This window comes from Anomaloglossus baeobatrachus, chromosome 2 (genome assembly GCF_048569485.1).
Source record: "Anomaloglossus baeobatrachus isolate aAnoBae1 chromosome 2, aAnoBae1.hap1, whole genome shotgun sequence".
Classification (NCBI taxonomy): Eukaryota; Metazoa; Chordata; class Amphibia; order Anura; family Aromobatidae; genus Anomaloglossus; species Anomaloglossus baeobatrachus.
In genome coordinates, this window is record NC_134354.1 from 110,102,749 (window position 1) to 110,391,106 (window position 288,358).

Here is a 288,358-nt window from a genome sequence, read left to right on the forward strand (position 1 = left end):
GAGTGGCGGAGGCTACGGCTCTGGTGGTCGCCCAGGTAATGCCAATCTCCTTGCCCTATGTGCCCGGTGCTGTCTGGTTACCCCAGTATGATGGGAAGCCGGATGCTTTGCAGGTGTTCCACAAGAAAATGTGCACGATCTTAGATTAGTATACTATGACCGGCAACCAGCGTGCAGCAGTAGTCCTAGGGCAGCTGACCGGCGCAGCCAAGCAGGAGGTGGAGACTTGGGCAGACGCGGACCGGGCCTTGGTAACCACCATTTTTGATAAACTCCAGGTCGCCTTCGAAACCAGCACGGAAGCGGAGCTACGGATGCAGTTTTACCATTGCCGTCAACGACCAAAGGACAGTATAAGGGACTATGCCCTGCGGTTGCAAACGGCCTTGCGCACGCTAAATCGGGTAGACCCCATCAACGAGGCTGATGGCAATAAGATGCTAGTGGAGCAGTTCCTGCAGGGACTGGGGTCCGCCGAAGACCGCAAACAACTGCGGCTGTGGTCTCTGGAGCACACCGACCTGGACTTCGCAGTGTTGAAGGAACGGGCCATCAAGGCCCTGCAAACATCAGAGGCCGGCGCTCCAGATCCACCATCTTGGCCAGTTGACACTGCTCCCGTTTCGGTAGCACCCCCCTTGTTGGCCCTGCCGGCCCCTACCGCCGCCACCGGAGCTCTGGAGGGTCTAGCATCACAAGTCCGGCGCCTGAATGAGGAGGTCACCCGGATACTCGCCGCTCTCCAGCTGCCGACGAGAGTCAAGTCTGCGGAGAAGATCCAGCTCTCTGACAGCCCAGAGGACGTCCCTTGGATGCAACAGAGGAGGAATAACGACCCACTGAATGGGCCGTCTGTTTGCTACAAGTGCAACAAGACCGGCCATTACTCCCAACGGTGTCCGTTAAACGAGCAACCCGTGAGGCCAAGGGCCAATCCTCAGGAGTAGATCCTCAAGGCCCAGCTGATTGGCGGGATCGGTACGTTGGAGGTCGCCCCATCATCTCCCTGGCGGTGGATGGTGTCCCGCCCATGGCCCTGCTTGACACTGGATCACAGGTAACGACTATGCCTTATTCATTGTACCAGCGATATTGGGCTGATAGTGAACTTACCCCTCCAGATGATGGTTTAACTATCATTGCGGCCAATGGGCTCCCTATGATCCAAGTGGGATTCAAGGAAGTGACCCTGACTGCGGGACGAACAGAGCTGTGACGTCAAGGGATGATTGTGGTGCTGAATGATTCCACTGACCGTAACCCAAAGGTGGTCCTAGGGACCAATGTGATTGAGCATTGCATGGGGGAGGTGTTGAGTCTTTTGCAACAATTGTCTGCCACTGCGGGAGGGAGTCGGCAGAGGGCACTGCAGCATGAGATCCGGGCCCTCCTGCAGCGACAGCAGGTGAACATGACAGGTGGAGAGATTGGTGGTGTGCAGGTGATGGATGCTGCACCTCTGGTGGTGCCGCCACGGAGTGAGATGATGATCTGGTGCAGGGCAGCAGTAGGATCCCGAGGACAGGATAACCCGGCAATGGTGGAGCCTTTGCCTTCGAAGCATTGGCCCACGGTCATGGCAGCCAGGGGGTTGATTGATTTAAAAAGGGGAGAGTGCCCGTGAGAGTGCTGAACTGTGGAGAGGAAGAGGTCAGGCTCCCCCGCTATGCCACCATAGCCAAGTTGTTCACCATAGACGCACATGTCATCCATGACACGATCCCCACAGCTACTACACCACACTCAGGTAGTGACCTCCTACCCGGACAATTAGAGGGATGGTGCCAGGTGTTACATGTCGACACCGAGGCTACCCCCATGCACCACAAGGAGGGGGTATACAGGGTAGTACAGGAGTACAGGCAGGTCTTCAGCAAGCACCCACTAGATTTTGGGACAGTTAAGAGGGTTCAACACCATATCCCCACGGGTATGCACCCACCTATTAAAGAGAGGTACAGGCCAATCCCACCTGCATACTACCAGTGCGCTAAGGACATGTTGAGGAACATGAAGGAGGCAGTGGTCATCCGGGATAGTTGTAGTCCCTGGACAGCTCCATTGGTGCTGGTGCGGAATAAGGATGGCACCATGAGAATGTGTCTGGATTACCGGAAGATCAGCCAGATAACGCATAAAGATGCCTACCCTCTTCCCCGTATTGAGGAGTCTCTCGCTGCGCTGAAGACTACTAATTATTTCTCTACCCTAGACCTTACTAATGGCTACTGGCAGGTGGTGGTTGCACGAGAAGACCGCGAGAAGACTGCGTTTACTACCCCCATGGCACTCTGTGAGTTCAACAGTATGCCGTTCGGGCTGTGCAATGCCCTGGGAACCTTCCAGAGGCTTATGGAGTGCTGCTTGGGACATCTCAACTTCGAGACGGTGATGCTGTACTTGGACGACGTGATTGTGTACTCCAAGACGTATGAAGTCCACCTGGAGCACCTGGCGGAAGTGTTTGCAGCCCTCGCCAAGTACGGGATGAAGCTAAAGCCCTCCAAGTGTCATCTGTTGAAGCCCAAGGTGCAGTACCTCGGGCATGTGGTGAGCGCAGAAGGCGTAGCCCCGGATCCTGAGAAGATTACCACTATCCAGAGCTGGCCGCGACTAACCACGGTGAAGGAGGTGAGGCAGTTTTTGGGGCTGGTGGGCTACTACCGCCGTTTCATAAAAGGGTACATAAAGATGGCCGCGCCCATGCAAGACCTCCTCGTGGGACAGACCAAGAGTAGTAGATCTTCTGGGCCCCCATTTGTCTGGGGTGAGGAGCACGAAGAGTCTTTTCAACAGCTGAAGTCGGCCCTGACAGGGGAAGAAATCTTGGCATATCCTGATTACGGCCTACCGTTCATCCCCTATACCGAAGCCAGCAATGTGGGCCTGGGTGCGATCCTGTCTCAGGTACAGGATGGAAAAGAGAAGGTGATCGCCTAAGCCAGACGGAAGCTCCGGAAGACGGAGAGGAACCCCGAGAATTACAGTTCCTTTAAGCTCGAATTCCTGGCCCTTGTGTGGGCAATAACAAAGAGGTTTAAACACTACCTCGCGGCGGCGAAGTTCACTGCCTATACGGACAACAACCCGTTGACACATCTGGATACAGCCAAGCTGGGCGCCCTAGAGCAACGGTAGATGGCGCGGCTTTCCAATTACGACTTCACCATCAAATACCGGGCCGGCCACAAGAACACCAACGCGGACGTGCTGTCCAGGATGCCCCACCTACCTGATGAAGGCCCCGAGGTGAGAAGCCCTGTGTTCACCAGCAGCAGGCGAACTTCGACCCGCTGCCCAGCCAGGTTGGCAGGAAGCCCAGGATCAGGAGACTGCAGTTCAACTGGTCAAGACAATGATTGCCCAGGGTTCTTCCCGGATGAACCCCACAGCTCCCTCTGAAGCCCAGCGGTTGTGGAAAGAGAGAGACCGGCTGTACCTGTATCAAGGGAAGCTTTATAGGGGGTCAATCAACCCGAAGACCCACGAGAAGGTTCGCCAGCTGGTGGTGCCCCAGGCGTGCGTACCCAAGGTCCTGCAGGCCTACCATGATGGCGCAGGACACTTCGGCTGGAAGAAGCTGGAAATGCTGTTGAGGGAGCGGTTTTACTGGAGCGGGATGCGAGAATCCATGGAAGCTTGGTGCTGAGAGTGTGACCCCTGTACACTAAGGAGGCGGGACGAATCCAGCCAGAAGGCCCCGCTACAACCGATTGTTACCCGTCAGCCATTGGAATTAGACGCCCTGGACCACGTCAAGCTTACGCCCAGCCGAAGCGGGTACACTTACGCCCTGACCATTGTCGACCACTACTCCAGATTTATGGTGGTTGTTCCCGTTAAGGACCTGACAGGCCGCACAGCAGCCAGAGCTTTCCAGGTTTACTTCTGCCGGCCACATGGCTACCCCGAGAAGGTGCTCACAGATCAGGGGCCAGCCTTTGAAGCCGAGGTATTCCAGGAGTTTTGTCACCTGTACGGGTGCAAGAAGATCCGGACCACACCTTACCATGCCCAAACCAATGGGATGTGTGAGAAGATGAACCATCTGATCCTTAACCTCCTTAAGACACTACCGCTGGAAGAACGGAATCTGTGGCCGGAGAAGCTACCTGATCTAGTGGACATGTACAATAACATCCCCTGCAGCTCCACCAAGTGCACCCCCGCGTACCTGATGAGGGCCCGACCGGGGCGGCTGCCAGTAGATCTGGAAATGAATGTAGAAGTGCCCGAAACTCTTCCTCCCACTGGCAATTGGGATGCCAAGCGGCAGACGCAGTACCGACGAATCCAAGAGTATGTGGAAAGGAATCTGCGTCAAAGTCGAGAAAAGCAGGAGCAGCGCTTCAACAGGCAGGCTCAGGCTGTTCCCTTTGGGCCTGGAGATGTGGTGCTGAAGCGCAAACGGAGAACCCATCAGCTCGACGATCAATGGGAAAGGACCCCTACGTCATCCAGCCAACGGGGTGAGAGAATGAGAAGACCTACCTGATTAGTCATTACCAGGGGAAAACCACAGCCACCGTTTCTAGGGACCACCTGAAAAGATGCCCGGGTCCCCTGAGGCTGGTGGAAGAGAGCCCTGTGCCCACGCCAAGCATGGAGGAGAAGAAGGGGGTGATCCATACGGTGATGGGAGAATTCCCAGCTGATTGGCCTACGCAGAACGGCGCGGTGATTGTTCCTGTAATAATGTTCCCACAACCCATGGAAGAAATAGAGCCGAAGATGCCCACCAGTGACCCACTCGAGCTAGCGCCCAGGGATGCGCCTACACCACGCCGCCGCAGGTCTCTACCTGCCATACCTGACACCCGGGAAGAGGGACCGGTCGTCCCCTCTACCCCATTGCCTCCACCTGAGAGTATTGGACCCAGGAGGTCCACACGCGCTAACCTAGGTCAGCCCCCACTTAGGTACAGGGAAACTGCCATCTAGGAGGGGTGCAGTCTGTTGATTATGTACATATGTGTGTGAATGAATGCCAATCAACCGAGACTCTCACCTGATTCAGAGCACCAGTGTTGAAAGGTAGCAGATCCCGGCTACCATGTTAAAGCCAGAAAGACGGAAGGACCAATGACCGGGGTCAGGTTATTGTTAAGAGAATTTGTTTGTAATGACCAAAAGTGATTGCCTGAACAGTCGAGTGTAGCTGTGAAATGTGCTAACTGTGATCTGATATACTTGCTTTGTACTACTGTATTTCCAGTTGCTTACCCATCCCTCTTCCATTACCCTGTTTCCGCCTAATTAAAACCTATTGTGGTCACCACTGGGTCGCGCTTCCTGTATGTTGCCTTTCTGGCCTTGGTGTTATACATTGAAGGCAGGAAATTGGGACTTAGTACACTCCTTTTTAGGCAGATAATTTAGGTCCAATTGTATAAAATTAAATACTCATTTTGCACACATATTATTAAAGTTAGAAATGACTTTAAATGATCCTGCGTGTGCACTATTTTACATATCATATCAAAAGTATGTATGAGCCTGAATTGAAAGCTAAATTTGTTGATAAGTGGCTAATCTAGTAATTACATTCAATGGTGGGACGTCAGTGTCTTCAGAGCGTTAAATCATGTTTAGTCAAAATAACTAAGCATTTCACATTCAAACTATTTTAATCTGCTATTGTTGAAAAGAATTGAATAATGCTCCTCAACGGAAACGTAAAATAATATATTCAGATGGACCTTTGTCAGGAATTAAGGCTAGAAATAGAATATTCTAAATCGAGGAGGATTAATGAAATACGACTTTGTGCAAGGCAGTTAAAGTGTTAGCTTCAGTTGAGATGAACCACTTGAATGAGCAGTGATCAGATCACCACTCAATTAATTCCCTTAGAGATTGAACGAGGTGGTGGTCAAAACCCTATCGTTCAGCAAGTTATCACGTATCCTTTGGCTAAATGATACCTTCTAAAGATGGGAATAAACTTTTAAAACAATGTTAGTAGCTGCCTAGTGATGAGCGACCATGCTTGATCGAGCAACGTGGTTGCTTGAGCGCAATGCTCGAGTCCCTGCCCTACATGTTTTGTGGCTATTTTTAAGCCAGTAAATATGCAGGGATTGCTTGTTAGTCCTGGTAATGCAGTAGCCATGTTGGCTACTGGCATTAATGTGATTGGCTGGCCACATCGCAACATTGTCTCTTATAGGAGACCCAGGGGTGCGATGCTCAGCTTACAACAGTTCAGGGAGAGTTGATGTAAGAGGGAGAGCTTAGATTAGAGTAGGCATATAGGCAGGGTTTTATACTTGCAGCCTTTAGTGTCTTTCATGTGGCACTAAAGGGTGTTTTAGCCAGGTTTAACATAATAAAGAAAAAAATAATTGAAAAAATGGCGTGGGGTCCCCCTATATTTGATAACCAGACAAAATAAAATAAACAGCTGCGGATTGAGAATGAGGCTCCATAAGTTGGAGTACGAATTCGGGAGACGTCATGGGACCACTACACCATGGATTACATCAGGTCTTCATGGTTGTTTTTTTAACTAATTTATTTTTTAAATAAACTGGTGGACGAAGGAAAGTGTGGGGGAGTTTGTATTTTAATAAACTATTTTTTCCTGTGCCTGTGCTTTAGAACTTTACACTTTCAGGGTTAGTAATGGGGATGTCTGACTGAGAATAACCTATGGACATAAAAAATAATCAACCCCAGGGATTCTCACTCAGGGTGATGTCAGTAACTAAGTGACGCCAACATGCGTGAGAAATTTCGGGTCTGGCGCTGACCAGGAATGACCCATGGAGCCTCATTCTCTGAATGAGGCTCCATACACTGGACTTCAGATTCGGGAAACATCGTGGGACCACTACATATTGAATTTTGGCAGATCTTCATGGCTTTTTTTTTAATAAATTGCTGAAGGAGACATAGTGTGAGGGAGCCTTTATTCAAATAAACTATTTGTGTATCTTTTTTTAACTTTACAATTATTGGGTTAGTAATGGGGTGTTGGATAGACTCCTTTTCATAACTAAACCTCCGGCTTAAGGGTACTTTACACACTGCTACATCGCTAGCGATCTCGTTAGCGATGTGACATTCTAAATCGCAAGGGCGATCTTTCAAGATCGCACATGCGTAACATGACCTATGTGCGATCTCGAAAGATCGCACTTGCGATCTAGAATTTCACATCGCTAACGAGATCGCTAGCGATGTCGCAGTGTGTAAAGTACCCTTTAATGCCAACTTAGAATGCATACCTGACATTAAGCCCATTAATTATTACCCCGATTGCCAACACACCAGGGTAATTGGGAAGAGCCATGGAGCAAAGCACCAGAATTGACACAACTAGTGGATGTACCAATTCTGGGGTGGCCGCTGGCTGCTAATTTTAACCTGGGAAGTGCCAAATAACCTTGGCGCTTCCCAGACTGAAAAAATCAGCACTCACATGTTTACTTTACCTTGATTGGCTATCAAAAATGGGGGACCCCATGCTTTATTAAAAATTATTTTGTTTTTCACTTCCCTGCAGTGACCTGGTAGTCAGAGATGCATCAAGGCATTTTACCCAGGCTGTTTCCATTCCATTTCAGAGATATCTTGATCTTCCCAGCCCTCCTTGGGCAGTCTGCTAGAAAAATGCTTGCATTCCCCATAAAATTCCATTATATTTGTTACTTGAATTGAGCCTGTCTGGGTGTCCAACCTGTTCGATTCGAGTAGTGAGTACTCGAGCACTTTAGTGCTCTCTATAGATAAGCGGACCCATTGAAATTTGGTTCGGTGGGGTCAGCCAAACTTTAAATTAAGTTTGGTTGGGACCCAAACTTGACCTGAACCCCAAATAAAGTCAATAATTGGGCAGTTCGGGTCTCTGCCCACATGCGACCAGTCATAAACAGATCACATCCAGGGATGGGGATTTTTATTATTTTTTTTTTATTGCACACTACATCTGATCACGCTGTTGTTACCCCCAGTATGAGCCATTCAGACACTGCAAGCGGCTTACACTGCGTTGAGCACTTGAGCACAGAGAGTACCCAAGCACAGATTATTTTCTGCACCAAATCTGCAAGTTATAAATAAGCAATATGTAAATAACACTTCAGGATTCTCATCAGATTTTGTGACAAATCTGCTCTCAAAAATGCATTAACCCCTTAACGACCATAGGCAGTAAAGTTACATCATAGCGGGCAAGATTGACTGAAAAATAAAAAGGTTACGGCTCTCGGAAGAAGTGGAGCGGAAAAAAAACGGAAAATCGGCTGGGGGTGAAGGGGTTAAAATAGGTAATAAAAATTGAATGTGTGCATACACCCTAACTGTCCTTTCAGCAATAGTTCTGTATCTCCCTCTAACTCCTCCTTCCTCACCATAGAACTTCATGAGCACCAACTGCCATTTCCTATTTTCAAAGTTAAAATGGCAGTTAATTTACTAAAGTAATCATTATTTTCCATAACTGGGATTTTCTGATAATTGACAAGCTTGTTCTCACTTAAACCTTGCCTAAGAGAAACATATACAGGATTAATTTGTTAGTTCAGCTGTAAAGACGGATAAATATCCCTAATAAATGCTCTAAGGTTAATCATCCTCCACCACTCAAAAGTCCGATTTGGCCATTCAGTATACAATATCTTGAGAACTTTAGACCAACATCTTTTTCCTGGGAAGACACTCCCTGTTATGTCTAAGAATAATTACTAAATGTCAATTTTCACTACTCTAAGACAGAGGAATGTGAAATTATATGAAAATTGCATGTTGTCCCAGAATATGAAGAACAATGGCCTAATCAAGACATTTTAGTAATGACTCACTTAGGCAAAATGTAATCCTTTCACTTCTTTGTTAGATGTGTCAGCCCATCCCTTTGGCTTTTCTTATTTCACTATGAAATGAACAGCACAAAACATCACCATCCTGTATGAGGGGTTTCCTTTAGCTTACTTTAATGGTCCTTAATGTGGTTGTCCAGTAAATAACAGTTATTATTATTAACAGGAAAAGTAATAACTTTTTATGCCTGAAAGGGCACTTTTATCCCCATTACAAAAGGGAGTGGCAGGTAGGATGACCAATTACCGATCCAGTTCCACTCTGTGGTGTTGCCGAAAAAGAGACGGCAGCCCCATAGGGAATAAATGGAGTAGCAGTAGGGCATGAGCATTGGCACTCCATTCTAACAGGGATAAAAGTGCCACATTTTTCCAATTGGTGCGGATCCCACATCGATTAACAAGTTATCAAGTATCCAGGACAAAAGTGATAACTTGTTTTCACCAGACAATTCCTTTAAACAGGCTCCAAGGACCTCATCTCTTGCAGATTTCGGGATGATCTAAAATGACTGCCGTTAGCCTATTCTACTTTTCAATATGGGTTTCTGAGAGATAACCCTCTAACATAGTCTGTGCCAAGAGGCTACTCTCTTTTACACCCTGCCTGACCCCACATGAGCACCAGTCATGAGGTAGCACCAGTCACCCCTGCAAGTAACCCTGGTGGTGAGCATACAACGTGCACATACCCTGCACAACACAGGAATATGGTCTTCAGAACTCAGGGTGACTAACATGGTCCAAGGCCAAGACCTAATTGGAAAGAGAGTACTGTCTCATTAAAGGGATGCTCAATTTAACCTACAACAGTTCCCATAGCCCATGATGGTTCTTGATTGGCAGGAAATAAATTAACACTTCTACTGTATTTGATATGTGTGGCTCCCCTGAGGTTTCAGTCGCCACAGGGTACTGCATCTCACCAGAGGTGTGGTGCGCATCCTGGATAAGGAAGAGGTTGGTGCCGGTTCACTTAATCTACAACCACACATGAGCCAGTTGCCCTCTCACCGGGATGGGGTTAGGGTAGGGTCATTTACTGTGCGCACAACATAACTGTGATGTACAATTATGCTACTTTGCATTAAATAGTTACTTAGGTTGAAAAAAGCCAACAATGTTGTGTGTACTGAGGAAATCAACCAGCCCTTTTTTAAAAGCCGTTACAGTATCTGCCATTACTACCTCTTGTGGTAGGGCATTCCACCGTCTGACTGCTTTAACTGTAAACAACCCTTTCTTATTTAGCTGCCAGAATCACTTTTCTTCCACTCACAGTGTATGCCCCCTGGTCCTTAGTATTGCCTTTGGAAGGAATAAGTCATGTGCCTGTCCTTTATATGGACCACACATGTATTTATACATATAAATGATCCACAATGAAGAGATGAAAGGTCGCACTCCAAAGGTCGAATAAAATATTTTTCTTTTTATTCCACGATCACATCAGGGGTACAGGTAGTGAGGGAGGATGAGGGTGTGCCACGTCGGACGACGGCAGCCGTAGAAGCAAGGTTACTTGCGAAACGGCTGCCGTCGTCCGACGTGGCACACCCTCATCCTCCCTCACTACCTGTACCCCTGATGTGATCGTGGAATAAAAAGAAAAATATTTTATTCGACCTTTGGAGTGCGACCTTTCATCTCTTCATTGTGGATCTTGTATCGCCTTTGCTTTGGGACACGCACCCAGGTCTCCACCTGCCTGAAAGCACAGCTTTGTCAGCCATACAGGGATCAGCGGTGCCCGGTATCCTCCACTCAGCTTTATACATATAAATGAGATCTCCTCTGAGACGTCTTTTTTCTCAGCTAAACATATCTAACTTTTTCAACCTCTCATCATATGGGAGGCCTCCATTCCTTGTAGTAGTCTAGTTGCCCGCCTTTCAACGGACTCTAACTTCTGAATGTCTTTTTTAAAATGTGGAGCCCAAAACTGAATCCCATATTCTAGATGTGGCCTTACAAGTGATTTACAGAGAGGATACAATACGTCGGGATCACGGGATCTTATTTCTCTTTTTATACACCCTAAAATCTTGTTTGCTTTAGCAGCTGCTGCCTCACATTGAGTACTGCTGCTCAGCTTATTTGTAATGAGAATACCCAATGCCTTCTGTTCTGTAGTCCCGAGTTTACTTCCATTTAATGTATACGCAGCTATAGGATTACTCCGTCCTAGGTGCATTACTTTACATTTATCAACATTAAATCTCATTTGCCAGGTATCTGCCCATTCTGACATCTTATCCAGATCTTTTTGTAATATTGTACAAAGTCACTTTTTAATATCCTACATAGTTTTGTGTCATCAGCAAAGACTGACACTTTACTATCTATCCCGTCCACAAGAATGTACCATTTATGACTACTCTTTGTTTCCTATCTTTTAGCCAATTCCTTACCCAGTTGCGTATAGTTTCCCCTAGTCCTTGCTTCTGGAGCTTTAGTATAAGGCTATTATGTGATACAGTATCAAATGCCTTTGCAAAGTCCAAATAAATCACATCAGCTGCATTACCAATATCCAGATTTGCACTTATCCCCTCATAGAACCCCAACAGGTTGGTAAGACACGACTTATCTTTCATGAAACCATGCCATCTGTCAGTTATTATATTATATTTTGCAATATATTTTAGCATGTCACTCTTCCCTTAAAATGCCCTCAAAAAATTTGCATACTACTGATCTCAGGCTTACTAGTCGGTAGTTACCTGGATCCACCTTCTTACCTTTCTTAAATATTGGAACCACATCAGCAATCCTCCAATCCTGAGGCACCAACCCTGTTACAAGCGAGTCTAAAAAGATGATATACAGCAGTCTGTTGATTATGGCGCTTAATTCCTTCAATATTCAGTGATGAATGCAATCTGGGAAATTGTCAATGTTTAATTTACTCAGATGCAGGCATACTTCTTCTTGTATTAAATTAATTATATCGGGTGGTGCACTTTGATTTTTCACTTGTTGAATGATCCCTGGAACAGTCAGTTCCTTGGTGAACACGGATGAGAAGTGCCTGTTTTATATCTCAGTCTTTTGTTTGTCCTCTATAACTAACTTGTTATTATATTTTAAGGGGCCGATACTATCCTTTGTTTTCCTTTTGGCATTAATGTATTTACAAAAGATTTTGGGATTTATTTTAATGTCCTTGGCGATTTTTGTTTCAGTAGCAAATTTTGCTTGCTTGATTGCTTTTTTACATTTCTAATTGATATCTTTATACTTCTGAAATGCTATTTCTGCATTCTCAGCCTTCAAGATTTTAAACGCCCTTTGTTTTTGTTTTATCATACTTTTTATAGTCTTATTTATGCAGAGCGGTTACTTTTTATTCCTGGACATTTTATTACCAGAGGGTAGAGGTTTTTTATAGGACTCTAGGAGCATATCCTTAAACTTACCCCATTTATGTTCGGTATCCCCAGTTACCATGACATTGTACCAATCTACACATTTCAGCTTTTCCCTTAATTTGTTGAAATCAGCTTTCTTAAAATTCCAGGTTTTAGCATTTCCCCTTTTAAATGTTCTATTGAATATTACTTTGAAGCTTACCATATTATGATCGCTGGTATCCAAGTGCTCCTGGACCTGTCAATCTGAAATTGTATCTGGTCTATTTGACAGGACCATATCTAGCAAATTATCTCCCCTCGTCGGTTCATCTACCATCTGAGAGAGAAAGTTGTCCTGAATAGTAGATAAGAACTTACAGTTTTTTCTTTAGTGAAACAACGTATTACCAGTCCACAGGATCCACAGGATCAGTGACCTTATTAACCCCGTAGCTACCTATGATGTACTGGGTTCGTCATGGCCTCCTGGTACTTGAAAATGGCTGAAACATTGAAATCCAGCCATGATCAGTGCAGCTATAGCACTGATCATTGGCTGGAGCTGGGTGATCTCTGCTTCACCCACCCCAGCTCTGATTGGAGAGACCGGCCTTGTGACCGATCTCTACAATCACCGTGGATCTGGGGCCGGTAACAGGTGGGTGACCACTCCCTTCAACTTCACTCCACCCGTGGAAGCTAAGAAGAGTGACCCCTGCACGTGCCATTTGGTAAGTGCCCCGATCCACTGCTGCCACCGATCAGCCGCCGCAGCAGCAATCATCGCTCTCCCTCCATCAGCCACCGCTCTCCCCCATCAGCCGCTGCCCCCTCCCTGATCTGCTGCCCCCTCTCCCACCTTTTACCCTCCCCAATCTGCTACCCCCTTTTCCACCTCTCACCCTTCCCGATCTGCTGCATCTGCTGCCCCATCTCCCACCTCTCACCCTCCCCGATTTGCTGCATCTGCTGCCCCCTCTCCCACCCCTCACCCTCCCCGATCTGCTGCATCTGCTGCCCCCTCTCCCACCTCTCACCCTCCTCCATCTGCTGCATCTGCTGCCTTGATCCATCCTGTAAGGTAGCATTCCCCCTTTACCCCCCATCCTCCACCACTCCTCCATCCGCCGCTTCTCCATCCGCTGCTTCCTCTCACATCCATCGCTGCTTCACTCATCTGCCGCTGCCCTTCATCTGCCGCTGCTCTTCATCTGCTGCTGCCATTCATCTGCCGCTGTTCCCTCCCATCTACCGCTGCCCCCCATCTGCTGCCTCATCGATCTGCCTCCACCTCTCCTGTGATCCTGCTGCTGTTCTGATCCATCCCGTAAGTATTGTTCGTGGCTCTTTTCTAACTATCCCCAATCCCATCTCCCACTCCCTCACTCCCCCCTGCCTGCTTGCCGCCAAGCGCTGGTCAGCTACGTGATTGGCTGATCAGGTACGTAATAGCTCGAGTTTTTGATTTTTTTTGTGCACCGCAAATAAAAAAAAACACAAAACTTAAACAATTAGGTACCTGATCAGCAAGTGTTTTGCAGCCATACTCGACTTTGGACAGGAATTCTATTTTCCATCCCTCCTAGTCCCCCCACTTTTTGCAGCACATCTGCGCTCGTCCTGATTTTTTTTTTATGCCATGGGGGGTCTAGTTTACAAAAGGGGGTCACATGTGGGGGGAGCTCCACTGTTTCGGCACATCAGGGGTTCTCCAAACGCAACATGGTGCGGCTATTGATTCCAGCTAATTTTCCGTTCAAAAAGTCAAATGACTCGCTTTCCCTTCAGAGCTCTGCCATGTGCCCAAACAGTAGTTTTCTGCCACATATGAGGTATCAGCGTAGTCAGGAAAAATTGCCCAACAAATTTTGCTGTCCATTTTATCCTGTTACCCCTGTAAAAAAATTAAAAATGGAGCCTACAATAACATTTTTGTGGAAAAAAAAAGTACTTTTTTGCTTTTATGGCTCCATGTATGAAGCACGTGAGGGTTCAAAGTGCTCATTACCCATCTTGATTTATGCCATGAGGGGTCTAGTTTCCAAAATGGGGTCACATGTGGGAGAGCTCTACTGTTTCGACACATCAGGGTCTCTCCAAACGCAACATGGTGCAGCTAACGATTCCAGCTAATTTTCTGTTCAAAAAGTCAAATGACGCTACTTCCCTTCTGAGTCCTGCGGTGCGCCCAAACACTGTTTTTTCACCACATATGAGCTATCTGCGTGCTCAGAAGAAATTGCCCAACAAATTTTCAGGTCCATTAATCCTGCTACCGTTGTGAAAATGCAATATTTGAGGCTAAATTAACATTTTTGTTGCAAAAAGTAAAATGTTAATTTTTTTCCTTCCACGTTGCTTTAGTTCCTGTGAAGCACCTGAAGGGTTAATAACCTTCTTGAATGTGATTTTGAGTAGACTGATGGGTGCCGTTTTTAGAATGGTGTCACTTTTGGGTGTTTTGTGTCATGTAGACCTCTCAAAATCACTTCAAATGTGATGTGGTCCCTAATAAAAGTGGCTTTGTAAATTTTGTTGTAAAAATGAGAAATTGCTCATAAAAGTTGAACCCCTATAACTTCCTTATAATTTTTTTTTTTCCCAAAATTGTACTGATGTAAAGTAGACATGTTATTCATTAATTCATTAATTATTTTATGTCATACGTTTTGCTGGTTTAAGAGCATAAAAATTCAAACTTTGAAAATTACATAATTTTCAAAATGTTTGCCAAATTTCCAATTTTTTCACAAATAAACACAAAAAATATTGTCCTAAATTTACCACTAACATGAGGCCCAATATGTCACGAAAAAAATCTCAGAATCCCTGGGATCCGTTGAAGCGTTCCAGAGTTATAACCTCATAAAATGCCACTGGTCAAAATTGCAAAAAATGGCCGGGTCATCAAGGTGAAAACATGCTGGGGGCTGAAGGGGTTAATCGGTGAAGTTCAGCCATTGGAAACCACACTGATCGGAAGAATAAGGAACTTTTATTCCCATTTTAAAATGCAGCAGCACGTTGAATGTCTGACCACAGCGCCGATCATTATCTTTGGGGCTGCTAGAAAAAACCAAGTACAGTACCTGCAGCTACTGAAGGAATTATCTATTGTGACGCCCTGGCAAAACCAGGGTGTCACAGAGCCTGCATAAATCCAGCAAAGTGCAGGCCATTCTCCTCCTTGGTAACCTGATCCCACACCAGTGCAGCAGGACAGACACACCCCCCAGTGTAAGAGCAAAACAGAGCAGGACAGACACACTGGAGGGGCTGGAGCAGAGTGAGTTTGGAGTGTGAAGAGAGCAGACCAGGGGAGGATAGCTCCTGGCTCCTATAAGGAAGGGAAGTGTGAGGAAGGGGCCCGAGGTGGCCGGGGAAGGGTAGTGGCCCGCCGGCATCAAGGGGCGACCCAGATCACTGCAGGGGGAGTGGGCTCCCCGTTCCCGACTGAGGAAGGAGAAAGAAGTGTCTGGCTGCAAAACAAGAACAGGATCCTGCTGTACTGCGTGTGGGACCCCAGATACCCTCCGCATTGAAGGCTGTGGACTCCGGCAGTTTCTAGTTTACCAGTGACTCTGTGTGGTTTACTTGTGAGTACAATAGTGCCATCAGGCACCGCACCGCAGCACTGCGCCCAGCAGCCCTCTAATCCATTCACCACCGGGCCCAGGGACCACCAACCCCTACCCACGGAGGGGACAACATCCTAGCTGCTCCCTACCATCGCTCCCGGGATCCCAGCAGCGGTGGTGCCCTTTATCACCACGACCCATGGGTGGCGTCACGAACTATCTCCCCAAACAAACCACCCCCTTTTCACTCGTGGACGAGGAGCGCTGCTTGAGTCCCCGGGTCCGGCCCACCACTCGAGCCACCGAGCAGCAGCAGAAGCCCCGGACCCAAGCATGGCGAGCGCGTCCCCTCCGCCCGCGACACTATCACTGGTCGAGACAAACAGGATCTCCATTCTAATGGACATAAAAGTTCCCATGCTGCCGATTGCTGTGGGTCCCAGCACCGATCAATAAGCTAACACTTATCCTGTAGAGAGGTGCTTACATGTTTTCACTAGAGAACCCCTGTAAGTGTATCTTTGCTACCATGTAATTGTCACAGAACATGGGGGAGTTAAACGTGAAAGTATTTAATCTCTACTGGAAATAATCTTCTCCTAATTAATATCAGAGAAAACAAATAAACTCCATACACAGCACAATCCACTGTACGAAGACCAAAAAACAACGTACAAGGGAGAAATACCACAACACCATAACCAGACCACATACTGTATTACCTTCACATAGTAACTGAATAATACCACATACAAGGGACAAAAACTGCCACAACATGACCAGACCACATATTATGACCATGTAGTGACCTAATAATACAATATGCAAGGGACAAATACAGCCATGCCATAACCAGCCTTTTTATATCACCATGTAGTGGCTGAATAATACAATAATAATCATGAATAAAAACAACAATACTGATAACACTAATATTACTACCACTATACACAGGAGCTCTGTATATAGTGAATAGTATACTGGTGTAACACAGATCACTGGTGACATTATACACAGGCGCTCTGTATATAGTATATAGCATATAGCAGGGGTAGCCAATTAATTTTCCATAGGGGCCACATGAGAGACTGTGACGGTTGTGGAGGCTGAACCAAATGCTGAAATTAATTTTGCTCAGTATTATTATTAGCATATTATTCATATTATTATTTAATATTAATATTAATTGTATCACTTAATTTTGAGCAGCATTAAGTATGCTGACACCACACTAAACACTGTATGAGCCCTCACACAACTCCCTATAAACAGTATAGGCCCCCACACAGCTCCTATATAAAGTAAGATCCCTACACTGCCCCCCTATAAGCAGTAAGATCCACACCCAGTCCCTTATATATAGTATGAGCCCCACATAGCCCCACTACATACAGCATAAGCCCCCACATAGCCACGTTATATACAGCATGAGCCCCACATAGCCCCCTAATCACAGTGTGAGCCCCACATAGTAATATATAGACAGTATTAGCACCTATAGACAATATTATTTCATATATAGCTTCCTATATACTAGCACACATAGAAAAAAAAAAGAACATAAAAACAATTCATGCTCACCTTGCTCCCATTCCTGAGCAGCATTCTGTTGCTGGTTCAAATTTAGCACAGACTTTAAAATGGCCATCAGCCTATCACAGATTGGCGACTGACGTCAGAGCACAGTGCATGGCAGTGATGTTAAATGGGAAAGAGTGCATCAATAAATTTAAAAGGGAACACACAAACTTAGTTTAAGGGGGAAATATGAGAGTTACATTTCTTACAAGATAATCCTTTTTTTTTATATATTTTCAGTATTCAGTGTTTATAGAACTGTGTGAAATTTTTAGGCAGGTGAGAAAAAATGCTAGAAATAAGAAAGTTTTACAAAGATAGAAGTGTTAATAGCTTATCATCAATTAACAAGATGCAAAATGAAAGAAAAAGTCAGAAATCTTAATTCAAAGCTGTTGTGACTGCCCTTTGCCTTCAAAAAACTTCAAAGGATAAAGGCCCCGTTACACGCATCGACGTATTAACGATATATCGCCGGGGTCACGGATTCCGTGACCCACACCCGGCATCATTAGCGACGTTGTTGCGTGTGACACACACGAACGACCGTTAACGATGGAAAATACTCACCTTATCGTCCATCGTTGACACATCGTTCCTTTTCAAAAAATCGTTGATTGTTGAGCACGCAGGTTGTTCGACATTCTCGAGGCAGAACACATCGCTACGTGTGACACCTCGGGAACGACGAACAGCAGCTTACCTGCGGCTGCCGGCAATGAGGAAGGAAGGAGGTGGGCGGGATGTTACGTCCCGCTCATCTACGCCCCTCCGCTTCTATTGGGTGGCCGCTTAGTGACGCCGCTGTGACGCTGCACGAACCACCCCCTTAGAAAGGATGCGGTTCGCCAGCAACAGCGACGTCGCTAGGCAGGTAAGTCTGTGTGACAGCTCCGAATGATATTGTGCGCCACGGGCAACGATTTGCCCGTGACGCACAAACGACGGGGGCGGGTGCTTTCACCAGCGATATCGCTGCGTGTAACACCCCCTTTAGAGACCAGAGTGGAGGACATATGAGGACCAGGATGAGAGACATGTGGGAGCCAGGATGAAGGAAATTTGGGAACCAGGATGGAGTACATTACTACATAAAGGGGTCAAAATTGGGGACATTACAGGAAGGGGCCCAGGATAGGTGACATTATTACTAGTAGAGGCCCAGGAAGGAAGACACTATTACAGGAAGGGGCTAGGATAAAAAAAAATGATTACAGGATGGGGAACATTTATTGCAGGAAGGGTTCAGGATGGGAGAAATAATTACTAATTAGGGGCTCGAATGAGGAACTTAGATTATTGCTTTATGATGGCAGGGGGAGACATAATTACTGTAGGAGCCAATTAAGGAACATATTTTACTTTTGATGATATTGTTTTCTATGGAGGGGAACAAAAAGGGAGGTCCTGTTTCTTTGCAAGGCAGCACTATGGCACTTTTTTATTCATCTCGCTCAGTGTAAAAGTTGGCAAAAAATTGGGAATGTTTTTTATAGAAACAATCAGTTATAGATGACAGTGTTATTTTCTGTAAAGTCCCAGCAGGAAGAAAATAAAGCAGTCTGCACCAGATGAATAGTAAAAGTGAAGATGAATGATTTCAACCACAGACATCATTGCTAAAGCCCCCAACACACGCTTCAATATATCTCACAATCCGTCGTTGGGGTCAAGTTGTAAGTGACGCACATCCGGCATCGTTTGTGAGGTGTCTGCGTGTGACATCTACGTGCAATCTGGATTGAACGCAAAACCGTTGATCGCAAACACATCATATCTTTGTCTAGAATTGAGCGTTTTGTTGCACGAACCTAGTCAATTGTAACGTGTGACATCCCTCATACGATTTTGGTGTCTGATGCTATGTGCGCAGGTGTGCGCTCTGCACCGCAGCTTAAAAAAGGTCCGCTTCAGAGCGCAGCTGAAAAGCTGCGTTCTGAAGCGCCTCACAATGTCTGTCATTCACTAATCTCTGTCAGTCGGTCACTATCTCTGTCCCTCACTCTCTGTCCATGTCAGTCTATCCCCCTCTCTCATACTCACCGATCCCCAGCGCGGCGCTGCACGGCGTTCACACTGCTCCGGCGGCTTTTACTGTTTTGAAAAAGCCGGCCGCCCATTAAACAATCTCGTATTCCCTGCTTTCCCCGCCCACCGGTGCCTATGATTGGTTACAGTGAGACACGCCCCCACGCTGAGTGACAGGTGTCACACTGCACCCAATCACAGCAGCCGGTGGGCGTGTCTATACTGTGTAGTGAAATAAATAATTAAATAATTAAAAAAAACGGCGTGCAGTCCCCCCTAATTTTAAAACCAGCCAGATAAAGGCATACGGCTGAAGGCTGGTATTCTCAGGATGGGGAGCTCCACGTTATGGGGAGCCCCCCAGCCTAACAATATCAGCCAACAGCCGCCCAGAATTGCCGCATACATTATATGCGACAGTTCTGGAACTGTACCCGGCTCTTCCCGATTTGCCCTGGTGCGTTGGCAAATCGGGGTAATAAGGAGTTATTGGCAGCCCATAGCTGCCAATAAGTCCTAGATTAATCATGTCAGGCGTCTCCCCGAGATACCTTCCATGATTAATCTGTAAATTACAGTAAATAAACACACACACACCCGAAAAAATCCTTTATTAGAAATAAAAAACACAAACATATACCCTGGTTCACCACTTTAATCAGCCCCAAAAAGCCCTCCATGTCCGGTGTAATCCAGGATGGTCCAGCGTCGCTTCCAGCGCTGCTGCATGGAGGTGACCGGAGCTGCAGCAGACACCGCCGCTCCTGTCACCTCCACGCAGCAACGGTGGCCGCGGGTAACCTCAGTGACAGCTCAGCTGATCGCGCTACTCACCTCAGTTGCTGCGTGGAGGTGAGAGGAGCGGCGGTGAGTAGCGCGATCAGCTGAGCTGTCACTGAGGTTACCCACGGCCACCGCTGGATATAGTGACAGCGGGTAACCTCACTGACAGCTCAGCCGATCGCGCGGCTGTCTTCAGTTGCTGTGTGGAGGTGACAGGAGCGGCGATGTCTGCTGCAGCTCCGGTCACCTCCATGCAGCAGAGCTGGAAGCGACGCTGGACCATCCTGGATTACGCCGGACATGGAGAGCTTTTTGGGGCTGATTAAAGTGGTGAACCAGGGTATATGTTTGTGTTTTTTATTTCTAATAAAGGGTTTTTCGGGTGTGTGTGTGTTTACTGTAATTTACAGATTAATCATGGAAGGTGTCTCATAGACGCCTGACATGATTATTCTAGGACTTATTGGCAGCTATGGGCTGCCAATAACTCCTTATTACCCCGATTTGCCAACGCACCAGGGCAAATCGGGAAGAGCCGGGTACAGTCCCAGAACTGTCGCATATAATGTATGCGGCAATTCTGGGCGGCTGTTGGCTGATATTGTTAGGCTGGGGGGCTTCCCATAACGTGGAGCTCCCCATCCTGAGAATACCAGCCTTCAGCCGTATGGCTTTATCTGGCTGGTTTTAAAATTGGGGGGGACCGCACGCCGGTTTTTTTAATTATTTAATTATTTATTTCACTACACAGTATAGACACGCCCACCGGCTGCTGTGATTGGGTGCCGTGTGACACCTGTCACTCAGCGTGGGGGCGTGTCTCACTGTAACCAATCATAGGCGCCGGTGGGCGGGGAAAGCAGGGAATACGAGTTTGTTTAATGGGCGTCCGGCTTTTTAAAAACAGTAAAAGCCGCCGGAGCAGTGTGAACGCCGTGCAGCACCGCGCCGGGGATCGGGGATCGGTGAGTTTATGAGAGAGGGCTGCTCACTTCAGTCACTCAGGAGTTTAGCGGTCACCGGTGAGTCCTTCACAGGTGACCGCTAATCAGGACGCGACACAGACAGAGCCGCAGCATGACAATGAAGTCGGGTGAAGTTCACCCGAGTTCATTCTTTTTTTATCGTGCGGCTCTGTCTATGTCTGCTGTTAACTGCCATTCAGCTCTGCTACATGGCTGTCTGTGTCTGCTGTCAGCGGCCATGTAGCAGAGCTGAATGGCAGATGACATAGTAAAAACGCATCCCTACACATTACACACGCTTGGCAAGTCAATAAATAAAAAAAAAAAAAAAAAGGTGCCCAATGCATACGTCACAGAACACATGATCTAAAAGAACGCACACAAAATTGATCAATTTAACCTAGGCTACTAACGCACGTGTGACAGCAAATGAACGACCTACATGCAATCTCATAAGATCCCGTATGCAACCTGGGCGTGTCACATCGCAAATGCGATTGTACAACTAATTGCAACGTGTAAAGCAGGCTTAAGTCTCTGTACTACCTGAACACTTACACTATACAGTATATAACATATATACAGTTAGGTCCAGAAATATTTGGACAGTGACACAATTTTCGCGAGTTGGGCTCTGCATGCCACCACATTGGATTTGAAATGAAACCTCTACAACAGAATTCAAGTGCAGATTGTAACGTTTAATTTGAAGGTTTGAACAAAAATATCTGATAAGAAATTGTAGGAATTGTACACATTTCTTTACAAACACTCCACATTTTAGGAGGTCAAAAGTAACTGGACAAATAAACCAAACCCAAACAAAATATTTTTATTTTCAATATTTTGTTGCGAATCCTTTGGAGGCAATCACTGCCTTAAGTCTGGAACCCATGGACATCACCAAACGCTGGGTTTCCTCCTTCTTAATGCTTTGCCAGGCCTTTACAGTCGCAGCCTTCAGGTCTTGCTTGTTTGTGGGTCTTTCCGTCTTAAGTCTGGATTTGAACAAGTGAAATGCATGCTCAATTGGGTTAAGATCTGGTGATTGACTTGGCCATTGCAGAATGTTCCACTTTTTTGCACTCATGAACTCCTGGGTAGCTTTGGCTGTATGCTTGGGGTCATTGTCCATCTGTACTATGAAGCGCCGTCCGATCAACTTTGCGGCATTTGGCTGAATCTGCGCTGAAAGTATATCCCGGTACACTTCAGAATTCATCCGGCTACTCTTGTCTGCTGTTATGTCATCAATAAACACAAGTGACCCAGTGCCATTGAAAGCCATGCATGCCCATGCCATCACGTTGCCTCCACCATGTTTTACAGAGGATGTGGTGTGCCTTGGATCATGTGCCGTTCCCTTTCTTCTCCAAACTTTTTTCTTCACATCATTCTGGTACAGGTTGATCTTTGTCTCATCTGTCCATAGAATACTTTTCCAGAACTGAGCTGGCTTCATGAGGTGTTTTTCAGCAAATTTAACTCTGGCCTGTCTATTTTTGGAATTGATGAATGGTTTGCATCTAGATGTGAACCCTTTGTATTTACTTTCATGGAGTCTTCTCTTTACTGTTGACTTAGAGACAGATACACCTACTTCACTGAGAGTGTTCTGGACTTCAGTTGATGTTGTGAATGGGTTCTTCTTCACCAAAGAAAGTATGCGGCGAGCATCCACCACTGTTGTCATCCGTGGACGCCCAGGCCTTTTTGAGTTCCCAAGCTCACCAGTCAATTCCTTTTTTCTCAGAATGTACCCGACTGTTGATTTTGCTACTCCAAGCATGTCTGCTATCTCTCTGATGGATTTTTTCTTTTTTTTCAGCCTCAGGATGTTCTGCTTCACCTCAATTGAGAGTTCCGCATGTTGTCTAGTCACAGCAACAGCTTCCAAATGCAAAACCACACACCTGTAATCAACCCCAGACCTTTTAACTACTTAATTGATTACAGGTTAACAAGGGAGACGCCTTCAGAGTTAATTGCAGCCCTTAGAGTCCCTTGTCCAATTACTTTTGGTCCCTTGAAAAAGAGGAGGCTATGCATTACAGAGCTATGATTCCTAAACCCTTTCTCCGATTTGGATGTGAAAACTCTCATATTGCAGCTGGGAGTGTGCACTTTCAGCCCATATTATATATATAATTGTATTTCTGAACATGTTTTTGTAAACAGCTAAAATAACAAAACTTGTGTCACTGTCCAAATATTTCTGGACCTAACTGTATATACAAAGCTTCTTTGTATAACATAACTGGTGATCCCTGTATTACCTGTACCCTATACATGTTATACTATATACATAGTTCCTGTGTATAATGTCACTAGTGGTGATATTAGTGTTATTAGTATTGCAGTTATTATCAATATTGTATTATTCAGCGACTGTGTGATGATACTATGTGGTCAGGTCATGTGTAGTGGTATTTCTCCTAGTATATGGTACTATTTGTACCACTATCACTATCTGGTGGTAATGTACTCTTCTCATGGTATGTCAATATTTCTCCTTCTTCAATCTTGTGTTGTGCATGTGTTCCGCCCCAGTCGGGGGTGCAACATCTACTTGCGTCTTCAGCGGCTCATCCGCCACCCCGTCACTGGTCACCATCATAGACAAAGTTGGGCAACACATCACAGAAACAGTCTCTTTATAACTTAAGCACAAACTCTTTATTTGACTCAAGCCAAGTTTTCTTACACTGGGTAGGACATTTTGCTCTAAAAATCTCTTGTTCATGATTCCTGTGATAAAGGCAAGTCTTCCATTACCGGATGTAGCAAAACAACCCCACAGCTTTATGGATCCTCCACCATGCTTAACTGTTGGTAGGGTGCTGTTTTCCTTATAATCATCATTGTGCCTTCTGTAAACAAACTGTTGCATTGCATTTCCAAAAAGGTCTATTTTTGTTTCATCTGTCCAAAGAGAATTTTCCCAGAAGGATTGTGGTTTGTGTGGGTACTCTTTGGCAAAGATCAGTTGTTCCTTTTTATGTCTTTTCTTCAGAAGGGGCAGGGCCTCAGCTAACATAGCTGATACCAGGAAGCAACATTATTTTTCTGTTGCATGAGGCCTCGACCCTTCTGGTTACATGGGTTTTACATCAGCATAGGTCCTTCTAGTCAGATAGTAAAATGATTCTATAATATAATTAGCATAAATAACAGGGGGAAGAGGGACAGGCAGGGGGGTGGGAATCACTGTGAATATCCAGCCCAGCTGTCAGCTGATCGGCAGCTGCTGTCATTCAAACTTTACTTGCTTGTGTTTCAAAACCTATACATCCTAGCTAACAAATAAAGGTATGTATAGAATTAGCCTGATAGTGCCAGTATAGCACCGGCTTTAGGTTATATAGGAAAATTCTGGTGATTGGTGTGCTTTAAAGTGTATCTCCTAATTAATCCTGGGCTCTGCTGCATATACTCTAGTTGTGTAACCAGCATATCCACCTCGGTTGCCTCAGAAATATTCAAATTTATTAAATGTAAGACCCAAAGTCCCTGGTCCTATATGCGGCATTTTTCCTTCTCATTGACAGTAATCAGTGACTGATCAATTTGGGGGGTGAATTGTGCGATCCTTAGGCAGCACAGGTGTGGCAGTCAGACGCAGCGAGGTTGTGGTTATAACCTCTTAGGCATATATATGTTGCATGAGATCAATCATCTACATATTTTTAGCTAAGCTCTACTTGTATTATCCCTGAGACATAGTCAGACCTATTTAATGTCCTGTTCATCTTCTTTCTTTGTCATTTATAGCAGGATTTATAGAAGGATTTCAACATTTCATATCATTTTTAGCTTCGTAATGGATACCAGAGATGACGGCTGTATGACTGAGACCATCCCTAATTCAGCTGATGAGTAATGTCATTCCTTTCTTGTCATTTTTTTCGATAATTATATAGTCAAGACAGTCTTCTATAAAAGTGTTTATTATACATAATTAGTTTATGTTCAACTGGTGCTAAAGCCGTAGTGATCTTTGGAAACTCAGTAAAATATTTCACATAGACAGGAGACAGACTTTCACAATTGCAAAGAACATTTGAAAACTGGTGGAAATAATCAAATTAGGCTAAAGTTGAGGAAAAAGTTTTTAAAGACCCTGGTCCAGAAGTCACTTAGTTCCTGGCTCACGGATCAAAGCACCTTCTACTGCTACACCAGAATGTATCCTGATTATTAACCCCATGATGTTATTCCTTTGGCATATTGTCATACAGGCATGAAAATATTGAGGATACTAAGCAGAAGAAATGTCAGAAATGCCACATGTAGTTGTGGTCCGGTGACTATGGACTTTGCAACCTGGCCAGTAGACCGGGGTTTTGCAAATCTTTTTGCTCAACTCTAAATGAGATATGTATTAATAAAAATTCACATCACCTACAGAGCAAAATGTAAAGCTAAGACAAAATAGCATCATGTCACAGTTTTTGAATATGGAGCATGGAGCAGTAACCAGACCACAGAAAGGCCACCAAGTGTGGTTACAGGTTATCCATAGTGATGAGCGAGCACTACAATGTGTTCGGTACCCATTAAGAGCTGTTGGATGTTCAGATCGGTGCAACTTGGTGAGACTCGATCAGCCAAGTATAATGGAAGTCAATAGGGGACTAGAGCATTTTTCTGGGAAATCTTTTGGAAAAATGCTCAAGTTCCCCATTGAGTTCAGTTACATGTGGGTACTCGAGTTGCCCCCATAAGAGCATCCATCTGCTCTTAACGAGTACCGATCACCCGAGTATGGTAGTGCTCGCTCATCACTAGTTATACATAATCTTTATTATCATTTTTTTATCATTTTTTTTCATAAATGAAAGAAAATTTTATTTCAACAGAATCCATTTTCTGAGAACATATAGGTACAGGATTATTAGAACACTAAAACTAACCAATAGATAGACACAAAACAATATACCTTGGTTAACAGTCTTTTACTTACATGAAGTACAGTTGATTTATTTTGTCCATCTACTGTAACGAGCTGACTATTAAGATAGCGGGGAACAGTGGCTCTTATGCTTTTTCTGGCTATGCTCCTGACCAGTACTACTCTGATAACCTTCCTCCCACCAGGGAAGGACGGGGTAGGAGTGTGATGGAATATAGATAAAGACAGACATGGGAAAACCAAAACACTTACACACTACACACAGGAATAGATAATGAGAGACTCAGGAGTAAAGCAAGAGCAGAAAGGTAACAACAAAAAGGCAACAAGGGTTAACTCCCCAACCATACTCAGCAACAAGTATAACAACCACCAGATAGTTTAGATCACATATCACCAGACCAGCTAAGATAAACTATAGCTGACATAGGTGAAGGGTCTAGCCAGCATAAAGGAGGGGAGCAGATGTGGTCGGCTTCCCCACAAAATGTGATTAATGGAGTCTAACTAGCAGACTAGCAGAGATTAACTGATGCTAGCCTGCTTATGAATTACCACTCTGCAGGTTGATGCCCAAGTCTGCCTGCATTGATCACAGACACCAGAGAAGTTATTGGGCGGAGTGTCAGAATCTGTATTCTGAACAGAAATCGACGCCACCATGACGTCTGCCATCTCTGAGTGAAATCTACTCTGCTCTGTGCTGGAGGCAGCCGGCGTTGATCTATGCTGGGGCACCTGGCGCTGCTCTGTGCTGGTGCTCGCTGCGGGCAGTGAGGCACTGGTCATTCTGAAGGTGTCGGCAGTGCGGACTTCAAAGAAATGGTGGCCAGAGTAGGTGCGTGTGCAGGTGAGAGCTTGAGCCAAGAGCTCTATCTGTGCATGCGCCGACTCTGGGCACCATTGTTTGAAGCCTTACTGCCGACATCTTCAGAATCACAAGTACCTCACTGCCTGTCACACAGAGCAGCGCAGCTCGATGCACAGAGCCTCACTGCCCACTGCACAGAGCAGCGCCGCCCACTGTACAGAGCCACGCTGCTTACCACACAGAGCCACTCTGCTCGCCGCACAGATCCATGCTGCCTGCCGCACAGAGGCTTGCTGCCTGCCGCACAGAGCCGAGCCGCACAGAGCCGAGCCGCACAAAGCCGAGCTGCACAGAGCAGCGTCGCACAGAGCAGCACCCACAGTACAGCGCACAACATTGCCCTGCCTCCTGTGACCCCTCTCCACCACCCCCTGCGGTAAGCTACATTCAGATTCTAAGACGCACTCCTCATTTTCCTCCCAAATTTTTGGGAGGAAAAGTGCGTCTTATAATCTGAAAAATACGGTACTCCTTTTCCATTTTACACCATCTCTGGGGAGAGATCATAAATTCTTAAAGATCGAGTCCAACCCACAACACATTTAAATCGATGCGCTACTGAAGAGATAAACTAAATGTATTAAGACCAAGGAGCAGCAATTACCTGTTTGCTAACAGAAAAATACTTAAGAGTAAATTCTTTGCTACATTAAAAAAAGTTCATTTTATTTCTACCATGGAGTCAAATACTGTATTACTAGGAAAGGGATTTTATTGGACTTTGAGGAAAATCCTTTCTTCCATTCTGATCTCTCAACCTTTATTCCTGACAGGGAGTAAAATTTTGATGGATTTTGCCTCTTATGTTTATTTGCTAAAGACTGAAGTGTAATTGCAGTAATGACCTGTCTGTCTGAATTTACTAGACAGGTGTTGCTCTAAAATGGAAACTCTCAGAAGACATAAGTACATCTCTATCTTGTCATGGGTGCAAAATCTCCAACTGTGTAGTTAGAATTTTTGTCGATTTTTTTTTTTTTTCTTAACTTGTAACAACTTGTAAACTGGATGTGAATATTGTAATTCTAAAACATGTTTTATTTATTTGACTGTACAATCCAACTTTGGGCACCAGATTATAAAAAAAAAATATCAGAAAGGTGGTGAATCTCAAAGAAAGACTTAAAAACGTATGAATATCTCAGCTATAAGGAAACGTAAGAAACGTAATCCTAAAAAGAGATAGCGGAATATTTATATCAACTTTACAGTGGTGTCATGTGCTGTCTGGATCCGAACACATGGATTACTACTGTACCGCCCCACGGGGCAGGTGGTTATCGCACTCGTTGCCGGGCCGTTGCGGGTCGGGTTAGGCAATCTCATGGGTTCCATTGCCCCGAGGTGTACAGGAAATGAAGAGGAAGCGGGGTGTTTGGGAAACGTTTGTCGTGACGCCACCTGTGATATGCGGCAGGGAGTAGCCGCCACAGAATTCATTACCAGGGCAGGTGTTGTGACAGCCAGGATGGTGTCGCTCCCCACAGGTGGAGCGGGCCCCGGGTGGATGATGTGGGCAGTAGTCCATGGGAGTGCCGACGCGCGGGGCGCCGACGCCGGCAAAGTCAGGAATGACACAGGGGGCTGCGGTTCAAAATTCTCTTTATTCACAGTTGTAAGATGCCTCGGATGTGCTGCTCTCAGCCATGATAGGCCTCAGCCAGTCCCGGATAAATCAGAAGCAATTACAGGTGTCTGTGGAGTGTGAGTCCTCCCTTCCTTGCATTTGATTGTGGATCCCCGTGGCTTGAAACAACTTGGTGAACCCGGTGTCTCTGTTAAGTATCCCGTCCCGGATGCAGGTGGTGTGGATCCTCGCAATGGGGCCTGGCTGAATCCCGACCCCGGATCCTATGTGTCACTGTGCTCTGGGAAACTGGGTGGTGGGCGATGGGACTTGAAATCCCCTTCCCCTGCAGATTCTCAAAGACAACATAAAGTATGATCTGCCCTAGGGTTTCTGCAACCTGTCAGTGCTGGCACTGTAGGAATGATTAGGCTCGACCTCCAGCTACCATGTTCTCTTCTGTCTCACCATATCCACCGGTTGCCCTCTTCCAGTATGCCTGGTTCTAGCAAGAGAAGCACTTAAGCATGCTCTCTTGTGATCGTGTTCTTCAGAGTCTCAGACCTTTCTGACAAGAAGCTGGTTGTGTGCTCCCACTCCCTGAGTACAGCCCTCACCTTTCGGATGACTCAAAGTGGCTGTTGCCCTGGTAACCATGAATTCCCCAGGCTGTCTGGCTTCCTTTGCTGTATAACTGTCTGACTCACTGATTGGATATTGTGTAAGTGAAACAAACACCAGTGATTAACCTCCACTTACCCGGACTGAATACTACATCTTAAAAGAGATGCAGTACCCTGTGGTGACTGAGCCTCAGGGGTGCCACACTACTATGGCGTCGGACTCTGTACACATTGCAGAGTCCGACAGGCAACCTGGCCTCTTTTAAGTCCTCTGCTCTGCTGGGTGTCAACTGAGTTGTTTCACTGCTCCCAGCCGTGTAGGAGTTAATCCTTTTTCGGGGCAGTGTGCAATTCTTCTGAGAGCCAGGTTGCTGATTACCATCCACAGCTGGCCTATCCTATTTAAGGCTTGGGAGAATAGTAGGAGATCGCCAAAGATAGCATCAGCAAACCCGGTCTCAGTGGTTGTCAGTTCATGGTGAACATCAGTTGTTTTTCTGTGTGGTGTGCACGTTTCCCTGTTGTAAGTTTATTCCCTACCCATTTCTTTATTCCCTTGTACACATATTGTCTCCCCTTTGTGTTTTGTGTGCAGTGTGTACGAGGTTACATTCTCCCTTGTCTGCATCTTTTCTGTGGGGTTTTGTTACTGGCCTTCCAGCCTGCTACCAGGGTGGGGGTAGTAAGATCAGGGCTCGGACAGCAGATAGGGTTACGTTGGGGGCTCGGACCTGGCTACCATCAAGTTTACCTTCGAGATTAGGGACACTGCAGGGTCTTGACTTTTGAGTCATTCCCTGTGACAAGTGGACCGCTTCAGAAATATGTTTGAAAGATTATACTTGGTGGAACTGCTGTTTAGATATCTAAATAACATCACATATTGTTAAAAAATGTTTAATAAAAACCTGTTTCAAACAATTGCAGAATTTTTGAAAAAATTAAAAGGTAAGCAGCAAAGATCTGTATGTGGGGAAACTGTACTGTTGGTTGTTTAGAGTGTATTACACAGATGTGTGGCGCACACAGAGAACACATGCACCAACACAGACCAGCGGTTTAGGTAGAAAAAAAATCACAGCATTCTCTACTTTGGTCCGATTTACGAACCAGATGTGCATGTAAATCATTACTGCAAGCATCCATTATGGGGATCAGCACATAGACCTGCACACGAAGCTAGTTACATCCGTAATTTGTGAATGTGACTGGCCCAAATTTTAGACCAGCCATCTGAACCCAATCTAAGGCAATATTATCTGTGGTCAATAGCAATGAATCTGCATAATAATATAATAATATTTATTCATTTATATAGCGCTATTAACTCCACAGCTCTTTACAGACAACGGAAACACTGTTCCCATTGGGGCTCACAATCTAAGTTCCCTATCAGTATGTTTTTGGAGTGTGGGAGGAAACTGGAGTACTCGGAGGAAACCCACACAAACACGGGGAAAGCATACAAACTCCTTGCAGATGTTGTCCTTGGTGGGATTAGAACCCAGGACCCCAGCGCTGCAAGACCACAGTGCTACCACTGAGCCACCATGCCAATCTGAGTACAATTCATGATTGTCCACACTTTAGTCATACTCCAGAAAGCAGTTATTGGGAAAAGGGTTTAATTAAAGACTCACTCCAACTAAATTTTAAATTGCTTAAATGTGTGTGTATGCGCATATAATGTAGTGTGTGTATTGTATTCACCTACCGACGCACTCTCCGGTGTCCAATTACTTTTTTCTCCTGACAGTGACATTTCCCCCTCTACAGGCTGTCTGCCTCACGCAGAGCGCAATGTGAGTTTTACAATGTAAGTCTGTGGATTGTCAGAACGAGGCCCCATAGGCTTTCATTGCAAATGAGACTTCTGGCTCACACATAGAGTTTACAGTGAGAAGACAGGTCTCATTTGTGGTGACGTCACTGAGAAGAGCAGAAGAATGGTCCTGGATGCTGGATAGAGTGCAGTTAGATGAGTATGTTATATTAATACACTTACATTACATTACATGCACTTACACACACATTTAAACAATACAAATTTTAATGGGAGCGCTCCTTTAATTAATTTAAAAAAAAACACCCTTGGGCAAATTTATCAATTTTGTCAAATACGTAGACAGCACAAACGTATGGGACATCTAGAAGTAACAAATTGGTAAATAACCATTTGTAGAACTTGTATAATTTGATGACGTCCTGCAAGGGGACATCATGACCACACTAATCAATGTTCTGTCTCCACCATTATGCATCGGCCTGTGTAAACAGACAAGTAATAGAGTGATGGAGGCTTGTGTATATGTTTCCGGCAATGTGTAAAAACAGGCATTCTATAGAATACCCAGGCAATGTATACAATGCCAGAAATGGGTCGTCAGATGCATCAGATGTTCATACATTTCCTAGTCATTCTATAGAATACCTAAGTGACAAACAGGCGGAGTGTAGAATACTACAGGGGTGGTCCGTCCAAAAGTAGGTGGACAGGCATGCAGCAGGAGATCTGTGAAACTGGCTCAGTTGCCGTTAGCATTAAAATGCAATTCTAGCCTCCTGTGCTGCAACAAATAGTTAGGAATGACACTTTTGATTCCTTTTTTTTCCCCAGCAAAGATATCCTGTTGTTCATTTTGCATTTCTTCTTTCATGTTTTTGATTGCTTGTTACTAAAGACTAATAGTCAGGAATTACACTTCTGTTTCTTTGTGTTTTTCCCAGTAAAGATATCCTGTTGTTCATTTAGGATTTCTTCTTTCATTAGTTTTTTGACTGTTTGTTACTAAAGACTTTTCCAATCTGGGCATTATGTCAGACTTTGCCCTGAGCAGTTCTTGTCATTCTTTATAATACCTAGACATTTTATGTAATGCCTAGTGAAAGTATAGAACAACGCAGATATTTCATACCTTGCCTGAAAATGACAGGGATTGTATACATTGCCTACGTATTCTACAGAATGCCATGTTTTCATACATTACCTGTAACATATATACTCAATTGTAGCTCAGTTAATGGCCTGAAATCAATAAGTGCAGCACCTATCTAACTTTATGTCACCTATTGGTCTGCCTAGTTTATGCGTTTATGCTAATATTTTGTGAATTTTTTTATATATATATATATATATATATATATATATATATATATATATATATACAGTACAGACCAAATGTTTGGAAACACCTTCTCATTCAAAGAGTTTTCTTTATTTTTATGACTCTGAAAATTGTAGATTCACATTGAAGGCATCAAAACTATTAATTAACACATGTGGAATTAAATACTTAAAAAAGTGTGAAACTACTGAAAATATGTCTTATATTATAGGTTCTTCCAAGTAGCCACCTTTTGCTTTGATTACTCTCGGCACACGCTTGATGAGCTTCAAGAGGTAGCCACCGGAAATGGTTTTCACTTCACAGGTGCACCCTGTCAGGTTTAATAAGTGGGATTTCTTGCCTTATAAATGGGGTTGGGACCATCAGTTGTGTTGTGCAGAAGTCTGGTGGATACACAGCTGATAGTCCTACTGAATAGACTGTTAGAATTTGTATTATGGCAAGAAACATGCAGCTAAGTAAAAAAAAACGAGTGACCATCATTACTTTAAGAAATGAAGGTCAGTCAGTCCGAAAAATTGGGAAAACTTTGAAAGTGTTCCCAAGTGCAGTGGCAAAAACCATCAAACGCTACAAAGAAACTAGCTCACATGAGGACTGCCCCAGGAAAGGCAGACCAAGAGTCACCTCTGCTGCGGAGCATAAGTTTATCCGAGTCACCAACCTCAGAAATCGCAGGTTAACAGCAGCTCAGATTAGAGACCAGGTCAATGCCACACAGAGTTCTAGCAGCAGACACATCTCTAGAACAACTGTTAAGAGGAGACTTTTTGCAGCAGGCCTTCATGGTAAAATAGCTGCTAGGAAACCACTGCTAAGGACAGACAACAAGCAGAAGAGACTTGTTTGGGCAAAAGAACACAAGGAATGGACATTAGACCAGTGGATCCAACCACCGTGTCTTTGTACGATGCAGAAAAGGTGAATGGATGGACTCTACATGCCTGGTTCCCACCGTGAAGCATGGAGGAGGAGGTGAGATGGTGTGGGGGAGCTTTGCTGGTGACACTGTTGGTGATTTATTCAAAATTGAAGGCATACTGAACCAGCATGGCTACCACAGCATCTTCCAGCGGCATGCTATTCCATCCGATTTGCGTTTAGTTGGACCACCATTTATTTTTCAACAGGACCATGACTCCAAACACACCTCCAGGCTGTGTCAGGGCTATTTGACTAAGAGGGAGAGTGATGGGGTGCTACGCCAGTTCACCTGGCCTCCAAAGTCACCAGACTTGAACCCAATCGAGATGGTTTGGGGTTAGCTGGACCGCAGAGTGTAGGCAAAAGGGCCAACAAGTGCTAAGCATCTCTGGTACCTCCTTCAAGACTGTTGGAAGACCATTTCCGGTGACTACATCTTGAAGCCCATCAAGAGAATGCCAAGAGTGTGCAAAGCAGTAATCAAAGCAAAAGGTGGCTACTTTGAAGAACCTAGAATAAAATACATATTTACTGTTGTTTCACAGTTTTTTGTTAAGTATTTAATTCCGCATGTGTTCATTCATAAATTTGATGCCTTCAATGTGAATCTACAATTTTCAGAGTCATGAAAATAAAAAGAACTCTTCGAATGAGCAGGTGTGTACAAACTTTTGGTCTCTGCTGTATGTATATATATATATATATATATATATATATATATATATATATATAAAATTTACTTTTCTTTCTTTTTTTGAGTTTTACGTAGATTGTCACATTTTAGCCACTTTCCACCAAACCATCCCCATCAGTTGATTGATGTGCCCAGATTAATTAGAATAACTGAAGCAGCTCACCCATCTGTCATCTTCATTTTATCAAGCAGTCAAGAATATGCAGGTGGTGACTCTAGATTATCTCTCAAATTTGGACAAAATATATGTGCAACCTGGCATTAGCAGGATGCAATTCTGATTTTCCACGAGATTAATTCTGTATATGCCAAAAAGGTAACAGAAACAAAATCATTGACTGACACATCTGCTGGTACCAGTTCAATGTGCAGGTGCACACTCACACTGTGGCCATCAGCAGATAAAACATAGGATAAAAACAATGAACAAATAGCCTGCAGGGTATTATAGCTTTTGTTATTTGATAGCCACAGTGTAAGAGTGTGGGAGTGTAAGCGAGTCTAGGGCTATGTCATCCCTTCAGAGGTAACAGTTACGATATAGACGTGTAATAAAGTTAAGTGCTGTTTGATGTGTGGCCACCAAGTGGCAGTGTGGCCCCAGTGACCTCTTCCCTGGTATCCTTTGGGTAGGAAAGGTTTAGGTGCAGGGAGGGCTGCTATATATAAAAAGGGAAAGTTATAGGAAGAGGGGAGGAGAGTCCCCAGTAAGGAGCAGGAGATTTATGGCCCATATTTTGATTTGATGAGACCCTCAGGGTCCAACACAGACACCGGACGTGTGGGGTCCCGTGCGTGGAAGGACTGACAGAACGATGATCCCCCTGGAAGTGAGCTTAGTCCGGAAGGTTTTAGTGGCGTCCATTCCCTAGAAAGACTTCCCAATGATTCCCTTCAAGAGACTGACGGTCACTGTGCCCCTAAGGATAGGGTGGGGACCGAGCGTGTGAGCAGAAGATGAGCCTGCCATGTAATGTGATATCTAAGTAAGAGATGAGGGGCTTAGTGGTGCTTTCTGAAACCCAAGTGCCAGGGAAGGCGTCGGTCGGTAAATTTAATTATGTAATGGAAACTAAAGGAAACCCTGACGGGATCAGAAGCGGTGCTCGTAAGATGCAAGATGATGTGCTGATGATTACAGTAAAGTTCCAGTGACTGACAAAAATCCTCTTGTGTCCAAGTCTTTGTCTCAGAGGAAGAATGGATTTTTGTGGATGTACAGTTAGGTCCAGAAATATTTGGACAGTGACACAATTTTCGCGAGTTGGACTCTGCATGCCACCACATTGGATTTGAAATGAAACCTCTACAACAGAATTCAAGTGCAGATTGTAACGTTTAATTTGAATGTTTGAACAAAAATATCTGATAGAAATTGTAGGAATTGTACACATTTCTTTACAAACACTCCACATTTTAGGAGGTCAAAAGTAATTGGACAAATAAACCAAACCCAAACAAAATATTTTTATTTTCAATATTTTGTTGCGAATCCTTTGGAGGCAATCACTGCCTTAAGTCTGGAACCCATGGACATCACCAAACGCTGGGTTTCCTCCTTCTTAATGCTTTGCCAGGCCTTTACAGCCGCAGCCTTCAGGTCTTGCTTGTTTGTGGGTCTTTCCGTCTTAAGTCTGGATTTGAGCAAGTGAAATGCATGCTCAATTGGGTTAAGATCTGGTGATTGACTTGGCCATTGCAGAATGTTCCACTTTTTTGCACTCATGAACTCCTGGGTAGCTTTGGCTGTATGCTTGGGGTCATTGTCCATCTGTACTATGAAGCGCCGTCCAATCAACTTTGCGGCATTTGGCTGAATATGGGCTGAAAGTATATCCCGGTACACTTCAGAATTCATCCGGCTACTCTTGTCTGCTGTTATGTCATCAATAAACACAAGTGACCCAGTGCCATTGAAAGCCATGCATGCCCAGGCCATCACGTTGCCTCCACCATGTTTTACAGAGGATGTGGTGTGCCTTGGATCATGTGCCGTTCCCTTTCTTCTCCAAACTTTTTTCTTCCCATCATTCTGGTACAGGTTGATCTTTGTCTCATCTGTCCATAGAATACTTTTCCAGAACTGAGCTGGCTTCATGAGGTGTTTTTCAGCAAATTTAACTCTGGCCTGTCTATTTTTGGAATTGATGAATGGTTTGCATCTAGATGTGAACCCTTTGTATTTACTTTCATGGAGTCTTCTCTTTACTGTTGACTTAGAGACAGATACACCTACTTCACTGAGAGTGTTCTGGACTTCAGTTGATGTTGTGAACGGGTTCTTCTTCACCAAAGAAAGTATGCGGCGATCATCCACCACCGTTGTCATCCGTGGACGCCTAGGCCTTTTTGAGTTCCCAAGCTCACCAGTCAATTCCTTTTTTCTCAGAATGTACCCGACTGTTGATTTTGCTACTCCAAGAATGTCTGCTATCTCTCTAATGGATTTTTTCTTTTTTTTCAGCCTCAGGATGTTCTGCTTCACCTCAATTGAGAGTTCCTTAGACCGCATGTTGTCTGGTCACAGCAACAGCTTCCAAATGCAAAACCACACACCTGTAATCAACCTCAGACCTTTTAACTACTTCATTGATTACAGGTTAACGAGGGAGACGCCTTCAGAGTTAATTGCAGCCCTTAGAGTCCCTTGTCCAATTACTTTTGGTCCCTTGAAAAAGAGGAGGCTATGCATTACAGAGCTATGATTCCTAAACCCTTTCTCCGATTTGGATGTGAAAACTCTCATATTGCAGCTGGGAGTGTGCACTTTCAGCCCATATTATATATATAATTGTATTTCTGAACATGTTTTTGTAAACAGCTAAAATAACAAAACTTGTGTCACTGTCCAAATATTTCTGGACCTAACTGTATATTTGCACTGGAGTGGTGACCAGAGCACAAAGAGTTAACAGCTGGTCGCGCTGTTGCCTAGAAGCCTCTGCTACATCGGCTACTACAAAATTCCCCATTAGTCACCCCATTATATCGGTTTTGCTTTAATTTCTTGTACCCTTTTTGGCTGTGCCTGTCACAAGGAGATTTTCATGAACTTCGCCGACTGTCATAGCGGTGTCAGATTGTGTTCAGATTGCTCATTCTGACACTCCGCCTGAGAGATTCTTTGGTGCCTGGGAGCAACATAGGTATACTCGAGTGTCAACCTGCTGTGTGCTGATTTATAGGCAGACTAGCAAGAGTTAATCTCTGCTAGTCTCCTTTTTTGTCTCTTTGATACCTGTTGTGAGGGAGCATATCACATCTGCTCCCCGCATATATATAATGGCTGGGTCCAGCTATAGCTTGTCTTAGTTGGTGTGGTGTGGTGTGGTGTGGTATCGTGTCCCAGTCTTTCTGGTGCTTGTAGTTCTTGTTGCTTTGTGCGGTTGTGGAATTTACCCCAGTTATCTTTTGTAGTTTCCTCCTGCTCTTGTTTTGTTCCTGAATCTCTTATTGTCCTAGTGTGTGTGTGTGTGTGTGTGTGTGTATATGTGTGTGTGTGTGTGTGTGTGTGTGAAGTGTGTTAGTGTTTTGGTTTACCCTTGTCTGTCTTCATGTGTGATTAACATCACACTCTTGAACCATGCTTCGCTGGTGGGAGAGGTAGGGGAGAAAACAGACTAGGTCTGGTCAGGAACAGATCAAGGAACGGCATCAATCATTAGGAGTATCCCTGATATTAGGGATAGCATAGGGTCCCTAAGCATGAGGAACAGCATAGGGGCCCTTATCCTTTGTTATCCAACAAGTCACATCGTGACAGTGTCTTTGTGTGTCTATGTAGTTTTCCACAGGCAGGTGCAAGGTGGTCGGTCTCGCCTGGGTACTACTCTGCCCCCATCTATTGAGGCCTGCTGACACGTACAGAAGTAAAACCCTGATTGGGTAAACCTTGTCACGGTCGGATGGCTTTTACGCTTTTTGATCAAAATAGTGTTAAATAGTACCCTATGTTATTTAGGTATACCATTACTATTTATTAGACTATTAACTGCAGGGTATTTGCTCATGGTTTTTATCCTGGGTTTTGTCAAAGAAAGTAACAATAGGTTTTATCAATAAAGTAAAGCAGAATCATATCATAGTAAAACAAAGAAGAAATGCAAACAGAATTCTAATAGTAAACCTTTATACTACAGTGAAATTCATTGTAAATATACTATAACTGATTAGTCTACGTGAACAGCTGTGTGACATACCACACTTGATTGACAGGTTGCAATATATATCACCTCTGGCAAGACATAAACTAGTGCACTGTGCAGTCCTGGTTAGATCATTACCTGTAACATTCTGAATTATTTGCTAGCTTGCATGCCACGCACGTAAATCTACATAGATCAGATAGCGATATATTAGGCTGTAAGTTCTCTTAAATCTCCGTAATTAATAGCATTTCATAGGAAACATTGTGTGGTCCTCGGCTGAAGTCATCAATTACTGATCATATGATAAGAATTAAATAAGGGATTCATTAGTATGTTCTAAAAATCCTGAAAAAGATTTATATACAGTAGAACCTTGGATTAAGAGTAACTTGGTTTGAGAGCGTTTTGCAAGACAAGTAGAGCTTTCTAAAAATTTTTAACTTGGATTAAGAGTAGAGATGAGCGAACCGGTCCCGGTTCGGCTCGAGGTCGGTTCGCCGAACGGAGGTCCCGTTCGAGTTCGGCTCGTCGAACGTTCGACGAACCGTACTCGAACTGCATAGGAAACAATGGCAGGCAATCACAAACACATAAAAACACCTAGAAAACACCCTCAAAGGTGTCCAAAAGGTGACAAACAACTCACAACACAACACAAACACATGGGAAAGTGACAAGGACATATACTCATGCGAAAACAAAACAGCTGGACAAGGAAAAAGGAGGACACACAGATATAGGCATGGCACGCCCTTCTAAAATCATGTAAAACACCGCAAGGTGACTCCAAGCGTAGTCTCCCTTTTTTTCCAAAAATTGGGCCCCACACACACCCACCCATTCAGTGGCAGCACTTGTGCCCTAGTTGTACACTTCACAGCTAGATTTGCATCAAGCACATTCAAAAATACGCCATTTTTATCCGTCCCCAGGATGACACCGGGGTAGGTAGCAAAGTCTTTCCTGATCCCAGCTCTGTTCATCTTGGCTTCTTTTAAAAACACATCAAGCAAGGGTTACTCCAAGCGGAGCCTCCCTTTTTTCCAAAAATTGTGCCCCACACACACCCACCCATTCAGTGGCAGCACTTGTGCCCTAGTTGTACACTTCACAGCTAGATTTGCATCAAGCACATTCCAAAATATGCCATTCTTATCCGTCCCCAGGATGACACCGGGGTAGGTAGCAAAGTCTTTCCTGATCCCAGCTCTGTTCATCTTGGCTACTTTTAAAAACACAGCAAGCAAGGGTTACTCCAAGCGGAGCCTCCCTTTTTTCCAAAAATTGTGCCCCACACACACCCACCCATTCAGTGGCAGCACTTGTGCCCTAGTTGTACACTTCACAGCTAGATTTGCATCAAGCACATTCCAAAATACGCCATTCTTATCCGTCCCCAGGATGACACCGGGGTAGGTAGCAAAGTCTTTCCTGATCCCAGCTCTGTTCATCTTGGCTTCTTTTAAAAACACATCAAGCAAGGGTTACTCCAAGCGGAGCCTCCCTTTTTTCCAAAAATTGTGCCTCACACACACCCACCCATTCAGTGGCAGCACTTGTGCCCTAGTTGTACACTTCACAGCTAGATTTGCTTCAAGCACATTCCAAAATACGCCATTCTTATCCGTCCCCAGGATGACACCGGGGTAGGTAGCAAAGTCTTTCCTGATCCCAGCTCTGTTCATCTTGGCTTCTTTTAAAAACACATCAAGCAAGGGTTACTCCAAGCGGAGCCTCCCTTTTTTCCAAAAATTGTGCCCCACACACACCCACCCATTCAGTGGCAGCACTTGTGCCCTAGTTGTACACTTCACAGCTAGATTTGCATCAAGCACATTCCAAATCCACAAGCATTTACTCTCCCCAGGATGACACAGGGGTTGTAAATTCCTTCTGGATCCATGACTTGTTCATTTTGATGAACGTCAGTCTGTCCACATTGTCACTGGACAGACGCGTGCGCTTATCTGTCAGCACACACCCAGCAGCACTGAAGACACGTTCAGAGACAACGCTGGCAGCTGGACACGACAACATCTCCAAGGCGTAACTGGATAGCTCTGGCCATTTTTCTAGATTTGAAGCCCAAAATGAGCAAGGCTCCATTTGCACAGTCATGGCATCGATGTTCATTTGTAGATACTCCTGTATCATCCTCTCCAGCCGTTGACTATGTGTCAGACTTGTTGTCTCTGGTGGCCTTGCAAAGGAGGGTCTAAAAAAATTATGAAAAGATTCCATAAAATTGCTGTTACCAGCACCAGATACGGTCCTACTGGTACGTGTAGACTGTTGAAGATGACGAGACCGTCCCATGTTTGTCAAGTTACAACTGGGAGATTCACTCCCTGCACCTGCACGGTTGTTTGGTGGAAAAGCCGAGCTAAGATCGAGTAACAGCTTCTGCTGATACTCCTGCATACGTGCGTCCCTTTCTATGGCTGCAATTATGTCACAAAATTTGGACTTGTACCGGGGATCTAATAGTGTGGCAAGCCAGTAGTCATCATCACTTCTAATTTTGACAATACGAGGGTCATGTTGGAGGTAGTGCAACAAGAAGGCACTCATGTGTCTTGCGCAGCCATGCGGACCAAGTCCACGCTGTGTTTGTGGCATAGAGGTGCTAACCATTCTTTCTTCCTCTGACATCTCCCCCCAACCTCTTTCAACTGAAATTTGACCAAGGTCTCCCTCATCTGCTGAGTCTTCCATGTCCATGGACAGTTCGTCCTCCATTTCTTCATGTCCTCCTGCACCTTCCTCAAAATCTCGCCTGCTACCATGCGCCCTTGTTGATCCCTGTCCCCCATGGTCCCATGCCTGGCGCCTTGGTGATGATGAACGTCTGGACCTTGGTGATGTTGTTGTGTCTTGCGCATATGAATCCTCCTGTAGTTCATCCCCTTCCTGTTGTCCCATCCCCTGACTCCGAATAGTGTTTAGCGTGTGCTCCAGCATGTAAATGACTGGAATCGTCATGCTGATAATGGCATTGTCAGCGCTAAACATATTCGTCGCCATGTCGAAACTGTGCAGAAGGGTGCATAGGTCCTTGATCTGAGACCACTCCATCAGGGTGATCTGCCCCACCTCTGCATCTCGTTGGCCCAGGCTATACGTCATGACGTATTGCACCAGGGTACGGCGGTGCTGCCACAGTCGCTGTAACATGTGGAGAGTTGAATTCCAGCGTGTCACCACATCGCATTTCAGGCGATGAACCAGCAGGCTGAAAGACTTCTGGAGCGATGCAAGTCGCTCAGCTGCGGCGCTTGAACGGCGGAAGTGAGCAGACAGTTTTCGTGCCCTGTTCAGAAGGCCATCTAGGCCGGGATAGTGTGTTAAAAATTGCTACACGACAAGGTTCAACACGTGAGCCATACAAGGTACGTGTGTCACCTTGCCCAGGCGAAGGGCCGCACCCAGGTTTGCAGCATTGTCGCACACGGCCTTACCAGGCTGCAGGTTGAGTGGAGACAACCATTTATTAAACTCGGACCGCAGAGCTGACCACAACTCCTCAGCTGTGTGACTCTTATTCCCAAGACATGTCAAGCTAAAGACCGCCTGATGCCGTTGCGCTCTGCTGCCAGCATAGTAATGAGGGGTGCGTGATTCCTTCTGCGCAGTGAGAACGCTGGTGGCCTGACCAGGCAGGCTTGGGGCGGAGGTGGAGGACCCAGATGAGGTGGAGGATGCAGAAGCAGTGGCGGAACTTGGACAGACAGAGGATTGACACACAAGTCGTGGGGACGGCAAGACTTGTGCAGCAGACCCTTCACCATCTATCACCATAGTTACCCAGTGCCCAGTGAGCGACATGTAACGTCCCTGTCCATGCTTACTGGTCCAAGTATCGGTGGTGAAATGCACCCGTTCACACACAGAGTTTCTCAATGAAGCGGTGATGTTGTGTGCGACATGCTGGTGTAGCGCGGGCACACCTTTCTTAGAGAAGTAGTGGCGACTAGGCATCTGGTACTGGGGCACAGCGACAGACATAAGGTCTCTAAAATCCTGTGTGTCCACTAGGCGGAAAGGCAGCATTTCGGTAGCCAACAGCTTACAGAGGGATATAGTCAACCTCTTAGCTTTGTCATGGGTCGCAGGAAGTGGCCTTTTATTTGACCACATCTGAGGGACAGAGATCTGGCTGCTGTGTGTAGACGGTGTTGAGTAGGGTGTCCCTGGAAAAATGCAGGTTTGTGAGGAAAGTGCAGGCGGAGACATGATGTTGCCTTCATCCAACGTTGGTGCTATCGATGTCTGAGAGAGCTGTACACACTCACTTGTTTCCCCTTCCAAACCAACTGACGACCTACCAAGCAAACTGCCTATTGCGGTTACAGTGGTGGAAGTTGTGGGTGGAAAAACAGGTGTGACAGCTGTCCCCACAGTCCTAGAAGATGACGAGCGCGCGGATGCACTGGAAAGGGCAGGCGGTGGATGGTTCGCTCCGCTAGGCCGCATTGCAGCACGGTGAGCTTCCCACCGGGCCATATGATATTTATTCATGTGACGATTCATGGAAGAAGTTGTCAAACTGCTGAGGTTTTGACCTCTACTAAGAGAACCATGACAAATTTTACAGATCACATAATTTGGGCGATCTTTTTCTATGTCAAAAAAGGACCAGGCTAGGCAAGGCTTAGAGGCCATGCGACCTGTTGATCCACCCCGAATAATGCTCAGAGGCAGAGTGGTGGCTGAGGATGCAGTTGTAGACGTGCTACCAGTACTCCGACTCTGTCCAGGAAGGCGCAAGGTAACTTCGTCATCAGTTGCATCCTCCTCCACCACCTCTGTTGACCTCCTCGAGTGCCTGACTGTGGGTTGACAGTAGGTGGGATCTAGAACTTCATCATCAATTGTTGTGTTTGCACTCCCCTCCCCCTCAGACCGAGCCTCTTCTTGCCCTGACCGAATATTTAAGTTGTCATCCCAATCGGGTATCTGCGTCTCATCTTCATCAGTATGTTCCTCATTGTCTATAACCACAGGTGTTACAGTTTGTGACAAAGGGTCAACATTATGCTCAGAAACTTGGTCCTCACGGCCTGAATCAGAGTCACAAAGGTTCTGGGCATCACTGCAGACCATTTCCTGTTCTGTACTCACTGTAGCTTGGGAGCAGACCTCTGATTCCCAGGCTATAGTGTGACTGAACAGCTCTGCAGACTCAGCCATCTCAGTTCCACCATACTGTGCAGGGCTGATGGAGACTTCGGAGCTGGGAGAAAGCAAGTTTGATTGGGATGACAACTCAGAGGACTGGTGTTTTTTGGATGCAATACTTGAAGTGGCTGAGAGGGCACTTGTTGGACCACTTGAGATCCATTCAAGCATTTTCCTTTTTTGGCCATCATCTACCTTTGTTCCTGTTGTTCGTGTCCGTAAAAAAGGGAGCACATCGGATTGTCCACGGTAAGTAGTAGACATCTTACTTTTGCTGGTAGATGGTCTATCTTCAGCAGATGATAATGGAGCTTTGCCACCTTCCCCACGGACAAAACCTTTTTTGCCTTTTCCACCACGCCTCTTCCCCTTTCCACCAGCATCTGTCATTTTGCCACTCATGTTGATTGCGACAAGATTGTGCACTGAAAATGTGGTAGTAAAAATTGAGAGGTGGTGTAGATTGAAGTGGTGGTCTAGCTTTATTAACAGCAGAATAATAAAGAATAAATATCCCTGACAATGCAACTACGGCCCTTAAACTGGCAGCAAAAATTGCTAGTATAATGGCTTAGTTATAATGAGTTGGAGTGTGCAATGCAGGCAGAGGTGCTGCAAATGTTTTTGCACTAGTGGGACTATAGCAAAGTCCAATAGCCACGTTTAGGATGCCACTAGGTACACTGAGTGTTTGCTAGTATAATGGCTTAGTTATAATGAGTTGGAGCGTGCAATGCAGGCAGAGGTGCTGCAAATGTCTTTGCACTAGTGGGACTATAGCAAAGTCCAATAGCCACGTTTAGGATGCCACTAGGTACACTGAGTGTTTGCTAGTATAATGGCTTAGTTATAATGAGTTGGAGTGTGCAATGCAGGCAGAGGTGCTGCAAATGTCTTTGCACTAGTGTGACTAGACAAATGTCCAATAGCCACGTTTAGGATGCCACTAGGTACACTGAGTGTTTGCTAGTATAATGGCTTAGTTATAATGAGTTGGAGTGTGCAATGCAGGCAGAGGTGCTGCAAATGTCTTTGCACTAGTGGGACTATAGCAAAGTCCAATTGCCACGTTTAGGATGCCACTAGGTACACTGAGTGTTTGCTAGTATAATGGCTTAGTTATAATGAGTTGGAGTGTGCAATGCAGGCAGAGGTGCTGCAAATGTCTTTGCACTAGTGTGACTAGACAAATGTCCAATAGCCACGTTTAGGATGCCACTAGGTACATTGAGTGTTTGCTAGTATAATGGCTTAGTTATAATGAGTTGGAGTGTGCAATGCAGGCAGAGGTGCTGCAAATGTCTTTGCACTAGTGGGGCTATAGCAAAGTCCAATTGCCACGTTTAGGATGCCACTAGGTACACTGAGTGTTTGCTAGTATAATGGCTTAGTTATAATGAGTTGGAGTGTGCAATGCAGGCAGAGGTGCTGCAAATGTCTTTGCACTAGTGTGACTAGACAAATGTCCAATAGCCACGTTTAGGATGCCACTAGGTACACTGAGTGTTTGCTAGTATAATGGCTTAGTTATAATGAGTAGGAGTGTGCAATGCAGGCAGAGGTGCTGCAAATGTCTTTGCACTAGTGGGACTATAGCAAAGTCCAATTGCCACGTTTAGGATGCCACTAGGTACACTGAGTGTTTGCTAGTATAATGGCTTAGTTATAATGAGTTGGAGTGTGCAATGCAGGCAGAGGTGCTGCAAATGTCTTTGCACTAGTGGGACTATAGCAAAGTCCAATAGCCACGTTTAGGATGCCACTAGGTACACTGAGTGTTTGCTAGTATAATGGCTTAGTTATAATGAGTTGGAGTGTGCAATGCAGGCAGAGGTGCTGCAAATGTCTTTGCACTAGTGGGACTATAGCAAAGTCCAATTGCCACGTTTAGGATGCCACTAGGTACACTGAGTGTTTGCTAGTATAATGGCTTAGTTATAATGAGTTGGAGTGTGCAATGCAGGCAGAGGTGCTGCAAATGTCTTTGCACTAGTGTGACTAGACAAATGTCCAATAGCCACGTTTAGGATGCCACTAGGTACACTGAGTGTTTGCTAGTATAATGGCTTAGTTATAATGAGTTGTAGTGTGCAATGCAGGCAGAGGTGCTGCAAATGTCTTTGCACTAGTGTGACTAGACAAATGTCCAATAGCCACGTTTAGGATGCCACTAGGTACACTGAGTGTTTGCTAGTATAATGGCTTAGTTATAATGAGTTGGAGTGTGCAATGCAGGCAGAGGTGCTGCAAATGTCTTTGCACTAGTGGGACTAGACAAATGTCCAATAGCCACGTTTAGGATGCCACTAGGTACACTGAGTGTTTGCTAGTATAATGGCTTAGTTATAATGAGTTGGAGTGTGCAATGCAGGCAGAGGTGCTGCAAATGTCTTTGCACTAGTGGAACTATAGCAAAGTCCAATAGCCACGTTTAGGATGCCACTAGGTACACTGAGTGTTTGCTAGTATAATGGCTTAGTTATAATGAGTTGGAGTGTGCAATGCAGGCAGAGGTGCTGCAAATGTCTTTGCACTAGTGTGACTAGACAAATGTCCAATAGCCACGTTTAGGATGCCACTAGGTACACTGAGTGTTTGCTAGTATAATGGCTTAGTTATAATGAGTTGGAGTGTGCAATGCAGGCAGAGGTGCTGCAAGTGTCTTTGCACTAGTGGGACTATAGCAAAGTCCAATTGCCACGTTTAGGATGCCACTAGGTACACTGAGTGTTTGCTAGTATAATGGCTTAGTTATAATGAGTTGGAGTGTGCAATGCAGGCAGAGGTGCTGCAAATGTCTTTGCACTAGTGGGACTATAGCAAAGTCCAATTGCCACGTTTAGGATGCCACTAGGTACACTGAGTGTTTGCTAGTATAATGGCTTAGTTATAATGAGTTGGAGTGTGCAATGCAGGCAGAGGTGCTGCAAATGTCTTTGCACTAGTGTGACTAGACAAATGTCCAATAGCCACGTTTAGGATGCCACTAGGTACACTGAGTGTTTGCTAGTATAATGGCTTAGTTATAATGAGTTGGAGTGTGCAGAGGACAGGAGGGTACAGTGCCAGGATTGTGGGGCTCTGGGTAGAGGAAAGGAAGCCTGCCTTTCTATTCCCTCCTAATAGGGAAATGCAGGGAGGAAATCCCTGACCTTTGCTACACAGACGCTGTCGCTGTTTTCAGGATCTGTCACCTATGGCTCTGACCCTGCCGGTTTGAGCCCTTAAAAGGACTGATAGAAAGTGCTATACCTAAGCTGTCCAGCGCTGTGTATGGAGCGCATACAGCTGTATCAGCGATAGGACAAAGGACGGAGCTGCGACAGTGATGTCTGACACCAAAGACGCAGAAGAGATAATGGCGTCCTGGAGGAAAATGTCCGGTTTTATAATGCAGGGACATGTGACATGGACATCCTATCACACATGCCGTTGCTTCTCTGGCTAAAATTCCACTTAGCTGTGTGTGTGTCTGGGATTGGCTGACATGCTGGCCCGCCCCACAAGACGCGCGCGCTTAGGGAAGGAAGACAAGGAAAAAAAAAAAAAAATGGCATATACAAACAGCAGTGATCTGAAGGCGCTGTTCACGCACACTATACACTGAAATGTCATAATAGTGTGAGTCACAGAGTGACTTACACTATTACAGTGGAAAGCCAGCTAGGAATTAGCTGTTTTTTTGCTGCTAGAACCGTTCTCGAACGTTTCTAGAACTATCGAGCTTTTGCAAAAAGCTCGAGTTCTAGTTCGATCTAGAACAGGCCCAAAATCACTCGAGCCTAGAACTGGAGAACCTCGAACCACGAACCGCGCTCAACTCTAATTAAGAGCAATGCTTTGCAGTAAGTGCAAATACTCACCGTGCACACTTCCAGTTCTGTCCTTTCAACCCGCTTTGACCCGCTCTGTAGGTTACCTTTTGTACATTTTGTATGTACTGTATACAGTATATACTATATAGCATATATGTCAATTTGCATTTGTGGATACATTATTGTACTTTCTTATTGATAATCAGTACAGCACATTTCTTATACTGTACCTCCCGCACACCAACAATTCTATTGTAAGCTAAAGTGCAGTCTAATTTGTTTTATATGCTTTTACTGTACTGTACAGTATTTTGTATTGGTGTACTGAAATAATTTTATATGAATACAGTACGTTATTTTGTATTACTGTAATACGTTTGTATAAATACAGTAAATATTTTTGGATTGTGGAACGAATTGTCTGTGTTTCAATTTTTTCCTATGGGAAAATTCGCTTTGATATAAGAGTAACTTGGTTTAAGAACAAATTCCTGGAACCAATTATGCTCGTAATCCAAGGATCCACTGTATTTATATAACATTCAAGTATTAATAAGGATGATTTTTTGTTTTCTGGGGTAATTGTACAAATTAAGATAAATGAAGTCAATCAATGCTTTCAGATTCTTTAGTAACACATCAGATTTATTTTACCAATATTTTTGCATTATTATTTATAGAATATTCCCATAAACATGTTTTATCTTGACCACGTGAAGCCTAGTCAACAGCGGAAGAATGAAGATCAGAGAGTGTAAGAGGAGGACCGGGTGGGTAGCAGTGGCAGCACGGCAGGTGGGTAATGGGTGGCGCACTTTTATTTAGGAACCCCTTTCCCAGCTCTCTATTAGGCTTTGGGGTCCTCAGAGCATAATAAACCTGTTTGTCAGTGCATTTGAAACAAATTCACAAAACTGCCTAAATTGAATTTCTAGAGATTTGCTTACCTCTACTCATTAATAATGCCTTTACATCCTTTGATGTGTTTTGTTTTTTTTTTCTTTTGCCCCTGAAGCTGACATTTTTACTGATAGCACTTTGGGGTAAATACGATTTTTTAATCTCCTTTCTTTGTATTGTTGCGGCGGCCAAAAGAAACTTAATTCTGGAGTTAAGACCCCGTTACACGCAATGAATTATCTAACAATATATCGCCGGGGTCACGGATTCCGTGATGCACATCCGGCATCGTTAGCGTCGTTGTTGCGTGTGACTGCAAGGAGCAACTGTTAACAATGGAAAATACTCACCTTATCGTCTATCGTTGACACGTCGTTCCTTGTCAAAAAATCCTTGATTGTTGAGCTTGCAGGTTGTTCGTCGTTCCCGAGGCAGCACACATCGCTACGTGGGACACCCTGGGAACGACAACCAACAGCTTACCTGCGGCCGCCGGCAATGCGGAAGGAAGGAGGTGGGCGGGATGTGATGTCCCGCTCATCTCCGCCCCTCCGCTTCTATTGGGTGACCGCTTAGTGACGCTGAACGAACCTCCCCCTTAGAAAGGAGGCGGTTCGCCGGCAACAGCAACGTCGCTCAGCAGGTAAGTCCCGTGTGACGGGTCCGAGCGATGTTGTGCAGCGATTTGCCCGTGACGCACAACCGACAGGGGCGGGTGCTTTCACAAGCTATATCGCATGCGATATCGCTGCGTGTAAAGCCCCCTTTACACAATTTACAGATCAGATTAATTATTTTAACTTTTGATAGATTGGACTTTTACAAATACACAAAAATACCAACTGTGTATTTTTTTTTAAAATTGCTTTATTTTTAATGGGGCAAAAGTGGGTGATTTGAACTTTTACATTTTTTTTATGTATTTCACATTTTTAAAAGCTTTTAACTTTTTTTTTTCATTTGTTATTCCCTTTAGGGGATTTGAACTTGTGATCATGCAATTGTTTGTACTATACATAGTAGTGCATCAGTGCTGCTATATAAAGGGAAAATCATGGTCTCCTATGTACGCCAGCTATATGCTGTCTTTCACAGGAGAATTTTCATGACAAGCACAAGGGTCCTCAGCAAATGCACTGCTGCAATGGCAACCCAGCAGTACACCACAATCATGGAATGATGCGCACCCCAGCCAGTGTGCATTAAATGCTGCTTTCAGAGATTGACAGTGGGATCTAACAAGTTAACAGTTGTCGGCTGATCTCCTATCCACCCTTAGCTTTTAGAGGCAGATGATGGCTTAACAATTCAGCCATCATCTGCCGAGAATGATACTGGCATGGCGTGTGAGCCTGCATTAAATTCAAGGGGGTGGCAAATGGAGTATCTGCATGTCTGATCATGAAGGAGTTAAGGGGAGATTCCATGTCAACTAAATGCTCCCAAATACATACAGTCAATGAGCCATAACAGATACCATGGGCATCTACTCATGCATAGGCTTATATAGTACATGGGAAGTTCATAAAGAATTTGATCCATTATGAATTGATTAGCTCTTCTTTACCCCTGAGTCATTACTTTTCTGTGAGGATCTAGGTGTCGTTGGCTAGGAACTTCATATATCCAGATTGACCCTTATAAAATACTCTAGGGAGTAAAGGCCACTTTACACGCTGCGATATCGGTACCGATATTGCTAGCGTGGGTACCCGCCCCCATCGGTTGTGTGACACAGGCAAATCACTGCCCGTGGTGCACAACATCGCCCAGACCCGTCACACTACTTACCTGCCTATTGACGTCGCTGTGACCAGCGAACCACCTCCTTTCTAAGGGGGTGGTCCGTGCGGCGTCACAGCGACGTCACTAAGCGGCCGCCCAATAGAAGCGGAGGGGTGGAGATGAGCGGGACGTCACATCCCGCCCACCTCCTTCCTTCCTCATTGCGGGCGGGACGCAGGTAAGGAGAGGTTCCTCGTTCATGCGGTGTCACACGGAGCGATGTGTGCTGCCGTAGGAACGAGGAACAACATCGTTACTGCAGCAGCGACGATATTCGAGAATGGACCCCCATGTCACCGATGAGCGATTTTGCACGTTTTTGCGACGATGCAAAATCGCTCATAGGTGTCACACGCAACAACATCGCTAAAGCGACCGGATGTGCGTCACAAATTCCGTGACCCCAACGAGATCGCTTTAGTGATGTCGTAGCGTGTAAAGTGGCCTTTAGTCCCAATCTTTCTCACCCTTATAAAGGAGGTGATCATTTTTTTAAGTATAGACTATCAATCAATTTGATCAGTTTGTCCCCAGAGAATCTGTCATCAGGTTTGTCCTCAGTATGTGACACATCGTTTCAATCAGGGTCTCTTACCCTACATCATGCTGCTCTCAGATTAGGTGGGAAAAACTTGGTGACAGATTCTTTTTAATAACCAGACTAGCAGGTCTCCAGCAGCTTTTCTCCCCCCACTCCCTCTAAGTGATAGGTCTCCCTCTAGACTTGCATAACTTCAGGGCAAAGGGTGGAGAGAAGCCACCGGGGATCCTTCTGTCTGACTAGTCTCCCGTGTAGCTCTATTACCCGGCAGCTATTAAAGGGAACCTGTCAGGTGCAATATGCACCCAGAGCCACGAGCAGTTCTGGGTGCATATTGCTAATCCCTGCCTAACCGTCCCTGTAAGTGTGACGTCCCTGGACTATCAGGTCGTCACAGGGTATTGCGCAATCTGTCCTCCCATGCAATATCCACCTCCTTCTTGATTATGGGTCCCCAACTACATGGTGTTGCCTACATCAGCTAATTAAATCCTAGGTACACTCTGCACCACACCCACCAGACACACCAGTGGACGGCCTGAGTGCAATAGGGTCGCCCAATTGGGGGGTTGGTTAGGGGAGGTCAGGAGTATCAGGGAAGGAGAGAAGTGTGTTGGATGTGAAGGAGAGAGGAGGTCAGGAGCCGGCCGGGCTCCTAGGAAGCTATCTAGGTGGCAGACGGTGGTCTGGGCCTAGAAGGGCTGGACCCCCGGTCACAGGGGATCGTGGCAAGGCACACAGAACTGTCGAGGAAGACAGCCGGCGGCCTTGCACCATCACCGGGCTGGGACCAGGGCACAACAGGGTACTTGGATCCTAGGTCAGGGAGTACCTTCAGGCAACCTGACAAGTTACCCGACGAGAACGGAGCCTTCAAAATCCACTCTCCACCCGCTCCAAAATCGGGGTACCAGCGCATTGAGCGGGATAGGACTTTCCACTACACGGTCCAGAAAATCCCAAGTGGGAACCCTGAGAGCAAGCTCCCACACTTAGCCATAGTGGGGAGCGGAACCCGGCAAGTTCCATGCTACCAGGACCAACAGAGAAGTAAACCTAGTGCCAGGAGGCAGGTCACGGATCACCAGGCAGCACCATTGGGGACGGGATCCGAACTAGCTCCCCTCAGCGGCAGCGGTATCCAGAACTTTGGTTTATCCACGGTGTCAGCTTAATGGACTGGACTTGTATGCAGTGACCCCCTTCACACCCAACGGCACTTCCCCCTCACCATCACCGAGTCCCGGGGCATTCCCCCTAGCCGTGGACGGTTCTAACACTTGCCCCATTCTATCAACCCCGGGTACTCCCAACTGCAGCGGTGGTACTCCAAATTATCACATACCACGGGAGGCGTCACGAACTCTAACACAATCCCCTGTAAATACCCCCTTCATTTGAGTGGCCGCACGACCCCCGGTTCCGGAGACCCCTCGAGCCACCGCGGATCCGGATCCGTGCAGCCCGGCTGCTGGCACGGGGGCGGCACATATACACTAGCATAGATAGAGATCTTTAGAAAAACTATTTCTAAAGATCTTTCATCTTATGCTAATGAGCGCAGGGACTAGTTCCAAGGGTGTTATATCCACCGACTAGCCGCTCTCTTAGCATATTACTGCACTGCCGAAGATATGATATAAATTCCTTATGGGTCCCCCATATTATGATACCCAGCACAGATAAAGCATACAGCTACAGGCTGCAGCCCCATGTGCTTATCCTGGATGTGTATCAAAATAAGAACCCTATGCAACTTTTTTTCCCAGGAGTTATGATGCACCTTTGATGTGTGTTTTTTGCCAGGAGATGCAGATTTGGTGGCGGAATATGGTGTATAAATTTCAGCACCAAATCTGCATCTCTTGGAAAAAAACCCCACAAAAACTGTTTTCCTTTCGCCACGACAGCACCCACGAGAGAGGGATATGCCCCCTTCAGGACAGGAAACCTACAGATAAAAAAGGGGCAGTCCCCCTCCCTCATCAGTTGGTTTCCTGTCCTGAATGGAGAGGACCCTACAGTACCTGGGTCCGGTTGAGTCCGTGCGGTCTCCGTGGGAACGGCGGAGCTCTAGGTCCAGAAGCACGGTCGGTGGAGCTCCCCTCGTGGACTCCGTCCTCCGGTGCGTCTCGTCCTCTTCCCCTTGGTTCGGCTTTGCCTCCGGGGTAGTGACGCCGGCACCTGCGCGCGCCTGGCTCTGTGGACGGCGGGGGGGACCCTGCCGTGTCCGCGCTCTCTCTGCTGCCGTGACCCGGAAGTGCACTGGAGCGCTTCCGGGGGAGTGGACCGGGCAGGTTCCTTGGAAGGCCGTGGCTCCCTCCTTCCTGTGCCGGACGCGGGGTAAGTGGCTGTGTGCTCGGCGGCGGCACCTCTCTGTGGAACGGGCGGCGCCTCCGGTTGCACGGCGGGTGCGCTGTGTCCGGGGCCGCGTCCCCGCTCTGTCTCCCGGTAGTGCACGGAGGATCGTCCCGGAGTCCCTGCCTGCGCTCGTCCGGGGTCGGTACCTCTATGTGGCTCCCTGCGGGGCTTCAGGCGGGCTGTGTGGCTTCCTGATCACAGCTTGGGAGCTGGTTTTTTGCCGCATGGCCAGGGGCCCCTGTAGCCCCTGTGTTTGCCTGGCACCCTGTGCCTCCGTGGACTCATGGCCCCTGTAAGGCTTCTGTAGACTCTGGTAACCTCTGTGGACTCCTGGCCCTCGTGGCCTCTGTGGTCTCCTGGCTCTCGTGGCCTCTGTGGACCCCGGGCTCTCGTGACCTCTGTGGCCTCCGGGCCCTCGTGGCCTCTGTGGACTCCTGGACCTTGTGGCCTCTCTGAGTCTCCTGGCCCTCGTGCCCTCTGTGGACTCATGGCCCCTGTAAGGCTGCTATAGACTCCGGGCCACTGTATATCTGTGGACTCCTGGCCCTCGGGCCTCTGTGGACTCCTGGCCCCCGTGGCCTCTGTGGACTCCTGGCCCCCGTGGCCTCTGTGGACTCCTGGCCCCCGTGGCCTCTGTGGACTCCTGGCCCTCGTGACCTCTGTGGACTCTGGGCCCTCGTGGCCTCTGTGGACTCCTGGCCCCCGTGGCCTCTGTGGACTCCTGGCCCTCGTGACCTCTGTGGACTCCGGGCCCTCGTGGCCTCTGTGGCCTCCTGGCCCTCGTGCCCTCTATGGCCTCCTGGCCCTCGTGCCCTCTATGGCCTCCTGGCCCTCGTGGCCTCTATGGACCCCGGGCTCTCGTGACCTCTGTGGCCTCCGGGCCCTCGTGGACTCCTGGACCTTGTGGCCTCTGTGGTCTCCTGGCTCCTGTGGCCTCTGTGGACCCCGGGCTCTCGTGACCTCTGTGGCCTCCGGGCCCTCGTGGCCTCTGTGGACTCCTGGACCTTGTGGCCTCTCTGAGTCTCCTGGCCCTCGTGGCCTCTATGGACTCCTGGCCCTCGGGCCTCTGTGGACTCCTGGCCCCTGTGCCCCTGTAGGCTCCTGGCTCCTGTGGGCTCTGTGGACTCGTGATGGCCCCCTGTGGGTTCCTGACCTCTGTAGGTTCTTGGGCCCTGGAGCCTATGTGCCCTCCTGGTCCCTGTGGCCTCCGGGCTCCTGTGGCACTGAGTCTCCTGTCCTCTGTGGCTCCTGAGCCTCCTGGTCTCTATGGCCTCTGTGTCCTCTGGACCTCCTGTCTTCTGTTCTCGGGTCCTCCGGGCCTCGGGCCCTCCCTGTCTCTGAGCCTCCTGGCCTTTGCGCCTTCGGTCGTAGTGGCCCGGGTCTCCTGGCCTCGGGGCTCTGTGTCTCTCGGCCTCATGTTTCCGGGCCGCGTGCTTCCTGGTTTGGTGCCTGCCCTTGGTCCCTTGTACCTCTTGGCCTTGGCCCTCTGTGTTGCCTGCCCTTGGGCCTCCTGGCCTGGGGCCGCTGTTCATCCTTGCCTTTGCCCACTGTGCTTCCTGGCCTTGGGGCCGCTATACCTTCTGACCTCGGGCCTCTGTACCTTCTGGCCTCGGGCCTCTGTACCTTCTGGCCTCGGGCCTCTGTGCCTTCTGGCCTCGGGCCTCTGTGCCTTCTGGCCTCGGGCCTCTGTGCCTTCTGGCCTCGGGCCTCTGTGGCTTCTGGCCTCGGGCCTCTGTGGCTTCTGGCCTCGGGCCTCTGTGGCTTCTGGCCTCGGGCCTCTGTGCCTTCTGGCCTCGGGCCTCTGTGCCTTCTAGCCTCGGGCCTCTGTGCCTTCTTGGCCTGGGGTCTGTGTACCTCCGGGCCTCGGTGCCTCCTGCCTTCGGGCCTCTATGTGTACTGTCGCTGCGCCTTGGGCTCCTGGTCATGCGCCTCGGTTGCCTCCTGGCCTCATGTCTTCTGCCTCGGTGCCTCTGGCCTCTCGGGTTCCTGGTCTCTGTGGCTGCCTGGCCTCTATGTGGCTCCCTGGCCTCTGTGGGCTCCCTGGCCTCTGTGTGGCTTCCGGGCCTCTGTGTGGCTTCCGGGCCTCTGTGTAGCTTCCGGGCCTCTGTGTGGCTTCCGGGCCTCTGTGTGGCTTCTGGGCCTCTGTGTAGCTTCTGCCTCTCTGTGTGGCTTCCGGGCCTCTGTGTGGCTTCCGGGCCTCTGTGTGGCTCCCTGGCCTCTGTGTGGCTTCCTGGCCTCTGTGTGGCTTCCTGGCCTCTGTGTGGCTTCCTGGCCTCTGTGTGGCTTCCTGGCCTCTGCGTGCCTTCTGGGCCTCTGGGCCTCCTGGGCCCGTGCTTCTGTGCCTTCTGGCTCGGGCCTCTGTGTCTCTTGGCCTCTGTGCCTCTTGACCTTCTGTGCCTCTTGGCTTCTTGGTCTCTGTGCCGTCTTGGCTTCTGTGCCTTTCTTGGCTTCTGGGCCTCCCGGCCCCGTGCCTCTGTGCCTGCTGTGCCCGGCCTCTGTGCCTCTTGGTCTCTTGGCCTTTGTGCCTCTTGGCTCCGACCTTGTGCCTCTGGGCCTCTGTACCTCTTGGCCTCTGTGCCTTCTTGGCCTCTGTGCCTTCTTGGCCTCTGTGCCTTCTGGGCATCTGTGCCTTCTTGGCCTCTATGCCTTCTTGGCCTCTATGCCTTCCTGGCCTCTGGGCCTTCCTGGTCTCTGTACCTGCTGGCTTGGGCCTCCTGACCCTGTGCCTCCTGGCTCCGGCCTCTGAGCCTCTGTGCCTCTTGGCCTCTGTGCCTCTTGGCCTTGTCGTTTTTGCCCTCGGGCCTCTGTGCCTCTTGGCCCCTGTGCCTCTTGGCCTCTGTGCCATTTGGCCTCTGTGCTGCTGGGCCTTTGTGCCTCTTGGCCGCTGTGCCTCTTGGCCTCTGTGCCGTTTGGCCTCTGTGCCGTTGGCCTCTGTTCCTCTTGGCCTCTGTTCCTCTTGGCCTCTGTTCCTCTGGGCCTCTGTTCCTCTGGGCCTCTGTGCCGGTTGGCCTCTGTGCCTTTTGGCCTCTGTTCCTCTTGGCCTCTGTGCCTCTTGGCCCTTGTGCCGCATTGCCTCTTGCCTCTTGGCCTACGCTCCGTGCCTCTGTGCTTCTTGCCCTCTGTGCCTCTTCACCTCTCTGCCTCTTGGTTTCGGGGCCTCTTGGCCTCTGGCACTCTATGCCTCTGGGCCTCTTGGCTTCGGGGCCTCTGTGCCGCTTGGCCTCTGTGCCGCTTGGTCTCTGTGCCGCTTACCTCTGTGCCGCTTGACCTCGGTGCCTTTTGGTCTCTGTGCCTCTTGGTCTCTGTGTCTCTTGGGCTCTATACCTCTTGGGCGCTGTGCCTCTTGGGCGCTGTGCCTCTTGGGCGCTGTGCCTCTTGGACGCTGTGCCTCTTGACCTCTGTGCCTCTTGGTCTCTGGGCCTCTGTGCCTCTTGGGCTCGGGACCTCTGGGGGTCTGGGCCTCTTGGGCTCTGGGCCTTGGGGACTCTTGGCCTCTGTGCCTCTGTACCTCTTTACCTCTTGGCCTCTGTGCCTTGGGGCCTCCTGGTTGTATGGGCTTGCTTCTTGCGGCGCTCCTGGTTGGTCCTTCCTGCCTTGGCCTTGCGCCTCCCTGGCCTTCCGCCTGGCCTGGCGCCTTGGGCTTCCTGCTTCGACTCTGCATCTCTTCTCCTCCTCGTCCGTTGCGGTGCTCTCTCTTGGTCGCCCTTGCTTCTGCGGGGGGTGTTCGCGCCTATCCGGCTCTGTCCGTTGGTCCTTCCTGCCTTGCGGTGTTCCGGTCCGATTGCTCTTCTGCCGAGCGGGTGTCTTCGGTGTTTTTTCTTCCCGCGCAGGCTGTCTTCTCCGTTCTTCGTTTCGCTGCCTGTTCATGGGGGGGGGCTCTGTCCTCGTCTGTGTCGCTAGGTCGGCCCCTTGGCGGAGGGGTTGGTCTTTGTTTTTGTTCTTTGTCTTTCAGGATTCCGGCGGTGATCCTCGCGTGGCGTGCCGTCCCTTGTCCCGATGGCTGTGGGCTGCTGTTCCCCTCTCGTCTGTGGTGCTGCGGGTTCCCCTGGCCTCCTCGGTGTCGGATCCTTCTCCTGGGCGGTTGCCTCCTCCTTGGATGGATGTGGCCTGTGTCTCCTTCGGTGGTATTGTACGGCTGTATCCTGCCCTCTCCGTCCGGTTTCCGGTCTTTGCCGGCTGGCCTTTGTTCTTCCGCTGTCTTCCGTTGGAGGCTTGGCCCTTCGTGTGGTTTTTTCCCTCCCTGAGTGTGTTATCTCTCTAAGTCTCTCGTGGGTGCTGTCGTGGCGAAAGGAAAAGACTAAATTACTTACGGTAATGGGATTTTCCAGAGCCCACGACAGCACCCTTTACACCCCTACCCTTTTGTTTTCTTCACCCTTTGGGTTTGGTGGTTCTACTTTTGTCTTGTATTGTTACTAATTTGTGGCGGTTCCTCTCCCGGTTCTCTGCAACCAACTGATGAGGGAGGGGGACTGCCCCTTTTTTATCTGTAGGTTTCCTGTCCTGAAGGGGGCGGATCCCTCTCTCGTGGGTGCTGTCGTGGGCTCTGGAAAATCCCATTACCGTAAGTAATTTAGTCTTTTGAAGCCATTTCGGTATGGTTTCCTGCTAGGAGGTACAAATTTGGTGCAGAAATGTCTGTACAAAGATTTCTGCACCAAGTTTACTTGAAAATCACACTGAAATGATGTCAAAACCATTTTTGTTTTTTTTATTTGCCAAGAGATGCAGATTTGGTGCTGAAATTTATACACTATATTACTGCACCAAATCTGCATCTCCTGGCAAAAAAATCGCTTCACTATTGCATCAAAACCGCATTGTGTTTTGATGCTTTCTTGCCAGAAGATCCAGATTAGATGCAGGAATATGGTGTAGAAATTTCAGCACCAAATCTGCATTTCTTGGCAAAAAGACCCCACAGTTTTCTGCAGGAGATGCAGGTCTGTGAACTCAGTGACCTTACCTGAGGTGAGGTCACCGAGTTTAATGAGGTCACTTGAGGTCAGTTTACCTGCGGTCAAAGCTAGGGTACTGTTGGAACCTCCAGCTGTGACTGGAAATAAACCGAGTGACATCTCCACTAATCGCTGCAGCTTAGTCTCTGCCTAAAGCCTACAGCATGCTGACATGTTTTGTGCCTGCACGCTGTTACTTCAGTATGTATGTAGCTGCAGCTGGAATCATCGTGGGACTTTGTGTGGATTACGTTGAAATTCGGTGTTTGGGGTTAATAAAGGGGTGAAAGACTTTTTTTTGTATTTTATTTCAAATAAAAGATAATTTTTGGTGTGTGTGTGTTTATTTCTAATTACTTACAGATTAGTAATTGGGGGGTCTCATAGACCGTCTCCATTACTAATCTAAAGCTTAGTGGCAGCTGTGAGCTGTCATTAACCCCTTATTACCCCAATTGCCAACGCACCAGGGCAACCAGGATGGGCTGGGTAAAGTTACGGTGACAACTCTGAGTGACCTTAGGCTGATATTTTTAAGCTGAGGGGGCAATCACCATGGTCCTCTCCAGCTTGCGAATTCCAGCCCCCGACTATTGCCTTATCATGGCTGGCTGGGTATCAAAATGGGGGGGACCGAACGCCATTTTTTAAAATTATTTATTTAAATCATTTTAAAAATGCCCCACGGGGTCCCTTTTATTTTGATACAAAGCCAAGATAAGCACACGGCTGGGAGCGGCAGCGTTTTTTTTGCAAATAGATGCAGATTTGGAGCTTAAATTTATACACCATATTCCTCCACCAAATCTGCATCTCCTGGCAAAAAAAAACACACAACAAAACTGCATCATAATTCCTGGAGAAAAAAAGCCCAATAGGGTTCCTCTTATACAGATACACAGCCAAGATAAGCGCACAGCTGGGTGCTGCAGCCTGTAACAATATGCTTTATCTGTGTTGGGTATCATAATATGGGGGGACCCTACGTCAATTTATTTATTTATTTTTACACAACGATAGAGGAGCATACAATTCCAAGCAGTGAGACACGCTGTCAAATAGAGTGGTGGCACGATCTGGCTGCAACCAATCACAGACGCCGGGACTGCTGGTGATTGGTGGAAGCAGAACATATGCATGAGGTTAATGAGGAGCCCCGTTACAGCCGCATGGGAGACTGGTAAGTATAACGTGCCTTTTTTTATTCTTATTTTCTTTCTTTTTTCTTTCTTTTTTTGTAATTACCTGTGTGGCGAGATCCAGACAATTACCCAGAGTTCTCTGAGAACTCCAGGTCCAAGATTGGTGCTTGGTTCTAGGCAACCCGCGTGGATCTGGTCTCTTACAGTCCGGGTCCAGTCATTACTAATTATGAGAGCAGACTGTCAGTCATTACATGTCTCTCATAAGTAATGCACCCTTTATTTTAAAATAAGCTGTGAAGGCAGATTCTTATGGAGATCTATGTCTGGCCCATAAATCTTAACAACTAATTTACATGTAAGAAAAAAATAGATTTATTTTGGAAAAAGCCATCGTATTACAGATATCAAGCATGCTTTTTTTTCAGCTTTTTATGACTTACATGCCCACATAGACAGTTTAAGAGTATTAAAAGGAACCTGTCACCAGATTTGTGTAGAACGTCAAAATCACTTTATAATACTCACCTAAATGGTCACTGCAGTGGAGTTGGGTCATATGGGTGTCTCCGTTCTCTGGTTCTGGCGCCTCCTCTTTCGGCCATCTTTGTCATCCTTCTTCTGAAGCCGGGGTGCATGACGCGTGCTACGGCGAGTGTGTATGATGTAGGATGCATCAAACACACAGGCTTCAGAAGGAGGACGAAGATGGCAGAAAGAGGAAGCCCCAGCACCGGAAAACGGAGACGCCCATATGGCCCAACTCCACCGCAGCAACCGTTTAGGTAAGTATTATCATGTGATTTTTACGTTCTACACAGCAGCCTGGGTTCTTATATACAGCATGATAGAATGCTGTATATAAGAGCCCACTGGTGGTGGCCGCAGCTTATAGTCGCAAAATCTGGTGACAAGTTCCCTTCAATCTGGTGATCCTACTGATAGATTCCTTTTAAAGGTATTGTCCTATTAACAACATTTGTCATTGCCAAAAGTCCTCTGTGTGTGACCACCACTTCTATAGGAAGTGAATACAAAAGTGTTCGCAATACTCACTACTGTTCAGTTCACTGTCACACAGAGGACTTTGGGACCTTCGTTCTTGTGATCTTTTGGACTCTAGTAATCATGCTCCTACTGATCATATATACTGTATATAATGTATATCCCCTTACTGTGGAAACTTAATGGTTAACTTTTTTAGTTGGTAGTACAAACATTTTCCTATTAGATGGATAAGAGGCACCTTGAAAAATTGGCCACTACACCATGTTGCCTTGGAGGAGTGTCGTGGAGGAGTCTCTCAGAAACAATAATAATCTTTGTACAGAGATTATGTTTATTTATCGATCATAAATTGGTTCTCATAATGAAAGAATTAGTATTAGGTAATACAGTCATATGAAAAGGTTTGTGCACCTCTATTAATGTTAACCTTTTTTCTTTATAACAATTTGGGTTTTTGCAACAGCTATTTCAGTTTCATATATCTAATAACTGATGGACTGAGTAATATGTCTGGATTGAAATGAGGTTTATTATACTAACAGAAAATGTGCAATCCGCATTTAAACAAAATTTGACCGGTGCAAAGGTATGGGCACCTCGAAATAAAAGTGACATTAATATTTTGTAGATCCTCCTTTTGCAAAAATAATGGCCTCTAGTCGCTTCCTGTAGCTTTTAATGAGTTCCTGGATCCTAGATGAAGGTATATTTGACCATTCCTGTTTACAAAACCATTTCAGTTCAGTTAAGTTTGATGGTCGCCAAGCATGGACAGCACGCTTCAAAACATCCCACAGATGTTCAATGATATTCAGGTCTGGGTACTGGGATGGCCATTCCAGAACATTGTAATTGTTCCTCTGCATGAATGCCTGAGTAGATTTGGAGCCGTGTTTTGGATCATTGTCTCGCTGAAATATCCATCCCCTGCGTAACTTCAACTTCGTCACTGATTCTTGCACACTATTGTCAAGAATCTGCTGATACTGAGTTGAATCCACGCGACCCTCAACTTTAACAAGATTCCCGGTGCCGGCATTGGCCACACAGCCCCAAAGCATGATGGAACCTCCACCAAATTTTACTGTGGGTAGCAAATGCTTTTCTTGGAATGCCGTGTGTGTTTTTTTGCCTCCATGCATAACGCCTTTTTGTATGACCAAACAACTCAATCTTTGTTTCATCAGTCCACAGGACCTTCTTCCAAAATGTAACTGGCTTGTCCAAATGTGCTTTTGCATACCTCAGGTGACTCCGTTTGTCATGCTTGCAGAAACGCCTTCTTTCGCATCACTCTCCCATACAGCTTCTCCTTGTGCAACGTGTGCTGTATTGTTGACCGATGCACAGTGACACCATCTGCAGCAAGATGAAGCTGCAGGTCTTTGGAGGTGGTTTGGGAATTGTCCTTGACTGTTCTCACCATTCTTCTTCTCTGCCTTTCTGATATTTTTCTTGGCCTGCCACTTCTGGGCTTAACAAGAACTGTACCTGTGTTCTTCCATTTCCTTACTATGTTCCTCACAGTGGAAACTGACAGTTTAAATCTCTGAGACAACTTTTTGTATCCTTCCCCTGAACAACTATGTTGAATAATCTTTGTTTTCAGATCATTTGAGAGTTGTTTTGAGGAGCCCATGATGCCACTCTTCATAGGAGATTCAAATAGGAGAACAACTTGCAAGTGGCCACCTTAAATACCTTTTCTCATGATTGGATACACCTCCCTATGAAGTTCAAAGCTCAATGAGGTTACAAAACCAATTTGGTGCTTTAGTAAGTCAGTAAAAAGTAGTTAGGAGTGTTCAAATCAAGAAATTGATAAGGGTGCCCATACTTTTGCACCGGTCAAAATTAGTTTAAATGCGGATTGCACATTTTCTATTAGTACAATAAACCTCATTTCAATCCAGAAATATTACTCAGTCCATCAGTTATTAGATAAATGAAACTGAAATAGCTGTTGCAAAAACCCAAATTGTTATAAAGAAAAAAGGTTAACATTGATAGGGGTGCACAAACATTTTCATATGACTGTATTTATTAAGTATAATATGCCAGAATTTACAAGATTGTGGTCTCGTATTCCCTAACAGTGGTCCTTACACTCTGGGGTAAAAATGGCAGACATACGGTATATACAGATTATGCCCCATGCTGCCACTACATTTATATACCAGTGTGTCGGGACTATTGTTAGGGAAAGGAGAGCACAATCTTACAAATTCTTAATAAATGTTGCCTAATACCAATTCTTGGGAACCAATTTATGAATAATAAATAAACATGATCTGTACATAGATTATAAGAAAAAGGTAACGAAACGCTGATGACAAATCCTTAACCAAAAGTTAAACGTTGGCATTTATTGAACAGGAACAAGGATTAGGAATTAGACTGAAACTAAATTCATAATGATTATTGTTGAAAGTGATTATTTCAGTGGGATCGGTGCAATAGGAGAAAGCACTAATCACGGTGCCCTAAGCCTCAATTAAGAAACATTATATGATATTATGAAATAATGTTATGTGCCAATTAATTCAGTCTAATTTTCTCAACATGATATTTCTGTAATTAAATTATGTTAATACTTGTACAACTGGTTGGAATATGATGTTACCACAAGTAATTGTGCTGTCACGGCGCCCCCTGCTGGTGAAGAAACAAATTGATGACAATGTGGTTGTATGGATGGCAAAATGTTGTTAAATGTTACTAAATTGTAATTGCAATCATTTTACATAATGTTTTGTAAAATCTTTTCAGAAATTCATGACCGTATAAGGTCTTCTCTTTTTGGCAATTAGTTTTTTTCTTAATTTTCCCTCATTCAAGAAAAGGAAAACTAGACATACCATTTATCTCCAAATGCTTACATGTTCAGTTGATGGTTTGGCAAAGGCCAACTAAAGTACTTGTGCCACTTTATTACTGTGATTGAAATGTGGCAGATCTGGACCCCTCACTTGTTCTGCTATTTACCAGCCCACAGTTTTTGTGTGTGTGTTTTTTTTAGCTACAGAATAAAAATGGGTGTGGTATCCCAGTACCCTTTCTACTGCTGCTGAATTAAGCAGTTGTCGTGTACAGTAGATGTGTTCCAGTGTGCCAGAATGACTTTGGCCACTGTGAGCTAGGACATGTGTAATGCATTGTGTTGTAATGTGCGTACACTGAGAAATGTTAATCTACTTTGTACTTTGCTGCCATCTACTGGTGAATGTATGTGTATGAAAGTTAGGTGTTCATTCTCCTCACAAGATGCCAAAGAAATGGGGAGCCTTCAAGCTCGCTGCTGACACTTCCTTTAAACTGGAACAAACAAGTCTGGTGAAGAGAGATTTAGCAAGCACTACTGCTCCCACAATATCTATCCCAGTCCATGCTAAGGAGATATCTTTCTTTCCATATAATCGCCTCCACTACGGAGTGAAGCTTCCTACAGCCTGGAGAGATATGGCTGAACAACTGCTCTCCTGCATCCTTGTTTTCTGTGTGTTCCCAGCTAGAACCAGTACAAAATGACTTCTACTCCACAAACTTTGTCCGCCCTTCCCAATGCAATAGGGAATAGTAGCACCAAAACCGTAACTAGCTCCATACTAGTAGTGTGTGGCCATGGGGAGCTGACTTGTAAAGGTCCTTCCATCAGAGAAGCATTACCTGGACTGGGCCGAATAGTACCTCCAACAGCAATTGAGGAGCATTGTACTCCAGCTGCCCTGAGAGGCCCCAAACTTACTTGTTTCATAAGGGAAGACACCTTCTTTCATACACAACATAGTAAGTGTATCCTATACAGTGAACTACTGAAAATTTTCCTTTAAACTCTTCACCCCCAGTGATTTTTCATTTCTTGTTTTATCCTCCCCTTCTTCCAAAAGCCATATTTTTTATTTTTTCGTCCATATTGCTATATAAGGCCTTGTTTTTTGCTGGATGAGTTGTACTTTTGAATAAAACCATTATATTTACCATATAGTGTACTGCAAAATGGCCAAAAAATTCCAAGTGTGGTGAAATTGCAAGAAAGTGCAATTGCACAATTTTTTCAGGGGTCTTTTATTCACTCTGTTCACTATATGGTAAAACTAACAGAGTTCGAAGATACCAAAGATTTTTGTTCTACTTCTACTTTTATCTAAGGAGTTAAAAAAAAACCCAGAAGTTTATCCAAAAAACGAATAGCGCTTGTCATGCGATGTTTGGCTTTGCACACACCTGCTGGCACAGCGTTGTCAGACTCTGTTTATACCACAGAGTCGGAAAAGCAACCTTAGGCTTCTGGACTGCTTAGGCAGAGCCGGGCATCGGCTGGTTCAGATTCACTGGTCTTCAGCAGACTGAGCTAGACCTAAGAACTCAGGTTGCTAATGGCTATTGTGATGCCCTGGCAAAACCAGGTAGTCACACAAGAGGCACCCGCATGACACCATCCCTCACAGGGTTACATACAGCCGAACTGAAACCCTAGCCACCCCCCTCAGGGCAAGACAGGCACACCAGTGGGCAGGACCAGGCAGTTAGGAAATGCCCACCTAGGTGTCTAGACAGCCTGGGGCAGGAAAACAGGCAGATCAGATCAGATGAAGTCTAGAGTTCAAGTTGGGAGGAGTGGAGGCTGGGGCTAGGAGTAGCTCCAGCGGAGGTGAAGCTGAAGTTGATAGGCGCCAGGGTCGGAGCCCTGGTACCTTGGCTAGGTGGCAGACGGTGGTCTCCGTCAGCAGGCGACGGGAAGACGGCAGCCGGAGATCTGAGGTGGTCCTGAAATAGGGTTGGAGCCCACCGGTACCGACACCGGAGAACCGATCCAGAAACCGTGCACAGAGGGGGTACTTGGATCCTGAAGCCAGGACCGGAACCAACGGTCTAGCTAATTAGCCAATTGAGGGCAGGATTTTAGATCCTGTCTGAACCAAAGTCCCAAAAGCAGACAACCACCCACAGAGAGGGATAGGGCAACTGCCAAGGCCCGATAGATCCCACGGGTCAATGTCAGCGGGTACGGCTCCTCAGGTACACAACAAGCCGGGAGTGGACTCCCGTGTTCCATACCGGGAAGTCCAACACAAGCAAACACAGTGCAGAGGGAAAAGACGGTGACCACCAGCCTGGGTGGGGGACCAGAGTACAACCGGCCGCGGCGGCCGGCCAACAGCACCTTGGATTACCAAAAGACTCGTGTGATTTATTCAACTGTGAGTAACCAAACATCCCCTTGTACGTCCGGGCGCACAGGCCCCTGCCATCGCCATCCCCTGCACAGAGCCACTGGGCCCCGGGGCAGCCATCCCTACCCACGAAGGGGTTAACATCCAGCTGCCATTACATCTCCCCAGGGGTGTCCCACAACAGCAGCGGTGGTGCCACCTTTCACCACACACCGTGGGTGGCGTCTCAAACTGAATACGGCCAAGCCCGTACAACTACGTCCCCTTTTTCATTTGGCATGTCCGCGTGACCCCCGGGTCCGGAGGATCCCTCGAACCACACAGCGGGTCCGGATCCGAGCAAACCCGGCTGCTACAGGCACGTGGGCGGCACACTACATGCAGCTGTCTCCTTGATATTTAAAGCCCAGTTTTCTTCCAGTATGCACCGATGATAGCTTCAGCATAAGCTACAGCGTTCCTGGTCTTGGTGATTATCCTGTTAATGGTGATCCCTGTTGCGCTTCTGAGTAGTGTGAGCATTACCTTGTTGTGCGTTACTTCTTCCCATTTTTCATTGTTCCCTGGTAGACATATAGCGTCACGGGGCTTGCCGATGGCAGTGGGGAACGGCGCAATCCCTACCATGGCCATTTAAATTGCGCTGTCAGATTTTGGCAGCATGATCTAAGTGGTAATCAGGCACGAGTGGATCTCTGATCTCTGTGCGGGGATTGCTGCGGGCTCACTGACAGAGCCTGCAGTTACTGCGGGCGCATAACCTAGGACGTATATATATGTGACGCCCTGGCAAAACCAGGTAGTCACAAATAGGCCCCCGCATAACACCTTCCCTCACTAGGAAACACACAGCCAACCTAAAAACCCTAGTCACACCCCCTTAAGGAAAGATAGACACACCAGTGGGCGTGACCAGGTGGTTGGGACACGTCCACCCAGGGGTGTAGACAGCCCGGGGCGGGAAAACAAGCAGTCTAGTCTAGTCTAGTTTGGAGTTCAGTTTGGAGAGGAGTGTGGGCTGGAGCTAAGTGTAGCTCCAGCAGGTGAAGTTCAAGTTGAACGGTGCCAGGGTTGGGGCCCTGGTGCCTTGGCTAGGAGGCAAACGGTAGTCTCCATCAGCAGGAGACGGGAAGATGGCTCGGCAGAACCAAGTTGGACCGGGACAAGGTTGTAGCCCGCCGCTACCGACCCGGGGAACCGACCCGAAAACCGTAGAACAAAGGGGGGTACTCGGACCCTGAAGCCAGAACCGGAAACAAGCGGACTGCTTAATTTATCAATTAAGGCCAGGACTAGAGGTCCTGTCCCACCCAAAGTCCCTCATAGAAGACAAAAGCCCACCGATAGGGATAAGAGGTAACCGCCAGGGCCTATAGATCTCACGGGCCAGCGTCTGCGGGAACGGCTCCTCAGGCCACATCCAGCTGGGAGCGGACTGCTGAGTTTCAGACTAGGAAGTCCACCTTACACAAAACCCGATTGCAACCGGCCGTGGCACCGGCCACCAGCACCTTGGTTTGCCAGAGACTTGTGTGGTTTATTAACTGTGAGTAAACAAACACTCCCTGCGGTCGCTATACCAGGCACCAGAGCCACAGGGTCCCGGGGCAACCATCCCTACCCACGGAGGGGTTAACATCCAGCTGCCATTACATCTCCCTCGGGTGCCCCATCACAACAGCGGTGGTGTCCCAACTCACCACACACCATGGGTGGCGTCACAAACTTATTACGGCCTAGCCCGTACACCTACATCCCCCCATTTATTCGGCGTGTCCGAGAGACCCCCGGGTCCGGAGACCCTCGAGCCACCACCCCTGAAGGCCCGGATCCGAGCAGCGCCGGCTGCTGGCACGGGGGCGGCACATATACGTACAAGGTTGTATGGGGTAAAGAGAGACTATCCTATTATTCCCTTCAGTAAAGTGTTATGTTTGCAAGTACACCCATATGTCTGGCTGCTTGTAATTGCACGAACATCACAGGCGCTCCAACACCTGCACCCAGACACCACCTTCATAGGAGCGCCTCTGAGGGGCCCTATACCATCTCTGTAAGTGCCACCTCCTGCTACTGATAATTGTTGTGGACACGGGTCCAGTGACCCACTTCAGCTACCATCACACTACCATCTACTACTACATATCCCAGCTGGCCCCTCTGCAACATTTGGCGCCTCCCCAGTGGCTCACCGCTTAGGAATACATTTGGAAATTTCCTATTTCTCGCTATTGCAAGAACACATCTTGAAATCTTACTTTTTTCACATAAAAAGATATTATGCATAAAGTGAAGAACTCTATATTGCCTTCAACTGTATAAGGCTATGTTCACATGTTCTTTTGCTGCATTTTTTTCTGCAAAACCTGCTACCTGCTCTTTTGGCAGAAAAAAACAGGTTTTGCTGTGTTTTAGGTGTGTTATTTGTCTACAGTTTATGTTTAAATAGTTTCATTCACTACAAAAGTATCAAAAATGTCTATGACAGAAGCCGCTTGGTGTTTTGTAGGTGGGCGTCTTCACATCTTGGGTCCTGAGTGGCTGCACAGATTGCACAAATAATATGTTCACCTTTATGCCAGTGCCCCTTGACCACAAACGACTTCTTAGGCTATGTTCACACTAGAAAAATGATTTTCTTAAGAAATTTCTTAAGAAATTTCTTAAGAGTGAAGGATTAGTGCACCTGCGTTAAAAAACGCATCAAAAACGCACCTGCGTTTTTGCCGCGTTTTCGGTGCATTTTTGGTGCGTTTTCGGTGCGTTTTTGGTGCGTTTTTACCGCTGGTTGCTCCCTGCGTTATTGTGCCAATTATCTATGGCAAAAAACGCAGTTAGCTGCAGAAAAGAAGTGACTGCTCATTCTTTTTCTTAAGAAAATCTACTGAAAGAATTTTCTTAAGAAAAAAACGCAGTGTGTGAACAGCTAATTTTTTTTGCCATAGGTTTTGCTGGGGAATGTCTGCAGAAAGGTTACAAGAATTTCTCAAGAAATTTCTGCAGCAAAAACGGACCAAAAACGGACCAAAAACGCAGGTAAAAAACGCAGTGTGTGAACATAGCCTTAAGGGCACTTTTCATGCAGCGATATCGCTATCGATATCACTTGCGAGTGTACCCGCCCCCGTCGTTTGTACGTCACGGCAAATCGCCCGTGGCGCACAACATCGCTAACACCCGTCACACATACTTACCTGCTTAGCGACGTGGCGATGGCCGGCGAACCTCCTCCTTTCTAAGGGGGCGGTTTGTTCGGTGTCACATCGACGTCACTAAGCGGCTGCCCAATAGAAGCGGAGGGGTGGAGATGAGCGGGAAGAACATCCCGCCCACCTACTTCCTTCCTCATTGCGGGCTGCCGCAGGTACGAGGTTGTTCCTCATTCCTGCGGTGTCACACATAGCGATATGTGCTGCCGCAGGAACGATGAACAACCTGTGTACTGCAACAGCAGTAATAATTGGGAATGGAACGACAACAATCAACGATAAGGTATGTAATTTTGATCGTTAACGGTCGTTCGTGTGTTTCACACGCAAGAACGTCGCTAACGAGGCCGGATATGTGTCACGAATTCTGTGACCCTAACGACATCTCGATAGCGATGTCGTTGCGTGTAAAGCAGCCATTAGCCTCTGTCACCTAGAGCCCACGTAATCTAAAACAATCAAATGTGGTCATTTCACAACCATTGATACTAATCATGAGTCTTGAAGTAATTTCATTCTGTCTGCAGCTGCTGGTATAATATCACAGATCACCTACAAAGAAAGATTATGTCAGCTACAATGGGAGGTCACTGTAGAGTCTGTCTATGACTGAAAGCAATCAATAACAGGAGAAAAGGAGAACAAATATTTCCTTGCTCAGGGGTTTAAAATGGATGTGTCATTTTGCCAAAATTGTTGTATAACAGTATTAGGCAGATCTGGAAGTGTGAACTTATCAAGACTTGGGAGAGTGTATATCTGACTAATGGATTGTGCTCTATTCTATCATATTACAACAGCTCAGAGAATTCACAATCCACCACATTATTGATACTCTATGTTCTCATCTGATATCTATAAAGCTGAGTGTATTTATGTCCGCTAAAGGAATCCGCACCATCATATTTACAATCACAAAATTTTGCACAGCCGCCTCATTTGACTCAGGAAACGTCATAGACTATATTTTAAGAGGACAATTTAACCCTGTGCTTTACATTAATTCACCAAAAAACTACTTATATTAAAGTCAACGGAGCTGGGAGCTACAGGTCATCAATAGGAGCTGTGATTGGTTGCTACAGGACAATATTAGTACGAGTGACTGCTGATAGGTTTTTGGCTTTGTGATCTTTTTTTTGTTTCTATGGTAACGAATGTTACATCACATGAAAGCCTTATGTGTCTAATATATATTTTCAAAATGTTGTGTTTGTTGCTTATGGCAACAGTGTTCTACGCACGCGGGAAAACAAAATGGCGGAGTCTAAGGCGATATTCACAGCAACTGAGAGCAGAGGAGTGATAAATTCTTGTTTCTGCAAGGAAAGTCCACGAAGGATATTCATGGTGATATGTCACAAACATTGGGGGATCAATGCCCTTCATATTCCACAGTTAAGAACTGTGTTGCCAAATTTTAAATGGGCCAATTCAGCACCAATGATGAGGAACGTCCTGGACGACCGAAAGTGGTTGTTGTTCTGGAGATCGTCGTTGCTGTGTACAACCGCATACTGGAGAATCGACAAATTTCAGCAAAAGCCATAGCAGACATCATGGGGATTACCATGAACGTGTTTGTGTCATTATCCATGAACATTTGGACATGAGGAAGCAATCTGCAAAGTAGATCCCCAAATGTTTGACAACAGATTAGAAAAGTATGTGAGTAAAAACTTCCCAGTCCATTTGTCAGCATTTCTGGACTGATTAGAACTTCCTGGATGGACTGATCACTATGGATGAGATCTGGATTTATTTGTATGACCCTGAAAACAAGGAGCAGTCAAAAGAGTGGAGGCACAGTGATTCTCCTCGTCCAAAGAAGTTCAGGGTGAAAAAATCAGCCAGTAAGGTGATGGCATCTGTGTTCTGGGATAAGAAAAGCGTGCTGCTAGTGGACTACCTTCAAAAGGATTCCACCATCAATGCAAGGTATTACGTTTAACTTTTGGACCAATTGAAGGCAGCTCTAAAGGTCAAAAGGTGCGGCAAGCAGTCGAAAGGAATCTTGTTCCTGCAAGATAACGCCTCTGCTCACACTGCACAAGCGACCACGGCAAAACTGGCAGAGCTGAGCTTTCAGCTGGTTGACCACCCACCTTATTCACCAAATCTAGCTCCCTCCAACTATCATTTGTTTCCAAACCTAAAGAAACACCTCAAGGGTACCAAATTTTACACCATTTCTGATGCAATGGCTGCTACGGATGCCTGCTTTGAGGAACAATCGAAATCCTTCTTTTTGGTAGGCTTACAGAACTTGGAATACCGATGTAAGAAGTGTGTGGACATCAGTGGAGAGTATGTGGAATAAATGTAAAGTTTCATCATCCTATCTTGTTTCTTTCTGGGTAAAGCAAAAAACTTAAGCCTGCTTTACACGGTACGACCGATTGTGCGATTTCACAATCGATCGTACCCGCCCCCGTCCTTTTTGCGTCACGGGCAAATCGCTGCCCGTGTCGCACAAAGTTAGTAACCCTTGTCACACATACTTACCTCTCGTGCGACCTCGCTGTGGGCGGCGAACGTCCACTTCCTGGAGTGGGAGGGACGTTCGGCGTCACAGCGACGTCACACGGCCACCGGCCAATAGAAGCGGAGGGGCGGAGATGAGCGGGACGTAAACATCCCGCCCACCTCCTTCCTTCCACATAGAGCCGGCGGCGGCCGCGGGAGGCAGGTGAGCTGCTCATCGTTCCCGTGGTGTCACACGGAGCGGCGTGTGCTACCACGGAAACGATGGTCAACTAAATTAAACGATATTATGGAACCTAGCGAGCAGTACCCGACTCACGATTTGTGAGCGATACTGCGTCGCTAGGAGGTGTCACACAGGCCGGCATCGCCAGCGATGCCGGATGTGCATCACAAAAACCGTGACCCCGACGATCTATCGCACAATAGATTGTCTGGTGTAAAGCAGCCTTTACTGTATGAGCAGCCCCTCGTATAAGAAGCTTATGTGTAAGGTAATGTTTTCAGTGGAGATAGAGAGAAAGACACAGACAGACAGAGACACAGAGAGACAGACAGAGAGAGAGTCAGAGAGAGACAGACAGACAGACCGAGAGAGAGAGTCAGAGAGACAGACAGAGAGACACAGACAGAGAGAGACAAACAGACAGAAACAGAGAAAGACAGAGACAGACAGAGTGGGAGAGAGACAGAAAGACACTTTGTTACTATCCCAGGCTACAGCTAGTTTGTTATAAAGTCAGTGGATCTTGTGTTAAATTAGTTTGTACATATAATGCCTGCTTTACACGCTTCAATAGATCTCTTAATCCGTCGTCGGGGTCAAGTTGTAAGTGACGCACATCCGGCATCGTTCGTGACGTATTTGCGTGTGACACCTACGTGCGATCAAGATTGAACGCAAATACGGTGATCGCTACACGTCGTTTATTCCTCATACATTGGACGTTTTGTTGTACGAACCTAGTCAATTGAAACGTGTGACAACCCTCATACGATTTTGATGTCTGAGGCTATGTGCGGAGGTCTGCGCTCTGCACCGCAGCTTAAAAAAGGTCCGCTTCAGAGAGCAGCTGAAAAGCTGCGTTCTGAAGCGCCTCACAATGTGTGTCATTCATTAATCTCTGTCAGTCGGTCACTATCTCTGTCCCTCTCTCTCTGTCCATGTCAGTCTATCCCTCTTACCCCCTCTCTCATACTCACCGATCCCCGATCTCCTGCGCGGCGCTGCACGGCATTCACACTGCTCCGGCGGCTTTTACTATTTTGAAAAGCCGGCCGCTCATTAAACAATCTCGTATTCCCTGCTTTCCCCGCCCACCGGCGCCTATGATTGGTTGCAGTGAGACACGCCCCCACGCTGAGTGACAGGTGTCTCACTGCACCCAATCACAGCAGCCGGTGGGCGTGTCTATACTGTGCAGTGAAATAAATAATTAAATAATTAAAAAAAACGGCATGCGGTCCCCCCCAATTTTAAAACCAGCCAGATAAAGCCATACGGCTGAAGGCTGGTATTCTCAGGATGGGGAGCTCCGCATTATGGGGAGCCCCCCAGCCTAACAATATCAGCCAGCAGCCGCCCAGAATTGCCACATACATTACATGCGACAGTTCTGGACTGTACCCGGCTCTTCCCGATTTGCCCTGGTGCTTTGGCAAATCGGGGGTAATAAGGAGTTATTGGCAACCCATAGCTGCCAAAAACTCCTAGATTAATCATGTCAGGCATCTCCCCGAGATACCTTCCATGATTGATCTGTAAGTGACAGTAAATAAACACACACACCCGAAAAAATCCTTTATTAGAAAAAAAAAACACAAACATATACCATCGTTCACCACTTTAATAAGCCCGAAAAAGCCCTCCATGTCCAGCGTAATCCAGGATGGTCCAGCGTCGCTTCCAGCTCTGCTGCATGGAGGTGACCGGAGCTGCAGAAGACACCGCCGCTCCTGTCAGCTCCACGCAGCTAATGAAGGGAATAGCGCGATCAGCTGAGCTGTCACTGAGGTTACCCGCTGTCACTGGATCCAGCGGTGGCTGCGGGTAACCTCAGTGACAGCTCAGCTGACCGCGCGGCTGTCTTCAGTTGTCTCACTGCAACCAATCATAGGCGCCGGTGGGTGGGGAAAGCAGGGAATACGAGATCGTTTAATGAGCGGCCGGCTTTTTCAAAATAGTAAAAGCCGCCGGAGCAGTGTGAATGCCGTGCAGCGCTGTGCCGGAGATCGGGGATCGGTGAGTATATGAGAGAGGGCTGCTCAATTCAGTTACTCAGGAGTTTAACGGTCACCGGTGAGTCCTTCACGGGTGACCGCTAATCAGGACGCGACACAGACAGAGCCGCAGCATGACAATGAAGTCGGGTGAAGTTAACCCGAGTTCATTCTGATCGTGCGGCTCTTTCTGTGTCTGCTGTCATCTGCCATTCAGCTCTGCTACATGGCTGTCTGTGTCTGCTGTTAGCGGCCATGTAGCAGAGCTGAATGGCAGATGACATAGTAAAAACGGATCCCTACATATTATACACGCTTGGCAAGTCAATAAATAAAAAAAAAAAGAGAAGAGTGCCCAATGCATACGTCACAGAACACATGATCTAAAGGATCGCACACAAAATTGATCAATTTAACATAGACTACTAACGCACGTGTGACAGCAAATGAACGACCTACGTGCGATCTCATTAAATCGCATATGCGACCTGGGCGTGTCACATCGCATATGAGATCGCACACCTAATTGTAAGGTGTAAAGCTGGCTTAAAGAATACACTATACCAAGACCATCTACATACATAATCACCAGTTTTGTCTGTTCTCCTCTTCCATCATGCACTGTGGCAGTCAGTTGCGCAGGCGCGGTTCGAACATACACGTTACCACGTGAGCAGAGCAGAGCCGAGCACAATACTTCAAACGGCTCTGACTCTGTGCTGCTGCTAATGTATGGGTCGGCGGCACCTGCACTTCCCTGGCTGCTGGCACTTTATACCCGGCACCTGCAGCCCAGAGTGCACTGCTGACCGCTTGGCTGCTTCTGTACGGAAGTTCATCTATGGGCGGAGCTACTGTGCAACATGCTGAGCTCCTGTCCCACAGATGAAGAGACTGGAGGGAGAGGAGCCGCAGCACCAAGGAACGTCACCAGGTCTAGTGCTGTACGTCGGCTCCCCCCTTCCCAATCTGTATGTCTTCAGCCCCCCCACCACCACCAGATCTGTATGCCCCCAGTCCCCCCACCACCAGATCTGTATTCCCCCACCCCCTCCCACCAGATGTGTATGCCCCAGCCCCCCCAGATCTGTATGCCCCCCACCAGATCTGTATGCCCTCAGCCCCCCCCACCACCAGATCTGTATTCCCCTAGCCCCTCCCACCAGATCTGTATGCCCCAGCCCCCCCACCAGATCTTTATGTGCCCACCTGATCTGTATGCTCCCACCTTATCTGTATGCCCCCAGTCCCCCCCACCACCAGATCTATTTGCCCACAGCCCACCCACCAGATCTGTATGCCCCCCACCAGATCTGCATGCCCCCAGCCCCCCACCACTACCAGATCTGTATGCCCCCAGTCCCCCCACCACCAGATCTACTGTATATGCTCTTAGCCCCCCACTAGATCTGTATGCCCCCAGCCCCCCCACCAGATCTGTATGCCCCACCACCACAAGATCTATATGCCCACAGCCCCCCCCACAAGATCTGTATTCCCCCTGCCCCCCACCAGATCTGTATTCCCCCAGCCCCCCCGACCAGATCTGTATGCCCCCTGCCCCCCACCAGATCTGTATGCCCCCAGCCCCTCTCACCAGATCTGTATGCCCCCAGCCCCCACCCCACCAATAGCAGTGACATACATGTCGCCGCAGCTTCCAGGAACAATACACGGAGCACATACGCACACATAGCGCACATGCATGTATACACTGAACACATACACACACCTGGATACTCACCTTTCCCCAGTGATGCGGTCCCCAGCATTGACTTACCCTGCGCTGCTCCGGCTTCCAGCTCCTCTGTGGACTGAATATTTAGTGAGTATAATGAGCGGCGGTCAGGAGCCGGAGACAGCACCGTTGGAGAGAGGTGAATAAAGACACGTGTTTTCTCCGGGGAGAGGGGTAGAGAGACTGAGAGAGAATACACACAGACAAAACGCAGACACCACCTACACACAGCATACAGCCATATACACACACATATATGCAAACGCCACCTACACACAGCGTACAGTCATATACACACACACATATATACAGACGCCACCTACACACAGCATACAGCCATATACACAGAGATATACACTGATGCCACCTACACACAGCATACAGCCATATACACACACACAGCGTACAGCCATATACACACACATATACACAGACGCCACCTACACACAGCGTACAGCCATATACACACACACACATATACACAGATGCCACCTACACACAGCGTAATGATAGAATTAGTGTGCACACAGCCAGTTAAATTGAGGTGCTGGTAGATGGGATATAACCTCCCTGGTAGTATATAAGTATATATATATATAATAAAGTTCACCGCACTGACGGATCAGCTGGGACACAGGCGCGGGAGCGCCCAGATCACATTGCATCAAATGATTTTCTGATAAAGACCTTACAGGTCGAAACGTTTTGTAGTCGCTTTTCCCCTTGCCTTCTACTGTCCACTGTCTATATTTCTAAATAAATCTCACTGTTGCATGAAAAACTATTGAAGAGTGCGGTGAACTTTATTATATACCTACACACAGCGTACAGCCATATACACACACTTATACACAGACGACATGTACACACAGCGTACAGCTATATACACTTACATATACACACAGACACCTACACACAGCATACAGCCATATACCCAAACATATAAACAGACGCCACCTACACACAGCGTACAGCCATATACACACATATATACACAAAGATACCTACACACAGCTTACAGCCATATACACACATAGATATAGACGCCACCTACAGACAGCATACAGCCATATACACAGACGACACGTACACACAGCATACAGCTATATACACACACATACATATACACAGATGCCACCTACACACAGCGTACAGCCGTATACACACACATAAATATATATAGATATATATACACAGATGCCACCTACACACAGCGTACGGCTATATACACAGACATATACACCGACGCCACCTACACACAGCGTACAGCCATATACACACACATATACACATACACCACCTACACACAGCGTACAGCCACATACACACACACATATACACATACACCACCTACACACAGCGTACAGCCATATACACACATATATACAGACGCCATTTACAGACAGCATACAGCCATATACACAGACAACACGTACACACAGCATACAGCCATATACACACATACATATACACAGACGCCACCTACACACAGCTTACAGCCATATACACACACACACATATATATACACAGACGCCACCTACACACAGCGTACAGCTATATACACAGACATATACACCGACGCCACCTATACACAGCGTATAGCCATATATACACACACACACTTATACACAGACACCACCTACACACAGAGTGCAGCTATATACACCGACGCCACCTACACACAGCGTACAGCCATATACACACACAGACACGTACACAGCGTACAGCCATATATAGACACATATACACAGATGCCACCTACACACGGCGTACAGCCATATACACACACACATATTTACACAGACGACACATACACACAGCGTACAGCTATATACACTTACATATATACACAGACACATACACACAGCGTACAGCCATATACAGAAACATATACACAGATGCCACGTACACACAGCGTACATCCATATACACACATGTAAACAAACGCCACCTACACACAGCGTACAGCCATATACACATATACACAGACCCCACCTACACACAGCGTACAGCCATTTACACACACAGATACACAGACTACACGTACACACAGCATACAGCCATATACACATACATATACACACAGATGCCACCTACACACAGCATACAGCCATATATACAGATGACACGTACACACAGCGTACAGCCATATACACACAGACACCTACCCACCACGTACAGCCATACACACACACACATATACACAGACGCCACCTACACACAGCGTGCAGCCATATACACACACATATACACAGACTACACATACAGCGTACAGCCATACGCACACATATACACAGATGCCACCTACACAGCGTACAGCCATATACACACATACACAGAGCCACCTACACACAGCATGCAGCCATATACACACACATATACACAGATGCCACCTACACACAGCGTACAGCCATATACACAGATGCCACCTACACAAGCCACCTACACACAGCGTGCAGCCATATACACACACATATACACAGACTACACATACAGCGTACAGCCATACGCACACATATACACAGATGCCACCTACACAGCGTACAGCCATATACACACATACACAGAGCCACCTACACACAGCATGCAGCCATATACACACACATATACACAGATGCCACCTACACACAGCGTACAGCCATATACACAGATGCCACCTACACAAGCCACCTACACACAGCTTACAGCCATATACACAGACGCCACCTATACGCAGCACACAGCCATATACACACATATACACAGACACCACCTACACACAGCGTACAGGCATATACACACACATTTACATCTACATAGATATTTGCCAGTTGCGGATGTAACCGTATCCCACAATGCACTGCGGCACTGTCAGTTGCGTAGCCGAAGTTCACGCCCACATCATAGCCATGTTAACCAGGGACAACAGTGCAGGCGGAACCAAAATTGTGGGATAAGCACAATTCTGTTCCCAGTCTAACATTGTGCTATCCATACAACATCTAGCTATAATGAGGTGTAGTGAGCAGTAAGGAGGCGTGGCCGGGTATGTCCGCCCTTGCCTGACATCGCCATGCCTTGAGCGATGTTGCGGCGAGCGACGAGACATAGCGGCACTGACGAGAGAGAGAGAATAATAAAATATATTTTTATATATATATAAAAATACACATAGCCTTTAACACATTGAATTAGCCCCAAAAAGCGCAAATGGGGTGACACATGTCCACTGCTCCTGTCAGCACCACTAAGCATAGTCAGATATTCATTTCACTGCACTTCCGATGCGATAGCCTCGGGCCTATTTCTAGTAAAGACATAAAACAGTTTTTCTGTCAATAATTTTGATTTCTGTGTTCATATTGGTCTGTGAAATGGCGATGTGTATGTAAAAAAAGTATAAAACAAATGTAAAAATGTAAACGTTTATTTTAAGTTACATTTATGAACATCGCTCTTACAATGTATCACTTATAGAGTGCTTCGTAGTAGCGTCTGTTATAAGACATGATCTCTTCCACCACTAGCAATGTCTACAGCTCCTTCATGTTTCCTCATATTCCCAAATACCTGCAGGTTTACCAGAACCTTGTGAATATATAATTGACAGCTCTACACAAGTCATTTGATTTTTTTCTAATTTGCATTTTGGCACAGTAATGGGTAATGTGCTGGAGTGATCTGAGTGCATTTGTGGGAGACTTTCCATCCTGAGTCCAAGGTCCTCACTAATCCTGATGGGAAGTTGTTATAAAATATAGCAAGATCCTTGAGGAAGGAATGGAGCTTGAAGGAGCATCCATTTTGTGCATCTTTCAAATGTGTTCTTTCCAAGTGGAAAATTGTTACGGTTTTCCTGTGGAGTTTGCCCAAGTAGGGAAAGTACCCAAGTCAAACATATAATATCCCCAGCTGTTAATGGCCAAAGTAACAACCAGAACGCCAAGGATATTCAGCAAAAATCCTGCTTTTGCCTGCAGTGAAGATACAAAGAAAATTATATATCACAAAAAAAGTTCTAAAAGTGTCTTCATGTAAAAGGTTTTGATTTGAATTTGCAACCAATTTACCAGCTTTACAGTATTACATTTATAGAGGTTTTCTGTTGTTGCTATTTTCATGGTGCCCACAACTGTGTAGTCAGCGATGGCAAATGGAAACATGAAAAAATGGAAACCTGAATTCCAGGCGCCCTATGCCCTCCAACCTAGCAGCCAGTGGCATAACTAGAGTTTGATGGGCCCCGATACTAGGTTTGAGCCTGGGTGTCCTCCCCCCACATGTTGTTCAGATTTATGGGCAGTTGTAGCGTTCTAAATCCTATAGAGACATACGAGTTGCCCCCCCCCCTTCATTGTGTAGTACTGACCCCCATCCTGTACTAATGTACCCCATCCTGGGCCACTTCCTGGTAAATAAGTCCCCCATTCTGGTGTATGACCTCTTCATGGCTATATCCTGGAATACATGGCCTCATCCTGATATATATAGCCTCATCATGGCCCATCCTGGTATATATGAACCCTTCATGGTCCATCCTGGTATATATAGCCTTATCCTTGTATATATATATCTCTATAATGGCCCATCCTGGTATATGTCCTCATCATGGCTACATCTTGCTGTATGACCCCATGATGGCTATGTCCTGGTATTTATGTCACCATCATGGCCCATTGTGGTATATGTCCGCATCCTGGGCCCATCCTGGTATATATCCACATCCTGGCTCAGTCTTGGTATATATGTCCCCATCATGGCTCCATCCTTGTACATATGTTCCCATAATGGCTCCATCCTGGTATATATGTCTCCATAATGTCCCCATCCTGCTATACATGTACCCATAATGGCCCCATCCTAGTATATATGTCCCAATCATTGCCCCATCCTGGTATAAATATCCCCATCCTGGTATAGATGGTATTTTATTTCAAATAAAGGAATTTTTCGGTCTTGGTGTTTGTTTACTTTCATTTACAGATTATACAGATGCCTGCCTTCATTAATCTATGGTTTAGTAGCAGCTGTGCGCTGTTATTAACCCCTTATTACCCTGATTGCTACCACATCAGGGCATTTGGGAAGATCCGGTAAAGCACCGGGCTTGTCACATCTATTAAATGCAATAATTCCGGCCAGCTGGAGGCTGATACTTTTAGGCTGGACCTCCCCAGCCTGAGACGAGTCTTGCATCGCATCACCCAGCATGGCTGCACACTCTCCTGACACGAGCGGGTCGACTGCATGTAGTTCTATGCAGCTACACACTCGTGTTTGGAGAGCCTCAGGCCGTACCGTGTGATGCGATGCGAGACTCACGCAAGTGTGACTGAGGCCTTACGGTGCTCTCACAAGAACCACATAACTCACACGAGTCTCACATCGCATCACCTGGCAGCCGCACACTCTCCGGACACAGGCGTGCAGCTACATAGAGCTACATGCAGATGTACGCTCCTGTCAGGAGAGTGTGTGGCTGCCGAGTAATGCAATGCGAGACTCACGCAAGGCCTTATTTTGATACACAGCTAGGATAAAGCCTGACAGCTGGGGGCTGCAGCCATGCACATTATCTATCTGTGCTGGTGTCAGAATATAGGGACCCTGTACCGATTGTTTTATATATCCATTTATTTTTATACCACGATACCCACAGGTTTCTGTTATTTTGAAATAAAAAATAATAGCATATTCTGTACTATTCCTGTGTCAAAAGTGTCGGTAACCTCCATAAACACCAGAAACACAGATGTGAACATAGCCTAAAATATACTCTATGTACTTCGTGGGTCTAGAAATCTCTCTGATGCATTCGGGTGCCACCTAGAAGACGTCACTGTCATTAACAATGATTTCCAAACTTTCCATACCTAAAGACCTCACAAATGAATGCACACAAGTAAAATGTACAGTGAATACATCTAGTTAAGACTGTAGGAATCACAAAGCTTAAGTTCAGCACTATGTAGGAGAGGGGATACATACCATATCTACAACCTTGAGCTGCCCATATGAGAACGCAATGGCATTAGGAGGAGTGGCGACTGGTAACATGAAGGCAAGGGAGGCAGAAAGAGTACATGGAAGCATTATGTATAATGGGTTCAGATGTATTGCCTTTGCCTACAAAAAAAGGAAGAGAAGTTTTTAATTGTTTAAATACGAAATCTATTTAAAGGGAAATTCATGAGTTCATGCTGTTCTGACCAAGAGCGATATGAAACAAGAACAGGCTCCCCGATCACAAAGAACTATAGTATGGATTTAAGTGCTGTGACATTTTAGAAAAACATAGACCTCTATACATTTCTTATGCTATGCCAGCTGAAAGATGTGCAAATTTATTAAGATGTGCATGCCTCTTAATGACGTTGGTGCATCTTTCTCCAGTACATACTTCATAAATAGAGTTGATCGAATCCGCCAAAATCCGAGACCGGCGGATGCCTGCTGGATTGAAAAAAATAAAATCCGGATCCGTTCCGGATTCTGGTGCCAATATAAGTCTATGGGGACCAGAATCTGGAGGTAAAAAACGTTTGCGGAAGGGATAGGGGGGTAGGAGCACACATGGTGTACTCACCCGAGGCTGTGTCATGGCAACAAATTCCTTCCAGGTCACGCTTTTCCCTTCTGGAGCAGACAATTCAATATTCATTGTTTTGCCCACCCACCGGCGCGTGTAATTGGTTGCAGCTAGATGCGCCCCCACTGTTACGGGGGGCTGTCTGATAACCTAAAGGAGTATCAGACAGTCAGGGTCCACCGTGCAAAGACTCTGCTGCAGACTATGGCAGAGTGCAATACCTCTGTTAACTCACAGAAGGATATAATAAGTAAGTAAAGCAATTCCTCCCTTACTTGGAGGGTGTGTGGAATGATCTCTGTTAATAATCACAGAGACAAAGGCAATGTGTGCGAAATGGCACCTACCTAGGTCCGCTCTTCTAGTGGTGCAAAAGAGACGAACAGCAGCGTAAGCCGCACAAAGCTCCTACCTGCGTTCGCTCCACTAGTGTGCGAGGACACGAACCACTAGATATGGCACCTGCCTAGGTCCGCTCTTCTAGTGGTGCAAAAGAGACGAACAGCAGCGTAAGCCGCACAAAGCTCCTACCTCTGTTCGCTCCCCTAGTGTGCGAGGATACGAACAACTGCCAGACGCAGTATAAGGAACGTTACCCTAGCGGCAACGTCCACCTACGAGTCGAACCACAAGGCCCAGCCAGACCATGTGCCTCAGGCACCTGCCTATGTCCGCTCCCCTAAGAGGTAAGGATACGGACAGCAGCCGAAGCTGTAAGGTATAAGAACGCTACCCTGCCGGTAGCGCTCACCTAGCATAGACAGAGGAATGCCTAGAGGAACGCGCACAGAGCGTCTACTCTTATGCATGAACCAAGAGGACTGAGCGCCATGCGGCGTGTGCCAGGGTCTTATATAGACTCTGTGCCTCATCCAAGATGGAGGACACCAGAGCCAATCCGCTGCCAGAACGACAGGAGTGACGTCATGCTGGCCTATCACCGAGCAAGGCATCACAAGCACATGACCAGCGACCAATCGGCATAGAAGGTGTCAGAGACATGTGACCTCGTGTCAGCGATGATGTCACCCGCACATGTGCAATGGCTCCAAGATAGGACTTAGTCTCCGGCGCTCGCACATGTGCAGTAGCAAGAAATCTGGACTTAGTCTCCAGCGCTCGCACATGTGCAGTAGCAAGAAATCTGGACTTAGTCTCCGGCGCTCGCACATGTGCAGTAGCAAGAAATCTGGACTTAGTCTCCAGCGCTCGCACATGTGCAGTAGTAAGAAATCTGGACTTAGTCTCCAGTGCTCGCAGCAACCGTAACAGTACCTCCCCCTCAAGGGCCCCCCTCCCGGCGACGCAGGTAATCGGCAACTAAGTCGGGAGCATGGACAGCCTCCTCAGGCTCCCAAGAGCGATGTTCCGGGCCGTAACCCTCCCAATCTATCAAGAAGAACCTGCGCCCTCTAACCATCTTAGAACCAACTATGGCTCGTACCTCATAGCTAGAGCGAGAGGAATCAGAGGCAGGAGAGTGCACTTCACGAGCGTGAGGTAAAATAGCCGGCTTTAGCAGTGAGACATGGAATTTGTCATGAATCTTAAGATGGACGGGTAACTTCAATTGGTAGACTACAGGATTTACCTGTCGAAGAACCTCATAAGGACCCAGGAAGCGAGGAGCAAATTTGACAGAGCTCACTCTAAGTCTCACGTGTTTTGCAGAGAGCCACACAAAGTCCCCTGGAGAAAAGACAGGAGCCGGGCGACGAAACCGATCGGACACCGTCTTCATACGGTCCTTAGCTGCTTGGATCGACTCTTGAGTCTGATCCCAAACCTCTCTGGCATTAGTTGCCCAGTCGGCCACAAGAGGAGGAGGTGCAGCAGCGGGAAACGGTACCGGTACCCTAGGGTGTTGCCCATTATTGAGTACGAACGGTGTCTGCCCAGTGGCCTCAGCCAGCGAATTGTTAAGGGCAAATTCTGCCCAGGGTAGGAGGGAGGACCAGTTATCGTGGTTATCAGCAACAAAGTGTCGAAGGTATATAATCATAGATTGATTGGTACGCTCAACCAAACCATTGGTCTCCGGATGGTATGCCGAAGAGAGATTCAACTCAATTTGCAGAAGGCTACAAAGATCTCGCCAGAAACGGGAAGTAAATTGCGGGCCTCTATCACAAATGATACGATCTGGCATCCCGTGAAGCCTAAAGACATGCTTGAGGAATAGTTTGGCTAGTACCCTGGAAGATGGGATTCTCGATAACGGTACGAGATGAACCATCCGGGAGAAATGGTCCGTAATGACCCACACAAATCTATGTCCCTGTGAACATGGAAGATCACCCACAAAGTCCATGCCTACCACCTCCCATGGTCTATCTGGCACTGGTAAAGGATGCAAGAGTCCAGCCGGTCTTTGCCGTAATGGACGGTTGCGAGCACACGAGTAGCAGGAACCGACATATCTCTTGACGTGGCTGGCTAAGTGTGGCCACCAATACCACCTCTCCAGTAACTCTCGTGTCCGCCTAATACCAAAATGCCCACCCACCTTTGAGGTGTGGGCCCATGACAGTATATCATTCTGTCGATCAGGCGGAACAAAGGTCTTGCCCGGTGGGATTTGGTCTAACGTCACAGGGGAGAGCGTATGAAAAACCCTGGAGGGAAGGATAAGACGAGGTTCGTCAATCTCCTCCTGGGTAGAAAGCATAGAGCGAGACAGGGCGTCTGCCTTGTTATTCTTACTCCCAGACAGATAGTTGATGGAGAAGTGAAAGCGGGAGAAAAACAAGGACCAGCGGGCTTGGCGAGGATTCAAACGCTGAGCGGTTTGTAAGTACGTCAGATTCTTATGGTCTGTATAGACCTGGAAAGGATGTTTCGCTCCTTCCAGCAAGTGACGCCACTCCTCCAAGGCTAATCTCAAGGCGAGCAGTTCCCTATCCCCAATGGTATAGTTTCTCTCTGCTGGTGAAAAGGTTTTCGCAAAGAAGAAACACGGCCTTTTTCTACCTGCACCGTTCTTTTGATACAAGACCGCACCAGCACCCACTGAAGAGGCATCAACCTCTAAGAGGAAGGGCTTACTCTCATCGGGTCTTTGAAGAACGGGAGCAGTTGAAAAGTGTCTTTTTACTGCCTCAAAAGCCTGAGATGTCTCAGTAGACCAGGCTTTGGGATTAGCACCTTTCTTAGTCAAGGCCACCAAAGGGGCCACCAAAGTAGAAAAATGGGGTATGAACTGCCTGTAATAATTTATGAATCCTAAGAAGCGTTGCACCGCCTTCAAGGAATGAGGTTCGGACCATTGCAGGACAGCAGAGAGCTTCGCAGGATCCATAGCCAGGCCCTCTTGTGAGATAATGTAACCCAAAAAAGGCAATGAGGACTGCTCGAATACACATTTCTCGAGTTTAGCAAACAATGAGTGCTCCCTTAAACGGGAAAGGACACGGACGACATCCTGACGATGAGTCTCCAGATCAGGAGAAAAAATCAGGATGTCGTCCAGATACACCACTACTGAGGATAACAGTAAATCCCTGAACACATCGTTTACAAAGTCCTGAAATACTGCAGGTGCATTACATAACCCAAAAGGCATGACGAGGTATTCATAGTGACCGTCTCGGGTGTTAAAAGCGGTCTTCCATTCGTCACCCTTTCGAATTCGTACCAAGTTATACGCACCCCGCAGATCCAACTTTGTAAAAACTTGAGCTCCTCTCAATCTGTCAAAGAGCTCCGAAATTAAAGGTAATGGGTATTTGTTCTTTATTGTGATTGCGTTGAGACCCCTGTAATCTATGCAGGGACGCAAATCACCCTCTTTCTTCCGAACAAAGAAAAACCCAGCTCCCGCGGGAGAGACAGACTTACGAATGAACCCCTTCTCTAAACTCTCTCTTATATAGGTCGACATGGCCTCCGACTCAGGTATCGACAGGGGGTAAACCCTGCCTTTAGGTGGAACCGAACCTGGGATAAGGTCTATGGCACAGTCATACGGCCTATGGGGTGGAAGAACCTCAGCACCCTGTTTGGAGAACACGTCAGCAAAATCCAGATAGGGTGTAGGTATGGGAGAAAGATCAGTAGATGCAACCGCAATGACCTTAGGTGGTAAGGGAAGACATCGGGACTGACATTTCGAACCCCAACTAATAATGCTGTCGGACTCCCAGTCAATGTGAGGAGCATGAGTCCGAAGCCATGGGAGACCCAGAAGGATGTCATCTATACCCTCAGGCAAAACAAGAAAAGAAATCTCCTCTATGTGACCCTGAGACAGGGAAAGGCGCAAGGGAACTGTCCTCAATGTAATGGAGTCAGACAACATAGTTCCATTAACAACACGGACAGGAATAGGCGCCTCTAACATGATAGAGGGAATATTGTGTCCCTTTACAAATCTTGAGGACACAAAAGTCCCGTCAGCTCCGGAATCCACAAAAGCCATAATAGGCCATGTATTCTCAGATAACGAGAGCTGACCTGGGATACAACACTTAGAGGGTGCAGAAGACGTCTCTAGTAACCCCCCTCTAATGGTTACTAGGCCAGGGAGTTTCCCTGACGACTAGGACACTTGTTGGCATAGTGCCCAGCCTGACGACATACGTAACATATAGGAGGACCAGACTTGCGTAGTCTGGAAGACGTATGACCTAACTCCATAGGAGTGGGAGATGTTTCAGATGCTGAGGAAGATGGTAGTGGACCCTCAACAACTGGAATAGCCCGATGCTTAGGGCGTGAGGAAGAGACCTCGAGTCTACGTTCCTTATGGCGTACATCGATCCTCGTTGCTACTGTGATCAAGTCCTCCAGAGAAGCAGGGACCTCACGAGTAGCAAGAGCATCCTTGACATAGCCTGCCAACCCTCTCCAGAAGATAGGAATCAACACCTTCTCTGGCCAATCTAGTTCTGCCACCAGAGTTCTAAAAAGCAATGGCATAAGAACTAGTGGATAACGAACCCTGAGATAGATCTAACAGTCTCAGGGCCGCATCATGGGTAACCTGCGGACCCATGAATACCGCCTTAAGAGCATCAAGAAAGTCTTGATGTCTCAGAGTAACCACATCAGAGCGCTCCCATAGGGGAGTCGCCCATTCTAAGGCTTTGTCCTGAAGTAAGGAGATGATAAAGCCTACTCTGGACCTCTCCGTAGAGAAGCGAGAAGAGTTGACCTCTAGGTGTATCTGACACTGACTAATGAAACCACGACATGATCTGGCATCGCCAGAATATCTGTTTGGCAGAGCAAGTCGAGGATCATGTGCAGATGTCACCATGGTCTGAGGTTTATCCTCTATACTCTTGAGCCGTGACTCAAGTACTTGTATGTAACGGTGTAACTGCTGATATTCTGCCATAACTGCCAGACCCTTGGCTCAGTCCTAATGTTACGGGGGGCTGTCTGATAACCTAAAGGAGTATCAGACAGTCAGGGTCCACCGTGCAAAGACTCTGCTGCAGACTATGGCAGAGTGCAATACCTCTGTTAACTCACAGAAGGATATAATAAGTAAGTAAAGCAATTCCTCCCTTACTTGGAGGGTGTGTGGAATGATCTCTGTTAATAATCACAGAGACAAAGGCAATGTGTGCGAAATGGCACCTACCTAGGTCCGCTCTTCTAGTGGTGCAAAAGAGATGAACAGCAGCGTAAGCCGCACAAAGCTCCTACCTGCGTTCGCTCCACTAGTGTGCGAGGACACGAACCACTAGATATGGCACCTGCCTAGGTCCGCTCTTCTAGTGGTGCAAAAGAGACGAACAGCAGCGTAAGCCGCACAAAGCTCCTACCTCTGTTCGCTCCCCTAGTGTGCGAGGATACGAACAACTGCCAGACGCAGTATAAGGAACGTTACCCTAGCGGCAACGTCCACCTACGAGTCGAACCACAAGGCCCAGCCAGACCATGTGCCTCAGGCACCTGCCTATGTCCGCTCCCCTAAGAGGTAAGGATACGGACAGCAGCCGAAGCTGTAAGGTATAAGAACGCTACCCTGCCGGTAGCGCTCACCTAGCATAGACAGAGGAATGCCTAGAGGAACGCGCACAGAGCGTCTACTCTTATGCATGAACCAAGAGGACTGAGCGCCATGCGGCGTGTGCCAGGGTCTTATATAGACTCTGTGCCTCATCCAAGATGGAGGACACCAGAGCCAATCCGCTGCCAGAACGACAGGAGTGACGTCATGCTGGCCTATCACCGAGCAAGGCATCACAAGCACATGACCAGCGACCAATCGGCATAGAAGGTGTCAGAGACATGTGACCTCGTGTCAGCGATGATGTCACCCGCACATGTGCAATGGCTCCAAGATAGGACTTAGTCTCCAGCGCTCGCACATGTGCAGTAGCAAGAAATCTGGACTTAGTCTCCAGCGCTCGCACATGTGCAGTAGTAAGAAATCTGGACTTAGTCTCCAGTGCTCGCAGCAACCGTAACACCCACCCTGAGTGGCAGCATGTCAGCTGACTGCAACCAATCACAGGTGGCAGGACGGCCGGTGGGCGGGGAAAGCAGTGCAGGTGTCTGCGGGTTAGTATGGTGAACGTGCATGTCTTTCAGAAACACATGCACGCTCCTGTCAGAAGTGTGCGGCTCTGCCAGTGATGCGCTGTCTGACTCGTACAAGTCTGACATGACATCAGCCGACACAGCCTGCGCTCTCTGAACATGAGCGTGCATGTACCTAGAGACTAGAGATGAGCGAACCGGTCCCGGTTCGGCTCGAGGTCGGCTCGCCGAACGGAGGTCCCGTTCGAGTTCGGCTCGTCGAACGTTCGACGAACCGAACTCGAACTGCATAGGAAACAATGGCAGGCAATCACAAACACATAAAAACACCTAGAAAACACCCTCAAAGGTGTCCAAAAGGTGACAAACAACTCACAACACAACACAAACACATGGGAAAGTGACAAGGACATATACTCATGGGAAAACAAAACAGCTGGACAAGGAAAAAGAGGAGGACACACAGATATATGAGTATATGCAAGGAAACATCGATTCCATTATTGTGCAACTTGAGCCCTACTCATTTTAGGCTTCCAATCTGGATAAATTGCCTGAGCTCGCCACGTACGCCTTGGGGATCTTGTCGTGTCCTGCAGCCAGCGTTCTCTCGGAACCTGTCTTCAGTGCTGCTGGGGGTCTGCTGGCAGATAAGCACACGTGTCTGTCCACTGACAATGTGGACATGGCTCTCAGAGGACTTTTCTTCCCCTGGGTCAGCCAGGGGACGGGAAAGGCACGCGTATTTTTGAGAGTGCTTCATGCAAAGCATCTTTTTCTTTTTCAAAAGGGGGCTCAACCGATGCCAGTCAAGTGGGGTGTGTGTGGCCCAGTTAGTGGAAACGAGGGAGACTGTGGTTGGAGTCCCCTCGCTGTGTTTCTAAAAGAACCAAGATGAACAAGTCATGGCTCTCAGAGGACTTTTCTTCCCCTGGGTCAGCCAGGGGACGGGAAAGGCACGCGTATTTTTGAGAGTGCTTCATGCAAAGCATCTTTTTCATCTTGAAAATTGGGTCAACTGATGCCAGTCAAGTGGGGTGTGTGTGGCCCAGTTAGTGGCAACGAGGGAGACTGTGGTTGGAGTCCCCTCGCTGTGTTTCTAAAAGAACCAAGATGAACAAGTCATGGCTCTCAGAGGACTTTTCTTCCCCTGGGTCAGCCAGGGGACGGGAAAGGCACGCGTATTTTTGAGCGTGCTTCATGCAAAGCATCTGTTTCTTATTCAAAAGGGGGGTCAACCGATGCCAGTCAAGTGGGGTGTGTGTGGCCCAGTTAGTGGAAACGAGGGAGACTGTGGTTGGAGTCCCCTCGCTGTGTTTCTAAAAGAACCAAGATGAACAAGTCATGGCTCTCAGAGGACTTTTCTTCCCCTGGGTCAGCCAGGGGACGGGAAAGGCACGTGTATTTTTGAGAGTGCTTCATGCAAAGCATCTTTTTCATCTTGAAAATTGGGTCAACTGATGCCAGTCAAGTGGGGTGTGTGTGGCCCAGTTAGTGGCAACGAGGGAGACTGTGGTTGGAGTCCCCTCGCTGTGTTTCTAAAAGAACCAAGATGAACAAGTCATGGCTCTCAGAGGACTTTTCTTCCCCTGGGTCAGCCAGGGGACGGGAAAGGCACGCGTATTTTTGAGAGTGCTTCATGCAAAGCATCTTTTTCATCTTGAAAATTGGGTCAACTGATGCCAGTCAAGTGGGGTGTGTGTGGCCCAGTTAGTGGAAACGAGGGAGACTGTGGTTGGAGTCCCCTCGTTTTTGAAAAAAGATCCAAGATGAACAAGTCATGGCTTTCAGAGGACTTTTCTTCCCCTGGGTCAGCCAGGGGACGGGAAAGGCACGCGTATTTTTGAGAGTGCTTCATGCAAAGCATCTGTTTCTTATTCAAAAGGGGGGTCAACCGATGCCAGTCAAGTGGGGTGTGTGTGGCCCAGTTAGTGGCAACGAGGGAGACTGTGGTTGGAGTCCCCTCGCTGTGTTTTACATGCTTTTAGAAGGGCATGACATGGCTTAGAGGTTGACTTTCAGCATCTGGAAACTGTTGGCTACCAAAATGCTGCCTTTCCAACCTTTTTAACCGAGGATTTACGAGACCTTATGCCCATCGCAGTGCCCCAAGAGCCGATGCCCAGGCGCCACTCCTTCTCCAACAAAGGCGTGCACGCGCTACACCAGCATGTCGCACTAAACATCACTGATTCCTTGAGAAACTCTGTGTGACAGGGTGCATTTCACCACAGATAATTGGCCCAGTAAGCATGGACAGGGGCGTTACATGTCGCTGACTGGGCAATGGGTTACTGTGGGGAGAGATGGAGAAGGGTCTGCTGTACAAGTCTTGCCGTCCCCACGAGTTGTTTCAATTCTTCTTCTGTATGTAGAAGTTAATACACTGCTTCTGCCTCTTCAACCTCGTGTGGGTCCTCCACCTTGGCGCAAACCCTGTGTGGTCAGGCCACCCTTCCTTGTAACTGCGCACAAGGAATACCACACACCTCCTTACTATGCTGGCAGCAGAGCTCAATGCCATCAGGCGGTCAAAGGTTTACTTTGAAATGTATGGGAAATGTGAGTCACACCGCTGAGAAGTTGTGGACGGTTAGCTCTGGAGACCGAGTTTCATCAATGGTTGTCTCCACTCAACCAGCAGCCAGGGAAGGCCGGGTGTGACAATGATGCAAACATGGGTGCGGCCCTTCGCTGTGACAATGTGACACACGTGCCTTGTGTGGTTCACGTGTTGAACCTGGTTGTCCAGCAATTTTTAAAGCACTATCCTGGCCCACATGGCCTTCTGCAGAGAGCACGGTGTAACGCCTTCCTTGATCCACACACTCAGATGGGCTGTAAATAATAGGCTAGAGGGAAGCCACTCACCAAGCAGGACCCCTAGAACCCTGAAACCCTTTAACCCCTATACAGGGATTAGGAATTACACAGGGCCCAAGGTGATTAATACCTGTGGAAGGCTGCAGTTCCAGAGAATAGTAGTCAGGCAGGGTCAAAACATTAATTGAGGAACAGGAACAGAATGGGACGGCCAGGACTTAATCAGAAAACAAGCAGAGGTGAAATGCGGATCGGCCAACAAGGTACATAAACAGCAAGCAGGAAAAGTAGTCACGTAACAAGCACACAAAATCATAAAACTGAACTGGGGGTAAAAGCAGAGCTATGTCTGGCAGTGGTCTGCAGACAGGATGGGCATAAAAAAGGGTGTGGTGTCTTCCCATTGGTTGTAGCTGAATGATGGTATTTCATCTGTGAGATATCCACCAGCTACATTCAGCCAGAGATTCTGCATCTGTCAAGGTAATGCAGCCCAGTGGGTGAGCATAACCTGCGTCCACCTGCGCCGCTGGCATCGACTCCTCTCCCATCATCAGCACTATGCATGAAAGGAACACGTTGTCACCTGGCGACCGGAGTACAAATTGACGGAGCGTACTCCGTTGGTGACTTAACAGCCGTGTGTGGCAATGATGCAAACCTGGCTGCGGGCCATCGTCAGGGCAATGTGACACACGTGCCTTGTATGGCTCACGTGTTGAACCTAATTCTCCAGCAATTTTTAAAACACCATCACGGCCTACATGGCCTTGTGCAGCGGGCACGCTCGCTATGTGCTCACTTCCATCGTGCGCACACAGCAGCTCAACAACTTTCGTCGCTACAGAAGTCTTTAGGTCTGGCGGTTAAACGCCTGAAATGCGATGTGCCCACACGCAGGAATTTGAATCTGCACATGTTGCAGCGTTTGTGGCAGCACCGCCGAACCCTGCTGCAATAAAGTAATTGACATATAGCCTGGATTAACTTGATCCAGAGGTGGTGCAGATCACGCTGCTGGAGTGGTGTCAGATCAAGGACCTATGCACCCTGCTACACAGTTTACAAATGTCGACGAAGATGTTTAGCACTGGCAATGTCATTCTCAGCGTGACAATTCTTGTCATCTACATGATGGAGCACACTGTAATTATTATTCGGAGTCAGGTGTTGGGACAAGAGGAAGGGGAGGAAGTACAGGAGGAGTCATATGCCGAAGGGATAACAAGATCTACGAGGTCCAGATGGTCAGCGGCACCTATGCGGCAGTCATGGTGAGGGAGAGGGATTAACAAGGGCGCATAGTATCAGCAAAAAGTGTTGAGGAAGGTGCAGGAGCCCATGAAGAAATGGAGGACGAACTGGCGATGGGCATGGAAGACTCAGCAGATGAGTGAGAGCTTGCTCACATTTCGGTTGTGCGAGGTTGTGGGGAGAGGGCAGAGGAAGGAGGCACGATTCTCACCTCTCTGCCACCAACACACCAAGGACTTGGTCCTCCTGGATGCACAAGACACATGAGCGCCTTCTTGATGCACTACCTACAACATGACCCTCGGATTGTACGAATTCAAAGTAATCCTGACTACTGGGTTGCCACACTGTTAGATCCCCGGTACAAGACAAAATTTGGCGAAATAATTCCTGCCATAGAAATGGACGCACGTATACAGGAGTATCTGCAGAATGTGGTACGCAATCTTAGATCTGCTTTTCCACTAAACACCAGTGCTGCACAGAGTGAATCTCAACGCTTTGTCATGGATAGGAGGAAATGGGCTTTTACTTGTCCACATCTGAGGGACCGAGGGGTGGCTGTTGTGCTGAGATGCCATTGAGTACGGTGTCCCTGCAGAGTTGCACTTTTGGTCATATACAAAATGAGTTGAAAAATGACAGATGCGGGTGAAAAGGGGAACAGGTGTGTTGGAAAGGGGAAAAAAGTTTTGGTCCGTGGGTTTGGTGGTTAAGCAAAAGTAACATTTGATGAAGAAACACCATCTGTTACGGTGGGACTGGCAGATTTGGATAAGGTGGTATATACTATGTTACCGCTATATAACGAAAATTAATAAGAAAAGAAAGATAAAGGTATATATCCCCATCAGCAGTCAGTGTCCACCGTGCTCCCAGATGGAAAAGGAGAGGTTGGCAACTGGAAGGTTAGGTGGAGGATACAGAGCTGTGTGGCTATGAAACTAATAGTAGCCTGAACCAAGTTAGACGCCACTCGGATCTTGAGACTGAGAGCCCTGTTAGCGTCACAGGGTCCACACGCCCACCCAGCCCAGGAACTCCTTGTTAACATCACAGGGGCCATTCAGTACGCTGACCGTGTGCATTGGGGCCACACCTGTGAACAGCAGGCGCATCAGCAGCAGCAGGCCTGTTAATGCCACTGGGCTGCACAAGCAGGACTTGTAGGACAGGAGCTGGTCTTAACCGTTCTGCGTTACCAACTGTGGTGGCGGCCTGCATCAACGCCCTATCCCTGCCTACCTCTGGCCTAAAGCCACAATGGGTTCAACACATGGAGGTGTGCTCTTTCGGAGCATAATAGAAGACTGCGCACCTCCTTGTTGTCTCCAGCACCTTCTATAACCTGGGTCCGCCCCAAACCAGGTTGGACCACAATGCACCTCCTGGAGACAAAAGCAGAGTGACACGTCATGAGTGGCATAACTAGCGTCCTATTTGGAACCGCAACTTCAATGATGACCTCATGGCTGTCATGACCCAAACACCTCACCAGTCATCGTCTGACCATCAATAATGAGGTGACAAGTCATAGGGGCGGGCCTCTGCAAGCCATTTGGGAGTGGCCTGGCCACATCGTCAGGACACCTGATGCCCTGTGGTCTATATGGGCCCCCCCACATCAGGGGCAGGGCCAAAGAGTTCATTACCGGACCTAGTCTCTGATGCAGTAAGTGCCTGAGCATGGTCAGTTGCATGAAATAGAGTCTCTGAAAAAAGACTATCAGCTTTAGCATGGTGTCTAGGCACAAAACAGGACTTAGACCCGGCACGGAATGCAAGTACCTGTGCAAAGAGGGTTTTCACACTAAGTGTGGGAGCATGCGCTGTATCCCGAAATGAAGACTTAGCGTCAGGAATGGCACAGTCAGGCTGAGCATACTCACTAGGCGAAACACTGTAGTTTGGCTGCAGCTGGGGTAAATCGGCACACGCATGCGCACTAGCTGCCTCTCCACACTTAAACGTGAAGGAGAAATTGCTCTTCGGGTGTGGACTTGGAGATGCTGTGTATGAACAGAAGGAAAAGCTAAAGAAAGCCTCACTTTATATCCCTCCGAATTATCAAATGCAGCAATGAATTCCCTGAGTTTGCTATAACATTAGCGTAGCAAAATCTGCATGAGGGTGTCCTGCACAGGTGCTAGAAATAGCTTGGCACCAGTGGGACAATAATGAAATACAACATCCAGTTCTATGATGCCACTAAATGGCAGTTTTTTTTGCTATCATTATAGCTTATTAAAAACAGAGCAGGAGGGTGTCCTGCAGAGGTGCTGCACATAGATTTGCACCAATGGGGCATTAATGGAATACAACAGCCAGTTCTATGATGCCACTAAATGGCAGTATTTTTTGCTATCATTATAGCTTATTAAAAACAGAGCAGTAGGGTGTCCTGCACAGGTGCTAGAAATAGCTTGGCACCAGTGGGACAATAATGAAATACAACATCCAGTTCTATGATGCCACTAAATGGCAGTTTTTTTTGCTATCATTATAGCTTATTAAAAACAGAGCAGGAGGGTGTCCTGCAGAGGTGCTGCACATAGATTTGCACCAGTGGGGCATTAATGGAATACAACAGACAGTTCTATGATGCCACTAAATGGCAGTATTTTTTGCTATCATTATAGCTTATTAAAAACAGAGCAGGAGGGTGTCCTGCAGAGGTGCTGCACATAGATTTGCACCAGTGGGGCATTAATGGAATACAACAGACAGTTCTATGATGCCACTAAATGGCAGTATTTTTTGCTATCATTATAGCTTATTAAAAACAGAGCAGGAGGGTGTCCTGCACAGGTGCTAGAAATAGCTTGGCACCAGTGGGACAATAATGAAATACAACATCCAGTTCTATGATGCCACTAAATGGCAGTATTTTTTGCTATCATTATAGCTTATTAAAAACAGAGCAGGAGGGTGTCCTGCAGAGGTGCTGCACATAGATTTGCACCAGTGGGGCATTAATGGAATACAACAGACAGTTCTATGATGCCACTAAATGGCAGTATTTTTTGCTATCATTATAGCTTATTAAAAACAGAGCAGGAGGGTGTCCTGCACAGGTGCTAGAAATAGCTTGGCACCAGTGGGACAATAATGAAATACAACATCCAGTTCTATGATGCCACTAAATGGCAGTATTTTTTGCTATCATTATAGCTTATTAAAAACAGAGCAGGAGGGTGTCCTGCAGAGGTGCTGCACATAGATTTGCACCAGTGGGGCATTAATGGAATACAACATCCAGTTCTATGATGCCACTAAATGGCAGGTTTTTTTGCTATCATTATAGCTTATTAAAAACAGAGCAGGAGGGTGTCATGCAGAGGTGCTGCACATAGATTTGCACCAGTGGGGCATTAATGGAGTACAACAGCCACTTCTTGTATGACACTAAGTTTACTCAATTTTTGGTATTATAATGTATTAGTAACAATGAGTTTGAGTGTGCAATGCAGGCAGACGTGCTGCAAATATCTTTGCACTAGTGTGACTAGACAAAAGTACAATAGCCACGTTTAGGATGCCACTAGGTACACTGACTGTTTGCTAGTATAATGGCTTAGTTAAAAAGAGTTTGAGTGTGCAATGCAGGCAGAGGTGCTGCAAATGTCTTTGCACTAGTGGGACTATAGCAAAGTCCAATAGCCACGTTTAGGATGCCACTAGGTACACTGACTGTTTGCTAGTATAATGGCTTAGTTAAAAAGAGTTTGGGTGTGCAATGCAGGCAGAGGTGCTGCAAATATCTTTGCACTAGTGTGACTAGACAAAAGTACAATAGCCACGTTTAGGATGCCACTAGGTACACTGACTGTTTGCTAGTATAATGGCTTAGTTAAAAAGAGTTTGAGTGTGCAATGCAGGTAGAGGTGCTGCAAATGTCTTTGCACTAGTGGGACTATAGCAAAGTCCAATAGCCACGTTTAGGATGCCACTAGGTACACTGACTGTTTGCTAGTATAATGGCTTAGTTAAAAAGAGTTTGAGTGTGCAATGCAGGCAGAGGTGCTGCAAATATCTTTGCACTAGTGTGACTAGACAAATGTACAATAGCCACATTTAGGATGCCACTAGGTACACTGACTGTTTGCTAGTATAATGGCTTAGTTAAAAAGAGTTTGAGTGTGCAATGCAGGTAGAGGTGCTGCAAATGTCTTTGCACTAGTGGGACTATAGCAAAGTCCAATAGCCACGTTTAGGATGCCACTAGGTACACTGACTGTTTGCTAGTATAATGGCTTAGTTAAAAAGAGTTTGAGTGTGCAATGCAGGCAGAGGTGCTGCAAATATCTTTGCACTAGTGGGACTATAGCAAAGTCCAATAGCCACGTTTAGGATGCCACTAGGTACACTGACTGTTTGCTAGTATAATGGCTTAGTTAAAAAGAGTTTGAGTGTGCAATGCAGGCAGAGGTGCTGCAAATGTCTTTGCACTAGTGGGACTATAGCAAAGTCCAATAGCCACGTTTAGGATGCCACTAGGTACACTGACTGTTTGCTAGTATAATGGCTTAGTTAAAAAGAGTTTGGGTGTGCAATGCAGGCAGAGGTGCTGCAAATATCTTTGCACTAGTGTGACTAGACAAAAGTACAATAGCCACGTTTAGGATGCCACTAGGTACACTGACTGTTTGCTAGTATAATGGCTTAGTTAAAAAGAGTTTGAGTGTGCAATGCAGGTAGAGGTGCTGCAAATGTCTTTGCACTAGTGGGACTATAGCAAAGTCCAATAGCCACATTTAGGATGCCACTAGGTACACTGACTGTTTGCTAGTATAATGGCTTAGTTAAAAAGAGTTTGAGTGTGCAATGCAGGTAGAGGTGCTGCAAATGTCTTTGCACTAGTGGGACTATAGCAAAGTCCAATAGCCACGTTTAGGATGCCACTAGGTACACTGACTGTTTGCTAGTATAATGGCTTAGTTAAAAAGAGTTTGAGTGTGCAATGCAGGCAGAGGTGCTGCAAATATCTTTGCACTAGTGTGACTAGACAAAAGTACAATAGCCACGTTTAGGATGCCACTAGGTACACTGACTGTTTGCTAGTATAATGGCTTAGTTAAAAAGAGTTTGAGTGTGCAATGCAGGTAGAGGTGCTGCAAATGTCTTTGCACTAGTGGGACTATAGCAAAGTCCAATAGCCACGTTTAGGATGCCACTAGGTACACTGACTGTTTGCTAGTATAATGGCTTAGTTAAAAAGAGTTTGAGTGTGCAATGCAGGCAGAGGTGCTGCAAATATCTTTGCACTAGTGTGACTAGACAAAAGTACAATAGCCACGTTTAGGATGCCACTAGGTACACTGACTGTTTGCTAGTATAATGGCTTAGTTAAAAAGAGTTTGAGTGTGCAATGCAGGTAGAGGTGCTGCAAATGTCTTTGCACTAGTGGGACTATAGCAAAGTCCAATAGCCACGTTTAGGATGCCACTAGGTACACTGACTGTTTGCTAGTATAATGGCTTAGTTAAAAAGAGTTTGAGTGTGCAATGCAGGCAGAGGTGCTGCAAATGTCTTTGCACTAGTGGGACTATAGCAAAGTCCAATAGCCACGTTTAGGATGCCACTAGGTACACTGACTGTTTGCTAGTATAATGGCTTAGTTAAAAAGAGTTTGGGTGTGCAATGCAGGCAGAGGTGCTGCAAATATCTTTGCACTAGTGTGACTAGACAAAAGTACAATAGCCACGTTTAGGATGCCACTAGGTACACTGACTGTTTGCTAGTATAATGGCTTAGTTAAAAAGAGTTTGAGTGTGCAATGCAGGTAGAGGTGCTGCAAATGTCTTTGCACTAGTGGGACTATAGCAAAGTCCAATAGCCACATTTAGGATGCCACTAGGTACACTGACTGTTTGCTAGTATAATGGCTTAGTTAAAAAGAGTTTGAGTGTGCAATGCAGGTAGAGGTGCTGCAAATGTCTTTGCACTAGTGGGACTATAGCAAAGTCCAATAGCCACGTTTAGGATGCCACTAGGTACACTGACTGTTTGCTAGTATAATGGCTTAGTTAAAAAGAGTTTGAGTGTGCAATGCAGGCAGAGGTGCTGCAAATATCTTTGCACTAGTGTGACTAGACAAAAGTACAATAGCCACGTTTAGGATGCCACTAGGTACACTGACTGTTTGCTAGTATAATGGCTTAGTTAAAAAGAGTTTGAGTGTGCAATGCAGGTAGAGGTGCTGCAAATGTCTTTGCACTAGTGGGACTATAGCAAAGTCCAATAGCCACGTTTAGGATGCCACTAGGTACACTGACTGTTTGCTAGTATAATGGCTTAGTTAAAAAGAGTTTGAGTGTGCAATGCAGGCAGAGGTGCTGCAAATATCTTTGCACTAGTGTGACTAGACAAAAGTACAATAGCCACGTTTAGGATGCCACTAGGTACACTGACTGTTTGCTAGTATAATGGCTTAGTTAAAAAGAGTTTGAGTGTGCAATGCAGGTAGAGGTGCTGCAAATGTCTTTGCACTAGTGGGACTATAGCAAAGTCCAATAGCCACGTTTAGGATGCCACTAGGTACACTGACTGTTTGCTAGTATAATGGCTTAGTTAAAAAGAGTTTGAGTGTGCAATGCAGGCAGAGGTGCTGCAAATATCTTTGCACTAGTGTGACTAGACAAAAGTCCAATAGCCACGTTTAGGATGCCACTAGGTACACTGACTGTTTGCTAGTATAATGGCTTAGTTATAATGAGTTGGAGTGTGCAGAGGACAGGAGGGTACAGTGCCAGGATTGTGGGGCTCTGGGTAGAGGAATGGAAGCCTGCCTTTCTATTCCCTCCTAATGGGGAAATGCAGCGACGAAATCCCTGACCTACTCTGTTTTCAGGACCTGTCACCTATGGCTCTGACCCTGCCCGTACGAGCCCTTAAAAGAACTTATAGAAAGTGCTCTCCCTAAGCTGTCCAGCGCTGTGTATACAGCAGTATCGGCGATAGGACTCAGTCAGGACGGAGCTGCGCCAGTGATGTCTGACACCAAGGACGCAGAAGAGATAATGGCGTCCTGGAGGAAAATGTCCGGTTTTATAATGCAGGGACATGTGACATGGACATCCTATCACATATGCCGTTGCTTCTCTGGCTAAAAGTCCACTTAGCTGTGTGTGTGTCTGGGATTGGCTGACATGCTGGCCCGCCCCACAAGACGCGCGCGCTTAGGGAAGGAAGACAAGGAAAAAAAAAAAAAATTTATACCATTTATGCCATTATACAAACAGGAGTGATCTGAAGGCGCTGTTCACGCACACTATACACTGAAATGTCATAATAGTGTGAGTCACAGAGTGACTTACACTATTACAGCGGAAAGCCAGCTAGGAATTTGCTGTTTTTTTGCTGCTAGAACCGTTCTCGAACGTTTCTAGAACTATCGAGCTTTTGCAAAAAGCTCGAGTTCTAGTTCGATCTAGAACAGGCCCCAAAATCACTCGAGCCTAGAACTGGAGAACCACGAACCACGAACCGCGCTCAACTCTACTAGAGACACATGCACGCTCCTGTCAAAAGTGTGCGCAGCTGTGTCGGTGATGCGCAGTCAGACTCGTACAAGTCTGGCATGACATCACCCAACATGGCCTGCCGCTTTCTGAGCATGAGCGTGCATGTACACAGAAACACATGTACACTCCTGTCAAAAGTGTGCGCGGCTGTGCCGGTGATGCGGCTTTTTTTTAATGTAAATAAATAATTAAAAAAAAAAAACGACGTGCGGTCCTCCCTAATTTTCATCCCCAGCCATGATAAAGTCGGCTGGGGGCTGGTAGTCTAAGCCCGCAACCGCGTGGATCTGGACTTTTACCGTTCGGATCGGCTCAGCCCTATTCATAAAGACTAACAAGCAGAAAGCCAGTCTTGATGAATCCTGTCATAAATAGTGTTGAGCGAGTAGTTAACTATTTGTACTCGCTATGCTGTTACCGAGTACTGTCCACTACTCTCATACTACTAACTACCTCTTGGTTCCGCTCCTCTGGTTTCTCCACATCTTGCTTGGCTTTATTGACAGCTTTCTCCAAGTAGACAAGTACTGAGAAATCTTTTCAGCAAGACTCGTAGGACAAAAAAGAAGTCCTCTCCCTGTATTTGTCTCTTTTTAATTTATGACTAGTCTTACGTGAGTAGTTAACTATTCATACTCGCTATGCTGTTAGCGAGTAGTGTCCGCTACTTGAATATTCTTTGCGAGTAGCGGGCACAATGTAAGTCAATGGGAAATACTCGCTAAGTAGTGAGTAACCCGAAAGCCGCACTATTCGCTACTCGCATGAAAAGTACTGCTTTCGGGTTACTCGCTACTTAGCGAGTATTTCCCATTGACTTACATTGCGCCCGCTACCCGCAACGAATATGCAAGAGGCGGACAGTACTTGTGATGCCCCTGGACTAGTCAGGTCGTCACAGGGTATTGCACGCTCTTTATTTCCTAGTGCAGGACTCAACCCCGCTTGGTTCTGGGTTCCCAACTTGCAGCACTGCCTCCATCAGCATTCAAAAATCCCAATCACATCTCACACCACATCCTGTCAGACACACCATTGGGCTGCTAAGCTGGAATAGGGCCGCCCACCTAGGGGTCAGGCAGGGAGGTGGGAGGTGACAAGTCAGTTCAGTGGTAGCCCTCGAGCAGTAAGAATCTAGGGAAGCATGTGGCTCCCGGGGAGGAGAAGATTCGGTTGCAGACTGTGGTCTGGACCCGGAGGAGTCGGAGACCCGGTCGTGGCATAATGGGACTGGGTGCCTGGCTTAGTCTAGGAGGACAGTTGGCAGCTGCAGTCCAATAGCCAGTCTGGGACCGAAAGCACGTCGGGGTACTAGACCCCAGGCCGGGGAGAGGCTTCAAGAAACCCGGAAATAGGATAGGGCCTTTATGGACTGTCCCCATGAAGTTCAGAGATCAGGGTAACTAGCGCAGCGAGGGGGATAGGGCTTTTCAACCAAAGCAGCCCACTGAAATCCCAAGCATGAGCTCCTGAAAGCACAGCTCCTTCACACCAAAAAGTGGGGAGCAAGGCCCAGATAGCTTCAAGCTTACGGGCCACTTGGACACTACTAAAATCTGTGCATGGAGGCAGGCTCCAGACAATCAGGCAGTACTGCAGGGGAGGGAACCCGTACAAGCTCCGCCAAGAGGGCAGCGGCACCCAGAGACTTGGTTTACCACGTTGTCAGCGTCTGATTTCCTTCTGAGTGAGTACCTGATCCCCCCCCCTGCTATCAGCAGCCTGCGCTCCCCTGCAACAACACTCACCATCCAGAGTCCTGGGACCTTCCCTACCCATGGAGGATAACGTCGTCTGGCTGCCCCACTTCATCACCCCGGGTACTCTCAACGACAGCGGCAGTACTCCCTGTTACCGCACACCATGGGTGGCGTCACAAACTATCTAATCCCCTGTAAATATCCCCCCCATCACATTTTAGAGTGACCCTGAGCCCCCGGGTCCACAGACCCTCGAGCCACAAGTAGCAACACCCGGATCCGAGAGGTTCGACCGCTGCTGGGGTGGTATATAATTGCTAACAGCATAGCGAGTACTACTCGCTTAACACTAGTCATTAATTAAAAAGAGTCAAATACAGGGAGAGGACTTTTTTGTGCTACGAGTCTTGCTGAAAAGATTTCTCAGTACTTGTCTACTTGGAGAAAGCTGTCAATAAAGCCAAGCAAGACGTGGAGAAACCAGAGGAGCGGAACCAAGAGGACATTTCTCCTTCTACTTCTGTTTAAATCATGTCTTCACTGAAATGCCAAAACATTTAAGAGGAAAACATAGTTCTAATGACGGTGTCTGTTGCTGTTTCATGTCTGTGCTTAGGGCAGAATTAATCTGCTGACAGGTTTTCTTTAAAATGAATCCCACAAATGCCTGAGGAAAATATTGTACTGAAGTTTTAAAATCTGGAACAATATTAATTAAGAATATTTTCATCTTCAATCAGTAATAAGAAAGTACGGTCAATCAATCTTGATATTCAGATACAATAATAACAGCCACTGTATTTAGTATAAAGTAAAAGCAAAATTAAATAAACACTGGCGGTGCACAAAGAAGATTGGAGAGGAGAGAGAGGAGCTGCTGGTAGAGGGTCAGCTCTGCATGGTAGCTGACCAAAATAAATATATAAGTATAATCACTGCAAAAGGAACTGCCGCGCTTCCTGCATAGAATGAAATAATGGCCAAATGCAAACTAAGCAGATATTGCCCTATATCCTTATGGTAGTAATATAACACCTATGACACTACTAAGAATCAGTAACTATAACTTGCACAGAGCTAATGTTGTGTTAAATGCTGAATTTATGCATATCCTTGTAGTAGGCAAAACAAAATTCCAAACACACATGGCTCAAGTAGATAAAGGCCATATAAACAAGAAGTGAACATGGACATAGAAAGACAGCGAAAAACTCCATGAATTAATAAATACAGGAGAAATGGAGTAAAAAAACAAAAAGGAATTAAAGTAGTGAAAAATTACAAAACTTTATTGATGTAAAACCAGGTAAAATCAATTATGAAAGAAAATTGATCAAAAAATGAGAAAAAGATGGGGAAAGGGGAATGGGGACAGAGAGAAAGGCCGGTTTCTGCTGCAATAAATGGTAAAATACCAAGAGTAGTGTAGAATCAAAAAATGCTACATAGCAGAAAAACAAACCATCAGGAGAAGTAACTGCAACGATGAAAAGTCTGAAATCATGTCGACATAAGCCCTGAAAATCATAAAGAGTCACAGTATAATGACATACATATAAACGGAGGCATAAATGTCGAACATGAGTCAGACAAGGGCAAAATAGCTCATGTGAACAAAATAAACACTTCAGACAGTGGTGATGCAGACAGGAGTAGAGGCCCAAAGAGAATAGAAAAACCTAACGTACGTTTCGCATATTAACCATCCCCGGATGGTTTGTTTTTCTGATATGTAGCATTTTTTTATTCCACACTGCTCTTGGTATTATACCATTTATCGCAGCAGGATCCGGCCTTTCTGTGTTTCCTTTCTCTCTGTCCCCCTTCTCCTTTCCCCATCCTTTTCTCATTTTTGGATCAATTTTCTTTCATGATTGATTTTACCTGGTTTTACATCAATAAAGTTTTGCAATTTTTCACTACTTTAATTCCTTTGTGCTTTGTTACTCCATTTCTCCTGTATTATATATCCTTGTAGTAGTAATATGAAGCCAATGTAGAGAGGGTGATGATGGGAGGGACACTGCTGAGAGAATCAGTAACTATAAGCACGCAGACAGCTAATGTTCAGATAAATGCTGCAATCTAATGGTAATAATACAGTAATAAAAAAGAGGTGATATAGACAGTGATATTATAAGCACTTACTGTACATGTGCTGATTGTAGCGTGTGCTTCAGATCAGGCAGAATAAAGACGTGAATTCTGGATATATTACTTCACCTCGACTGCTTTCTTATGAGAGTTGCTTGGTAGGCTGGGTAACACCAGGGAGCCCCGGCAAGTAACTTCCCTGGCAACCATCACACATTGAGAATAGTCTACTTCACAGCTAAGGCCTAAGACACACGGCATGAAAATCGGAGCGAGTGGAATGCGATAAAACATCGCATTTCACTCGGACCAATATTAGTCTATGTGCCAGCACACATGAGCGATTATTTTCTGAGCCCTAATCGGACCGAGAAAACAATCGCAGCATGCTGCAACTGTAATGCGATCCTAGTTTCTCTCGCACCCATTCAAGTCTGTGGGGCGAGAGAAAACTCACACTGCACTCGCGGTACACCGGTGTACTGCGAGTGCAGAGTGAGAATGACAATAGCCAGCAATGGGGGAGAGAGGGAGAAAAATTCCTCTCTGCCCTCCGCAGTGCTGGCCCGCCCCTCCTCAGAGCCGGTCCGCCCCTCCTCAGCACTGGCCATCCCCTCCTCAGAGCTGGTCTGCCCCCACAGCTGTGGTCCGATCGCATGATCGGATATCAGTCGCAGTGACACTCATATGACACTTGGTTCCTGCTGTGCTGCCAGCGTGAGCCAAGTGTCATGCGAGGATCGCAGTAGTCCCTCGTGTGGCCCCAACCTAAGGTGTCCGGTTATGTTTAGAAATCCAACATGTTTCAAAAGATTAACTGTCTTTCTTCATCAAGGTTAGAGGAAGCAGGGGGGAAGGGTTCTTATCTAGATCTGCACACCTGAATAGAGGGGATAACCCTGAATGTGCCATGAGTTTGTTAGAAGACTATAAGTGCATGCAGTATAGATATATGCTTGTGTGAATGTATTTATAAATATAAAATATAAACTTTAATGATGTATATAATTAAAATATGGAAAAGATGAATTAAATGAATGAATGGATGAATGTATGTTAAAAGTTTAATTATTAGAAGACTACAAATTCCTATTTTGAAAGTTACGGTAATATAGGAATAGATAAATATTAAAATTATATTTTTAATATACACATATTCAAAAGGGGAAGGGGCAATACAACAATTAAAATGGCTGAAGTAGTATAGATAAAAGCAACTGAAAGAAAATCTCTGCTAATATTGCATGTGTAAAAAAATGGAGAGCAATGGTGGAATGCAAAACAATAGACATCCGTAATGTAAAAAGAAGGAAAGACGGAGGGGGGAGGTTATTGTGAATTAGAAAAATACCAGAGTATTCATTTGTATTTAATAAGACTCCTTCGTGGCAATATTCTACCACATCCCAAAAACCCATAAGGACCCTCTCCATCTACCATTTAGGCCCATTATATTGGGGATCAACTGTCTCACATCTAATCTTTATACATATGTGCACCAATATCTCCAAGGCTGCGTAGATTATCTACCGGCTTACCCTACGGATATGAGCCACGTACTACAAATGCTGGAACCTTTCAAATGGGAAAGCGAATATGTTTATGGACTGTAGATATCAAATCTCTATACATGATGATCGATCATGAGAAAGGTTGCCAAGCGCAAGAGCATTTTTTAAGGAAACTCATCACCTATTCTGAAACCCAAATTTCATTGTTTCTAGATTGTATTCACTTCACCCTTTCACATAATTACTTCATTTATGATCAACAATTTTATTTGCAAACATGCGGGAAAACATGCGGGACAGTGATGGGCACAAAATTTGCACCAAGCTATGAAAATTTATTTAAGGCCAATTGGGAGGAGTCTCACATTTTCTTTTTAAACAAAATGAGAAGGGATCTCAATTTGTGGCGTCAATTTATTTATGACATTTTGTTCATCTGGGACAGCACCCAAGATGACTTTTCGACTTTCTTAAGTGATATCAATTATAATGATTGGGGTTTAGAGTTCACCACATCCACCAGTGAACCTACTGTCACTTAACCATTTTTATAGATGAGTCCTACCTGAAAACCAAGAGCTACCGGAAGAAAGAAAACTCACATGTACCTAAGTACACCACCTACTGGTTGCCAGGGAAGTCGCCGGCCAAGGCTCCCTGGTTTTACCCGGCCTATAACCACAAGCAACTCTTGTCAGAAAGCACACAAGGTGAAGTTATATGCCCAGGATTGCCGTCTTTATTCGACCTGATCTAAAGCACACGCTACAATCAGCACATGTACAGTAAGTGCTTATACTATCACTGTCTATATCACCTCTTTTTTATTACTTTATTATTACCATTAGATTACAGCATTTATCTGCACATTAGCTCTGTGCGTGTTGTAGTTACTGATTCTCTCAGCAATGTCCCTAACTATTACTCCCAATATCATCCTCTTTATATTGGTTTCATATTACTAATACAAGGATATGCATTAATTCAGCACTTATCTGCACATTTGCTCTGTGCGAGCTTGTAGCTGCTGATTCTCTTAGTAGTGTCTATAACTACTACTCCCATCATTATCCTCTCTACATTAGTTTTATATTACTACTATTAGGATATAATGCAATCTCTGCTCAGTTTGCATTTAGCCATTATTTAATTATATGCAGGAAACGCGGTAGTTCCTTTTTCAGTTTTAATCTTTATTAGTGATGGGCGAACCCGGCAATGCCTGGGATCGGCGGGTCCAACCGGATTTAAAAAAAAAAAACAACAAAAAGCAAAACAGAATTAATCCTAGTTATTTGTCTGGGTGCCGATCCCCATATAAGTCTATGGGGACCCGAATGATACACTTTAAAATAAAGGTAGAAAGTGCTAGGGGAATTAGAGCAGGCGCGTTATACATACCAGTCTCCACGAGGCTGTAATACTACTTTCGAGGCCACTCATTACCCTCATGCATATGCACTGATTCTCCTAACCACTGTTAATCATGGCATCTATGATTGGTTGCACTTAGACCGCACACCCAGCCTGTGTGACAGCGTGTCTGACTGCTTTAAATCACAGGTGTGTGTGCGTGTTTTTATTGGTGTAAAAATAAATACATAAATAAATAAATTGGCGTAGGGTCCCACATATTATGATACCCAACACAGATAATGCATATGGCTACAGGCTGCAGCCCCCAGCCGTGTGCTTATCTTATCTGTGTATCAAAAGAAGAAGGATTCCATGCAGTGTTTTTAAATTATTTAAATAGATCATTTTAAAAAACGGTGTGTGGTCCCCATAAATTTTGATACCCAGCCATGATAAAGCCAACAGCTGGGGGCTGGTATTCTCAGGCTGGGGAGGCTGTTATGATTCAGTGACCGAGGAGGATCAGAAAAAGGACAAAAATGCGGAAACCCAAAAAGTAACCAGAGTGGCTGGAACCTTAACGGACTGCAGATCTAATACTGACACACAATGACACAACTAGATGTAGCCGTGGGGCGTGCCTACGATGACCTACGGTAGTAGCCACGACACAGCCGGAGAACTAAATATTCTTACAGAGAGATATATAAGAAAAGCTAATCTTCCTCGGAGCAATCCCCAAAGATATATATAGCCCCCACATGTAAAGACTACGGTGATATAGGAAAACACAATACATACCTAGAAAACAGATTCAGCAAAGTTGAGGCCCAAACTATCTGTATAGGAAAGGATAGGAAAGAGCACTGTCTGCAGCCGTAAAAACCCTAATAAATCTCAGCATGCCTGATATGGAAAAGCCCTGAGCCCACACAGGCTCCCCCCACTAAATTAGTACTCTGGTGTTACTGGGATCCAAAAAACACTAATATAGATGAGGGACTGAATTTAATACCAAGCATGACAAAACACAATACATAGCAGAACATGGAGCTAGGTATACAGACACTCCCAGCAGGGAATCCTCCAACTTCATCAAGAACTCCACAAAGGCAAAATCATGAATCAAGCATTAGTATCAAAACAGAAAAAACTACAAGAAAGTAGAAACAATAAGCAGAGGTACAAAAACCAACTTATCTGAGAGGAGTTCTGGTAGTGAGAAGAGCTGGTTTCAGAATGTCCTTAACACACAGGAGATACATTGAGCACAAGCAAGGAACAGGAGAAACTACTCCTGATTGCCATTCCTCCACAGGTGTCTGGCTCCCATTCAACAAGTCAACTGCACCGCCAGCACTGAGCACAAGAGGGAGCCCCAAACTGGAAAATGTATTCACAACAGGAGGCCCATAGTTATTGGCCCCCCTCAGCCGAAAAATAGCAGCCACCCAAAATTGTCACGTTCCTTAGATGCGACAATCCCGGCACTTTACCCGGCTCATCCAATTGCCCTGGTGTGGTGGCAATCGGGGTAATAAGGGGTTAATGACAGCTCACAGCTGCCACTAAGCCCAAGATTAGTAATTGCGAGGGTCTATGAGACCCCCATTACTAATCCGTGAAACAAACACCAAAATAATCATTTATTTGAAATAACATACAAAAAAACCTACTCTCTTTCACCCCTTTGTAAATGCTGAACACCCAGTTCCGATGTAATCCACACGGGTCCCATGATGATTCCAGCTCTGCTTCATACTGAAGTCACAGTGAGCGGGCACATTAGAAAACATGATCGCATGCTGTGGCTTCAGGCAGAGGCTTCGGGAGCCGCAGCTGTGAGCAGTGACGTCACTCAGTTTATTTGCGGTCACAGCTGTAGGTTCCCACGGTTGTGACCACAGGTAAATTAACTTCAGGTAACCTCAATGAATTCAGTGACTTTATCTCAGGTGAGGTTATTGAGCCCTCAGACCTGCATCTCCTGGCAGCAAACCGTGTTTTTTTGCCAACAGATGCAGATTTGGTGCTCTGATTACTAATCTAAGGCTTAGCTGTGAGATATCATTAACACCTTATTACCCCGATTGCCACTGCATCAGGGCAATCGGGATGAGCCAGGCAACATTCCAGGATTGTTGTATCTAATGGATGTGACAATTCTCGGCAGCTACAGGTTGCTATTTTTAGGCTGGGTGGCCAATAACCATAGGCCTCCCCAGCCTGAAAATACCAGCTCCAAGCTGTTGGCTTTTTCGTGGCTGGGTATCAAAACTGGAAGGGTACCGCACGCCATTTTTAAATATTACTTATTTAGTTTTTAAAAAAGCTGCATGGGGTTCCTCTTATTTTGATATACAGCCTAGATAAGCACACAGGTGGCGGCTGCAGCCTGTAGCTGTAGGCTTTATCTGTGCTAGGTATCATAATATGGGAGAACCCTATGCCATTTTCTAAAATTTATTTTTACGCCAATATAGACATGCAGACAGTGTGTGCAATTGCATGCAGTCAGACATGCTGTCAGACAGGATGGGGGCATGGTCTGACTGCAACCAATCACAGATGCCAGGAATGGCGATGAGCGGGGGAAGCCATGGGAGGTTAATGAGTGGTCCTGGAAGTAGTGTTACCACCAAATGGAAGATTGGAAAGTATAACGCACCTGTTTTATTCTTATTTTCTTTCTTATGTTTTAATTACTTGGATGGCAGGATCCGGGTAATTACCCAAAGTTCCCTGAGAACTCTTGGCCCGGGATTGGTGCATGGGTCCTAGGTGACCTGCTATGATGCGGACTTTTACAGTACAGGTCTGCCCATCACTAATCCGTATAAAATCTATTATTTCCAATGAGATTTGTATTTTCTAAACCATTTACAAATTATCGGTTACCTATCTATTTATTGAATGTATTGCACAGATTTGCTAAAAAAAAAATTGTTTAAAAGAACAGAGAGTCCTCAGCAGAAGTGTCTTTAGTTCCATAAAGATGCGGTACATTCTGGTATCCTCCATTTTGATACAAGTAAAATATATCTTTGTACAGATTTAATAGATTTGTAATAGAATTAAATTAAATTAAATTAAATAGAATTGTAATAGAATAAAATTTGTAATAGATTTGCTATTAACACTTTAAAAACACCCCCAAAAAATATTTTTCTCATGCAAGTAGTTTTTAGAATAAAGGCTAAAAGACTTTGTTTTACTGTATGAATCGACTAGTCGGGTATTAGAGAAGAATCTGCTTAGTACAAATCCTACTTCGTACATAACCCATTGTTAATAAACACATTCATGATAAAATATTATTTTACCCAAAACTCCTTACCATAGATGCCAGGATGGGTAAGAAAAGCGTTGTTGTGGCCACATTACTGGTGCATTCAGTAAATGTAGCAATGAGCAAGCACAAGACCAGTGCGATGGCTACAGGGGGGATACTCTGTAGCGGTGTCAATTTATCTCCAAGCCAAATTGATAATCCTGATTCCTAGAATGTAAAAAAAGTTTTAGAATATTGAACAATTGTTTCCATTATCTTTTATGGCTCTGAGCCTGATTTAAACTAAATACTCTCCAATGACACATTCCCTTTAACTGCTTATAGGGGTATGTGTACTGCAAGATAATTGTACACAGGTGTTGTTAAAAACGCTTGCTTCATGATATTATCATGATTATAAGGTGGGCTTCACTCCCCACAAGTTGGGATGTATCGAACATCAAAAGAAAGTGAGTGATTGGCCACAGCTTGATTTACTGACTTCCTCTTGATGTTCGATTTCTCCGAACACAAGGTAGGGTGAAGCCGGCGTTTATTGAGCACAGGGCTCATTGTATGTAAGAACCTCACGAGTCCCCAGAGTGTGAGTGCCAACACTGCCGAAACAGGCCCCAGCAGTGGGGGTGAGTATAAGTGTTTAGATTTTAATGAGGCAAACACCCTGATTGAGGAGGGGCTGTCTGAGTGGTGGACAACTTAATTAAGGCCATTCCTCAGGTGTGTTTAAGGGAGAACACCTTAGCGTTATAGAAATACTTACCGTATTTTTGGTTTTATAACATGCACCGGATTATAAGACAAACCAAAAATTTAGAGGAGAAAAATAGGAAAAAATAGTTTTTAATGTTAAAATGAGGGTCTGTCTTACAATCCTAATACATCTTATAATATCTCACCAGTGGGGAGTGGCGGTGGTGGAGCAGCTCAGGAGGTTCACAGGAGGCAGTGTCGGCATTGCTGCGGGCTCGAGGGTGTTGCAGCAGCAGGCGCCATTGATCTACTGGTGGATTGTGGGCTCCATTGAATCACCTGCAGTTGACGAGATTGACTTCAAGGAAATGGCCGCGGTGGCGGCGTGTGCGCAGATAGAACTCCGCAACCATTTCCTTGAAGTCTATCATGTCAATCTGCGCACGTGCCGCCTCTGCAGCTATTTTATTGAAGTCCATCACGTCAACTGTGGCCGTGGGCAATTCACTGGATCTCGCAGCCTGCTGTCAGATCAATGGCGACCGCCACATCACCGACCTTCTGTCCTGTGACCCTCCTGAGCCGCTCCACTACAGTGGCACCACCTCCTCCGAGTCCTTAGTATCGCCAACCCTGCCTCCTGTGACCCCGCTCCACCACTGCCACTCCGGTAAGCCATATCCGGATTATAAGACGCACCCCCATTTTCCCCCCAGTTTTGAGGGGGAGTGTGTTTTATAATCCAGAAAATACCGTATATTTACCTATGTCTCATAAAATGCTTTAAATGCGACCTAAACCATCATCACATCCATTATTACATACAAATTATTGTAGGAAGAATATGCAGTGTTCAAACACCATTTTTCTTCCAAATCCTTTTTCAATCAAGTTGTTCCTGTGCAGATTTTCTATAACTTGAGTGAAATCAATTGCAGAATCTGCCTGCTGATTTTGGCACAGATTTTTGTCTCTTATCTGTGCACTTGTAGCTATTATCTGTGTACTTGCAGTCTGAATGAAGTCTCACAGAATGAGACATTTGTAGTTTTGTCATTTTTCCCATTAGAATTTGATCTCTGAGCTGCAATATTGTTTTCTGAAAGCTTCATGACATTGTATAAGTTGTTTTAGTCCATGTTTAAAGGGCATTTTAAGGTATTACAGTCATCATCTACAGGTTCAGATTTTAGGTGGTAAAACTGTGGCAAGTACAATGGTCTTCATAATGTTAGAGCGGCAATAGCTAAAAAAGCACAAGCGATCTATATGGGCATCTGACTTACCTCACTGCCTTTAGCCAGGGCAAATCCTCCTCCCAAAAGGATTACAATGTTCCACGGCATCTTCTTGTTTACTGTATTCCAGTCCAGCAGTGGTGGGGGTGGGCGAAATTTCCTTTTTTGGCCTAGTTTAAACAGAGTAGCAAAAATATTTTTGGTTTACAGGTAGCTCGGCACAAATATTAAAGGAAACCTGTCAGGTCCCTTATGCTCTCCCAGCCAGCAGCATTAACATTAAAAGGTCAAAATTGCCTTCCTAACCAGTCTCATATAACATCATTCTTTAAATTCAATGTGTAAAAAAAGCATTTATTATCTCCATCTGATTTCGTATGCAAATTAGTGCCTTGACTAGTCGAAGGGGTGTTAGTTCCAAAGACTAGTTGGTCCTCTTTTCATGCTATTACGCCTCTGTGGGCGTGAGGACATGATTTACCTGAACCGGCATCATCATAGCTCCTGGAAATTTTGTGCATGCGCACAGCTCATGTGCAAGTCCTGGCTTCAGAGAGGAGTACAGTGTATGATTAGAAGGGCAGAAGCTGTTTCCGATCATGAGCAGTACACATCTCTGAAGTTGGGACGTGTACACTCAGATTCAGAAGAGCAATGATGATGCTGAAATGAGCCGGGCACATGCACAAGAATTCCAGGAACTGCGCTGATGCTGACTCATGGAAATCATGTCATCATGCCCACAGGTGCGTGATAACATGGAAAGAGGGCCAACTACTCTAGGAAAACAACGCCCTTTTGACTACTCAAGGCCTAATTTGCATACGAAAAAGCTTTTTTACACATTGATTTTAGAGAATGAGGTTATGCAGGGCTGGTTAGTAAGGGAATTTTTGATCCTTAGGTGAATGCTGCTGACATGGATGGCATAAGGGACCTGACAGAATCCCTTTAACATTTTTATACCTAATATGCACACTACACATATGTAGGTGATATTTACCAATATTATGTATTTTCTTTTATTAATATAGTATTACAACATTCAAATAATACAATCTAAATTGACTACTTCACACATTCACACGGCAACACTAAGGCCTATTTTATACTTTGTTTGGAGGAAACAAAAACATACAGAGAAATTACAATCACTCTGTAGATGTCCATAGTCAGCTTTGACTTTAGGACCCAGTGTTAACCAGTGTTATGTTCACACGCGGCATCTTTTTTTGTCAGTGCATCTTGAGTGCATCTTCAAATGCACCAAAAACGCAGTGTGTGTTTTTACCACGTTTTTACCGTGTTTTGCCCAATACGTTCTTTTAACTCAAATCTATTGACTGGAAGGGCTCAAAAACGCTGTAAAAATGCAAAAAGAATTGACATGCTGCATCTTGAAAAATGCAGCCAACAAAAGATGCACAGTAAGGACAGCAAAATAAAAATCTCATAGACTTTGCTGGGAGAAGAAAATGCATGTATTTTGGTGCATCTTTGTGACCTCAAAAACGCAGCAAAAGATACCCTGTGTGAACTTAGCCTTAGGGTGCGATCAGATCTGCATATGTAAAATTGTCCAGATTCTCAGTCAGAAAAGTTGATGAGTGTCAGGCGTTTTTTTCCTCAACTGGCATCCATATGTCATTCGAGTGTTATGCGACCGTGCATTTTTTTTCTCAGTGAGAATCTGGACAATTTTATATACGCAGATTTGATCACACCCTTAAGGCCGCTTTACACGCTACGATTTATCTGACGATCTCGTTAGCGATGTGACATGCCCAGATCGTAGTTACGATTTTCCGAGATCGCACATAAGTCGTTTATTAGCGGTCACACGTAATGATCTCAAAAACGACGCAACATCGTTCAGCGATATATTGTTTGACTAAGGCGGTCATTTTGATGTTGTTCGTCGTTGGCAGGGTGTCAAATGTACCAATATGTCTGCTACGACGTCGCTAACGATGCCGGATGTGCGTCACGGAAACCGTGACCCCGCCGACATATCGTCAGATAAATCGTAGCGTGTAACGCCGCCTTTACTCCCAGGTATGCTCAGTTTTTGGTGGAACTCTTGAGACTTATAAACTGCAGGATTTGTGCTCAGTTGATGTAGTTCCGCTTTTCTGGTGATTGCTATGTATGAGTTAATATTTGCCTGATGCTACACTGAATCGGTGTCAAACTAAATACGTAAAGAAATGTAAGTTGTTCAGCTAAAGACGAGACTTCAAAAGTGTAAGAAATTGATTATGTGACTGGTGCAGTGTATGTGTACAAGTGCAACTCAATAAATTAGAATATCATCAAAAAGTTAATTTATTTCAGTAATTCAATACAAACAGGGAAACGCATATATTATATTGAGTCATTACACACAGAGTGATCTATTTCAATTGTTTATTTTTGTTAATATTTATGATTATAGCAAAATCGATAACTTCGGCACTCGTATAGAAAAAAAATTAAGAAAAAAGGGATTCTTGAGATGTTTTTATTATGAAGAAACAAAAATAAGTCCCGTTAAACCAATGTTTCAGTCCCAGCATGGACCTTTCTCAAGGTAGTTGGGACCTGTTTGTCACAGTAAAAAATACAAAAGATTTTTTTTAGCATATATCCATCAACACCACAAATAAAATATATACATAGGATTGGCGCAAGAAATATGTAACAATTTACATAAATGGGTATACAGAGAATGTTTTTATCCAAAACAGGAGAGGTATAACATTGCATACCTATCTAAGCAAATAAGAAAATGTTGATGATTATGGCTTACAGCCAATGAAAACCCAAGAGTCATTATCTCAGAAAATTAGAATAATTACTTCAAAACACTTGCAAAGGCTTCCTAAGCATTTAAAATGGTCTCTTAGTCTGGTTCAGTAGGCTACACAATCATGGGGAAGACTGCTGACTTGACAGATGTGTATAAAGAAGTCATTGACAGACTCTACAAGGAGGGTAAGCCACAAAAGGTCATTGCTAAAGAAGCTGGCTGTTCAGAGTGCTGAATCCAAGCATATTAACGAAGAGTTGAGTGGAAGGAAAATGTGTGGTAGAAAATGGTGCACAAGCAACCAGGATAACCCCAGTCTTGATACTTGATAGGATTGTTAAGAACAGGCCATTCAAAAATTTGGAGGAGATTCACAAGGAGTGGACTGCTGCTGTAGTCAGTGCTGCAAGAGCCACCACACACAGACTTATCTAGGACAAGAGCTACAGCTTGAGTCAGGCCACTCATGACCAATAGACAATGCCAGAAGTGTCTTACCTGGGACAAGGAGGAATAGTACTGGACTGTTGCTCAATGGTCCAAGGTGTTGTTTTCAGATGTACGTAAATTTTGCATTTGGAAATCAAGGTTCCAGAGTCTGGAGGAAGAGTGGAGAGGCCACAATCCAAGCTGCTTGAGGTCTAGTGTGAAGTTTCCACAATCAGTGATGGTTTGGGGAGCCATGTCATCTGCTGGTGTAGGTCCACTGTCTGTTATCAAGACCAAAGTCAGTGCAGCCGTCTACCAGGAAATTTTAGAGCACTTAATGCTTCCCTCTTCCGACAAGCTTTTTGGAGATGAAAATTTCAGATTCTAGCATGACTTGGCACCTGTCCACACTGCCAAAAGTACCAATACCTGGTTTAATAACCACAGTATCACTGTGCTTCATTGGCCAGCAAACTCGCCTTACCTAAACCCCATAGATAATCTATGGAGTATTGTCAAGAGGAAGATGACAGACACCAGACCCAACAATGCAGACGAGCTGAAGGCTGCTATCAAAGCAACCTGGGCTTCCATAATACCTCAACAGTGCCACGGGCTGATCGCCTCCATGCCACGCCGCTTTGATGCAGTAATTCATGCAACAGGAGCCCCGACCAAGTATTGAGTGCATTTACTGTACAGACTTCTCAGTAGGCGCCAATATTTCTGAGTTAAAAATATTTTTTTCAGTTGGTCTAATACAATATTCTAATTTTTTGAGATAATGACCTTTGGGTTGTCATTGGCTGTAAGCCATAATCATCAACATTAACAGAAATAAACACTTGAAATAGATCACTCTGTGTGTAATGACTCAATATATAATATATGTGTTTCCCTTTTTGTATTGAATAACTGAAATAAATTAACTTTTTAATGATATTCTAATTTATTGAGATGCTAGTGTATGAAAGTGAAAACCGACTACCGTACATTTACTAACAGACACATGACATTAGTAAGGTTGTGTTTGAATTAAGGATGTTGAAATGAGTTGGATACAGTCTTAGGAGAGCTCAGAATGTTATTTGTGTCTTTAAAGGCCAATTGGAGAACCTTTCATTGGCCAGGAATCAAATTTTGGGGACAAATTTGTAAAAAGTTACGAATTTGAATTTCAAAACATTAGCCCATCTCTACCAATAATGTCATGTGAGCCCCAATAGCACGAGTTACGACACCACTGGAACCACACCGGTACCTGAGGGGAGTATAGGCTTTTTTATTGTTATGGGGGCACAGATAGGGAATGAGAAGGGGTTGTCTAATTAGTGGACAGCCCCTTTAAATAACAGAGAAGTGAGTTTTCAGTCCAAGGGAGCTCAAAGCATGAGACTTGAGAGTCACAACCATTCTTGTACATAGGCTGGCACGTGCATCAAAAGACGTTTTACCTTGCTACTGCTGATGAAGGTAACAAGACCTTGCTTTTCTACAGATATTTTGTGAAAGGGCAGGTATGCTTTCACAAAGTTTATAGTACATCATCTCTATATCTGAAGACCAATACTGCTCTTAATGTTAGATAACAAGAATGCTTACTTCGTGAAACTAAAATGTTATCTGGCTAGGTATGACACTATTGCTTTATTGGCTCACATAGCACCACTTGTAAGCCTTGGTGTTTGCTCAGTTCAGCTTTAAAGTACACTTACAAGTCAATGTATCATGTACAATCCAAAAGTCCGAGACACCCAAGTTTTTGTTTCATCCATCAACAAAAATGTAATGCAGCGTTTTAAAACAAAAAAAAACTATGTTTTACATGAAAACTCTGATGACTTAGACTTTTGAATTATGATAAATATGAAGATGCTAAGAGTGGGAAATGTGAAAAGGTAGGAAATCGTATCCAATGATTTCAGCAGAATCTGACACAATGTTTTTAACAGAGATCATTGTAATTCAGAAAAATGAAAGATACTCTAACGTTGTGTTTTTGCCGTGTTTTTCTGTGCAGTTTCTAGCCCAATTTGGCATGTCTCTTCTTCTCCCAGCAAAGTCTATAAGAATTTAGAAATGCTGTGTGCACGTTGCTTATTTTTACCTGCAGGTTTGGGTTGACAAAAAAACTGCAGCATGTCCATTCTTTGTGCGTTTTTGCCCTGCATTTTTTAGCCTTTTCTGCCATTTATGTCAGATAATTGGAAAAAAACGCACCAAAAACGAGCAAAATACGCATGCTTTTTTTGCTAAGTTTTATGGCACAAGGAGTGTTTTTCTGCCACAAGGTGAAGTTTTATTTTTAAGAAATTTTCTGCAGCGCGTGCACATAGCCTTAAGGTGCAACATGGCCCGAATTTACATGGCATGAATTTCATGAAGTACCTTTCTAGGAATGCTTAGCGTGTGCACTCTCAAGGAGACATGACAAAGCCTGGAGCATGCGCACATATGAAATGAATCTGGGGATGTTCACTCAGATTCAGTGCACATGCTCTAGGCTTTATCATGTCTGCTTGGCAGCATGCACACTAAGTGCGCCTCTGCTCTCACCTCTCTGCTACTCTGCTACTGCAGCTGCGGTCAGGAGAAGAAAGAAGAGGGACGTGCAGTGCGCATGACCAGAAAGCTGAGAACTGCGCAAGTGCAGGAGTTAAAAGGAATCTGTCACCAGGTTTTTGCTCCCCCATCTGAAAGCAGCATAATCTAGAGACAGAGACCCTGATTCCATCGATGTGTCACTTGTGGAACTGTTTGCTGTCATTTTGATAAAATCACTGTTTTCTTTGCTGCAAATCTAGCAGTTATTTGTATGTGGATCATTATATCCCCACTCACAACAATGATTGGCAGGTTTTTGTCCATGTAAAGTGTACATAGAAAGTTAACAGTGGTGGCGGTGGGGTTATGCAGAGCTCATGAATGTGCTGGGCTATCTGGCATGAGGCCAAGTAGTCCTCTAATAATAATTTCCTACTGACTAAACAGTGGTTTTATGAAAACTACACTTAGCAGCTCAGTAAGTGACACATTGCTGGAATCAGGGTCTCTGTCTCTACCTTATGCTGCTCTCAGATTAGGTACCAAAAACCTGGTGACAGATTCCCTTTAATAGGAGATTGCCATGATGTCGGGTCAGTCATTGCAATCATTCACAATGCAGGGGGCATGCATAATTTGAAGACTGAGCCTGACTGGACTGAAGATAAGCGCCACCTCTATGATCGAAACAAAAGGTATGTAATACAATTACATAAGAATAAAAAGTGGGTTTTTTTTTCTTTAAAGATAAATACGAGGAACTTTTGTTTGAAAATCAAGTTAGTGATGCACATATTAATGAAATTTACCTTCTTCCAGGGGCTCCTGGGGTTTACATGAGGGCAACTCAGCAGGAAATAGAAACAACATGAGAGCTATAAATACGGCAACAGTTGCATCCGTGACATACCTGAGACATAAGGAATAATATAATCATATACTTTGGCCTAAAGTATTTGCAAATTTGAAACACAATATAATGAAATTTCACATAATTTTAGATGTTTTACTTTGGTGCACAAAGTACTGATCAGGATTAGTGATGGGCGAACCAAACTGTAAAGTCCGGGCTCCGTACCGAACACATAGTGTTTGTGCACATGGTCCCGAACATGAGCTTTCCTGGGAAACTCGTGTTACAGTTCGGGTCCAGTTCGGGTCCAGGGGCTGTAAAAAAAAAGCACATTAGAAAAAAAACATTATGAAAATATTTACCGTTCCTGTGACGCGCCCTGCAGACCCGCTATCTTCCGCCCGATTCTGCTTCCAGGTCCGATCGTTAACTTTCAGCGGTATTCACTGCACTGCTCGTCACTCGGCAGTCTAGCTATTTTCGGCCATGATCTTGGTGACGTCAGGGTTCACCCGAGTCCATGAGCCATGGACTTGATTGAACTTTTACTGTCACTGTGCGAGTCTCGCATCAGTATCACCCAGCACGGCACACACTCTCCTGACAGGAGAGGGTCAGCTGCATGTATTTCCATGCAGCTGAGGCGCTCCTGCCAGGAGAGTGTGCCATGCTGGATGATACCGATGCGAGACAAGCAGGAGTCATACGCAAGTGGAATCATACCCTCAGTGTCAACCTGCTTCTCGCTCTGTAGAGATGCTTGTCTGTACAGAGGGATGAAGCAGAGCTGACATTGCTCTCACTGTGGACTACGTTGCACTAAGGATTTTTTTATAATAAAGATGGAGTCGCTAAATTTTTTTTGTTTCTAATAAAAAAAAATTCTATGTATTGTTTTTTTTTTACTGTTTACTAGAAATTCATGGTGGCTATGTCTAATTTGGCGTGACACCATGAATTTCGGGCTTAGTACCAGCTGAGAATACAAAGCTGGTATTAACCTCTTTATTACCCAGCGTGCCACTGCCATCAGGGCCGCTGGACGAGCCTGGTCAAGTGCCTTGAAATGGCGCTTAAAAACAATGTGCCATTTCCAGGGGTTGCTATGGGCTGTGATTTTTAGTGTGGGGGGCTCAGAACGCTTGGGCCTTACCTTGCTGAGAATCCCAGCCATCAGCTGCCTGGTTTTATCTGACTGGCGATCAAAATACGGCAGGAGACCATGCATTTTTTTTTAATATTATTTTTTTAAATAATTAAAAAAAAAATAAAATAATGAGCTTTCCTGTATTTTGATTGCCAGGCAAGGTAAAGCCAGGCAGATGGGGGTGGCAACCCGTAGCCGTCCGCTTTATCTACGCTGGGAATCAAAAATACCGCAAAGCGCTATGTCATTTTTTTAAATTGTTTATTTATTTTTACACTACTATATGTGTGAGGGACCCAACAGCCAATCACAGACGCTGTCAAGCAGAATGGGCGTCTGTGATTGGCTGTTGGAATAACCTGGAATCTGCCCACATATTCTAGATGCTAGAATGTATGGGCTGTTTTCAGGTTACTCCAGCATCCAATTACAGATGCCCACTCTATGATTGTTATTTTAATAGTAAAATAAAACAACAACACAGAGAAAAAATATTTTATTAGAAATAAAACAAAAGACGTTTAGGACCCTACAACGTAGTCCAAAGGCAGGCGAGCATTTTCAGCTCTGCTACATCTGTGTGAGACAAACACAGGTCTGCTCACACAGACTCACTGAGAGCTGTCAAAGACTTCACCCGAATGCATAGCTGAGGCTGGTCTGCTGTGCCCCCGGGTAACCTCGACTGATGTCACTGCAACACTGCCGGAAAGTGAGCGCTTGTCGGCAGTGACAGCACTGACGCCAGAGTCGTGGCTATCCGAGGGCACAGCTAGTGTCCCTGCAAGATGTCACGGTAGGTCCTGTAACCCACGAGGTAACAACAACATTCACACCAGACTGATCACATGGCTATGACTCATGGAAGGCCCTGTAGTCAGTGGACATGACTTAAGTATATACTTACTCTTTATTTTTGTTAAAACTGATAGTCGCCCAGCCAGGCATGAAACCTGGATCCCTTGAAAACCACAGAATAACGAGCAAAATAAACAGAACCAGAACACAAATTTCTGCAAAGGACATCGGCCCCAACTTCTTGTGCTCAGAAGAGATAACTTTATATGCTCGCTTTTCTTTTTCTTTTTCTTCAGGTTTTCCACCACAGCCAAAGTTTTTCTTAAATCTAGAAGGAAAACACCCATGTCAGTTCCTCACGGAAGACTTTTTCAGGTTTCTCACCTTATGGAATGTAAATTCTGTGCTGCAAGAGTAGGCAAAAAAAGCAACTACGAAAGACTGCAAAAAAGAAACGTGATTGAGCTAAACAAAGCAACACAATGACTGGGTATTAGATGAATAAACATCTTTAGTTAAAAGAAAAAGGTTTTGGTACCGTGTTAGCCAGTTGAAAAATGATTGATTGCTCTCAGTGAGAGAAACAAAATTAAAATTTTGTAGTTGTGATACCTTTTAATAGCTAACTAAAATAAAATATGATGTTATAAAAAGCAAGCTTTCGAGACATCTCAGGTCTCTTCCTCAGGCATGGTATGACAAAATATCTGAAGAAACACAAATTCCGGTTAAAAACAATATTCAAAGATCCTCCATTACTGTGCTACAGGCAACCTCCTAATTTAAGGAGCATCACGATCCGAAGTTCTATGCCCTCAGACACACCAAGAGGAACTTATCCTTGCAATGTAAAGAGCTGCAAAGCCTGCACTCACGTAGAGACCAAAGACCGGATACAGATCCCTAACACACAGAAGGACTATAAGATTCCTGGAACATTCACATGCTCCTCTTCCAACGTGGTGCACTTAATCCTGTGCACTATATGTCCTATTGGGGGCCTCTATGTTGGAGAAACAGGACAGAGACTGAGAGCAAGGATGAGATCTCACCACCACACAATTACAGACAAAAAAATCTATTTACCTGTAGCCAAACATTTCTGTGCTCCAGGACACAACATAAACCACATGAAAGTTGTCATATTAAAAGGCAACTTCATATCACAGAGCCATCGCAGGGTCTGGGAATACAAATTCATCACAATGTTTAACTCTGTGGACACAGGACTCAATCTCTCAGAAGGATTTATGACTCATTATATAATCTGAGAGGTCAGCTCCAGAGACTCACCAGACCTCTGATCCCACATGGATATTGGGACAATAATACTCACACCACTAATCAAAGCTAATTAAGGATTCACTTTCCAAGCTCAGTGTTTGTTTATTTAAATGTCCTTTTACTATGCATCGCTCTGCCCTGTTTTGTGTATATATTTGTGTTTCTTCAGATATTTTGTCATGCCATGCCTGAGGAAGAGACCTGAGATGTCTCCAAAGCTTGCTTTATAACATCATATTTTATTTTAGTTAGCCATTAAAAGGTATCACAACTACAAAATTTTAATTTTGTTTCTCTCACTGAGAGCAATCAATCATGAATAAACATCCACACACTGGTCTGTTTGGTCAAAATTTTAGACTTTTAATATTTACTCCTACGTCTTTGTAAGATGCAGAAAAGGTGACAAAATGGGTTCTACATGGGTGGGGCCCACTCTGAAGCATGAAAGAGGAGGTGTAACAGTGTGTGGGGGTTGTGGGGTGCTTTACTGGTGATTTATTACAAATTCAAGGCACACTAACCCAGCATTGATACTAAATCATTCTGCGATGACATGCCATCCAGTGTGGTTTGTGCTTGGTAGGACCCATATTTGTGCTGCAACAGGACAATGACTAAAAATTCACCTTCAGACTGAAAGGGTAATGTGACAAAGAAAAAGAGGTATAGGGTGCTGTCTCAGGTGACATGGACACCGATCTCAACCTTGTTGAGATGGTTTGGGGTGAGTCGGACTACAGAGTGAGGGCAAAGTACCCAACAAGTGCTCAGCACATTGGGAACTCCTTCAACAATGTTGGAAAGTCCTTCAAGGTGACAACCTGATGACCATGCCAAAGGTGAGTAAAGCTGTCATTAGCGTAAAAGGGGTACATTTTGAGGAATATAAGGTTTATTACATATTCTGGTGTTTCTTTCCTCTTTCTATCCATATGTGTAGCTTTGTGGTTTTGCTAATTTCAGTCTGAATTTACAATGTGCACATTCCAAAAAGAACAGGAAAACCACTGCAAGAGCAGGTATGTCTAAACGTTTTGTGCTGTATGGTAATATCTTCACTATGATAACATAACTTTGACATCATTGTGGTTCTCATATATCACTGATAAAACAGAATACACTTACTTTGTTCCCAGGTACATTATCTGCAGCCAAATCCAGGATAGAGAGAGCAGTATAATCATTGTAGGGAAGGAAAATCCAAACCATGAAGCAAAATTGATTATATTGTTGTTTCCAGGAAATAGTCTGGAGAAAAACAGTACAGTACATTCAAGATCCATTATTTAGGACCCAAATATCATTGTACAAAAAATTCTAAGCATTATCATTGGTGATATCCATTACGTTTTGTTCCGATTGTTGAATGAGCACCATGTACCCAACAGTTGGACTAATCAGTAAGTTATCACCTACCCTACGGATAAGTAATACATTTGAAAGATGAGAATAACCCTTTAAAAACACATTAAGGCCTTGTTCACACACTGCATTTTTACTTGCGTTTTTTTGCGTTTTTGCTACAAAAATTTCTTAAGAAAATGGTTGTAACCTTCCTACAGACATTCCCCAGCAAAACCTATGGAAAAAAATTAGCTGTGCGCACACTGCGTTTTATTCTCAAGAACATTCTTTCTACAGAATTTCTTGGGAAATGAATGTGCATGTCACTTCTTTTCTGCAGGTACCTGCATTTTTTACCATAGATAATGGTAACAAAACACAGGGACCAACCTGCGGAAAAACCCATCAAAAACGCAGAAAAATGTGGAAAAACACATGCGTTTTTCAGTGCGTTATTGGTGCATTTTTTGAACGCAAGTGCGCTAATCTTTCAGACTCGAGAAATTTCTTGAGAAAAATCGCACTGGGCCTAAGGATGAAGCCACAGAGTGCGCTTCGCCACATAGTTGAAACTCTGACCACCCGCAGTGGCCAATGGACACAATTACGACACACAACAGCCTCATACTAAGGGGATTGTGTTCTATATAAAAGATCATTCAGTCATTATAACATACACCAGTTGTGTATCATCATGCCTAATCTCAAACAAGAATGTAGATCAATATATTTCTTTGATAAACAATTGTTAGCTTCATGTTTAGTGTAGGAAAAAACAATATATTAATTACCTTAGTGTTTTGGTTTCAGCCTAATTTTTAATTATAAAACCTAAATATATGCAATTAAACACACTGCCTATATGTGCATAAGGATATACTGTATGCATTAAAGGGAATATGTCACCAGGTTTTTACTACCTAATCTGAGAGCAGCCTAATGTAGAGGCAGAGATCCTGATTCCAGTGATATGTCAGTTACTGGGTTGCTTTTTGTAGTTTTGATAAAATCACTGTTTATTTAGCAGGAGGTTATCATTAGAAGACTACTTGCCCTGCTGCCAGGTAGTCCAGCATATTCATGAGCTCTGTATAATTGCTAGATGTGCAGCAGAGAAAACATTGATTTTATGACAATTTTATTAAAGTGACACATTGCTGGAATCAGGGTCTCTGTCTCTACATTATGCTGCTCTCAGATGGGGAAGCAAAAACCTGGTGACAGATTCCCTTTAATAAAAATACACTAACTGAATGCATTACTACATATTCTGTATTGTAAAAAAAAATGGAGTGCTAAGGGTATATCTATGCTCACTAATATGATTATTACCAAACAAATTTATTTTGCATAATTGTCATCCACAAATTAAAGATTATTAATCCACAAATTGGTAAAAGCTTAGCATTTCTATGTATATCTCTGTGGTATGTAGGAAGGATGGAATCTGCTTCCGAAACTTCCATCATTTTTTCTGACGTCACGACGAAGAAATAATTGTTCTCGCCAGTAACGGTCTGGTGCAATGTAACGGGCCCGAGTGTTTCAAACTGAATTTTTCAAGACATTTTGAACTAATGGAAGTATAATGACCCTGGAAGATTCACAGAAAAGGACACTATACCTCTCATCCAAACAGAGGAAAGGAGACTAGTCCGAGGGCGTTTACAGGTGCCATCCTTCCTACATAGCACAGAGATATACGTAGCATTCCTATATTTATAGGAATTTGAGGACACAGGTTAATCAATTTTTAGATGACACTTTTGCAGCATTCTTTTTCTTTGGTAATATTAGCGGATGCCAGATATACCCTCAGCATCCTACAACACATGTACGAGTGCATTCAGTGAGCGTCTTTTTAACAAATAAAGCCAGTTAAGGGGAAGCCTCATTTGTTATGGCCTTTTCCTCTCGGATGCCTTAATGCCTGTATTCTATTGCGGCAACCACACTATCATAGTGCAGCTAAAGGTAAGAGAGAGCAGCATAGAGTAAGATAATCTTGTTTCTCCCAAGACCATAATCACTCTAGCTTTGAAAATGAAGCAATCATTAAAAATAGACCTATTGTTTAAATAAAGGTTTTTGTGTTAAATGTATATATTTTTTTAATCTTATCATTTTTCCCCCCACATCACAATCTATATTAAATATTGATCAAATAAAAATCTTGCAATTTTCACACTGGCCACTGGAGCATATTTATGCTCTAAGTTCCTCTTGTTTCAGGAAACAACACATGTACAGCAATGGCCAGATCTCAACTCTATCTTTTGTATTGAATCATCTACTGACCATGTGAAAAGGTCATAGAGAAAAGATCAGGGTCAGCTGGGACATTGCTGATTGTGAACGGTGGAGCTTGTGTCTTGTGCTGTATGTAGAGGAGATACCTGTCTTAGGCCCGTTTCACATGTTAGTGAAAAACACTGACGTTCTTCACTGACGTGTAAAACATGCACATGTCCCTCCGTGTTCCGTGATTCACGGCACACGTGAGTTGTCCATGTGCAATCCGTGATCCGTGATTGTATATGGACATCACTCACCTGCCTTCACTGCTGCTGTCCATGGTGCTGATCTCCTCGGGTCTCCAGCGTCCGCCCACCGCTCTCAGCACCTACTTCCTGGTCGGCAGTTCCTGCTTTCATGAATATTCATGAGCCAGGCAGGAGCTGCCGAGAGCGGAGCAGGCACAGCGAATCGCAGGCAAGTTAAGTTGAAAATTTTTAATATTTAATATGTCCGTGATTTTCTTGTACGTGTTTCACTGATCACACACGGATCACACCATAATGTGGTCCATGGGTCATCAGTGATGCCAGAAAAAAACTGACATGTCTCCGTGTAGAATCACGGCCAAGGGTGCACGCTGCACGGAGACACGTTCAGTGAAAATCACTGACGTGTGAGCAGACCCATTGATTATAATGGGTCTACGTATGTCAGTGATTCTGGTACGTTTTAAAAAAAGCACAAACGTACCAGAATCACTGACATGTGAAACAGGCCTTAGTGATACTGCCAGTAATAAGCAGCCAGCTAAAAAATCATATTGGCCATTTTTAAAATTGCAAAACTACTATTTTTGTTTTGCTTTAAGATCGTGATATGGAAAAAAAATATTGGCAAGAAAAAAAATACATGTAAAACAAAAGCCTGATTTGAAGTGGCAATTGTCTCATGATAAATGAGTCATTTGAATATTGGCAGCAGATTATTGGAAATTCAATTTATTATTAAAGGGAACCTGTCAGGTCCAATATGCACTCAGAACCACGAGTAGTTCTTGGTGCATATTGCTAATCACTGTCTAATTGTCCCTGTATACACTAGCATAGATAAAGAGATCTGTAGAAAAAGTATTTCTAAAGATCTTTTATCATATGCTAATGAACGAGGGAACTAGTCCCCTGAGCATTCATTCCCTTGGCTACTCGGCTCCAATAGCATGTTAGTACGACCCTATGGGCATGCTAAGTCTGTGTCCGCACTTTCGTTTCCACCTGCGTTTCAGCTGCTTTTTAGGTTCGTTTTGAACTGCAGCGTTTTCATGCCAAAATGCATGCCTTTTGATTTTCCAGCAAATTCTATGGAAAATGAGGATTTCTTGTCCGCACTTTGCGTTTCCAAACGCAGCGTTTAATTTGCATAATTTGTGGCAAAAACCATGCGTTCAAAGAAGCAGCATGTCAATTGTTTTTGCCATTTGGGCTGCGTTTTGCTAACATTGAAGTCAATGAGAAGTAGCAAAAAGCAAGAAATATCAAAATTCTAGCTTTTAACCAGCTTTTTAGCTGCAGAAACAATGCGTTTTGGAATACCAAAACGCATGCTTTTCTGACTTCAAAATAATGGAATAATATGTCCCTTTACACACACACATAGTCCGACAATTAAAATAAAGAAAAGTATAAATTTAATGCTATTTTTCCGCTAAATAGTATAAAACCGCTATAATTCTATGAAATATAACTATTTTCTTATCATTTCAATATTTATATATGTGTTCCTTTTTTCTCTTTTTTCATTGTTTGACTGTTTAAACTTTATTTAGCAGTGTCTTTATGTTCAAACACATCTTTCAAAACGCAATGGAAAGGCATGTAAAAAGTGCAAAAAACGCGGCTAAAACGCGGTAAATACGCATGCGTTTTTAGCGCTATTTTTTGGTCAAAAGCAACTTTGGCAAAATCAATTACTGCTAGAGGGTGCGTTTTGAACTGCAAGTAGGACGATGCAAAGTGCGGACACAGCCTTACATGCTAATGAATGTGCACATGGCCGAAACTCCGGGGTCATGCGCGCTGAGCTAAAATCCAGTGTCGGGCGGCGATGGCGGCGGAGAGGTGAGTGAGATCATCCTCTGACGCTGCACATTCATTAACATAGAAAGGAAGAGGGAGGAAAAAGCGATCAGAAAGCCCAATTATACATATAAGAATCAGGTTCATCTAAGATAATTTTTATTTTTTATTGATAGATTTTAATTATTATTACACAAGTGCTTGTTTGGACAACTCATATGCATCGTTAATATACATATAACAGAACCATGATATACAGTATATATTTGGACATATATTCTGGAATGGCTAGAATATTAATACATAAATCAAAAATATATATACAATCTCAATATTTAGTTGGAAAAAATGTATATGTATATATCTATAGGGATCACAATTTCTATACCAGGATATACTGCAACTCTAGTATTTCATATGTTATGGAGCCAATTCCCTGGACAAAAAATACCAAATATTGTGGCAGACCACCAGGGGTCACTCTAAATACATCAAAAGTGCAGATTTCACATTTCCCAAATAGGGAGAACCCTTATCAAGAAAGACCAATCCAGTAAAGACCATTAAAGGTAAAGTACCGGTCAGATGATTACCTACAAACTTATTACATATACATATCCAAATGAATGGTTACCGTTAGTGGCGTGGGACACCTGACACGTGTTTCGGTCTCTTCGTTAGGGGGCATATAAATTTTTCCCAACTAAATATTGAGATTGTATATATATATTTGATTTATGTATTAATATTCTAGCCATTCCAGAATATATGTCCAAATATATACTGTATTCTTGTTTACATTCATTAGCATGTTAGCACACCCACAGGGGCGTATACTAACATACTAATGGAGCCGACTAGCCAGGGGAACGAATGCCCAGGAAACTAGTCCCTGCGCTCATTAGCATATGGTAAACGATCTTTAGAAATACTTTTTCCAAAGATCTCTTTATTTATGCTAGTGAATACAGGGACGGTTAGGCAGGGATTAGCAATATACACCCAGAACTGCTTGTGGCTCTGGGTGCATATTGGACCTGCCAGGTTCCCTTTAAACAAATTATTTATCAAATTCTGTGCAAAGAATAGTAACAAACTCTAAACGTCTCTCATTGTGCTCAGTTTTGCCACCCCTTGTTTGCTTACTTCTGGTGAGGGTTGGGTTGTAAAAATTCTTGCTACTGCAAGGAGTTGTACTGTAACTGATCAGGATGGACCAATTTTTATAAAAACCCCTTTGCAACTCTATGATATGTTCTAAATTGTTTTGGGGATTGAACATGTATGAAATTCAGTTAATTAATTTTCTTCAAAGTTGACATCAATATAGACCTAAGATCTGATATTCCTAAATGGAAGGTCTAACAGGAATTTCTTGATCATCTACTATTATTTATAAATGGTGATAATACTTTGCATACATTTCAACTCTACTTGAAAACTACAAGTACCTACTCGTCCATCTGTCCTTTCATGACAAGGTTGGGTGTGGTGCCAGTTAGTGTTGCGATGCCACCAATGCTGGCAGAATAGCATACACAAAGACTCATTCCTTTACAAAGTTTTAAGTGCTTCTGTTGCCTTCTTGCCTGCTTCTCCTTCTTGAGTTTCTCATCGTCTATATCAATTTCAACTAATGTGGCAACTGAAATACAAAGATTACAATTACATGCCCATTGGAAAAGTTTGGAATTTAACTCCGATGATGGAGCTAATTTTGACCTTAATGACCAGGTTAAATTTTAGAAATCTGACTAGTGTCACGGTATGATGTACCGTATTTGTCAGACTATAAGACGCACCGGACCATAAGATGCACCCTGGTTTTAGAGGAGGAAAATAGGAAAATAAAATTTTAAGCAAAAATTGTGGTCATGACACACTGTTATGGGGCGAAGATCTGCTGCTGACACTGTTATGGGGGTAATGTCCCCAAATTCTCTGCTAAGGTACGCCATCCTGGTAATGATCCTCCTGCCTTATATATGTACCCCATCCTGGTATATGCCCTTATCCTGCTATATACTGGCATCCTGCTATATACTCCCATCCTGCTATATACTGCCATCCTGTTATATGCCCCCATCCTGGTATATATTCCCATCCTGCTATATATTTCTATCCTGCTATATACCGCCATCCATCCTTCTATATACCCCCATCCATTCATCCTGCTATATACCCCATCCATCCTGCTATATGGCCCCATCCTGCTATATACACCCATCCTGATAAATAACCCCATCCTGGTATATGGCATGTATTCTGTATCACACACACAAAAAATAAAAAAAAAACGATTATACTCACCTTTTCTTGCTCCATGCAGCATTGCTTCTCCCCCTGTCTATGGCGGCAGCAGCACCACTGGAGTGTGGAGCTGTCACGGTCACTTCCCTGCAGCATCACGATGTCCTCCTGTCTGTGCCGGTCAGCTGACCTGCGTGACTAGCGGCGCGTACAGCGATGATGTCATCACTGTGCTCACCGCTCTCTACACAGATCAGCTGACCGGCACAGACAGGAGGACATCGCAGTGCTGCAGGGGAACGGTGAGTATGCCGTACTGATTCACTGCCCCCCGCACTGATGATGATGCGCGGGGGGCAGTGAATACAGCCGCACATGATCACTCCAGACTGTAGTTGCCAGGGGTGATGACGGCCGGCTCTTTAGTATGCGCGCACCCCCCGCCCATCATTCCGCCCACCTGTCAGCGCCGACTTAGCACTGAGAGATGATGGGCGGGATGATGGGCGTGAATATCTAATGAGCGGGCCCACGTGGTCACGGCAGGCGCTGCCACATCCTGCTCGTGCCGCCGATGGCCCGCTCCACCACAGCACCCTCATTCCCGGCCGCAGCCCTATATTCAGACTATTAGATGCACCCCCCACTTTCCCCCAACATTTGGGGGAAAAAAAGTGCGTCTTATGGTCCAAAAAATACGGTAATAACTCTGGAACGCTTCAACAGATCCCAGTGATTCTGAGACGCTTTAATGCATCCCAGTGATTCTGGGAATTTGTCGTGACATATTGTACTTCATGGAAGTGGTAAATTTATGAATATATTATTTGCATTTATTTGTGAAACAATCTGAAATTTGGAGAAAATGTTGAAAATTTAGCAATTTTTAAACTTTGAATGATTTTTTATGCCCTTAAACCAGAGAGTTATGTCACACAAAATAGATAATAAATAACATTTCCCACATGTCTGCTTTACATCAGCACAATTTTTTAAACATCGTTTTTTATATTAGAAAGTTAGAAGGGTTAAAGTTTATCAGCAATTTCTAATTTTTCCAAGAAAATTTACAAAACCATTATTTCAGGGACCTCATCACATTTGAAGTGACTTTGAGAGGCCTAGGTGACAAAAAATACCCAAAAACTGCACCCCTCGAAATACTCAAAACCGCATCCAAGAAGTTTAACTCTTCAGGTATTTCACAGGAAGTAAAGCAATGTGGAAGGAAAAAAAATAAACGTCATTTTACCTAAAAATGTTTAGTCCTAATTTATTCACTTTTACAAGAAATAGTGTCGCACCCCTGAGGCTCCAGTTGCCACAGAGTACTGCACCTTATTTAATGTGTAATGCTTAACCAGAATCCGGAGGAAGTCGGTATCGGTTTCACCACTTACATATTCAAATACACAACCAGGTTGCCCTCCCCAATAAGAACCAGGCTAGGGTAGGGTTTTGAGGTTGCCTTCAAACATGGGGGGCACCACCCACTAGTGACAGGGACCCGGGGGAGGAGCAGCCACTTAGGGGGAGTTAGGAGCCAACACAACAGTTAGAGAGTTCTCCGGCAGGAGAGGACAGGAGCAGACGTGTTTTACTGGTGCTCTAGTGGGACACGGGAGTTGTTCATGCAGTTGCTGAGGGGAGAGCTTCATTGCTCCCTTGGAACCAGCGCCACACAGGGTGCAGGACCCTAGGGAAGATCATTCTCCAAGTTGGTTTTCCAGACTCTACTGGGACGCGGAGGTTGCAAGCTTCCCTGGCCACACAGACTTCGAAAGCACAGTGCCAAATAGGATCCAGGGCCTTGGACAGAGCCAGGCCCCATTGTGGAGCCGAGGCACCTGCAAATAGGGATAAGAGTACTACTCGAGATGGATTGGGATCCCCATATAGCTTTAAGCCACTGGGATCCCAGAACACAAAGCGCTAGGAGGAAGGTGCCCACCGAGCACCACACCGGACTGACCTCCGAAGTTATCCGGGTTTGACATGGAACAATCACAGCGGGTGACCAGTACTACCCGGGCGAGCAGCACAAAGAGTAAGTAAAGACAACTTGAACTCATCTTACTCAGACTCTTATTACCGACGCTGACGACCCGCACCTCGGCGCCAAACGCCTTCGCCATCATTACTCCCCTCATCATCCTCCCCTGGGCCAGCTCCACCTGTGGGGAGTGATAGCATCTTGGGCTGCTACTAACATCTGCCCGGAGGACAGCGACAGCAGTGGTGGCTAATCTCTGGCCGCGTACCACAGGTGGTGTCATGACAATCCTATTACAACCCCCATCATTCTCCCTCCTTATTGGTGTACACCTCGGGGCAGGAAGCCGAGCAGGCCACTGCGATATCCCACACCACCACACCGGCCCGTTGATGAGTGAAGCAGGTACGAGACCCATACCTGACTACCCCCTGCCCCCTGGGTGCTACAATAGCACTACAAAATGGACACCAAAATTCATTACCCACTTTATCATAAGCGTGGCGATACCCCACATTTAGTCAAAAAGTTCTGTTTAAACAAAAAGGAGGGTTCGAAACAGAAGGAGAAATATTTGAATTTTGGAAAGCAAATTTGGCTGAAATAGATTGCACCATGTCGCAGTTTGTAGGGCCCCTAAGGTACCTAAACAGCAGAAACCCCACACAAGTGACTCTATTTTGGAAACTAGACCAATCAAGGATTTTATCCAGGGGTATAGTGAGCATTTTGAGCCCACAGGTACTTCACAGTTCATTTTTTTTTTCCACAAAAATGTTGCTTTAGCACCAAATTTTACACTTTTACAAAAAAAATAGCTGGACTCCTCAGTTTATTACCCACTTTCTTATGAGTGCACTGATACCCATTCTGTAGTCAAAGAAATCTCTTTGCACAAACGGGAGGGTTCAGAACGGAAGAAGCAATATTTAAATTTTGGAAAGCATATTTGGCTGGAATAGATTGCAGGCACCATGTTACATTTTCAGGGCTCCTAAGCTAATAAAATATCACAAATCTCCACAAGGGACCCCATTTTGGAAACTAGACCCCTCAAGGAATTTATGTAGGGGTGTATTGAGCATTTTGAACCCGTATGTGCTTCACAGAACGTTTTAAAATGTGGATATGAAAATGATTGCTACGTTTCTTTTCCTGCTAAAATGTTCTTTTAGCCCAAGATTTGTGATTTAAACAATGGATAATAGGAAAAAATGGGCCCTGTAATTTTTTACACAATTTCTTCCAAACACACTGACACCCCATATTTGGTCAAAAGGTAATGTTTGAGCACATGGCAGGGCTCAGAAAGCAAACAACACTATTTGATTTGTGGAATGGAAATTTGGACGTGTTGCATCTGTAGAGCCTCTGAGGTGCCACAAATGTAGAAACACCCACACCTGTCCCCATTTGACAAACTTTACCCTATAATGAATTAATCTATTGTGTGGTGAGTATTCTTAACCCACAAATTACACATCATTTTTTTTAAATTGGGCTGTGAAAACAGAAAATGTAGTGTTTTTCCACTAAAATTTTACTTTAGTCTCAATATTTTAATTCATATAAAGGGTAACAGGAGAAAATGGACAGGACAATTTGTTATGCAATTTTTATTGAACAATGCAGTACCCCATATGTGGTTGTACACTACTGTTTGAGTACACGGCGGAGATGAGATGGGAAGGCCTGCAACTTGGTATTTAGAACACAGATTCAATTTGAATAAATTGTGGCCTCCTGTAGCAGAGCCCCTGATGTGCCAGATCAGCAGAAGCCCCCTCAAGTGACATTGGAAACTTCTGTGCAAGGAATTCATCTAGGGGTGTAGGGAGTATTTTGAACCCACAGGTGCCTCACGGAACTTCATGACATTGGGACATGGAAATATAATATATCAGTGTTAAAAATGTAATTGCAGGTCAAAGAAAGTTGAATAAAATGATACCTTAAAGAGGTTGTCCACAACTTGGGCATTCCTCTTCTTTGCCACCGTAAAAATAAGTACGGCTATTTTCATTTCCGGTGTGGCCGCGGTTCCAGCAATGTCTAAAGTGGCATTGTTGTGACACGCAGGCCCCGCGACCAATCAGCGACGGCTTCCTCCTTCCCACCTTCAGACATTTGAGCAAGAAGTCATCACAGAGCTCACATTCCTGTTCAATTTTTGAAGGCGGGGAGACAGACGCAGGGTGCTTATTTTTAGCGGGCCTCCCGTGTCATACCAATATCACGGGGGCCCTGGGAACATAACTTCAGACATTGCTGGAACCGCAACCACACCAGAAGTGAGTATAGGCTTCTTTATTTTTATGGGGAAGAGCAAGGGCAATGAATAGGAGTTGTCCAAGTAATGGACATCCCTTTTAATGTCTGTGATATATAATTTAATATCTGAAATCTTTTTGTTAAAATTAACTGTTGAGATCTATGGGCAGAACATAATTCTCCCTGAGACTCTGTGAGTATGTATTTCTTATCTTGAATGACCTCGCCCAATCATAGGAAGGCAGCAAAATGCAGGGGAAAGAAGGACACAACACTGCAATAACTCAGAGTAGGCTTTTCAGTAGGTAATGACAGTCTGTTCTCCTTACTGATTTCACTGCATAACCAGTGTGTTAGATTGTGGAGTAGAGGATACAAAAGTGTGGATATGAACACTTCTTTAGCTTTCATCACTGCAGCCAATGTGAGAGGAAGAGCAGTATAGCTGAGCTGAACTTCTCTCAGCTCTCCTCTGATCGTGTTATCAGCTTAGCTGTACTGACCCCTCACACACTTTGCTTCAGTAGTGAAAGCTAAAGAAGTGTTAGTAACTACACTTATGTTTCCTCAACTCTGGATACTACAATTGGTTCATCTAATGGAAGTGCCAATTGTGGGGCAGCCGCGGGCTGCTATTTTTAGGTTGGTAAGGGACCAATAACCATGGTCCTTCCCAGCCTATGAATAGTAGTCCCCCAGCTGTCTACTTTATCTGCACTGGTTATCAAAAATGGGCAGGAGTCCATGTATTGTTTTTAAATAATTAAAAACAAAACATTGTGAGGGAGCCTCTATTTTTGGTAACTAGGGAAGATAAAGCATACAGCTGGAGGTTGCTGCCCTCAACAGTCTACTTTACCTGCGCTGGTTATCACAAATAGGCGGGGGACCGCACGTCAAAGTAGCGTAATACTCTGACAACATTGTTCCCAGTGATATCTAGTCATTCCCCCTCTTTTTCGGGTGTACCTGTGTACTCCTTGTGACCTCTATCATATATAATGTCTGTTACATATGTCTTCTTATGTATCCCAATAAATATTTTGATATATTGTATTCATTGCTTGGGTTGATTGATCTGGCCATATAATTGTGTTTCAAACATTCTTTCGAGTGTTATACCAGATATTATGGGGGGTCCATCTCATTTTGAGATGGTCTCTGACACCTTCGATGTAATATGTGTCTTATGAATCTTCAATTGTCATAAGTTATGTAATATAGTCTGGTGCTTTTCTTTAACACTTACTTTTATCTTGTTTTATGGGCTCTGTGTTTGTCAAGTGTTTTTCTTGCATTTCAAAGGATTGATTTATTTTCCCATTTTGCTCAATAATAGGGGGAACTTTGACGTCCCCATTCAGCTGGTTGATGTCCTCACTTAACTGGTTGATGTCCCCATTCAGATGGCCCTCGCCTTTCTCTGTTGCATTATTAGCTAGCTCATTTAATTTTTCCTCAGAGCTGTGAAGTTGCTCAAGCACAGCCTGTGCTATTGGTATCATCATGGCTGTTGTAGCCGTATTACTGATCCACATAGATAAGAAAGCTGTTACAATCATAAATCCAAGGAGCAGCCTAGAAAAGATAAAATGAACGGACAATATGAAGTTCCTTCATACAAGGTTATATAGTAAATAACAACTATTATAAAGGGACTCTGTCAGCACAAAAGTAGAGGCGCTCGGTGCATCATGGCAGAGCTAATAATTTAAATCCACTATCTACGCCTCCCCTCTTCTTTGATTGACAGCTCTGGATTCATAGAGCCAGAGCAGGGAGGACAAAACCAGCAGGTGGGAAGGTGTGTTTAAATTATTAGCCCTGCCATGAAGCACCGAGCGCCTGTACTTGGTTTGAATAGATATTCTGTGCTGATAGAGTCTCTTTAATGGGGGTTTGCAGTTTGTAATGGTGCGATGGTTTTTACACTTTTTTTGATCAAAAACAGTGTTACTAAATACCATACAGTCATGGCCAAAAGTGTTGGCACCCTTGAAATTGATCCAGAAAAGGAAGTATTTCTCCCAGAAAATTATTGCAATTACACATGTTTTTTCATACACATGTTTTTTTCTTTTGTGTGTATTGGAACATCTACTGTAACTTGGGTTGGTGGAAAAGCAGTAACCACATGGGCAACATCTCTAATAATTTCAGGCATAGCATACTTCTAACTTTGTGGGAACAATTTATGGAAGGCTTTTTTTCTGTTCCGGCATTATGGTGCCAAAATGCACAAAGCAAAGTCCATAAAGGCATATTTCGGTAATTGTGGAAGAACATGCCTGGCCTCACAAAGAACTGACCTCAACCCTATCAAACACCATTGGAATAAGCCGAAAAGGAGATTGAGAACTCAGCCCTGTCGACCAGATCAGTATCTGACCTTACTAACGCTCTTCTGGATGAAGGTACAAAAATTCCCACACACGCACTGCAAATTCTTGGAAAAAGCTTTCTTTGACCCGCAACACACATCCATTTTTTTTGTACGTGTGCGGTACGTATTTGCACGTACCGGAGACACGTACACACGGAGACCCATGTTATTCAATGGTAGATGGCACACACACGTAAAATCACACGGAACGTGTGTCCGTGTGATAAGTACGTGTGTGCGCTTTTCTGCACGGACGACATGTCCGTTTTTAGCCAGCAGCACGCAGGCACGGACCCGCTAAAGTCTATGGGTCCGTGCCTGCACGGACCACACACAGAGTATGTCCGTGTTCAGCACGTTTCGTGTGTGTGCGTTTTTACACTAGCAATCTTATTTTTATTTTTTTTTAAATTAAATTCAGTATACTTACCTTTTCTTCTGCTGTTCTCAGTCATACTTACATTGGCGCTCGGTTTTTTTCTTCCCCCAGCTCATACCACTCCCCGATCACCAGCGCGGCGAGGAACAGCTGTGCAGAGAATACGCGACAACAATTACTTTGAATATACCGGCCGCTCATTAATCAATCTCGTATTCCCAGCTTTCGCCACCCACATACGCCTGTGATTGGTTGCAGTCAGACACGCCCCCCACGCTGAGTGACAGGTGTCTCACTGCACCCAATCACACCAGTAAAATAAATAAATAATTAAAAAAAAATGGCGTGCGGTCCCCCCCAATTTTAATACCAGCCAGATAAAGCCATACGGCTGAAGGCTGGTATTCTCAGGATGGGGAGCCCCACGTTATGGGGAGCCCCCCAGCCTAACAATATCAGTCAGCAGCCGCCCAGAATTGCCGCATACATTATATGCGACAGTTCTGGGACTGTACTCGGCTCTTCCCGATTTGCCCTGGTGCATTGGTATTCGGGGTAATAAGGAATTTTTGGCAGCCCATAGCTGCCAATAAGTCCTAGATTAATCATTTCAGGCGTCTCCCCGAGATACCTTCAATGATTAATCTGTAAATTACAGTAAATAAACACACACACCCGAACAATCCTTTATTAGAAAAAAAAACACTAACAAATTGCTTTGTTCACCAATTTTATAAGCCCGAAAAAGCGCTCCATGTCCGGCGTACTCCAGGATGGTCCAGCGTCGCTTCCAGGTCTGCTGCATGAAGGTGACCGGAGCTGCAGAAGACACCGCCGCTCCTGACAGCTCCATGCAGCAACTGAGAGTAGCGCGATCAGCTGGGCTGTCACTGAGGTTACTCGCGGCCAACGCTGAATACAGCTGATCGCGCTATTCCCTTCATTAGCTGCATGGAGCTGACAGGAGCGGCGGTGTATTCTGCAGCTCCGGTCACCTTCATGCAGCAGAGCTGGAAGCGACGCTGGACCATCCTGGATTACGCCGGACATGGAGGGCTTTTTCGGGCTTATTAAAGTGGTGAACCAGGGTATATGTTTGTGTTTTTTATTTCTAAAAAAGGATTTTTTTGGGTGTGTGTGTTTATTTACTGTCACTTACAGATTAATCATGGAAGGTATCTCGGGGAGACGCCTGACATGATTAATCTAGGATTTAGTGGCAGCTATGGGCTGCCAATAACTCCTTATTACCCCGATTTGCCAAAGCACCAGGGCAAATCGGGAAGAACCGGGTACAGTCCCAGAACTGTCGCATCTAATTCTGGGCGGCTGCTGGCTGATATTGTTAGGCTGGGGGGCTCCCCATAACGTGGAGCTCCCCATCCTGAGAATACCAGCCTTCAGCCGTATGGCTTTATCTGGCTGGTTTGAAAATTGGGGGGGACCGCACGCCGTTTTTTTTTAATTATTTAATTATTTATTTCACTGCACAGTATAGACACGCCACCTGTCACTCAGCGTGGGGGGCGTGTCTGACTGCAACCAATCACAGGCGTCTGTGGGTGGGGAAAGCAGGGAAATACGAGATTGATTAATGAGCGGCCGGCATATTCAAAGTAATTGTTGTCGCGCATTCTCTGCACAGCTGTTCCTCGCCGCGCTGGTGATCGGGGAGCGGTAAGTATGAGAGAGGGCTGCTCACTTCAGTCACTCGGGGGATTAGCGGTCACTGGTGAATCCTTCACAGGTGACCGCTAATCAGTACGCGGCACACAGACAGAGCCGCGGCATGACAATGAAGTCGGGTGAAGTTCACCCGAGTTCATTCTCATCGCGCAACTCTGTCTGCTGTCAGCCGACATGTATCAACGACATTGTGCAACACACAAACGGACATTCCACACGGACATTCCACGTACACATACTCGGGCATTTTGCACACAAACACGGACATTTTACACGTACACACGGCTTGCATACGCCATCACACGGATGCCATAGTACTGGAGAAACGGCCAAAAAAAACGAAACACGGACCCGAAAAACGGACCGTGTCACACGGACGTTTTTTATGCAGAAGTTTGTTTTAGGCCTTAGAAGAGTAGATGGTGTTATAGAGTAGCTGATGAATTGTGGACAACAGCATATTAATATCTAGAGATGTCATAAAAGCTCGCAGGTGTCCCCATACCTTAGTCTATACAGTGCATGATTTCAAATTAAAAACAAATAGCATAGAACATAAACTCACAAAGCAGGTTTGACTCCTACAATCAGCAACACCCTCAGTGCTATCCTCTTATGCAAATTCCATCTTTCGACTGAGATTGCCACTAGTATTCCTCCAATAAATAACATGTTGGTATCTTTCAGATATTGACTGCAGGCCTGAAATAAAAAACAAACTGATTATTTTAAATTATACAATCTCTCAATTAGGATATTTAATAATAATTATATTTGTAGGTCTTTGCTAAGTAAGACCCAGTGATATACAGGGACAATTCTATCTTTTCTGCTGCCTGAAGTAAAAATTGATATAGTGCCCCCCCCCCATAAAAAAACATCCAACAATGAATAAAAATCACACACAAATATATATCAGCATGAAAAAAGTGTATTTAAATATATCAGCATGCAGCAGTGCATGGACCGAATATATAACTCTACACTGGAGATCATCATTATATGTATGATCACTTGCTTTTTTCATAAATAATGTAATCTGCATTGATCAACATTTGAAGGTTTTTTTGTAAGGGGTACACCATGCTACTAGAACAGTGTTTTACAAAAGATCCAAACTTTATGCAATACATAAAACGTGATGATCATCTATATATATAATTGCCTTATTCTGTCTGTCTGTCTGTCTTGCTTCAAAATGACGTCATTACAGTGACAACCGTCGTCACACCGCGCGCTAAAGAGCCTGCGACCAACGGCTCAGCTAACTGAACAGCCCGAACTACGGGCCGACAGGACGACGCCCGACACTTTTCCCCGCACCCACACGGAACCCCCACTCCCCGGTGAGTGCTGCACCCCCGAGAGTCCACACCGGCAACCCAGCCGACACATACCCACCGCTCGCCTCCGCCCCCCGCACACATTACCCCACTCAGCTCCACCCCCCCTCGCACTTTGCCCTCCGCATATATACACTGAACACACACACACGAATAGTCACCTGTCTCCAGCCATGCAGTCCCCAGCACTGACGTCCTCAGCGCCATGGTCCCACTCGGCTCCACTCCCCCGCACTCCGCCCTCTGCATGTATACACTGAACACACACACACACACACACACCTGGATAGTCACCTGTCCCCAGCCATGCAGTCCCCGGCACTGACGTCCTCAGCGCCATGGCCCCGCTCGGCTCCACCTCCCCCGCACTCCAAGCCCCACACACATTACCCCGCTTGGCTCCGCCCCCCCCGCACTCCGCCCTCCGCATGTATACACTGAACACACACACACACACACCTGGATAGTCACCTTTCCCCAGCCATGCAGTCCCCAGCACTGACGTCCTCAGCGCCATGGCCCTGCTCGGCTCCGCCCCCCACATACATTACCCCGCAGGATGGGGGCACATGTCAGGATGGTGGCTGCACCACGATGGCGGCACATACCAGCATTGGGCCACATCAGAGCATCAGCATATTTTTACTTAACTTTACACTGTTCATGGCCTTCTTTTAATACAAGCAATGGACTTCATTAAACATTAGACTCCTCTATTAAAACTGTTTCTTCTGTTGTTTGTCATTTTAAAACCAATAAACAATTATAAGAATACTAAATTAAACCTAACCCATCCAGTCCATTCATTACCTTATTATTCATTTATCTGCTAACCTACATACACATTCTAGACTACCCCATACATTAGAATCGGGCCACCTTCTAGTAATTAGAGAACAGCAATGATTGTAGCACAGAGAAAGATTCTAAGTAAATTTTCTGAAGGTAACAACAGTCACCAATCAGTAGGAAGTGTGCAGGCCTTTGTTTTGAATTACGTCAGCACATCTGGGACCACAGGACATCACCAGTCTTTCACACTGCTCTGGTGTGATTTTCATCCACTCTTCTTCAAGTCTCTTCCATAGTTCTTTGACTATTGTGGGTTTCTTGGCCATAACTTTGTCACCAAGGATTTTCCTGAGGTTTTCAATTGACTTTAGATCAGGACTCTGGGCTGGCAATTTCATTGTTTAATGTTTTCTGTTTCAAGGAACTGCATTAATCATTTTGCTGTGTGACAGGTGCCATTGTCCTGCCTAAAAATTACTGGCTAATTGAGGGATGAACGCAAGTAAGGAACCACGTGTTGTTGAAGAAGGTTCTGATACACACTTGCATTCACTCTGCCATGTAACTGTATGGGAGGTACAACTCCTGCTGCAGAAACCATTCCCCAAACCATAACACTTCCTCCACCACCTTTCACTGACTTCTTAACACACTTTGCGTTCAGTCTTTCCCCAGTTTGTTAACGACCACAATGTTTCCTATTAGAACCAAATAAATTAAACTTACATATTTACATAGGCTTTCAGTTCAAATGCTCTTAAACGTCATGACACTGTAGGACGAGACAGATCCTTACACTGTTCAGGGCTGAACTGCCAAGCAATAACAGCTGCAGTGTTAAAACTATTACCCATGCAGATTCTCCACATTATCCTGTCCCCTAGCTGTGTCCTCTACATGGCTTTTTGCTAACTACAAACGGCACATCTTATGTCTTGCTTTCAAAAATAGATTCTTCTTGCCACTCTTCCATAAAGCCCAGATTTGTGGAGCTGTGGAACCTTGCGGCTCCTCCAGAGCCTTGGACCACCTGCCTTTTGGCTGCTTCTCTAATTAGTGCTCTCTTTGCTTGGGGTGGCAGTTTAGATGGACGGCAATGTCTTGGTATGTTTGCAGTTTCCTTATATTTTTGGATGATGGATTGAACTCTGTGGAATATTCAGAGCTTGGGCTATTTTTTTTATAACTTAACCCCACTTTACTATTCTCCACAACTTTATCCCTGACCTGTCTGGTGTGTTCCTTGGTTTTTTATGATGCTTTTTGATTCCTAATATTCTCAAATATACCTACGAGGCCTTCACAGAATAGCTGTAGTTATAATGAGAATAAATTACACACAGGTGGATTCAATTTAATAATTAGATGACTTTGGGGGGCAATTGGTCACTCAGGATTTTATTTAGGGGTATCAGACTACAGGGGGCTGAAGACAAATGCACATCACAATTTTCAGACTTGTAGTCTTAAAATGTTTAGAAATCTATGTATGCTTTTCTTTACACTTTACACTGCATCTTTCCAAATAGGACATGTACTGTCAAGAATAATGACAGTTTATGTAAAGAGATCTATTCATTACTGATTGGCAGTCATTTAATGCTGCAAGTCAGCTAGAGTAGACTTGTTCTTAGCATAGCCTTACTAAGAGCCTGTGATGTTTGATTACTTACTGCACATTATGGTCATTGTCGGGGGGAAGTGTAGTAAGTTACAAGGAAACGATGACATGCAGTCAATTATTCATTGATCGTAACATGCGCGTAGGTCTTTATCCCCCACTCAGACAGAATCCATGACATAAGCTGTGCTGCACTTAATAATCACATAAAAATAAGAAAATCATTATGTGTTTATTAAACACAACTTATACCATGGTTACTGTCTTGGGATAAGTTGGCTGAGGGCTTATTATAATAACGTTCTGGAAATTATACTATATCCTCCATATATCCCATATAAGTGCAAGGCCCCTGTAAGGGGGGTCAAGGCTATGCCACCCCTGCAAAAGTGGTTGACACGCGGGAAGGTTTATTAAATCTATTAGTCTGTACTGTGTAATTTGGTAAATGGCCACAAGGTGGCAGAGTGAGCCAACTACTGATTTCCTGACACCTCTGGGAAGTAAGGGGTTAATAAAAAGGAGGGGGCAGAGTATAAATAGGGCAGGATGTAGAAGGAGGACATAAGAGTCCCCAGTAGGAGAAAAAGACAAGAAGCCCAAACCATTTGTTTGTAGAAGATCCTAAGGGTCAACCCTTTGACACCGGACATGTGGGGTCCTGCTCCTTAGAGGACGGTTTGGAACTATGTCCCCAGAAGAGGGGTTGAGTCTGGATGGTCGGGGGTGGCATCCGTTTTTCCTGGATTGAAAATCCAACAAATTCCCCTGCGAGACCGAAGGTCAGTGGGCTCCTACAGTAGAAAAGTAGGTTCTGGCCAGAAGCAGGAGTGGAGGAGTGCTGTCGGAATAAGCCCATTCAATAGCACAAGCTAAATCTCTGTGAGTAGGACGGAGTGGCTAAAGGACTTTTTGAATCGGCTAGTGCAGTGTGACGTCAGACAGGAGAATGAGGGGCCTAGTAGCATTCAAAGAAATGCAGGTGCCAGGAAAGCGGTCGGACAGTAAATTTAATGATGGAATGGAGTCTGGAGGGAACCCCCATCGGGGTCAGAATCGGTGCCTGTGTAATGCGATCTGAAAGTCCCCATTTGGTGCATACAAGTAAAGTTCTGCTGGTTAAAAGAAGTGTATCTGTGTTGGATTCATTGTCTCAGTGGATGAATGAACTGTGGCGAAAGCATCCCTGCAGAGGAGTGGCGACCGGGGTTACCAAACGGCTGCGCTGCGGCCTGGCAGCCCTGTACACACGACTACTACTGCCTCCCCTTGGCGCTCTACAACCCCAAAACCCATTCTCAGATAGTTGAAATGGCATGAGCTACATTTAATAATATTAAAATTAAAACCCCAGATTAAGCTATATAACATTCAAGGACACATACCATGTAGTTATCAGTAGAGTTGAGCGCGGTTCGCGGTTCGAGGTTCTCCAGTTCGCGGCTCGAGTGATTTTGGGGGCTGTTCTAGATCGAACTAGAACTCAAGCTTTTTGCTAAAATTCGATAGTTCTAGTTACGTTCGAGAACGGTTCTAGCAGCAAAAAGCAGGGCTTTTTACAGCTACAGTGTGCAGGAGCCATCGCTGGCAGCCTGCCAGAAGCTGGTAACCAAGATAAACATCGGGTATCCAAGCAAAGCGCTTTGGTTAGTAACCCGATGTTTATCCTAGTTACGTGCAGGAAGCCCACACTTCCCCGCTATGCTCACTCCGCCCCCTCCTGCACGTGGCATGTACACACACACACACACACACACTCACACTCACCTTTCCCCAGCCAAGCAGTCCACGACACTGACGTCCTCAGCGCCACCCACTTCGCACTCCGCCGCCAGGACACATGGCTCCGCCCACCTGCACTCTGCACACATGGTCCCGCTCGGCTTACCTGCGGTGATGAAGTCCCGACCTCAGCGCTGTCACTGTCCTCCATGGCCGCCGCTTGTCACATCACCTTCTCTCGCTGCCGACCCGAGACTGACTAGCGGTCACGTCACGGGCTGCTCGCGATACTTGGCTGTGAAGGTGGCGGTCATTGAACTCAGTGACAGGTGCTGTCAGCAGTGCAGGAGATCAGCGCAGGTAATGTACTTCGCTGACAACAGCACTTGTCATCCCCTGCAGTGACCTGGGCTGACCCATTGATGTTAGCTCAGGTCACTGCATTGCTCTCCCAGCCAATGGGGAACATCCTGCTCTTCATTGACTGGGACAGTGTGGATCGTCATGGCAACCCCTTGGATTACACCAGACCTGGATTTGTTTTTCTTTCTAATAAATTGGTTAAAGAGGGAATGTATTGGGGAGTGTTTTTTCAAATAAAAATGTGTTTGTCGTCTATTTTTTTTTTATTACTGACTGGGTTGGTGATGTCGGGTATCTGATAGACGCCTGACCTCACCAAACCCAGGGCTTGATGCCAGGTGACATTACACATCTGGTATTAACCCCATATATTACCCCGTTTGCCACCGCACCAGGGCGCGGGATGAGCTGGGGCGAAGCACCAGGATTGGCGCATCTAATGGATGCGCCACTTCTGGGGCGACTGCGGCCTGCTATTTTTAGGCTGGGGAGAGTCCAATAACCATGGACCTCCCTAGTCTGAGAATATCAGACCCCAGCTGTCTGCTTTACCTTGGCTGGTGATCCAATTTTGGGGGAACCACTACGTGTTTTTTTTTTTAATTATTTATTTAATTTAAAATAACAGCGTGGGGTGCCCTCAGTTTTGGATTACCAGCCAAGGTGAGGCTGCCAGCTGTGGTCTGCAGGCTGCAGCCGTCTGCTTTACCCTAGCTGGCTACAAAAATAGGGGGAACCCTACGTCATTTTTTTTTCATTTTTTTGGCTAAATACAAAGCTAAGCACCCCTTAGTGCCACATGAAAGGCACCAAAGGGTGCAAAATTACAAAATGCAGGAGAGTGGGACATTATGTGTCTTTCTGCCATTATAATGACAGAAAAGACTGATATGAAGTGTACAAGCACAGGAAAATCACCAGAGCGCTCTACGCTGTGAAAAGCAGTAGAAAATGGCACTAGAGTGAATATGTGACCGCCTCATGTAGGATGAAGCTATGGATCCTGGGTAAATTTATGCATTTTCCCTCCTTCAGTTTTTTTGGAGTACACAAAAAAAACGGAAGGCACACGGATGACAAACAGATGACATACGGACCGTCTACGGAACGGAAACGGATGCCACACGGATGCACCCGTGAAAAAAAACGGACTGTTTTTTGCAGACCGCAAAAATGGATCGGTCGTGTTAATGTAGCCTTATTCTGATCTGCCGTTTATAAACAGCAGGCAGAAGTAAGTGAATAGCGCCCCCCAGCGTCAGAAAATCTCCGGGGTTTCAGGGCTAGCTGAGACCCTGGAGATCATGATTCAGGATGGTTTTTCCGGTCCCCGCTCACGTGATCACAGGTATACACCGTACACCGATGATCACGTTATAGTAAATGACAGCGCCGGTAAAAAATTATTTATCTCCCATCTGGCATGAACAAACATGATAAATCTCCTCCCCGGTCCCCTCTGGTCCCCCGGTGTTTCCAAAGTGCCCCCCCTGATGCCCTCCCAGAAATCCAAGATGGCCGCGCGCACAGCAGCGCGCCGGCCGCATTCACCCTACTCCTCTGATTTCTGTCGCATGTGCCATGACACATGCGACAAAAAACTCCTCCCCAGGCCCTGCCAGGTCACCCCCTATAACCCCACCGGTGTTCCCCGGTGTCCCACGGTACCTGTGCAGCGTTGATCCCCCCACGGCCCTCTCCTTCACAATAGACGCTGCCGCATGCACAGAGCGGCTGTCAGCTCAGCTTTCTGTGTTCAGACACAGTGAGCGGTGGTTATGCATCTGTAAGCTAAATGGGCGGCACGGTGGCTCAGTGGTTAGCACTGCAGTCTTGCAGCGCTGAGGTCCTGGGTTCATTTCTCACCAAGGACACCATCTGCAAGGAGTTTGCATGTTCTCTCCGTGTTTGCGTGGGTTTCCTCCGTGTACTCCGGTTTCCTCCCACACTCCAAAGACATACAGCGCTATGGAATTAATAACGCTATATAAATGAATAAATTATTATTATTACTGCAATGCCCTGCTCATGAGGTAAGGAACATAATTGATCAGGAGAGCTATATACTACATTTCCAAATGGAGAGATTTGCTTTTATAGTTTCCCTGCTGAATGACTACCAAAAATGAGAGTCCGTTATACGCCACAAGAAAACACATCTAAATAGCGAGCTCTGTTGTTAAGTATTCATTCAGCTGGATAACTGGACTTAAAGGGGTATTCCATCTCCAAGATACTATCCCCAATATATAGTAGGTGGAATAGCAATAATATCAGCAAATACCAATATTTGGAAATGTAGAATAGTTCTCCTGATTAGGCATGCCCTTACCTCATGAGCAGGGCATTGCAGCTTTGGTAGCAACCATTACGACCTGGACTCTGCTGCTGTGGACCCGGGGAGAGTGAGTGCAGATTCATTGCACCCACACTCCTCACATGAAGGGTCTGCACTCCTAGAAAATGGGGGCTACATTCCCTGAGTGTCTCCCCCCCATATTCTAGACGGTCCAGAGTCGTCGTGGGACCCCTTTATTTTTTTTCTTACAATAAATTGGTGAAAGAGGAAATGTTTTGGGGACTGTTTTTTCAAATAAATTTCTTTTGTCGATTTTTTTTTTGTTAGTACTGACAGTTTATGATGTTGGGTATCTAATAGACGCCATAACATCACAAACTGCTGGGCTTGATGTCAGGTGACCTTACAGCTAGTATCAACCCGATTTATTACCCCGTTTGCCACTGCACCAGGGCACGGGATGAGCTGGGGTGAAGCGCCAGGATTGGCGCATCTAGTGGATGCGCCACGTCTGGGGTGCCTGCGGCCTGCTATTTTTAGGCTGTGAAGGCCCAATAACTATGGACCTTCCCACCCTGAGAATACCAGACCACAGCTGTCCGCTTTACCTTGGCTGGTGATCCAATTTGGGGGCGACCCTACTTTTTTTGTGGAATTATTAATATTTATAAAATAATTATAAAAAAAGAGCCTGGGGGGACCTCCACATTGGATCCCCAACTACGGTAAAGCTGCCAGCTGTGGTTTTCAGGCTACAGCCGTCTGCTTTACCCTAGCTGGCTATCAAAAATGGGGGGACCCAACGTCATTTTTTTTTTTAACTATTTTTTAAATAGAAAAAATTAATGGGCTTCCCTGTATTTTGATTGCCAACCAAGGTAACGGCAAGCAGATGGGGGTGGCAACCCATAGCTGTCTGCTTTATCTGCGCTGTGAATCAAAAATACCGCGGAGCGCTACGTCATTTTTTTTAAAGATTTATTTTTACAGCACTGTGATGTCCAGCAATCAAAATACAGGGAAGCCCATTTTGTTTTTAGTTATTTAAATAAATAATTAAAAAAAATATATATGGGCTCCCGCTGCATTTTTTGTATTGCTAGCTAAGGGTAATCCAAGCAGCTACTGGCTGCTAACCCCCACTGCTTGGTGTTACCTTCACTGGCAATGGAAAATCCAGGGAAGCATTTTTTATTTTTTTTGCCAAAAAACTACAAAAAAAGGACGTGAGCTTCGCCCCATTTTTGTGTCCAGCCGAGTACAACTAGGCAGCTGGGCATTGGAATCTGCAGCACAGGTTAGCCCGAGGTTTCTGGGCGCCTCTGCTGCGAATTGCAGTCCGCAGCCGCCCCAGAAAATGGCGATTTCATAGAAGCGCCATCATCTGGCGCTGTATCCAACTCTTCCAACAGCCCTGAAGCCGGATGGCTTGTTGGGTAATAATGAGTTAATACTAGCTTTGTTTTACTAGCTAGTATTAAGCCAGAGATTCTTAATGTCAGGCACGTTTGACCCGGCCATTAAGAATCTCCAATAAAGGGTTAAAAAAAAGACACCACACAGAGAAAAATACTTTAATAGAAATAAATACACAGACACATTAGAGAATCAATCTTTATTACCCCGTCAGCCCTCCACGATCCATGGTCTTCTGTCTTTCTCGTTCAACAAATGCAGCTCTGCTACATCACTGCTGCCTGGAAGAAGACGCTGCTTCCCGTGCAGCCTTCACTCCGTGAAGGCTGCACGGGAAGCAGCGTGCAGCCTTCACTCCGTGAGTGATTAGTGCTGCTGGCTGTCAGCGGTAACAGCGGTAACGCTGACAGACGCGTTACCATAGCAACGGTGCTCCCGGAGCCGCGGTTAGCGGTGACATCACCGCTAACTGCGTTGCTATGGCAACGTGATCTCCGTTAATGACCGGCTGTGTCAGCCGGTCCCTAACGGAACGGGGAGTCGACCGTGTGCTAGAGCATGTCGCCGGTACACGGCGATACACAAATGTGCACCGTGTACCGGAGAGTGCAATGACAGGTCCTACATGACGCGTCATAGTCATGTGACCAGTCTGTAGCCAATGAGATAATAGCCACGAGACTGGTCACATGGCTATTTTGACGTCACGATAGGTCCTGCATCACTGCTGGCAGTGCTGGTCACCGGGAGGATTCAGCGATCATCGGATGGAATAGCGGCAGGAGACAGAGTGCAGGAGGGATCGCGGGGACCGGTAAGTGTTATGGCAATGTTTATTAACTGTATGTGTACATTTATAATGCGTTTTTATGTGTTTGTGATTGCCTCCCATTATATCCTATTGGTTCGAGTTCGGTTCGTCAAACTTTCGCCGAACTGAACTCGAACGAGACCTCCGTTCGTCGAACCGAACTCGAGCCGAACCACGGCCGGTTCGCTCATCTCTAGTTATCAGGAAAATAATGGTGTGGCAACTAAGGCTCTTACAAGAACATGTTTTTGAGGTCAGATAGTGGCATAGAACATTAAATGTAAGGTACGTGTGCGCAGCTGGAGGTCCATTCAGGGTACGCACGCCATAAGTCGAATAATGAATTACATGAAAAAAGGTGTCTTACCGCTGTTGAGTCCATTATACCCATCATTGGAAATAACACCACTGGGAAGAGGGCCGTAACAGCCAATGGGAGAGCCTCTGTGCACCAGAATAGAGCCATTATAATGATCACATAGCCACAGCTTGCCTCCTGCATAAAAATGAAGAAATATCATTATTACATGATAGTAAAAACAAATGAAATCCCAACTATAAGAGACTAGTGAAGATGAAGCCTTGTCAACTATCAACTCATCATCAACAGACCTGCAATGTATGGTGCGAGATGGTTTGTTACTTTTTACCATTCCCTCCTTCTGGCCAAATGTAGAATTTCTGAAAAACCCTTAAATTTGGACTCTTTGTGGGTTATTTTTAGGTACGGAGAGACGAGTACCCCCACTAAGTTTTTTTTAAAACCAGTGTTTCTCAACCTCTTTAAAGTAAGTACCCCCAGCGACAAGAAAATCCAATGCAATCCTTTATAAACGTTCATTGAAAATAGAGCTATGTTCACACTGATGTCAGAGGCTCCATTTATGTTTGACAGGAAGAATTCCAGGCAGTGGTAGGACTACCAAAGGAGAGTTGCTTTCAGAACGTTTTACATCTTCATTCTTCATTTTTATTTTTCATCAAAGCAGAACAATGAAAATGAAGGCAGTGATAAATCCGTCTCATAACACAAAAACACCATCGTGGTGTTCACCACTTCCGCTATACAGCGGGGGAAATCACGATCTATGCCAGCGCGACAATCACTCACAAACTGAGCAGACCGTCTACACTGAACACTAATGAAGGTCTATGTTAGATGGAAACGTGTTTTATCTGCTCAAGCTTTCTCAATTAAATACCAGTTTATTCAACTATTTGAGTGCCAACTATTTGCTTTTTGCTACATACGGGACTGGATTCTACTTGATCACCTACCAAACAGAAGTGCCGTATTTATACACAATACAAAAACACCCATTGACTGTAATGGGATCAGCTGCTGCAAAGCGCCTGCGTACCATGATTGTTATCTTATTAAAAGCAGAAAGGGGCAAAGGAGGGAAAAAGTAGTGACATGAAATAATTGATTTGGTCAAATATACACTATATTCTGTGATTAGGACACACTATTATATGAATACATATAAAATGCTTCCATTAGCATGGCAGTGTGACAATGGTGAGGGAAATTTGCAGCAACATGTTCCAGTGGCCACATCAGTAATTTGTGGCCACTGGATAGGTGCCCTGTAAACCACCTCCTACAGTGGCGTAACTTAAAGGTAAGGGACCCTAATACAAAACCTCCAGTGGGGCCTCAGATTATTGAACGTTTTTAATAGTATTAGCTATCTCATATAGGCCAAAGGAACCTTTTGGTCCCCCTAGGCTCCAGGGCTCGGATGCAATTGCAACCCCTCACATCCTACTTGACCGCATTCTCTGTTTGCCTTTTGATTAGCCGGCCTGGAGCCAGTTGAACTTGATGATGACAATGATGCTGCACAAGGACAAATAATCAAAAGAAGAACCGGCGGCAAGTAGAAGGCAGATGACTGCTATCCAGTCACCTTGAAATTCTGCCCTGCCCAGGATCCTAACAATCAATTTATGAATCTCTAGATCCAGTAGCTTAATAAAGCACTCATGTGGAGCATTTTGTTTATAAATTCTTGTAACAGGGAGCTACTCAGTTCAACTCTGTTGCATCAGGCTGATCAGGTTTGACATCACTTTTTTACGTCTCTTCTTGGCTATGTGATAGATATTAGTAATGATCGAGCACTAAAATACTCGGGTACTCTTTACTCGAATTGAGCATGTCAGACTTCTTTGGTGCTCGACTCGAGTAAAGATTATAATGGAAGTCAATGGGAAACTCGAGCATTTTTGCAGAAGACCCTGCTGAAATGGAAGGAAAGAGTGCTCAAATTGAATAGAAACAGCATGGAGAAGACACCTGAACACATCTCTGACTCCTGGGTTGCTGCTGGGAACAATGTTGTCAGAGTATTACGCCTCTTTTACAGAGTGACAATGAAAGATACAGAACCAAAGATAAAAAGGATTTTGCATATCCTAAGTGCTTGCCCTAAAAATGTTGCCATTTAGGGGTGGGCTTTCTGCAATCTCATGGCTGCGGCTGTCCCACTGTACTTGGTCCCCAGCTGCTACTCTATTTCCCAGTGTGCCGTCCCCAACTTACACTAGCACGTGTCCCACAACATCAGTCGTGCACTGACCAATTCAGTTAGGTTGCAGCAGCAGTAAGCCTAGAGAAGGACTGTAAAGCAATAAACCCTGCCTATATGCCTCTAATCCAAAATTATCCATTCACCACCAACTTTCCCTACACTAATTGCAGATAAGTGTAGTATTATTAGAAAATAGAATAGATTTGAATTAGCCCTGATAATAACTTTTGGGTTAACATAGCAGCAGCAAGATTTGTAACGTTTGAATCCCTGTCTACATGCATCTAATACACTATCCCTTCTCCAGCAACTTTCTCTACAGTAAATCTACTGTAGATAAGAGCGGTATTATGATAGAATAGAATAGATTTAGCAGCAGCAAGGTCTATAAGGGGTGCTTCACACACAGCGAGCTCGCTGCCGAGATCGCTGCTGAGTCACGCTTTTTGTGACGCAGCAGTGACCTCATTAGCGATCTCGCTGTGTGTGACAATGAGCAGCGATCTGGCCCCTGCTGCGAGATCGCTGCTCGTTACACACAGCCCTGGTTCGTTTTCTTCAAAGCCGCTCTCCTGCTGTGACACACAGATCGCTGTGTGTGACAGCAAGAGAGCGACAAATGAAGCGAGCAGGGAGCAGGAGCCGGCGTCTGACAGCTGAGGTAAGCTGTATCCAAGATAAACATCGGGTAACCAAGGTGGTTACCCGATATTTACCTTAGTTACCAGCCTCTGCAGCTCTCACGCTGCCTGTGCTGCCGGCTCCGGCTCTCTGCACATGTAGCTGCTGTACACATCGGGTTAATTAACCCGATGTGTACAGCAGCTAGGAGAGCAAGGAGCCAGCGCTAAGCAGTGTGCGCGGCTCCCTGCTCTCTGCACATGTAGCTGCATTACACATCGGGTTAATTAACCCGATGTGTACTGTAGCTAGGAGAGCAAGGAGCCAGCGCTCAGTGTGCGCGGCTCCCTGCTCCCTGCTCACACTGGTAACTAATGTAAACATCGGGTAACCATACCCGATGTTTACCTTAGTTACCAGTCTCCGCAGCTTCCAGACGGCGGCTCCGTGCAAGCGCAGCGTCGCTTGCACGTCGCTGCTGGCTGGGGGCTGTTCACTGGTCGCTGGTGAGATCTGCCTGTTTGACAGCTCACCAGCGACCATGTAGCGATGCAGCAGCGATCCTGACCAGGTCAGATCGCTGGTCGGATCGCTGCTGCATCGCTAAGTGTGAAGGTACCCTAAGGCTAGAATGCCTATCTACATGCCTCTAATACACTATCCCTTCTCCAGCAGCTCTCACTACACTAATTGCAGCTAAGAGCAATATAATTAGAAAATGGAATAGATTTGAATTAGCCCTGAAATGGACTTTTGGTTTAACGTAACAGCAGCAAGGAATGTAAGGCAATAATCAATTCCTAGATACCTCTAATACACTATCCCCTCTCCACCAGCTCTCTCTAATCTAATTGCAGCTGAGAGCGGTAATATTAGAAAATAGAAAAGATTTGAATTATCCCTGAAAAGGACTTTTGGGTTAGTGCAGCAGCAACAAGGTCCGTAAAGCTATAATCCCTGAATACGTGCTTCTAATACACTATCTCTTCTCCAGCAGCTTTTCCTACACTAAATGCAGATACAAGCGGTATTATTATAAAATATTATAGATTTTTTTTTACATAGCAGTAACAAGGTCTATAAGGTTAGAATCCCTGATTAAATGTCTCTAACATACAATTCCATCTTCTGCAACTTTCCCTACACTAGTTGCAGCTAAGAGCGGTATTATTAGAAAATATAATAGAATTTTAAAGTTGCAGCAGCAAGGAGTGTATGGCTAGAATCACTAATACACTATCCCTTCTCCAGCAGAAGCTCTCCCTACACTATTTCCAAGTACAGTGCGCTGAGCATAGTGTCACTGGGTCTTATATAGACCCAATGACGCAATGTGGTAGGCCAATCACCGTAATGCCAGTAGCCAACATGGCTAAAGGCTGCTTTACACGCTACGATATCGCTAAAGCGATGTTGGTGGGGTCACGGATTTTGTGACGCACATCCGGCCGCGTTAGCGATGTTGTTGCTTGTGACAGCTATTAGCGATTTTGAATCGTTGCAAAAATGTTCAAAATCGCTAATCGTTTACATGCTAATCTCAATTATCGTTGCTGCTGCAGCAGCGATGTTGTTCATCGTTCCTGCAGCAGCACACATCACTGTGTGTGACACCGCAGGAACGAGGAACCTCACCTTACCTGCGTCCCACCAGCAATGCGGAAGGAAGGAGGTGGGCGGGATGTTTGTGCCGCTCATCTCCGCCCCTCCGCTTTGATTGGGCAGCCGCTTAGTGACGTCGCTATGACGCAGAACACACAGCCCCCTTAGAAAGGAGGCGGTACGCCGGTCACAGCGACGTCGCCATGCAAGTAAGTAGTGTGACGGGTCCGTGAGATTTTGTGCGCCACGGGCAGCGATATGCCCGTGTCGCACAAATGAAGGGGGCGGGTACGCACGCTAGCGATATCAGTACCGATATCGCAGCGTGTAAAGCGGCCTTAAGGCATTACTGTGATTGGCAAGCAATCCCTGCATTAACCCAAATAAAAAATACAGAATCTGCAAACTTTCATAAAATCTTCATTTTATTTGATTCCATGGAAAAATTAACAACATAGATATAGGTCGGTCCCAGTCTACACGTTTCGAATGATAATGCTCTTAATCATGATTGGTCATGATTAAGAGCTTTATCACTTCAAAAGCGTAGACCGGGACCAACCTGTAGCTATGTTTTTAATTTTTCTATGGAATCAAATAAAATGAAGCGTTTATGAAAGTTGGTGGATGCTGGTTTTTCTATTCAGATTACTGTGACCAGGAGCCAGCTTGTTTCCGTGCACCGCTTTTCCTTGGAACGTCCCAGATGGTTGAATTGGTGAGATGATGCATGTTTTTCTCTTTAGGCCATCCCTGCATGTTTAATGGCTTAAAAAAGCTGTGAAACGTGCAGGGCGTGGACTCAAGCATTGCACCCGAGCACAAGTATACTTGATCAAATACTGAGCGTGTCGAGCTCAGTATTTGCACCCTCTATAATTCTCCATGATGTATAATGCACCCCCCATAGCCCTCCATATATTATAATGTAACCCCATAGGCCACCATATCATATAATGCACATTTGGACACCAATGTACTCACTGATTTACAAAAAAAAAAAATTACCTCTTATCGGTCCCCCACTGCTCCAGTCTGTATGTGAGCTTTCTGTAGCTCTGCACAGCTCATGGGCCCCATAGCAGCTACATACTAGTCCACTGGTTGTTCCCTTGACTGCAATACAACATGCAACTCCCTGCAATGTGTTCACAGGGAAATCATATGGAGAAAATATATATATATCTATGTCTTCCATTTATCATCTGTTATATAGTGCATTAGAACTCAGCCAATTTCTTTTATTGCAACAATATAATGATGGATTTGTAGAAAGTTTCAAGGTCCAAAAAGCTAATATCAATCAAATCCTTTTTATCCCAAGCCAGTCAACAACATGAGTAAGCATATTTTTATATTAAATATTAAGCATTGAAATTCCAAGGTTTAGATAAAGGTGATGTGATTCTTAAGAAGAACATGTTACATTTGGGGTTATGAGTAGAGAATGTAGAGAATTTAGAGAAGAGTTCAATGTTAGGGCTTATCTTTTTATTCTATAAATTTTACTAATATTGGCAATGTTGTAATACAGTTTTAAACAGTGATTAGTCTTATTCCATAACTTTTATACGCCATAATAGAACCACTTAAGTAAAGAGAACTGACAATCCATAATTACTTTAAGACATGAAAGGCCAGTCAATTTGGAAAATTGCTAGAACCTTGAAGGTATCTTCAATTGCAGTCATGAAAACCATCCATCGCTTTGATGAATCTAGCTCTCATGAGGACCATCCAAGGAAAGACTACCAAGAGAAAGGTGCCATGGAAAAAAAACAAGAATTACCCTACTGCAGAGGATACATTTTTCAGAGTTCTCAACTTCAGAAACCGCAAATTGACAGCACCTGTGATGCTAGTCACTACTTACAGACAGTATGGAAAGAAGGGTAGTCAAGTCACAGGCAGAAGGTCAGAATTCCAGGAGAGTACATATTAGATTCAGGGAACAGACAGAGACGTGGTCAGTTAATGGTCTGAGGTCAGAAGCTAGGAGCTAATGACAAGAACAGGGGAGTAGGCAGAGAAGGGTCAATAAACAGTCTGGGGTCAAAAGCCTAGATCAGAACACAAGCACAAACACAAGCCAAGAGCACAACTGTAGAACCAGAGAGTAAGACTGGCAAGGTTCTAGGAGAGCATGCTCAGTAATGAAACAGAGCAATTACCAGGAATGTGGAGCACCTGATTTAGCGCCTCCCAGAACCAGCATGGAATCCTGTGCTGTCAAATAACCTGTCAGCTAGTTCTCATAGAAACACAGCAGAGCATCTCCAAATGCAAGATACTCTGCACAAAGGAGACATGGAACTGCCGGCTCAAGAGAGCGCGGCAGAGTATCACCAGTGTGCAAGATGCTCCGCACAATGGAGCTCTGACAGCACCTAAGATAACAGCGCTCATAAATGATACACAGACATTATATCAGAGACACGTCTCAACATTACATGTCCAGGAGACTGCAAAAGGAGGCCTTTATAGTTAAATTGCTGTGAAGAAATGTTTACTAATGACTAGAAAAAGGAGTGGACACTAGATCAGTGGAAAGGTGGACATCTGTATTGCGGTGGCCTCAAAATTTGAGATTTTTGGTACGGACCACCAAGTCTGATGAAAAAAAGGTAAGTGGGTGATTTCTATGTTTGTTTTTCCCACCATGATGAATAAAAGAGGAGGTAGGATAGTGTAGGGATGCTTTGCTGATAACACTGTTCGTAATTTCGTGTGAAATGACACGCCGTCCATCTGGTTTACACTTATTGGTACAATCATTTGTGTCGCAATGGGATAATTACCCAAAACACGATTACAGTTTATGTAAAAGTTATGTGAGCAAGAAAGTGAGGGATGGAGTATTGCGTCAGATACATGGCCCCCACAATCCCACAACCTCAAAATAATTGAGAAGGTTTGGGATGAGACTGTTGGAAAGCTACTTCAAGTGACCTGATAAAGCTGCTTGAGAGAATACCAAGGAGTTCGAAAGTTATCATCAACATAAAAGGGGGGTACGTTGAGGAATCTAAGGTTGTTAAGGTTTTGAAATCCAAGAAAGTAAAGTTTATAAAATCGGCAGCTTCTTGAGCGACAGCAGCTGAGGAGCAGATAATATCTGGGGGGTATTCATAGTTATCCCCTCCCCCTGTTAGAATTAGCATAAGTATGATACAATTGATTTAACTTTTCCCTACCAGGATCTGTGTGAGGTCATACTCATGTGACCTGGTATCCAGCATTGCTGTCTGAAGCCCCGCCCCCTCTGGTCACATGGATATGACCTCACCACAGGTCCTGCTAGGTTGATTGTATAATGCTTATGCTAATTCTAACAGGAGGAGGGGATAACTATAGACCAGATATTATCTGCTTCTCAGCTGCTGTCACTCAAGAATCTGCCAATTTATAATCTTTACTTTCTTGGATTTCAAAACCTAAGCATCCGAGCTGACCACAAAATGTATGTAAAGAATCAGCCTGATAGTGCCAGTATAGCACTGGCTTTAGCTTATATACGAAAATCCTGGTGATTGGTTCCTTTTAATTGATTTGCTGCATCTTTAAGTCCTTTGGAGCCTTGTGCAACAGGAAAATATGTCATTACCTTTTTGTACAAATAATGTCACGGGGTGTTAGGGTATAAGAAGGGACTGGGGCTCCTAATCTGGCCCTCAGTCTAGGGGGCCCTATCTCTCCCTGATTCCAGAGATACCTCTGATGATGAAGATATCTGTCTGTGCCACCTTCCTTGCCATGCTGTTCGACTGCTCTGATCTAATACCCCCTCTATTCAACCCCAGGGGAGGGCCAGGACAAGAGTAGTTGAACCCACAGTAATGGACAAATGGGGAAACCAAAACTCTATAACACAGCTAGCACACACAGAGATATAAGACAATACGTGATAACGAGGAAATAAACATATGGGAGAAAACAATCAGACAACGAGAGGGTTTCCACAGCACACCAAGCAGCATGCAGTAAATCAGCAACTGGAACACAACAGCACACACACCGGATTAGCAAAAACTATAGTTGGCATGGGAAGACAGGTTCCTCCATCTTAAAAAGGTGGGGAGTAACTGTGATAGGTCTCCTGAAACATACGATCCAAAAAGTAACCAGCAGGCTAGCAGACATTAACTCCTGCAAGCAAGACCACTAATAAGCACACAGCTGGTAAACGCCCAAGCCTGGCTATGCAACTCAGAAACTCCAGAGAAAGCATATTACAGAGGGTCAGAGTCTGTAGTCTGAACAGCGTCTGATGCCTCCATGACACTCAACGAGTTTAGAGCCAAACACCTTGTGACACAAAAGGCTCAAGACAAATATTGCAACTGCTTTTATTCTAGCAAACTGGCATAGAGGGCATAATTATTTATTTCCATAATAAACTTTGCACATGTAATAGACTATACTTTTGTAGAGTAATCAATAGAATTTCCAGTAAATTTCATCTATTGCTCACTGTTAAATAAGGTCTTTCATTGCTCCTGACATTCCTGTTCCAGTAACTAATTGGACTCTCCTTTAATTCTGGATCATCTTTTCTTATAACTGTGTTGCGCTGTTCTTCTTTTATTCTTATTAATAATTAACAGCAGGTTATTTCCAGTTGGGGGTGAGTATCTACAAAGTTGGACATTGTCCAGTAAGTATTGCCAGTAGCCATTATATGTTAACAGGATTTTTAAAATTTGCATTTATAAAATTATGATATCCAAAGGTGGCTATGAATTAGCAAAGAGGCTGAAATGAAAAATAATGAAATGTTCAAATCAGATGCTTGCTTAAGAGTTAGTTGCACAGGACATTTCTGTCTATTCTGAGAATCTGTTTCTGTTGAAACTCTGCTCCTGCTAAAATACTTACCGTAAGGCACAGTACGCATGCTGTGGGTTTGTTTACGCATTTTTGAGCGCTTTTTCGAGTGCAGTTTTGGTCTTAAAACTGCATGAATTTCCTTCCCCAGCTAAGTCTATGAGATTTCATTTTTGCTGTGCACATGTTGCAGGTTTTTTTGGCTGCATCTTTGTGGTGACCACCAAGATTCAGCATGTCAATTATTTCTGCTTTTTTGCCAGCATTTTTGAGCCTTTCTAGTCAATAGATTTGACTTAAAAAATGCATTGGGCAAAAATGCGGTAAAAAATGCATCAAAGCGCATCAAAAAAACGCATTATAACGCATGCATTTCTTGGATGCGTTTTTGCCAAAACGCTGCATCTTTGTGGTCATCACAAAGATGCAGTGTGCACACATAGCTGTTACGGGGGGCTGTCTGATAATAACTTAAAGGAGTATCAGACAGTCAGGGTCCACCGTGCAAAGACTCTGCTGCAGACTATGGCAGAGGGCAATACCTCTGTTAACTCACAGAAGGATATAATAAGTAAGTAAAGCAATTCCTCCCTTACTTGGAGGGTGTGTGGAATGATCTCTGTTAATAATCACAGAGACAAAGACAATGTGTGCGAAATGGCACCTACCTAGGTCCGCTCTTCTAGTGGTGCAAAAGAGACGAACAGCAGCGTAAGCCGCACAAAGCTCCTACCTGCGTTCGCTCCACTAGTGTGCGAGGACACGAACCACTAGATATGGCACCTGCCTAGGTCCGCTCTTCTAGTGGTGCAAAAGAGACGAACAGCAGCATAAGCCGCACAAAGCTCCTACCTCTGTTCGCTCCCCTAGTGTGCGAGGATACGAACAACTGCCAGACGCAGTATAAGGAACGTTACCCTAGCGGCAACGTCCACCTACGAGTCGAATCACAAGGCCCAGCCAGACCATGTGCCTCAGGCACCTGCCTATGTCCGCTCCCCTAAGAGGTAAGGATACGGACAGCAGCCGAAGCTGTAAGGTATAAGAACGCTACCCTGCTGGTAGCGCTCACCTTGCATAGACAGAGGAATGCCTAGAGGAACGTGCACAGGGCGTCTACCCTCATGCATGAACCAAGAGGACTGAGCGCCATGCGGCGTGTGTCAGGGTCTTATATAGACTCTGTGCCTCATCCAAGATGGAGGACACCAGAGCCAATCGGCTGCCAGAACGACAAGAGTGACGTCATGCTGGCCTATCACCGAGCAAGGCGTCACAAGCACATGACCAGCGACCAATTGGCATAGAAGGTGTCAGAGACATGTGACCTCGTGTCAGCGATGATGTCACCCGCACATGTGCAATGGCTCCAAGATAGGACTTAGTCTCCAGCGCTCGCACATGTGCAGTAGCAAGAAATCTGGACTTAGTCTCCAGCGCTCGCACATGTGCAGTAGCAAGAAATCTGGACTTAGTCTCCAGCGCTCGCACATGTGCAGTAGCAAGAAATCTGGACATAGTCTCCAGTGCTCGCAGCAACCGTAACAATAGCCTAAGGGCTCACTCACTCTGGCGATGATTCCCTCATGCGAGAGAATTGGATGCATAATGTAAATGACACTTGACTCAAATTCTCCTCCGGGTGTAAGCCGAGTGTTATTTACTGTGATCGGATTCTTTGGCATGCGAGAATCGGTGCACAGGTGCGGAAAGGTTGAGGAGAACTTTATTTCTCCATCTTCTCCATTGTCTAACAGCACTTGGATGTCATCTGAGTGTAGCCCAATGTTTTGCACTCGCCCCCTTGACTTGAATGAGTGTGCGCTGTCCGATATATGCTACTAATCACAGCATGCAGAGACTGCTTTCCCATGTTAAATCGGCATGACAAAAAAAAGCGCTGGTGGGCACTGCCCCGTAGTATAACATTGGAGCGAGTGCTATCTGATAAAACATCAGATAGCAGTCGTCTGATGTATACTTCAGTGTGAGCGAGCCCTAAAGGGAATCTGCCATCTGATACATGCTGCCCAAACTGCGTTTGCAGCCAGGTTTATATTTCTCTGAAACACTCCGGCATTTCAGAGAAAATATATGTTAAAGATCCAACAGAGAACTATAGCGGGAGACCTGACTAATTCCCCTCCTCCCCTAACCATTTCTTCCCAGAGTCGCCACTAGTGATGGACAGGTCTGTTTCTCGTGCATACAATCACCTCTTGTCAGATTTAAAGTCTATCTTTTCTGAAAACTCTGGTAGCTACAGTGCCTACAAGTAGTATTCAACCCCCTGCAGATTTAGCAGGTTTGATAAGATGCAAATAAGTTAGAGCCTGCAAACTTCAAACAAGAGCAGAATTTATTAACAGATGCATAAATCTTACAAACTAACAAGTTATGTTGCTCAGTTAAATTTTAATAAATTTTCAACATAAAAGTGTGGGTCAATTATTATTCAACCCCTAGGTTTAATATTTTGTGGAATAACCCTTGTTTGCAATTACAGCTAATAATCGTCTTTTATAAGACCTGATCAGGCCGGCACAGGTCTCTTGAGTTATCTTGGCCCACTCCTCCATGCAGATCTTCTCTAAGTTATCTAGGTTCTTTGGGTGTCTCATGCGGACTTTAATCTTGAACTCCTTCCACAAGTTTTCAATTGGGTTAAGGTCAGGAGACTGACTAGGCCACTGCAACACCTTGATTTTTTTCCTCTTGAACCAGGCCTTGGTTTTCTTGGCTGTGTGCTTTGGGTCGTTGTCTTGTTGGAAGATGAAATGACAACCCATTTTAAGATCCTTGATGGAGGAGCGGAGGTTCTTGGCCAAAATATCCAGGTAGGCCGTGCTATCCATCTTCCCATGGATGCGGACCAGATGGCCAGGTCCCTTGGCTGAGAAACAGCCCCACAGCATGATGCTGCCACCACCATGCTTGACTGTAGGGATGGTATTCTTGGGGTCGTATGCAGTGCCATCCAGTCTCCAAACGTCACGTGTGTGGTTGGCACCAAAGATCTCGATCTTGGTCTCATCAGACCAGAGAACCTTGAACCAGTCTGTCTCAGAGTCCTCCAAGTGATCGTGAGCAAACTGTAGACGAGCCTTGACATGACGCTTTGAAAGTAAAGGTACCTTACGGGCTCGTCTGGAACGGAGACCATTGCGGTGGAGTACGTTACTTATGGTATTGACTGAAACCAATGTCCCCACTGCCATGAGATCTTCTCGGAGCTCCTTCCTTGTTGTCCTTGGGTTAGCCTTGACTCTTCGGACAAGCCTGGCCTCGGCACGGGTGGACACTTTCAAAGGCTGTCCAGGCCGTGGAAGGCTAACAGTAGTTCCATGAGCCTTCCACTTCCGGATGATGCTCCCAACAGTGGAGACAGGTAGGCCCAACTCCTTGGAAAGGGTTTTGTACCCCTTGCCAGCCTTGTGACCCGCCACGATCTTGTCTCTGATGGCATTGGAATGCTCCTTTGTCTTTCCCAAGTTGACCAAGTATGAGTGCTGTTCACAAGTTTGGGGAGGGTCTTAATTAGTCAGAAAAGGCTGGAAAAAGAGATAATTAATCCAAACATGTGAAGCTCATTGTTCTTTGTGCCTGAAATACTTCTTAATACTTTAGGGGAACCAAACAGAATTTTGGTGGTTTGAGGGGTTGAATAATAAATGACCCTCTGAATAAACTTTTCACAATTTAAAAAAAAAAAAAAGAAAAGAAATAACATTCTTTTTTTCTGCAGTGCATTTCACACTTCCAGGCTGATCTACAGTCCAAATGTCACAATGCCAAGTTAATTCCGAATGTGTAAACCTGCTAAATCTGCAGGGGGTTGAATACTACTTGTAGGCACTGTATATACCTTGATGCAATTGTGGTTTGGGCAGCATAAATCAGAGGTCTGGTTCCCTTTAAACACATGTGATGTGATATGTATAGTAGTGACATCTCTCCTTCCTCAAAATGGAGACAGAAAAGTGTAGGAATGGAGTGTAGAATTTTCAACAAGTCAAAGAAGGGTCCAACCAACAGCCATACTTCTCACCTATATATGATGCACCTTTGAATATCAGAAAAACATTGTTTCAAAAGGATACTAACATGTAGTCTATAATACACTGCACAACCCTGAACCTTGTGAGAAAGTGTACGGAATACAAAGTCTAGAGAGTTTATCTTGTACATAAACAATGGCCTCATTTAGTCCACGTGCACACGTTGAGTATTTGGTGACTTTTTTACCTCAGTACTTGAAGCCAAAACCAGGAGTGGAACCATCAGAGGAAATGTATAATAGACACACGGGCACCACTGCTGTATTTCTCAATCACTCCTGGTTTTGGCTGCAAATACTGAGGTAAAAAAACTCACCAAACACTCAACCTGTGCATGTGGCTTTACCGCGCCTGATCAATAATAACAACTAAAGGTTACAGACTGTACCAGAGATGTGGAAAAGTACTATAAAATATTACCTAAAGCAAGATATGTATAACACAGGGGAGGACATTTCATTTGTGCAACCTGTGCAGCTAGACAGAGGCCCAAGAGCTAAGGGACCCACTACTACCTCCAAAGCAAGTGGAATTATTCATTATGAAGAACTTGAAGAACTATTTGTTATTGGACTGCAAAGGGTCTATATATTGTTCTATTACAGGGGTTTCTTCTGTCTGTGTCTGCCATTAATATTTGTATGTCTATAAAATGTATATATATATATATATATATATATATATAGTCTGTATATATATATTTGTATGAAGAATTATAGAGGAAATCCAGCAAGGACTTGGTAGAGACAGGTGCTGCAGTAAAATTTCTTCTTTATTAGCAATTCCTTAAAAATACAACGACCCACAAGGCTCAGGAACAACAGTTAGTTGGCAGGAAAAAAAACGCAGATGGGACTACGCGTTTCGGCGGCCTAATCTGCCTTCCTCACAGTCCTAACCTAGTCTCGACCTGTTGCTGAGCCTTGTGGGTCGTTGTATTTTTAAGGAATTGCTAATAAAGAAGAAATGTTACTACAGCACCTGTCTCTACCAAGTCCTTGCTGGATTTCCTCTATAATTCTTCCTATTATTGGATATACTCCTATCCGTATACGTACATGACTCTTGTTATCGGGTGAGCTGAGCCCCAAGTGGCTCACATGCTGGAGCTGGACTTTTTTTCTAAAATATATATTTATATATATATATATATATATATATATATATATATATATATATATATATACACACACACATTATATATATTGTGACATTACACACAGTTCACACACTGTGTAATGGGGGTTTTACTCACTTAGCTGCGCCTTAGAGGTAGCACATAGGAGCACATTTATTTAAAAGTCAAGCAGTTTATTGCCACTACAGCATAAATTCCACTTGTGATACACATTACACATGGATTTCTGGTCTGTAACAGTCGTGGTTTCCCCACATAGGTTTGGACATGTCTCTCCCCAGAAGTATCCCACTGACCTAGGTCAGATGAAGAGAACCCTCTGTGTTCTCCCAGGGAGTCCCTTCAGAGAGGTTTCTATGCCTTTATCCTGAGTCCATCAGCCTCTTCACTCTCTCTCAGAGGCTGCTCCTCAGATACTCAGATTTCTGGTCTGTATTAGTCGTGGTAAGCCTGCTCAGGTTTGGATACTTACAGTATCCAAGTAGAGTTCCCACAGCCTCCACTGACTCACCTCCAGATGGTTGAAGCCAACCCACGCTTCCCTCAACTGGGTTCCTTCCAGTGGCTTCAACCTCTATGGGTTTAGCAGCCTCCCCACTATGGCTCAGAGGCTGCTTCTCACCCAGTGCTTCTGACACATATATACTCACTCTGACTACCATGTGCCAAACAACCTCAACCTCAATAAGACACATGTCAGACACACCCATAAGTGGGAAATAGAAAGAAATCAACCAGCTCTCCCGTTCCAAAAGGAAACTACAAACCCAGGAACGTGCACAGACAGGTTTTCTAGTCGGCCAGACTGCAATAATGAAGGAGGAGAAAAATCCAGCATCCAAGTCCAAGTGTTACTATAAAACTAATCCATTTAATAGATATGCATGAAAAAATACTTCCAGTGGTTTAAAATCAAGTGAACATAGCGGTAAATATATATTATGTGTTTCGGACGTTCCGTCCTTAGAATCATTCTATACCTCACTGACTTGAAACACACATTAAAAAGGGTAATCCACAAGAAATGATGTAACACAACCAGAGCAGATCCTTTTGGATCGGGTGAGCTGGTTACATTTTTTCTTTTTCTCATACTATTGAATGGCCAACCTTTTGCCATGCTCCCCTTTTTCTATAATATGAGCATTGTCAAAATATTTAATTTCTAAAGAATTTACCTTTCATTATGGAGACCACAGAAATAATATATATGGATGAATTTTTTAACTTAAACAACCAGACTCGTCTGAATAAGGCAGCTAATAAATTTATGAACAAACAACAGATTATTACTTCAGATGCATGTAGTTAATTGAATACACTCATGTGGGATCTAGAGAAATGTATGGCTACTCGACTTAGGGTGTGGTGGGATAATAAGACTCTCCAAGCTTATTTGGACAACAGCATGATCCCTATAGGACTAAAGGCTGCTTTACACGCAGCGACATCGCTAGCAATGTCGCTAGCGATAGCACCCGCTCCCGTCATTTGTGCATCACGGGCAAATTGCTTCCCGTGGCGAACAATATCGCCGGTACGCATCACACATACTTACCTTCTTAACGACGTTGCTGTGGCCGCCGAACAACCTCTTTTTTAAGGGGGCGGTTCATTCGGCATCACAGCGACGTCACTCAGCGGGCCACCAATAGAAGCGGAGGGGCGGAGAGCAGGCTCATGAACGACACTCCCACCTTGTTGCCGGAGGACGCAGGTACGCTGTTGTTCGTCGTTCCCGGGGTGTCACACGTAGCGATGTGTGCTGACTCTGGAACGATGAACAACCTGCATCGTGAACGAGCAACATAGTTACATAGGTCTTTTTTCAACCTAAGTAACTAAGTCCATCTAGTTCAACCTTCCTCCACCAGTTCTACATTTGGTCTCTAAGTCATTTATAACCAACAATGTTTTGTGTACTGAGGAAATCATCCAGCCCTTTTTTAAAAGCTGTTATAGTATCTGCCATTACTACGTCTTGTGGTAGGGCATTCCACAGTCTGATTGCTCTAACTGTAAAGAACCCTTTCCTATTTAGCTGTATGATTTTCTTTTCTTCCACTCGCAGTGAGTGCTCCCTGGTCCTTAGTATTGTCTTCGGAAGAAATAAGTCATGTGCCAGTCCTTTATATTGACCACACATGTATTTATAGATATAAATGAGATCTCCTTTGAGACTTCTTCTTTCTAAGCTAAACATATCTAACTTTTTCAACCTGTCATCATACGGGAGGCCTTCCATTCCTTGTAGTAGTCTAGTTAGCCGCCTTTGAACTGACTCTAACTTCTGAATGTCCTTTTTAAAATGTGGAGCCCAAAACTGGATCCCATATTCCAGATGTGGCCTTACAAGTGATTTATAGAGGGGTAACAATACGTTGGGATCACGGGATCTAATCTCTCTTTTTATACACCCTAAAATTTTGTTTGCTTTAGCAGCTGCTACTTGACATTGAGTGCTGCTGCTCAGCTTATTTGTAATGAGAATACCCAAGTCCTTCTCCTGTTCTGTAGTCCCGAGTTTACTTCCATTTAATGTATATGCAATTATAGGATTGCTCCGTCCTAGTGCATTACTTTACATTTATCAAATTAAATCTCATTTGCCAAGTATCTGCCCATTCTGACATCTTATTCAGATCTTTTTGTAATATTGTACTATCAAGGTCAGTTTTTAATATCCTACATAGTTTGGTGTCATCAGCAAAGACTGACACTTTACTATCAATCCCATCCACAAGGTCATTAATAAAGAGATTAAAAAGAATCGATCCTAGCACAGATCCCTGCGGCACCCCACTGCTGACTATAGCCCATTTAGAGAATGTTCCATTTATGACTACTCTTTGTTTCCTATCTTTTAGCCAATTCCTTACCCAGTTGCATATAGTTTCCCCTAGTCCTTGCTTCTGGAGCTTTAGTATAAGGCTATTATGTGGTACAGTATCAAATGCCTTTGCAAAGTCCAAATAAATCCCATCAGCTGAATTACCAATATCCAGGTTTGCACTTACCCCCTGATAGAACCCCAACAGGTTGGTTAGACACGACTTATCTTTCATGAATCCATGCTGTTTGTCAGTTATTATATTATTTTCTGCAATATATTTTTGCGTGTTATCACTTAAAATGCCCTCAAAAACTTTGCATACTACTGATGTCAGGCTTACTGGACGGTAGTTGCCCGGATCTACCCTCTTTCCTTTCTTAAATATCAGTACTACATCAGCAATCCTCCAATCCTGAGGCACCAACCCTGTAACAAGGGAGTCTAAAAAGATGAGATACAGTGGTCCGTCGATTACGGAGCTCAATTCCCTCAATATTCGTGGATGAATGCCATCTGGCCCTGGGGATTTGTCAATGTTTAATTTACTCAGACGCAGGTGTACTTTTTTTGTGTTAAAATAATTATATCGGGTGGTGAACTTTGATTTTTGACTTGTTGAATGATCCCTGGTACAGTCAGTTCCTTGGTGAACACAGATGAGAAATGCCTATTTAATATCTCAGTCTTTTGTTTGTCCTCTATAACCAACTTGTTATTATATTTTAAGAAGCCAATACTATCCTTTGTTTTTCTTTTGGCATTAATGTATTTATAAAAGATTTTGGGATTTATTTTAATGTCTGTGGCGATTTTTGTTTCAGTAGCTAGTTTTGCTTGTTTCATTTCTTTTTTACATTTCCTATTGATATCTTTATACTTCTGAAATGCTATTTCTGTATTCTCGACCTTTAAGATTTTAAAAGCCCTTTGTTTTTGTTTTATTATACTTTGTACAGTCTTATTTATCCATAGTGGTTTCTTTTTATTCCTGGACATTTTATTACCAGAGGGTATACGTTTTTTACTGGTCTCCAGCAGTATATCCTTAAGGGTGCTTTACACGCTGCGACATCGCTAGCCGATGCTAGCGATGGCAAGTGTGATAGCACCTGCCCCTATCGTTATGCCGATATTTTGTGATCGCTGCCGCAGCGAACATTATCGCTACGGCAGCGTCACACGCACTTACCTAGTCTGTAGCGATCTCGTAGCGTGTAAAGCCCGCTTTAAACTTACCCCATTTATGTTCGGTATCCCCAGTTACAATGACTTTGTCCCAATCTACACATTTAAGCTCTTAATTTGTTGAAATCAGCTTTCCTAAAATTCCAGGTTTTAGCATTTCCCCTTTGAAATGTTCTATTGAATATTACTTTGAAGCTTACCATTTTATGATCGCTGGTGCCCAAGTGCTCCCGGATCTGTAGATCTGAAATTGTATGCGGTCTATTTGACAGGACTAGATCTAGCAAATTATCTCCCCTGGTCGGTTCATCTACCATCTGAGAGAGGAAATTGTCTTGAATTGTAGATAAGAGCTTACAGCTTTTAGCACAACCAGAAGATTCTATGTCCTACTGTATGTCTGGATAGTTGAAATCCCCCATAATAAGAACCCGATTATTATTATTAGCTGCCTTTTCAATTTGTTACAGCATTTCACCCTCTATTTGTTCAGGTATGTTAGCAGGCTTATAGCAAACTCCAATTAGCATTTTTCCATTATTCTCCTCCCCATGTACATTTACCCATACTGACTCTACATTGTTGCAATTCCCCCCAATGTCATCATTTAACATAGGTTTTAGATTAGATTTGATAAATATACACACTCCACCACCTCTTTTGTCTTTCCTGTCCTTACTAAATGTACTATAACCCTGTATGTTTGGCACCCAATCATGGCTTTCATCCAGCCAGGTTTTCATAATGCCCACCACATCATAATCCATGTTTGACATAAGAGTCTCCAATTCATTAATTTTGTTTGCAAGACTTCTTGCATTTGCCAGTAAACATTTAATACTATTAACACCTTTATTACTCCTAGCCTCCCTACGTTCCTTGCATGTCCCATCCCCCCCTAGTCCTTCATTGACCCCTACCGTCTCACTGTCTCTATGTCCTCTATCTATCCTCTTTTTTGCTCCACTACCCTCCCTCCCCCCAGATCCCAGTTTAAAAGCTCCTCCATCCGTTTGACCATTTTCTCCCACAGCACAGCTGCACCCTCTCAATTGAGGTGCAGTCCGTCCCTACCGTAGAGCCTGTAGCTGACTGAGAAGTAGGCCCAGTTCTCCATGAACCTGAACCCTTCCTTCCTGCACCAATTTCTAAGCCACGTATTTATCTCCCTAAGCTCCTGCTGTCTTTCTAGTGACGCTCGTGGCACCAGTAGTATTTCTGAAAACACCACCTTGAAGGTCCTGGACTTCAGCTTCTCTCCTAGTTCCCTGTAATCATTTTTAAGGACCTTCCACCTGCCTCTAACTTTGTCATTAGTACCAATGTGCACCATGACCGCTGGGTTTTCCCCAGCCCCACCCAGCAATCTGTCTATCCGATCCGCAATATGCCGAACCCGAGCACCCGGCAGACAACACACTGTTCGGCATTCACGGTCTTGGTGACAGATGACCCTGTCTGTCCGCCTAATTATAGAGTCCCCTACCACCAACATCTGTCTGGGCTTTGCTGCACTCCTCTCTCCCTCCTTCCTACAGCCGTTGTTTTCCTGGTTGCCAGGAGCAACGTCCTGCTGCTATGACCCTAGTCCTGGCCCTTCATTCCTAATATCAACCAAACAGGCATATTTAACAATCAACGATTTGGTGAGTATTTCTGATCATTAGCGGTCACTCGTAGGTGTCACACGCAATGGCATCGCTAACGAGGCCGGATGTGCGTCATGAATTCCGTGACCCCAGTGATATCTCATTAGCAATGCCGCTGCATGTAACGGGGCCATTAGAATAAAAAAACGACCAACAAACAAATTTGATGAGGAGTTTCTCAGGGAATGGGATAATGCTTTATCTGAGTGTTCAATGAAATTGATTAAATTAATTGTAGAGAAAGAACAAACAAAATTGAGTGAACTGGAAGATAATATAAAGAAAATTGAAAATGAATTAAATTCAGGGATAATGATGCCTATAATATTTTTGAAAGAAAAAAATCAACACAAATTTATCCAATTTGGAGGACTCTATCACTTCCAGAAGGAAAAAAATTAAAACGGGATACTATGGATTACGAAAATAATCATGTGTATAATTGGCATCGATTACGTAAAAGATGATCACCAGGTCCATTTTGAAATATAGCAAAAAGAAAAAAGGGACAATTACAACAGAGTGATATTTTCTTCCATGGAACCAGAATAAATAGATCCCAATACAGATATTTCAGATATTGAGACATTACCCTCTACCAGCTTATTTAACCCACAATCTGAAAACCAAAAAACTCATAGAACAAAAAGACAAAAAACGGACAGGAAAAAGATGACAGAGACGAGCATAAGTGTAACAAAAGTGTTCAGACACTCCACACGCAGGAGGAATTATTAAAACCTCAACCACTTTTCTGTAATGAACTTATTGGAAAATATTCTGGACAAGGAACAAATTAAAGTTCTTGAGAAAGGGCTAAATTTTGTGCCAACTAAAAGACTCAATGTTTTTGACGCAGTATTGGATGTAAATAATTTCATTAGGAGACTAACTACCAGAAAACATTTTTTCCAGCAAGAAGAGATTAACCCTTTGTCTATTACTGCGCCTGCCGTGGATGAATTTTGTCCCTACATCTTATGTTGAACAGACTTTCTTCAAGTATTTACGGGACCTTCCTGATCCTGAATGCAGAACATTGCAACTACATGATAATAGTTTTTCTAACAGAGTGTCTTATCCAAAGTACTATCCTTTACAATTAAAAAGTCAGGCCATGAATGATTTTCAGCATTCAGTGGAGGAGGAACATATCAAAATCCACAAGGACAAAAAATGTTCACATTGTAATCTTTCTATTTCTGAGAGACAGGCTTTGAAGACACTATCAGATAATAACAACTTTGTTGTGAAGAACTCTGACAAGGGGGGCAGTAGTTGTCTTAGATATTGGGTTGTATGAAAAGGAATTGGGAAATATGTTGAGGGAAAATAACATTTATGAAAGAATATCGCAGGACCCAACTAATGTGATTAGAACATCATTGGAATTGTTATTGAGTGATGGTTTACATTAAAGCGGGATTTACACGCTACGACATCACTCAAGTGATCTCGTTGGGGTCACTGAATTTGTGACACACATCCGGTCGCTTTAGCGATGCCATTGCGTGACACCTATGAGCGATTTTGCATCGTCGCAAAAACGTGCAAAATCGCTCATCGGTGACATGACACTCTAAAATATCATTACTGCAGCAGTAACGAGGTTGTTCCTCGTTCCTGCGGCAGCACACATCGCTCCGTGTGACACCGCAGGAATGAGGAAGCTCTCCTTACCTGCCTCCCGGCCACATTGCGGTAGGAAGGAGGTGGGCGGGATGTTCGTCCCGCTCATCTCCGCCCCTCCGCTTCTATTGGGCGGCGGTTTAGTGACGCTGCTGTGACGTCGCTGTGACACTGAACGAACCGCCCCCTTAGAAAGGAGGCAGTTTGCCGGTCACAGCGACATCGCAGGGAAGGTAAGTCCGTGTGACGGGTCCGGGCGAAGCTGTGCGATACGGGCAGAGATTTGCCCGTGTCACACAACCAATGGGGGCGGGTACGCACACTGGCGATATCGGTACCAATATCGCAGTGTGTAAAGCGGCCTTTAGGTATCATTAATCAGGAACAATTTGAATATTTACGTCCACCGTACCCTAGAGTACCTTTGTTTCATGCGCTACCAAAGACACACAAGAACCAATTACCCCGAGTTTTAGACCGATAGTTTCAGGAATAGGGTCACTAACTGAACATCTTTCAAAATGGCTGGATACTAGGTTACAACCTCTGGCCCAATTGACACTTAGTTTTGTTTGTGATACAAATAACTTATTAAATATATTAACATTAGGGATTATTGAATATCACAAATATTCGGTTTCGCGAATATCCGATGAATAGGTCGTCGCAATGCGAATATTCAATGTGCAATGTAAGTCTATGGGAAGCCCGAATAGTTGCTATTCGGCAACTATTCAAGTTTCCCATAGACTTACGTTGCGCATCGAATATTCGCAAATAGTAGAATAGCGGCGACCTATTCGTCGAATATGGGCGTTGCCGAATATTTGATCATCCTTAATTAACATCTATTAAATGGGAAAATACATATGTGCCGCCCCCATGTCAGCAACCGGCTGCTCGGATCCGGATCCGCGATGGCTCAAGGGGTCTTCGGATCCGGGGGTTGTGTGGCCACTCGATTTAAAGGGGGTGAACTATGTACAGGGGGAATTGTAAGTTTGTGACGCCACCAAAATTATTTATATTAGCTGTTAGCAACACCAAAGAACCAGGATCCGTAACCAAGGAGGAGTGGATACTGTGCAGAAGGGCAGATTGCACAATACCCTGTGACGACCTGATAGGCCAGGGCGTCACACATACAGTTGGCTCACATGTGATATTCAAAGTATTTATACGTCCGTTCCTCATGAGCTTGCCCTTTTTCCGTGAAAAAGTCAACTCCATAGCATAGTAATTATTCAGCAGAACTGCAGAACTATGGGAGGAGGAATTCATTTTTTCTGAAAAAAATCCATTTGCTTCAAGCATTTCTATATTTGCAAAATATATAGATGACGCAATTATAATTTGGAAAGGTACTGAAATTGATGTTGACCGATTTATGTTTTATCTGAATAATAACCCGTGCAATCTTGTCTTTGTGTATCAGTTTGATAGGAGAGAGATATCTTTCCTTGATGTGATTCTTACCGGCAACAATCTTGCTGGGACTGTAGACTGTGATATATATCGCAAACCCATAGCAGGCAATGCCCTTTTGTATGCCACTAGCTGTCACCCTAGGCATGTGATAAATAATATTCCAACTGGTGAATTTGTGTGAGCAAAGTGATGTTATACCTCACAACATGTCTATGAAAAACAATGTGATATCATTGAAAAAAGGTTCATTAATAGAGGGTATTCGAAAAAAAATATCGAAAAAGCCAAAAGTAGAATGGATACTAAAACTAGAGAGCAGTATTTGCAAAATAAAAAAAAACCATCTGAATCCGATATGATGGGAAAATTACCAGTGTTTTTTTCTACCACATTTAGCAGCAATTACTACGAGGCAGTTAGAATTATAAAAAAAAATCCTTCCTGTTCTAACAACAGATAGTGTCCTCAAGGATATTTTAAATGGAGGGGTTAAATTTGTTTCCAATCGGAATATTAATATTGGGACCTGAATCTCCCCTAGTTACCATAGAAATAAAAACAAAAATAAAAATAAGAACAATCAAACAGCTAATTGGTTATCATCTATTGGTTCGTTTAAATATGGCCAGAAAAATTGTGGTTTGTGTCGGTTCATGACGAACACTACTATAATTACATCTTGTGTTTCCAAAAAAGAATACAAAATCAATTCATTAATCACTTGTGGGACAAACAATGTTGTGTATGTTATCATATGCACAGTGTGCAATATCCAATATGTTGGTAGCACAACATGTGCGTTAAGACGCAAAATATCAGACCATGTGTAAGATGTTAATAACATCACAACTAGGAGTCTCTCAGGAGCCTCATAGCATTTCCTCAGAGTGTTCATGCAGGTGACCTTGGATGATTGAGAGTCAATGCAATAGAGAAAATCAGTATACCTAAGCAGGGAGGTGATATAACTGAACTCATGCATCGCAGAGAGGCAAAATGGATGTTCCTTCTGGAAACCACGATGACCTCTGGAATGAATACAAAAAATGAAATTTTGAATGTGTTATGAAATGTTAATATTTACTTTGATTTTTTGTGAATTTTCTTGTTTTTTTTTTTTCTCTGCTCTCTTTGTGTTACATAATTTCCTGTGGATTACCCTTTTTAATGTGTTTGCAGTCAGTGAGGTATAGACTGAGACTAAGGATGGAACGTCCGAAATGCGTACTATTTACCGCTATGTTCACTTGATTTTAAACCAGTGGAAGTATTTTTTAATGTATATCTATTAAATAGATTACTTTTATAGAAACACACCCATAGGTGGGGTATATGGATGTGGCACTACAAGTACCTGCACAAACTTCCAGGTTCACACCACTTCTGTGGTAAATACCAGCCATTACCGTCTTGGGCAAAAGTGTTTGCATCCTTGAAATTGTTCCAAAAAATGTTGTTTTTATCAAAGAAAATTATTGCAATTATATGTTTTGTCATACACATTTATTTCCTTTGTGTGTATTGGAACAACATAAAAAAAACAAAGATAAAAAACCAAATTGGACATAATTTCACCCAAAACCCTAAAAATAGGCTGAACAAAAGTGTTGGCAGTTTTCCAAAATTGTGGATACACAACTTTATGGCAAGTAATAGGTGTAGGCAATATGAACATCACATCTAAAATCAGATAAGAAGGGGAGAAGTTGACTCAATCTGTGCAGAAAGAAGAGCAGAGAATACATCGACATTTGAATTAAATTAAACACTATGGCAGGGGACTCAAGAGGAGTCCATCCAATGTTGGCACGAAGACATGAAAAATCTAGACTGACGTTTGACAAAATGTATGTGAGTAAGCCAAAATCTTTCTGGGAAAGTATCTTTTCGACAGATGAGACCAAGACGCTTATTGGTAAAACAAATTATTCTACTGTTTACCAAAAATGAAATGAAGCCTACAATGAAAAGAACACTATACTTATAGTCAAATATGTAGGAGGTTCAAAGATGTTTTGGGCTTGTTTTGCTGTCTCTGGCACTAGGTACCTTGACTGAGTGTAAGGCACACTGAAAATTACCAAAAGATTTTCTCTTGTAATGTAGTGCCCAGTGACAGAAAGCTGGGTTTGCATCCTAGGTCATGGGTCTTCCAGTAGGATTATGACTCCAAACACTGTTCAAGAAGCCCCCAGAAATGTACAAAAACAAAGACCTGGGGAGTTGTTAAGTGGCAGCAATGAATCCGGATCTAAACCCCATTGAACACCTGTGAAGATATCTTAAAATTGCTATTGGGAGAAGGTGCCTTCAAATATAAGAGACCTGGAGCAGTCTGCAAAAGAAGAGTGGTCCTAAATTCCAGTTGAGAGATGTGAGAAGCTTGTTGATGGTTATAGAAAGCGATCGATTGCAGTTATTTATTCTAGAGGGTGCCAATAATTTTATCAGGCCCATTTTGGGGGTTTTGTGTGAAAATCTGTCAAATTTGCCTTTCTTTTGTTTGTTTTTCCAAAACACACAAAGGAGATAAAGATGTGTACATGAAAACGTATAACTGCAATAATTTTCTAGGAGAAATGCTTCATTTTCTGTAACAATTTCAAAGGTGGCAATACCTTCGACCATAAGTGTATCTGTCTATCTACAGTTGAAACCAGACTTTACATACACTATCTATAAAGACACATCTGCAGGTTTTTCTCACTATCTGACATGAAATCAGAATAAACCTTTCCCGTTTTAGGTCAATGAGGAACCAAAATTATTTATATTTGCCAAATGCCAGAATAATGAGAGAGAATATTTTAAGGAATTTTTATTACTTTCTGCAAAGTTAAAAGTTTACAGACATTTCATTAGTATTTGGTACCATTGGCCTTAAACTGTAAGACTTGGGTCAAACGTTTTGGATATCTTTCCACAAGCTTCTCACAATAGTTGGTAGGAATTTGGTCCCGTTCCTCCTGACAGAACTGGTGTAACTGAGCCGTGTTTGTAGGTCGCCTTGCTCGCATCGGCGTTTTCAGCTTTACCCATACATTTTCAATAGGATTGAGATCAGGGCTTTGTGATGGCCACTCCAAAACATTGACTTTATCAATAAGCCACTTTGTAATCAGTTTGGCAGTATGCTTCGGGTCCATTAAAAATGCCTTAAAACATTCTCTCTCATTATTCTGGCATTTGGCAAATATAAATAATTTTGGTTCCTAATTGACCTAAAACACGAAAGGTTTATTCTGATTTCATGTCAGATAGTGAGAAAAACGTGCAAATGTGTATTTTTATATAGTGTATGTAAACCTCTGGTTTCAACTGTATCTATCTATCTATCTATCTATCTATCTAGATGGGAAAAAGAAGGCAGCACTCCAAAAGTAGAAATACAAATGTGGCCTTTATTAGCCCATGTAGAAAGAAAATTACACATGCCGACCTCTGCACAGATCCCACTTGGATATAATGTACCACAATAGAAAATAAAGAAAAATCGATCCAGCTGAGGTAGCACTTGACCACATGGATTAAATAAAACTTCACATTTATTGCTCTTTTAATATTTCATATACATTAATGGCAGTCAAAAATCTCCATAAAAACACACAGGGTTGTACCAAAAATCACAAAATCAACACGTTTCTGCTCACACAGAGTTTTAGTCATGCCACTAATGTACAGTACAGATCAAAAGTTTGGACACACCTTCTCAAAGAGTTTTCTTTATTTTCATGAGTGAAGATTGTAGATTCACATTGAAGGCATCAAAACTATGAATTAACACATGTGGAATGAAATACTTAACAAAAAAGTGTGAAACAACTGAAAATATGTCTTATATTCTAGATTCATCAAGAGAATGACTTATTTCTTCCGAAGACAATACTAAGGACGAGGAGGCATTCACTGCGAGTGGAAGAAAAGCGATTCCGACAGCTAAATAGGAAAGGGTTCTTTACAGTTAGAGCAGTCAGACTGTGGAATGCCCTACCACAAGAGGTAGTAATGGCAGATACTATAACAGCTTTCAAAAAAGGGACGGATGATTTCTTCAGTACACACAACATTGTTGGTTATAAATGACTTTGTGACCAAATGTAGAACTGGTGGAGGAAGGTTGAACTAGATGGGCCTAGGTCTTTTTTCAACCTTAGTAACTATGTAACTATGTAACTATGCCAAGAGTGTGCAAAGCAGTAATCAAAGCAAAAGGTGGCTACTTTGAAGAACCTAGAATATAAGACATATTTTCAGTTGTTTCACACTTTTTTGTTAAGTATTTCATTCCACATGTGTTAATTCATACTTTTGATGCCTTCAATGTGAATCTACAATTTTCAGAGTCATGAAATTAAACAAAACTCTTTGAATGAGAAGGTGTGTCTAAACTTTTGGTCTGTACTGTATATGAAATTTTAAAAGAGCAATAAATGTGAACTTTTATTTCATCCATGTAGTCAAGTGCTCCCTCAGTTCGATCAATTTTTCTGTATTTTTTATTAGCCCATGTGGCAACATTGCAGTTGTTACTTGGCCTATTTCATGGTAATACAACCCCCCCAAACTTCTTTTTCACCCCTAATAAACCAAAAAAACTGGACATATTTGGTATCACCATAATCATACTGATGAGAAGAATCATGTTGCAAGGTAATTTTTACCACAAAATGTACACTGTAAAAACAATTCCTAAAAATCATGTCAGAATTGAATTTTCTTTCACAATTTCTCCCCTCTTGGATTTTTTTCCTGTTTTCCAGTACACTAAATGGTAAAATAAATGTTTGGGGAGTAAAAGGAGATGGACGTTTTCTGGTAGACCATGCTGCTGCTTGAAATGTAGTTTTTCCACGATGTAGAAGTATTTAATAGTAGGTATATTACAGGGTTCAAGTTCATACCAAACTTTTTTAAAAAAAACTAGACACATGGTATGTAATGAGTGTATAAATCTGTCCACTAGCACTCTTTTCAACATTTCTGCTGGAGAGCAGGTGGCCTCAGGCTGCAGCCATTTGTAGACCAGGTATAAGAGGTCAAGTAACTGGGGTCAGGTCCAGAGAGGTAGATCTGTGTATCATCAGCATAGAGGTGATACTGAAAGCCATTGGATTCTATGAGCTGTCCCAGGCCAAAAAGTGTAGATGGAAAACAGCAGTGGTGCAAGAACGGAATCTTGGGGGACACTGACAGATAAGTGGTGAGATGAGGAGGTGGTATGAGAGTGGGAGATGCTTAAAGTCCAGTCTGTTAGGTATAAGGAGATTCAAGATAGCGCCAAGTCTGTGATGCCCAGGGATGAGAGAATTTGTAGTAGAAGGGAATGGTCCACTGTGTCAAAGGCAGAGGACAGGTTGAGGAGGAGGGGGACAGAGTACTGTCACTTTTCTTTGGAAATCTCCTTCATGGCTGCTCCTCGATTCGAACCAGTGACCTTTTGCTTGGGAATCAACCTAATAAAACACTGAGCTATTAGGGAATGTGAGAACATGTTGTAATTTGTAGTATACAGGCAGAAACATTTTTTTTCAAACACCAGGAGCAAAACAGTAACAATGCAGTGACATGACAAGAATATGCATAATTAATCATATGCTAAATAGTTGCAAATTTATGTTTGAGATAGCATAGATAATTGTCTATAAAATGAAGATAGTCTCATGCTCAAAGAACTAGCGGATGGTGAAATATGGCGCTTGAAAGTCAACAGTTCAAAACATTGTTAACTTTTTCTTGTCACTGTTTATGGCAGTGTATTGCTTGGACATTGAGAACATGGATTGTGGGTTGCAGTTCTAACCACCAACCACAAACAGTCACAGTCTCCTCTTCTTATCCTTATATAGACTGGTATAAAACTTATGAATAAGACAGACAAAAAACGGATCTTTTGTTGACAGAAATCTGTGTTATAGTAAATGGTCTCTGTTCTGCTGATTGAGAATGTATTTTGACAGCATCAGATGGAACCCACGCAGGGGGAGTTGCCGGCACCTAGAAGAAAGTGCCTGAAAAGAAGAGAGTTGTTGGCCATCTTGAAAGACGAGCGTTAGAGGTGTAAGGGAGACAGCAACCAGTGCCATCTTAAGGGGCCATGTTACCTGCTGAAATGAGAACAACCCCAGTTAACTCCATATCTATTCAATTACTCCAACAAGGGAGAAGGTTGTCTCGGTGATGCTTACAGCAGGGAGCGGAGATGAAAGCCCCAGGGTTATCAATGACACATCAGGAAGACCCTTTCCCGCAGCTCAGTAGTGAAATCACACATCGGATGGACATTGCTTTACAGCATGACAGCGACCTCACCTATGAGATTAAGTCCTGAGCTCAGCACCATCACAGTGATCATGGTGGGAGTATGCACACAAACGTAGTTAGTTTGGCGCCAAATTTAGTCCAGTATATTTAGGCACCAGATTGTGTCAGGGCCCAAAAGACTCAACTCTCTGCACTAACCTTATTTGAAAGCGACTGCAGCTGTAAAAAGTGTACACTGCCCCATACCAAACATTTCTTAGGTGAATTACTTAGGGAGTGGGAGAAAATAGAGAGTTAAAGTTTTTGTTAAGTTTGTGAACTCCTGTGCTGCACCACCAATAGGCCATCCTTTACATCCATTTGATTACGCCTTTATACTAGATGAACTTCTAGGCTATCACACCAGGAACAGTGTACTGTTAGACAAGTTATAATAATGAAATGACTACATCTGGGCCTTTTGATTTGTGTAGCACAGTGGTCCTAGTCAATATCAACTGAGTGACTGTGAATTAATTTGAGATCTTTCTTGTGCTATTGCAGAAGCATTTTATTCAAGTAATTTAGTAAAGAGTTCCTTTGGCAAGTTCAGTGTTTGGCCATTTTCCTTGTTCACAGTTTTACTGTATCCTGGGAAGCCCACCCCGGTACACAGTCTACAATTTGGCATAGTCGGCAGGATACAGAAACCACCATAGATAGAAATGTGGAGGAAAACAACTCTCTAGCACCAGTAGCCTCATCCCAGGTGCCGAACCAGGCTGCCCCAGCCCCAATCCAAGCAGGGTACCTTCCAGACAGAGCTTTATTGCATTGTACCAAAATACAATGGTAGAAACATGATGTTGCAGGACTGGACAGAAAGGATGCAGAGTGCTGTTAAAATGTCTAACTTGGTCCGCGAGTAGCATTCACAGATAGCATTGAATTCTATAGAGAGTGAGATGATAAATGGTATGACCCGAGTCTGAAATAGATAACCTAGAAAAGATGTCTTCCCTGTTGGAAGGAGTCCACGGAGGAGGTGCCAAAGTGACCCAACTGTGAAGTTTTTCTTCAACCGGCCACAGCAAGAAGTCGAGACCTTAATGCAATACTCCAATGCTGTACAGGAGATGTTGAATGACGTACAATGTCATCATCTAGAGATCATAGGACCTTCTCGGAGCTGAATGGGCTGCTGTGTTGAGAGCAAGGGGGGGGGAATTTTAGGACACAGTACAAAGAGTGAGTTGGGGTGTGTGATGAAACAGTATGTGGCGGGGAAGAATGTCAACACAGTATCGGGAACAGAGATGGTATGTATGAGGAAATAGTATGAGAGGTGGGATGTATGTATATACAGTGGAAAAGTGAGTGGGATGGGATGACTGCAGACACAGTATGGAAAATGAGGGAGATAGGAAAAATTTGAGGACATAGGATGAAGAGTGAGGGAGGAATGGGTGCAGACACAATATGGAAAGAAAGGAGGGGCATATACAATGAAACAGTATGAGAGAGGGGATGTATGCGTATACAATATGATAGAAAGGGGGATGGAATGGGGGTGGACACAGTATGGGAAGTGGGGTGTATGTGTTAGTTGATAGTATGCTGAGGGAGAGGGTAAATATGTCAAGGGACAGTATAGTTAGCGGGGGGGGTATGAGAGGAGACAGGATAAGGGAGGGGGGAAATATGTGAAGAACCATTTAAAGGAAATAGTGGGAGGAGACAGTATTGGGGAGAAAAGTATGAGGGTGAAAAGAATAGAATGTGGATAGTGTGTGTGGGGGAGGTGGTATAGAGAAACAATAGCATGGAGACACAATGTAAGGGCACAGCCAGGAGGGGACAGTATGCCAAGGAGGGAAATTGTGACGAGGGAGGACAGATTAAAGACTGGGTAGTATAAAAGGACACAGTGCAGAGGACAGATTGGAAAGGAGTGGGCAGTGTGGACAGCATGTACTATAAGAGGGACAGTGTGTGGGTCAGATTTTGTGCAAGGAACACAATGAGGGGCAATTATTTCTTCAGGGGCACAAGGGAAGATATGTTTTATTCAAGAACATTATAATCTTTTTGCTTATTTAAAGACTTAAAGAGCACGGTGTCAGGATATGCTGCAGAAGACTGGAGAAGATGGAAGTCGGCAGACATGAGTTGCGGATGTGAAAAGTCATTATGGCGTCTGGACAAGATGAAGAAAAGAAATAACTACTTTAATTAGAGACAGTGTCATTGATAAGGTACCTGGATATAAATGTTTATTTGTGATACTGACTAATTCTCATCAGTACTGTAATATCTGTATGGTCAGTGGTTTGATGATGACTGATAACTTGCATTATCTCCTTAGCATTGTTAAGGACATACTGGGAGTTATCGGTTCATGTGACACAAATGTACAATATATGGGTCTGGCCTAACAATTGATGTACCATTGTGGTTCTAGTGATATATTTCTGTATTGAGGGTTTTGATGCTGTGTTAATTTGAAAGATTACATTATACAAAGCTATATTAATAAAGTATCATGCCATCTAAAAAGTTGTGTTGCTATGTTTTTATTTATGTTAGGATTGTCTAAGTTTGGGATGAATCAGCAATCACTCTATGTGACTGCAGACTTCTAGATTCTCACAGCGCATGCACTACATGGTATCAGGATACTCTGGTTTCAGCGGTGAGGGTCGGAGGTGACAAAACCACACCTATGTGACTTACATACATGCAGTTATGTGCCAACTAGACATGTCTGGTCTTACGCAAAATATATGAATTGAGTGAGGTCGGATACGTCTAGTCAGAATGTGGCCGGAAGTATACAAGTAACATCTATGGATGGGCGAACCCCCCGATATTCGGGAGACTCGCCCGAACGTTTTGTAAAGTTCGCGTTCGGGTTCTGATATAACGCGAACCTGCGTCCGAACACCGAACTTGGACTTTACAGTTATGGGATGGGGCGGGGGGGCTGTAAAATAAAGAAGATAGTTAATAATAAACATTGTCATTATACTTACAGGTCCTGCGATGCGTCCTGCACTCTGTCTCCCGCCGCTTCTCCTTCCGAGTATGATCATCGCTGTGCCGCCTGGTAACCAAAGGACCTTCCGTGACGTCATAGCATGTGACCATTCACGTGTGAATTTTGTATTATCTCATTGGCTACAGACTGGTCACATGGCTATGATGTCATGCTAAGTCCTGTCAGTGCATCTCGCCGGTACGCGGTGCTCGCCCAAGCATCTCAGTACTCGGTATACTCAGTGAGTGCCGTGTACTTGCGAGATGCCCGGGCACATGCTTGGCTCCCCGTCCCTGCATGTCGGCGCTCTTTACAGAGTCAGCCCACATGCAGGATTTTCTGCCACAGCCGGTGAATCGCGGCGCCGGGAATTAGGTGATCGGAGATCACCGTTGCTATAGTAACCCGCCCGTCAGGTTACTATGGCAATGATGGCAGGGGTGACGTCACTGCTTATCAACCCGCCACCTCTGCTCAGTCATTGAGTGATTACACAGCACAGGGGAGCAGAAGCATTCTTTCTCCCCTGTGGTGTCTGATACAGCAGAGCTGCATGGATTGAAGAAGAAAGACAGAAGACCAGGATCGTGGAGGGGTGAGAGGGAGTAATATAAGTGGAGTTTAAGTGTGTCTTTGTATTTAGTTATAATAAAGTATTTTTTCTCTGTGTGGTGTCTTTTTTTTAACCCTTTATTAGAGATTCTTAATGGCCGGGTCAAACTTCTCTGACTTTAAGAATTTCTGGCTTAATACTAGTTGGTAAAACAAAGCTAGTATTAACCCCTTATTACCTGAGCATGCCACCTGGCACCAGGGCCGCTGGATGAGTTGAATACAGCGCCAGACGATGGCGCTTCTATGAAAGCGCCATTTTCTGGGGTCGCTGGGGACTGCAATTTTCAGCGTGGTGGGCTCAGAAAGCTATAGCCAACCTGCGCTGCGGTTTCCAATCCCCAGCTGCCTAGTTGTACCTGGCTGGACACAAGAATGGGGCGAAGCCCATGTTGTTTTTTTTTTAATTATTTCATGAAATTCATGAAATAATTAAAAAAGGGCTTCCCTATATTTTTGGTTCCAGCCGGGTACAAATAGGCAGCGGGGTTTTGGGGGAAGCCCGTACCTGCCTGCTGTACCTGGCTAGCATACAAAAATATGGCGAAGCCCACATAATTTTTTTTTAGTTTTTTGGCAAAAAAAAAGGCTTCCCTGGATTTTCCATTGCCAGTGAAAGTAACACCAAGCAGTGGGGGTTAGCAGCCAGTAGCTGCTTGGATTACCCTTAGCTAGCAATACAAAATATTTTTTTTTAATTATTTATTTAAATAACTAAAAAAAAATGGGCTTCCCTGTATTTTGATTGCCTGACATTACATTACTGTAAAAATAAATAAATCATTTAAAAAAATGTCGTAGCGCTCCGCAGTATTTTTGATTCTCAGCGCAGATAAAGCAGACGGCTACGGGCTGCCACCCCCATCTGCCTAGCATTACCTTGGCTGGCAATCAAAATACAGGGAAGTCCATTATTTTTTTTTATTTAAAAATAATAATAAAAAAAAAAAATGCGTGGGCTCCCGCCATATTTTGATCGCCAGTCAGGTAAAGCCAGACAGCTGGGGGCTGGGATTCTCAGCAGCCTGCAGCCGCCCCTGGAAATGGCGCATTGTTCTTAGCGCCATTTCCAGGTGCTTTACGCGGCTCGTCCAGCGGCCCTGATGGCGGTGGCACGCTGGGTAATAAAGAGGTTAATACCAGCTTTGTATTCTCAGATGGTACTAAGCCCGAAATTCATGGTGTCATGCCAAAATAGACATGGCCACCATGAATTTCTAGGAAACAGTAAAAAAAACACAACAGCGAATTTTTTTTTATTAGAAATAAAACAATAAACATTTAGAGAATGCATCTTTATAATAAAAAAAATCTTAGTCCGACATAATCCACAGGGACAGCCATGTCAGCTTCATCACTCTGTACAGACACAGTCTATACACAGTGAGAAGTAATGAGCAAAGTCAACTCTGCTTCAACAATGTGCACAGACAGTGTCTATACATAGTGAGAAGCACAGAGAGCCATGTAAGGTCTGCTACATCACTCTAGACAGAGGACAGAGGCTGACAGTGAGCGGATGATTGCACTTGCACCTTGCATTGCATCACCCCACTCTCCCGACAAGAGCGCCTCAGCTGTGGAAATACATGCAGCTGACCCGCTGCCATCGGGAGATTGTCATCGCATCACGGCGCAAACTCGCATCATGGCGCACTAGGACCTTTGATGACGTCATACTCACGAGACCAGTCTGTAGCCAATCAGGCAATACATTTACACGTGACTGGTCACATGGGTATGACGTCACGGTCATGGCAGGTCCTTTTAGCCAGAGGTGCTTACCAGGGGGAACAGCAAGAATCGGATGAAGCAGAAGCACTGGGAGATAAAGTCTGCAGGATGCGTCGTGGGACCTGTAAGTATGATCATAATGTTTTGTTTAATAACGTGCTTTTTTTTTTAACAGCCCCTGGACCCGAACTGTAACACGAACTGTAACACGAACGTCTCAGAAAACTCATGTTCGGGGTCATGTGCGCGAACACCATGTGTTCGGTACGGACCCCGAACTTTACAGTTCGGGTTCGCCCATCCCTAGTCACATTATTTCACTCACTTGACCATCCAAACTTGCCTCCGGCATGGGAGAATTAAAAAATGTCTGCAATCATTTACAGTGGCTGAAGACTTTCATCATAAACATGGACAAGCCCTTTAATTAAAAAATTAAGCACTGTAGCATGCCCAATCCTAACAGCGTGTAATATACCTTACTCACTGTAAGGATTCAGCTCTGCATGCTGGGTCCAGCAGTCATCACATGGCCACTCCACTCATAAGAATTTCAAACTTACAGTCACATGACATCTAACTGTTCTTCTTGCTTCTCTCTATTAAGCTGGAGCTGTACATTGTTACTTAACATTGAGAGAATTATGAAGATCAGATTGTCTGCAAGTGACTCCAAGTATTCAAATCGCATATGAATAGTGGTCACTACTCAAAATGCGTATGGGGAGGGGCGCCAAACAGAATTCTTGCCCCAAGTGCCAGAAAACCTATATTCGCCTCTGACTTAATACTGGATAAACGTTTCGGCTATCACAAGAGGATAAGTGTACTGTTAGGCAAATTATATTAACAAAGTAACTACATGTGGTAATTGAGTTGTGCAGCACTGTGGTCCAGGTCAATATCGACTGGGTGTATGTGAATTAATTTGGGATCTTTCGTATGCTATTGGAAAAGTGTTTTATCCACGTTCTTTAGTAAAAAGTTCTGTCAGCATGTTCGGTGTTTGGACATTTTCTTTGTTCACGGTTTTGCTGTATCCAAGGGAACTCACCCCAGTACGTGGTCTAAAAATTCAATCATTAAGATATAATCATCTGTGTTCTTTGGGACTTCTGTCCTGCATTCAAACACCAGTTGTAGGGAGATTTGCTTTCTGGCAGCGGTACACATAGGCACAAAGGTCTTATGGCACACAGGAAGGTTTAATAAAGTTCATCTCCCCTCCAGCACAAAGCAAAATATACAGCCTTTCTCCAGAATAAAGGCAAGCAAAGGAAAACAAAACAGTCCATATGAAAGAAAAGGCTCACCCCTTCAATTGCACATATACCTTTCTCTCAGATTCAGTCAGAGTCTGAATCAACACCAAGAGCCTTTACAACCCTCACACCCAGACACTTGTCCTTGCTCGGTTTGGGTTAGCAACAGATTCCCTCCAAAAGCATACATCCTGGTTCTACGGTATATAAGACACTGTAGGTGTGTTTTAATCACTATACTGGCTCCTTTTATATATATATATATATATATATATATATATATATATATATACACATATGACATTTCTCAGAATCATCTTTACCCCATGAGGCGAGCTCTTACATGGAGTACCAGACCGAGTAAGATTGACAGTTACTTTGCTTCTTCCATTTTTGTAACAATTGTACCAACAGTTGTTGCCTTCTCACAAACTGCTTGCCTATTGTCCTGTAGCCTTGTGTAGGTCTATAATTTGTCCCTGGTGTCCTTAGACAGCTCTTTGGTCTTGGCCATGGTGGAGAGGTTGGAGTGTAACTGATTTGAGTGTGTGGGCAGGTGTCTTTTATACAGGTAACAAGTTCAAACAGGAGCAATTAATAAAGGTAATGAGTGAAGAGTAGGAGGGCTTCATAAAGAAATAATAACAGGTTTGTTAGAGGCAGAATTCTTGGTGGTTGGTAGGTGATCAAAAACGTATTTCATGCAATAAAATGAAAATTAATTATTTAACAATCATACAATGTAATTTTCTGGATTTTTTTTATTCTGTCTGTCACAATTGAAGTGTACCTATCATAAAACTTACAGACCCCTCCATTCCTTGAAGGTGGGAAAACTTGCAAAATTGGCCGTGTACAAGTGCATCTCAATAAATTAGAATATCATCAAAAAGTTAATTTCAGTAATTCAATGCAAAAAGTGAAATGCATATATTATTTAGAGTCCATACAAACAGAGGGATCTATTTCAAGTGTTTATTTCTGTTAATGTTGATGATTATGGCTTACAGCCAATGAAAACCCAAAAGTAATTATCTCAGAAAATTAGAATATTATATAAGACCAACTGCAAAAATAATTTGAAACTCAGAAATGTTGGCGCCTACTGAAAAGTCTGTACAGTAAATGCCTCAATACTTGGTCAGGGCTCCTTTTGCATGCATTACTACATCAATGCGGCGTGGCATGCAGGCAATCAGCCTGTGGCATTGCTGAGGTGTTATGGAAGCCCAGGTTGCTTTGATAGCAGCCTTCAGCTCATCTGCATTGTTTGGTCTGGTGTGTCTTATCTTCGTCTTGACAATACCCCATAGATTCTCTATGGAGTTTAGATCAGGCGAGTTTGCTGGCCAATCAAACACTGTGATACTGTGGTTAGTAAACCAGGTATTGGTACTTTTGACAGTGTGGACAGGTGCCAAGTCCTATTGACAAATTAAATTTCTATCTCCAAAAAACTTGTCGACAGAGGGAAACATGAAGTGCTATAAAATCTCCTGGTAGACAGCTGCACTGACTTTGGTTTTGATAAAACACAGTGGACCTACACCAGCAGATGACATGGCTCCCCAAACCATCACTGATTGTGGAAAATTCACACTAGACCTCAAGCAGCTTGGATTGTATTCCATCCACTCTTCCTCCAGACTCTGGGAACTTGATTTCCAAATGAAATGCAAAATTTACATTAATCTGGAAACAACACCTTGGACCACTGAGCAACAGTCTATTTCTTTTTCTCCTTGGCCCAGGTAAGATGCTTCTGGCGTTGTCTATTGGTCATGAGTGGCCTGACACAAGGAATGCAACAGTTGTTGCCCATGTCCTGGATACGTCTGTGTGTGGTGGCTCTTGAAGCACTGACTCCAGTGAATCTCCCCAAATTTTTTTAATGGCCTTTTCTTAACAATCCTATCAAGGCTGTGGTTCTTCCGATTGCTTGTGCACCTTTTTCTACCACACTTTTCCTTCCACTCAACTTTCCATTAACATGCTTGAATACAGCACTTTGTGAATAGCCAGCTTCTTTAGCAATGACCTTTTGTGGCTTACCGTCCTTGTGGAGTGTGTCAATGACTGCCTTCTACAACGTGTGCAGAATTATAAGGCAAGTTGTATTTTAGAGGATTTTTTTTTATTATTGATCAACAACTATGTTCTCAATCAACTCAAAAGACTCATAAATATCACAGCTTAATATTTTTGGAAGTTGGAGAGGGTTTTTTTTTTAGATTTGGCTATCTTAGGAGGATATCTGTTTGTGCAGGTTACTACTACTGTGCAGAATTATTAGGCAAGTAAATAAAAAACATATATATTATATTAAAAACAATATATTCCCATCTCACTTGTTTATTTTCACCAGGTAAACCAATATAACCGCACACAGAATAAACATTTCTGACATGCAAAAACAAAACCTCAAAAAATTAGTGAGCAATATAGCCACCTGTCTTTATGATGACACTCAACAGCCTACCAACCATAGATTATGTCAGTTGCTTGATCTGTTTATGATCAACATTGCGTGCAGCAGCCACCATAGCCTCCCAGACACTGTTCCAAGAGGTGTACTGTTTTCCCACCCTGTAGAGCTCACATTTTATGAGGGACAACAGGTTCTCTATGCGGTTCAGATCAAGGGAACAAGGGGGACATGTCATTATTTTTTCATCTTTTAGACCTTTACTGGCCAGCCACGCTGTGGAGTAGTTGGATGCAAGTGATAGAGCATTGCCCTGCATGAAAATCATGTTTTTCTTGAACGATACCGACTTCTTCCTGTACCATTGCTTGAAGAAGTTGTCTTCCAGAAACTGGTAGTAGGTCTGGGAGTTGAGCTTCACTCCATCCTCAACCCAAAAAGGTTCCACAAGTTCATCTTTGATGATACCAGCCCATACCAGTACCCCATCTCCACCTTGCTAGCGTCTGAGTCGGAATGGAGCTCTCTGCCCTTTACTGATCCAGCCTCTGGCACATCCATCTGGCCCATCAAGAGTTACTCTCATCAGTCCATAAAACCTTTGCAAAATCAGTCTTAAGATATTTATTGGCCCAGTCTTGACGTTTTATCTTATGTGTCTTGTTCAAAGGTGGTTGTTTTTCAGCCTTCCTTACCTTGGCCATATCTCTGAGTATGCAGCTCTGAAATATGGCCAAACTGGTGGCAAATGGCATCTTCACGCTTGATTTTCCTCAATTCATAGGCAGTTATTTTGCGCCTTTTTTGCCCAACCCGCTTCTTGAGACCCTGTTGGCTATTTGCCATGAAACGCTTGATTGTTTGGTGATCACGCTTCAAAAGTTTGGCAATTTCAAGACTGCTGCATCACTCTGCAAGACATCTCACAATTTTGGACTTTTCAGAGCCCGTCAAATCTCTCTTCTGACCCATTTTGCCAAAGGAAAGGAAGTTGCCTATTAATTAAGCACACCTTATATCAGGTGTTGATGTCATTACACCACTCCCCTGCTCATTACAGAGATGCACATCACCTGATTTGCTTAATTGGTAGTTGGCTCTCAAACCTACAGAGCTTGGAGTAGGACAACATGTATAAAAAGTATCATGTGATCAAAATACTCATTTGCCTAATAATTCTGCACACAGTGTAGACATCTGTTAAGTCAGCAGTCTTTCCCATGATTGTGTAGCCTACCGAACCAGACTAAGGGACCATTTTAAACACTTAGGAAGCCTTTGCAGGTGTTTTGTAGAAATAATTCTAATTTTCTGAGATAATGACTTTTCATTGGCTGCAAGCCATAATCAACAATATTAACAGAAATAAACACTTGAAATAGATCACTCTGTGTGTAATGATTCTATATAATATATGTGCTTCCCTTTTTGTATTGAATCACTGGAATAAATTAACTTTTTGATGATATTCTAATTTATTGAGATGCACTTGTATGAAATACTTATTTTCCCCTCTGTATATACAAGGATGAGCACAATAGGCACATATTGGGCGCATGTTCTAGTCTAATGAAAAGGACAAGTGACCAATACCTGCTTATTGTGTTCATGTCCTGGCAAATATGTGGTTATATGATATCATTAGCGCCAATCACATACTGGTGTCACACACAAAGGTAATTATACTAAAACACATTTTGCTTTGTTTTTTTAAGGCTTGGGGAGGCAATATTGTATGGGGACTGGTGGGGTTATGTGTGCCTGGGCTGCATTTTATTCCCAGTCTGGCCCTAATTCACACTTTTAAATGTGAAGCTGCAGCAGAAGAGAACTGTGGACAAAGTCTAAGGCTGACTTCACATAGCATTTTTGGCATTGGTCAGTGGCTCCATCAGAACGTATGTCTAAAGCCCTGGAAAACAGATTTAGACATCTCGTTTATGGGACTGTCAGACATCGTTTTCATCCGTATTCACCTATTGGAGGTGCCGCAGACTCCAGGATGTGGAATAAGTAAATAAATAAATATGGAATTTTATTGTTTAGGTTTAGTACCTGTGTTCTCAACATGAAAAATATGTTTACTTAACCTTGTTGTATGGAGGGAGGGGATCCTAGACAAATTCTTTGCACAGGGACCTTGAGCAGGCTGTGTCCACCCCTGTATGGGATACCGTACTTAGTTTTTCTTATGATTTTGCTTGAATCAGTATAGATATCATATTATCACACACTGGTATACATGGTGTTTTTGTAATACTGTGTGTGAATATATGCATCTTTCTATAAATATATAGTGGGTGTAATTGCTACTTAAGCTTATTACTTTAGAAACTCTGGTACAATACACCCACATATTGTGAAAGGCGTGCTTCAATGAAGGTATGCTTTTCAGACAATTATCTAAATGAAAAATAAATGAAAACATCATCAACCTTGTTTTAATATTTAGTGGGCTCCTGCACTAATGTACAGTATTGAATCATTTCTCACCCTCTTACATGTGAGCACGTCTGCTGGGAAATTATTCTGGTGAGTTGATGATGCCCAGTGGAAAATCACAAGTTTCCTATTTAATAATTTACAGTATATTGATGATTAGGGCACTAAGTGACAAATAACTTCTTTAGAACTATATCTTGGCTCCTTTCAAATAAAGATCTTTATTGTTAAACGTCATGAACATTTCTAATAAGATAAGTGAAATTAATAGGACGTGTTCAATAAAACATGACCTAACTCATAAAACCAAATTTATTTTATAACCTAGAGCAAAAAAATCTTCCCTGTATTAAATTGTGCTTCTTCATAGATAGATGGAACTAAAACCATGTCAACGGTGTGTCACGCTTGAAAGACAGTCCTGTGAAATCCGGCTGTAGAAGGTCATAGCATTTGACTAGACAAACTTCTCCCTGACATTCTCTTCTTCCCTGCTTGGGGATTATCCCTTTCCCTTTAGTACCCTGCAGATTTCCTCACCTTTGAGCTGTTAAGCTTCAGCACTTCTCTTGGTGTCCTTAAATACTCTCCTTCTCCCTTGGTGTTTGCTGGTAATAGAGTTAAAAACCTATACAGGCTTTGCATGCAAGCAATCGGCTTATACAGTGCCTACAAGTAGTATTCAACCCCCTGCAGATTTAGCAGGTTTGATAAGATGCAAATAAGTTAGAGCCTGCAAACTTCAAACAAGAGCAGGATTTATTAACAGATGCATAAATCTTACAAACCAACAAGTTATGTTGCTCAGTTCAATTTTAATAAATTTTCAACATAAAAGTGTGGGTCAATTATTATTCAACCCCAAGGTTTAATATTTTGTGGAATAACTATTGTTTGCAATTACAGCTAATAATCGTCTTTTATAAGACCTGATCAGGCCGGCACAGGTCTCTGGAGTTATCTTGGCCCACTCCTCCATGCAGATCTTCTCTAAGTTATCTAGGTTCTTTGGGTGTCTCATGCGGACTTTAATCTTGAACTCCTTCCACAAGTTTTCAATTGGGTTAAGGTCAGGAGACTGACTAGGCCACTGCAACACCTTGATTTTTTTCCTCTTGAACCAGGCCTTGGTTTTCTTGGCTGTGTGCTTTGGGTCGTTGTCTTGTTGGAAGATGAAATGACAACCCATTTTAAGATCCTTGATGGAGGAGCGGAGGTTCTTGGCCAAAATATCCAGGTAGGCCGTGCTATCCATCTTCCCATGGATGCGGACCAGATGGCCAGGTCCCTTGGCTGAGAAACAGCCCCACAGCATGATGCTGCCACCACCATGCTTGACTGTAGGGATGGTATTCTTGGGGTCGTATGCAGTGCCATCCAGTCTCCAAACGTCACGTGTGTGGTTGGCACCAAAGATCTCGATCTTGGTCTCATCAGACCAGAGAACCTTGAACCAGTCTGTCTCAGAGTCCTCCAAGTGATCATGAGCAAACTGTAGACGAGCCTTGACATGACGCTTTGAAAGTAAAGGTACCTTACGGGCTCGTCTGGAACGGAGACCATTGCGGTGGAGTACGTTACTTATGGTATTGACTGAAACCAATGTCCCCACTGCCATGAGATCTTCTCGGAGCTCCTTCCTTGTTGTCCTTGGGTTAGCCTTGACTCTTCGGACAAGCCTGGCCTCAGCACGGGTGGACACTTTCAAAGGCTGTCCAGGCCGTGGAAGGCTAACAGTAGTTCCATGAGCCTTCCACTTCCGGATGATGCTCCCAACAGTGGAGACAGGTAGGCCCAACTCCTTGGAAAGGGTTTTGTACCCCTTGCCAGCCTTGTGACCCTCCACGATCTTGTCTCCGATGGCCTTGGAATGCTCCTTTGTCTTTCCCATGTTGACCAAGTATGAGTGCTGTTCACAAGTTTGGGGAGGGTCTTAATTAGTCAGAAAAGGCTGGAAAAAGAGATAATTAATCCAAACATGTGAAGCTCATTGTTCTTTGTGCCTGAAATACTTCTTAATACTTTAGGGGAACCAAACAGAATTCTTGTGGTTTGAGGGGTTGAATAATAAATGACCCTCTGAATAAAATTTTCACAATTTAAAAAAAAAAATAAAAAAAGAAATAGCATTCTTTTTTGCTGCAGTGCATTTCACACTTCCAGGCTGATCTACAGTCCAAATGTCACAATACCAAGTTAATTCCGAATGTGTAAACCTGCTAAATCTGGAGGGGGTTGAATACTACTTGTAGGCACTGTATCTATCTGAAGAAACATTGTTTGTTCTGTACATCTCCCTGAATCACACTGGATATATGTAGTTCATATGCTTTCCCTTGTGTGCACTGTGTTTTCTTTAGAGCTTAGTGGGGTTGACTAAGTGCTCATCCCATCCGTTCCCTATCTAGGGATCAGTCAGAGTCAGGTATCCTGCTTTGCGCATAGGTGTGGAGCCTATCTAGGGTATTCAAGGGAGACAGGGGCTAGTGGAAGGTTTGGCCAGGGATCACCATCTCCCCCTTCCCTAGACACAGGGTTTGCCTTCCCTGTTGCCATACGCATGGTACTTTCCCATACCTAGCGTGACAAACCACTTCTCAAACTATTCCTCTTTATATTAAAAAATTGACTTCTGGCTCATTGGTGCTTTTGTCTTCTTCTGGAAGCACTGTATAGACATTTCTCTTTTATCATCTATTATCTCAGTAATTTATTTGTAATAAGCCTTAAGAAGGAGCCTTGATGCTCTGAAAGCTTGCTAATATAATTTTTCTGGTTAGCCTATAAAGGTATCACTCTTAAAATACTTTTGTCATTCTTGGGACATAGTATTTCAATCATCTATTATGTAATTATGAAACTATAAATATTTTCAAAAGGACGATAGATAACAGTATTTAAAAATGGTCACTGTGGTGATCATTTGTGGTATATGACCTGCTCCTGACGCCCCTAATAAACAGCCTGTTTTGTTTTGTAAAGCCATAGCCTTCAAGTCTCCAGGCTTTTTGCAGAAAATAAAGAAGTATTCCAAAGCAGTCATTCACATTATTGTCTGTCCAGGTAATAAAATTTAAAAAAAATGTAATAAGAAATAGGGTGCAATAGCTATATACCCAACAGAAAAAAATCTTTTTAAAATGTAACATTTAATAGATATCGCTAAACGCTAATGTTTTATGACATAGCAATCAGGATAGCCGTGTAAAGTTCCAGGATTGTCGTATCAAATGGATGCGACAATTCTGGGTGGCTGCAGGATGCTATTTTTAGGCTGGGAGCCCCAATAACCATGGGCCACCCCAACCTAAAAATACCAGCCCCCAACTGTTGGCTTTATCATGGTTAGGATTCAAAATTGAGGGGAACTGCTCATATTTTTTAAATTATTTATTTAAGTAATTAAAAATAAACGCATAGGGTCCCTATTATTTTGATACCCAGCAAAGATAAGCACACAGCTGGGGGCTGCAGCCTGTAGCTGTATGCTTTATCTGTGCTGAGTATCACATTATGGGGGAGCTCTATGCCAATTTTTTATTTATTTATTTTTAAACCATAGAGACACACACAGCATATTTGATTTCAAACTGTCAGACACGCTGTAACACAGAGTGGGGGCGCGGTCTGACTGCAACCAATCAGAGATACCTGGACTGCCGGTGAGTAGGGCAAGCAGTGCATATGTATGAGGGTAATGAGTGGCCCCGGAAGTCGTCTTACACTTGCTCATGAGAGTCAGTAAGTATAACGCGCCTTCGTTATTGCTATTTTCTTTTTTTTTTCATTACCCAGGTTGCTGGATCTGGATAGTTACCCGGAGTTCCCTGAAAATTCCGGGTCTGGGATCGATGCATGAGTAATAGGTATCCAGCGCAAATCTGTACTTCTATAGTCCGGGTTCACCCATCACCACTAGTAAAGTCTTTGCACTATATGCAACGGCTGCCAGAAATTAGAAGGCGGTACTCCATTACAACCTGGAAGACTCGTAGAGGAAGGTCTCAGAATTTGTGTTCCTCATTGTTAAGGAGTTAGACTCTTAGACTGATAAAGCATCAGGGGTGGACATATTATTGGACATATTATTGGTGCAACCTGTCCGGCTTTCCATGAGGTAAGCAGGCCCATTTCTAACTCCAAAACAGGTGGTACTGTGCATGTTGATGAGTTATTGGATTAAAAAGGGCCCATTGCACAAGGGGCCATTTTCTGTCTGTGTCTGTTAGTGATATGCATGATTTGCAACGGTTGCCAAAAATTAGAATTAGAGACTCAAATACACCCTGGAAGACACATAGATGAAGGCCTCAAAAATTTGGGGGGCTCATTTTTAATGAGTGAGACTCCTAGATTAGTAAAGAGTATGCATGATGTACAAAGGGCTGCCAAAAAACTAGAATGAGTGACTCAAAGAAACCCTGGAAGACATGTAGAGGAAGGGCACAGATTTTTTTTCCATTAATAAATGGGATTCCTCGACTGGTAAAGTGTATGTAATATGTGCAAGTGTTGACAAAAAATTGAAGGAGACATTCAAATACACCCTGGGAGACATGTAGAGTAGGGCCTCAAAAATTTATTTTTCCTATCATTAAGGAGTGAGACTCCTAGACTGGTAAAGCCTAAGTACTACATGCAAGGGATGAAAAACATTGATGAAAAACATTTCCCTCTGGTGGGGACACACAAATATAAATATATATATATATGTAAAAGAATTTATGAGGTAGGCCTTCAAAAATTATGACAGAGAACATCATACACATCCTTGAAAAATTAAGAACGAGGGTCGCATGATCACTCTGTTGGTATGGGTGGGAAACAGTGCATGGGAATACCACAGAAAAAAAGGAACATATTAATTGCTTTTATGTTCCACTGCTGTTATCCAGTGGGGTTGAGAAGTCTGGGCTAATTGAGGCCTTGTTAGTTTTGATAAGAGTCAGCCTGTCAGAATTTTCAGTTTACAGGTAGATGCACCTTTCAGTTATTATGCCCCCCGTGGCCTTAAAAACCAGTTCCGACAAAATGCTAGTGGCAGGGCAGACCAGCACCTCAAATGCATAGAGGGACCAATCAGGCAACATGTCCAGCTTGGCTACCTAAGTTGTATGGCACAGAGGAATCACGGAGGATGCTGGTACAATTGGCTAGATACTCCACCATCTTCAAAAACGTTTCCCTTCTGTCATAGCACCCCGCGCATGAAGGTTTGGGGTCTGGGAGGGTCTAATGAAACTGTTCCAGACCTTTGACAGAGTTCATCTTCCTCTGTTGGGTCTGGCGCTTGTCTCCCTCATCACTACTCCTTGATTGTCCAAAAAACTATGACTTCTTCCGCCAGCGTTGTCAGATAGGATTTTTTCACTAATTGTTCAAATGCGGCTTTCTGATATTGCAACAAGATACCATAACTGATGTGGTAATAATATTTAAGAAAGATAAGAGGGGAGATCCAGGATATTATCATCCAGTAAGTCTGACATCAGTGGTGTGCAAGGTTTTTGAGGGCATTTTAAGAGATGACATGCAATGATATATTAGAGAGAATAATATAATAATTGATAACCAGCATGGATTCATGAAAGATAAGGTAAGTGCAAATCTGGATATTGGTAATGCAGCTGATGTGATTTATTTGGCTTTGCAAAGGCATGTGATACAGTGCCACATACCAGTCTTGTAATGAGGCTCCACAAGCAAGGACTGGGGGAAACTATAAGCAGATTGGTAATTGGCTAAAAGAAAAAACAAAAAGTGGTCATAAATGGTACATTCTCTAATTGGGCTATAGTCAACAGTGTGGTACCACAGGGCTCTGTGCTAGGACTGATTCTTTTTAATCTCTTTATTAATGAGCTTGTGGATGGGATTGAGAGGAAAGTGCACACTGCCCACTGTAAGTGCAGACGGAGACTGAACCGTGATGAGCGATGACGTCACTCAGGTTATTGTTATCACAGGTGGGAACCTCCAACGTCATCACTCATCGTGGCTCAGTCTCTGTCTGCACTCACAGAGGGCAGTCATGCTCTATGGCCACCGCTGTGATTGAGATGTAGCAGAGCTGAATCACTGTGGGACCTCGTGTGCATTACGTCAGACTTGCAGGCTTGTTTAGGAGGTTAAAGTGGTGAAAGAGGGTATTTTTTGTATTTTACTCAAAATAAAGGATTTTTCTCTGTTTGTGTTTATTTCTTTTTACCTATAGAATTAGTGATGGGGGGGGTCTATAGACCCCAACCAATCACTAATTTGTGGTTTGATGACAGTTGTATACGGTTATTAACCCCTCATTGCCCCGATTGCCACAGCACCAGGGCATTTGGGATAGAGCTGGGTAAAACGCTCAGCTTGTCGCATCTAATGGATGTGGAAATCCCGGACGGCTGCAGGTTGCTATTTTTAGGCTGGGGGTCCTAATAACCATAGGCCAGTCCAGTCTGAGAATACCAGCCCTCGGCTGTTGGGCTGTATCATGGCTGGGTATGAAAATTTGGGGGAGGCAGCATGCCAGTTTTTTAAAATGATTTAGATAATTTAGATAATTTTAAAAAAAGAAAAAATCCGCATGCGGTTCCTATTATTTTGATACATAGCCAAGATAAGCGCAGAGTTGGAGGCTGCAGCCTGTATCTGTGGGCTTTATCTGTGCTTGGTATCATAATATGGGGTGATCTTACATCAATTGTTTTATTTATTTTTATACCACAATACTGACCTGCAGATAGCGCCTTTGATTGGTTGCAGGCAGAGGTTGGGGGCATATCTGACTGCAACCAATCACAGACGCCAGGTCGGCCGGTGGGCGGTGAAAGCAGAGAAAGCAGTGCAAATGGATGATCAATGATGAGCAGCCCAGGAAGTAAAGGAGAAGCTACAGGAGCAGTTACAGCGGCGACGGAGCCTTGGTAAGTATGAAGCACTTGCTTCATTCTTATTTTCTTTATTTTTCCTTTATTGTTTTGTAATTTCTCAAGTGCCAGATCCAGATCAATGCCCAGAATTCCGGGCCCGGACCCTGGCCCAGCACCCGGGCACCTTTGAAATGGCGCGGATCTGGACTTTTAAACCTGCTTTACACGTTTTGATTTCTCATGCTATCACATTTGCGATCGCACCTGACCCCATCGTTTGTGCGGCACAGGCAATTTGTTGCCCGAGTCGCACAATGTTGTAACCCCCCGTCACACGCACTTACCTTCCAAACGACCTTACTGTGGGCTGCGAACATCCACTTCCTGAAGGGGGAGGGACGTTTGGCATCACAGCGACGTCACACAGCGGCCAGCCTACAGAAGCAGAGGAGCGGAGATGAGTGGGACGCAAACATCTCGCCCACCTCCTTCCTTCAGCATTGCCGGCGGCACGCAGGTAAGCTGCAGTTCATCGTTCCCAGGGTGTCACACGGAGCGATGTGTGCTGCCCCGGGTACGATGAATAGCAGGACGTGCGATTTTTAGAAAATGAGCGACATGTCAGCGATGAACGAGAAGGTGAGTATTTCTGCTCATTCATAGCAGTCACTCGCTACGATATCACTAACGAGGCCGAATGTGCGTCACTTACGAAGTGACCCCGCTGACATCTCGTTAGATATATCGTAGCGTGTAAAGCCCACTTTACAGACCAGGTCCGCCCATCACTTATTATGAATAATCCGAACACAAATAGTTACTATTCGCCCATCACTAATCCTTACATGTCATTCTTAAGGCCACTTTACACACAGAGATAAATCTTTGGCAGATCTATGGTTGCAGTGAAATCATGGACATATTGTTTCATTTGTACACAGCCACAAACCTGGCACTGATTGTCCACAATTTCACTGCAACCACAGATCTACCACAGATCTGCCACAGATTTATCTCTGTGTGTAAAGTGGCCTTTAGTTTCTAACAAGACCAACTAAAAAATGCCATGAAGACACCTTAATGATTATCCTACTCCCAGGTTTATGGTACGGGGTGGCATAATGTTCAATAGCCGGATACCTCTAGTCTTCACTCCACATACACTAACAGCTGGGTGTTACATTAATTTGGTCATGGAACTAGTGGTTCATCCTTTTCTGTAAAGTGTCCCAGAAAAAGTTTTTAAATTTGATAGACCACATGCTCCTATTGCTACTGTGAGCAGCTATACAGTGTGTCCACCCATATCCTGTCCACCGCCATTAACTTGAAAACGGCGGCAGCTATAGGCATAGAAGTGGTGTCTAGGTATAGTAAAGTAGCCATGCGCTACGCAATGAAACCACCTATAGCGCCACCTGGTGGAAAACAACAGAGTTAGCATTTTTATCTTGAAAAAGGAACGAGATTGGGAAAAAAAGTAAATTACAAAGTTGGGCATCATCAATTCAATACGATTCGACACCTTGCATACAGAAATTCTATGATTAGAACGTGTAAAACTCACAAGGCTGCGGACGTGAAGCGATACCTCATGGAGACCTTCCTACAAGTCATTGGGTATGGTGGCTGCATGGAGTGGCCTCCACGCTCACCTGACCTGACCCCATTAGACTTCTTTCTGTGAGGTCACATCAAACCGCAGGTGTATGAAACCCCTCCACCAACATTGCAGGACCTACGACGACGTATTACAGATGCTTGTGCAAATGTGTCACCTACCATATTGCACAATAGATATGCTGTCCAGAGTCCAGATGTGCATTGCAGCTCATGTTGGCCACTTTGAGCATCAAAGTTAAATGAGCGCCATATGTGTGACCAGCATTCAATGTTTTGGGGTGGTCATGGGTTTTATATCATAGCATTTCTGTATGCAAGGTGTCAATTCATATTGAATTGATGATGCCCTGCAACTTTGTAATTCCCTTTTTTTCTCGATCTCGTTCCGTTTTCGAAATAAAAATGCTGACTCCGTTGTTTTCCACCAGGCGGCGCTATAGGTGGTTTCATTGCGTAGCGCATAGCTACTTTACTATACCTAGACACCACTTCTATGCCTATAGCTGCTGCTCTTCTCAAGTTAATGGCGGAGGACATGATATGGGTGGACACACTGTATATGCTACCCTGACCTGCAGAACGTACAATCTTGTCACTCATGAAACACATCTGTAACGTCATTGGTCGGCAATTGCAATGGCAGCTGATAGCAGCGGGTATTGATGATTTGAAAGTGCTTCCAGCATGGTAACCATTAATAGTGTCATTGATAATAATATGTCAAGGAGTGAAGATTTCTGTGTGGTGCTCATGCTCAATACATACGAAATCAAGAATTTGGAAAAATGCATTGCCATTTTTTCATGATTTGTATATTAATATGCCTGTCAATCGTGTGATTTTCATAATGCCATAACTTTTTTAGGTCTTTAAAATGTAATTACTAAGAAGATTATAAAGAAAGCAGCCCACCCGTACATATGCCATGCATGTCCAATAATTGCTACTGACCCGTGTAGGTGTAGTAAAAAAAATATATGTGCTTACTGCTAAATGATAAAAGCAGATATGCAGACTAAAGGCCCCGTTACGCGCAACGACATCGCTAATGAGATATCGGTGGGGTCACGGAATTCGTGACGCACATCCGGCCTCGTTAGTGACGTCGTTGCATGTGACAACTATAAGCAACCGCTAACGATCCAAAATACTCACCAAATTGTTGATTGTTGACACGTCATTCATTTTCAAAATGTCGTTGCTCGTTCTGGAGGCAGATTGTTCATTGTTCGGCAGCACACATCGCTACATGTGACACCCCGGGAACGACGAACAACAGTGTTCCTGCGTTTTCCAGCAACGAGGTGGGCATGTCGTAAATGCGGCTGATCTCCGCCCATCCGCTTCTATTGGTGGCCCACTGTGTGACGTCGCTGTGACGCCGCACAAACCGCCCCCTTAAAAAAGAGTTTGTTCGGCAGCCACAGCGACATCGTTAGAAAGGTATGTTGGTGTCACGCGTCCAAGCGATATTGTTCGCCACGGGCAGCGATTTGCCTGTGACGCACGCACGACTGGGGCGGGTGCGATCGCTAGCGATGTTGCTGCGTGTAAAGCGGCGTTAAGTCTTGGATGTGTCAAATGCACAGATCCTGTCAGTTTATAGCACTTGTAAACTTCAAAGTTAGATTGTCCAGCATTGAAGATTAAAATTTTTCTTCTTTAATGATGCACAATTAACAAATTTTACAAAAGATTCCAGACACCTGACATGACTGCCACATTGTGTGTCTAGAGCCTTTTATAACATTTGTTTTAATCGTGCATCCATAAAGAAGAAAAGTTTTAATCGTAAACACCGTATAATCTGTCTCTGAAGTTTACCTGTAGGTATATATATTTCCAGTTGCATTAGTTATGCATGCATCATTTTCATATTCTGATTGGAATTTATCTGTGTTGTGCATACAAGAAGATAAGAACAAAATACATATATCTGCCGAACACAAAAATGATATAGCAGAGCATAGTTCCTAAAAACAGTAGTACTTACAGTTGCTTGTAGCACCAGGGGCAGTGGGAGGAGAAGAATTGGGAGCAGAAAAATGATAAAATATTTTCTGTTTGCTAGAATCCATTTTCCAGTGGAGCCCATATTGCAGAAAAATAATTGTACTAAAGGGAAGACACGTCTCTGACATGCATTTATATAAAGGAAGAGAAGCTCCTATGTAATTGTGGGTGTATCATTGGCTCTGCACTAAACTTATCTATCAGTAATGAAGGCGGTGACATCAGGAAGACCATATCGTAATCACTCCAATAACAGGTAACAAATCTTACAAGCAGTTAACTGTTTTTTTAAGTCATAAACCACTGTCAATAATTATTAGATAATTGTCAGTGCTGTGTACTTTCCAATCCTTCTGTTTTTATTATCAATTGAAAATTCTAATTTACACTTTAGAATTATTAGTAGAGTGGTTTTAAAAACAGAAAATAATGAAATAGTTTTTAAATAGCCTATATTTTTATGGATAAAGCATTTGGCAAAGGATTTCAATGTATTGTGATCAGTGGCCCTGGTGCAAAATTTGGACCTGCCCCCCCACCCCCCCCCCACCCCTTTCGTACACTAACACTCGGGGTACGGGATAATGATGCTGACACTTGGTTTTTTCCCTCAGCACCCAGGTTTCCCATAATTTGAAATTCCTCTTTCTATCAGCACCCAGCTTTCCTATGTTCTGAGATCCATCTTGTCCTCAGCACCCAGTTTCCCTATGCTCTGCTATACATTCTTCCTTCAACACCCAGCTTTTTCATATCAAAGCATGGGAGAGCTGGGTGCTGAGAAATGTATAGCAGAGCATGAGAAAGCTGGGTGCTGAGGGAAAGAGCCTTTTTCCCCAGCACAAAACTTTCCCATCCCATGCTTGTATCTTTGTTCCCCCTTGAATATAGTTCTCCAAATACAATATTGGCCCACACATAACCTTCCATATAGTATAAAGGGTCCCACATAACCCTTCATATATTAGAATGCACCCCCATAGTTCTCCATATATTATAATGCAACCCCATAGTCCTCCATGTTTTATAATGCACCCCATAGTCCATGTATAAGGTAGCCCACATAGTCCTCCATATATTAGAATTCAGCCCCATAATCCTATATGTATTATAATGCAGCTGCATAGACCTTCATATTGTATTATGCAGTCCCATAGTCCTCCATGTATAATTCACCCCTATAGACCATGTATAAGGTGTCCTTCATGTGTATTAAACAGCCCCATAGACCTCCATGTATAATGCAGCCCCATAGACCTACATGTGTAATGCAGCCCCATAGACCTACATGTGTAATGCAGCCCCATAGACCTCCATGTATAATGCAGCCCCATAGACCTCCATGTATAATGCGGCCCCATAGACCTCCATGTATAATGCGGCCCCATAGACCTCCATGTATAATGAGGCCCCATAGATCTCCATGTATAATGCAGCCCCATAGACCTGTGGTGGGTATGACCTCACCACAGGTCCTGCTAGACACAGTGAGTTATTTGTATAATACTTATGCTAATTCTAACAGGGGGAGGAGATAATTATGAATATATTATCTGCTCCAGTGCAACTGTCACTCAAGAAGTTGCTCATTTTACAAGCTTCACTTTTTTGGATTTCAAAACCTTAACATCCGAGCTGACCACTACAGGTATGTAGAGAATTAGCCTGATAGTGCCAGTATAGCACTGGCTTTAGCTTATATACAAAATCCCTGGTGATTGGTTCCCTTTAAGTCAAATGTACTTTGCATATAAAATGAGTACATGCAACACGGCGCCATTTTGTTCTTTTAAAAGGTTAGAGAAGGTGCTGCCTCCACTTTGTTCTAAAGATTCACAGACTGAAGAGGAGGAAAACATCTACACTGATGACCAAAATCTTTATGAGTTGGATCCGGGCCCAGACAAAGTCAGGTTAGAGCAGGATCCAGACTGTTGTCAACAGACATTAACCCCTAGGAGTGGAGGTGATGATGATCAGACTCAGATACCTGAGGCGCATGCACTGTGATGTCAGTGCAGGAAGAGGAGGAGGGTGACTGTCAGGGCGAGGAGTGGGACAACAGAGGATGACGATGAAGTGGTTCCCGCACAGACATGGAGTGAGGCAACAACTCTTGTCTGCTACTTGCATGAACCGTCACATGACCAACCAACATGCGTTAGGCCGGCGTCACACGCTACCATATATCGGGCGATATGTCGTCGGGGTCAAGGATTCCGTGACGCACATCCGGCATCGTTAGAGATATCGTAGCGTGTGACAGCTACGAACGACTGTGAAGAGCAAAAATACTCACCTTATCGTTGCTCGTTGACACGTCGTTCATTTTTATAAAGTCATTCTTCCTTCTGCGCGCCGGTTGCTCGTCGTTCCCGAGGAAGCACACATCGCTCCGTGTGACACCCCGGGAATGACGAAGACAGCTTACCTGTATCCCGCTGGCAATGTTACGTCCCAATTATCTGTGCCCCTCCGCTTCTATTGGGTGGCCGCTGTGGGATGTCGCTGTGACGCCGAACGTCCCTCCCCCTTCAGGAAGAGGATGTTTGCCGACCCCAGCGAGGTCGTCCAGGAGGTGAGTGCGTGTGACAGGGGGTTAACAACTTTGTGCGCCATGGGCAACTAATTGCCCATGGCGCACAAATGACGGGGGCGTGTAAGATTGCTCGTGCGATCGCACGATAGATCGTTCTGTGTGACACTGCCCTTAGTCTGGGATTCTTACTGCACTAAAATAGGGACTAGCGGGTATCCCCAAACACCTGATGGCCCATCAACCACATCTGATGCTTCTTCCTCCTCCATCACCCTCAAAACTGTTCTCACCCAGGTCTCCGCCCGCAGAACCTCTACTTGTTTACCAACTACAGTTGGGGTGAGTGACAGCCTGTCAGTTGTTACGGAAGTGGACATGCCTGTGGATTTTTACCAATCTCACAGACCAAGCACATCACATGTTTCGCAATGCACCATAACATCTCTACCTACACCTCTCTCAGAGTCCACCAGTTTGTAATGTACAACCCACTCCACCCTCACTCAGCACACCAGCCAGTCTGCAGTCCCACAGTTGTGGTCACAGGAAAGATTATTTCCTCCTATACATGCCAAAGTGAACAGCTTGAACTTCGCCATATCCAATCTGTTGGCCACGGAAATGCTGCCTTTCCACCTGGTGGATACATTAGCCTTCTGAAAGCTGACGGCCATTGCAGTTCCACAGTACCAATTGCCTAGTCGTCATTACTTTTTTAATAAAGCTGTGCCTGCTCTACACCATCATATTGCAGACACCTTTACCTTTTCCTTAAAAAACTCTGTGTCTCCCAGGCTGCATTTCACCGCTGACACCTGGACAAGCAAGCATGGCCAGGGGCGTTACATCTCGTTGACTGGGCACTTGATTACTCTGGTGGCTGCGGGGGCAGGCAGGGAAGGGGCTGCTTTACAAGTCTTGAAATCCCCAAAGCTTGAGCAGCAAAATTCTGGATCTATCGCTTCCTCCACTACAGTCACACAGCTGCAGAGTTGTAGAGGAGCCAGAGAAGGTCATGTGCGATAATGGTATAAACCTGGTGGTGGCCCTATGCTTGGGTGACATCACATATGTGCCTTGCAACCTGGTTGTACAGAAATTTCTTGGCCACTATCCTGGCCTGGAAGCACTGCTGCAGAAGGCATGGTTACTATGTGCTCACTTACACCATTCGCACTGTGCGGCTAATCAGCTTGCATCACTACAAAGATCTTTCGGCCTACCGGTTAACGAGTTGATATTCGATGTGCCAATATGGTGGAATTCCACTCTGCACATGTTGCAGCAACTGTGGTCACAGCAGCGAGCTCTGGTGCACTATGTCATGATGAATAGCCTGGGACACAGCAGTCCGGATGTGGGGTAAATCACGATTGCGAAGTGGTCACAGATGAAGGACCCCTGAATTCTCTTGCACAGTTTCGAAATGGCGACAAAAGATGGTTATTGCTGACAATGCCGTCATCAGCATCACTCTTCCGGTCTACATGTTGGAGCACATTTTGAATAAACAGTCTGCGGTAGGAGGTGGTGGTCCCAGAGAAAGAGGAGGAAGAGGAGAATGTGGAAATGATACCATTTCCCGTAAGGTACGGACAGTCGTCGCACAGACGGGTGTCACAGGAGGGTGGAGTCCATTCATCGACATGGGCTCATGGTAACAGACAAACTGGTAGTGAAGATGCACTTGTGACGCCCTGGACTAGTCAGGTCGTCACATTCTTTCTCTCTCCGTACAGGGCTCAAACCCCCCATGGTTCTGGGTCTCCATCTTGCGGTACAGCCTCCACCAGCATTCACAAATCCTAGTTATACCTCGCACCACACCTGTCAGGCACACCAGAGGGCTGCTTAAGCTGCAATAGGGCCGTCCACATAGGGGTCAGGCAGGGAGGTGGGAGGTGACAAGTCATTCTGCGGTAGCCCTCGAGCAGTGAGGCGCTCGAGGAAGCTGGGAGTTGGAGCTCCCAGGGGAAGAGGAGACTAGGTCGCAGACGGTAGTGTGGACCTGGAGGAGTCGGAGACCTGGTCGCGGGAGATTGGGACTGGGCCCTTGGCTAGTCTTGGAGGATAGCAAGCAGGTGCAGTTCAATAACCGGGCTGGGACGAAGGTACGACGGGGTACACGGACCCTAGGGTCGGGGAGAAGCTTCAAGCAACCCGGCAATTAGCCTGCGGAGGGCAGGGCCTATATGGACTGTTCCCACGAAGCTCAGAGATCGGGGCACTAGCGCCACAAGGGGGATATGGCTTTCCAAGCAAAGCAACCTACAGAAATCCCAAGCGTGAGCAAGCTCCTCTTGCTACCCATAGCAGGGAGCGGGGCCTGGAAAGCTCCAAGCTGATGGGCCACAAAGGACACTCTAAAATACAGTTCCAGGAGGCAGGTCACAGACCACCAGGCAGTGCTGGAGGGGACGGGACCCAGACGAGCTCCCCAAGAGGGCAGTGGCATCCAGAGACTTGGTTTACTACGTTGTCAGCGTCTGCTTTCTTGCTGAGTGAGTACCTGATTAACCCCTGCAACTAGCGAGCCTGCGCTCCCCCTGCATCCCATCCCACGATCCGGGGTGCCGGGACTTTTCCCTACCCGTGAAGTATAACGTCATCTAGCTGCCCCACTCCATCACCCCGGGTACTCCCAACGGCAGCGGCGGTACTCCCTATTACCACACACCACGGGTGGCGTCACAAACTATATCTCCCCTGTAGCTACCCCCCTTCTTCATTCGGGTGTGACCCTTAGCCCCCGGGTCTGGAGACCCTCGAGCCACGAGCAGTGACATCCAGATCCAAACAGTTCAACCGCTGCTGGGGGCATTACAATCCCAAAATACTTTGGCGTCACAAACAGGATTCAGATAGGACCCACTAACCTGGGTGTCATGTGCCTTGAAAATCCAAGCTGCGGTGTCAAAATCCCATTCCCGCCAGTTTCCGCCATCTTTGGCACCAAAATGCCATCTTCCAGGCCAAAAGCGCGTGAAGCCAAAGCCCCGCCCTTCGTCCTGAGAGTGTGGCCGAAACCGGAAGTTTCCAGAGTGCCCCAGTGCGAAAGTGAGTGGCTGGCGAAAACCAAGGAGGCGTGACGGCATGTAGCAGCGGAAGTGAAGCAGGGACGCCAGGACTCTGCGATAAAGTTCTTGGGAACCGCAGAGGCAAGATGGCAGCACGAGACTGGTCACCAGAGCGCGCTGCTCCTGGGACCGCAGCCTGGATAGAACAGGAGACCAAGCAACTCTGCAGGAGGATGCGGACGCAGTTCCTCTTCATTTTGGACCATTGGAGAAAAAAGATGAGGAGCCTGGCAATGGCGGTGCGAGCCCGTGAGATAGAAGTCCCATGCGAGGAGCGGGTAAGCAGCTACCCATCCCCGGTTGACTTGGCCTATACGGCTGCGGGGTCCGGTCTGCACCGCCCACTGCAAGCATTCAGCCACCGCCACCCTCGTCCTCGACGGATGCCGAGCTGCCAACTCCAACACCTGCAGAGGAACCTCCAGTCCCTGTTTGTAAGAAGCAGATTGCAGAGCCCCTGAATCTACCATCTGACCAGGCCACGACAGCAGTTATCCCAGCACCAGCCCGACCAGACCCAGCCGAATCACTGGGTCCTTACCCCGATACAGAGCACCCGGACTCTGCATCCCTGGCTGCAGAGCAGTCGGTTCCTTTGTCTACCAAGGCGGAGGTGGAGCCTGTGGAGATGCCAGCTCCGCCGCCACGCGGCATCCCGGCGGCTGCTGGGGCCGCAGAAGTGCACCTACAACCCATACCAGTAAGGAAGGCGAGGTCGAACGCTGACTCCCCCTACTACACGAGCAGAAGCTGCACCTGGAAATGACGATCCGAGAACAGCGACGACGGGAGATTGCTGCCCGCACCCAAAAAGAGAAAGAGCATCTGAGGAATGCCACCTCCCGAGTTAGAAGGCCGTGGTACCGTGGTCTTGTGGAGCGGTTTGACCCCGACCAAGGATGGGGGTTTGCCCGGGAAGCGGACCTCACGGCTGGGGTATTTGTGCCCGACGAGATGTACAGGAGCATCTCCCGAGGGGGCACCCGGGCCGTAACCTGGAACCGGGAGAGATGGTTTCCTACACTTGGCATTGTGGAGAGTGGGGCTGGTATGCCCTAGATGTGAAAAAGGCAGGCTTGTCATGATTGATGAGAAGGTCATGCCAGCTTCCGCCGTGGATTACAAGCATTGATGGTAGCGGTACCAGGCTATCTAAAGTTAATATGTTAATTCTGTGTTTTCTTTTATTGTTTTTCTTAGTTTGTTATTTTCCTGAAAAGTAATAAGTGAAGTTTTGAAAATGCTGCTAATGTTTTGAAAAATGAAAATGTTATTATCCGGGAAAGTCACCTGATTTTCTGCCAAATTATTTAAAGTTAAACATGGACCGTGGCTACGGAACTGGTAGCGGCCCGCACGGACTTGTGCTCTTTGTATATAGTTGCGCCCAGTGCGCCCACCAGAGTCGTCTTTTATGCCTCCAGGACTTCAACCCTGTCATGGAACCAAGTAGGAAGTGGCGGGCTTCAGGTTGTTTCAGTGGCGGGTTGAAGGGAGAGGGACATTGGAAATGGACTGTCGACGGAAGGTGCTGCAGTGGAGTAGGCTGAGCACCGACTACCGCTACAACCGGTAGCGTTCCCAGGGTTCTTTAATAAAAATGAACTCTAAAGGGCACTTTACACACAGCGACATCGCTAGCGATGTCACTGGTGAAAGCACCCGCCCCTGTCGGTTGTGCGTCACGGGCAAATCGCTGCCCGTGGCGCACAACATCGCTAACAGCCGTCACACGTACTTACCTGCCTAGCGACGTCGCTGTTGCCGGCAAACCGCCTCCTTTCTAAGGGGGTGGGCCGTGCGGCGTCACAGTGGCGTCACTTAACGGCTGCCCAATTGAAGCGGAGGGGCAGAGATGAGCAGCCGTAACATCCCGCCCACCTCCTTCCTTTCTCATTGCCGGTGGCCACAGGGACGGTGATGTTCCTCCTCGTTCTTGTGGTGACACACATAGCGATGTGTGCTGCCGCAGGAACGACGAACAACATCGTACCTGCAGCACCAACGATATTTGAGATTAGAACAACATGTCAACGATCAACGATATGGTGAGTATTTTTGATCGTTAATGGTCGTTCCTGCGTTTCACACGCAACGACGGCGCTAACGAGGCTGGATGTGCGTCACGAATTCCGTGACCCCAATGACATTTCGCTAGCAATGTCGTTGCGTGTAAAGAGTTTTAAATGTAATGTTTTAGTAATGTGCCTCCCCTGCGAGGGAAGAGAAATTGTTCATTAAACTTGTTATTTTTTCTCTTTTTAGTTAACAAAAAAAACCTCTGGATTTCTTGTAGCTCGGGGACGAGCTACGTTTAATCAAGGAGGAATGTGACGCCCTGGACTAGTCAGCTCATCACAGGGTTCTACACAATCTTTCTCTCTCCATGCAGGGCTCAACCCTTCATGGTTCTGAGTTCCCATCTTGTGGTACTGCCTCCACTAGCATTCACAAATCCTAGTTACACATCGCACCAGACCTGTCAGGTACACCAGAGTCCTGCTTAAGCTGGAATAGGGCCGTTCACATAGGAGTCAGGCAGGGAGGTGGGAGGTGACAATTCTGTGGTAGCCCTCGAGCAGTGAGGAGCTCGAGGAAGCTGGGAGTTGGACGGTGGTCTGGACCTGGAGGAGTTGGAGACCCGGTCGCGGGAGATTGGGACTGGGTGCTTGGCTAGTCTTGGAGGATAGCCAGCAGCCGCAGTTCAATAGCCAGGCTGGGACCAAAGTCACGGCGGGGTACACGGACCCTAGGTCGGGGAGAAGCTTCAAGCATCCCGGCAATTAACCTGCGAAGGGCAGGGCTTATATGGACTGTTCCTGACTCGCCCACCCCAGGGCTATGGGACACCCGGTGCCGGGCCGGACTAGTCCGGGGGGTAGTCAGTGGTGGCGGGGCCTGACTCCATGACCCTGGCGGGAGTCAATTAATATGGCTTCAGTGGGGGTGCTTAAAGTTTATATTCGTGACGTCACCTGTGGTTTGCGGCTATTAAGCCGCCGCTGCTGTATGGGGCCTCCGGGGCTGGTGGAATGGCAGCTTGGATGGTTCTGCTCCCCACAGGTGGAGCGATGTCCCGGGGCAACAGTTGGTGCTTGTAAGAGTCTATGAGGGTGTTGTAGACGGTGAAGTGCAGGTGAAATAATAGAGGCGACACCAAGGGTTCAGTTTCAAGTTGTTTACTCACAATTCCTGATTTGTAGTGCACTGGTGCCTTTGGACTGCTGTAACCCACTGTCAGGGACCTCCGCCGATCCCAGGTAGATCTGAGAATAAAAGCCGGTGCACCCTTCTATTGTGTTCCTCTCTTCAGCTGTCTTCTAAGCCTTGCCATTGCTGGATGAACCTGGCTTGGCCTCCACTACAGCCTCTGGACAAGGGGGCTTGCCTAGCTGGAACTTCACCCTCTTCCCAGAGGTTCTGCAGTGGGCTGTGGCCCTGGGCGCTTGCAACAACCCTGGGCCTCGGTTTTTACCTTTGGAAATTACTTCTCTTCCTCCAGTTTCTAGGGACCGTCCCCTGTCTGCAGCTTGATCCCTCCACCTGATCTTTCTGTGGTACAGGCCCTGTGCTTGAAAGCGGTTCAGTGGCCCTGGAATACCTTCTGTATTTCTCTGCTGTGGTGTCACCTGGACCTAGCTGGGTCCCAGGGTCTCCACCAGGAAGCGTCACTTTCTCCTTCTTGTTCCTGACTGACTAGAGCACTACTCTTCTTACTCCTCTCAGCTCTCCTCCTTACTTTAGCTCCTCTCAACTAACAACTAACTTCACTTGACCTTCCTCTTTCTACTCTATTCTCGGCTGGCTCCTCCCACCCACCCAGTTGCTAGACCCCACCCTATGGGAGAAGGGATGGGTCTTATGCCCCCCCATCATACAGCATGGGGGTGGCTGCCACTATCCCCGGTCCCAAAATATGCCTAACAATGGATGTAGTGCAGATTTGCCTGTGGACCGGCGTTTACTCCCTTCCTTACCCAGGATGGGACATCACACCTCTGGCTGGGGTGCAATGTTCCTGTGGCAACGGAAGCCTCAGGGGCACCACACTCCCACAAACTTCAGAGATCGAGGGCACTAGCGCAACGAGGGGGATAGGGCTTTCCAAGCAAAGCAGCCCACTGAAATCCCAAGCGTGAGCTCCTGAGAGCAAGCTCCTCTTGCTACCCATAGCAGGGAGCGGGGCCCGCAAAGCTCCAAGCTGACCGGCCACAAAGGATACTCTAAAATATGGTGCCAGGAGGCAGGCCACAGACTACCAGGCAGTACTGCAGGGGATGGGACCTGGACGAGCTCCCCAAGAGGGCAGCGGCACCCAGAGACTTGGTTTACTACGTTGTCAGCATCTGCTTTCTTGCTGAGTGAGTACCTGATTAACCCCTGCAACCAGCGAGCCTGCACTCCCCCTGCATCCCATCACACCATCCGGAGTCCCGGGGCCTTTCACTACCCGTGGAGGGTAACATCATCTAGCTGCCCCACTCCATCACCCCGGGTACTCCCAAAGGCAGTGGCAGTACTCCTCCCTATTGCCGCACACAACGGGTGGCGTCACGAACAATATATATCCCCTGTAAATACCCCCTTCTTCATTTGGGTGTGACCCTTAGCCCTCGGGTCCGGAGACCCTCAAGCCACGAGCAGTGGCATCCGGATCCGAGCGGGTCGACCGCTGCTGGGGCGTTACACAGGAGCCGAAGAACAAATGGAGGAGCAAGAGGTGATGGGTGTAGAAAACTCAGGAGATGAAGATATTGATCCCGTCTTTGTTGTCCGTGGTTGGTGGGAGGGAATGAAGGAGGCAAGCTTGAGCGTTACTCCACCACCAACAGAACATGGACTTGGACCTCATGGGAGCATCCAACACCTGATCACCTTCTTGGATAGAAATAGTTCTGACTACTGGGTGGCCACTCTGTTAGATCCACGGTAGAGAGTAAATTTAGCAAGATGCTTCCCTCCCTGGAAAGGGATGCGCAGATGCTGAAGTATTGAAATAAACTTGTAGACAATCTTAACAGTAGTTTTCCACAAGAAAGCAGTGAAACACACAGTGTGCATCACAGTTCTAGAATTCCAACCACGGAAACGTTGTGTCGTCATTGCAGCAACATTTGCAGCAGCAGCAATTCAAGTGGCAGAAACGGGCATACATAGAAATCATAGGGCCCCTTAGCAGAATTTCTAATTGTGCTCTCCCCCAAAAAAAGTATTATTAAAAATAATAATCATAATAATAATAATATTTGGCTTGGCCACATAAGAACATATGTTACACCTTTTCAATCCTTCCAAAGTAATTTTCCTCCTATTGATGCCCCAAGATTCCCCTTTCAATGCAGTCATAAAGTATGATGCCAACAAAAGTGCCCACAAGCACTATATGATCCCCCACAGTGAATTCCTCCTCACAGTTCCGCTGTTACCCCCTTCAACTACCTCAGCAATGAATAGAGATCCCCACACAGCCCTCCAAGTATTATAATTGGCCTACATACAGTATAATAGCCCCTTCTAACCCTCCAAATAGTATAATAACCCCCACGCAGCTGTAACGCCTGCCTGGATCAACAGACTCAGATGGGATGTAATGGACAGGCTAGAGGGAAGCCACTCACCAAGCAGGACCCCCAAAACCCTGAAACCCTTTTAACCCCTCTACAGGGATTTGGAATTACACAGGGCCCTGGAGATCACTACCTGTGGAAGGCTGCAGTCCGATGAGAGTAGTCGTCAGGCAGGGTCAAAAAAGGAATAGCAGAAAAGGGACAGAATCGGCAGGCAAGGACGTAATCAGAAAACGTAGCAGAGGTCAAATCTGGATCGGGCAGTGAGGTACAAAAACAGCAGGCAGAAGGGTAGTTAGAAAACACGCAGAAGTCAGCACACAGGAATCACAAAACAGAATAGGGCGGACCAGGAAATCAGAACTATCTCTGGCAGAGGTCAGCAGACAGGAGGGGAACTAAGAAGGGTGTGGTGTTTTCCCATTGGCTGTAGCTGAACGCTGGCAACTTCACCTGGAAGACACATGCCACCCACAGTCAGCCAGTGGTACTGCAGATCCCAAGATAACCCAGCCCAGTGGATGATCGGAGCCTGCGCCCACTGGTGCTGCTGGCATCGACTCCTCTCATCACCAGCACCATCCACGGCAGGAACACGGTGTCGCCTGGCGATCGGAGCAGAAGTCGCTGGAGCGGACGCCGGTGGTGACGTAACAGCAGCCCTCCGCACAGTATGATGGACCTCACACAAACCTTCACGCTGTATAATTGATTGCATACTGTATAATGACCCTCCATAAAGTATAAAGGCTCCCTCATAGCTCTCCAAATACTATAATGGCCCCCACATAGCCTTCCATATATTATGATGGGTCCCATATAACTCTCCATATATTAGAATGCACCCCCATAGTCCTGCATGTATTATAATGCGCTTCCTATAGTCCTCCATGTATTATTATTCACCCCATAGTCCTCCATATATTATAATGCACCATCCGTAGTCCTCAATATAGTATAATGCCCCCCATAGTCCTCCATATATTATACTGCACTCATAGTCTTCCATATATTATACTGCACCCCACATAGTCCTGCATGTATTATAATGCACCTCATAGTTCTCCATGTTTTATAATGCACCCCCAGAATCCATGTATAAGGTAGCCCCCTAGTTCTCCATATATTATAATGCAGCCCCCATAGTCCTGCGTGTATAATAATGCAACCCTTATAGTCCTGCATGTATTATAATTCACCCCATATTCCTCCATTACTATATAATGCACTCCCCATAGTCGTCCAAATATTATTATGCAGCCCCATAGTCCATGTAGAAGGTAACCCCATTAGTCCTCCATATAATATAATGCAGCCCCCATAGTTCTGCATGTATAATAATGTACCCCCTAGCTCTATATGTATTATAATACAGCCCCCGTAGTCCAATATGTAACATAATGCAGCCCCCATAGTCCTGCATGTATTATAAAGTACCCCAAAGTCATGCATGTATTATAATGTACCCCATAGCTCTGAATGTATTATAATGTACGTTATAGCTCTGTATATATTATAATGCAGCCCCCATAGTCGGATATGTATTATAATGCAGCCCCATTATCCTACATGTATTATAATGCAACCCCCATAGTCCTTCATATTGTATTATGAAGCCCCATAACATTTAATGCCCCACTTAGTCCTCCATGTATTATAATACAACCCAATAATACATGTATAAGGTATGTCCCATAGTCATTCATATTGTATTATGCAGCCCACATACCGTTTAATGCACCCCCATAGGCCTCTGGTCATCGTGTATTCAGTGATTAAAAAAAAATAAACAAATACTCACCTCTCCTCATTCCCCTGCTGTTCTGGTCAGAGCTTCCTGCATGTCTCAGCACAGTGGTGTGCAGTAGTGACGTCACCGCTCTCCGCTGCACTGAGATACAAAACGCAGGCACAGGAGGAGAATGATGGATGGAGCAGAGCGCTTTGCTTCCTCTCTCATAATTGCTTTGTGCGATGACGGACGAGTGGGGCCTGATGCCACCGCTGGCACCAGGCCCCCCTACCTCCTCGGCTCCATAGCAACCACCTGGTCTGCCGCCATTGGTAGTATTCCACTGAGCAGAAGCAATTTCTGTGAGATTTGGCACACATTTTTTAGAGCATTGCATGCATCAGCAGAACAGAGTAGAAGTCTGACACATAGTGAATGACAGGAGAGGATGGTGCAGGAGTATCCAGAGCTCAATATCAATGCTATAAGGGGGAGATTTTACCCTTTTGCATTTTGGTCTTCAAAAACGGAAGAGTGGCCTTAGCTCACCAGTCAGAACATGTCTTCAGCGCTGCTTGCAGTGTACTGATTAATAACTGCATCTGGCAGTGCCTTGAAAGTGTAGTCGGCCTAACTTTCATAAAGATGAACAAGTCATGGATGTCCAATGACTCTGCTACCCCAGTTCCAGACTGTGCAGACTAAGCGATTGTGTAGTGCCAGGGGTTTGGAAACACCACAGTCCTATGTCTGTCTGTCATCTTGCGGTCTATGGTGAAGATAGAAATGATGGTTCAGGCCTTGTTAGAGGACCGGTCTCACGCATCCATGTTGTATCCAATTGTAGTCTGTGCCAATTGTTGCCACTTTTCTAGTTATCCGACCTTAATTTTTGGAAATGTGGATACTCTAAGTAGGGTATCCAAATTGTCTTTTGCCAGGGGTCTGTGAGCAAGAGACCTAATCTGGTCACTCATGCACCTCTTGATTTTAAAAATTGAAATGCCAGGCCATAGCCTGTGTGTTGTATGAACCATACCTGACTGCGATGCAAAGACACCATGGGAAAATTGGGGGGGGGGGGGCAATTGATGCCACTCCACGTCTGTCTGCCTGAAATGTTTTTAAATATTGAGAGCACAAGATGGGTCTCCAAGTTGTGTCTTGTCTGTACAGGCAGGGGTGTGGGAGCAAGAGACACCTAATCTTGTCACTCATCCACGTCATTATTTTTAAAATGGAAATGCTAGGTGTTATGATTTAGGGACCAAAGAGGATCAAAAAATACAGAAACCCAAAAAATAACCAGAGTGGCTGGAACCTTAAAGGACTGCAGAACTAATCCTGACACACAACTAGAAGTAACCGTGGGACGAGCCTACGATGACCTAGTCGTCTCGACACAGCCGGAGAACTAAATATTCTTACAGATAGAAATATAAGAAAAGCTAATCTGCCTCAGAGCAATCCCCAAAGATATAGATCACCGCCCACATGTAAAGACTACGGTGATATAGGAAAACACAGTACAAAGCTAGAAAACAGATTCAGCAAAGATGAGGCCCAAATTATCTTTATAGGAAAGGATAGGAAAGAGCACTATTTGCAGCCTTAAAAACTCTAAAAAATCTCAGCACGCCTGACATGGAAAACCCTGAGACCACACGGCCTCTCCCCCACTATAGTACTCTGATGTTACTGGGATCCAAAAACACTAATATAGATGAGGGACTGAATTAAATACCAAGTATGACAAAACACAATACATTGCAGAATCATGGAGCTAAATATACAGACACTCCAATGATCCAATTCCACCAGGAACTCCACACAGGCAAAATAGGAATCAAGCAATAGTATCAAAACAGAAAAAACAAAAAGCAAGTGGAAACAATAAGCAAAGGTACAAAGACCAACTTCTCTTGAGAGGAGTTCTGGTAGAGAGCAGGGCTGGTTTCAGAATGTCCTAAACACACAGGAAATCAATTGAGCACCGGCAAGTAACAGGAGAAAACTACTCAGTGATATAGTCCCAATCTGAAAGACCTGATTGCCAGTCCTCTACAGGTGTGTGTCTCTCATTCCACAAGTCAACTGCACCGCCAGCACTGACCACAAGAGGGAGCCCCCAAACTGGAAAATGTATTCACAACAGCCAGGCCATATCATGGGTGTTGCATGGACCATACTTAACTGCTGTTTAAAGACACTATGGTGAAATTGGGGAGGGTCTCCAAGTTGTGTCTTGGTTGTACTGGCAGTGCTGTGGGAGCACAGCCCTACACCTGTCTCTCATCCACCTCACTATTTCTTATGTGTGTCAAAACTATGGAGCTGCACTGTAAAATGTATTTGTGCTGTTTTGGAAGCTTTTTGACACCCCCCAAAGGTGTTTTCTCTGCCTTAGGTTTGGCCTTCTATTTAAACCAATGTGGTTCGAAAACATTCTATGAACTGTTCGGCAAACATCAGGAAGTTCGCCAAAGATCGTCAAACCGAACTTTGAAAGGTTCACTAATCTCTAGTGGTCAGTTCAGAACTGAATGCAATTCTACAACCGGCATCAGATGATGGGACATGTGACTATTTAAAGGGAATGGGTGTGGTCACAAACCAGTTGCACCAGAGAACAAGAAACTACCAGCAAGGAAAGAGTCCTTAACCTTGCTGAAAAAAACCCCAAAAAATATGTTTAATATCCAGAGTCTCACAAGGCAATGTGAGCCTCAGATCCTAAATCTGTCACAAATCTCCCCAGAACAGGAGAGCCTCGTGACAGCAATGCCAGGTGCAAAGGGGTTAAATTAAATACCATAGAACTCAGAACTTTTTTCTTCACGTGTGGACTTTAGCCAGTAATGACAAAGTTATGGAATTTTTTTGCGCAATACCACACACTAGTTAATAAGCTCAAGAAAAGAATTTCAAGAAGTGGAATAACAATGACTTTTAACATGTATTTGAGGAATTAAGCAGCAAATAAGGCAGAGGAACACAGGGTTAACATGCAGCATAGAAACCTTTACTTGGCACACGTAAACAAACATGATAGGAAAAAACTTAAATACAACCCCAGTTTGTTCTTTCCATTCTCTCTGTATGAGGACTGGAGGGTTCCCTGCTTGATCATTTCATCACAAAACAGGACTTACATGCCACCTAGGGGAATAGTGAGGCAGATCGCAGGTCAACTAGATCATCTGCTCCTTACTTTAACACTAGAACTACTGAGGTAGTCATTTTGACTACTTTGCACCATGTATTTCTTCAGCGCTCTATTGGGAGACCCAGACGATTGGGGTATAGCTACTGCCCTCCGGAGGCCACACAAAGCACTACACTAAAAAGTGCAAGGCCCCTCCCCTTCTGGCTATACCCCCCCGTGGTATCACGGGTACTCCAGTTTTCAAGCTTTGTGCGAAGGAGGTCAGACATTCCATGCATAGCTCCACAGATTTTAGTCAGCAGTAGCTGCTGACTATTTCGGATGGAAGAAAAGAGGGCCCATATAGGGTTCCCAGCATGCTCCCTTCTCACCCGTAGATGGTGTTGTAAGGTTGAGGTACCTATTGCTGGTACAGGGGCTGGAGCCCCACATGCTGTTTTCCTTCCACATCCCCTTGTAGGGCTCTGTGGAAGTGGGATCCTGCCGGCCTCAAAGCTCTGACGCCGGGCTCCATCCACAGACCCATAGCACCTGGTGGATGCCGAGCAGGAGTACCATCAGGGACAAGGCCCTGCATCATACAGGTACTCTGTGTCCCCGGCAGGCACAGACACACTCCGGGCTGGCTGGGTGTTGTAGTGCGCCGGGGACCGTAACGCTAGAGCTAGTGTTCCTACAGTTTAACTGGGGGATTTTTTTCTGTGTTGTGGGAACGCAGCGCCGACCCCCGCTGGACCGGCGGCGCTGCTGTGACTTTTAGTTCGCCGGGGACACGCCGACCGCGCTTTTACGGCGGTGGCGTTTATAAATCTAGTCCCCGGCTTTTGCGGCCTAGGACGCCGGCAGCTCCGATTCGTTCCCGCCCCCACCCTGTCAATCAGGGTAGGGGAGAGACGCTGTTTCACGGCAGCGACGAGGGCTGGAGCCTGATTTACATGCTCCAGCCCTCTCACTAGGCACAGAGGGAAGCAGGCTTCCCGCTCTTAATCAGGAACGCCCAGGGCCCGCCCCCCCTCCTCTCTCAGGACGCCGGCAGCCATTACATGCATGTCTGGCTGGAGGAAGGACGCAAGGCTCTGGGAGACCTGGACTAGGGGGCTTTGGAGAACACACACCCGCTCTTAAGCGGGCGGTAAGCGGCTTTTCAGCTGGCCCCTCTAGTGCCTCAGTGTGTATTAGTGTACTGTGTCACTGGACATATAGATATTTCCTTATTGCTTGCACTGTGAGGTCGCTTCCTGGCTGTATACCCAGATCGCTCTGAGGAGGCAGCAACATGTCATCCACAAAACGCAAGGCTGCCAAGGCTAGGGCTGGGTACACTGCGTGTGCTGCATGTGGGGCTGCTCTACCAGCAGGCTCCAAGGACCCCCATTGTGTGCAATGCTCAGATCCGGTGCTGCTTCGCCAGCCGGAGTCAGGAGAGATAGTGACCCAGGCTGAGACGCCTGTAAGTCCTGCCCCGGTGTCAGGGACAGACTTTGCAGTTTTTGCTGATAATATGTCTGTGACTATGGCAAAAATCCTTGAAACTTTGCAATCCATGCCTGGGGCTCAGTCTATGGACACGGCGAGGTCTCTGTCCTCTAATCCCCCTCAGTTGGATTTAATCCAGACTGCAAGGGGGTCCCCGGCTTCACAGGCTGAGTATTATGACTCAGATGATAGCCCCAGCCACCCTAAGCGAGCTCGCTGGGAAAGACCCTCAACGTCATCACACTGCTCAGGGTCTCAGCACAATCAGTCGCTCTGTGATGCGTCTGATGAGAGTGATCAGGAGTCTTATCCTGGAACCCCTCTCAATCTGGATACCCCGGATGGGGACGCCATGGTAAACGATCTTATATCAGCCATCAATAGACTGTTAGATATTTCTCCCCCAGCTCCTTCAGCAGAGGAGGCAGCTGCAGAGCAGGAGAAGTTTCGTTTTCTCTATCCCAAGCGTAAATTAAGTGCTTTCTTGGATCACTCTGACTTCAGAGAGTCAATCCAGAAACACGACGCTCATCCAGAAAGGCGTTTCTCTAAACGTTCTAAGGATACACGTTTTCCTTTCCCCCCTGATGTGGTCAAGCGCTGGACCCAGTGTCCAAAAGTTGACCCCCCGATTTCCAAACTTGCAGCTAGATCCATAGTTGCAGTGGAGGATGGCGCTTCACTTAAGGATGCCAATGACAGACAGATGGACCTCTGGTTAAAATCTGTCTATGAAGCTATCGGCGCGTCGTTTGCTCCAGCATTCGCAGCCGTATGGGCACTCCAAGCTATTTCAGCAGGGTTAGCAAAAGTGGATGCTATCTTACATCCAGCGGTGCCGCAAGTGGCGTCCCTTACCTCGCAGATGTCCGCGTTTGCGTCTTACGCTATCAATGCGGTCCTAGAATCTACCAGCCGCACCTCAATGGCGTCCGCCAATTCGGTAGTTTTGCGCAGAGCCTTGTGGTTAAAGGACTGGAAAGCAGATGCTGGTTCCAAAAAATGTTTAACCAGCCTGCCTTTATCTAGAGATAGACTGTTTGGCGAGCCATTGGCTGACATCATTAAACAGTCCAAGGGTAAAGACTCTTCTTTGCCCCAGCCCAGATCAAGCAAACCTCAGCAGAAAAGATGGCAGCAGAAGTTTCAGTCCTTTCGAGGTTCGGGCAAGACACAATTCTCCTCGTCCAAAGGGACTCAGAGGACGCAAAGAAGCTCAGATTCCTGGCGGGCTCACGCGCGCCCCAAGAAAGCAAATGGAGGAACCGCTTCCAAAGCGGCTACCTCATGACTTCCAGCTCCCCCCCTCCGCATCTCCGGTCGGGGGCAGGCTCTCCCGCTTTTCCGTTATTTGGATGTCACAGGTCAAAGACCGGTGGGTGACGGACATTTTGTCTCGCGGGTACAGAATCGAGTTCAGTTCTCGTCCTCCAGCTCGGTTCTTCAGAACCTCCCCACATCCAGACCGAGCAGATGCCCTGCTGCAGGCGGTGGACTCCCTAAGAGCGGAAGGAGTAGTGGTTCCTGTACCGCCTCAGGAACAAGGGAGAGGGTTTTACTCCAATCTCTTTGTGGTTCCAAAAAAGGACGGCTCGTTCCGTCCTGTTCTGGATCTAAAGCTGCTCAACAAACATGTGCACGCCAGGCGGTTCCGGATGGAAACCCTCCGCTCTGTCGTGGCCTCAATGTCTCAAGGAGACTTCCTTGCCTCAATAGACATCAAAGATGCTTATCTCCACGTGCCAATTGCTACAGAACATCAACGTTTTCTACGTTTTGTGATAGGAAACGAACATCTTCAGTTCGTAGCTCTGCCATTCGGTCTGGCGACAGCCCCACGGGTTTTCACCAAGGTCATGGCGGCAGTGGTAGCGGTCTTGCACTCTCAGGGACACTCGGTGATCCCTTACCTAGACGATCTACTTGTCAAGGCACCCTCTCAAGAGGCATGCCAACTCAGTCTACATGCTACACTGGAGACTCTACAGACGTTCGGATGGATCATCAACTTTCCAAAGTCGAATCTGTCTCCGACACAGTCACTAACGTATCTTGGCATGGAGTTCCATACTCGAGCAGCGAGAGTGAAGCTTCCGCTGAACAAGCAGCGGTCACTACAGACAGGGGTGCAATCCCTTCTTCAGGGCCAGTCGCACCCCTTACGGCGCCTCATGCACTTCCTCGGGAAGATGGTGGCAGCCATGGAAGCAGTTCCCTTTGCGCAGTTTCATCTGCGTCCACTTCAATGGGACATTCTCCGCCAATGGGACGGGAAGTCAACGTCCCTGGACAGGAAAGTCTCTCTTTCCCAGACGGCCAAGGACTCTCTACAATGGTGGCTCCTTCCCACCTCATTGTCTCAGGGAAGATCCTTCCTGCCCCCATCCTGGGCAGTGGTCACGACAGATGCGAGTCTGTCAGGGTGGGGAGCAGTGTTTCTCCACCACAGGGCTCAGGGGACGTGGACTCCGCAGGAGTCCACCCTTCAGATCAATGTTCTGGAAATCAGAGCAGTGTATCTTGCCCTACTAGCCTTCCAGCAGTGGCTGGAAGGAAGGCAGATCCGAATTCAGTCGGACAACTCCACAGCGGTGGCATACATCAACCACCAAGGGGGGACACGCAGTCGGCAAGCCTTCCAGGAAGTCCGGCGGATTCTGATGTGGGTGGAAGCCACGGCCTCCACCATATCCGCAGTTCACATCCCCGGCGTAGAAAACTGGGAAGCAGACTTCCTCAGTCGCCAGGGCATGGACGCAGGGGAATGGTCCCTTCACCCGGACGTGTTTCAGGAAATCTGTCGCCGATGGGGAGTGCCGGACGTCGACCTAATGGCGTCCCGGCACAACAACAAGGTCCCGGCATTCATGGCGAGGTCGCGCGATCAAAGAGCTCTGGCGGCAGACGCATTGGTTCAAGATTGGTCGCAGTTCCGGCTCCCATACGTCTTTCCACCTCTGGCACTCTTGCCCAGAGTGTTACGCAAGATCAGATCCGATTGCAGCCGCGTCATACTCGTCGCCCCAGACTGGCCGAGGAGATCGTGGTATCCGGATCTGTGGCATCTCACGGTCGGTCGACCGTGGTCACTGCCAGACCGACCAGACTTACTGTCCCAAGGGCCGTTTTTCCATCAGAATTCTGCGGCCCTGAACCTGACTGTGTGGCCATTGAGTCCTGGATCCTAGCGTCTGCAGGATTATCTCAAGGAGTCGTAGCCACAATGAGACAAGCTAGGAAGTCAACGTCTGCTAAGATCTACCACAGAACGTGGAAGATTTTCTTATCTTGGTGCTCTGCACAGAGAGTATCCCCTTGGCCATTTGCATTGCCCACCTTTCTTTCCTTCCTGCAATCGGGGTTGGAAAAGGGCTTGTCGCTCAGCTCCCTTAAAGGGCAAGTCTCGGCACTGTCGGTGTTTTTTCAGAAGCGTCTAGCACGTCTTCCTAAGGTGCGCACGTTCCTACAGGGGGTCTGTCATATTGTGCCCCCGTACAAGCGGCCGTTAGATCCATGGGATCTGAACAGAGTACTTGTTGCTCTGCAAAAGCCGCCCTTCGAGCCTCTAAAGGACGTTTCCTTTTCTCGCCTGTCACAGAAAGTGGCGTTTCTTGTCGCGATCACATCGCTTCGGCGAGTGTCTGAGTTGGCAGCTTTGTCATCCAAGGCTCCTTTCCTGGTGTTCCACCAGGACAAGGTAGTGCTGCGCCCCATTCCGGAGTTTCTCCCTAAGGTCGTATCCTCGTTTCATCTTAATCAGGATATATCCTTGCCTTCCTTTTACCCTCATCCGGTTCACCGGTATGAAAAGGACTTACGTTTGCTAGATCTGGTGAGAGCACTCAGAATCTACATTTCCCGAACGGCGCCCATGCGCCGTTCCGATGCTCTTTTTGTCCTTGTCGCTGGTCTGCGCAAGGGATTGCAGGCTTCTAAAGCCACCCTGGCTCGATGGATCAAAGAACCAATTCTAGAGGCCTACCGCTCTGCGGGGCTTCCGGTTCCTTCAGGGCTAAAAGCCCACTCAACCAGAGCCGTGGGTGCGTCCTGGGCATTACGACACCAGGCTTCGGCTCAACAGGTGTGCCAGGCAGCAACCTGGTCCAGTCTGCACACTTTCACCAAGCATTATCAGGTGCATACCTATGCTTCGGCGGATGCCAGCTTAGGTAGAAGAGTCCTGCAGGCGGCAGTGACATCCCCGTAGGGGAGGGCTGTTTTTTTGCAGCTCTAACATGAGGTATTTCTTTACCCACCCAGGGACAGCTTTTGGACGTCCCAATCGTCTGGGTCTCCCAATAGAGCGCTGAAGAAGAAGGGAATTTTGTTACTTACCGTAAATTCCTTTTCTTCTAGCTCTTATTGGGAGACCCAGCACCCGCCCTGTTGTCCTTCGGGATTTTTTTGTTGTTTGCGGGTACACATGTTGTTCATGTTGAACGGTTTTTTCGGTTCTCCGATGTTTCTCGGAGTTAATTTGTTTAAACCAGTTATTGGCTTCCTCCTTCTTGCTTTGGCACTAAAACTGGAGTACCCGTGATACCACGGGGGGGTATAGCCAGAAGGGGAGGGGCCTTGCACTTTTTAGTGTAGTGCTTTGTGTGGCCTCCGGAGGGCAGTAGCTATACCCCAATCGTCTGGGTCTCCCAATAAGAGCTAGAAGAAAAGGAATTTACGGTAAGTAACAAAATTCCCTTCTTCTATATAGGTGTCACGAGTCCAGTAGTTCTAGTGTTAAGGACCTTCAGCTCGGACTCCTTTAGCTTGTCCTCTCCCACCTTGAGCAAGCTCCTTCACAACATTTTACAGTTCAGATGTCTCTGTAGTAGCTTTCCTGGACATCTGTAACATTCTTATCAGTTTGGGCAATGTGTGATGCCATTGTGTGGTAGGTGGTGTGCTAGAGCATGAGTGTGGCAGAAGAAGTAAAGTCATACCTCCCAACCTTCCCGGATACAGCGGGACTGTACCGGATTTGAGCGGGTGTCCCGGTGTCACGACCGTGAGCCATGTGTCCCATGGCTCCGCCCACCCGCTCTCTCCCGTCTGACTTTCTCACCCTCCTATCCACATTATCAGAGCCGAGCGCTACTTCACTGCTCTGGCTCTGTGTGCTGCCGCTGTTATGGGTAAGCGGCAGCAGCACTCTTCTGGCTGGTGGCACTTTAAATCCGGCACCTGCAGCCCAGTGCACTGCTCTCAGCTGGGCTGCTTGTGTATGGAAGTGCATCTGTGGGCGGAGCTACCGCCGACATGCTGAGCTCTGTCCACAGATAAAAAGACTGGAGGAAGAGGAGCTGCAACACCAAGGAACGATGTATGTGACCCCCCCCCACCTATCCAGAGCTGTATGTCCCAGCCCTCTCCTCACCAGAGCTATATGCCTCAAGCCACATCCCCCTCACTAGAGCTGTATGCCTCCAGCCACACCCCCCTCACCAGATCTGTATACCCCCCAGCCCCCTCACCAGATCTGTATGCCCCCCCAGCCCCCCCACCAGATCTGTATGCCTCCCAGCCCCCCCACCAGATCTGTATGCCCCCCCAGCCCCCACACCAGATCTGTATGCCCCCCGCAGCCCCCCCCACCAGATCTGTATGCCTCCCAGCCCCCCCCACCAGATCTGTATGCCCCCCAGCCCCCCACCAGATCTGTATGACTCCCAGGCCCCCCACCAGATCTGTATGCCTCCCAGCCCCCCCACCACATCTGTATGCCCCCCAGCCCCCTCACCAGATCTTTATGCCCCCTAGCCCCCTCACCAGATCTGTATGCCCCCAGCTCCCCCACCAGATCTGTATGCCCTCAGCCCCCCCTCACCAGATCTGTATGCCCCCAGCTCCCCCACCAGATCTGTATGCCCCCAGACCCCCCACCAGATCTGTATGCCCCCAGCCCCCCACCAGATCTGCATGCCCCCAGCCCCCTCCCACCAGATCTGTATGCCCCCAGCCCCCCTATCAGGGCTGTATGTGGCCACACAACTGTATAAGCCCCAACACCAGAGCTATATGCCCGTTAGTAATATCTATGCTACCAGTAATTTGTATGCCCCACAGTAAAGTGTATTTCCCCCAGTAATGTGTATGCCCCTCAGTGACAAACACAGACGTTCTTCACTGACGTGTTAGGCTGTGTGCCCGCGTTGCATATTTGCATGCAGTTATGCTCACCTCCTGCGTCCCCTGCACAATCTATGAAGATTGTGCATAATCTATGCCCACGTGGCATTTTAGAATGCAGCGATTTGCATGCTGCCAAATCACCGCGTTCTAAAAAGCAACATGTCACTTTTTTCGTGTGCTTTGCATGCTGTCTCCATTCTGTCTATAGGGAGAGGCAGCATCCAGAGCGCATGAATTCTGCAGTCACCAAAGTTTCAGAATGGAGCTTTTCAGCTGCACTCTGAAGCGGACATGCAGTGACTTTTACGCTGCGGTGCAGAGCGCACCCACGTGGGCACATAGCCTTAAACACGCATATGTCCCTTCATACTCCGTGATTCACGGCACACAGTGGTTGTCCATGTGCAATCCTTGATACGTGATTCGTACTCTGTGATTGCACATGGACATATACTCACATGCCCCTGCTCCTGATCTCCGTGGTGCTGAAGAGTCCCGCGATTCAGCATCCAGCCACCGCTCTCTCACCTCTGGAGCTACTTCCGGGTCGGCTGTGGCTGCAAAAATGAATATGCATGCCATAATGAACCAGGCAAGAAGAAGCAGAAAGCAGCTGCCGAACTCAGCATCGAGTTGAAAAAGCTTTTTATTTTCAATGTCCGTGTTTTTCTAGTGCGTGTTTCATGGATCACACCATAGTGTGGTCCGTGGGACATCAGTGATGCCAGAAAACAAACGGACATGTTTCTGTGCGGCAATCACGGATACGCATGTACGCCGCACAGAGACACGGTCAGTAAAAAATCACTGATGTCTGTGTGGACCCATTGACTATAATGGGTCTACATAGGTCAGTGATTCTGGTACGTATAAAAACTAGCACATACATACTAGAATCACTGACACCTGAAACAGGCCTAATATGTATGCCCCCTCAAGTACTGCCTATGCCCCAAGACCCTCCTGTGATGTATATACTATAACCCCAGGCCCTCCTGTGCTGTATATACTGTAGCCCCCAGCCCCTCCTATGATGTATATACTGTAACCCCAGCCCCTCCTGTGCTGTATATACTACAGCTGTGGCGCCCCAGGATCTGGTTGCCACAACAGCATTGCCCCCTCCAAAGGGTTAATGCTGAGCCTGGAGGTAATTGGGGAAATCATTGGCCAGTAGGTACCAACATCCAACCCAGTTTCTCCCTCAGGCCAGCAGAGGGAGCTCTGAACCTGGAGTTCCAGGGAGCATTCCTCAAGCCTGACCTGAGGGAGGAGTTAGTGTGCAGTCTGTGAGGGAAGTTGGAGAGTGAAGACGCAGAGTAGTGCTGTCCTGTGGACTGGGGCCTGGAGCTGGAATAGCTTGGCCTAGTGAAGCAGGATTGGCAGAGAGGCACAGAAGAGAATTAGACATCGGAGTCTGTGGTTGCTAGGGTGTAAAACCCTTCCCTGGCAGCCGAATCCGAAGGGCAGAAGGACTGCAGGTCTCCTGGCCTCCAAAGCAACCTGAAGGTACAGCTGCATCACCAAGGCCTGGTGTGGACTCCAGCAGAGAAGTATCAGAGAGGGCCTGCGCAGCCTACCACACAATGAGAGGGACGTACCACCGGTCCCAGCAGCAAGAGGGCCATTGCTAATTCAGAGTGCAGGGTCCTATGAAAGTAAAGGAAGAACAGGGAGTAGGCCTCATACTCAGCTGGCCAAAAAGAGCACCCCAGTTACTTCCAGGCCGGCCGGAGCCCTCTACCACCTGTAACGGTCTCCCAGGACTAACCGTTTGCACAGTAAAAGAGGAGAAGGTAAAGAGACTGTTGTTTGTGTCCGGTCCTTTCACCGCCCTGTCGGCCCTGCACTACACCGCAACTACATAGACACTTACAAGCACCAACTGTTGCCCCGGGGCACCGCTCCACCTGTGAGGAGCAGTAACACCATTGCTGCCGTTCCATCACCCCGGAGGCCTCATACAGCAGCGACGGCTTAATAGCCGCAAACCACAGGTGGCATCACGAAAATTATAAACTTTAATCACCCCCAACACTGCAGACATCTTAATTGACTCCCGCCAGGGTCACGGAGTCGGACCCCCCCACCACTGATGACCCCCGGACTAGTCTGGCCCGGCACCGGGTGTCCCATAGCCCTGGGGTGGGCGAGTCAACTTTGGCGTCACGAACAGGATAACGTGCCCGGCCCCCACCAGGTACTGTGCGCCTGAAAAGACTGTGTGTTTTACTGTTGGAAAACTGCCGCCGCCATTACCGCTTGCAAAACGCGGGAAGAAAGGGGGCGTGCCCGAAAAAGAGCGCGAAGGGAGCGCGCCATCAGAGCGGAGGGTCGTTAACCCCGCGCTACCCAGAAGAGATTTGAAAAAGAGAGCGGATCCTGGTAAGGTCCACTAAGGGGGAGGAAAGATGTCCGACGCCGAGGAAGGGCAGGTGGGTGCGTAGCCCAAGACGTCACGGCATCGGCCGATGCACTCCCAGTCGTCGTCGCCCCAGCTCCCGCTGCAGCGCCTGTAATGCCGCTCACTATGCCATACCTTCCGGGAGCGGACTGGCTACCGCAGTATTCTGGGGAGTCACATACCCCGAGCAACTTCAGAGAAAGACTGCACAGCTTGTTTAAAGTGTACCCTCTGACTGAGAGCCAGAAAGTGGGCATAATAATAGGACAGTTAGCTGGCGCAGCCCAGCGTGAAGTAAAGTCCTGGCCTGACACAGATAAAGGGACAGTCACCCAGATACTGGCCAAGTTAAAGAGTACTTTTGACACCCGCACCACAGCAGAAATAAAAATGAGATTCTTTGGGTGCAAACAACGGGCCACAGACAGCATACAGGACTTTGCCTTAAACCTGCAAGAGGCCCTGAAAGCAGTTAAACAGGTGGACCCAGAGAGTGTACATGAAGAAGACAAACTCCTAACTGAGCAGTTCATAGAAGGGCTCCTGTCAGACGCTCACAGGACACAGCTGCGTATCATGGTCCTGCAGAACCCTGCTCTGGACTTTGCGAAGTTTAAGGACCAGGCCATTCGGGTACTGAGGGAGTCTACACCAAATGACCCAGTACCCCTCCGGCCACTTGCTATCACATACCCGGAGGTAGTGCCTGCAACCCGAGCCACTGCAGGGGCCGAGGCGCAGTCCCTGGATAAGGATCCCGCTACTGAGCTCAGACAACAGGTCCAGGAACTGACCAAGACTGTGGCTGCCCTTGCAAAGACCGTGCAGTCTCTACAAGTGACCCCATCACCTGCAAGAATCGAGTTGGCCTCCAGTCCAGATGACGTCCCGTGGATGTGGCAGAGGAGGATTCCGCCGACCCAAGGAAAAGACACAGACCGGTATGATTCAGCTGGACAACCGATCTGCCGCCGCTGCAGCCAGGCGGGCCACTTAGCAAGGCACTGTCCTTTAAACGGGCCGACCCAGGGGCCAGGAGCCAGGAGCCAACCCCCAGGTGTAAGAAAGCCCGGCTCAACTCCCTGTCACAGCAAGTATGTGGGAGGACGACCGGTTCTGCCTATTGTGCTGGATGGGATCCCTCTGACTGCCCTCCTGGATACGGGGTCCCAGGTAACAACCATCCCTTATAAACTGTACAAAAGATATTGGGCTGATTCAGACATTGACCATGGCCCAGATGATGATTTAACAATTGTGGCCAGTAATTGTCAGCCCTCGCCTCAAATTGGGTATAAGGAAGTAACCATTAAAATGGGGCGGTGCCATGTCAGGGGATGATAATTGTAGATATTGATCGCAAGGAATCTAACCCACTGCTAACCATTGGTACAAATGTAATGGAAAATTGTATTGCCGAAGTGATAATTTTGTTACAGCAGGAGGCTGAAACTGCCAGCTCCAGGCAGCAGCGTGCCCTACAGAGGGAGATCAGAGCCCTGATGAGGAGGCAGCAGGTAAAGCTGGCCGGAGGAGAAATTGGCAGTGTAAGGGTAAGTGACCCTCTCCCCATTGCAATTCCCCCAAAAAAGTGAGATGTTGATATGGTGTCGGGCAGCAATAGGCCTCAAGGGTCAAGATTACCAGGCCCTGGTTGAACCTGTGTATTCATAAAGTAGGCCTGGAGTCCTGATAGCCAGAGGGGTAGCAGACGTCCGCAAGGGAAGAGTGCCCGTCTGCGTCCTGAATTGTCAGGAGGAGGAAGCCAAATTGCCCCGGTACGCCACTGTAGCAAAACTGTACACTGTCAGTAACAATACCATCAAAGCAGTGGAACCCTTGATCCCGTCCGACCAGGTGGAAGGCAATGGCTCCAAGGGACAGCTGGAGGACTGGTGCCAAAAATTACATGTGGGCACCGACTCCACCCCCTCACACCAAAAGCATGGGGTTTACCGGGTGGTACAGGAATACGAGCGGGTCTTCAGGAAACATCCCCTAGATTTTGGGCAGGTAAAAGGGATTAAACACCAAATCCCCACTGGTGACCATCATCCCATCAAAGAGAGATACCGCCCTGTACCCCCAGCTCAGTATCAGCGTGCCAAAGAAATGTTACGGGAAATGAAGGAGGCTGGGGTTATCAGAGATAGTTGTAGCCCCTGGGCAGCTCCCCTAGTGCTTGTAAAGAAAAAAGATGGCACAATGAGAATGTGTGTTGACTACAGGCAAATTAACCACATTATACATAAAGATGCTTATCCACTACCCAGAATAGAAGAGCCATTAGCAGCTTTAAAATCAGCTAACTATTTCTCCACCTTGAATCTCACCAGTGGGTATTGGCAGGTTCCCGTGGCAGAGGTGGACAAGGAGAAGACTGCATTCACGACACCAATGGGTCTCTGCGAGTTCAATTGTATGCCGTTCGGGCTCTGCAACGCCCCAGGAACATTTCAGAGATTGATGGAGTGCTGCTTGGGCCATTACAACTTTGAAACCGTACTATTGTACCTGGATGACGTCATAGTCTACTCCAAGACCTATGAAGACCACCTGAAGCACTTAGCAGAAGTGTTTGAATCCTTGTCAGAGTATGGCCTGAAGATAAAGCCGTCCAAATGTCACCTCTTGAAGCCAAAGGTACAGTACCTGAGTCATGTGGTCAGCGCAGAAGGTGTGGCACCTGATCCAGAGAAAGTCACAGTAATCAAGGACTGACCAAGACCCACCACGGTAAAGGAGGTGCGGCAGTTCCTTGGGCTGGTGGGCTACTACCGAAGGTTCATTGATGGCTTCACAAAGATAGCAGTGCCTCTTCAAGATCTCCTGGTGGGCCAGCCAAAGAAGGCCAAGAAGCAAAGCCCTCCATTTGAATGGAACAGCCAAATAGAAGCATCCTTTGTCCGTCTGAAAAGGGCTCTCACTGGAGAAGAAATTCTGGCCTACCCTGACTACAGCCAGCCATTTGTACTGTACGCAGACGCCAGCAACGTGGGATTAGGAGCCGTTCTGTCCCAGGTGCAGGGAGGCAGAGAGAAGGTGATAGCTTAAGCCAGTAGGAAGCTTCATCCCACAGAAAAGAATCCAGAAAACTACAGTTCCTTCAAGCTGGAGTTCCTCGCGATTGTCTGGGCAGTGACTGACCACTTCAAGCACTATCTTGCGTCGGCCAAATTTACCATCTTCACGGACAACAATCCGTTGACTCACCTGGCAACAGCTAACCTAGGTGCACTAGAACAGCGATGGATGGCTCGACTGTCCAACTTTGACTTTACCATCAAGTACCGGGCTGGCAAGAAGAATAACAATGCGGATGCGCTGTCCAGAATGCTTCACTTACTCGAGCCTGGAGAAGAACTGGAAGAGATAGAGTTACCAGCTTTCCATGGACAAGGTGTCTCCCAGTGTGAGCATGCTGTAAGAGGAAAGTGCTCGAGTCAGCAAGAGGTTTCCATCAACCCACTACTCGACCATAAATGGGAAGAAACCCAGGACAGTGACCCGGCCATCCAATTAGTTAAAGAAAAGCTGGCACAAGCCAAAACCAATCTTGGTCCCGATGCTCCACAAGAAGCCCAACAGCTGTGGAAGGAGAGGTGACGACTGTTTCTCTACAAAGGCAAGCTATGCAAGAGATATGTTAACTGGCGAACGAATGAACTCATCTGGCAGATAGTGGTCCCACAGAGGGATGCTCCAATGGTCCTAGCAGCTTACCATGACAGAGCAGGACACTTCGGGTGGAAAACGTTGGAGGTCCTACTCCGCGATCGGTTCTACTGGGTGCACATGAGAAAGGCAGTCGAGAAGTGGTGCCGAGACTGTGGTCCGTGTAACCTGAGGCGGAAGGATGATACCAGCCAGAGGTCTCCCCTACAGCCAATTGTCACGAAGCAGCCCCTAGAGTTGGTGGCCCTGGACCACGTGAAACTAACACCAAGCTGGTCAGGCTATGTTTACGCCCTCACCATTGTGGACCATTACTCTCGTTTCCTGGTAGTAGTGCCTGTGAAAGACCAGACAGCCAGAACAGCAGCTCGAGCATTTCAAGCATACGTTTGTCGACCTCACGGTTATCCTGAAAGGGTACTGACTGATCAAGGCCCTGCACTCGAGGCAGAAGTGTTCCAAGAGTTCTGTAACATGTATGGCTGTAAGAAAATAAGAACAACACCGTACCACCCCCAAACCCATGGATTATGCGAGAAAATGAACCATGTGGTTATTGATTTGCTCAAGGCTCTACCTCTGGAAGAAAGAAACCAATGGCCAGAGAAGTTACCAGATCTAGTGGACTTGTACAATAATATCCCAGTAAACTTGACCAACTGCAGCCCTGCTTACCTGATGCGAGCAAGACCTGGCAAGTTATCTGTAGACTTTGAAATGGGAACTGTGTCACCTGAAGCGGTTGAAGAGATAGAAATTGGGATACAGAGCGACAACAACAGTACCGCAAAGTTCAGGAATGCGTGGAAAAGAACCTGACCCAAGCCAGAATGAGACAAGAAAAGAACTACAATCAAACAGCCCCAGCAACTCCCTTAGCACCTGGAGAACAGGTCCTCAAGAAAAAGCGGAGAACGCATAAATTACATGATCAGTGGGAGAATGAACCTTACACCATTATTCCCTCCAATTTTGACAATAGTAAAGTGTGTCTCATAAGCAAAGACGAAGGCAAAACCTATCAAGCAGTTTCTAGAGCCCGCCTGAAAGTGTGCCCTGAACTTTGCAAAATCTAAAAGGAAGTAGAAGAAGTACAAGAAAGTCCCCAAATTCAAGAAAAAGAGGAAGAGATGATCCAAACAATACTTGGAAAATTCCCCAAAACATGGATCCAAATAAATAATGCTATAGTGGTACCAGTATTGACATTCCCGCAAATAGTCGAACCAACAGCAGAAGAGGTCCCGGATCCACCTGAAGACAAGTCGGTCCCAATAATAGATGTCACGCCAGCAGTGGAACAGGAGAATCAACCCCCTGCCAGTGGTGAACCTGTCATACCCTTGGCAAATCTAAGACCCCGTAGGAGATTACCAACCCTACCGGCTAGGCCAACATGCAACATCGAGGTAGTACACACACCAGATAGCGAAGAATTACAACCCCTACTACGCAGGTCCCAACGTAGCACCCGAGGACAGCCCCCTCCAAGATATAGAATATAGAATACCAATCAGAGTGTAAATAGTTATGTGAAAATGTCTGTCTATAATGTTTTATTTTAGGTGATTAAGTAAATGGACAATTGGGCCACTGGACTATGGGTGGCCAACACTTTAATTGTACATAGTTAGCACCAGTGTGCTCAGCACCCCTGAAGAAAAACCCGTCCGGCGTGCATAGAGTGGGGTCATCAATGCTCTGACGCACGCCCAGAGCCTACATTGGGGGTTTTATCGCGGCAGGTCCCCCATGGAGCAGTGTAATGGACACCCGGCAGGGAGCCACACTAGACTCATTATAGTTGTTATTTAAGTTGTAACGTTTAAGAAAATGTGCCTCCCACCATGGGACGAAATGTTCAAATATTCTTGTTTTTGTTTCCCCAGTCCGGGAGTACTGGTTTTAACTAAGGGGGAGTGTGGCGCCCCAGGATCTGGTTGCCACAACAGCATTTCCCCCTCCAAAGGGTTAATGCTTTGCCTGGAGGTAATTGGGGAAATCATTGGCCAGTAGGTACCAACATCCAACGTAGTTTCTCCCTCAGGCCAGCAGAGGGAGCTCTGAACCTGGAGTTCCAGGGAGCATTCCTCAAGCCTGACCTGAGGGAGGAGTTAGTGTGCAGTCTGTGAGGGAAGTTGGAGAGTGAAGACGCAGAGTAGTGCTGTCCTGTGGACTGGGGCCTGGAGCTGGAATAGCTTGGCCCAGTGAAGCAGGATTGGCAGAGAGGCACAGAAGAGAATTAGACATCGGAGTCTGTGGTTGCTAGGGTGTAAAACCCTTCCCTGGCAGCCGAATCCGAAGGGCAGGAGGACTGCAGGTCTCCTGGCCCCCAAAGCAACCTGAAAATACGGCTGCATCACCAAGGCCCGGTGTGAACTCCCGCAGCGAAGCATCAGAGAGGGCCTGCGCAGTCTACCACACAGGGGGAGGGACATACCACCGGTCCCAGCAGCAAGAGGGCCATTGCTAATTCAGAGTGCAGGGTCCTATGAAAGCAAAGGAAGAACAGGGAGTAGGCCTCATACTCAGCTGGCCAAAAAGAGCACCCCAGTTACTTCCAGGCCGGCCGGAGCCCTCTACCACCTGTAACGGTCTCCCAGGACTAACCGTTTGCACAGTAAAAGAGGAGAAGGTAAAGAGACTGTTGTTTGTGTCCGGTCCTTTCACCGCCCTGTCGGCCCTGCACTACACCACAACTACCTCGACACAAGCACCAACTGTTGCCCCGGGGCACCGCTCCACCTGTGGGGAACAGTAACACCATTGCTGCCGTTCCATCACCCCGGAGGCCTCATACAGCAGCGGCGGCTTAATAGCCGCAAAGCACAGGTGGCGTCACAAAAATTATAAACTTTAATCACCCCCAACACTGCAGACATCTTAATTGACTCTCGCCAGGGTCACAGTGTTGGGCTCCGCCACCACTGACGAACCCGGACTAGTCCGGCCCGGCACCGGGTGTCCCATAGCCCTGAGGTGGGCGAGTCACAGCCCCCAGCCCCTCCTGTGCTGTATATACTGTATCCCCCAGCCCCTCCTGTGCTGTATTTACTGTAGTCCCAGCCCCTCCTGTGCTGTATATACTGTAGCCCCCAGCCCCTCATGTGATGTATATACTGTAGCCCCAGCCCCTCCTGTGATGTATATACTATAGCCCCCAGCCCCTCCTGTGATGTATATACTTTAACCCCAGCCCCTCCTGTGATGAATAAACTATAGCCCCCAGCCCCTCCTGTGATGTAGCCCCTAGCCCCTCCTGTGATGTATATACTGTAGCCCCCAGCTCGTTCTGTGATGTATATACTGTAGCCCCCAGTCCCTCCTGTGATATATACTGTATATAAACAGTGTGTGTGTGTGTGTATGTATATATGTATATATATATATTGTGAGACTGTGACCGGGGTTGTCTATGACGGCCGGTATGTCTCGCCCCGGTTGTGCTCACTCCATGATAGAAAGTAACTCCACTCCAGGGTTAATGCTGTTTCCCTACAGGCTGAAGGAAGGGTTAAAAGGAAACAGGAACAAGGGCTGGTGTGCCGGATGTGAGGGAGTGAACACAACTCCCTGAGTTCTCTGCCGGAGAGGCACATGTGTACTGTTGTGGACTTTTGTTTGGATATTAAACCGTGTGCTGTGACCCTTGGTGCCTGGATCCCGTGTCTTCTGCTGCGCAGCCGACCACGCTACCTCACATATGGTGGAGAATGCGGGCATGCCAGCCCGGTGAGGTGTAGCTTCCATTTCTGGTGACCCGGTAGCACATGTCCTGGATTCAAGCGGCTATACTACAGCCCAAACCCGGCGACGCCATGGAGGAAATACTAAAGCAGCAGCAACAGATCAATGCACACCTGCTCCGGTCGTTGGATCATCAGCAGCACTCTTTGAAATTGCAGGAACAAAGGCACCAAGAACAGATGGTTCTCCTGGCCAAGTCGATCCGTGCCGGACCGGCAGCATCAACCCCGGGACCGGGTGACGACGGCAGTGTCCGGAAAGCGGTGAGACAAGCGTTGCAAAAGATGACCCCGGGGGATGATGTGGAAGCGTTCCTGGCGGTGTTTGAGCGGGTGGCCGAGCGGGAAAAGCTGCCGACCCCCCAGTGGGCTGAGGTATTGTCGCCCTATCTGACGGGGGAGCCCCAAAAAGCGTACCTGGACCTCTGTACCGAGGACGCCTTAGAATATGCGACCCTGAAAGCGGAAATACTTGCTCGGATGGGGGTGAATACCTATGTACGGGCTCAGCGGGTGAATCAGTGGTTATATGAGGAAGCCAAACCCGTACGCTCCCAGGCCTATGACTTGTTGCATCTCGTAAAGAAGTAGTTGCAGCCTGACACTCTGAGCCTGGCGCAAATGGTGGAAAGGGTAGTAGTTGATCGTTTTGTGCGCACTTTACCCGTCACCATTCAACGGTGGGTAGGACAGGGCGACCCAAGTACCCTGAACCAATTAGTGGGCCTGGTAGAGCGGCATGTGGCTACGCAGGACTTGATACGGGACACTGAGACTTTGCGTACCGCTCGTCGGTCCGGCCCCTCCAAGCCTAGGGCCAAGGACCCACCGCTGACACCGGGGCAGGAGTCCGCTACCGTCCCGTCTGAGGCCGCGCCCTCCGTCCCTGAGGTCCGGAAGGCTATATACCCTAAACGACAACTCGTCAAGGGGGTTTCCTTCCCTATTAGATGTTGGCGGTGCCAGCGGGTGGGACATATGGAAGCCCAGTGTCCACTCACCACGGAGCCCATGGATTGTGGGGTTACCCGGCGGGGTTCAATGTATGCTCAGGTGGTGTGTACCACTGACCTGGTCTCCCCAGAGACTGAGCCTCACTTGTGCCAAATACAGGTGAATGGATGTCCGGTTACAGGCTTGTTGGATTCCGGAAGCTTAGTGACCCTTGTGCGATCAACCTTGAGGGCTAAAGTAAAGGCCACAGGACGTACCGTGGGGGTGGTTTGCATACATGGGGACCGCCGAGACTATCCCACGGGGATTGTCACCATCACAGCACCTTGCGGTCAGGTGCAACATGAGGTGGCACTTATTAACACTCTTCCCTATGACGTGATCCTAGGAAGGGATCTGCCCTATTTTTGGACTTTATGGAAGGGACCTCCTAAGTCCCCTCAGATATTGGTCAGTCCGGGACCTGAGCCCTACAATCCTGAATCCGGGACGCCTGCCGTAGGGGTCCCCATGATAGGGACAGAATGTGAACCCGATAGGTCGCCCCTAGAGGTATTGGCAGGAGAGGCTGAGACGGTCGAGCCCATCCCGGAGTTGGAGGCGTCCCCGGATACGTTTGGGACAGCCCAACTCCAGGACCCTTCATTAATACATGCCCGGAGTCGGGTGACAGTAGTTGACGGGGTGGCACAGCTGCCCGGTGCCCAGGTAAGGTACCCCCATTTCGCTCTTAAGCAGGATTTACTCTACCGGGTAGATGAAATACGGGGCGTGGGGGTAGAGCAGTTGGTGGTGCCCCAGCCGTATCGCCGGCGGGTCCTCGACTTGGCTCATAAACACCTGATGAGTGGCCACCTAGGGGTCAAGAAAACGCAGGAGCGAATATTACAAAGGTTCTATTGGCCCGGGGTCTTTGGGGAGGTAAAACGGTTCTGCGAAACCTGCCCGGAGTGTCAGCTTACCGCACCCCTGACCCACTTTCGCAGTCCGTTGGTACCGTTACCCATTATAGAAGTCCCTTTTGAACGGATAGGGATGGATCTGGTGGGGCCCCTCGTAAAGTCCGCTCGAGGGCACCAACACATCCTAGTGATCGTTGACTATGCCACCCGGTATCCAGAGGCGATACCTCTCAGACATACTGCGGCGAAGCTTATAGCTCGGGAGTTGTTTGCTGTGTTCTGCCGGGTGGGGTTGCCCAAGGAGATCCTTACGGATCAGGGGACCCCATTCATGTCTAAAGTAACCAAAGAGCTATGCCGGCTACTCCAGATCAAGCAGTTGCGTACGTCTGTGTATCATCCTCAGACGGATGGGTTAGTAGAACGATTCAATAAAACCCTGAAAACCATGCTCAAAAGGGTGATCTCCAAAGACGGGAAAGACTGGGATATGATGCTTCCCTATTTGATGTTTGCCATACGAGAGGTGCCACAGGCATCCACGGGGTTTTCGCCTTTTGAATTGTTATATGGGCGACATCCCCGGGGATTGTTGGACCTGGCAAAGGAAACATGGGAGCAAGAGCCCACCCCCCATAAAAGTGTGATTGAACACATTTTAGGAATGCAGAACCGCATAAGCGCGGTCATGCCAATTGTGAAGGAGCATTTACAGGAGGCTCAGGCCGCGCAAAGTGGCCGCTACAATAGACACGCCACCGTGCGGACCTTTAAACCCGGGGATCGGGTGTTGGTTTTAATCCCCACGGCGGAGAGTAAATTCCTGGCTCAGTGGCAAGGCCCCTACGAGATAAAGGAAAGAGTCGGGGTGGTCAACTATAAAGTATTGCAGCCCGGTAGGCGGAAACCCGAACAAATATACCATATCAACCTATTAAAACCTTGGCAGGAACGGGAAAGCCTGATGGTTGTTTTCTCCCCATCTCCCTCCTCTTCGGGTCGTTCACATCCGGCTCCAACGACCTCCGGAGAGGACGAACCGGAAGTAAGGATTGGAGAAGCCCTTACCAAGACACAGAGGCGAGAGGCCAGACGGCTGGTTCAGCAGAACCCCGATGTCTTCTCCGAGCTGCCTGGTAGGACCAGTCTGATACGACATGACATTGTCACCGAGCCTCACCTGAAGGTACGCCTGAAGTCATACCGGGTGCCGGAGGCTCGAAGACAAGCCATATCAGAGGAAGTGAAGACAATGCTACGCCTGGGGGTCATCGAAAAATCCCGGAGTGAATGGGCTAGTCCCATTGTCCTAATACCAAAACCCGATGGCTCCTTAAGGTTCTGCAATGACTTTAGGAGATTGAACGAAATATCCAAGTTCGATCTCTACCCCATGCCCCGGGTGGATGAGCTGATTGATAGGCTGGGACAGGCGCGATATTTCACCACGCTCGACCTGACCAAGGGGTACTGGCAGGTGCCACTGACGGAGTCCGCCAAGGAGAAAACCGCTTTTGTTACGCCGGAGGGTCTCTTCCACTATGTTGTCTTGCCTTTTGGGTTACATGGCGCTCCGGCCACGTTCCAGAGGTTGATGGACTTGGTGCTGGAACCCCACCAGGCGTATGCATCAGCGTACCTTGATGACATCATTATTTACAGCTCTGAGTGGCAGACCCACTTGGAACAGGTACAAGCGGTGGTGAACGCGCTCCGAACAGCCGGATTGACAGCCAATCCCAAGAAATGTGCGTTGGGACTCACGGAAGCCCGCTACTTGGGCTACGTAATAGGCCAAGGAGTGATTAAGCCTCAAATTAACAAAGTTGAGGCGATCCAGAAGTGGCCTAGACCCCTGACCACGAAGCAGGTTAGGGCCTTCCTGGGTATCGTGGGGTATTACAGGAGGTTTGTAAAAGATTTTGCGCGACTATCAGCCCCCTTGACGGACCTTCTCAAAGGCAAGAAGTCCGTCATGGTGCGCTGGACTCCGCAGGCCGAGGACTCCTTCCGGGCCTTGAAGGGGGTCCTGTGCGGACAGCCCGTTCTTGTCAACCCTGATTTCCGGAAGGAGCTCATAGTACAGACTGACGCCTCGGAGGTCGGCCTGGGTGCAGTGCTGTCTCAGGTAGTTCAGGGGGAGGAACACCCCGTCACCTTCTTAAGTAGGAAGCTCACCCCTCCCGAGCGGAATTATAGCGTAGTGGAGAAGGAGTGCCTGGCGATCAAGTGGGCCTTGGAGTCCCTACGCTATTACCTGCTGGGACGGCGGTTTCGCTTGGTGACGGATCACTCTCCGCTGGTCTGGATGAGGTCCGCCAAGGAACGGAATGCCCGGGTTACCCGGTGGTTCCTTTCTCTGCAGAACTTCCGGTTTACGGTTGAACACCGGGCCGGTAGGTTGCAGGGCAACGCCGATGCCTTGTCCCGCGGCCCGTGTTTGATGGCGGGAGTTCAACCCCACACGCTTGAACTGAGGGGGGGGTATGTGAGACTGTGACCGGGGTTGTCTATGACGGCCGGTATGTCTCGCCCCGGTTGTGCTCACTCCATGATAGAAAGTAACTCCACTCCAGGGTTAATGCTGTTTCCCTACAGGCTGAAGGAAGGGTTAAAAGGAAACAGGAACAAGGGCTGGTGTGCCGGGTGTGAGGGAGTGAACACAACTCCCTGAGTTCTCTGCCGGAGAGGCACATGTGTACTGTTGTGGACTCTTGTTTGGATATTAAACCGTGTGCTGTGACCCTTGGTGCCTGGATCCCGTGTCTTCTGCTGCGCAGCCGACCACGCTACCTCACAATATATATATATATATATATATAAAAAACCCCCATCCTCCCCTGTGATACATAGACAGCGGTGTCAGTGTGTACTGTGCATGGCTAGGTCTGTTACAGTGATGCCAAGTGATCACATGCTGAGGAGGAGCTGGACAGAGACAAGCGGGGTAGGTGAGTGTGGCTGCTGCCGGCTTCCCCATATTATTACCTCCAATGTGTGTATATGTATGATGTATATACATGTATGTATGTCAGTGTAGATGACTGTGTATAGATTTGTCTGTTTATATGTATTTTAGGGAATTTGTCTTCAAATATGTACCGTATATGTGCGTATGCCTGTGCCCACGATCAGGACTCACTGTGTCCTGGAGGCAGCGGGTCCTGACCTGCGGGGCTGCACGTCTCCTCCGCAGGAGACCGAAGCTGCCTGTGCCCAAGAACAGGACTCGCTGTGTCCTGGAGGCAGCGGGTCCTGACCTGCAGGGCTGCAAGTCTTCTCTGCAGGAGAACGCAGCTGCCTGTGACCACTATCAGGGTTCAGTGCGCTGCGGTCTCCTTCTGTGTTCTCCCTATGGAGGAAGCATGCAACTGCAGCAAACAATTGATATGCTGCAGTCTGGAAAGACGCTCCGCAGGTCAGTGTTTGCTGCAGAAAAAACAAGCACAGAAATCCCTCCACTGTGCTTGTACTGTAAAACGCAGCATTTTGGACACAGAAAAAAAACACACTATATCCAAAATGCTGCAAACACTGATCGTGGGCATGCAGTCTTAAACAATGTGATCAGCAGTGCTGAAAAAGATTGGATGTGGGCGTGACAGATTGCAAAATGGGTGTGGTTAGGAACGTGTCCTAAAATTGCCTTTGTCCCTCTTTCTCATCTTTAAATGTTGGGAGGTATGGTAAAGTCCCTCCTGAAGGTTTGTCTTGGTGAAGTATACCAGGCCCAATTGGAATGAGAGTGAAAATAACAGTAAGGCTAAGTTCACACAGGGTATCTTTTACTGCAAATTTTAAATGCATTTTGGAGGTTACAAAGATGCACCAAAATTCATGCATTTCCTTCTCCCTGCAAAGTCTATGAGATTTTGATTTTCCTGTTCTCACTGGGCATCTTTTGTTGGCTGCATCTTGGCTGCATTTTTGAAGATGCACCCTGTCAATTCTTTTTGTGTTTTTCCAGCGTTTTTGAGCAATAGATTTGACTTAAAAACGTATTGGGCAAAACGTGGCAAAAACGCGTAAAAAAAGCATTGTGTATTTTGTTGCATTTTTGCCGCTGTGTGTTTTTTGCGACAAAAACGCTGCATCTTTGTGGTAAAAAAAGGATGCCGCGTGTGAATATACCCATATGCTTCCTTCACCTTTGCTTTCACCAGACATAAGTTAAAGGAATTCTGTCACCAGGCTTTTGTTATCCCATCTAAGAGCAGCATAATATAGGAGAAGAGACCCTTATTCCAGTGATGAGTGATGTGTCAATCTGCATGATGTCATTTTAATAAAATCCGTTTTATTTGCTGCAGATCTCGCAATTCCCTGAATGTTGAGATTTGTATAACCCTCCCCACACCAGTGTTTGACAGCTTTCTGTTCACATACAGCAAAGGCCCCCACTCTTTCTGACCTTGAAAGCCATATTTAGCTCTGAGAGATGCAGCCCCCGCTGTGCACGTGTGCAATATTTTGGCTATGTATGAAATTGTGAGGGAACACGTGGATTTTTTTTTAATTATTTAAATACAAAATATTTAAAAATGGCATGTGGTCCTCCTCCCAATTTTAAAAAACAAAACTGGGAGCTGGTATTCTCAGGATGAGAAGGCTCATGGTTTTTGAGACACACCCAGCCTAAAAATAGTAGCCTGCAGTCACCCAGAATTGTCGCATCCATTAGATGTGACAATCCTGGCACTTTATCCAACTTATCCTGAGTGCACTGGTGACATGGTAATCGGGGTAATATAAGAAGGTATTGTCAGCTCACAGCTGCGACTAAGCCCTTGATTAGTAATGGAAGGTGTTTTTGAGACCCCCTCATTACTGAGTTTATGTGCGGTCACAGCTGGAGGATAAGCAGTGTTACAACCACGCAGAGACTAGTAAGTATGTCCTGCTGTAACCATTTTGCTTTTTTTTTATACAGTGATTTCCCTGGTCAATCACAGCCATGCCAATACTTGACATGGCTGTGATGGAGCCAAAGGAAGTCAGTCTATGCCTGAAGCCATAGCGTGCAGATATGTTCTGTGCCCAAGTACTGTGACTTCAGTACGTATGTTGCAGAGCTGTAATTGACGTTGGACCTTGTGTGGATTATGTTGGATCTGGGTGTTTTGGGGGTTAATAAAGAAGTGAAAGAGGGTTGGGGGTTTTGTATTTTATTTCAAATAAATGACATTTTTGGTGTTTGTGTTTATTTCTTTTCACTTACAGATTAGTAATGGCGAGGGTCTCATAGACACCTCCCATTACTAATGTGGCGCCCCTGACCTGGTCAGGCACCACTGAGTACTGCACCCATGCTGGGAACAGTACAATACAGGTAATCCAGAAGGCTGACAGGGGTGTGGAACACAGGCGCATAGTGATCAGGTCTCACACATGTACCCATGAGAGGACCCCTGGGGATCCCAGGAGGGGGCAAAGCCTATACCTCCACTGGAATAGTGGCAGGGGGTTAAAAGCCTCCATCTCCTCTCAAGGGGTGTGGTGGAGAGTCTGGTTGCTAGGTGGCGTAGGCAAGAACAGGGGAGGAGGAGCAGTGAGTCAGTTAGAGCAGAACTCCAGAGGGCTCAGTGAGGAGCAGACCTGTGGGGCTGATGCTGTCTAACAGCGCCCGCGCAGTGACTACAGACGGGGGAGAACGGTCAACTAGAAGTGCTGCCTGAAAGCCAGCTTCAGCTAGAGAGTGCACGGAGTGGGAAGTAAGGAGACTTCTAGAGAGCACCAGGCCCAACCGGGCGGCAGATCCCGAAGCGAGGATAGATTCACCTTTCCCTGCTAAACCTGCCGGTGTGGGGCTCTTACAGCCCACACCACAACAACCAAAAGCCGCAGCCACGTAACCGCAAGTAGGGCCCATAGGTCACAGGAGGCAAGAGGCTGGAGTGGCCTGGCCCGGGGAACAAGCACACGGCAACACAAGAAGGGGAGAGAGGCTTGGAGCATCTTCCCTGGGTGACCCCCATAGGGACTCAAAGTCGGGGTCACCCCAAACCACCAAGGGCTAAGGAAGGCGAGTTTGTAGTCACCCTCATACAGTCAGCCGGAAGGATACCTGGTTCCCACCTGGTTCATCCCAGCTACGCCCGGGTTACTCACCCTGCCACCTGAAGTGAGTAAAAACCCTGAAAGACACTCTGCCTGTGTGTGGTCATTCTGCGACTTGTGGTACTACAGCTTTACAAAGGGCCCTGGGGCTTGCCTCACTCTCAGGAGGCTACTACACCCGACTGCACCCACCATCAGCCCCAGGCGTCCTCTAACCTGCAGTGGCGGTCCCCTCTGACCGCAAATCTGAGAGTGGCGTCACGATCAAAACTGAAGATTCCCTACCTGTGACCAGCACCAGCTACGTGGAGTCCCTGAAGGTAATGCACCGACACAGCACCGGCGGGGCTTCACATCTGGCGTCACGAACAGGATAAGGACTAGACCTGTTCAGACAGGTGACCATGTGCCTGGGCGGTCCGCTTGAAAAATTGGAAGCGCCGCCATATTGCCACCATGAAAAGCGCGCTGAAAAACAACAGCAGCCCGCGCTGGAAGAAGTTACCGCCCACGAAGAGGCGTGGCTACCCAGAGATCCCCTGCAGAGTTCTGACCTTGCCAGCTATGAGAGTGGAAGCGTCGAGAGACGGCGGGAAGGAAAGGAAGCCACAAGCCTGCTGCTGGGAGAGGAGCTGCTGAAAGAGGCAGAGCAGAAACTGGACAGCTTGTTACAGGAGGCAGCGAAGAGTCCACTGCTGGGAGACCGTGCAGAAGACGGCGCAGAAGAAATGGCGTCTGACCGCAGGAACCCAGAACCAGGCTCCGCTGCCTGGTGGTACCGAGAGCTGGCCCAGTTTTGCAACCGGCTGGAGGCCCGGGTCGTGGAGCAGATTCGGGAGGAACGGATGGAACTGCAGGAGCTGACCGCGGCGGTTCGGGCCTATGAAGGGAGAGCTGCATGCCGAGTGTCAGACAGGACGGCGACGACGCAGACCCCGATGCTGCCACCGGTGGGTGAGTCGAATGATGCCCCGGCCCGCGCAAGTGCCCCGACCCCTGCTGCCACGTCCGCGGTCCCTGAAGAGGCGTCCGGTGCGGCGACGCTGAAGCAGGCCGCAGCCACGCCAGGTGCGGCCCTCCAAGCCCCAGCGGCCGCAGCGATGCCCTGCTCGGCCCACCAAGACCCGGTCCCTGCAGCAACGCCCAGTCCGGCCCGCCAAGACCAGGCCGCCGCCATGCCGGGCGCGGCCCGCCAAGACCAGGCCGCCGCCATGCCGGGCGCGGCCCGCCAAGACCAGGCCGCCGCCATGCCGGGCGCGGCCCGCCAAGACCAGGCCGCCGCCATGCCGGACGCGGCCCGCCAAGACCAGGCCGCCGCCATGCCGGGCGCGGCCCGCCAAGACCAGGCCGCCGCCATGCCGGGCGCGGCCCGCCAAGACCAGGCCGCCGCCATGCCGGGCGCGGCCCGCCAAGACCAGGCCGCCGCCAAACAGGGCGCGGCCCGCCAAGATCAGGCCGCCGCCATGCCGGGCGCGGCCCGCCAAGACCAGGCCGCCGCCATGCCAGGCGCGGCCCGCCAAGGAAAGACTACCTCAGCATTTACCCCGGCCTGTAAGGCCAGAGCAGACACCGCTCCCCGGTCCACAGAGGTTTCTGATAGGCAGCCCACGGTGGGTGAAGACCCTGCATATTGGCAGATGAAGGCTGACCTGGAGGCCAAATTTCCACAATGGCTGGTGAGTCAATACATCCCCCCTCCGCATACCCCAAAGAGTCTCCTGCTAACTCCTGCAGCAGCTACACCAAAGAGTCCCTCACCTGGGCCGGCTGAAGAGCATCCATCCCCGGCACTGCCACAGCTGGAGTGCCAGGAAGAACTAAGGGGGAGAGGAGGCCAGGAAGCAGAAGGGTTGACTCCGACTCCAGTGTCACCAGTAGCAGATGTGTATTCAGAGCCGGAAATGCTGCCATACTCCCGCTGGGACGAGGAGGACCTGACCCCCTCTGCAGAAGAAGATCAGCCCCAAGACCTCACCTGGGAGTTTGTGAGCTGCCCTCTACAGAATCCAGCCCGCAAGACACGGCGCAGAAGAACACAGTTTGCTCCAGCACCACAGTCTCCTGAACAGAGAGCAGTCACCGCCAGAGACCTAAAGGAGAAGCGTTTGTTGAGAGAGTCCAAAGCCCAGGCTAGAGGACCCCTGTGTTATGGCGTAGTGGAAGATTTCAACTTGAAAAGTGGTTATGGCTTCATTGTAGCACCAGGAATAAAAGAAGGGATATTTGTAAACCGCAGAGATGTGAACGCTCATCTGCCAAGAGGACACCCTTGCAGAAATCTAAAGATGGGAGATTCCGTTCAGTTCACCCTGCATCAAGGCGAACGAGGACTGTATGCTTTGGGCGTAACGCTATGTCCCAACAAACCTTACAGCCATCCCCTGCAACAAGAAAGACAAGAAAGACAAGAAAGACAAGAAAGACAAGAAAGACAAGAAAGACAAGAAAGACAAGACAGAGATAAAGAAACAGATACAGAAAAGGAAACAGATGAAGACCAAGAACGGAAAGATAAAGATCCTACAGATGAAGAAAGAGACAAAGAGCAAGAAAGTCACAGGTGCCAGTGCCCAACGTGCCCTCGCCCTAGTGAAAAAGAGGAGTAAAGTAAAGGAAAGTAAGAAGTTACTGTTTTGACAAGTTTTGAAAGTTTTGTTTGCAACGTTTAAGAAATGCGCCCACAAGAACTATTGTGAGAAACAAACTTAAGGCTATGAACTTGCTATAGCCACAAACTCTCGCAGTGTAAATAGTTACACCAGTGGCACCACCACCAGGGCCAGCCTGTTTAGGGGCTTGGCTCGTCTGCAACCAGGGGGGCCCGTCCGTAGAAAAGGGCCTTGGCTCACCTGCGACCAGAGAGCACGCCTGTTTATGGGGCCTTGGCTCACCACCACAAAGAGGGTACCTGGTCAGCACCAACTGTGGAGGCCGCCTCTGCATCCTGCCAGAAGAGGCTGACGGCGCGGATCCACCAGGCCAGGTATACCCTGAAACCACCAGCCCATGAAAGCCGCCTCTACATCCTGCCAGAAGTGGCTGAAGTCGCGGCCAACGGGAGAGGAAGATTGGAGGAAAGGTCTGGGGAAGTAGATGGCCCAGACCTGGTTACCAACAGGACCGGTGACCTGCCTCCTGAGAGGGTTTTGGGTGGGTTAACGGACTTGTGGGTGGAGGGAGGTGATGTCTGATACCTGGTGCTTTTAAATGTTTTACATGTTTTAATGTTTTATGCATTTTAAAATGTTGTCTTGCAGCCCGAGGACGTGCTGGTGATAACTAAGGGGGAATGTGGCGCCCCTGACCTGGTCAGGCACCACTGAGTACTGCACCCATGCTGGGAACAGTACAATACAGGTAATCCAGAAGGCTGACAGGGGTGTGGAACACAGGCGCATAGTGATCAGGTCTCACACATGTACCCATGAGAGGACCCCTGGGGATCCCAGGAGGGGGCAAAGCCTATACCTCCACTGGAATAGTGGCAGGGGGTTAAAAGCCTCCATCTCCTCTCAAGGGGTGTGGTGGAGAGTCTGGTTGCTAGGTGGCGTAGGCAAGAACAGGGGAGGAGGAGCAGTGAGTCAGTTAGAGCAGAACTCCAGAGGGCTCAGTGAGGAGCAGACCTGTGGGGCTGATGCTGTCTAACAGCGCCCGCGCAGTGACTACAGACGGGGGAGAACGGTCAACTAGAAGTGCTGCCTGAAAGCCAGCTTCAGCTAGAGAGTGCACGGAGTGGGAAGTAAGGAGACTTCTAGAGAGCACCAGGCCCAACCGGGCGGCAGATCCCGAAGCGAGGATAGATTCACCTTTCCCTGCTAAACCTGCCGGTGTGGGGCTCTTACAGCCCACACCACAACAACCAAAAGCCGCAGCCACGTAACCGCAAGTAGGGCCCATAGGTCACAGGAGGCAAGAGGCTGGAGTGGCCTGGCCCGGGGAACAAGCACACGGCAACACAAGAAGGGGAGAGAGGCTTGGAGCATCTTCCCTGGGTGACCCCCATAGGGACTCAAAGTCGGGGTCACCCCAAACCACCAAGGGCTAAGGAAGGCGAGTTTGTAGTCACCCTCATACAGTCAGCCGGAAGGATACCTGGTTCCCACCTGGTTCATCCCAGCTACGCCCGGGTTACTCACCCTGCCACCTGAAGTGAGTAAAAACCCTGAAAGACACTCTGCCTGTGTGTGGTCATTCTGCGACTTGTGGTACTACAGCTTTACAAAGGGCCCTGGGGCTTGCCTCACTCTCAGGAGGCTACTACACCCGACTGCACCCACCATCAGCCCCAGGCGTCCTCTAACCTGCAGTGGCGGTCCCCTCTGACCGCAAATCTGAGAGTGGCGTCACGATCAAAACTGAAGATTCCCTACCTGTGACCAGCACCAGCTACGTGGAGTCCCTGAAGGTAATGCACCGACACAGCACCGGCGGGGCTTCACACTAATCTAGAGTTTAGTGGCAGCTGTGGGCTGTCATTAACTTCTTATATTACCCTGAATGCCACTGTGATGAGTGCATTCGTTACTCGCACGAATATTAACGTATTTGCGATATTTGTTACTCGACGAGCATTTTGGTGTTCACCTCCTGAGTTTTAATTCCCCTCCCCACATATTTGGCGCCTGATTTTCAGCCACTAAACATGCCGGGGATTGCTTGCCAATCACTGTAATGCTGTAGCCATCTTTTTTTCTGGTATTACTATGGTTGGGAGGCGCAGTGGAATAAAAATGAAATGCAGTCATTAAAGCAGGAGATTTATACTTAGTGAGTTGCCCCGCAGCTGTCACACTGCTTCCGGGTCCATTTATTAAAGTTCATGAATATGCACTGCTTCCCTAGCTCACCCTCTGTAACAATGTTTGTGATTGGTTGAACTCCTGCTTTTCCCGCCCACCCTCTGTACCCGCGTCTCTGATTGGTTGCCCTCACACTAGCTGGGTCTGGGTCCCCAGAGTGGAGTGTAAAAATAAATAAATAATTGGAAAAAATGGTCAGGGTCCCCTGTATTTTGATACCCAGCACAGATAAAACAGACAGTCACAGGCTGCAGCCACCAGCTGTATGTGTTATCTTGGCTGTGTATCAAAATATGAGAGACCCCATGCATTTTTATTATTAATTATTATTATTATTATTTAAATTAATAATTAAAAGCCCAGTTTGTTTCCAAATTTGTATGGTCTGTGATTGACGTAATGGGTTGAACTCACCCCTCCAGCCAATGGCGCCATTTCTCAAAAGCTAACTTAATTGCCAAGAGTTCTCTATTGCCAACATCATAGTTTATCTCAGCAGAGGACAATTTCTTTGAAAAGAAAGCACATGGACACCATTTACCAGGGGATGGATCCTGTGATAACACTACCTCAATCCCCACCTCAGCTGTATCAACCTCTATAATAAAAAGGCTGCAAAACATCAAGCTGACTGAGCAATGGTGCAGTGGAAAAACATTTTTTTTAAAGACCATTAAGATAAATCTGACCCTTTCTTTGTCATGTCAGTGAGAATTTTTACAATTATCGAATAGTTTTGAGTAAAATTTCCAGTAAAAATTGGTAAACCCCAGAAAGCGCTGTAATGCTCTCAGGTTTTCTGGATGATCCCAGTCAAGTATAGCACGGACCTTCTCTGGATCCATTCAAAAACCCAAAGCAGACAATAGATATCCCAAAAATTGCACCTTTTGGACATTGAAAACACATTTCTCCAGTTTGGCATACAGTTTGTAACCTTTCAAGATCAGTAACACATGTTTAATATGTACCTGATGTGTCTCTATATCAGGTGAATAGATCAAGATATCGTCCAAATAAACCACCACAAATGCGCCCCCCCACCAAATGGTAAAAAAAATATCAAAGCTGTTTTTTTATTCATCACCTTTTCAGATTTTAATCATATAGTAAGACCCCCTTAATTCCAACTTGGAGAACCATTTACCTCCCATAATTTGGTTGAATAGATCCGGAATCAGAATAAGAGGATAAGGGTCTCGGGCGGTAATCTGATTCAATTCCTGAAAATCCAAACAAGGGCAGAGACCACCATCTTTCTTCTTAACGAAGAAGAACCCTGCCGCCACGGGCGAAGAGGAGGGTCTGATATGTCCCTTCTCCAGACTCTCAGCAATGTAATCTTTCATGGCTTGTCTCTATGAGTCAGAAAGATTATACAGTCTGGACTTGGAAAGTTTTGCTCCAAGAAGCAGATTAATGGGACAGTCATCATATACACGATGAAGAGGCAAATCCTGACACCCCTCTCTGAAAATACATCATTAAATCCAGACAAAAATGCAGGTAAGGTCTCTGTAGAGACCGCAGGAAGAGAAGTGTTCTGACAATTATCAAAACAGTAGTTACTCCACTCCACGATTTCCCTGGATTTCCAATCCACTACAAGATTATGTTTCAGCAACCAGGGTATACCCAGTACAATGAAAGTGGGAAGGTCTTCCAGGACAAAGCAGGAAATTACTTCATAATGCAGGGGTCCTACTCTCAGTTTTAGGCTGTGTGCACACGTTGCGTTTTTTACCGCGGAAACGCTGCGTTTTGAACCGCAGCGTTTCAGTGGCAAATTGCATGCGTTCAGCTTTCCCAGCAAAGTGTATGGGAAAGCTGAAAAATCAGTGCACACGCTGCGTTTCTTTCCGCAGCGTTTTGGATGCCAAAAATCGGTGCGGAAAGAAAAGCAGCATGTCACTTCTTTTGTGCGTTGTGGCTGCGTTCTCTCCCCCATTGAAATCAATGATGTGGGGTCAGAACGCAGCCACACCGCATGGACCTGCTTTTTTGTTGCAGTCCGCGGCCTTTGTCGGCACGCCAGAACGCAGGCATTTTACCTGGAAGTGAGGTCAAGAGGTTTCCTGTTGACCTCACTTCCTGGCAAAGCCCCCGGTGTCACCAAAGTGCCCGCCCCGACCCCCGACCCCCCTCCCGAAAATCCAACATGGCCGCGCGCTCAGTAGCGCACCGGCCGCCCTGCTCCTATGTTATCTGTCGCATGTGCCTTGAAACATGCGACAGAAAAATGCACCCAGGCCCTGCCCGTTCACCCCAATTCCCCCCGGTGTCATACATACCTGTCCGGTCGCAGCGCTGATCCCCCGCGGCTCCCTCCTCCTTCACAGCAGTCACCGGCCGGTCACATGTGCTGAGCAGCTGACAGCCAGCACTGTGTTCAGAGAGCTGTGCTGGCTGCTCGGCACTCTGCAGCTGTGACCCGGGGAGAGTGGGTGCAGATTTTTGCACCCACTCTCCTCAAATGGAGGGTCTGCCCTCCTAGAAAATGGGGGATACGTTCCCTGAGCGTGCCCCCATATTCTAGAAGGTCCAGAGCCGACGTGGGACATCCAAATGGATTTCTGCGGACCCATTTTTTTTATTAAATTGGAGAACAAGGGAATGATTTGGGGAGTGTTTTTTCTAAAAAAAAATTTTTTGTTGTCTTTTTTTGCTTTTGTTTACTGTCAATTAGTTATGTCGGGTGTCTGATAGACACCGTGACATCACTAATTGCTGGGCTTGATGCCAGGTGACATTACACATCTGGTATCAACCCCATTTATTACCCCGTTAGCCAACGCACCAGGGCGCGGGATGAGTTGGGGCGAAGCGCCAGGATTGGCGCATCTAATGGATGCGCCACTTCTGGGGCGGCTGCGGCCTGCTATTTTTAGGCTGGGAAGAGTCCAATAACCATGGCTCTTCCCACCCTGAGAATACCAGACCCCAGCTGTCAGCTTCACCTTGGCTGGTGATCTAATTTGGGGGGACCCCACGTTATTTTTTTTTTTATTCTTTATTTATAAATAAAAAAAAAAAGCCTGGGGAGCCCTCCAAATTGATCACCAGCCAAGATGAAGCTGCCAGCTGTGGTTTGCAGGCTACAGCTGTCTGCTTTACCCTGACTGGCTATCAAAAATAGGGGGGACCCCACGCCATTTTTTTCATTTTTTTATTTTTTTTTTTTATTGGATAAATACTAAGCTAGGCACCCTTTAGTGCCACATGAAAGGTACTAAAAGTGCCAGCTTAGAATATGCAGGCGGGGGTGGGACGTTCTATATATTTGACATCCCTTCATCCATTGACGCTTTTTAGGCTGTGTGTCCACAATCAGGGTTTGCAGCGTTATGGGCGCTGAGTGTTTTCTCTGCGTCCATAACGCTGCGTTGTGCAGTAGAAGCACAGTGGAAGGATTTTTGGAGATCCCATGCCCACTGTGCTTCTTTTCTCCGCAGCATAAACTGACCGGTAGCGTGGCTTCCCGAGCCTCAGCATGTCAATTTATGCTGCGGAGACGAGAGTGTTCTCTGCAGGTAGCATAGAGCTCCACAGCAGCCTGAACCCAAATCGTGGGCATGGGCAGCTGCAGGAAGGCTGACACTGTGTACTAGACGCCGTGTCGCTGGATCATGGCCACATAGCCTTAGGCCCCTTTCACCCGTCAGTGATTCTGGTACGTTTGTGCTTTTTTTTAAACGTACCAGGATCACTGACATACGCAGACCCATTATAATGAATGGGTCTGCTCACACATCAGTGATTTTTTACTGCACGTGTCTCCGTGCGGCGTACCCGCGTGTGCGTGATTGCCGCACGGAGACATGTCCATTTTTTTCTGGCATCACTGATGTTCCACGGACCACGCAGTGGTGTGATCCGTGAAACACGTGCCAGAAAAAAACGCGCTTTTAAAATAAAAATCATTTTAACTCACCCGGCGTCCAGCGATGTCCTCTGCAGCCCGTGCAGCCTGCTGCTTCTGAGCCGGCTCATTATTGTCGCGTATATTCATGATGCACGACACAGCCGACCCGGAAGCAGCTGCAGCGGGGGTCAGCGCCGGCCAGATGCTGCACCGCGGGAGCGATCAGCACCATGGAGAGCGGGAACGGGTGCAGGTGAGTTAATCTCTAAGTGCAATCACGGGCCACGGAGAACGGAGCCCGGATTGCACTTAAACAACCCATGTGTGCCGTGATTCACGGCACACGGAGGGACATGTGCGTGTTTTACACGCCAGTGAAAAACGTCAGTGTTTTTCACTGACGTGTGAAACGGGCCTAAAAGTGAGAATATTGTTGCTATAGCAACATTTTGGGTGAAGTAGCTGTGGATTCAAAATGCTTAATATACTCCTGAATAAAATCCTTGATGGGTGCAGATTCCAAAATGGGGTCACTTGTGGGGGTTTTCTGACATATAGGTACCTAAGGGGCTTGGTGCGCGAAGTTTATTTCAACTTTTCCAAAATTCAAATGGTGCTCCTTCCATTCCAAGCCCTCCCATTTATCTAAACAGAATGTGGAGAAGGAAATGACATCACAGGTTTTTTTTTCCAAAGGTCTGTGTTCAACCAACTTTATTAACACTGACAAGTCTTAAAAAACGCACCTAAAAAAACGCATGAAAAACGCATGAAAAACGCATGAAAAACGCATGAAAAACGCACGCGTTTTCGATGCGTTGTTTCTCAAAAAGCATTGTTTACAATTCTCCCCTCTGCCAGAGGGTGCGTTTTTTTCCGCGCGGAAAAAAAAGCAACGTGTGCACATACCCTTATACCATGTACCATCTGTGTCAAGCATCCCTGAGCAAGCAGCGCTGAGTCAATGGCACAGATGGAGATCTGCTTAGCCAAAGCACTGCAGGTAAGCTTACAAACAGAGTATCTACCATGCTGACTCCTGCTCCACTGTCCACAAACAGAAATTTTCTCACTTCTGCTCTCTAGCACCACCTGTGCTGTCAGGACAAAGCAAGAATTACATGTGGAAGACAAACAGACACCCTGATTGTCCATCCCTACACCACTAAAGGGGGCATTACACGCAGTGATATCAGTGATATCGCTAGCGATATCGCTGGTGAAAGCACCCGCCCCCGTCGTTTATGCGTCACGGGCAAAATCGCTTGGAGCCATCACACGGACTTACCTACCTAGCGACGTCGCTGTTGCCGGTGAACCGCCTCCTTTCTAAGGGGGCGGTTCGTGCGGCGTCACTAAGCGTCCGCCCAATAGAAGCGGAGGGGCGGAGATGAGTGGCCGTAACATCCCGCTCATCTCCTTCCTTCCTCATTGCCCGCGGCCGCAGGTAAGCTGCAGTTCGTCGTTCCCGAGGTGTCACATGTAGCGATGTGTGCTGCCTCAGGAACGCCGAACAACCTGCGTCCTCAACAATCAACGATTTTATGAAAATGAACGACGTGGGAACGATCAACGATAAGGTGAGTACTGTATTTTTGATTGGTAACGGCCGTTCGTTTGCGTCACACGCAACGACGTTGCTAACGATGCCGGATGTGCGTCACGGAATCTGTGACCCCGGCGATATATCGTTAGATACGTCGTTGCGTGTAACGGGGCCTTTAGGGTAAGCCGAGTTCCAGATGATCCTCTTTGCTTAGAAATTGAGGGACAGACTCCAATAAAATGACCCTCTTTACCATAAAGAAACAAACCCCCTTCTTTTTGCAAATTTTAGTGGTAACATGCAAAGTAGTGGATCTGTGATGCCCCTGGACTATTCAGATCGTTACAGGGTACTGCACAAACTGTCCTACCCATGCGGTATTCAACCCCCCATGGTTCTGGGTCTCTATCCTGCAGTGCTGCCTCCATCAGCATTCCCAAATCCTAGATACACTTTGCGCCACACCTGTCAGGCACACCAGTGGGCTGCTTAAGCAGGAATAGGGCCGCCCACCTAAGGGTCAGACAGGGAGGTGGGAGGTGTCAAAGTCAGAGAGTTGAGTAGTCCTCAAACAGAGAGGAGCTCTGAGGAAGCTGGGAGTTGGATTTCCCAGGGGAGAGAAAAACTAGGTCGCAGACGGTGGTCTAGACCTAGAGTAGTCGGACCCCTGGTCGCAGGGGATTAAGGCTAGGTGCCTGGGACCCATCGAGGAGGACGGCTGGCAGCCTGGTCCTATCACCGGTCTGGGACCAAAGACACGACGGGGTACACGGACCCTAGGTCGGGGAGAAGCTTCAGGCAAGCCGGCAATTAACCTGAGGAGAACGGGGCCTTTATGGACTGTTCCCACCAGCTCCAGTATTGGGGCACTAGCGCAACGAGGGGGATAGGGCTTTCCTAGCAAGCAGCCCACTGAAATCCCAAGCGTGAGCCCTGAGAGCAGGCTCCTCCACTTAGCCACAGTAGGGAGCGGGGCCTGGATAGCTCCAAGCTACCGGACCACAATGGACAATCTAAAACTTGGTGCCAGGAGGCAGGTTACAGACCACCAACAGCACTGCAGGGGACGGGACCCGGACAAGCTCCCCTTGAGAGGCAACGGCGTTCAGAGACTTGGTTTACCCTGTTGTCAGCGTCTGCTTAATTGCTGAGTGAGTACTCGACTGACACCTGCACTACATCCCCGCATCACCATCCAGAGTTCTGGGGCCTATCCCTACCCGTGGAGGGCAACGTCACCTAGCTGCGGTGGTACTCCCAATTACCGTACACCATGGGTGGCGTCACAAACTATATATCAAATCCCCTGTAAATACCCCCCTTTTACATTTGAGTGTGGCCCCTAAGCCCCCGGGTGCGGAGACCCTCGAGCCACGAACAGACACCACCCCCGGATCCGAGCAGTTTGATCCGCTGCTGGGGCGGCACAGATGCCATAGCTGCATGGGCTTCTCCAAACCAGTCTATCTCGGAGGTGTCTGTCCACATGTATTGCCAAGGACAAAGCAGCCTCCAAGGACTCAGGAGTTTCATAAATTATCAAGGCATCTTTCAATTTCTCTGAAAGACCTTGGGTTATTCCATATAGAGTCCGTTGCCCATCTACGAAATTCTGAACAATAAGTCTCTGCTGACTGATGCCCCTGCTGGAGGCGACGCAGCCTGGACTCAGCTAAGGAGACTCGGTCAGGATCATCATAGATGAGACCCAAGGCTTCAAAAGATTCATCCACAGACTGGAGATAACAGGAGCCATGTGGCAAAGAAAAAGCCCAGGATTGGGGATCTCCTTGCAATAGTGAGATCACAATGCCCACCCGCTGTTCCTCATCTCCAGAGGAGTAAGGGTGGTGTCACACACAGCGACGACGACAACGACGTCGCTGCTACGTCACCATTTTCTGTGACGTTGCAGCGACGTCCCGTCGCTGTCGCTGTGTGTAACATCCAGCAACGACCTGGCCACTGCTGTGAGGTCGCCGGTCGTTGCTGAATGTCCAGCTTCATTTTTTGGTCGTCACTCTCCCGCTGTGACGCACACATCGCTGTGTATGACAGCAAGAGAGCGACGAAATGAAGCGAGCAGGGAGCAGGAGCCGGAATCTGGCAGCTGCGGTAAGCTGTAACCAGGGTAAACATCGGGTAACCAAGGGAAAACCTTTCCCTGGTTACCCGATATTTACCTTCGTTACCAGCGTCCGCTGCTCTCGCTGCCAGTGCCGGCTCCTGCTCTCTACCCGATGTGTACTGCAGCTACATGTGCAGTTAACCCGATGTGTACTGTAGCTAGGAGTGCAGGGAGCCAGCGCTAAGCAGTGTGCGCGGCTCCCTGCTCTCTGCACATGTAGCTGCAGTACACATCGGGTAATTAACCCGATGTGTACTGTAGCTAGGAGTGCTAAGCACGGCTCCCTGCTCTCTGCACATGTAGCACAGCGACGCGTGTCGTTATGATCGCTGCTGCTTCTGCTGTGTTTGACAGCTAAGCAGCGATCATAACAGCGACTTACAAGGTCACTGTTACGTCACAGAAAATGGTGACGTAACAGCGACGCCGTTGTCGCTGTCACTATGTGTGAACCCATGTGTGAACCCAGCTTAAGGCCGAAGCCTAAAGAACAGTTTACAGGCTTCTTTAAAAATGAAAAAAAAATTATCTCTACCCCCTGCAAACCTGTTTTGGAGATCAATTTTGGGCTCCGGCTGGACCTGCCAACCCACAGACTCCCCAACATTAGGAGTCAGCGATTGCTGTTGCTGCCGAACAGCTGCACTACGCCAAGGCAGCAACAGGATCCATGAGAAACAAAACAAAAAAAATCCCTTTTTTACAAAAAAAAACTTAAGGGTTTTGTTGTGCGGCTGGTGATAATGACATGCTAGGTACGGGGAAGTACCAAGCGAGCGGCAAAAGGTAAGAGAAGTGGACACCTGCATCTAGGGAAAGGGGAAATGGTGAACCCGACCAAACCTACAGCTAGTCACTGGGGTTCCTCATCACCCTAGACATGATCCGCACCTATGCGCTGAGCTGGATACCTGAGTGCCCTGTTGCTCGATCGAAATTGATCAGTGGCAAGCAAGCTTACTCATCACTACTGTGAAATCATGTTGCTAGGTCATTTTTACTACACAATGAACAACATGAAAATATAATAGCAATATACCATTGCCATTTCACCATACTTGCAATTTTTTTCTGCCATTTTCCAGTACATTTAATGATAAAATGAATGGTGTATACAGTTAGGTCCAGAAATATTTGGACAGTGACACAAGTTTTGTTATTTTAGCTGTTTACAAAAACATGTTCAGAAATACAATTATATATATAATATGGGCTGAAAGTGCACACTCCCAGCTGCAATATGAGAGTTTTCACATCCAAATCGGAGAAAGGGTTTAGGAATCATAGCTCTGTAATGCATAGCCTCCTCTTTTTCAAGGGACCAAAAGTAATTGGACAAGGGACTCTAAGGGCTGCAATTAACTCTGAAGGCATCTCCCTCGTTAACCTGTAATCAATGAAGTAGTTAAAAGGTCTGGGGTTGATTACAGGTGTGTGGTTTTGCATTTGGAAGCTGTTGCTGTGACCAGACAACATGCGGTCTAAGGAACTCTCAATTGAGGTGAAGCAGAACATCCTGAGGCTGAAAAAAAAGAAAAAATCCATCAGAGAGATAGCAGACATGCTTGGAGTAGCAAAATCAACAGTCGGGTACATTCTGAGAAAAAAGGAATTGACTGGTGAGCTTGGGAACTCAAAAAGGCCTGGGCGTCCACGGATGACAACAGTGGTGGATGATCGCCGCATACTTTCTTTGGTGAAGAAGAACCCGTTCACAACATCAACTGAAGTCCAGAACACTCTCAGTGAAGTAGGTGTATCTGTCTCTAAGTCAACAGTAAAGAGAAGACTCCATGAAAGTAAATACAAAGGGTTCACATCTAGATGCAAACCATTCATCAATTCCAAAAATAGACAGGCCAGAGTTAAATTTGCTGAAAAACACCTCATGAAGCCAGCTCAGTTCTGGAAAAGTACTCTATGGACAGATAAGACAAAGATCAACCTGTACCAGAATGATGGGAAGAAAAACGTTTGGAGAAGAAAGGGAACGGCACATGATCCAAGGCACACCACATCCTCTGTAAAACATGGTGGAGGCAACGTGATGGCATGGGCATGCATGGCTTTCAATGGCACTGGGTCGCTTGTGTTTATTGATGACATAGCAGCAGACAAGAGTAGCCGGATGAATTCTGAAGTGTACCGGGATATACTTTCAGCCCAGATTCAGCCAAATGCCGCAAAGTTGATCGGACGGCGCTTCATAGTACAGATGGACAATGACCCCAAGCATACAGCCAAAGCTACCCCGGAGTTCATGAGTGCAAAAAAGTGGAACATTCTGCAATGGCCAAGTCAATCACCAGATCTTAACCCAATTGAGCATGCATTTCACTTGCTCAAATCCAGACTTAAGACGGAAAGACCCACAAGCAAGCAAGACCTGAAGGCTGCGGCTGTAAAGGCCTGGCAAAGCATTAATAAGGAGGAAAACCAGCGTTTGGTGATGTCCATGGGTTCCAGACTTAAGGCAGTGATTGCCTCCAAAGGATTCGCAACAAAATATTGAAAATAAAAATATTTTGTTTGGGTTTGGTTTATTTGTCCAATTACTTTTGACCTCCTAAAATGTGGAGTGTTTGTAAAGAAATGTGTACAATTCCTACAATTTCTATCAGATATTTTTGTTCAAAACTTCAAATTAAACGTTACAATCTGCACTTGAATTCTGTTGTAGAGGTTTCATTTCAAATCCAATGTGGTGGCATGCAGAGCCCAACTCGCGAAAATTGTGTCACTGTCCAAATATTTCTGGACCTAACTGTATATGTATTTATAAAATGCACACTTTGTGAGGAAGACAGATATGTTTATATTTCTGGATTTTTGAGATCTTTGTTTTGGCTTTAAAAAAAAAATGATGGATTGCCCATCTCACAAGTCAGGAAATCTCAGTATTAATATAAGGACACTCCTTGTTTGCAGTGTGAGAAGAATAAAAAAGACTGAGTAAGATGATGTTACTGTAGTATATTACATTTCAATCAAGTAATTGTCACACTTACTATGCAGGTCCAGAACTTCCCTATATCATTTGAATCTTTGAATAATTATTCACAGACTGATCTGCTTCATTAGTACAGTAGGTACTGAATGTATTCAGACCCCTTTAAATTTTTTACTCTGTTTCATTGGAGCCATTTGGTAAATTCAGAAAAGTTCATTTTTTTCTCATTAATGTACACTCTGCAGCCCATCTTGACGGAAAAAAAACAGAAATGTAGACATTTTTGCAAATTTTTTAAGCAAGAAAAACTAAAATATCACATGGTCATAAGTATTCAGACCTTTTGCTCAGACACTCAAATTTAAGTCACATGCTGACCATTTCCTTGTGGTCCTCCTTGATATGGTTCATTGGAGTCTAGCTGTGTTTAATTAAACTGATAGGACTTGATTTGAAAAGGCACACACCTGCCTATATAAGACCTGACAGCTCAGAGTGCATGTTACACCAAATGAGAATCATGAGGTCAAATGACCTGCACAAGAAGGTCAGAGACAGAATTGTGGAAAGACACAGATCTGGCCAAGTTTACTAAAGAATTTCTGTAGTACTCAAGGTTTCTAAGAGCACAGTGGCCTCCATAATCCTTAAATGGAAGAATGTTTGGGACCACCAGAACTCTTCCTAGACCTGACCGTCCAGCTAAATTGAGCAATCGTGGGAGAAGAGCCTTGGTGAGAGAGGTAAAGAAGAAACCCAAGATAACTGTGGCTGAGCTCCAGAGATGTAGTAGGGAGATGGGAGAAAATTCCACAAAGTCAACTATCACTGCAGCCCTCCCCCAGTTGAGCCTTTACGGCAGAGTGGCCCAACATAAGCCTCTCCTCAGTGCAAGACATATGAAAGCCCGCATAGAGTGTGCAAAATATCACATGAAGGACTCCCAGACTATGAGAAATAAGATTATCTGGTCTGATGAGATGAAGATACAACTTTTTGGTGATAATTCTAAGTGGTTTGTGTGGAAAAAAACAAGCACTGCTTATCACCTGCCCAATACAATTCCAACAGTGAAACATGGTGGTGGCAGCATCATGCTATGGGAGTGTTTTTCAGCTGCAGGGACAGGACAACTGGTTGCAATTGAAGGAAAGATGAATGCGGCCAAGTACAGAGATATCATGTAAGAAAACCTTTTTCCAGAGAGCTCTGGATCTCTATGTTGGCCGAAGGTTCACCTTCTAACAAGACAATGACCCTAAACACAAAGCTCAAATAACAAAGGAGTGGCTAAAGAACAACTCTGTGACCATTCTTGACTGGCCCAGCCAGATCTCTGACCTAAACTAAATTGAGCATCTCTGGAAAGAGCTGAAAATGACATCCACCAATGTTCACCATCCAACCTGACGGAACTGGGGAGGATCTGAAAGGAAGAATGGCAGAGGATCCCCAAATCCAGGTGTGAAAAATTTGTAACATCATTCCCAAGAAGACTTATGGCTGTACTAGCTCAAAAGGGTGCTCTTACTCAATACTGAGCAAAGGGGCTGAATACTTATGGCCATGTGATATTTCAGTTTTTATTTTTTATAAATTTGAAAAAATCTCTACATTTCTGGGGGGGTTTCTATCTAGATGGAGTGCAGAGTGTACATTAATGAGAAAAAAAACTTTTTTGAATTTACCAAATGGCTGCAATGAAACAAAAAGTGAAAAATTTAAAGGGGTCTGAATAATTTCCATACCCAATCAGATTTAAGTTTATTTATATACCTATGGTGAATGAGCTGTGCACTCTGACCTTTATTCCTGTGATATAAAAGCTTCTAATGGCGTTTCTTGCCTAGCAGTCTTCTTTACTGGCAGTGACAGTCTCCATGAATGGCTGTGCTAGACCATGGGATGTGATAGCTGCAGGGCATTATGGAGCGGCCGGTGCTGGCTGTGCCTTACATCATTAGCCTACTCTCTGAGTCTTAAGCATTGTGTGACATGGCACTGGACATTTTTATTTCATGCTCTCAAAAATTGGTTGGACCTTCAAATTCAACTCAAAGTCGATCCTTCACAGATCGATCCATTTCTCCCTATTAACGAATATGAATTTTCTAAATTGAAGGATTCCTTTGAGTATTTGCGCATCTATATAAAATAGATAAATCAATTTGCTGAGTGTTAGATAGGCAGTTGATCTGCGTCATGGAGATTTGCTTATCACTACTTACAGTGTAAAGAAACATTTCTATAAACGTGAATTCAATAAAAAAAAGAATGACTGCCATTAAATTAGAGCTCTGTAAAGTTACGGAATCTGATATGCTTTATTTGAAGGTGCTCTACAAAACAATGATTTACAGCAAAATAGAAGATTACATGATGTGCTGTGACTACTCTATTTATAGTAGTGTAAGGATTAGAATCAAACAGGAAAGCTCATACTCAATAAGCAAAGTCCAGCACCTTTGGAAAAGAAGCAACTTGCATTCATGGTCACGTGTCCCAATAAAAAAGTTCATTAACCTTGACAAAATCAGTGCTCCACGAAATCTTTCCATCTTCCCCTTTGTTCCTCTTCCTTCATTGCGGAGATAGGGCCGCTTTACACGCTACGACATCGCTAAAGCGTTGGAGTCACGGAATTTGTGACGCACATCCGGCCGTGTTAGCGATGTCGTTGCGTGTGACACCTATGAGCGATTTTGAATCGTTGCAAAAACATTCAAAATCGCTACTCTGTGACATGGGGGTCCATTCCCAATTATCGTTGCAGCTGCAGGTACAATGTTGTTCGTCGTTTCTGCGGCAGCACACATTGCTATGTGTGACACTGCAGGAACGAGGAACCTCACCTTACCTGCGTCTGCCGGCAATGAGGAAGGAAGGAGGTGGGCGGGATGTTACGTTCCGCTCATCTCCGCCCCTCCGCTTCTATTGGCCGGCCGCTTAGTGACGTCGCGGTGACGTCGCGGTGATGCCGAATGCACCTCCCCCTTGAGGGAGGGATTGTTTGGCAGTCACAGCGACATCGCTGAACAGGTATGTGCGTGTGATGCTGCCATAGCGATAACATTTGCTACGGAAGCGATCATCACATATCGGCCGTACGACGGGGGCGGGTGCTATTGCGCTTGACATCGCCAGCAAATGATAACGATGTCGCAGCGTGTAATACGGCCCATATGCCTTTTTTTAACAGGTTTATGGATGATCACAGAATAAGCACAGATTTCTCCTGAAGAAATTAGATTACTTAAATTTACTGAATTACTGAAATTAATAATGTGTGGGGCCATAAGGTAGACATTGTTAATGTACAGGGTCACAACTGGTGCATCCTTAATGTATGAGGCCACAAGGGGGACCTTGTTAATATATGGTGTCACAATCATGCATTTTTATTGTCTCCTATTGGGATAAATTTATAAAGTCCACTCATATAGTATATTTTGCCCCATTCTGGCCCTGAATATTGTAATAATATCACTGTCTGTAATCTCCATGCAGTATAATGTTCCCAACTGTGGCCCCCATACTGTGTAATGTCCCCCTGTTTAGCCTCCATTTATTATAATGTCCACTTCATGGGTCCCAATTTAGTATTATGTCCTTCTTTTGAGTTTCTATTTAGTATAATGGTCCCCTATTTGACCCCAATATAGTATAATGTCCTCCTCTTGGGTCCTCATTTAGTGTAATGTTCATCTTTTGTGCCTCCATGTAGTATAATGACCCCCTCTAAAGCACTTTTTACATTTAGAGAAATAAACTCAATTCTCAATTCACCTGGCCTCACACCATTTTGTTTATAATCATTATGTCTTGGGTCAGAGACAAACTATCGGGTGTAGTAGATGCCCAGGTAAGACAGGGCAACCTATGGAGACCCTAAAGCTGGGGTCCCTGATCTCATCCTCACACCCAGAGGTACCCTTGAAGGTAGGGAGGCCAGGGCCCCCGAACTGGCCCTGACTCCTGTCCTGACCCTGATGACAAGTCCCCACCATACTCACCACACAGGGGACTGACCAGGACAGAGATACCCAAAACCACTACAACAACGAACTACATATGGGGTAAAATAAAACCTCCAGGAAGCAGAGAGTTTAAATCCTGGATGGAAGATGATTTGCTGCTGCCAGCTGAGCAAGTCTGCTGCTACACCAGAGAAGGAATTAACCCTTAATGTGCCCAAAGGAAAAACTATGTTTAAAATGCATGGTCCCAGATGAGCCTGTCCCTATACATGTGACCCCCACCAGAGATTGGGGTCCAACAGGGTACATACTGTTCTCCCAGTGGTCTACAAGCTTTTATTCAGGGTAGCCGCAAGATTATGGGAAAATAAACTCATTAACTGCACCTGGATTTGTGCATCATTGAAAATATACAATTATTTTGGATGAGATTACTCTGGTGCAATGTGCTCATTGGATAGGTCATTAGATATCACAATACAATTGTGTACATTATTACTAGAGATGAGCCACCCCCCTGGCGTTCGAGTTCGGTTCGGTTCTGCAGCTGCTGTCTGCTCTCCTCCATACAGACAGCAGCTGCAGAACTACAAGGCTCAGCATACTCCATCCAGGACTGTATGCAGGAGTTTTTTGCGACTAAAAAAATTACGTGGGCTTCGCCATGTTTTTGTATGCTAGCCAGGTACAGCAGGCAGCTATGGGCTGCCCCCAACCCCCAGCTGCCTATTTGTACCCGGCTGAAGCCCTGAAGCCCTTTTTTTTTAATTATTTCATGAATTTCATGAAATAATGAAAAAAAAAAAATAACGTGGGCTTCGCCCAATTTTTGTGTCCAGCCAGGTACAACTAGGCAGCTGGGGATTGGAATCCGCAGCTCAGGGTTTCCAAGCTTTCTGGGCACCCCTGCTGCGAATTGCAGTCCACAGCCGCCCCAGAAAATGGCACTTTCATAGAAGCACCATCTTCTGGCGCTGTATCCAACTCCTCCATCTGCCCTGATGACGGGTGGCTCGCTGGGTAATAATGGGGTTAGGGCTAGCTGTATTTTATCAACTGGCCCTAATCCCGAAATTCATGGTGTCACTCCAATATTAGACATGGCCACCATGAAGTTCTAGTACAGATTAAAAAAAAACACAACACACAGAAAAATATTTTTATTAGAAATAAAACACAAGACAATTAGTGACTCCATCTTTATTGAAATAAAGAACCCCCTTCCGCAGTAATCCTGGGTCAAGGGTCCCGCGCCATCCAATCTGGATCCAATATCATCTGATCGGTTTGCTGGAAGGCAAAGCAATCAGATGATGTGTCCGGTTCAAAGGCCTGAATCACATGATACAGCAGCTGATTGTATAAACGGCTTTTATACAATCAGCTGATGCATCAGTGCAAAAAATAAAAACTACACACTTCAGTGCAGACTCCTGTCCGACAGCAGCAGCTGATAGTTTAGCCGGCCTGGCGGTAAAAAGCCGGCCTCACTGCTCAACTTATAGTATCAGCTGATTCCGTCAAGTGACCGCATCAGCTGATCATCGCCAGGTCTGAGAGAGAGAGAGAAAGAAGAGAGGAGAAGAAGAAAGAGAGAAAAGAGAGAGAGAAAAGAGAGAGAAAAGAGAGAGAAAAGAGAAGAGAGAGAGAAGAGGAGAGAAGAGAGAGAGAGAGGAGAGGGAGAAGAGAGAAGAGAGGTGAGAGAGAAAGGTGAGAGAGAGAGAAGAGAGAGAGAGAAGAGAGAGGAGAGAGAGAGGAGAGAGAGGGAGGGAAAAAGAGAAATTGAGAAAAAGAGAGAGAAAAAGAGAAAGAGAGAGAAAAAGAGAAAGAGAGAGAAAAAGAGAGGGGGGAGAGAGAGAGAAAAAAAGAAAGAGAGAGAAAGAAAGAGAGCGAGAAAAAGAGAGAGGGAGAGAGAGACGGAGAGAGAGAGAGAAGAGAGAGGAGAGAGCAATGCAGTCTCATTCCGTGACCTGCTACGATTTTAGAGGTGTGTCCCGCGGCTCACAGCTGATGTCCGGCTTCTCCCCTCAGTGCATAGTTAAATTAAATTATAATTATAAATAAATAATTATAATTTAAAATTAAATAAAAATTTTTCCCAGGACGACCGAGACGAACTCATGAACTAATAATTCTTAGGCGAGAGCTCTAACCATTCAGCCACTGGCTCTAATAAGAAACATAGGAAGATTTGGTCATCTTCAGCTCTATACTGAAGTAGAAAATCTAGAAGCAGATTGTTCAGCTGCAAGGATGGATGGATGGATGGATGGGCAGATGGATGGATAGATGGATGGATGGATGGATGGATGGGCAGGCGGGCGGACGGATGGACGGATGGGCGGGCGGACGGATGTACAGGCGGACGGATGGGCGGGCGGATAGATGGATGGGCGGGCAAACACCGGCAGTACCGCACTCATCACCGCACACTTGCAGGCACAACAACCCCCATCATCCTCCCCTCAGTGCATAATTAAATTAAATTATAATTATAAATAAATAATTATAATTTAAAATTAAAAATAAATTAAATTCTTTCCCGGGACGGCCGGGACTTGAACTAATGCTTCTTAGGCGAGAGGTCTAACCATTCAGCCACTGGCTCTAATAAGAAACATAGGCAGATTTGGTAATCTTGACGTCTGCATTGCAGACTGAAGTCTCTGGTGACAGCGCGATTCACTTCAGGTGCTACGTGGAGAGGACACAGTGATCGTGTTCTACAGGGCTCCCTGTCAACTTCATGTAGCAGAGCTGACAGTGTCGTGTGGATTACTTCGGACCTGGAGGGGTATTTGGGGATTTTAATAAAATAGTGAAAGAGGGTGTTTTTTTGTCTTTTATTCCAAATAAAGGATTTTTTGCTGTGTGTGTTTATTTACTTTCACTTACAGTTTAATCATGGAAGGTATCTCGGGGAGACGCCTGGCATGATTAACTCCTTATTACCCCGATTGCCACCGCACCAGGGCAATTTGTGATGAGCTGGGTAGAGTCCCGGGACTGCCGCATTTAATGGATGCGGCAATTCCGAGCGGCTGCTGGGTGATATTCTTAGGTTGGGGGGCTCCCCATGACATGGCGCTCTCCATCCTGACAATACCAGCCTCCAGCCATTTGGCTTTATCCTGGCTGGTATCAAATATGGGGGGAACCACATTTTTTTTTTTATTATTTATTTATTTATGTTACTGCACGATATAGAGCCGCCCGCCAGCGGCTGTGAATGGTTGCAGTGAGACAGCTGTCACTCATTGTGGGAGCGTGTCTGACTGCAACCAATCATGGGCGCTGGTGGGCGGGGAAAGCACGGAATAACTAATTGAATAATGAAGCGGCAGCCATTTTCAAAAGAGGAAATGCCGCTGGAGATTTGTGACAGCCGTGCAGCGAGATGCCCGTGATCGGTGAGTAGGAAAGAGAGAGGGATTGTGCTGGGGACGCACGACGCATGCAGATACAAAAGGTGCGCACATACTTACTGTGAAAAGCCACGCTTTTGGTGCTCGAACTGTTCTCGAACGTAACTCGAACTGCTGAACTTTTAACAAATCGTTCGAGTTCGTCGCACGACTCGAACACCCCTCAAAATCACTCGAACATGAAATTGGCGAACCTCGAACCTCACTCATCTCTAATTATTACATAGCTATCCTAGGCTTGATGAGACTGATGTATACTGTGAAAATCCATGTCAGAATGTCTGTAACATCCTGATATTACATAAAATTAGCATTTTGTATTAGCTCAGCTATAGAATTAAAAAGCTTATTAAGTGCATTTAGATGTCTATCATGCAGTCTGATTCACAACTGCAGCTTAACTGAGCAGTATGAGATTTCAGCATCAGCAGTGGAGGAGGAACGCTAAGGAACTGACAATCAGGCTAGGTGGGAGAAAATTTAGAAAACATTCACAAAGGATAATACAGTCTTTCTGACATGGATTCTCAAATATCTATTTATTCTTGTATGTACTGTAGTTAGTATTGCAAAATCTGGTGACAGTTCTGTTTTAAGGCTAATTTTCTTTTGTGTTAGCTGTAAAGTTGAGCTTTTCATGGAATGCTAATATTTTATTCTATTCCTTTGCTATTCCCTTTAAACATCAGGGAGCATGTGTAGCACCCAGGGGGCAGGGGTTAGTCAAGCACACAATATCTCGTACCTGCTTTTACTCGTCACCAGCCCAGTGTGATGGTCTGGGATGTCGCGGTGGCCTGCCCGGCTTCATGCCCCAAGGTGTACAACAATAAGGAGGGAGGATGATGGGCATAGTAGTAGGAAGATTGTCGTGACGCCACCTGTTGTACATGGCCGGAGATTAGCCGCCGCTGCTGTCGCTGATCTCCGGGGCATATGGTAATATCAGCTGAGGATGGTATCGCTCCCCACAGATGGAGCGGGCCCCGGGGAAGGATGACGAGGGGAGTAGTGATGGCATTTACGCGTCGAGGCGCGGGGCGGTGGTGCCGGTAATAAGAGTCAGAGTGAGTCAGTGGCTGTGGTTCAGGTGTCTTTACTCACTCTTTGTGCCGCTCGCCCGGATAGTACTGGTCACCTGCTGTGATGTGCTCCGTCGAACCTGAATTCCTTCAGAGGTCAGTCCGGTGTGGTGCTCAGTGGGCCCTTCCTCCTAGCACCCTGTGTGTCGGATCCCCATGGCTTAAAGCTACTTGGGGACCCCGGTTCGTCTCGAGCAGTACTCTTGTCCCTATTTGCAGGTGCCGCGGTTCCACAATGGGGCCTGGCTGTGTCCTATCTGGCATAGTGCTTTCAGGCTCTGTGTGGCCAAGGAGGCTTGAAACCTCCCTATACCGGCAGATTCTGGAAAACCAACTTAAAGTATGATCTTCCCTAGGGTCCTGCACCCTGCATGGTGCTGGTTCCGAGGAAGCAATGAAGCTCTCCCCTCGGCAACCGCAAGAACAACCCCTGTGTACCACTGGAGCACAGGTAAGACACGTCCACTCCTTTCCTCTCCTGCTGGAGAACTTTCTAACTGTTGTGTTGTGTTGGCTCCTGACTCCCCCTTGTGGCTGCTCCTCTCCTGAGTCCCTGTCACTAGTGAATGTTGCACCCCATGTTTGAAGGCAACCTTAAGACCCAACCCTAGCCCCGTCCCCATTGGGGAGGGCAACCTGGTTGTGTATTTGAGTGGTGTAAGTGGTGAAACTGGTACCGACCTCCTCCGGATCCAGGTTAAGCACTACACCTTAAATTAGGTGCAATACTCTGTGGCGACTGAAGCCTCAGGGGCGCCACACATGGTGTGTGGAAATCTAAATATTGTGCACACAGGTATACCATACGCTTCTGTAAAATACAATAAAAATGAATCAATTAAGTTCCAGCAGCACCTTTATGCAATAAATTAATTTATACCTGTAAGAGCATGTCCCAAATTTTCCTGGACTGTCCCCAGACAAGAGGCGAGGAATGCCGCTCAAGTCCCCGGGATCCGGCCCACCACTCGAGCCACCGCCGAGCAGCAGAAGCCGGACCCGAGCAGTGGGAGAGTGCAGCGTCCCCTCCTCCGCCCGCGACAACTTGGTGTCACGAACAGGATCTTATCGCTCTGCCGTCTGGTAGAGGTGCGCCTTGTTACCGCCGGAGGTGTCCGGCCGGAAAATTTGTGAAACCGCCATCTTGGGCGCGAAGAATTCCCGCTCGAGCGTCTCCTCGAGTAGTGGAGGCGCGAAGGCCAAAACCCCGCCCCTGTAGAGGAGGAGCCGGAAAAAGACTAAAGGGGGACGAAATGGCGACTGGCCGCATGTAGCCCGCGGCTATAAAAGCAGAGACGCCAGGACTCTGCAGCGATACTGGGTTCCTGGAAGACTTTATTGCCAAAATGCACAGACCGACCACCAATGAGGACGCCCCCGCGCCCGGCACGGCGATGTGGCTGAGAGACCGGACCGCCCCGCTGAACAACCGTCTGCAAGCCCACATGCAGCTCCTCCTGCAGGAGTGGGAGACCGACATGGCGGACGTGGTGGCGGCTATGCGGAGACGTGAGGTGGAAGAGGATTTGGAAGGGAGGGTGAGTGACCCACGCCCCTGTACCCCTAGCGGGTCGGTCATCGTGGCCGAGGGACCCGGTCCATCCCCGCTCGCCCTGCCTCCTCCCCCACTACCCGTGTTAGCTGCTGCCGCCCCGCCACTAGGCCCGCTACCTATTCAACCGGTAGCGATACCCTGCCAATCCGCCTCGGCGGACCGACTGGCTGCAGACACGCGGAGCCGGCCTGAATCACCCCTGTGGGAACCGCCAGGATCGCAGCCCCTTAGTGAAGACATATCGGAGGCCCCGGCCAGGATGGCACCAGGCGCTGTGCCCGAGCCCGGGACCGTGGAGTGGATGAAGGCCAGAATAATTGAGTTTAACCAACGCCAGCAGAACCAGATATGCCTTATGATGGAGCAGTGGACCAATGAGGTGGAGATGCTGATTGCGACTGCCCCGATGTACGGGATGGGAATAGATGTGACGGAGCCAACAGGTGAGCCACGTCCCTATGTCCTAACAGGACCGGCCACTGCGGCTGAGGGGCCTGGCCCAGTCTCGACTCACGTGTCGCCCTTACCGTTACTTATGGGGCGCCTCAACGTGAACCCACCTGACTTACTGCCCCACACTACCGCAGAAGAGTCTGATGTGCTGGATACTGGGAGCCGGGAGGCTGCGGCAGCTGGCGGCAACCCGCCTGACGCAGAGACAAGTGAGAGTGACTCCAGTGACTCCAGCTCCGGTGCTGAGCCCACCCTTGAAAGTGAGGAGACAAGTAAGCGTCTCCGCTACGTGGGAGAACCGGTAGTTTATTACACCGCGCGCAATGGTGGGAACGGATACCGGGCACCCCTGTCACAGCAGGCATGTCACTGCATGTTTGATATGCTGGTGGCGGAGGATGGGGCCGCCTCATCAGAAGAGTTGGAGTGATGGCAGCGGAGTACCGTTGCAATTGTCCCCCGTTGGGACCACAAGAGTGCTGTTAACAGTTTTGAAAATGAATAATAAGCAAATGATTTACCGAAGAGTCACCTGATTTACTGCTTGATTTAAACCGGTCGTTGCCGGCACCGTTGTCCCCGTGGGGACTGTCTACAAGAGTTGCATAAGGGACTCCTTATGAGCAGGCCCGAGAACTAGCAGGGCAACCACAAACTAGTGGCATGTAAATAATGTTGTTGTGGCTTCTACCGTGACCGCCTCCGGAGAGGCAGATTGGAGGAAGGGCCCGCAGTGGAGCAGGCTGGGGCCCAGCCACCACCGGAACCGGTGGCAATCCTCTGGGGGTTTCAGGGGTTCCCCATGGATGTGGGTCCCCTGAAAAGGACAGAACCCGCTCGGGCAACTTGTGCTGGACTGGGGTCAAGGGGTGCTGCCTGTTGCTTAGGGGCAGCATCAGGGCCAGGTTGCTTGGGTGGGAGAGAGAGAGCGGAAGCCGTAACCGTAACGTTTAAGTAAGAGTACCTCCCGATGTGGGAAGATGTTAATATAATTGCAATATGTTACCGTTTTACCTTTTCTATTTTTTCAGTTTGTGAAAATAAAACCGGTGATGGACGGGCAGCCCGCGGACGGTCTGCATTTTACTAAGGGGGAATGTGGTGCCCTGGACAAGCCAGGGGCCACAGATAACAACACCTACACACCCCACACTCCCAGTCAGGCACACCGAAGTCAGACACAAAACCCTTGTTGCCTTCCTCCAGGGGCTGATGTCCACACCAGGGGGTGGGCCAGGCGGTTGGCCCCGCCCACCGAGGAGTTCACAGTCCTGGAGGCGGGAAAAATAAACAGATTAGTTTTGGAGGTGAAGTGGTAGTGGAGCAACTAACTGACAGCGTCCGGGTGTGTGGCCCGGGCGGTACAGCAAGGTTGGCAGACGGTGGTGACCGTCTGCAGGAGTGACCGATCGGAGTTTACTGTAAGGACCGTGGATGGGCGGTGGCCCGGCGGTACCGGACCGGTACAACAAGGTGAAGTCAGCACCATCTGGCAGAGGTTTACGGACCCTGACAAGGCTAGGAGTCGCCGTGAATTTGTCGAATCCGTCAGCGAAGGGAACCTCCTGGGTTCCCCAGCAGCCAAGTCCCGACAAAAGGCAACAGCCCAACTGTGAGAGGGAGACACCGCCACCGCCAAGGCAACCGTTTTCCAGGGCCAGAGCCTGCGGGCAAAAAGGGGCTCCTCCAGCCCATATCCAAGCGGGGGAGCAGGTTACCGGTGGGAACCCATCGTAACCATCTACCGTACATAGGTGCAGGGAAAGGCAGTCACCATCAACTTGCCGGGAGCAGAAACCACCGCAGCCGTCTGTGGGACCCGTCCATCCAGCCGTGTGTTTTACCGAGAACTGTGTCCTCATCATTGGCTGAGTGAGTACCACCGTGCCGTGCGGCACAGCGCTGCCCCTGTGACCCTGCACCTCACCAGGCCCTGTAACCCGCCTGCCATCCATCCTTCCCCCATCACCGGGCCCCGGGACAACCAACCCCCTACCCACGGAGGGGAGAACTAACAACAAAGCTGCTCCCTGTCACCGCTCCCGGGATCCCCGTCCAGAGCAGCGGTGGTGTCACCAATATCATCACAACCGTGGGTGGCGTCACGGACAATACTCAAATCCACCATCCAACCAATCCCTACCCCTTTTCACTCACGGGCGAGGAACGCCGCTCGAGTCCCCGGGATCCGGCCCACCGCTCGAGCCACCGCCGAGCAGCAGCAGCAGCCGGACCCGAGCAGTGGGAGAGAGAAGCGTCCCCTCCTCCGCCCGCGACAACTTTCATTTGATTTGAGCTTTGAAATTAGATTTCACCTAAGGTAAGTAGGAACATGTAATCAGTAGGCAAACAAGTCTTGAGGAAATGTAGCCATGAATATCTATTAGCTGTTATCTAGTCTTGATGTAATAACAGAAATTCTGAAGAAGGAAATGGTTATTCAAGGTCACGTGGTATAAACTTTTCACCCCCACTGGAGCCCAATCTTTATTTGATATCAAATTTCATATTATTGATTTATGACATCTTTTCATCATATTATCCATTTGTATTTAATCTTTATCTTTTTTTTTTTTAGTAGCGCTCAATTTTCATGATAGAGGATGATTAGTGGATCTTAGTCAATAAAACGTTTCACAACACTGTGTAAACCTAAATTTTCCTACAACTTAATAATTAACTTTAATCTTTTTTGGCTTCCGGTACATGTTGTATATTAGAAAAAAAAAGTCAAACTATTACTTATACAGTAAAAACTGGTCAAAGTGTACTCAGTGTTGGCTGAACCTAAGTATATCAAAGGGGTTGTTCAATAGTCTAATGTGTAATGTTTTTTGACACATGATATAAGGGGAAATAAGTGTGACGCCCCTGGACCATCAGGTCGTCACAGGGTACTGCACGCTCTTTCTCTTTAGTGCAGTATTCAAATACCTCATGGTTCTGGGTCCCCATCTTACAGTGCTGCCTCTAACAGCAAATCAATTCCTAGAGACACCCTGTACCACACTCACCAGACACACCAGTGGGCAGCTTCAGCGGAATAGGGTCGCCCACCTAGGGGTCAGGGAGGGAAGATGAGAAGTGAAGAAGAGAGAGTGAAGGGAGAGTGAAGTGGAGGAGGTTGGGAGTAGTGGCTCCTATGAGAAGCTACCTAGGTTGCAGACGGTGGCCTGGACCTAGAGGAGTCGGACCCCCGGTCGCAGGGGATTGAGGCAAGGTGCCTGGACCTGTTAAAGAGAATGGCCAGCAGCCTGGTCCTATTACCGGTCCGGGACCGAAGGCACGGCAGGGTACACGGACCCTAGGTCAGGGAGAAGCTTTGGGCAACCCAGCAATTAACCTGCGGAGAGCGGAGCCTTTATGGTCTGTTCCCACTAGCTCCAGATCGAGGCACTAGCGCAACGAGGGGGATAGGGCCTTCCATACAAGCAGCCCACTGAAATCCAAAGCGTGAGCCCTGAGAGCAGGCTCCCACACTTAGCCACAGTGGGGAGCGGGGCCCAGCAAGTTCCAGACTACTGGGCCACTACGGTGAATTTAAGCATTGTGCCAAGAGGCAGGTTACGGATCACCAGGCAGCACTGCAGGGGACGGAACCCAGGCAAGCTCTCCTTGAGAGGCAGTGGCACCCAGAGATTTGGTTTATCTTGTTGTCAGCGTCTGCTTACTGACTGAGTGAGAACATGAGTGATCTCCCCATCACGGCACCCCGTATCATCATCCAGAGTCCCGGGGAATACTCCTACCCGTGGAGGGCAACGACACCTTGCTGCCCCACTCCATCACGCCGGGTACTCCCAATGGCAGCGGCAGTACTCCCAATTACCGCACACCACGGGTGGCATCATGAACTATAACTCCCCTGTAAATATCCCCCTTTTACTAAAAGTGTGGCCCCTAAGCCCCCGGGTCCAGAGACCCTCGAGCCACGAACGGACACTGCCCCAGGATCCGAGCGGTTCGATCCGCTGCTGGGGCGGCACATAAGGATCCAGCATGTCTGACTTCGGACGGTAGGTCCTTTTCTTCTTTGATAATTAAGTCGCCATCAGAGATGTTTGGAGATGTCCAACAGTGCTCTGTCATTGAAACCACAGGAGCGTCTGATAAGAAAGAACTTGTTTATGGGAGAGTCAGGAGAGATAACTGCTGGATGAAAAATCAGAGGGCTACCTCACTCTTTGGTGGCCTACACCCTGGCCCTCTCTACAGAGCAAGGGGGAAGGGATCGGTGGCGATGTTCCTGGTGGGATGTGTGAACTCTGTGAATGCAAGCCATAGCTTTGCTTAGGCCCTTGTGCAGACCAGTATTCTTTCACCAGGAATTAACAGACACAGATTCATATTTCTTTTCCAACAGTCTCTTACTAACGGTTATGCACGGTATCTCTGTCACATCATTACTGTGGGCACAACACTTCAACTTTGTTGGCTTCGGTACATTTTACTTCAAAGCACACTTGTTCTGCAGACAGACTGCAACATGGTTCTTGGTGCTACTGCTGTTGTGTGAATGTTCTGACACCACTATTCCATTCAATAAAGTCATGGAGTCCCTCCCGGCCATGGTCCTATCCCACCCACATGGTCCCAATACTTATAACAGTTTCGACCACTATCAGATAAAGCTTACCTACTGAGACTTCCGTGTCAACCTTTTTGCCCAAGTCTAAGCCAGACCTTCGCTCTAGAACTAGAACCGCTGAAGTCAGTCACTACTCGGAGACAGTCAAGTCCATCACCTTCATTAGGTATATTGGACAAAAAAAGATTATTCACAGTATTAACCTCATGTGATAGGTGTGGTCCACTTGACCAATTAATTTTTTCATGACAAAAAGAATATTAAACTGAGATAAAAAACACATAAAAATACAATTATTCTATTTTATATTATTAACATGATAAAAAGTGATTTTATAAGTATATTCGTTACTGCACTAAATATGATTAAGACATTTCTAAAACTCATTTCTGACAAGATTTGAATTATTAGTGTTGTGTATTCTCTAAGCATTCGTTCAAACCTTCAGAGATAATGTGAATTTAAAAATCCAAAAGGATTGTCTGTTTATTAGTTTTAGAAATATTATAACATTTATTAGAGAAATGCTCTAAAATAATTAATCTCAAGCCCTAAGGATTTTTTTTTGTAGCACATAAAAAATGTCTAGATAGACTATGATTTCAAATCCCATCATTAATATTTGATCTGTGTTTGTTCATTGTGATATGAACAGGTTGGGTGATGCGTCCCAATGATTGAATTTGATAACTGCACTGTACATGGGGGCTATTACAATTTATAGAGTGATTTATTGGAAAAGTTTTCCCAATGGTAGCAGAATCAAAACTTTTACACCCATGAATATCCATTTTCCAGCATTTGCATTTTGATCCCCACAAGAAAATGTCCCCATAAGTTCTGAATGACTGGTAAAATAATTTTCTGTGAACATCAATGATTTTTTTTATTTTCTATCCATCTTAGTGCAATCAAATTTTTTAGATTTTTATTCCTCCAAAAAACTATGCTTGTATTATTTGGCAGCTTTTCAGATACAAATCGGGCTATTTTTTTTAGTATAAACCATGATTTTTTTAAAAAATAGCTTTGATTAATTTTTGTGCTTTGTTTAAGTTTGTGACAAAGCTATACCTATATTTATTATCCATAGGACTAACTTTCCTTTTTAGTTTTTTTGTCAGTCAACCTGTTTTAACCCCCTAATCTTTCTATAGGCATCTTTGATGATATCTCTAAAGCCTGCTTTACACCTTACAATTAGGTCTGCGATCTCGTATGCGATGTGACACGCCCAGGTTGCATATGCGATCTAATGAGATTGCACATTGGTCGTTCATTTGCTGTCACACGAGCGTTAGTAGTCTATGTTAAATTGATCAATTTTGTGTGCGATCCTTTAGATCATGTGTTCTGTGACGTATGCATTGGGCACCCTTTTTTTTTTTTAATTTATTGACTTGCCAAGCGTGTGTAATGTGTAGGGGTGCGTTTTTACTATGTCATCTGCCGTTCAGCTCTGCTACATGGCCGCTGACAGCAGCCACAGACAGCCATGTAGCAGCGGTGAATGGCAGATGACAGCAGGCACAGACAGAGCCGCACTGTCAGAATGAACTCGGGTGAACGCGATCAGCTGAGCTGTCACTGAGGTTACCCGCGGCCACCGCTGGATCCAGTGACAGCGGGTAACCTCAGTGACAGCTCAGCTGATCGCCGGCTGTCTTCATTAGCTGCGTGGAGGTGACCGGAGCAGCTGTGTCTGCTGCAGCTCCGGTCACCTCCATGCAGCAGCGCTGGAAGCGACGCTGGAGCATCCTGGATTACGCCGGACAAAGAGGGCTTTTTGGGGCTGATTAAAGTGGTGAACCAGGGAATGTGTGTGTGTTTTTTATTTCCAATAAAGGATTTTTTCGGCCGTGTGTTTATTTACTGTAACTTACAGATTAATCATGGAAGGTGTCTCATAGACGCCTGACATGATTAATCTAGGACTTATTGGCAGCTATGGGCTGCCAATAACTCCTTATTACCCCGATTTGCCAACGGCACCAGGGTAAATCGGGAAGAGCCGGGTACAGTCCCAGAACTGCCGCATATAATGTATGCGGCAATTCTGGGCGGCTGTTGGCTGATATTGTTAGGGTGGGGGGCTCCCCATAACGTGGAGCTCCCCATCCTGAGAATACCAGCCTTCAGCCGTATGGCTTTATCTGGCTGGTTTTAAAATTGGGGGGAACCGCACGCCGTTTTTTTTAATTATTTAATTATTTATTTCACTACACAGTATAGACACGCCCACCGGCTGCTGTGATTGGGTGCAGTGTGACACCTGTCACTCAGCGTGGGGGCGTGTCTCACTGTAACCAATCATAGGCGCCGGTGGGCGGGGAAAGCAGGGAATACGAGATTGTTTAATGGGCGGCCGGCTTTTTCAAAACAGTAAAAGCCGCCGGAGCAGTGTGAATCCGTGCAGCGCCGGGGATCGGGGATCGGTGAGTATATGAGAGAGGGGGATAGACTGACATGGACAGAGAGAGAGGGACAGAGATAGTGACGGACTGACAGAGATTAGTGCATGACAGACATTGTGAGGCGCTTCAGAACGCAGCTTTTCAGCTGCGCTCTGAAGCAGACCTTTTTTAAGCTGCGGTGCAGAGCGCACACCTGCGCACATAGCATCAGACATCAAAATCGTATGAGGGATGTCACACGTTACAATTGACTAGTTTCGTACTACTAAACGTCCAATGTATGAGGAATAAACGACGTGTATGCGATCACCGTATTTTCGTTCAATATCGATCGCATGTAGGTTTCACACACAAATACATCACGAACGATGCCGGATGTGCGTCACTTACAACTTGACCCCGACGACGGATTGAAAGATTTATTGAAGTGTGTAAAGCAGGCTTAAGTAATCTCTTTTCTATTAATCTAGTCACGAAAAGATGTGATTCCTTGATGAAATTACAATCAAGGTTGCAATTTTTGCTTATGCGCCAATATTGGCCATATGGCACACATATGTACCATCTGGGTAGCTGTCCACTTGAAAAATCTAAATAGCTGTTGATGTCTACATTTTTAAAATGAGTAGAGGTACGAATCCCCTCCTGTTCGTTCCTAGAAATGATTCGATCCAAAAATTCCATGGAGGATTCACGATTGGAAATAGGGAATTTCAACCTCCAAGAATTTGAATTCAACTCATTCACAAAAGTATATTCATCAAGATTCTTCGGTGAAAAATAATGTGACCCAACGCCAGGAAGGAAAGTGCACTGTGCATGAACTCAAACAACAAATTTGTGTGACTTGATGCGAATCTCAGATTAGTAGCTGAGGTTGCTTTATTCACAGCTGAATTTATATGATCACATTGATAAGGTGGGTTACTGTAGCAGATGGGGTCTAATGAAGAGCACGTAACTGCCATCTTAGTACTCCTATAAAGCTCATAGAACTTCAATTTCATTTTGTACTGCAAAACTGTGGTATTGCACTAAATACAGTGGGGAAAATAATTATTTGATACACTGCTGATTTTGCAAGTTTTCACACCTAAAAAGGATTGAGAGGTCTGTTATTTTTATCATAGGTAGACATCACCAGTGACAAACATAATCCAAGAAAAAAAATCTAGAATTTCACATTGTATGATTTTTAAATAATTAATTTACATTTTATTGCATGAAATAAGAATTTCATACAAATGTGACACCCTGGCCTATCAGGTCGTCACAGGGTATTGTGCAATCTGCCCTTCTGCACAGTATCCACCCTCCTTGGTTACAGGTCCTGGTCCTTTGGTGTTGCTAACAACTTAGCCAATCAAAATCCTAGGAACACTTCACACTTTAACCTACCAGATACACCATTGGGGGGCCTGAAGGGAATAGGGCCGCCCACATAGGGGGGTGGTAAGGGGAAAGTGAGGAAAGTGACACTTGAGCTTGAGGAGTTGAACATCGCACCGATGGGATAGGACTTTCCAAATACAGTCTAAAGTAATCTTACGCGTGAACCCTGAGAGCAGGCTTACTCCGTTAGCCATACGGGTGAGCGGGACCTGAAGAGTTTTATACCCATGGGTCTAACAGAGACAGAGGTGCCATGGACAGGGCCACAGGCTAACAGCAACACCAAGGGCACGGACCCAAGCGTGCTCCCTACAAGCTGCAGTGGTGCTCAGAATTCTGGTTTACAAGCTGTTGGTGTTGTTATTTCTGGACTGAGTGAGTACACTGAAATACCCCTGTTCCTACCCCAACGACACCCAATCACCAACCATCCGACGGGCCTTGGGACACAAACCCCCTACCCACAGAGGGGTTAAACATCAGGCTGCCACACCATCGTCACCGGGCTCCCCAACGGCAGCGGTGGTCCCTAACATTACCACGCACCGTGGATGGCATCACAAACTTCCCACTCCCCCTGCACATAGTCCCCCTTTTATTGAGTGGCCGCATGACCCCCAGGTCCGGAGACCCCTCGAGCCACCATGGTTTCGGATCCGAGCAGCCCGGCTGCAGGCACGGGGGCGGCACACAATAAAAAAACAGAACTTAATATTTGGCACAGAAACCTCTGTTTGCAATTACAGAGGTCAGATGTTTCCTGTCGTTCTTGACCAAGTTGGCACACACTGCAGGAGGGATTTTGGCCCACTCCTCCGTACAGATCTTCTCCAGATCTTTAATGTTTTGGGGCTGTGATTGAGCAGCATTAAGTTTCAGCTCCCTCCAAGAATTTTCTATTGGGTTCAGATCTGGGGACTGGTTAGGCAACTCCATGACCTTCAAATGCTTTTTACAGAGCCACTCTATAGTTGCCCTGGCTGTGTGTTTCTTGCCATTGTCACACTGGAAGACCCATCCACAACCCATCTTCAATAGTATTATTAAGGGAAGGAGGTTCTTGGCCAAAATCTCGCAATACATGACCCCATCCATCCTCCCTCCATCCTCCCTTCAATATGGTGCAGTCATCTGATTCCATTTGCCAAAAAGCACCCCTAAATTATGATGTTTCTAACCCCGTGCTTTACGGTTGGGACGGTGTTCTTTGGGTTGTACTCATTCTTCTTCCTCTGACCACATGACCTTCTCGTATGCCCTCTCTGGATCATCCAGATGGTCACCGACAAACTTCAAATGGGACTGGGCAAATACTGGCTTGAGCAGAGGGACCTTGCATGCCCTGCAGGATTTTAATCCATGATGGCATAGTGTGTTCATAATGGTAATCATTGAGACTGTGGTCCCAGCTCTCTTCAGGTCATTGACCAAGTCCTCCTGTGTAGTTCTGGGCTGATTCCTGATCTTTCTCAGAATCATTCTTACCCCATGAGGCGAAATCTTGCATGGAGCACCAGACATAGTAAGATTGCCAGTCATCTTGTGTTTCTTCCATTTTCTAATAATTGTGCCAACATTTTTGCCTTCTCACCAAGCAGCATGCCCATTGTCCTGTAGCCCATCCCAGCCTTGTGCAGGTTTATAGTTTTGTCCCTGGTGTCCCTAGACAGCTCTTTGGTCTTGGACATGGTGTAGTGTTTGGAGCGTAATTGATTGATTGAGTGTATGGACAGGTGTCTTGTATACAGTTTCAAAACAGGTACAATTAATACAGGTAATGAGTGCAGAATAGGAGGACTTCTTAAAGATAAAAATAACAGGTATGTGAGAGCCAGAATTCTTGCTGGTTGGTAGGTGCTCAAATACTTATTTCATGCAATAAAATGCTAATTAATTATTTAAAAATCATACAATGTGATTTTCTGGATTTTGGTGGGATTCTGTCTGTCACAGTTGAAGTTTACCTACGGTAAAAATTACAGACCTCTCCATTCTCTGTAGGTGGGAAAACTTGCAAAAACAGCAGAGTATCAAAACCTTATTTTCCCCACTATAGTATAAGTGATCAAATGATTGCAAATTCAAGTCCTCTATAGAGATTAAAAACTAAACTAAAAAATACGTTTACAATAAATATAGTAGAAATATGATATAATAATATAAAAGTTTACATCACCGCCTACCAAAATAAAATCTTAAAAAATAACATATTTGGTGTCATCATGTCCAAAACAGTGTATTAAACGATCTATTATAATCTAAAATTATTATGTAGCTTAGGAGTTTGGCAGCAATTTTTTATATCTTCAAGGAAATTTCAAAAAGCTGCTTATTTGAAGGGGCCAGCATATTAGAAATCCCCATAAGTGACCTTGTTTTAAAATTTACACCCCTCATAGGATTTAAAACCTTAATAAGAAACTTTGTTGAACTTTTTGGTGCGTCATGGAAGTTAAATCAAAGTGGAATGAAACAATGAAAACTTTTTTTCCACTAAAATTTTGTTTTAGCCTCAAATTTTTCATTTTGATAAAGAGTAATAGGATAAAACAAACCCCACAAATTTGCCTTTCATCCAGAGTACAGCAATACCCATCATGCGGTTGACTTTTGGAGCAAAAATTTGTCTGTGATAAATTGTAGATAGCATGTTGCATGGTGAAGGGCTTATTTTTTTGCAAGATGCACTTGTGGCGCCGCTGGGTCTTCAGCCGCCACAGGGTATTGCATCTGACTTAAGATGCAATGCTCATCCCGGGTAAGGAAGAGGTTAACCACTGGTTTTCACTTACACAACACACAGCTTAGCAGGTTTCACTGGGCTAAAGGTGGTCACCATAACAACAGGTTTTTTTCCCAGCCACCAGTGAGTCATCAGAAAGGTGGGGGCAGCATGAGGGAAGAGAGAGAACACACAGTTTAGTTTTTACAGCAGAATAATATGGGACACAGAACAACACGGTCGCAGGGGAGCATGCTTCAGAGATTCCCCTGTTAGAATCGGCCCGACTGGAAAGAAGCAGGAGACGACCAGTGGAGTTGGTGAGACAAAGGAGCAACATGGTAGCTGGAGGTTGACTCAAAAGCGCAGATCAGCGCAGATCAGGGTGCAGAGCCCTTGGGTGGAGTACAGTTCAAGTTGCATCACCAGAATCTGCAGGACAGGGGGATTTCACGTCTCTCTGGCCACCAAAGACCCTGGGGCACAGCAGCATACAGAGTCAGAAGTCAGGACCACGGTCGGGCCCATGTTTGATTCACGCTGCCTGTGGACGGGACAGGAACTTAATTACCAAATGCATTGGTCCCCAAGTAGCTTTACGTTATGGGGATCCACACTACAAGCGCAAGGAAGGAAGGTCTCACACTCCACAACACTGGTGGTGGCCTCTGAAACATACGGCACTCCGAGGGTGACGACAGTACTGTGAGTAAAAGAACTTTGACCGCAGTCCCCTGTGTTGTCCCGTTAGTGCCAGCACCAGCACCTCGTGCTCCGGCGCCACCGCTCACTACCTCCACTATTATCCTCCCTGGGGCCCGCTCCACCTGTGGGGAGCTGAACTATCCTAGCTGAGACACCATCCGCCCTAGAGAACTGCAACCACAGCAACGGCTGATCCCTGGCCGCATACCACAGATGGCGTCACGAGACAAACTCCAAACTATCCCCATCATCCTCTTCCCTTTTATTGTACACCTCAGGGCCACGAAGCCGGGCAAGGGCCACCTGTGACATCCCCAGACCCGACATTATCGGCCCTGGGACGAGTAAAGTTAACCCCTTGCCCCGTGGGTGGTACACACTCACATTTTCATTGGTGTTATGCTCGTGGGGCCAGTACAGGATTAGTGGATCCACTGGATTAAAAGTAGCGTTCACTTGTCTGGAGAAGCTAATGGAACCGGCTGCCGAGTTTTCACTAAAGCCACCAGAGGTGAAAATAAGTACACACGCTGGTACGCAGCTAGAAGAGGGAAGCCCCAGGGGATCTGCAGTACCTCGGCAGCTGGTGCCATGGATACAATATATTCTCTGATTGGAGCAAGAGCAGCAGCCGGTGTCATGGATTCAGCCGGGATGGATTGATGGATGCGGTAGCAGCAGCTGGCGTGAATACTTGCGGCAGCTGGGATCATGGTAGGTGGACGGAGTGGAAACTAGAAGCAGCAGCAGACTGGTAATGCACAGTAACACATATATAAATCAGTAGCAGAATACAGCACAATGACAGCAGCAGCACAATGAGACCTGAGAACTTACAATGCTAGGAACTAGTTACCCGGGCACTTACCTAAAGAAAGGGGAAGGTGCCTTAAATACCTGAAACCTCTCAGCTGACATGAGAGGCACTTCCGGGTCAGAGGGCACTGGCCCTTTAATAAAAGGGGTGTGGCCGTGCACATACCCTACGAGCATTCCCAGGTGGCCTGTGTGGTGTGTGCAGTCCCCGAGAGACAGCAGCATAAACCGAGGACGGGGCCACCAATGCAGGACGGCTGACCGGGCAGGAGAGTGGGGCAGGACAGAGCTGGGACGCCGGTGTGGGCGTTACAACTGGCAGTATTTCAGGGCTTGTAACAATTTTTAATTTCTTCTTATTCTGATTTTTTGGGAAACTGTATGAATAAAAACAATTATGAAATAGTTTTATTTTATTGGTTTCTTACGTTTTTTTTTACGTTTTCTGTGATATACAGTACAGACCAAAAGTTTGGACACACCTTCTCATTCAAAGAGTTTTCTTTATATTTCAGGACTCTGAAAATTGTAGATTCACATTGAAGGCATCAAAACTATGAATTAAAACATGTGGAATGAAATACTTAAAAAAGTGTGAAACAACTGAAAATATGTCTTATATTCTAGGTTCTTTAAAGTAGCCACCTTTTGCTTTCCTTACTACTTTGCACACTCTTGGCATTCTCTTGATGAGCTTCAAGAGGTAGTCACCGGAAATGGTTTTCCAACAGTCTTGAAGGAGTTCCCAGAGATGCTTAGCACTTGTTGGCCCTTTTTGCCTTCACTCTGTGGTCCAGCTCACCCCAAACCATCTCGATTGGGTTCAGGTCTGGTGACTGTGGAGACCAGGTCATCTGGCGTAGCACCCCATCCCTCTCCTTCTTGGTCAAATAGCCCTTACACAGCCTGGAGGTATATTTGGGGTCATTTTCCTGTTGAAAAATAAATGATGGTCCAACTAAACGCATACCAGATGGAATAGCACACCGCTGCAAGATGCTGTGGTAGGCATGCTGGTTCTGTATGCCTTCAATTTTGAATAAATCCCCAATATTGTCACCAGCAAAGCACCCCCACACCATCACACCTCCTCCTCCATGCTTCACGGTGGGAACTAGCCATATAGAGTCCATCTGTTCACCTTTTCTACAAAGACGCAGTGGTTGGATCCAAAGATCTCAAATTTGGACTCATCAGACCAAAGTACAGATTTCCACTGGTCTAATGTCCATTCCTTGTGTTCTTTAGCCCAAACAAGTCTCTTCTGCTTGTTGCCTGTCCTTAGCAGTGGTTTCCTAGCAGCTATTTTACCATGAAGGCCTGCTGCACAAAGTCTCCTCTTAACAGTTGTTTTAGAGATGAAAAGGTATGTCCAAACTTTTGGTCTGTACTGTATATTACAACATTATAGTTGTTAGATTCCCTCACCCCATGCTCTCTCTAGTCATCATATAGGAAATTACAGCACATTGTCATATTGAATTCAATGTCAGTAATAGTAAGCAGCCAAGCCCCCTCTAGTGGACACTGTTCGGAACTTACACAGCTCCATAGTTTTTTAGTGTTAGAAAAAAAAGACACATATCCATCAAGTTCATCTGAGGAATGGGTAAGAAAATAAATGAAGGGTAGGGAAAGTATTAAGGGGACAGTATCGCGTTTTTTTATTTTTGTATTAAAAATAGTGATTCTGAAATCAAATATTTCTAATACAAAATGAAAATCGTAGCTTATTTACTTTTTCTGTTATTCTAATTTTACTGTATGCACTGGGGGCCATGTTGGATTTGCTGTGTGTGTAACGACAGTTACACACTCCTTTATGGCAGCCCCTGTGCATAGAGAATAGTGGTCGCTATCCGACCCTATGTTTAACGTTACAGTGGGCGTATGCTGTGACCTGGATGCGCCCCCTGGGCTGTCCAGATCACAGCAGAGGGAGGAGTTCAGCCGCCATCATCGTGGAGCTCACAGCGTATGCTGTTTGCTCCACTTCACCCCTGTCAACCGCCGGGATGTGTGAGTACAGGCCGCCTCCCCTCCCCTGCCTCCGTTACCGATGACACCGCCTCCCTCCGCTCTCCCCAGCCCCCGCTACTGCTACCGCTAGTGCCGCCCCTCGCCGTTCCCGTCTCCGCTGACACCCCATCCCTTCGCTCTCCTTAGCCCCCGCTAGTGCCGCCCCTCCCCCTCGCCGTTCCCGTCTCCGCTGACACCCCATCCCTTCGCTCTCCTCAGCCCCCGCTAGTGCCGCCCCTCCCCCCGCCGTTACCATCTCCGATGACACTTCTTCCCTTCACTCTCCCCAGCCACCGCTCTGCTCGCCGCTGCTGTGTATGTGTGTGCCCTTGCCCCACTGCATGCGAGTACCGCAGTTGATGCTGTCTGCACAGCTGTGTATTATCCTCTCCGGTTTCATACTATCTGCTGAGCCGTGTATCTAATCCTCTCTTGGGTGATACACAGCTCAGCAGACCACATCACCCAGGACAGGATTAGATACACGGCCGTGCACACAGCATCACCCAGGACAGGATTAGATACACAGCTCAGCAGACAGTATCACCCAGGACAGGATTAGATACACAGCTCATCAGACAGTATCTAATCCTGTCCTGGGTGATGCTGTCTGATGAGCTGTGTATCTAATCCTGTCCTGGGTGATGCTGTCTGATGAGCTGTGTATCTAATCCTGTCCTGGGTGATACTGTCTGCTGAGCTGTGTATCTAATCCTGTCCTGGGTGATGCTGTGTGCACGGCCGTGTATCTAATCCTCTCCTGGGTGATGAGGTCTGCACGGCCGTGTATCTAATCCTGTCCTGGGTGATGCTGTGTGCACGGCCGTGTATCTAATCCTCTCCTGGGTGATGCTGTGTGCACGGCCGTGTATCTAATCCTCTCCTGGGTGATGCTGTGTGCACGGCCGTGTATCTAATCCTCTCCTGGGTGATGCTGTGTGCACGGCCGTGTATCTAATCCTGTCCTGGGTGATGCTGTGTGCACGGCCGTGTATCTAATCCTGTCCTGGGTGATGCGGTCTGCACGGCCATGTATCTAATCCTGTCCTGGGTGATGCTGTGTGCACGGCCGTGTATCTAATCCTGTCCTGGATGATGCGGTCTGCACGGCCGTGTATCTAATCCTGTCCTGGGTGATGCTGTGTGCACGGCCGTGTATCTAATCCTGTCCTGGGTGATGCTGTGTGCACGGCCGTGTATCTAATCCTGTCCTGGGTGATGCGGTCTGCACGGACGTGTAGCTAATCCTGTCCTGGGTGATGCGGTCTGCACGGCCGTGTATCTAATCCTCTCCTGTGTGATGCTGTGTGCACGGCCGTGTATATAATCCTGTCCTGGGTGATGCGGTCTGCACGGCCATGTATCTAATCCTGTCCTGGGTGATGCTGTGTGCATGGCCGTGTATCTAATCCTGTCCTGGTTGATGCGGTCTGCACGGCCGTGTATCTAATCCTGTCCTGGGTGATGCTGTGTGCACGGCCGTGTATCTAATCCTGTCCTGGGTGATGCTGTGTGCACGGCCGTGTATCTAATCCTCTCCTGGGTGATGCTGTGTGCACGGCCGTGTATCTAATCCTGTCCTGGGTGATGCTGTGTGCACGGCCGTGTATCTAATCCTCTCCTGGGTGATGCTGTGTGCACGGTCGTGTATCTAATCCTGTCCTGGGTGATGCGGTCTGCACGGCCGTGTATCTAATCCTAGCCTGTGTGATACTGTCTGCTGAGCCGTGTATCTAATCCTAGCCTGTGTGATACTGTCTGCTGAGCCATGTATCTAATCCTAGCCTGATTGATACTGTCTGCTGAGCCGTGTATCTAATCCTAGCCTGTGTGATATTGTCTGCTGAGCCGTGTATCTAATCCTAGCCCGGGTGATACTGTCTGCTGAGCTGTGTATCTAATCCTAGCCTGGGTGATACTGTCTGCTGAGCTGTGTATCTAATCCTAGCCTGGGTGATACTGTCTGCAGAGCCGTGTATCTAATCCTGTCCTGTGTGATACTCCTGCTGTCCTTGGTGACACTTTAGACATTTCTGGTCACCAACAAAATGGCTCTGCATTGTGTCCCTACATGTCATTCTCTGTTATCCTTTGTAAACACTCAGATTGGGAGGTGGAGGCGTGCCACCACACACAGGAGAGCAGACTCCGCCCACTTTACTGCAAGCTGTAACGTGAGCTTTTTCCTACAGTGGGATTTCTGTAGGATTTCAGAAGCTGCTCCCCCTAGTGTTTAACAGTGGAAACAGTGGAAAATATTAAACTTTTTAATTTTTTTTTTACATTTTGCTAAATTAAAAAAAAGAAAATAATATTTAAACAAAACATTAAAATAATATTACTTTACATTTTTTCATGTATTTAATTTTTTTTTTTTCTGACGATACAGTCCCTTTAAACATTTTAGAAGTTTGTTACTCCCATTGATATAGAAGACATCAAAATAAAAAAATATATAATGCATGAACCAATATGCTCCCTGATCCCGAGTGTCCAAAACATCAACATTCAGAACAAGCACTCTATCCATTTCGAGTAATCTAAACTTTTTTTTTTAACCATTCATGGGGCTGGATCTGCCATGAGGTGAAATGAGCTTGGTTCAGGCAACGTTTTGAGGTGTCTTGCAGAGGGCGGCAAAATGTTGTTGTGGCGTCCCTGAGGCTTCAGTCACCACAGGGCACTGCACCTCACCAGAGGTGCCGTATTCATCCTGGATAAGGAGGAGGTCATTGCCGGTAAACTACCACAACACACCAAAACATACAGTTAGTTGCCCTCTCACTGGAACCGGGCAAGGGTAGAGACTTGGGGGGTGGCCATCACTAATGTAGTTGACCCTCTGCTCACTAGTTTAGGAATTCGGGGGGGAGTGTGGCACCCCTGAATCCTCAGTCACCACAGGGTATTGCATCTTTCTTAAGGTGTAGTAATGATCCAGGTAAGAGGAGGTTAACCACTGGTGTTCAGAGCATACACACATCCTGAGCTCATAACTTAGGCTACTTTCACACCTCCGGTTTTTGCAATGCGGCACACTCCGGCACTTTGCAGGAAAATCGCAACCGGTTTTTTTTGCTGCCGGTTGCGATTTTCCTGCATAGACTTTAATTAGTGCCGCATTGTGCCGCATGGGCTCCCGTTCGGTCCGGTTTTTGCCGCATGCGGCAGATTTAGCCGATGCGGCGGCCGGATGGAACGTTGCCTGGCACGTTTTTTCGTGCGGCAAAAAAAACCGCATCGCGCCGCATTCGGCCAATGCGGCGCATTTTTCAATGCATGCCTATGGCGGCCGGATGCGGCGCGATGCGGCAATAACCGCATCCGGCCGCCGCATGCGGTTTTTGCCACTGCGCATGCTCAGTAGCATGCCGCAAGCGGCAAAAACCGGACTGGCCGCAAAGGAAAAACGTATGCAAAGGATGCGGTGTGTTCACCGCATCCGTTGCATAGCTTTCACAACCGGATTGAGCCGCAGAGCTCAAGCCGGATGTGTGAAAGTAGCCTTACACAATCCCCAGCCCATGAGTCAGCTAATTATACAACACAGGAAGCCATACAGCCTGGGGAATTCCCAGTTACCAGGGCAACCACCAACTAGTCATCACAAGGGTAGAGGCTGCCTGAGGAAGTGAGCAAAAACAAAAAGTTTCCAGTCAGATGGGACGGAGAAGGAACAACAGGTCCCTGGGGGGTGTGCTGCCCAGCTCCCCTCAGGGAGACCACCCGAAATGAGTGCTTCAGAGCTATTTCGGGAAAGGAGAAAGTACCAGAACATCATGGAACTTGTAGTACCATGGCTGCTATAGAGAGTGCTTGAGTACTTCTGTAGCTATGACTGGGCAGACTGTAAGAGACCGGGAAGACAGAGAGAAGCAGGAGATGACCTGGTAGAGCTGGTGAGACACAGGAGAACATGGTAGCTGAGGTCGAGCCTAACCATTCCCACAGTGCCAACACAGTCGGTGTGCAGAGATCTCAGTTAGGGAAACCTTCATGGACTCTAACAAATTTGCAGGGGATGGGGATTCCAAGTCCCATCGCCCACTATCCACTTTCCCGGAGCACAGTGACATATATAAGATCCGGGGTCAGGGCCACAGCTAGATCCCACATGGGACCTGCATCACCTGCATACGGGACGGGACACTTCACCGACGGCGGGGTCCCCAAATTGCTTCAGGCCATGGGAAACTGCGTGTCAGCGCAGAGGAGGAAGGTCTCACACGCTCCTCAACACCGGTAGTGATCTCTGATTCATCCGGGATCGGCTGGGGCCCAGCACGGCGGTGACTGGTACCCTGTGGGCAGCATCATAAGAACTGTGAGTAAAAAACCTGGACCCGCAACCATTGCCTTAGTCCCTTATTACCGGCGCTGTCGCCCCGCACTTCAGCGCCAATGGCCCTTCTCCCCCATTGCCACAGTTTCCCCCTGGGGCTCGCTCCACCTCTAGGGAGCTGGACTACCTGAGCTGCATCAACATCAGCCCCGGGGGAGAGCCACATCTTGCAGCAGCGGCTGAATCCCTGGCCGCTCACAACAGGTGGTGCTACAAAGCATCCCCTATTCCCATCCAACACCGCTCCTGGAAGAGGAAAAGTCATAGGAAGGGTCCGCGGCGGAGGAGGCCGAGACCCCAGTCACCATTGCAACCGGTGCTGCTTTCAGGGAACCCTTCACTCTCCTTTTATCCCCCCCCTACACCGCACACCTTGCATCAGCCTGTTTGATTTAATTGTAGCTGATGGGGCCACGGAGCCGGGTCAGGCCAGTTACAGAAACCCCACAAAACCACTGGCCCAGTGACCAGTACCCCTGAGGCTCTGTGGGGTACTACAGGAGGAGCTTGACACCGGGGAGCAAGGCAACACACAAACACTTACAAGCAGTCTAGACCAGGACAGGAAACAAGTAAGACGCAGGAGGACACGGACGCTGAGGGGAGAGCTGCGGCATAACTCCTTCAGGACCAAGAGCTCACAGAACAGGGTGCAGAGCCCTAGGCTGGTGGGCACTTCATGGCCCGCCAGCAGAATCCACCAGGCAGAGGATTTTAAGTCTTTTGGCCCACACACAGTGCCCGAGGCAAAGCAGCATATAGAGCCAGGAGTCATGACCATAGGGTGGCTCCATCTACGGACTTGCGCTGCCTGCTATACGGGACGGGGAACAGAACAACCCCCAGGACATGGGTCCCAGCGTAGCTTCAAGCCACAGGGACTCACACAACATGGCGCAGGGAGGAAGGACTCACTGAAAGAAACAGTGGTTTTGACCTTCAAACTATCCGGGATCAGCTGGAGCCCATGACAGCGGAGCCCGGCAGTCCAAAGGCAATGACATCTCAGTGAGTAAAGAACTTTAACTGCAACCCCTGAGTCGTCCCTTCCTTCCAACGCCTTAGCTGCGCAGCAGTCGGAGTGGACTACTACTCCCACCATCCTCCCTGGGGCCTAGCTCTACCTGTGGGGAGCTGTACCAACCCATCTGCACTACCATTATCCCCAGCGGACATCCCTGCAGCAGTGGCTCCTATACCTGGCCGCATACTACAGGTGGCGTCACAAATAACTACTACTCCCATCATCTCCCCCTCCTTATTTGGTTGACACCGTGGGATCACGGAGTCAGGCCACTGTGACATTCCGAACCGACACTGTCACTGTCACTGGCCAATTTGCCTGAGAAGCACTGCTGGCCAGCAGTTAGCAATCAGTTTCAGTGTCATAGTGTTTGGCACATGCAGGACAGTCTAAGCTCTGTCTCTCACTGCAGTTGGCTTAGCCCAGTGCTGTCTGCAGTTGGTCACAGACAAACCTCCTGGTGCGTATGTTACATTCTGTGCACTGTGCTGCTGCCCACGTCTTCAGAGTCCTGACTTCTATAAAGGCTGCTTTTCACACAGCGACATCGCTAGTGATGTTGCTCATGAAAGCACCCGCCCCAGTCGTTTGTGCGTCACGGGCAAATTGCTGCCTGTGGCGTACAAAATCGCTAGTACCCGTCACACATACTTACCTTCCTAGCGACGTTGCTGTGTCCGGCTTTTCTAAGGGGCGGTTTGTGCGGCATCACAGCAAAGTCACACGGCAGATCGTCCAATAGAAGCGGAGGGTCGGAGAGCAGCTGCATGAAAGTCACGTCCACCTTGTTGCCGGAGGACGCAGGTACGGTGCTGTTCGTCATTCCTGGGGTGTCACACGTAGCGATGTGTGCTGCCTCAGGAGCGACAAACAACCTGCATCCTGAACCAGCAATGACATTTGGAAATGACTGACGTGTCAACGATCAACGATTAGGTGAGTAATTTTGATTGTTAGCGGTCGCTTGTAGGTGTCACACGCAACGACGTCACTAACGAGGCCAGATGTGCGTCACGAATTCCGTGACCCCAATGACATCTCGTTAGCAATATCGTTGCGTGTAAAGCCCCCTTAAGGCTTGTTGTGCCTCCCACTTTTCCTTGCTTCCTGCTACCCTGCCGGAGAGAAGCTTTGCTCGCACTGTCAATATTTATTTACCTTCCTGCTAACTGCAAGTTTTTATGTGACTGCTACATGACTTAGGCTGCGGTCACATGATCGTATAGTATCGGATGAAATATGCTAATGACACTTGCCTCTGCATGATCCGAGTGTCATCCACTGTGCTCCAATTCTCTCGCATGAGAAGTGAATCTTTCCATTTTCTCCATTGTCTCTATGTATATCGCACTGCACTAGAATGACATCAGTGCAGGCCAATGTTGCACACGCACCCTTAGGGGTACTTTACACGCTGCGATATCGGTACCAAAATCGCTAGCGAGCATTCCCGCCCCCTTCGGTTGTGTTGCACAACCTCGCTTACACCCATCACATGCACTTATCTGCCTAGCGACGTTGCTGTGAC

The 288,358-nt window shown here is 46.2% G+C and overlaps 1 protein-coding gene across 1 annotated transcript; it reads right to left on the reverse strand.

Moving 5' to 3' along the window:
- Positions 1–77,878: 77,878 nt before the first annotated feature.
- SLC13A2 (solute carrier family 13 member 2) lies at positions 77,879–199,727 on the reverse strand. Its single transcript, XM_075335268.1, has 12 exons — positions 199,591–199,727; positions 148,226–148,354; positions 138,057–138,193; positions 134,293–134,621; positions 127,985–128,174; positions 122,001–122,123; positions 119,698–119,916; positions 117,600–117,700; positions 111,078–111,199; positions 109,147–109,308; positions 80,456–80,593; positions 77,879–78,441 (listed from the first exon to the last, which is right to left on the reverse strand). The coding sequence occupies exons 1-12, from the start codon at positions 199,690–199,692 to the stop codon at positions 78,313–78,315; spliced, it is 1,881 nt and encodes a 626-aa protein (XP_075191383.1). The 5' UTR covers positions 199,693–199,727; the 3' UTR covers positions 77,879–78,312.
- Between the last annotated feature and the right edge of the window lie 88,631 nt (positions 199,728–288,358).

Bases quoted from the DNA above. Each gene is read 5' to 3' on its own strand.
- SLC13A2 (XM_075335268.1), bottom strand. From the start codon at position 199,692: ATGGGCTCCACTGGAAAATGGATTCTAGCAAACAGAAAATATTTTATC. The intron at 134,622-138,056 runs GTGAGTTTATGT...TATCTTTTCTAG, and splicing joins GTAGGAGTCAAACCTGCTTT to GCTGCTCCTTGGATTTATGA. The intron at 117,701-119,697 runs GTAAGTATATAC...CTTATGTCTCAG, and splicing joins AGTTTTAACAAAAATAAAGA to GTATGTCACGGATGCAACTG.